The sequence below is a fragment of the Astatotilapia calliptera genome, chromosome 7, assembly GCF_900246225.1.
Source record: "Astatotilapia calliptera chromosome 7, fAstCal1.2, whole genome shotgun sequence".
Taxonomy (NCBI): domain Eukaryota; kingdom Metazoa; phylum Chordata; class Actinopteri; order Cichliformes; family Cichlidae; genus Astatotilapia; species Astatotilapia calliptera.
The window spans coordinates 1,868,697-2,126,595 of record NC_039308.1 but is presented as its reverse complement, the minus strand read 5'-3'; the positions used below and the strand labels follow the sequence as shown (position 1 = coordinate 2,126,595).

Genomic DNA, 257,899 nt, shown 5'->3' with positions numbered 1-257,899 from the left:
ACATGTGTGACTGCTGTGATTAAAGCATCTTTCTTTCAGCTTAACGAGTGAACCGTCAGCTCGTTCAAACACACGTTAAAGTGCGTTTGGCTCGACATCACCGAACAGAGGCAGCAATATAACACAGCTCACATTAACAGTGCAGTGAATCCTGCTTGTGCCGTGATGTTCAGGACTGCAAACCGAGCAGCATTCACTTCGTCACGTCGCTGGGACGTAATCAGCCTTAAAATGCGTCCTTGAAGGATGCAGCCCCTGAATTGGGATATAGCCAACATACATGCCGAGGGTGGGGAACTCCAGGCCTCGAGGGCCGGTGTCCTGCAGGTTTTAGATGTGTCCTTGATCCAACACAGCTGGTTTAAATGGCTAAATGGCCTCCTCAACATGCCTTGAAGTTCTCCAGAAGTCTGCTAATGAATTAGTCATTTGATTCAGCGACCCAGGGTGAGACCTAAAACCTGCAGGACACTTGAGCCCTGGCGGTCCCCACCCCTGCTATATGCCATCTTAAAATGTGTCACGCTACAAGGTGAGAGTCCCCTTTGTTGTGTCAGTTAGTGATGGAGATATATACAGGTATTTGCAGCAAACTATAATTGATTGTTCTTCTCTCCTAACTTCAGTGCAGCTTGTAGAATAAAAATATAAATGAAACTGTTAACATTAAAGCTAACAGCTGGCTGCTTTCACCTTTACTTTGTGCTACATTCCTGTTCATCAAAACATCATTGCAGACAAATAAGGTCTCCATGTACCTGACCTGAGTGCATCTCTTAGAAACAAAATATCACCTCTCATTCTATTGGCTGTACCTTCATGATGTAAACAATGACGTGCATGCAGCGCAGCTATCGCCTCCAACTGTGCAGCCTTACTGGGTTTGCTGTGAAATATTTAAAGAGATCAAATATTTTTCCTCTTAATGGAAAGCATCACAAAGTCAAGGAGTGTCTCGAAGGCTGAGACGAGCTGAGGCACGAGTGCAGGGATCATTAACCGACAGACCGAAGCAAAAGGAAGATTTTAGTGTCTGTTCAAAAAGGCAATTGAGAGCCCAAAAACAGGAACTGAGATCCAAGCGTGCACGACGCCTCCAACTGACATAATTGCTCGTTGTTACCTTCAGATTACCAACACACACCACAGGAACGTCTTTTCACTGAGGGCCACTTCGTGTGTGGATGAAACAAACAGACAGCAGGTCTGCTCAGATGTGATTGGCTGGAAAAAATGTCATTTATTATTGACGCTTGACTTATTTTCCTTATCACACCTGAGTCTGCTGTTGTAAACATGCAGAGATGTGAGGGGTATGTGACTGAATTAGCTTTTTAAAAGTGTTGGGTGAAACATCTGCAGGACCTGTTGTTCTGTCTTTACTCTTAGAGAAAGAGAGAAACTGGAGGGGCTGTTCCTGCTCTGCCCCTCACAGCACACTGGACTCTATGAACTAAAATTAGTTGAAACAATTGGTTAACATTTCTGTTTTTACGTTTGACTACGCACGTTTAGCTTCATTTCTGCAGTTCCACAATAGTATGTGTGTTTTATCCCTGGTATGAAAAATGTTCAGCTGCTGACGGGACAGAGTTCTTTGGAGTCGTGATGCAAAAACAACCTTTATCTTCACGGCGATGTCACACAGACACACTGAACACTGATTCTGAGGAATGCTTGACTTAACAAACACTGGTTGTTGCACAATCACAAAGCAGAACATGAACATATTTCAGTCTTCTTCTTCCTCCTGCTCCCTTCAGGGGGCGCCACAGCAGATCATCAGCCGCCATCTCCTCCTATCCCAGCATCCTCCTCTGTCACACCAACCCTCTGCATGTCCTCCGTCACTGCGTCCTTTGAGGTCTTCCTCTTTTCCTCCTGCCTGGCAGCTCCATCTTCATCACTCTGTCCAGTATATCCACTGTCCTTCATTCCCTGCTCGGTCATCTCTTTTCACTTCCTGTGTCATTGTCTTTTATTTTCTTATCTCTAGTCTATGTCAGAGCGCCTGTTTCCAGGCCCCGTCTGCGGTCTCCAGTTCCTTGTGCCTTTGGATTTTCTCCCTTTTGGACTTTTCACTTTTGCCCATTGGGACTTTGTTTTGTTTTCTCATTGTTTGTTAAATCTCACCTGTTTTCCACGTCTGCATTTTCACATCTCAAAGTGATATTTGAGTCAATTTCAGGGCCTGTAAAGAAGTTTAATCAGTAATTCAGCTTCTACCAGGTTCTGACTGTGAGCCGCAATTACACATACAGTCGGGGAAGATGGCCCCGCCCCTCCCTGAGCCTGGTTCTGCCGGAGGTTTCGTCCTACTAAAAGTGAGTTTTTCCTTCCCACTGTCACCAAAGTGCTTGCTCATAAGGGGTCACATGATTGTTGGATTTTTCTCTGTATGTATTATTGGAGGGTCTACCTTACAGTACAAAGCACCTTGAAACGGCTGTTGTTGTGATTTGGCTGTATGAGTCAAACTGAACTGAACAAACAGCATTAAAACATAAAACACAGATGATTAGAGCTCATAGCCAAAGCCAGTGCAAAGAGAGCCAGAACTCTGCAGGGCCAAAAAACCTGTAGTGATGTAGGTCAACGTTACCTGCTGCTCTGACAGTGGTATTTCCTCCTTTTGCTCGTGCTATCTGTAGATGCTGAACACCAGCTCACACCTCATCGGTCTTAACATAATAAACAGATTTAACACAGGTTGCTAGGCCTGTATGCTAACACAGTTATTTCAGATAAATCACCCTGAAAAGCCCCAGGAATCCTTCATCCAGTAAATCTGCCGCCTCTCTAACTTTGTCTTCCTCAATTTTTTGTTTTTTAGATGTGATTATCCTTGACGGTTGTCTCCTGGTGCACGTCTGCACTGCTTCCACTCTGCCTTCTATTTTCTCACTTTATGTTTTGATTTGATTCTTCTCTGAAAGTGCCATAGCACTTGGCTCTTCTTTTCTATGCTCAAGTGCTTTCATCTAACATTCACACTCAGATGGATGCATTGGAGCAACTTGGGTTGGCCAACCAACCTTCCAGTGTGAAGATGACCTGCTCTGCCTTCTGAGCTACAGCCTCCGCATCCTGCAGCACGTTACAGGAGTTGCAGGAATTTCATGCAAGAACTGGCCGTGTACTACACGTGACAACCCTTCTTCATGGTATTCTTCACTTTCAGGCTTTAGACTATGGTGGCATGTCAGAGCTGCCTGATCCCTCCAGAAGCTGAAGGAAGTATCATAAGAGGAGAGGAGATTAAAAAATGGACGGAGAGGAACCAAAGACAACAAATAAGGGAGGACTTCTTGACCACATGGCGTATGTCGAGGAACCAGCATCCTCCTCGTTGAACGCTGGTACAGGCAGGAATAAACATGCTGCTGTTGTTAGACGGCACCATAAATTCTACTAACAGAAAAGACTCTTATTCTGTTAATGCACAGCAGCAGCAGCCTGTTGATTCAAAGGTTTTATTTAGACATCGGCTGCGTTTTCACTCATTTTCAATCCGGTCCTTGTACCTGACCATTTTCACAGGAATGCTGTGTTCGTTAACCCAGTTAACACTGACCTGTGAATCATTCAAGCACAAGAAGGCTCCTAACTGAAGAGGTAAAGCTGTGTTGCATCCATAATAGACAACTTAACAAAGAAGCAATTTTCAGTGATTTCTCCGAACACTTTACCAGCAGAAAAAACATCATTTGTCCTCATTCTTATAGTTCAATCTAAAAAAATCTTAAAGATCTACATTTCTGCACATAGAGAGAAGGGTTTCACTTCCTAACTTTAAGTGGTATTACTGGACCATTGACATAAAGCTCATGAAAATGTGTTTACCAAACTATAAAAGTCATAAATGACTTCAAACATAGTTTATTTGAGCACTGAAGCATGATATAAGGCAATAAATGTGAAAATTCTTTTTGAAAAGATTTTCAAACTTGGTAAATGAAGTGCTGTCTTTCAAGGTCAAAATTAAAATGATGAGAGCAAAACGGTAGCCAAGAATTTAGTGCGAGTGCCCGCCTTTATTTACTCTACAGGAGTCTTTCAAACTTAGTGAAACGAGTGTGATGCGAGTCAGTGAGTCAGAGAAGCTCACGGCAGTGATAATGAGGCTGATTGTTGCGGCTATGCTGATCTTTTCTGCCAGTAATCGCTGCTGTTTTTGTTGGTGTTAGCTTCTGTTAGACGACATAAGGTAGTGGATACATTTGTGTACATGAGAACGTAATCAAGCTGAGCGTGAGAAAAGAGAGGCGGACTTTTAGGACACTTGCTGTTGTCAACTCCGGGGAATAAATGATGCATGTTTTCATGTGTTGAGCTCTGCCTTTAGTTCAGGAGATGAGACGACACGAGGAGCAAGAGGATGACATATTTTTAAGATGTTGGTGGCAGTGTCCCTTTCCTGTTTTCATTTCTTTGGGAAAAATGTTAAAAATGTCAAAAATCCCATTGATGCGAGATCGCATCACATTTCACTTCATTTGGAGTATTTTCAGACTGCTGATTTGGTAATACTGATATAAAGAAGAAACGTCTCCATGCTTTGGTGCCATGTTTTCCTGACTTTAGGACCTACCAAGACAGAAGCCAACTTTAAACTGTTTGGTTGAAGTGACTTCAAAAAAAGATACTGGTTTAATTCTTCTGAATTCTCTGCGTTATTATGAGCTTGTGGCTCTGATGCATATTTTTAATCTTAACTAAATTTGTTGTGAGTGAGTCAGCTGTGTATATTTTGCATCAGGGCAAAGAACAGAGCTAACTTCTGGTGATGAATGCTCCAAAGAGAGTGAGCTGACCCCCATAAATGATGCGCACCATAATATGAACCAAACACATGTAAACAGGCTCCCACTTTATTTAATCAACTGTCAGAACTGCAGTGCTGCTTACTAATGGTAAAGAAGCACCACACAGTTGAGTTTCACATTTATGGAGAGGTTTTATTGTCCTAACTTCCAACTGTAGGATCTGCTTTAAGCCGCAAACTCTCAATTCGTTGTTATGGAATTTGATACATTGTAGCTGTGTCATCAAACAGAGCTGCCCTTATTGGCAACATGTTGACGCTGGCTAAGGTGATCTTGATTTTGAGCAGTGCGTCTGGCTGTAGCTGGGCTGCTCTGAGCCAAGTATGACTCATCACTGTTCTCAGTGCGACATTACACCGTATCCCTCGTCTCCCTCGTCTCAGCCTCCATTATCTCAATGAACATTATACATTAATCTGACCCGCCCCTACTGTGCCAAACACTCTGCGACATTCAAACAGGAAGAACACAAAAGAACGTAAAAGTAAATCAAGCAAAGTCACGTTTAAAGTAGTGAATGATCATCATATCTTAAAGACCTCATGCTACATCACTTTAGTTATATAAAAGGATAAAAATAATGTTTCCTGGGATGCAATTGACAATCTTCTAACTGGGAAAACCCACTTTCTACTTTTAATAATTCAAACTTTCCTTTTTGATAAAGCTTAGAGTTCGGGCTGGATCAGGTGACCCTGAGCCCTCCGTTCTACAGGCTCGGGGACTTCCCATAGTGCAACTACTGCATATCATGAACCTTTGTCAGCTCTCTCCTTTGGTTGGTATTTCATCCATGATCTCTCTGCCCCTCTTTTCCCTGTTCATTTTCTTATCTGTTCCCATCGCCCCGCCTCCCCCCTCCTTAAACCTGGCTCTTCCTTCCCACTATCACCAAATGCTTGCTCTTCTGGAGCCACAACATGACTGGACTGGAAAATTAGAACACAGTTAATCTGTTGTGATGTAATGAGGAAACTGAGATACTGTGTTGGTTTCCATTCAATTTGATGAATGATCACTTAACATGCACGACACCAATTTTTGCTATTTTTAACCCAGCATAACAGAGCTTCAGAGGCACCGCGCGTCCTGGCAAGTGCCAATCATATTAACCAAGACTGCGTATCCAAACAACCACCAGAGTCAGCTGTTTTCTCATTTAACTTTTATTTGTGCAAAGCAGTAAATTTACAGCCAAAGTCATTTCTGTGTCGCTGCAGTTCACCTGAAACCTTTAAGTATGCTGTTATCTGTACGTAAGCATTCAGTATAGCTGCATAGATAGCAAAGGTTATCGCTACGAGCCACGTGACAGCGTAGGTGGGGCTGCTCTTCACACAAAACAACATCGTTGTATAAAAAAGGTGGATTGAATCAACACAAAGTACATTCACAGTAACAACAGTAATGTAAAAGGTTTTCATTAGTTATAGTTAAGTAATGTTTTCTATATAGTTTAGTGAACAGTGCCAAAAAGAAACAGAAACAGGAGTGAAGGTTTTTGTTCCCCTGCAAGGGTTTAATTACAGTTGGATTAGAAGAACCAATTAAAGACTCATTTTAGTTCCTTTGGTCCAAAATGTGCATAAAACCTAAAGTAACGAGTACAGAATGTTAAATACTTGTAAGTTGTGATGTTGGTTTTTTCAATATGGAATGTAAGAACACACAAAACATCACAATACTGAGAGACAGCATGTACAGCAATGAAAGGTCAGGGCAAATTTCAACAAATTAAAGACAACTTCAAGTAAAGACGGAGTACAAGAAATGATCGAGAAAACAGAAAAACAAGTACTGTAACGCTTTGAATTTGAATATTTATCGAGTATAATCCACTGCTCGCAGACCTTAAGTCTCATTGTATCAAAATTTCACTACACCTAAAAAAAAGAAAATATAGTAACTGTACAAAAGTACACCTGCATGTAAAATAAAGTCACAGTTCGTCACCTCCTAAAACTGTCCTCAAAAGTGCCACAGTAGACATTCAAACACCTCTGCATGCTTCTGCTGTCAAATGTTTAGTGTAGAGAAAAGTTCAGCTTCCCCATCAACAGGTTCCCTCCACTGGGAAACGCAGCATTCGCCAGGGTCCCATTTTCAGTTTGGCTGCTTCCACAGCGCCTTTGTGGTAGCTGTACGACTTTATTTGTAGCAGCACGATCACATTTTTCAAATCTGGGGTCAAAGTAGGATCTAACAGAAGAATCCTTGGGTCACATTTTGGACTGGCTTTTGGTAAACGCCCACATCCGAACAGAGATTTTACAATCATGGACAATCACACACTTACTGATGCTGCTTATAGTCTAGTTAACAAGGTCATAAAGGACAGCCATCGACCCCAACCACCAAGTCCCTTTCGACCAGTCTAGGGTTAGCTTTTGCTTTGGGCACAACTAATCCTCAGTGATGATCTGAAACCTCGCTTGTGTTTAACTTTAAACTGTTGTCCAAAGTGTTGGGATTCAGGGAAGCGAGAATAATCATTTTAACTGACATGCATTAAAAACTATTTCCATTTTTTTCCTATTGCTTTTCTCCAAAACAAGAGTGAGGATTCATACCGAGGGCTGGAGTCACCACCACCGCCAATGACACCTCCTTTACATTTTCAGAAACCAGATTTAGATCAGGTCTCATACATTTTAGGATTGAAAGCTATAAACCTGTTAGAAGGATTGTCTTTCTACAAAAAGGTCAAAGTCTACAGCGGGGTGGGCTTTGATTAAACCCAACGCTGACGCCTAAGCCTAGACGGGTGGCCAACGACCTGATGATGTTAAAAGGTTAATAAAGTCGATATACTAAGAGTTGGTAACGAGGTCGAAAACGATGTCAGCAGGAGTCCTTGTGTTACATTAATAGTGTATATTGATTTTTTTTAATGGAAAGCTTTGTTGTCATTGTCAGTCTAGCAGGCACTGCTATGCCCATGGTACCAATTACAGTATGAAGAGGTACAGAAATAACAGGAAGATCATTTTTCACAATGTCATTTAAAGGCATGAAAAATGATGCCCCACCACTGATTGGTATGCAATAGCAAAATACTGCAATGATGCAATTACAACTAATCAGGGTGAGGTAGAACTTGGCTGGTCTCAGGATGTCTGCATGATCTCTTTGTGCCACGTCTCTATATCAAACCTCTATATCACCACCTAAAAGTAGCACCTCAGAGGGAAGCTTGACATACACAGGACAGTGTTTGTCTGCTGCACTGCTGCATTTCTACCCTCACTCAAGCAGACAGTGGCCATAATGTGCGCTTGGACGTGACTCACATCAGTGACTCAGCTCTTGGAAACAGAGCGCTCTTGGTCTTAACTAAATGCCCCTTCAACAGCAGTCCAGTTACAAGAAGTAATTATGCAAAGTTTGACTTTGCAGCAACCGTCAGCATCATTACTCTGGATTACGGCTACAATGATGAGCCAGCATGGCAGCAGGCACTTGGGCCAAAACACCAGAGACGTCACCAACGAATCCATCACCACAATAAGGAGCCATTGTCGTGTGTTCAGTGTGAAGCTTTCTTCAATGCGGCAACAGCATCTGGTTCCCAACAGACGGTTTAGCAGCCAGGCTAAATCAGACAACACGACGTAACGTGTGCAGCTGTCACAGTGAGCCATAATAATAATGACAACATGAAACCACCACACCTTTGTCCCTTAAACAGTTACGTGAAATCACAGGACTATAAGTAAGTCAGCTACAATGTGTCCTGTTGTAAGGAAGATACCTGACGTTCGATAGCTTTCATGTCGACTCGTTGAGGCTACCCCAGAAAAATATTCACATGTTTAGACATTCAAAATAACCGTGTTTGCCCTGGCCTGAAGATAATGTCAAACACACAAAAAAGAAAATGAAACAAACACCAAGTGGGAAGAAAGTGGAACGTGTTAATCTATCAGCCCACCAGTAGCAGACAGAACCAGGCTACTGGGAGCTCTGGCAGAAAAGTTGAGGTTGTGATTCTTTCCCACACAGCAGACACATACTGTACATACACACTGATGCAATGCTAACACTTTTGAGCTAGCCACGCTTTCAGAACGTTCATGTTAGTGATATGGTTCAAACTGGGCCGAAACAACCTTCTGACCAGCGATGAAGGTTAGTGCGAGTCCATGTGTTTCCTCTGTTTTGTTTTGGGGGGTTTTGGCCTTCAGTTACGCCGTGTAAACTTTGAGCTGCAATGATTGTGGGGCATATTCGAAGCACCTACTAGCCACGTGATCAAGGTTTGGCTTTGGTCAACACAACACCAACAGTAGCCAGCAAATACCAGCAAGGCAGGGAGTGTAAGTAAAGCGTAGAAACTTTATCAGCCCGTGGGTCCTTGACGTTTTGGCTGAACGTGCTGTCAGAATACTGAATCGTCTCGCCTCCTTTACACAGCCCAGGTCTTCTTCTGCTGGAAGTAGGCGTCAAACCTGGCCTGTGCGTACTCCTGCAACACAGGTAAGCACAAATGAATATGTGGAAACAAGGGCTTGTTTTAAGTAAAAACAATAAATCCAAATGTAACCCTGTGTGCTCCGAGTTAAGTCACACTAATAGAACATCAGTTCTTTGCACAGTGAATTCTTCCTTCTTCTTGTTTTAGATGTTACATCAGTTTGCTTGAAATTCACATTCGTGACTTTGCACTAATATCTGAATTAAGTGTTGAAAATGTTATTTAAAAGTCACATTGATGAGCTTTAAGTCTGGATCGTTTTAACCAGTACAATCTGTGCACGCTTCGGATTTTCACCAAGCGCAGCTTCCTGTCAGCTGGTGTGACAGCGTCCCGCTGCATGGCAGCCCGATCTGACCCGAGGCTGTCAAAGAAGCTGAGCACAGCCAGGCAGAAGCTCAAACTCCAACCAGAGGTAACGGTAACTTCTGTCACTGTTCGTCCTGAACAAACATATAAATTCCATGATTCTCTCTTTTAATGACCACTGCGCATCTTTTGTGACAGCAGAGGAGACGACCAGGAATGCCCTGAATTACCTGTTTCGATGTATCTCAGTTTGGTTCAAATTAAATCCTCCTCTTCCCCACTTGACATTTTACCAAAGCTGAAGTTCAGATCTGTGCCCCGAACAACTTTGATATTGAGTAAAGTAAATAAGGACTCAAGGTAAGGAAGCAAAGACTCACCAGATATCCAAATTTGATGGTGGACAGCCGGGCCTGGATGATGGACCACAAGCCCCAAAAGAAGTGAGATGCCAGCGAGAACCTGCATCACAAAGACACAAAGTGTTTTCTACTTCCATTTAGCTTTTCACTGCAGCATCCTGCGACTTACTCTGCGTTAGGTAACGCATCTTTGTACCCTAAGCTCACCTGTTCACCTCCACGTACAGCTCTTCTTTCAGCTTCATTTGGTCCTCTGCGCTCAAGCCGTCGAACCCTCGATCGGACTCGCGCAGGTAGCTCTCAATGAAGTGGAGCTACGAGGAAACATTTCATGGCAGTCAGCAGTCCGTTAGAGAAATCGAATGAGCCCACTAACTATTTTACACACCTGCTGGGCCTTTGGAGGGTAGTTCTGAGCGCTGACTTTAAAGAAAGGAAACTCATCGCAGTTGTAGTCGTACATCCATTCACAGAAGTGGTTACCGATGTCGAATCCCCTGCAGGGTCAGAGAATGGCAAAGAAACAAGAGCACGTTTATGAGCCAGTGCTGTTCCTTGTTTTGGTTTAGTTATAATTAAAAAGATAAGATTCTCCCACAAGCAGTGACTGTAAAGTCGCAGTAATCCCGTGTGTGATTCAGTCTCATTCGTCCCTCAAGTATTCCCGAGTGCCGTTTCCCACACTGTTATCAGGAGCAGGACCTCCCCGTGCGGCGGGGGAGGCAGTGACCTGAGCTCGACCCTTTGCTGTCGCTTCCAGAGAGAAAAAGCAATAACCCACAGCATGTTTTGTTTTGTTGTGTTCTTCCTGTGCATGTGTTATAGCACACGTGCCTCACAGGGTCACGTGTTATATGTTATACATGGGAAGGACTTAAAGGGGCCAGGCTGAAGGGAGCTGGGAGGAGCAGGGAGTTCTGGGTAACATGCAGTGTTTCCCAGAAATGAGCGACGCATAAAGACAGAGAGGTGCAGAAACACAAGCACATCGTTGTATTCTCGTCTACTTCGGGTCATCGTCGCCTTTCTCTGGCCTTCATCCTGTGTGCCCTCAGCAGCCTGCCAAGTTCTGGTTACATAACAGCTGCAGTCAATATTTCAACAGATTAGGGTGGGCGTGAGTTAGGACGCTCGATATAACGATATATATCGGGTGACGATATAAAAACGTCTATTTGTTTCGTAGTGTGGCAAAATAAACTGTTTTGATGGTCGCTGTAGTGGCTGTATTCATTTATTAAAGTTCTCTCTTTCTCTTATATTTAATATGACCACACTACGGACGGACAAGCGCCGGTAAAACAATGGCGTGGCTCCGCCGTCCGCTTGTTTGTTTTGCATATTAACCTTTCACAATAAAGCTCAAGATCCTGTTGAGACTTTTCAAAATAAACTAAATCCCGTGAAACAGTATGCAGCGTTTACGGCTGAGAAGCAAAAAAGAGGCGTCAGGTGCTAAAAAATAAACCTTAGACGCAAACGTTAGAACGCTTTTCCCCGCAGCACGCCGTGTAATAAATACTCACAAAGAAAACGGCGGCTGTTACAACTTGTGTTTAAAAATGTATCGTTTCATGCGTCGGCTAAAAGTCTCGACTCCAGCTGGAAACACTTCAAACAAGTCGAGCTGCCCGAGATTCACAGAATTTACAGAAAATGTTACATTTTTGTGATTTATATCGTTACCGGGACGATAGATGTCTTATATCGGGATATGAGATTTTGGTCGTATCGCACAGCATGAGTGTAGGAATATCACTAAAACGCAGCCATAAGCCGACTGTGGCGGTTTTTCTTCTTGTTTACGCTCTGATTCTAGTATCTTTGTTTACCATTATAACCAGATTACAGGTTATAATCTGGTTAGAGCGCACTGAATGTGACACAGGTTGGTAGGAGATGAGTGACGGTGACGCAGCAGCTCAGCACTCGAGTCAGGCTGTGCTCGGCGCATCAGTTTCACCAAACCATTAAAAAACTGTAAACATGGAGGTGTTTTTATTTCTAATATTTTTATTTCATTTGAATTTGAATTTTTAATGATGCTGATCCAGTTTATCAATCTGCTTCTTGTTTCTAATGCTAACCTACAATAATAACAGTAATGACATTAATAAAGACAGCAATGACTGATGCAGAAACAGCTGGTGAGGGTTCCCAGGTCAGATGTTACTGCAGGTGTCCTGCTCGTGTACCTGTAGTTGTAGCTGCTGTATTCAAAGTCAATGAGCATCAGCTTCTGTTTGTCTGAGCTCTGGCGGCCTTTCAGCAGCAGGATGTTTCCTGAAAGGAGCAAACACACACAAGTTAGCACTGCTACAACAGAGGAAAAGAAATGGATGGTATGAAGGGCGACCTCGCGTCTTCAGGTTTTACCTTCCTGACAATCGTTGTGGCAGAAGACCACGGGAGAATGAGTGGACTCGAGCAGAGACCTGCACAAACACAAAGGCGGTCACTTCATTATAAAGTCATGGATGTTTAGAGACTCTCAGCTGTGCTTCCTTTGCCCTCTGCGCCTGTGTAGCCGAGATTTTCACGCATGTTTCCTGTGGTAAACCAGCAAGTCTTGCGTAACAGTCAGGAAACACGCATGTGTCATGTGTGCAGTGTTTTACAGCTGCATGTCTGCAGCAACATACCTGAGCATTTCCATCTCCTGTGGGAGGTTATAGCTGAGCAGGCGGTTGAAGCGACGCAGGTGCGCCTCTCTGGTGAAGCTCAGCCTCATCACTTGGCTCAGGTACCTGATCAAAGTGTTACATCCACACACATTAATGAAAAGAGGAAAAAGTCATAGTAGAGACGTTGGAAATGGAACACACTTGTGTTGAAGTTACATTTAGTCAATGATAGCTTAGTTTTAAAAATGATAAACAATAGTTTTTAAAAATAATGAAAACCTTTTCTCCAATTTTTAAGCTGGTCTAAAAATGTCTTTGTGTTTTTGCTATTTGCTCACGTTGGCTGCTATTTCAATTTGAGCAGACAAATATGTAGATGCATGTAAGGCCCACAGTTCAGTGAACTTCAAATATATTCTAACCACATCTGCTCTATGGGTGTAATTTTCTCTTTACAGGAAACCAAAAGAATGGCCAGATAATCTCATCACATCTGGCAGCTTCCATGTGTTTCCCAGGACAACAGTTCCCAGGTTTTCCCGTCAATCTTTTGTGGCGGGAAAATCAGTCAAAGAGCCGAACGGCAGGCGATCAGCCAGACATTTAGGCATGTATGAGGAATACTGATGGAAAAAGACAGCGGCCTTTATCAGCACACGCCAACAAACATTGTGCAATGTAAACCTCGTAAACACTTGACGCATGAGGTTGAAGGTATTTCAAGGGGAAGTGCACGGCGATAGGCGGACGGCCACCTGCAGAAGCCGATAAGTAATCAGTGCTGTGACACGCTATCTGGGAGAACTTGAACTGAGGAAACTTTTCATGTGCTCACTGCCTGACGCGGTGACGTACGGGCTCGGGTGACTCACTTGTCCATGGTTCCAAACAGCCACTTTGGTTGCTTGTTGAAGGGCATCCTCATCCCGTGAAACCTGGCCATCTTCTGCGCAACCTCGGCCGAGATGCTGGAGTCGCTCAGCTCACAGGTGTCCAGTTTACGGCTCTGTCAGCAGGACATCATAAAACTGCATGAAACCATGACTCTGGCTCTAACTGCATAAATCACAGGTTTGGTCAGGGTTTCTTTGACATCCAAACTAAAATCTTATCTTGCAGAGCCCCGGTGTGTGAGAGGCGTTGGGGGTTTTTCAGACATCTGAAAACAATCTGGTCTCTGCATCCAAACGTCAAACAATTTTTAAGGTCAAATTCTGTTCTGTAAGTAATTTAAGCCTCTAAATTCGTCACTGAGCAACTTTTTAAAAATATCCAGCTTTGTTGTCACACCTGATATTCCTGTTTGAAAAGTTTTGCGACTTATCACAAACTGCGTTGAGCAATTTTGAAAAGCCCCGGACCTCAAACTGTACACGAGCTGGAGGGTTGTGTTTCCACTTGTTTTTATCCTGACACACACACACAGTTGGGTATTCATATCATGTGTGGACATAATGCTTTTCCCAGCCTCTTACCCTAAATATAACCTAATTGTAATCCTGTAATCTAATCACGATTATTTTCACTGAAATTGAGATCTCGATTATTTGACGATATTTATTTAACCCTTTAAGACCTACTATAGAACCAAGTCCGCCAGAGCTTATATTATTTTTTTACATGTTGTAGTGCCATTTGTGGGAGCATTTCAAGTTGCTATACAACTGTTATAGCCCATATTTTAATAATATGTATGCATTAAGTCCATAGTAACTACATTAATTGCAAAAAAAGTGCAATAAACTACAAAAAAATTGAAAATCGTTTTTTGTATTTTTTACATATATTTCTACTTGGAGAAATTTAAGAGGTTTATCCCTCAAAGCTTTAAATACAAAAAAGTTGCAAAAAATAGTTTACAACAACAGGAAATTTATTTTGAGTGTCTTCATAGTTTTATTTTGGAGATACACCAATTTTTATATAGTGCAGGAAAAACGAAAAAACAATCCTATGATGCAAATTTGCAAAGAAAACAGCAGGTGCATCAAAATAAACTATTTCCAGCAGTGCAATTCGAGTTCTAAGCATCCCAGAAACGACACAGAAAAGTCAAACATGACCAGTATAGGTTTAAGGCCTACAAGTAAAAAACTACAATTTCCGCGAAAATGACATCACTTCCGGTTTCGGCCAGGAAATGGCGGACATGTGATAGTTCGTGCTGACGTCTGTTTCACTGTGGGAAGTGTTACGAACAGCTGATCGGATCGGCAAAGCGTGTTTCTGTTCCTGCAAGCCTTTTTATGCAATTTTTGCAAAGCTTTATGTGAAAGGAAACCGTGACCGAGGACAAGCTGATGGCATCAGATGTAAGTACAACTCCTCCGGTTTCATATGCAAAACAAATTATTGCGCTAGCTTACACGGTTCAGGTTCTACAGGGATTTAAAAATAGTTACACAAAACGGAGCATGCTGCTCTGACTGGCTTTAAAGGGTTAACAATGACTTTAAAAAAATAATATAAAATAGTGTGCAACACCACTGAAGTTTTTTTTTTTTAACTAAAACCACATTTTGTGTCTCAAAATGCCGTCAGACTTGTGGGGACTGGTCCCCACAGAGATTTGAATACAAACACACACACTCTAACATTTCTTTCCTCTCAGTCCTAATCTTGAAAAATAAAGTTGTGAGTATTGGCAGCAGTATTGGACTTCTTTGAGTGCTCCTAAACTGCTAAAAAAATCAAATAAACCACAAAGAGAAAATATTTTCTCTAAAACAGATTTTTGTAAATGAAACAAAACTTTGAAACCAGGTGAAATGTATTTGGAGTTTGTTCCCAACTTCATTAAACTAATCTTTATAAACTTTAGCAAAAATGAAAATAAAATGCACATTGTTTTGTAAAAAGACAGGATGTACGTCAAAATAAACTATTTCCAACAGGATACTGAGAACATCAGTACTTTGGGATAAAGTTCAACAGACAGCAGGAGTGCAGCTTTGAGAAGCCTTGGACAAAAACAAGGAAAGAAATACATTTCCAATTGTGTTTATTTATAAGTGACATCACTTCCTGCTGTTGCAGCTGGTGTCCATGAAAAGGTGATTTCGTGCTGACAACGTGATAATGCCTATTCATCCCGTAACAGCTGATCAGATCGATAAAGCACCTGCGTCTGGATCATAATGTTTGCTTCTAACTTGATTTCTGTAGAAGGAAACGTGATGCGTAAGTGCAGCTCCGCACGGGGACTTACGGGGATGTACTGCTCCAGGCGGCCCTGAGGGAAAATACCGTAGAGTTTGGGTCCGAGCTCTCGCTCAGCCAAGATGGCGAACATCACGCTCTCCAGCACCATGGCCTCGGCACCCTGAAGATACACAACAGCAACACCGTCAACGTTTCAGGCAACACGGTGTCAGAGTTCACAGCACCTCCACCGTTAGCTCCCATCACAGCCGCAGAATAGCAAATGAGACAAAGAGCTCTTTCTGGTCACGCAGGCTGAAAACGTTAAGATTAGAGTGGATGAATCCTCTCCTCAGCCACTTTCAGACACAGGCAGACTGCCTTTGAAAAGGAAAAGTCTTCTTTTCAGGGTTTCTGGTAGGCAGCCTGCCAAAACTGCTTTACATGAAAAGGTCTGACGTGTGAAAATGGCACAACTTCAGCAGAGTGAAGTGCACGTCTGAAAGGGGCTTAGGAGGCAATCAGGTGGTGGAGGACAAGGATGGATGATTCTGAATGAGGAGAAATGTTGTGGTTAGGGTTAGTAGGGTTTGCCTGTCAAAGCGGTGAGGAGAAACACAAGAGGTAGACGAAAATCTCCAGCAAGACTTGGCTTTGCAGTTGAAGCTGCTGGAGCAGAGGAGACAGACGGCCTTGTGTTTTCTCGTTTAATCTTAGAGACGCACAACGCTCCCACGGCAACACGTGCAGCCCGGAGACCAACGGGGGGGGGTCTCATGCCAGCACAGTCACGTGTCCTCAAAGACAAAACTGTGTGCCGACTCGATTCTGCTGGAAACCAGGCTTCTCACCAAATATGCACCAGGTTTGGAGTTAAGTCTACAGTCGGGTTTCTTACTTTTACTGGAGTTTAGTTTAGGGAAAGTCATGAACAGACCATCCATGCTATTAAATCCTGTCAGGAACCAAAGACCACAGCTATCATTGATTTGTGTTTACTTCTAAGATTAGGCTTAAAACTTTCCTTTTTTAGAAAGCATATGGTTACAGCTGCATAAGCACTCTATACATTGACTATTTCTTCTTCAGTCCCCTTTTTCATCCACCATGTGTTTATACACATCTCTGAATTTAATCATTACTTATTATCACTCTGTCTCTCCTCCACAGCGCGTCTTTGTCCCATCGTCCTCGCCTCACCCCCCAGCCGGTGGCCCCGCCCCTCCCTGACCTGGTTCTGTCGGAGGTTTTTTTGTTGTTATTTGGCACTATATGAATAAGACTGAACTGAATTTTCTTGTATTGCTATATCAGCTTCAAACTGTTTGAAAAGTCTGGAACATGCAGCGTTCATCAGCTCAGTGATTTCTGAAAAACTATTAACTTTTTCAATTTTCTTTAGTGTCTTAACTTTGAAAATGTAAAGTGTAAATTGCTAAAGTGCCCATTTGATTTGAATAACCTCCACGTTGTGCTGCAGTTCAAGCCTTGAAATAAAAATCAGTGATATATTGCCATCCTCATACTGTTGAGTGAATAACCTTGAGATAAACTGCAGCAGAGACAGAGGTTTGGATCCAAACGTGCGCCTGCTTCTTTGGATAACAGCCATGGGAATGTTTCATAATGAGTGCCCGACAGGAAGCCGACTCAAAGAAAACAATGCTGCCCACTCTGTGGCCTCCTAAACATTATGAATTATTATGAACCACGTCCGTCTCAAAGCAGAACAGGACTGATCTGCCAACAAGGAAGCACAACATTGGACTCCAGGTAAAATCTCTTTAGGGAATATGGGAATCTCTGCTGTGACAAAGCTGCATGCTGCCTACACATCCAGTAACCAGTCTCTGTTTACCACGTAACTTGGTAAAGCTATACACACGGATGAGATTCTCTCGGTTCTCATGTGTTACATGGACAAGGTGAGGATGAGAAGCATCATAGGAAGTAGATTATAGTAGCGCTATACGAATAAGTCTGATTTAAACTAAACTGAACTGAGTTTTTGGAAAATTTGACGTCAGCAGAAATTTAGCAGATGCACGTTTGGTAAAACGTCGCCTTGCTCTCGAGTTATCACGTTTACAGCTGCCTGGTGGGATGACGACAATATTCCATCTGCCTTTTACGGCAGCTATGTGGCTCTTTTCCTGTTTTCTATCATATCTGCTGAAGAAAAAAGCAGAACAAACAATGCAGCACTAACAAAACACCAGTGAATTGGGCCGTACTTCGAATCTCTCCCTGGTTAGGATTGTTGCCCGGCTGGTGTAAAATTTGAATGTTCTCTTTCGTCACACGGTTCAAAAACATACGTGGGCGTTGGCTTTTGGTAAGCTGGCAGAGCCTGTGGTTGTGCATGTGAGCGTCACTGGTTGTCAGTCAGGTGGAGCGTCCTCTGATCCTGTGATGGTGTCTCGAGGCACTCAAACTGGTTTGTGAACCATTTCCACATCAATGATTGTTCTCTGAGCACTTTGTTGCTAACATCCACAGTTACCACCAATAACAGTGGCAACCTATTTACAGTAACTGTCAGCACTGCATGAGTTCTGGGATTATTAGCAGCTTAATAGTTTATTGACCTGGTTAAGGGAACGTCTGAACTTCGCATAAATACATTTAAAGCAAACTGTTATTTCCTTTTTTCACGGTTATTTCAGTCGATTATTAATAGCATAGATATCCTTCTGCCTACATCCAGATACTTCTGTCTACGTACTGTTATGCAGTACGCTGTGTAATTATGTAGTGCATGAATTTTGACGGGGCTGTGGTTTTCTAAACTGCAAACAGCAAGCTGCTGATTTACTGCGGTTGATTGTTGTGCAAGACGCAGCATGTTCTGAATGTTTAAAACCACAACGTCACACAAACAGTAACACTCAGTGCTTCCTGCAGTGAAGACGACAGCATTGCACCAATAAGTGCGACCGTGCGTGATGCCAGTGCCTGAAAATATCTGCCGTTAGCTTGTTAGCTAGCGCTGGCAGTGCTGACTCCTCTCATCCCACCATTAAACCAAAATGTGAGGCGGTTTAGAGGATGCCTGACTTTTTGACCCGTATGGGTGCATCATACAGGTACCCGTGGTAACAAAAATAATCTTTCTGCCTGACACAGATTTAAAAAATTCACATTTTTACCCAAAATATCTGTTTTGGTCTTCTCCAAAATATAAGATAAGGACCGAGGTTACCGTTACCACCTGTGACAACTTAAGATCTCAGAGAAATACAGGAGGAAAGGGGCGGCACAAGCCTTCATCGCTAAAAATGGCCAACGCTTTTATATCAAGCTACATCTTGAAACCAGCACAGGGTTTGTAGCCTAACTGTGTCACTGTGTCGTCTTCACCTGGATGTAAACTGTCCGACATGAGAGCTGCAGCTCTGCTGTGACGACTGAAACATCCAAGGAATTAATCCGCATCATCCTTTCTAATCCAAATGGGATTTACGTTGAACACTGCATTGTTAGGCTAGGCGAGGTTATCTGAAGACACTCGCAGTCCAGCGTTAGCCTCACGGCGAGCTGAAGATTAGAGAAGTGGAGTCGAGGGGGAGGAGCTGCCATCTTTATGGAAAGATACTTGAGTGGAAACAATGGCTAACTTGCTGATGACCTAATCTCAGTCCCATGACAGAGAGTCATGATTCAGCTTTGTAAGGTGAAGGTCAAAGGGGGTCACATGATGCCGCGTGGGTACAGAACTTTCTGAGTCAGTGGGTTTAAGGCTCGGTACACTGCCTGCAGTGATACCCTGAACACATCTGTGCTGGTTATCTATCACTAAAATTAGTCTTTTTATGAGGCTTGCGTAACGCGCAAACTTCCTTCACTTGTGCATTTCAGCATTTTATCTTCCTGTCTGCACATTAAGAACATGCAGCCTGTCAGCACTCAGCTCGTAATTACCCTGAACATGCTTTTAGCAGGTTTACAACACACGTATTGTAAAATGTACAGCAGCAGGATGCAAATAAACAGATCCAACGAATCAGATCCGCTGTTGACTATAGAATGAGATGGAAATAGTGAAATAATACCAGTTTACCTCAGACGCACAGCTACTCACATGTAGTCCCAACTCTGCCAACAAGAGCTCAACTGACCCTGAAATATGGACGAAATCCTGAGCTTCACCTCCTCAACTGAACCATGAAACCCTCCCCGCTCATGCCTTCTCCTGAGAATTGGACCAACCCAGAATCTCCATGTCTTCCTTTTCTTGTGAGGAAACATCGGCACCCGCTCATCGTCGCTTCATGTCGACTTAATTTGTTTTAGGACAAGGTGTGCGTATGTGTTACATCACAGGTTGGCATCCAAAAAGTTTAGAGGACTGCGAGAGAAGGTAACACAAGAACTACATCCTTCAAAGCAGCACCTCTTTAAGCCATTGTGACCTTTGTGTGTGGGGCTGCAGTGATTGTAGGCAGTGTACTCCATAAACCCTCAGACTGTATGAACTATTACACATTACATTTATGATTCATTTGGGGTCAATAACGATAGCCTGCATCACTGCTGGCCAGCTGACGCCACATAAGCCAACAAAGACATTCAGAACAGTTTATTGTAACATTGTAACATCTAAAGACTTTTTTGAACGAACCTTTATCACCTTAACAAGTACGTCTGCAGTCGTAGATGTAACTCTAGCTACTTAAATACTGCATCATCTCCTTTTTGTGTTTTGCATGTTGTGACCACAGTGTTAAGGTGCAGTATCACCAACTATGAGGTTAGTGTCAATCAGACATTTTTCATATGTGTACCACTAACATGACATCAGTACTTTAGTTTTTTAATTTCTCGCTAAATTAAAATTGAAATAAAACTTTTTTGTTGTCTGTTTTGCTTTTTAACCTTTGACCTAGTTTTCTGTTTTCCTGTTTTGAAGATATACACGATCGACCTGGGCGGCTGTGGTGGCTGTGGTGGTAGAGCAGAAAGGCCAAAGTATCCTTAGGAAAGTTACTGAACTCTGATTTGCTTTAAATGCGTTCACCAAAGAGTGCACTTTGAGTTCTCGAGTTGAAAACTGCTGTAAACGAAACAGAACATTTACCTTTGCTGGAGAATAGTGGAACTAAATGACACTAAATGACCTTTGTGGTGCACAGAGGCAGCAAATTCAGCTGCAATGTCATAAAACAACAATTATTTTTAAAAATGCACAAATCATGTTAATTACATTTGTATCATTAATATGTCAGTTTAATGTGATATCAAAGAGTCAACAGAAGTACATTGCAAAACTCCAAACGGTGGTAACATTACACATTTAATAAAGGCGTGTTCACACCGACTGCAGAGAAAAAGTCCCTGCAAATATGCGACTGTGAAAGTCTTCTGGAAGCAAATACACATCCACGAGGGCTGTTTAAACTGCAGGTCATGCGGAAGAGCGTGTAAACACGGGGAATAATGTCACGTCTGCCACCGGGTAACCAGCGAGGGCGAGATTTATGCTGAAAGGGCCTAGTTTCAGAAACTGGAAGGTGTTACCGTTCAAATCAAGCCTCGAGATGCATTTTGACCAAATGAGTGAAAATGTGGACCTAACCTGTGAACCTCTGGTTGTCGGGGACGTTGAGGATGCTAAGACGTTAATGACCAGCTACAGTTTATATCTCCTGGGTGTCTGTGCTTTGATGTTAAAAGACAAAATCAGAAATTGAACGGAAGAAAAAAGTAACACTTTAGATTTTCAGTCATGCAGTGTCGGGTGAGCCAGGTATTAAATTAACTGGTATTCGGCCGTTCCTGTGAATTCCCCCAAAGCCCCGCCAACGCACGTGCTCAGAGAAACCTGGCGGATCCTCTTCAGGCTCAGCGTGAGTTAGAGAGGAATTTAGGGGAGGAGAACAAATCTTCTGAGAAACAGTGAGACGGGGGAGGGGGCATACACATGTGAGTCGAGTGTTGCTGTGGACGTACACTCTGAGTAGAGAAACTGTCGTCTGTTACTTACTTGGAAGTGATTTTCTTTGTTTGACTCTCGAGAATCCCCTTTATTACAGGACATCTATCAACAAGAGAAAAAGGGAAGAACTATCCATGAATACATGCCGCCAAGCCGCCCGTCAACATCAAAGCTGTGCCCGCGGTGCAGACAGTACAGTATGAGCTCAAACACACACCGAGTCTTTTGGATGCGACAGTGCAGAAGACTGTTCAGGCAGCGGCCCTCAGACTGAAGGCAGGAGCAGAGCAGAGGCAGATGGATATGAAACCTGCACTTTTACTGAGAGCTGCAGGTTTCTGCTCATCAGCATCACATAACTTTATTGCTCAGAAACAGTCTCCAGTGCAGTTACGCTCGGTTTAATCATTAGTAGCTGTGCACTCAGACAAAGGCATTCGTCCCCTAATCATATTAGCTTTTTGATTAGACATCATTAATTCCTCCTGCGGCACGGCGGAGACGACCGCAGTTACCTCGGTTAAAGGACTCTGTGATGCGGTGCTCTCGTACATCCCCGGCAATAAAAGCTAACTGCTTACGTGCTCATTAGCAAGTACACAGAGCAGAGTTAATACTTAATGCAGGTCTCCTGCTAATGCACTCTCAGCTGCAAATGCCAAATTTAGTGGCTGAATCTCAGTTGTGACTCTGTTGTGTTCTGATCGCCAGCAGGAGATTAGAATATGCTGTGCAAACATCTCGCTGGCCTTGAACTCTTACCGCTCGCTGTTTGCAAGCAAAACCACTCCGATGTGGCGAGCGCCAGCAGCTAAGCGCTATCGTAAGAGTGGATCTGCTGATGAGTCTGACATCATGAACTCTGGACTCAGCGGCCACGTCATGCAAAGAGATTATTTTTTCCAAAAGAAGCACCTGATGGGCAGCAGAAATCTGATCTATCTGATCTGAGCCATCATCAGGTCTGCCGTTTGTCCGCTAGCTTGAAACTGAAGCTGACTTCTTAATGATTAAGAATCACAAGACAGGGATTTAGAGCAGGAAAAGGACAGGCAGGAGGACTTTGTTCTCCTTCCTAGCGGCTGAGCTACATGAGTGTGTGTTACATCTTTGTATTAGGCTGAGACTTCATAGATCTCATACTGTACCGTGTTTTTGGGTGGGTTCACCTGGGAACAAGAGTGCCCAAGGCACGCTCCTTTGGGAAGCCTACGGCAAAGAACACATGCATGTACAGCCATGGGGGTACATCACCATGTACAACAATGGCTAACACGCACACAAACACACATACATGAAGGCATAACTGCATGCATACACTAATATAAGCATGTGACACACATTCACACATAACGGCACTTTCACTCGTCTATTTTGTTGTTTATCTCTAACACTTTTACATGTCTGCTCTTATTTGTGAGTGTGAGTAAAAAGCAGTAACTGCAGACTAAAAACTACCGAGGGGGAACTACTTCCTTACGTCCTCGTGGAGACTCTGGGTTACTTTTTGCACAGTAAAACACTGACATGTGATGTGGCTCCCACCTGCAGGATGGCCCCATAGAGGCGCAGCAGGACGTTCCTCGGCTCGTCCCCAACACAGTTCAGGCTGTCGGGGAGGCTGCACAGAAAGAGCTTGTTGCTCAGACCACCCCTGGAACACAGACAGACAGCGAATATGATATTGATATTTGCGTGTGTGTGATTAAATGATGGATTCACCAGTGTATAGAAGAAAAACCCCAAAACTAGCAGCTCTGTAGTGGTTTCACATGTGCCTAACAATAAAAAGATCCCAGGAGGACACACTGCTCTCTTTTCCACAGAAGTTTTCCTCTTGAATAAGGGAGTGGCTTAAAATAGCATTTAGGAGCCAATACTGTTATCGGTCTGATACTGATATCAGCACAGCGACTGTAAACGCAAGAAGAGAATTTAAAAAATGACAAGAAATAATGTCATCAGCTGTCATCCAAGTTCTTGTGTTAAACACAGATACAGCTACCAGCCATCATTTTAAGAGGTCATGACCTGAGGTTTCATTGTTCTGGCAGCACTACATCAATCAATCCTAATCTACACTCAAAGGTTCGTTTATTTAAAAAGTTTATCATTGAGGAAAATGTGCTTTGTGTAGGGTGAACGTTTACCAATCAAGTAAAGTGGACCAGATCCTATTAAATCTAACATTTTACACTTCATGTAACAAAACTACAGTTTTTCATGTAATTAAATTATTTAAAGTCAGCATTTCTGGAGTTTTTTTAGAGTGAGCACGATCTCTTTTAACACTGCTTCTCTAACCACGGTGCTCCACAAGGCTCAGTCCTGGGCCCATTAATGTTTCCTCTTTAATGTTTTCATTATATTTCTCATCACTGTTAAAAGTGCTTGCTTACAAAACTTCTACCAAAGAAAAGTGCTGCTTAAAAAAAGGCAGACTTTTTTAAGTTTAAACATTTGTACACTTTTAATTAAAAACTATCTGCAATAAAAATAATCACAACACTGATGCCAGAGAGGTTTAACAGTAATGACTGAAATGAGTTAAAGTCTTTGGGACAGTTTTTTTCTTTTCTGAGTGTAGACCAATTAGATTTTTTTTTCTTTTGAGTGGGAGGTAGGCTCCCACTTGCTATCAACTACATCAGCCGTCGGGCTAAGAATACAGACTGCACTATAGCAGCAGATTCTGACACAGGAACATGAAATGAGCTCTGCTGTTTCGACCACTCTGGGTCACATGGCTCTTGTGAGATGATCTCATCAGATGGTTTACAGAAAAACACATCGGATGGTGAAAATAAACAGAAATAACGGTTCCGATGATCATCCGCACCTGATGATGGTGATCTGGAACAGGTCCTCGGCCAGGCTCTTCCAGGCTCCGTGCAGGAACTCCCTGCACCACAGATAAGCCCTCCTCCGGGTGTCTGGGTCGGGCTGGTCGGAGCGGACCAGCTCGTCACAGTCCTCCTGGGTGTCTGGCTGGACCTGCAGGGCGTTCTCGGTCACCAGCAGGCCCAGCGACATGGAGGGGGAAGAAGAAACCCCGTTGATGAATTTGGTTTTCATTTTGTCGACAGTAAGACAGGAAGTAGGCGAACGCGGGCCCCCTCCGGTGCGTGTGTCGCAGAAGGATATATTTCAGTTGTTTCTCTCGGTGTGGAGCCCGCAGTGCGGCAGGTTTCTGCTCTTTAGCTCTTTTTTAACAATAATAATAACAGTGACGATGAAAATAATCGTACGAGCTTCGCAAATGATGGAGACAAGCTAGATGCGTCCGTCCGCGCGCAGGGAATGAATCGCACTGAGAGACGCGCGCGCAGCATCTCGGAGTGGCGTACAAGGAGGGGAGGGAGGGGTCACATGACACGCCCGCGACCCTTCTCGTCTCTGGTTGGATGGCTGTGACACAGCCCCGCAGGACCAAAACAAACCCTGACGGTGCGTGCAGGGAGTGTCGGACAGAGAGAGCAATCCTGAAGTCCGGGAAAACAAGACCCGCAGCCTCAAACATAAGGCCCGGGGGCCAGAAAGACGCCAAACTGGTGATAGGCTACCAGAACCTTTTTGGCAACTTTTTTTTTTTGCAGTTTTTTTGACATTTTGAACTTCTTGTTCTTTTACTAAGACATCTCAGGTTTTAAATGTGTGGTTAAACTTCGTTACACTGACACAAAAGGAGAGTTTCACTGGTGACAGTAAATGAAACTGAATTGGTCTGGCTGTAGTTGTGTTTGACATTCCTGTATTATACTGAAGTTTAAAGAGTACAGGCCCCCTGTGGAGCCTCTTTAGCTTGCTGTTTTCTAGAAGAAGGTACAAGAGCATAAAAAGGAGGACCAGCAGATTAAAAAAGCAGCTTCTCCCATGGGCCATCAGGCCCAGCATAAACTCTGCCGATCCCTGTGCAACATGTACTTTAGGTGGAAAGTGCAATAATTAAAATACCTCTCTTATATCCATATAATGTATTCCACTTCCACTGTAAAAGCTGCAATCATTAGAATTTTTAGCTGTTATTTATGACAGCATAAAACATATTTGTTATTACTCTTTTATTCTAATAGTATGACTTTTTTTAGTAGATGATGTGCCCTGTCTAGCTACCTAGGGGTAGCTACAGCTACCCCACAAAAAGATCCAAAAATAACCACAAAGAGGTTGGAAACTACCTCAAAGAGATAAATGGACTCAAACCAACCAGAAGATTCACAAAACACAAAGAACACACAAAGAAATGCAATTCCACTACAAAGACACACAAAATGACCTAAAGATGATCACAAACGTGAGTCACCACAAAGATACTCACAGTGGCCAGAAGGAGACAAAGACAGAGGTCAGAGTTATTACAGTTTATCATTTTAGAAATAATGGTTTCTCTTGGTTTTAATTGTTGATGTATTACTTAGCTGAAATGTTTGGGTTTTTTCACATTTGTCTTTAGTTTAGGTTTATTTAACTATAATAACCGTGGTCCAGGTAGGCCATCAGTGAATATTAGTGCTCGGCCTCAGGCTGACAGCCTCCTACACATCCCAGTAGCTATCCCATGTAAGTGTGCCATTACAGCTGCTTTAACCTGCCCACACTTGCTGTGCACCACTTTGCAATCCACACTCCCCTGACCCCAGCAACTCTGAGCACTGAGCACATGGATGCGTGAAACAACAGGCATTAAAACATACCTGAAACACTGTGAAGGATTAATAAAGCTGTTTGACTTGTATCACACAATTGTTGGGTTAACAAATTGATACCAAATTGCATATAAAGTCTTACAGTGCATTTCCACCCTCTTATAATATTTGAAAACCCCCTTGGCACCAGTTTGGATTTCCAACATTCTGAAGAGTCAGTGAACGCACCGTGAACATCTGCCACATTGTTTTGTTGCTCAGTCACGTAGCCAGAAAATCTCCTTTGGTCCTGGAAACCTGCCACAGTTTCTCCTCATGCATTTGGGCTGGAGTTGTGCTTGTTTTCAAGGCCTCTGCCCCACTTTTACACAAAGACGAGTTCATTATGAAGACAATATGAATGCACACAGGAACGCAAACATATACGCGCAAATGGCTTCCACAGCTAGCAGAACTATGGTGAAATATGATGCTTTAATCTTGCATGTCTAACGTTTGGGACATTAAATCGTAATCGTACTATTTTGGTACCACTGACTGAAAATCATTTTTGGGATACTCATGAAAATGTATTTTAAAATCTAGGGAGCATGGGGGGGGACTTCTTTAAGTTTCATCGGTTCTAGGTATTTAAACCCAGCTGGGTGTTGTCCCTGAAGAGGGTAGTTGATCATGTGCCACCTCACACAAGTCAAGTTGTGGAAAAACAAGTTGTGAAATCAGCAGAGGTTTCAGGTGAAACCATTGTTGTGAAGCTTTGCCTCACCCTGTCATTGGACCTATTGAGATAAACTGATGAGGGATGTAAGTGGAGGTTAGGGCTGAGCGATATGGCCTAAAATTCATATCGCGATATAATTTGAAGCGTGTGCGGTAACGGTATATACGCTACGTGATTGCTAGCGACACACTCCATCAGAGCCTTCAAAAGTTCAGTCAGAGCAACGGCCGATGAATCATCGTCACAAAATCCATAATATAAGTCCATCAGTGCCAAAAGGTGGAACCTTAGACACAAAAGCCAGCAGATGGGCTTTCTGCCATTTCTGACATGCACTGCACTTTCCTCCTGTTTTAAAGAATTACAAAGCCCTGGTGTGAAGGGGTTCAAGCAGATTTGCACAGCAGCTGTTTCTCCTCCACATTCTGGAAACAGAGAAGGTGGCAAAGACTTACACCCCACAACAGGAGATGGAAAATGCATCTTCAGACGAGACCAGAACAAAGGGAGCTGCTATGCTTATGTTTTTTGGTTTTGTGTGCTTTTCTCCTCACAGGAAAGGGACAGGTTTGACCCTCAAACCAATGTTTGCTCACTGTGAATCATTTACTGGTTTGGTACCTTTAAATTTCATTCATTACTTTCTACTCATTCACAGTAAAGTTTTGGTTGACACCTATCCCATTCTCTGAGTAAAAAGTACATAATAACTGTATCATGTGCCGGGCCTTGTGTACATTTGTACCGCGCGCTCTGATTGGTGCAATTCCTGGTGAGATTCTGAGATATCTTTGGCATATCTTGAAAAATCAGCGTTGCGATAGGTTGGTCAGTCCCAAATGTTTGCATCTGTAGCCTGGATAAAGTTCCTGTGAGGTGAACATGATGGACAAATATTTTCATTAGGTGTGTAGCTTAACTGTGTGAGTTCTTTGTGTGCAGCTTTTGTACAGTTGCTGATTCACTTACCTCGAATCATTCAAACGTTGAGTGCAATTAATTTGCCAAAATGACAAAACATACAACACTGTAACACAAAAACCCACAGACCTGATGTTGCAACAGGATAATAACATGTAGTGTAAATGTAGAAATTCTAACTTTATTTAACCAGGAAAAAAACTCTTTATCTGTTTTACAAGAATGTCCCTGGCCAAGAAGGACAGCTGTACATGAGAATGATTTGGGTTAATCCACTTTCAGTTCTTCACGTAGAGATTTATTACACGTCAGTCAGAGAGAGTGGCGAGAGGGTGGGAGGGAGTGTGCCCGTGGACTGCCTGTGAGAAAAGGTTGTTTTTAAAAATGTGTTTGTTTTCAGCCTCCCCAGCTGTTACAGGCCCTTATTGTTGTGCAGCTGGTAGCCTAAACCATAAAGCACCAGCTCAGGAGGCTTTCCATTTGAGACTGCTGGAAGTCTGTCAGCAGGTGTTGAGGGAGGTGAGGAGTCCAGGCGGGCCGAAAGCTCCGAGAGCTCCTCACCTCACTGTGTTTCAGAGACCTCGAGTTCCTGAAATCTGCAATCGCCTTGTGTTATGTAATGTTTTAGTGCATTGTACCATTCTGTTAGATAAGGCACCTCCTTTTTGATGGCAGGTAAAAAAAGAGCTTGGAATACCCCCCAAAAAATCACATGAAGACCCCTCCCCAGGCTTGAGCCCAGGATCATTGCATGTATTGTCGTTGCATAAACCTGTTTGATTTATGACCTCGAGAATGCTGCAGCAGGTATCACTTCAGATCGTTTCAAGATGAGCGTGGTGTTTAGTTGGTAATGTGTGGACTCATTTAAAGCAAAAGCAGAGCAGGAAACTGTTTTCTTTGTGAAAGTGGTCGCTGAGGAGTCCATGTGCGCTCAACGTGAGGTTCAGAGATTCAGCAATCCTAGTCATTATAATTTGAATGTGACTCATTGAGGGCTGAATAAAAACATTTTGTTCCCTGGCACATGTCTCTTCAGCTGAACAAGGAAATAATGACGACATTCAAGGATGTTCACAGAACGATTGAGAAGATGAAGGATAATGTCCAGCAGGCTCCCCTCGTCGTGAAAAGACTTGAAGCTCTGTGGAAACTGGTGTTTTTCCTCGACCAGAGGAAGGAAGTTCAGCTGTCTGATGTGAAAAAAGCTCTGGAGAATTTCCTAGAGACTTTGCAGAAAGCTGAAATACTGAACATCAAATTCACAGAGGCTCACAAGATGAATCAGATGTGGAAGAGTTTGAAAATCTGAACAAGAGCCTCACTGATGACTACATATCGCTGTCTGGGGCTCTACACATCGATCGGGAGATGAAGCTGGATAAACGAGAAAAAAATGTCCAAGCTGGAGGCAAAATTAGCAGAGCAGGAGGAGACACTGGAGGAGACACAGAAAGGAGTGGCATCAAATTCAGCCCAAGAAAATAACACGTTCTACTGTGTCCTGCAATGAAGATCAGACCACACATTATAGGAAACTTTGTTAAACCTCTGAAATCACAAAGTTTAAAATATTTGAGATTATTATAATTAACTAGCTCATGATGTGCTTCATTCTTCAACTTGATTTATATGTGATGTGTAAAAGTATAAAAGTCCTACGAATGTATTATTCTTGATCTTTGTGGTGTTTTCACTGTGAATTTTAATTCCAGAAAAGAAGAAGAAAACAGAAACGCAGGAAAGGTTTTTCATCCGGCTCAGTGTTTCTCTGCAACAGCTGAACACTCGATCCGACTAGTTTGGCGTTTCAGCTCACCGATGCGACAGAAACATTAGTGGGAGATATTTCTTGGCAACTTTTAAAAGATTTGTCCAACTTATTCCAACGTAAACCCTGTCCGTGAAGCCAGGGGACATTTCATGGGCTTATGCGATTGGACGAGAGGGTGTAGTGCTACGTTATTAGCCAATGACTTGTCACGGTCCGGGGCAGCGGCCGTGTGAAGAGTGGAAAGGAGGACTCAAATTCAGCACTTACTCAGATGTGAAGGCGATTTATTGACAATATCAAACATAAAGTGGAGATGGCAAAACAGAACTAAGGATGAACTAAACTGGGTGAAACTACACAAAGGAGTGGCAAACCTGAACATGAAGGGAGAACAGCAGGGAGAGCACGCAGGGGATTTCACAGAGTATGAACACAGACGACGCGACGAGGAGCAGAGGAAAACACACACTATAAGTACACAAAGAGACACTGGGAAATCACACACAGGTGGGAGACACAGCTGGACCTGATTAACCTGACGAGACAGGGGAACACTAACACCAGGGACCAACAGAGGGAGCACAAACCCAAAACCCAGTATCTAAAATCCCAAAACACAAACCATCCCAAAACAGCCCAAGAATAATAAAGAGAATAATAACAATAAAGAACATAAACACAAAGTCACTGAGTCATGGCCGCAGGACCATGACATGACTGTTGATCACCACGCTGCATCCTCAGACTGCACAGTTTGAAGCAGATCAGATGAACGATTGTTAAATTAGATGAAAACCACACAGACACACATAGGCTCCTTGATTTATTAGAGATTCATTTAGCACTAGGACAAGAGGACACAAATTACATAACAATGTGAAAGAGAATAAATATGTGTGCACTCATTTCAGCAAGGAATAATTTCATTGTTTCACAAAACTTTATTAAAATTGTTTGTTTTTGAATCCCTCTCAAATCTATTTAATCGTGAAAAAAAGTAGTATTTCTTTTACAAAAGAATTTCTCGAGAATGAAAGTTACCTTCACAGCTTCCCAGTCAAGAAGACCTTCCAGGAGGAATGAAGGCCCATGAGGATTAAATAGGGATTATTATTGATCACAAATCATGCAAAGCGACTGGCCAAACTAGTAGAGCCGAAAACCCATCGGTGAAACAGTTCTGACGACAGAAACAGGGCTGATGGTCCTAATGACGGGCATCGGGGGCATGTTATTGGAGACAAGAACGCGAACTGTTGTAGTTTTGCAGAAAGGCTGGGCCAGAACAGGCGTCGAAGCCCGCATGGGTGCCATGATGTAGGCGGCAGGCACGGGAGGAGAGGGGATAGGCGGTGCTGCTGGGGAAAACGTAGGACATGGGGGGTTAGGCAGCGGTGTGTAGGGGCGCCCTAAAACAGTTTCATACACCTTGTGCAGTATGTCGCTCTGCTCAACCTGCAGAGCTCCAGAAAGCATCTGGAAGTTCTCAGTGAGTCTTTGGTTCACCTCGCTGAACTTTGCTCCAATGCTGCCTGACATCATGAACTGCTTAAGCCGATTATTTTTTGAGAATTTTGACACCAGTTTCTCAGCATGTTTCAAGATGGTGTGGAGTTCCTTCAGCGCTTTCTCCACAGCGCCAGAGTTTCTGCCTGATCCCCTTTCTTTGACGGTTAAAACCAGTCCCTCCAAAGCTCTGACCCTGTCAGCAATCCGCCTGCAGCGTTCGTCATTGTCCTTCATATTGTCATACATCTCGATGATGGTTGGGCAGAGGCCGAAAAGTTCGGAGACCAGCTTATCCATGGTGAACTGTAAGGAAAGAAAGGTAACAGAACTGTAACGGTGCCATGGAGAAGTAAACTTAACTAGACTGAATTCAAATCAAAATCAAATCGAAATTTATTTATATAGCACATATTAAAACAACAGTGTTGACCATAGTGCTTCACAGTCAGTATAAGCATGAGACAATTAAAACAAACAATAAAACAGGACAACAAACAATAGGTAACAACACAACAAGCTAGACCAACTAGTTAGAATCAAAAGCCAAAGTAAAAAGATAAGTTTTAAGACGTGATTTAAAAGACTGGATCGACTCGGCAGTACGAACATGAACAGGGAGGTTATTCCAGAGTCTGGGTGCCACGGATGCAAAGGCCCGGTCACCTCTCGACTTCATTCGAGACCTAGGTTGTGCTAGGAGCCTGTGATTGGACGATCTGCTCTGTTGGGATTGTATGAGTGGAGTAGTTCAGATAGCTGGGCGCTAAATTATTCAGAATATTAAAAGTGAACAAAAGAATTTTAAAATCTTTGCGATATTTAACAGGGAGCCAATGTAATTTGGCTAACATTGGAGTTATGTGTTCATGAATTCTCGTACCTGTTAAAAGACGCGCAGCTGCATTTTGAATTAACTGAAGCCGGCAAAGAGAGGAGTGTTGGAGGCCCGAGTAGAGGGAGTTACAGTAGTCCGATCTGGATGTAATAAATGCGTGGACAAGCTTTTCAAGATCTTTTAAAGGAAGGAACGGCTTTGCTTTGGATATCTGACGCAACTGGTAAAAGCTGTTTTTTACCACAGTGGACACCTGTTTCTCAAGTTTAAAAGAGCCCTCCAGGAACACTCACAGGTTTCTTACAGTGGGCGAGAGATGGCTAGCGAGAGGGCCTAGGGCATCAGCTAACTGGTTTAGCGGAGTGTGACTACCAAAGACTATGATTTCGGTCTCGTTCAATGTAAGAAAATTATGTGATAACCAAATTTTAACTTCATGCAAGCAGTTGAACAGAGGTTGCAAAGAAGCAGTCACATCGGATTTCAAAGGTGAATAAATCTGGATATCATCAGCATAACAGTGAAAGGAGATGTTGTATTTTCTAAAAATTAATCCCAAGGGCAACATGTACAAAGAGAAGAGAGCAGGACCGAGCACGGACCCTTGAGGCACACCACAGTAAATAGGGGCAGAAGCCGAGGAGTGTTGCCCCATAGCAACAGAGAACGACCTCTCTGAGAGGTAGGATTTAAACCAAGATAAAACCTTTGAGACCAACAACATGTTCCACTCTTGATAGAAGAATGTTGTGGTTAACCAAAGCAGCAGTCAAGTCAAGTAAAACTAAGACCACAGAATATCCAGAGTCAGCAGTTAAAAGAAGATCATTAAAAACTCTAAGTAAGGCTGTCTCTGTGCTGTGGCGAGGTTTCAAACCAGACTGAAACTTGTCACTAAAACAACTTCAGGCCTAAAAAGGCCTGAAGTTGTTTTAGAACTACCTTTTCCAATATTTTGGAAATAAAAGGGAGTTTAGAGATCGGCCTGTAGTTAGTGAGAGCATTAGGGTCAAGATTTTTCTTTTTCATAATAGGTTGCACAACAGCATGCTTAGAGAGACGGTACACAACCTGATGACAATGATGCATTCAGCAGAGATAAGATACAAGGACCAATAACATGTAAAGCTTCCTTAAAGAAACAAGAAGGAAGAATATCATGCGGGGAACCAGAGATTTTGAGATGATCAATTATATCTTTTAAAACAGAATAAGACACTGGCTCAAACTGTTGGAAGACAGTCAAGCATTCAGAGGCTGGAACTGGGTCTAAAACTGATGATGGGTGAGATGGATGAGAAGCCCTTAAAGCTGAGATCTTTCCAGAAAAATACTTTAAGGATTTATCACAAAGAGCAGGGGAAGCGTCCCTGTAAGTGGTATCAGAATTAAACTGGGATGAACTTCATCTGGAAGCTCTGATGAGCTGAACCTGAAATCTCTCAAAAAGGAAGTTTCAGATTCGGCTCAGAGGTCTGAGTGTGAGAGCTTCCAAAGTAACTGGAAGGATACGTTAAACTGGTGGATTACACACAGATTTATGTTCTAAGAAAAGGCTGCAATCACAAAGTTGGAGACTCCGCCCATAGAAACAAAAAATCATTTACTGTGAATAGTTTGAAGTGATGACTGCATTTGAAGAATTTAAAAAACAACAATGAGACACAACTTCACAAGCAGAAAATATGAACACTTGCCACTGTACATATACACCTCATGTAGAAGAACATGTATACAGAATGTGTTGAAGTTGAGAAAGGTCTAACAAATACCTGCTTTCCTCTTCTAAGGTAGACAATCCAATACTACATACAGAGAAAAATCCAACAATCATGTGACCCCCTATGAGCAGCACTTTGGCGACAGTGGGAAGGAAAAACTCCCTTTTAACAGGAAGAAACCTCCAGCAGAACCAGGCTCAGGGAGGGGCGGGGCCATCTTCCCCGACTGTATGTGTAATTGCGGCTCACAGTCAGAACCTGGTAGAAGCTGAATTACTGATTAAACTTCTTTACAGGCCCTGAAATTGACTCAAATATCACTTTGAGATGTGAAAATGCAGACATGGAAAACAGGTGAGATTTAACAAACAATGAGAAAACAAAACAAAGTCCCAATGGGCAAAAGTGAAAAGTCCAAAAGGGAGAAAATCCAAAGGCACAAGGAACTGGAGACCGCAGACGGGGCCTGGAAACAGGCGCTCTGACATAGACTAGAGATAAGAAAATAAAAGACAATGACACAGGAAGTGAAAAGAGATGACCGAGCAGGGAATGAAGGACAGTGGATATACTGGACAGAGTGATGAAGATGGAGCTGCCAGGCAGGAGGAAAAGAGGAAGACCTCAAAGGACGCAGTGACGGAGGACATGCAGAGGGTTGGTGTGACAGAGGAGGATGCTGGGATAGGAGGAGATGGCGGCTGATGATCTGCTGTGGCGCCCCCTGAAGGGAGCAGGAGGAAGAAGAAGACTGAAATATGTTCATGTTCTGCTTTGTGATTGTGCAACAACCAGTGTTTGTTAAGTCAAGCATTCCTCAGAATCAGTGTTCAGTGTGTCTGTGTGACATCGCCGTGAAGATAAAGGTTGTTTTTGCATCACGACTCCAAAGAACTCTGTCCCGTCAGCAGCTGAACATTTTTCATACCAGGGATAAAACACACATACTATTGTGGAACTGCAGAAATGAAGCTAAACGTGCGTAGTCAAACGTAAAAACAGAAATGTTAACCAATTGTTTCAACTAATTTTAGTTCATAGACACAGCCTATGAACTGAATAGGCTGTGTGTAATAGGTTTGTAAGGCCATGTTACCCCTAAATTTCTATCTTGTTCAAAGAGAAGATATAAAACAAAGTTCTGAGCTAATCGACCTCAGTGTTCTCCTTTTTTAAAAATAAATAATAATAAATATATAATTTCCACATTTATAAGTAATGCAGTTTCTAACGAAGCATGAAGAGCATTTTGCATCTTTAGGGGTAAATGAAACTTTTCTGGAGCTTTAAATATACTTTCATACAAACGTGTAAAACTGGACCCAGTGGCAGCAGCTGATTCCACATTTAACTGCTGTATTAAAGAAACACTTAGCTTTTTATTTCTGCTGATTTAAAGCTCAGCTCATTTGAGCAATGGACAAGCTCACGTTAACAATCAAGGACGCGATCAGCTTTTCTAGTTCTTTCATGGACATTAAGAGAGAATTTGTTGTGAAAAAAGACACATTTTGTGAGCTATCCACTCGGTCTGTGCATTCGGGGGTGGGGTGGGGAATCTCTTGAATGTTCGGTTACTGCAGGTTAAGCAGGTTAACAGAGTGGCACTGATACGTGTCCACCTTCACATTCTTCACTGTGAGTTTGTTTTTACAAAAGAATGCATTTGAGGAAAGATCGTTATCTTTGGGCGTAGAAACTCCACCAGTTTCTCATAAATGAGAGCATGCTGCAAGTGTCCGTGTTGGGAAATGACAAAGAATTTCCACTGACAAGAAGGATTATTTTAAAGTGGCAACTGCATAATTATGCTGTTTGTCCTTTCAAGACTGACGCAGACATGACAGGGTCATTGTTTTCTTTGTTATTTAGGCAACAGCACGCTGGACAACGGGCGTAGTCTTACAACTTACCTGCACATAAAGCTCCGTCACTTTTATATTCGGCTCAAAGAAACTGCTTGTTGTGCCGTAGCTACACACTCCTTTGAGCTCAGTGACTCCCTGCAGCCTCCCTGCAACAAATCAAGAGAGAAGATCCATGCACAGGTTTCTCTTTGTCTCCGGCACCAACTTCCCTTTAAGTTTCATTCTGCGTTGGTCAGCTTTTTATTGCAAATGCAGCAGAGGTGCACTCTTCTGTGCACCGGACCACAGCTACAACCTGGCAGGTCAAAATGTATTAAAGTTAGTGAAGGGCAGGATTTAGCCTCTGGCTGCTGAATACAACACGTTTCAACTCTAAATTCCCATTTGAAGAAAACACTTTCAAAGCATAGTTAAAAATATTAAACTGCTGCTGGTTTTAACAAAGATGACTCCAGGGTAAAATCTCCCATCGTACAGGAGCAGAGGAGTAAAGAGTTTGGGTATTTACCAGTCAGTGGAGGTCACAAGTGTTGCTGCTCAGGTGTTGAGGAAAATGAATGTCAATTTCATTCTTGTGAGTTTTTTAGGTGATTTATCTGAAACATCTCTGTGCTGACGTACAGCAACAGACACAACGATCTGCGTTAGCCCCGTTTATTATCAGCAGAATACTTCAAAGTAAAGCACGGATACCTGGAATGCTTAAGTATTTTGTACTTAGTTACCACCCAGCTGTTCTTGGTTTTGTTCTGACATGAATTGAATCAGAGTGAGCCGATGTTCTGAGCACAGACGGTCCAATCCTGACCCAGGTGAGCCTCAGCCCAACAGTCCAAGCAGAGAGGCCTGTAACGCTTCAGGTGAGTCACAGCCAGCGAATCACAACTGCCTGCTGTCGGTTTGCTTCATCCACACAGGAAGTGGCCCTCTGTGAAAAGACGTTTCTGTGGTGTGTGTTGGTAATCGTAAATGTAAAAACAGAAATGTTAACCAATTGTTTTTGAACTAATTCTAGTTCATAGAGTCCAGTTTGATGTGAGCGGCAAATATTTGATCTCTTTAAATATTTCACAGCAAACCCAGTAAGGCTGCACAGTTGGAGGCGATACCTGCGCTGCATGCACGTCATTGTTTACATCATGAAGGTACCAGTGTTGGGACTAAGGCGTTATTAAGTAACGCGTTACAGTAACTACGTTATTATTGTGGTAAGTAGCACGGTAACTAGTTATTATGCCAAAACCAGGAACGCGTTACTCGTTACTGGGATTTAGATAGGCACGTTATTCGTTCGTGTGGTGGCATCGCGGAGCTTCCACAGATTCAATAACATTAGCAAGTGGTGGAGGCAGCAGGTGGAGGAGGGAAAGGGGAGACAGGAGGAGAGACCCGAGGCGGCCGCCGGTCCGAGTGTGTCAGGTGAACTGAACTTCAGGTAAGAAGTTATGACCTGCAGTCCATCTGGGTCAGATATGAACCAAGTTTAGGTGGAGTTTATTTTAGCTGTGCTGACTTTTTCGTACTGCGTGCTAGCTAGCATGACAGGGTTTCTATACAGCTGGGTGGTGCTATGTTACTGATGTTGAACCGTCCCGTAAAAAACAGAATCGTCTGGTATTCAGAGAAAATATTACGCGTTTCTTATTGAGGTGAAAAGGAACAGTTTGTCCCGTAATTCAGCTACAATGAAAAAGACAAAGCTGCAGTTATTCTGTGTCTTTGCTGCACAGCTGCCTCTTCTTCTTTCATTCTCCCCCCTCCCTCTCCTGTTTCTACTTCAATCATGAAACTGATCAATGATCAGCTGATCGGCTTTTCTCTGTTGTTTGTTTATCGCCCACTTTGTGCCAGAAAGAGGAAACCAGCGGATAAACAACAGCAGCACGTTCAAGCTTGATCAGCTGTTGTTAGAATTTATTTAATATTACTTTCTAGTATCAGCTGATGTTTGCTGGAGCCACAGCTGTAAAGCTGCTGGTCATGATGTGGGTTTGGTTATGTGGTGAGAGGGAAACATGAAGATGAAACCAGGAGATGTCCTTACTGAACCATCAGAGCTGAACAGGTGATGGAGAAACAGGTTTACCTTTTAGGTGACATGAATGAGTTGAAGTTATGAACTGTTTCTGAGAGACAAATAACACCAGGATCCTTTTCTAAGTAGCTGACAGCTGGTAACTGTGCAGGGGCGGGTCTAGCAAAGTGTTGCCAGGGGGCCATGTAGGGCATTAACAGGGAGAGGGGGGCACAAAGAAATACTTTTCTTTCTTATTCTCATTTAAAATGTCTCGCTTTTAAAAAATAATTATCTGAGTCTTACAACAAACGATTGATAGATTGATGCATATATACCATCAGAACAGTGTACATCACTGTCACAACAGGGTTTATTTTCATTCAAAGGCTTTATGATTTTTCCTATAATGGTGGGCCGGTCTCTAGTCAAATTCCCCGGGCCGATTTTTTGTCCCAGTCCAGCCCTGTAAGCAGCTCATCTGCAGTCTGGTGTTACCTACATCTTCCTATTCAGAAGGCAGAATTTCAGAGTTCTGAGTGCAATCGAAAGCACCACGACTGCAGTTTTTGTGTTGGATGTAAAAAGCAGGATAGGATAGAATCAGGCGTGGGATTTCTCTCGTGGAAATGTGCACATTATTTTTTTCCTTTCTATTGGTAGGTGGCACAGTGCACTGTGGCAAGTAAGCAAGCTAGAAGACTGACAGTCTGGCTGGGTATCCAGTTACGGAAGCAACACATTAACAAGAGAATTCTGAGTAAAACCAAAGTTACTTTCCCTAGTAACTAGTTACTCTGAAAGTAACGAGTAACTTGAAGTAACTGAGTTACTTTTGATAGAAGTAACTAGTAATGTAACTAAGTTACTAATTTAAAGTAACTTACCCAACACTGGAAGGTACAGCCAATAGAATGAGAGGTGATATTTTGTTTCTAAGAGATGCACTCAGGTCAGGTACATGGAGACCTTATTTGTCTGCAATGATGTTTTGATGAACAGGAATGTAGCACAAAGTAAAGGTGAAAGCAGCCAGCTGTTAGCTTTAATGTTAACAGTTTCATTTATATTTTTATTCTACAAGCTGCACTGAAGTTAGGAGAGAAGAACAATCAATTATAGTTTGCTGCAAATACCTGTATATGTCTCCATCACTAACTGACACAACAAAGGGGACTCTTACCTTGTAGCGTGAGTGTTGTTGGGAAGCACAGCAGTGACACCTTGTGGTGAATAAGTTAATCACCATCACATAGCTGGTTGCCCTCCATCTACAGCAGCACAGTAGCCAGTAGCTGGAGATTCTGAGGCTGACGGTGCACCGGAGCCCTAGCATCCATACGCTGTTCCAGGCAGTGAATGTTCTCATGTTACCTGATGAATCTGTCTGATTGGTTATTATGTGTTATTATTGTGTATCACGCGTGCATATAACAGGTATTACGGTAAATGATACCTGTTGTACCGTAAAGTAAAAGCTATGTTTTTAGGTGTGACGTTAACAATGACAAACATACATATATATACACATACATACACATATGTATATGTATACCATATATTAGAACATTAGACTGCTGATTTATTGTGAATGGATGATATTGTTTTATGATGCACTATACTGCTGAGTTAAGAAGAGAATATTGTGTGCAGAGAGTCAGGGCCTTGCTGTTCTGATAGCAGAGGAGACAGAGCACATTCCACAGGAGGTTCACCCCACCACCTTGTTGGGAGCAGGAAAAACAATGAGCCGAGGTCATAACTTGGGCGCCGTGTGAGAGAAAGAATGTGAATGTTTAGGCCTTTACGACTAGGTGTTGCCCATTAGAGGCTATAAGAGCTTGAGTAACCCTCCACCAGTTTGAGATTTGCTGTGTCACTCTGCATGCATGTCTCCCCATCCGGAGGGTTTGTGCTCTTAAAGTGTTGAATTGTATGGAATAAAGGATTGTTGATTGAGCATTTATACACCGAGTATTGTCCTTCCTTCAGCCCAAAGATCAAAAGAATACATGCACACACAGACATACATATATATATATGTATGTCTGTGTGTGCATGTATGTATGTATTGTTCAATTCTCCCAATTCTTTTATTTATATATATATATATATATATATATATATATATAAAACACCCAGCACGCCCCTGCGGGCGGTTTGTCCTTGAAGCTCGGGTCCTCTACCAGAGGCCTGGGAGCTTGAGGGTCCTTCGCAGTATCTTAGCTGTTCCCAGGACTGCGCTCTTCTGGACAGAGATCTCCGATGTTATTCCCGGGATCTGCTGGAGCCACTCGCCTAGCTTGGGAGTCACCGCACCTAGTGCTCCGATTACCACGGGGACCACCGTTACCTTCACCCTCCACATCCTCTCGAGCTCTTCTCTGAGCCCTTGGTATTTCTCCAGCTTCTCGTGTTCCTTCTTCCTGATATTGCTGTCATTCGGAACCGCTACATCGATCACTACGGCCGTCTGCTTCTGTTTGTCTACCACCACTATGTCCGGTTGGTTAGCCACCACCATTTTGTCCGTCTGTATCTGGAAGTCCCACAGGATCTTAGCTCGGTCATTCTCTACCACCCTTGGGGGCATCTCCCATTTTGACCTCGGGACTTCCAGGTTATACTCAGCACAGATGTTCCTGTACACTATGCCGGCCACTTGGTTATGGCGTTCCATGTATGCCTTGCCTGCTAGCATCTTGCACCCTGCTGTTATGTGCTGGATTGTCTCTGGGGCATCTTTACACAGCCTGCACCTGGGGTCTTGCCTGGTGTGATAGACCCCAGCCTCTATGGATCTTGTGCTCAGAGCTTGTTCTTGTGCTGCCATGATTAGTGCCTCTGTGCTGTCTTTCAGTCCAGCTTTGTCCAGCCACTGGTAGGATTTCTGGATATCAGCCACCTCCTCTATCTGCCGGTGGTACATACCGTGCAGGGGCCTGTCCTTCCATGATGGTTCCTCGTCTCCCTCCTCTTTCTTGGGTTTCTGCTGCCTGAGGTATTCACTGAGCACTCGGTCAGTTGGAGCCATCTTCCCAATGTATTCTTGGATGTTCGTTGTCTCATCCTGGACTGTGGTGCTGACACTCACCAGTCCCCGGCCCCCTTCCTTCCGCTTAGCGTACAGCCTCAGGGTGCTGGACTTGGGGTGAAACCCTCCATGCATGGTAAGGAGCTTTCTTGTCTTTATGTCAGTGGCTTCTATCTCCTCCTTTGGCCAGCCTATTACCCCAGCAGGGTACCTGATCACGGGCATATATATATATATATATATATATATATGTATGTGTGTGTGTGTGTGTGTGTGTGTGTGTGTGTATATATACAGGGAGTGCAGAATTATTAGGCAAGTTGTATTTTTGAGGAATAATGTTATTATTGAACAACAACCATGTTCTCAATGAACCCAAAAAACTCATTAATATCAAAGCTGAATGTTTTTGGAAGTAGTTTTTAGTTTGTTTTTAGTTTTAGCTATCTTAGGGGGATATCTGTGTGTGCAGGTGACTATTACTGTGCATAATTATTAGGCAACTTATCAAAAACAAATATATATATGTGTATATATATATATATATATATATATATATATATATAAACAAATATATACCCATTTCAATGATTTCTTTTTACCAGTGACACCAATATAACATCTCCACATTCACAAATAAACATTTCTGACATTCAAAAACAAAACAAATCAGCGACCAATATAGCCACCTTTCTTTGCAAGGACACTCAAAAGCCTGCCATCCATGGATTCTGTCAGTGTTTTGATCTGTTCACCATCAACATTGCGTGCAGCAGCAACCACAGCCTCCCAGACACTGTTCAGAGAGGTGTACTGTTTTCCCTCCTTTAAATCTCACATTTGATGATGGACCACAGGTTCTCAATGGGGTTCAGATCAGGTGAACAAGGAGGCCATGTCATTAGTTTGTCTTCTTTTATACCCTTTCTTGCCAGCCACGCTGTGGAGTACTTGGACGCGTGTGATGGAGCATTGTCCTGCATGACAATCATGTTTTTCTTGAAGGATGCAGACTTCTTCCTGTACCACTGCTTGAAGAAGGTGTCTTCCAGAAACTGGCAGTAGGACTGGGAGTTGAGCTTGACTCCATCCTCAACCCGAAAAGGCCCCACAAGCTCATCTTTGATGATACTCGGCCCTGAAAATCTTAGAAATATGGTATCTAACCAGATTCTTACTCTGGATGGCATTACCTTGGCCTCCAGTAACACTGTGAGGAACCTTGGAGTCATTTTTTTATTGGGCGACCGTGGCTCAGGGGGTTGGGAATCGCATCTGTAACCGGAAGGTCGCCGGTTCGATCCCTGGGCTCTCTGTCTTGGTCGTTGTGTCCCTGGGCAAGACACTTTACCCTACTTACCTACTGGTGTTGGCCAGAGGGGCCGATGGCGCGATATGGCAGCCTTGCTTCTGTCAGTCTGCCCCAGGGCAGCTGTGGCTACAACTGTAGCTTGCTTCCACCAGTGTATGAATGTGAGAGTGAATGAATAGTGGTATTGTAAAGCGCTTTGGGTGCCTTGAAAAGCGCTATATAAATCCAATCCATTATTTTTGACCAGGACATGTCCTTCAACGCACATATTAAACAAATATGTAAGACTGCTTTCTTCCATTTGTGCAACATCTCTAAAATTAGAAATATCCTGTCTCAGAGTGACGCTGAAAAACTAGTTCATGCATTTATTACTTCCAGGCTGGACTACTGTAATTCATTATTATCAGGAAGTCCAAAAAACTCGCTGAAAAGCCTTCAACTAATCCAAAATGCTGCAGCAAGAGTCCTGACAGGGACTAGAAAGAGAGAGCATATTTCTCCTGTTTTGGCTTCCCTTCATTGGCTTCCTGTTAAATCCAGAATTGAATTCAAAATCCTGCTCCTCACATACAAGGTCTTAAATAATCAGGCCCCATCTTATCTTAATGACCTTGTAGTACCATATCACCCTATTAGAGCGCTCCGCTCTCGCTCTGCAGGCCTACTTGTTGTTCCTAGAGTATTTAAAAGTAGAATGGGAGGCAGAGCCTTCAGTTTTCAGGCCCCTCTTCTGTGGAACCAGCTTCCAGTTTGGATTCAGGAGACAGACACTATCTCTACTTTCAAGATTAGGCTTCAAACTTTCCTTTTTGCTAAAGCATATAGTTAGGGCTGGACCAGGTGACCCTGAATCCTCCCTTAGTTATGCTGCAATAGACGTAGGCTGCCGGGGGATTCCCATGATGCATTGAGTTTTTCCTTTCCAGTCACCTTTCTCACTCACTATGTATTAACAGACCTCTCTGCATTGAATCATATCTGTTATTAATCTCTGTCTCTCTTCCACAGCATGTCTTTATCCTGTCTTCTTTCTCTCACCCCAACCGGTCGCAGCAGATGGCTCCGCCCCTCCCTGAGCCTGGTTCTGCAGGAGGTTTCTTCCTGTTAAAAGGGAGTTTTTCCTTCCCACTGTCGCCAAAGTGCTGCTCATAGGGGGTCATATGATTGTTGGGTTTTTCTCTGTATCTATGAAGCGCCTTGAGGCGACTTTTGTTGTGATTTGGCGCTATATAAATAAAATTGAATTGAATTGAATTGAATTGAATTGAATACCAGCCCAAACCAGTACTCCACCTCCACCTTGCTGGCGTCTGAGTGGGACTGGAGCTCTCTGCCCTTTACCAATCCAGCCACGGGCCCATCCATCTGGCCCATCAAGACTCACTCTCATTTCATCAGTCCATAAAACCTTAGAAAAACCAGTCTTGAGATATTTCTTGGCCCAGTCTTGACGTTTCAGCTTGTGTGTCTTGTTCAGTGGTGGTCGTCTTTCAGCCTTTCTTACCTTGGCCATGTCTCTGAGTATTGCACACCTTGTGCTTTTGGGCACTCCAGTGATGTTGCAGCTCTGAAATATGGCCAAACTGGTGGCAAGTGGCATCTTGGCAGCTGCACGCTTGACTTTTCTCAGTTCATGGGCAGTTATTTTGCGCCTTGGTTTTTCCACACGCTTCTTGCGACCCTGTTGACTATTTTGAATGAAACGCTTGATTGTTCGATGATCACGCTTCAGAAGCTTTGCAATTTTGAGACTGCTGCATCCCTCTGCAAGATATCTCACTATTTTTGACTTTTCTGAGCCTGTCAAGTCCTTCTTTTGACCCATTTTGCCAAAGGAAAGGACGTTGCCTAATAATTATGCACACCTGATATAGGGTGTTGATGTCATTAGACCACACCCCTTCTCATTACAGAGATGCACATCACCTAATATGCTTAATTGGTAGTAGGCTTTCGAGCCTATACAGCTTGGAGTAAGACAACATGCATGAAGAGGATGATGTGGGCAAAATACTCATTTGCCTAATAATTCTGCACTCCCTGTATATATATATATACATACACGTGTATATATATGTATATATGTATGTTAGCGTGGGCTGCAATGCGTTAGCACGGTTAGCTCATTAATGCGTTAGTGCCATGTAGCCCCACGCACGGGGCGATCCGCGATAACTCGCTAAGGCAGATTTGCCGTGTTAATGCGGTTATGGCGTTAGCATCATTTTAACGAGATTAACGCTGACAGCACAAGTTTTTACAAAAGTCTGCAAGGTCAGCAGACATGGGGACATTTGTGTGCGGACTGAATTATAGCACGTTCGCATGAAGACAGGAATTACATCAAGGGTTTCTACTTCTGCTCCACTAGAGTAGCTTTGCATGAATCACAGTTCAAATATATGTTTTAGCTCCTCCCCTTTTACAGCCAACCTACCTTTACATCAACTGTGTGCCTCAGATACCAGAGATTTCACCTGTGTGTGTGTGTGTGTGTGTGTGTGTGTGTGTGTGTGTGTGTGTGTGTGTGTGTGTGTGTGTGTGTGTGTAGATCAGCGTGCTCTGTCCAGAAGAGGCAGCAGCTCAGGAGCAGTCGGGACAGGTGACAGAGTGTCTGAAGATCAAACTGGAAGACTGTAAGATGGTAAATGAGCTCGCTGATGCCTTCACTGACCTCTCAGGGTGTAGTGAAACCCAGCTTTATAATTTAAAATGTTTTAGAGAACTACCTGAGGCTGCTCAGCTGGCATGTACAGTGGCTTGCAAAAGTATTTGGCCCCCTTGAACTTTCCCACATTTTGTCACATTACAGCCACAAACATGAATCAATGTTATTGGACTTCCAGGTGAAAGACCAACACAAAGTGGTGCACACGTGAGAAGTGGAACAAAAATCATACATGATTCCAAACATTTTTTACAAATAAATAACTGCAAAGTGGGGTGTGCGTAATTATTCAGCCCCTGAGTCGATACTTTGTAGAACCACCTTTTGCTGCAGTTACAGCTGCCAGTCTTTTAGGGTCTGTCTCTACCAGCTTTGCACATCTACAGACTGAAATCTTTGCCCATTCTTCTTTGTAAAACAGCTCCAGCTCAGTCAGATTAGATGGGCAGCGTTTGTGAACAGCAGTTTTCAGATCTTGCCACAGATTCTGGATTGGATTTAGATCTGGACTTTGACTGGGCCAGTCTAACACATGGATGTGTTTTGTTTTAAACCATCCCATTGTTTCCTGGCTTTATGTTCAGGGTCGTTGTCCTGCTGGAAGCTGAACCTCCGCCCCAGTCTCAAGTCTTTTGCAGACTCCAAGAAGTTTTCTTCCAAGACTGCCCTGTATTTGGCTCCATCCATCTTCCCATCAACTCTGACCAGCTTCCCTGTCCCTGCTGAAGAGAAGCCCCCCCAGAGCATGATGCTGCCACCACCATATCTGACAGTGGGGATGGTGTGTTCAGAGTGATGTGCAGTGTTAGTTTTCCACACACAGCGTTTTGCATTTTGGTCTCATCTGACCAGAGCAGCTTCTTCCACATGTTTGCTGTGTCCCCACATGGCTTGGGGCAAACTGCAAACGGGACTTCTTATGGTTTTCTGTTAACAATGGCTTTCTTCTTGCCACTCTTCCATAAAGGCCAACTTTGTGCAGTGCACGACTAATAGTTGTCCTATGGACAGATTCCCCCACCTGAGCTGTAGACCTCTGCAGCTCGTCCAGAGTCACCATGGGCCTCTTGGCTGCATTTCTGATCAGCGCTCTCCTTGTTCGGCCTGTGAGTTTAGGTGGACGGCCTTGTCTTGGTAGGTTTACAGTTGTGCCATACTCCTTCCATTTCTGAATGATGGCTTGAACAGTGCTCCGTGGGATGTTCAAGGCTTGGGAAATCTTTTTGTAGCCTAAGCCTGCTTTAAATTTCTCAATAATTTTATCCTTGACCTGTCTGGGGTGTTCTTTGGACTTCATGGTGTTGTTGCTCCCAATATTCTCCTCTGAGGCCATCACAGAGCAGTTGTGGAGCTGTTTTGCAAAGAAGAATGCGCAAGGATTTCAGTCTGTAGATGTGCAAAGCTGGTAGAGACATACTGTAAGTGTCACAGAAATGGCTTATGTATAAAGAAGTTTAATAGATGGTTCCAGCAGTTAAAATGTTCTTGATTGTACATTTCTGTGGTCAATATTGTAAAGGTGTGTTTATCTTGTATAGGAGACATGTTTATCTTGTCACAAAGAACAAGTTGTTACACCGCTATTATTGCGAGGTTTGGGCGTGATAATATAGGGTCGAGCCACGATCGCCCCATATATAAATATATATATAGTCGACCTTAATCTTGCAGAGAATCTGATGATTTTGTGGATAATTAAAGTCAGTCATATATCCACAAACACAAAAAGCTGAAAGTCAGTGATGCTGCTCGGTTTGCAGTCCTGAATATCACGGCACAAGCAGGATCCACTGCACTGTTAATGTGAGCTGTGTTATATTGCTGCCTCTGTTCGGTGGTGTCGAGCCAAACGGACTTTAACGTGTGTTTGAACGAGCTGACGGTTCACTCGTTAAGCTGAAAGAAAGATGCTTTAATCACAGCAGTCACACATGTGTCCACTGCACCATCTGGAACTCTTCTTGTTTACACTCGTAATAACACAAACACTAAATCCTGCTTCTCTGTGCTGTTGTGTAGCAGTGTGTACACCTGAGACTGTCACCTGTCTGTCTGTCCTGCACTCTCTCTCTGTTTCTTTCTCTCTGATTGTGGAATAAAAGTATGAACGTGTGTTTATAAGTTACACTTGTGTTTGAATCCTGCAGCTTATCACACATTTGATGTCCATGTGTGACGACTGCAAGTGTCCAGAGTGAGGACAGAATGAGGGACCCACTGCTGCACATCATCTGTGAGGCTTTGCAGCCCTGATGATCCACCAGGACAAACTCGGCAGTGTGTGAGGAAGAGGAGGAGGAAGAGCCAGCAGCAGCTGACAGATGGAGAGAATAGACAGACTGTTCCCTGTTTGTGAAGGACTGCTAGGAAAGTTTAACAGAACTGTCTGTGCTGAATCAGTCTTATTAGGTAATGTTCACATAATGTGATCATCCCAGTGTTTCCAGTGTGGGAGAAAGTACTCAGAGTACTCAGGGCCTTCAAGTTACACACCATGAAAGGCAGCAACAAGTTTAATGTTCAGAAACCTAAAGTCTGTATCAGCAGCAGAATGGAGCTAAAATAAATGTTGGTGTCAGTTCTATGAAGCTTTGAGGATTTTGGATCAGTAGCTGCTGTGTTTGTTGCATCATATTGCTGTAACTGTTTATATGCTTTATATATTCTGAGCTAAGTTGATCTATAGTGTTACATCATATTCTATAAGGATGTTATGTGTTTGTAGACTTTCTGCCCAGTTTGACCCATTTAGCAGACGTCAGCCTGTTTAAGGCTCTGATGTCTATTCTGTGTGACTTACAGCAGTTATGACATGGTCTGATTTTTCTCACCCAATAAAGGAATATTTCATATATCAGTCTACTCTTCATTCTATCAGACACAGTTATCACAGCTCGTACATTTGCTTTATACACATATGTAAGCATTGAGCCAAATGTAATAATGCCAACGTATTAAACGAACAATATTTGTCTCTTATATATAACACATCTGTATACACACTCACAGATACTCGTCTTTGAGTGAAGATTTAAGGTGATAGGACATATAAACAACTGTTCAAGCTCACTGCTGTAATATATCATAATAATCTGACTATAACTTTAATATTGGCCATATTATATTTACATTACCACAGTGAGATGACTTTAGTCTCATGACCAACATCAGCTAATTGTTATTTACTAGCTAATCTTAAATGACTGTTCAGCACAGGAATGAAGCCCAACAATCATGTTTTACGGTCCTTTGGTCTCAAATGAACAAAACATGTTCTCCTTCGTTTCTGTCACACAAAGCTGTATGACACGTTTCTCGCGGTTAGTATCATGGTTGCTAGGCAACCTGAGCAGCGCGACGAAGGCAAGACCGTCCTATTTCACAAGCCTCTCACTTCCGCACTTCTCATACTTATAGTACGCACCGTGCGTAGTGCGCGTAGTTCAAGCGTGCAGACCCTGAATTGGGACACGGCCTAGTGGTGCCGAGCTGGCGCACCGAGTAGTTCCTGTTACCTGCTGTGTGTCTGTTTTTACAGGTAAGCTGGGTTCCAAATAATACATATGTGATAGACAACAGCAGCAATCGAAAAGCTAGAGAGCCAGTTCACGAGTTTAAGGGTTGATAGCGACGAACCACCACCAGCTGTTGCTAAAAGCACCTTTGTTAGCTAGCAAAGTATTTACAAATAATTCTCCCGTTCATTGATCTGAGCATGCGCAGAATGATCCACAGCGCTCCTTTGATCTTCTCGAACGATCATCGTGACGTCACGGCGACATCACAATGATCCTTTGAGAAGATCAAAGGATCATTGTTTTGTCACAGCGACATCGCATTCTCTGCCACGCCCACCGAGTCTATAAATAGGAGCTCGTTCAACAGTTTACAGCAGAAAGAGACAGTTGTTTGAGACACAGCTACCCTTTGACACCCTTCAGCCTTAAACCTTTACAAAAATGTCACAGGCAAGAGCAGCTCCGTTAGACCAACTGAACCGTACGAGAGACGAACTCCGTCATCAAAACGCACAGCTCAGGAAAGAAAACGCACGACTCACCAAAGAACTCGCACGAGTCAATGAAATGTGCATAGACTTCAGTCACGATGTCACACGACACACTCAAGAAAACACACGACTCGGTCGAGAAAACACACAACTCGGTCAAGAAAACGCACAACTCGAGCTAGAAAACGCACAACTCAATCTAGAAAACGCACAACTCAGTGAAAACTACATAGAACTCAGTAAAGAACACATAGAACTCAGTAACAATGTCACACGACACATTCAAAAAAACACACGACTCTGTCGAGAAAACACACAACTCAGGCAAGAGATGGCAGAACTCAGACAAACTGTGGAAAATCTTCAGCGCCCAGCGGTACGGGAACAAGAGTGAGGTGTCCATACCACCTCAGGCGGAATTCGAGCATCTTTTGAACTCGAGCCACAGTCCACCGACCTGTCATAAATATGCTGTGCTCTCCTTTATGTTTTATTTAATTTTGCCCCTCACCCCCCAACCAGTCATGGCAGAAGACCGCCCCTCCCTGAGCCTGGTTCTGCCAGAGGTTTCTTCCTGTTAAAAGGGAGTTTTTCCTCTCCACCGTTGCCAGAGTGCTTGCTCATAGGGGATCATTTGATTGTTGGGGCTGAATTTTTGGATTTCATTTAATTGGCTTAAACTGAAAAATCTAAAAATTCATGTGAGGGCTTCACATAGTGGAGAGCACTACATTTGCTAACTGCTCTTTGTTTATTTGTAGATTTTGTAGTTCTTCCTACTACAAAAACTACAAATGAACAAAGAGCAGTTAGCAGCAAATGAAAATAAATAAAACACTTAAAAAAAATCTGCTACTGCTCTGTGTGTTTACTTCAGTGAACACTTGTATGTTTTTGTGTTAGAAGATTATAGATTGTCCAAAATGTCCTACAGCCTGCCAGAGTACGAAATGAGGATAAAACAGGAAGTTTGACAGCAGTGAGTTCCTGCAGCGACCTCTCGTTTCTCTCCTCAGTGCTGCATGTTCGTGAACGTGAGCCTGGACGCGAAGGACGCGGTGAAAACTCTGAGCGCTGCAGTTCGGCTCCACCATACGGCAGGTGTCGCTCAGCAAAGCGATGCAGAAAAACAACAGAAACACCAAATAGGACAGATGTTTCAGGCACGAGACGTCCCTGGGCTTTCTGAGGGGACAACAACAACAATAATAACAACAATGTGCAGTAAAACATACACTCATTCTTTTCATTTATTAAGTTCCTGTGTTGTGTTGTTTGTGTTGTGCGTAGTGCCGACGCGGGACAGTTTGCAATTGTGTAGTGCTGTTGTTCTAAGTGTGACTGTGCAATGACAATAAAGAGTCTCTCGTCTCATCTTGACGATGAGCTCGTCCACCACAGCACTGAATCCAGCTCAGTTACAAGTTACAAAAGAAAATCATTTTTACTCGAGTACTAAAATTCATATTCAAGAAAACGCATGTTTCAGCTTCATTGCACGAGGCAGAGCAATTACGTTTCAGCGGACATCATGGCGTCCGCGTGTCCAGCTGTGGAGAGGACTCTTCTTTTGCCTTTCTTATCTTTACTAAGTAGAGACGTACAGGAAATAGTTGAGAGGGAAAGGGCCGGACTCAAACCCGTGCCGCTGCGTTCCAGCCATGTGGCATGTGGTCACCATGAGCTGAGCTCAGCCGACGTCAGAGACGCCTTTGAGTCAAACGTATGACACGTGTCCGTCTGTGGTCCTAGCTGCTGCCTCCTCGCTCCTTCAGCAGCTACTTGAGGACACTGGACTGTTTCAGCGCTCTCAGGTTAGAGATGTCCTCCGCGATGACCGGGATCTCCTCGCCGCGATGCTCCTCGTCACCGTCGCCTTCCTCGCTGTCAGAGAGCGTGCACAGGAGAGCGTCGTTCTCGTACGTGGGGAAGTAATACCTGCGGAGCGAGACGACGTTTAGTGCTCAGGCTCAAATTAGTCCCAAAAAGGACGCCATTTTCCTCAGCTGATAAAAATACTCCAAATGAAGTGTAAACATCTGTGGCGTTGACCACGTTCATCAGCAGCTGTACGCCAGCTTTAAAGCCCGCGCTCTCATTGGTTAATTCTGCAGGCGCTTCGTTAAACCTACTGCGGCTGGTCCCAGGCGGACATCTCTGGCAGTTTCATCACGTGACCTTCAGCCGCGATGTGACGCAGGGCGTCCGCCCGGCAGTCGAACATCCGCGTGCAGCCGTAGCAGCGGCTCTGATGGATCTGCCGCCGGATGAAGTTCACCAGTTTGACCTGCTGGTAGAACTTGAGGTCTGAGGGAGGACAGAACATTAGAAACACTCAGAAGGAAGAAATAGAAGCAAACTGCGCTCGAATTACCACGGCGATTTCACCCACTGAGCTCGGTCTTAAGGAGGTGGAGGTCGAAGCCGTGAGCCTCCTGCAAACACAAAACAGAAAGATGTCAGGGTCACGCACGCGACGCCCGTTACAGACTTCATAAATGACAAAACCAGAAAGCAGAGAGAAACTTTTCTGCCTCTCAGGTAAACTCGTCACTCGTGAGCACAAACTTAGAGTCACGTTTGGGAAACTGGTTCTGACTTTAAACCAGAACGTTTAATCAACGACAAAATCGGACTGCAGTCGACGTCCAATCCTAGATTTATTTATTGTTCACGAGTGTTAAGTCTAATTGTTGAATGTTGTCATCGTGTTTCTTAAATTTGTACGGTCTGAGTTCAACCTATAGGATCAAGACGTTCCTTTGTCTCTGACCTCTCCAGCCACTCTGTGCTGGGGGAGCTTTTATTGCAGCTGCATCCTGACAGATCTGTTGTGAGCTTCCTGCTTTTATGACACACACACACACACACACACACACACACACAGAGCCTTGTCTTAGAACCATTGGGGGGTTTTACAGTGGGAGGTGCTTGTGTTGTATTGTGTATTGTAACTGCCATGTCAATAAATAGCTACGGGGGAAGCTGCTCTTTGAAGGACTTCGGGCCTGAGACAGGACAGGGGCGTGGGCTCCAAGAGCTGGTTCTTGACCAAAGACTTCCCTCGTTAGCGAGTGAAAAACCGGTTGAAGATGTTCTGTTATGTCTTGTTTCCTTCATGATGAATAAGTCTCTAAACTAGCGGGGCATGTGGAAACAGACCCAACAACGAGGAAACATTTTTATTTGCTCGTTAAAGTTTTGACAATCATGTATTTATTTGGAAACTTTTCAAAATAAAAGGCGCTTCATTTTAAAAGCTCTTCAGCTTCGGTCCGTCTGTGTGTGAGGGCACTTTCTGAGTAAAATCCATGTTTTGTGCGAACGATGGATTCATATGTTTGCAGAGACCTCAGGAAGCAGATCGTTTCCTGTTAGTGTGCACTGTCTCCGTTCTCCCAGAAGCCTTTGCAGAATCGTTTCAGGGATGAAAAGCAGAAAACGATATTTTCCTTCTCTGAAACTTCTACGTTCCCGTACCTTCATATGCGCGTAGATCTGCTCCAACGTCTCCGATTGGTGATCACAGAACAGACACACTGCAGAGACCGGATGAGCCTGCCAGTCCGACCAATCACTGCGGACGATACAGAGATGACACGAGCAGACATTTACACAGGATCAGAGGAGGACTAGGAAGTGGACTTGATTGAAACTTTTGCATCCAGGCTGACACAGTAAATAAGAATATTATCAGGAGGGACAATCCAAGGTTCAGTATCTGGGATCGAGCCGGGGATCAAACCTCCAACCTTTCGCTGCACCTCCTGATCCACAGCTACCCTGAGCTCACAGCACCTGGTTAGCGCTGGAGATCAAGCGTGCTCGGACTGGTGATGTCGTGTTGGTTTAAAATAAACGTTACACCCACTAACTGCACCATCTGGTGGTAAAAGCTGGTATTACATGCAAGTGCAGCCCGGCCCGGTTTTTGCCTTTAACACGACACAGAGCAGTGTGTATGACATGCATCAGGACACTTTAGTTAATGCCGTCCTCACAGAGCTACATGAGGATACTTACTCATCCTCATCATCCGCCAGCTCACGGTCATCTTCGCTTTGCACCTCCTCCCACGTTTTTCCCAGTTCCTGACAGGACAGGAGGGACGCTTTAAAATCGGAACAATACATTCAGGTCGTACGTTTGCTTCTACAGAACTGCTTCGTTTATCCTGACGTGGAAGCGTGTGGCGAGTGTGTCGCTGGGTTTTACCAGGTAGTTGATGACGTAGAAGCGGTCGTACTCGTGGTTTTTGGCGTTGATGCGGCGGTGAGCTTTTTTCCTCATGTGATCCTTCAGCGTGGTTTTATCTCGAAACGTTTTCTCGCAGTACAGACACTGCAGACTGAAGCGAGGGGAGCAAAATGAAAAGGCGCGCGAAACAAAACTTAACGCTGTGAATAAAAAGCAACGATTAGCGTACCTGTCCAGTTTGTCCTGCAGCGTGTCGAGGAACTCGCTGCAGTAGACGATGTTGTCCGGCAGTCCGATGCTGAAGGAATGCTCTCTGGCCATGTGGTTCAGCAGAGACGACCTGGAAACAGCACGTGGAGCCATTTTTAATAAACAAAAGAAAACATCAGCTGACATCATCACTGTTAGCACTGCGCTGCAGTCCTTTGGTCTTCGTCCAGAAGTTCCCATTTGGACAAGACTTCAAGATCCACGCAGCGTGCCATAGTGGCAGACAGAGGGAAGCAGCCTCTCTCGCCATGGGCCGCTGCATGTCCAAATGTGAGGAGACCCGGAGCGGACGCGGGTTATGTCTCTCGGCGTCCTCCCGCAAGGAGCTGGAGGTGGTGGCTGTGCAGAGGGAGGCCGAGCATCTGCGAACCAACACAGTGACTGAAAATGGATGGATGGAAGCTTAACTGGAGGTAAGACACAGATCCACACAAGAACTGTGGTAAACACCAGTGAGTCACACCTTCATGCCATTCATGAACCAGTGCACACCTGCACAGGTCTCAGACCTGACCCTTAGCAGGAGAGGAAGAAGGATGAGGAGCTGCACTGGTCTCAGATCAGCTTCTTGGTTCAGGCTCAGACATGTCACTGAATGATGTTTATGGAATTATGCGTAAAAAGCAGCTTTTTGGGGGTTGGATCATAAGAGATGACTACAGGAAGCAAAGAAGCTTTTAGTCACACGATTTCAGGAAGCTCTACCTTCTGTCTGCTTTCATCTAACACACATGAGGTTTCCAGGACTGATGGGAATCCCGCGGCGCTTTACCTGTTTCCCGTGAACTCTTCGCTGCAGAACATGCAGAGACGATGGAAGCTGCTGTCGTCTCGCTCCTTCTGCTGCTGCTCCAGGACCTCCTCCTGTGGGAGCACAGAAGAAGAGCTCAGAGGAATTCTTCAGAAAACTACCTCAGAGTGCTCAGATATTTAAAGTGCAGAGGTTACAACGACACAAAGCGTGTCAAATCACTCAAATCTGCAATTTTTCTGATTTTTCCTGATTTTCAGACTTTGCCTCAAAATAAAGTTTAAAAGAAACGAAACTTCCAGCAGCACAAGATTCACTCAGGATGCTCCGAGTGTCACGTCTCCTCACCAGTCGTTTCTGCTGCAGCTTCTCTCGGAGGACTCTGTCTTCTGGAAGGACGTCACACAGCAGGAAGTAGTCCTCCTGCTTCTCTGTCAGGTCAGCGAGGAAGAAGAGTTTTTAATGAGTCATTAATCAGAGCTGGAGGAAGTGTTCGTGGTTCACTTTGAAAGGTCAGGTCCTCTGTGGGTTTGAGTGAACTCACCGACTGGGCCCGTGGAGTTGGTTTTGATGACGCTGCAGAAATCTGTGAGCGGCTGCTCGAGGAATCTGCCCTTCCAGTACAGCAAGTACCTGATGGAGGAAACTCGTCAGTAAAAACCGACTCACAGCCAGGTTTACCGGCGCACAGAAACACTTCGTCACGGTTCATAAAAGCAGCACACTAACAGGCGTGGACATGCTGGACTTGTTGTATATATTTATACTTGTAAGGTAAGGGTTTCCCCCCATCACCCCAAATAATTACAGGAAGTCTTTGGTGAAATGATCGAGTTCCAAATGCTAAAAACATCCAAACGTGTTCCCGAGAGTTAAACGAGTGAGCCGGAGCATGTGTGGCTCGTACTTTGGGACGTCTGCGATGAGTTTGACGTCGGCGATGACAAGCTTGTGCTCCATCAGCAGGTGTCTGAGGAGGACGTCTTTCCGCGGCGGTGGGACGGACTCAGAGCAGAACAGGCAGACCAGCGGCTCGGAGCCGGGACATTGAACACCGGGAGGGCTGGAGGTGTCAGCCGGCTGATCGGGGAAACACAGCGGCTCCAGAATGCTGTCCTTACCTGAGAAAGCAGAAGAGAGACTACACCTTATATACCACACACACTCTACTCCAGACCAGGTGAGTCAAAACCAAGCGGAAGCGAGAATGTACAGCCTGGCATGAAGAAGCATTTCCCTCTGATCTACAAAAATCTGTCTGTATACAATTATTTTCATCACCCGTGGGGACAAAACTATGATCTAAAAGTAAAAAAATAAATAAATTAATGAATTAAATAACTCATTAATCGAACTCAGACTTTACACGCTGTTAAATCCTGAATAAACTTCACAGCTGTCAGACTCAGTACTGACTGAATATAGAGATTGCTGTATAATCACAGTTAGCAGCCCAGCTATTTCCTAGCCTGCTAGCTTAGCCGGGCGGGTTCCCGCCTGCTTTTCTGATTTTTTTTTAGCCTTTTTTCTGCTGATTGTGGATTCCCACAGACTCGGAGAGTCACCGACACCCAAACCTTTGCACGCAGACCACCAGATATCAGCATTAAAGCCGCGGACACGTTTAAAAGGTCACACTTACCGTCTTTACTCGGCTCGCTGGCGGCCATGTCTGGTGTCACGTGGTGCAAATAACACAAATCGAACCAATCGGAGGCCGTAAAATGCCAACGAAGCGCCTTCGCGGACCCCCGGTAAAACACGAATTAGAAAAGGTGCATTCAAGTGGTTCAAGGAAATATAAAAACTTAAGTTTCGATAGCTGAAGGTTAATTAATGTGAATGAAGTTGACTAACATGTAACGTTGGACGTTGTTGCATATATATAGCAAAGAATATAAATCACATGAACACTCAGATCCTCAAGATATACCTGAGCGTGTTCTCTGAACATGAAAGTTTAGTGTTCATAAATCCCCATTTATTAACATTACATTAGCATATGTGTCCTCCCCTCTATTACAAATTTTTAAATGAAACGTTATTTGTGAATGTGTACCATGTGTACAGGTGTAAGGCTCCCTAAAATAAAAGTCTGAAAATAACATTTGAGTTTCTGTACAGGGGGGCACAAGAAGGCTGGATATGGTGCAAATTCTTAAATAAATGACCCAAGTTTTATACGTGAAGTCAGTTTTAAGGTGGAGTGGCTGCTGATGACACACAGCTTGGATTCGGGAATTCACTGGAAGCACGTTGTGGTCAAAGACCACTGGGGGGCACAAACAGCTCAGTGTTCATCCTGCAGTCTGACTCACTCTGTTATTCTCAACAACAACAAAAAAACTATAGATAAAAGCAATGACAGCAATACTGCAGAAATAATAAACCTTTCTCCCTTTAAGCACAGAATGAAAATATGAAAACACACTGTCAGCTGTTTTTTTTTAAATATTGCAAATACATACATGATGTGATGTCATGCCATGGTGATAATCTCATATATGACACGTTATTATGACTCTGTAATCACCGAAAAGTGCTCACAGTCAGTCTTTGTGACTGCAGTTTGTTAGTCCAGCATAAAGAACAAAGTATTTCACAAACACTTTTAACCAGTATATAAAAAAATATTTTGAGTTTTAAAAGTTCATGTTCACTGGCGCACACACTACCAGACACTCCTTCTCCATGCTTCATGGTGGGAACCATGCATGTAGAGACCATCGTTCACCTTTGTGGAACCAAAGATCTCAAATTTGGACTCATCACACCAAAGCACAGATGGTCTAATGTCCATTCCCTGTGTTTCTTGGCCCAAACTAATCTCCTCTGCTTGCTATTTGACCATAAAGGCCTGATTCACACAGTCTCCTCTGAACAGCTGATGTAGAGTGTGTCTGTTACTGGAGCTCTATGTGGCATTTATCTGCGCTCTGATCTGAGTAGCTGTTAACTTGTGATTTCTGAGGCTGGTGGATGAATGTATCCTCAGCAGCAGAGGGGACTCTGGCTCTTGCTTTCCTGGGGCGGTCCTCGTGTGAGCCAGTTTCTTTGTAGCGCTTTATGGTTTTTGTGAAGTTTTTGCAATTTCCTGGATTGACTGACCTTCAGTTCTTAAAGAAATGACAGACTGTTGTTTCCTTCGCTGATTGGTTCTTGCCATAATATGAATTCTAACAGTTGTCAAATAGAGCTGTCAGCTGTGTACTAGGCCTGCACAATAAATAAAAAATTTATTGTCATCGCAATATCAGCCTGTGCGATGGGCCCATTGCAAAAGACGGCGCAAACCGCGATAATTGGGTACCTTAAAATGTTTACGCACGTGCTTTAAAGAATTTGCCAATCAAAGAAACCCCTTTACACATTTGACCAGTCGAACAGAGCCCTTCACGGCATTAACCAATCAAATGGATTAGAGGCCCGCCTCCTATGTAGGTGGGGAGCGAACAACGCTGCAGCGACGAGTCGGAGTTGTAATGGCTGAGAGCGAGACGCATGACGAGAACGCTACTGACTATGAACTCGTGGCTAAAAAATAGTACCTCGCTTATTTGGAGGTACTTTGGATTTGGTAAAGACGACGTTCTCCAAACACAGGTGCTCTGCAAAACTTGCCGGACACTCGTGGCAACCACCAGAGGAAACACGACTCCACCATCATCTTCAACACGACCACAGAGAACTGTTTGAAGAGTTCCAGAAAGACAGGGCTAGCTAATGTTGCTAATGTTAAGACAAAGAGCGCCGCAGTCCAACGGCCGTCTCTGCATCCGAGTTTTTCAAGTGGAACTCCTTATGAGAAAACGTGGAAGCGCTACAAAGAAATAACAGAGGCCATTACACATTTTTTGACAAAGACATGATGCCTATAAATACAGTTAGCAGGGAGGGCTTCACCAGTCTGATACATAAAGTGGACCGGAGATACCGCATTCCCTCAGGAAACTACCTTTCCCATGTCGCCATTCCACAAATGTACGAAACATGCCGCAAGACTAGGGTGGGTTTTAATAATCGATTCATCGATTAATATCGATTCTGGCTTGGATAACGTGATATCGATTCATTAAAATCCTGAATTGATTTTTTTAATATAAATGTATTTTGCCCGAAATTCCAGAATCTCAGGTGAAACTTCACAAAATTTTGACAACCACCAAACATTTAAAACAGTGAATGAGAGCAGGAACACAGATTCTGCACAGAGACGTAAACACAAAACGCCGACGGATCAGGATCAGTGAGATGTGACTTTCTCACCCGACGGCACGGACACGCTCGGGGCTGAAAGCCGACAGCTCGCTGATTCTGATGTTTCGGCGGGTCCGAGCTTTGTGTTCACGCCGTTTTTGCACAGATTCTAAAGCTGTTAGTTTGATCTCTCTCCAAACAATATTGACCGAACCAGCAGCAAAAGAAGATCCAAACTACGCTTCACATAAACATCGTCATGGGTTCACTCTGACTTTTGCTGTTTTGCTTCCACCAGGATAAAATCACACTTCATGCACAGCTCTCTCTCTCTCTCTGTACTTCAAGAACAGTTTCCCGTCTGTCCCCGAAATCTGTTTTCTGCATTATTAGCTTGGTTGTTACGCACAAGTCTACCGTTGTTTACAGCCTGTCGGCCGATGTTTTTTTTTACTTACTTCCAAAGAGAAAACCTAATTTCTGCCGTTCAATAGGCTTCTGAACAAATGTAAACTTTTTAAAATGATGCAAAACGCTGTCTCTAATAAAACCGCTGTAACTTCAGAGGCAATGTTCATAAGCTGGTTAATGGCTTTCTTTCGTTTTTGATGTACTGCAGAATATTTTTATAAAATCCAGGCCAGGAAAACCACCTTCATGTGTTTCTGTGTTTTATCTTCAGCTACTTTGACACAAAGGCCTCTGCTGTGACGCTCACACCTGTGATAAAGTCTTGCGTGTGTCAGCTTCCTTTTTATAGATACAAAAATATGTAAATGTACTGATCTGAATTATAATCTGACTGAGGCAAAATTTCCCAGATTTAAATCGAATCGAATCAAATTGAATCGAATCGTGTATCGAATCGATTCAGGACCTTGTGAATCGGATTCGAATCGATTCTAGAAATCATGGACGATACCCAGCCCTACACAAGACCGTCACATTTGAACTGAGCCAAGCTGAAAACTATGCTACAGACCTATGATCAAGTCGTACAACGGAGCCATATATGAGTTTCACAGTGCTCTTCCTCACCGAAGACTTTGAACTGAAAACACGGTGTCTAGAGACTGTGTGTTTTCCAAACTCTCACACTAGTGAAAATATAGCCCGTGTATTACGTGAGGTGCTGGCCAGCTGGGATCTTAAAGAAGACCCAAAAATTTTTATGGGGGCAATGTTTCAATGTTAAAGTGCACTTTGTTGTTGCACTGCTAATACAGCAGCTTTCTTTAAATAAAACTGTTGCAGTAAAACGGAAATTATGTATTCGGGGTTTTTTGTTTGTTTTGCTATTTATTTTATCGTAAGTCATATCGTTATTGCAATATTGATCGCAGTTATCGCACATCGCAGGGTTTCCTAATATCGTGCAGCCCTACTGCGTGCCAACCTGACTTCTAGTCCCAACCAGATTCAGAAGGCAAGAAATTCCAGGATTCCAGCTTTGGAGTTAACACACCTGTGAAGTGAAACCATGTCAGGTGACTACAGCATGAAGCTCGCTGAGAGAAGGCCGAGGGTTTAATTCCATGTGTTCATCCATAGTTTTGATGCCTCCAGTGAAAATCTGTAAATAGTCATTAAAATAAAGAAGAACCAAATATAAATATTATATATTTGTGATTGTTATTTACGTTTTTGCATATTTCAGTACTTATTTTTGAGAATTTCTTGTTCTATTAATTGTAGTTATTTGTAATGTTTTACTCGTTGTTTGGTAGCATGCTGCAATACTGAGACCTGAGAATGTCACGGTCTGTGTGGCAGACTGTGGGGGAGAAAGGACCTAAATGCTGGACTCTGTGCAGTAAACAGTGCGTTGATTTACAGTGAAGTAAATGTAACACACAACAAATCTCCAGTGCGCTCCCACGACTCCCGTGTCGCGCCTTCTCCCAAGTGTCTGTATTCTGCTCCCGAGTCTCCGCACTCTCCGTGCAAAAACAAAATCCTCTAGCAAACAGAGCCCCTAATCCCAACGGTTTCAAAGTCCGACCGCACGTCCAGCAGCGCTGTCAAAACAGTCCCCAAAAAACTGAAAAAATCAACCACAGTTCTGCCACAGTTTTGGCAGCTGGCCCGATGGACGGTGACGGCAGGAAAACAGCTCGAGCGGCCTGCCACAGGTCTGGCAGCTGTGGCATAGCAGTTCTGGTGGCCGGCCAGTGATCTGATGACAGCCTTGTAGTAGGTCCAGCCACGTAAGAGCTCCGATGGCCCATGGCGAAGCACTGCAGGTGGTTTGTGACACGCAGGCCGTGCTGGTGTGGCAGCTGCAGGCAGTGGAAATGATGGTGGTGTAGCAGCCACTGGGGGTAGATTGGACGGTGATGCAGCAGCAACAGGTAGGTAAAGTGATGGTGGCGTGGTTATGGCAGGCGGTTGAGCAGGTGAGGTCTCCAACATCATAGACACAGGAACAGCAGCACAATGCAGAAACAAACACATATCATATAACAAGAGTCATAAATGCTCATGGACCCTGGGTCGCTCAGACCCAGGTCCTGGACAGAGAATCTGTTTTTCATTCATATCATGTCAAATGGCTGAATGACAGTGAAGCTGGGTCTGAGCTCTCTTCTGCTTTAGTCATTTGTGGCACAAATTTAAAAAGTTTCTGGAAACATCCCTCAGAGGTTTTGGTCCATGTTGACATGACATCATCACACAGCTGCTCCAGATCCATGATGTGAATTTCCTGTTCAACCAAATTACATTCAACTCAGTTCACTTTTATTTATACAGCAAAAACAACAACAGTTGCCTCCAGGTACTTTATATTGTAGAGTAAGAACCTTATGATAATAAAGAGACAAAAGAGAAACTCCAACAATGACATGTGAGCAGCACTTTGGCGACAGTGGGAAGGAAAAACTCCCTTTTAACAGGAAGAAACCTCCAGCAGAACCAGGCTCAGGGAGGGGCGGGGCCATCTGCTGTGATTGGTTGGGGTGAGAGAAGGAAGACAGGATAAAGACATGCTGTGGAAGAGAGACAGAGGTTAATAACAGATATGATTCAATGCAGAGAGGTCTGTTAATACATAGTGAGTGAAGAAGAAACACCCAGAGCATCATGGGAATCCCCGGCAGCCTACATCTATTGCAACATAACTAAGGGAGGATTCAGGGTCACCTGGTCCAGCCCTAACTATATGCTTCAGCAAAAAGGAAAGTTTGAAGCCTAATCTTGAAAGTAGAGATAGTGTCTGTCTCCTGAATCCAAACTGGAAGCTGGTTCCACAGAAGAGGGGCCTGAAAACTGAAGGCTCTGCCTCCCATTCTACTTTTAAATACTCTAGGAACAACAAGTAGGCTCTAATAGGGTGATATGGTGCTGTGGGGTCATACATACTAAGTATGATTTAGTCTGATGCTTGCAGTGTTAGTGCAAACAAAATGGAAGGAAACAATAATCAAAGCAATCTGGATTCTTCCAGCAGTGTCACTAACACAGATGTAGTGATGGACAGGTGTGACACAGATGTTTCTGATGCCCCTCGTGGTTCTGTCAGGACATCATTAGAGTGACATGAAAACCTTCAGATGTTATGATGTTACTCTTTCAAACCCTTTCACCACCCTCTCTCTCCCTCTGGAGGTGGTGCTCTCTCGGCCTCCCTGCGGCTCCTCGTTCTGCTCGAGCAGGCCGCTCAGGTGCGCTCAGGTGCTGCATTATTCACACCGAGCCCGGGGGCTCTAATTAAACCCTGGAGAGAATTGGAATCGTATGCCCTTTTGTTTAAGTGCGCTTTTCACTTCTCTATGTGCACGGCGCTGTTGTACTACCGTGGCAGTATAATCATGGTCAAAACCGATGGGTTTGTCTTTGACGAGGATCTTCTTCTGCCATGCGTTTCTGAGGACGGTTTCCTTTGTTTTGAACGGAAGAAAACAGACGACAATGGAACGGAGAGCGGCATCAGCACCTGGCTTAGGACCGAGGGATCGGTGAGCCCGTTGTATTTGTGGGTCAGTGCCATCAGGTATTAGTCTCTCTCTTCTGATCACATTTTCAACAAAGCTCATTACCGAACTGCCCTCTTCTCCTTCTCCTTCTCGATCTAGACTCAAGGTCTTCTAGCCTTTCAGTTAGTTTCCTTTGCTCCATTAGCGATTGTCTCAGCGCGTCATAGGCCACCACTGACCAGCTTTCAAGCCCCGCCACTCGTGTTTCGGCTTCCTCGAGTTTCTCGCCGTGTTCTTGGAGCGCTAGCTTGTTAGCCGATAGCTGTTGGTTTGTGTCTTCTTTGAATTTCTTTAGGTCGTCTTTCAACTCACGCCTGAGGTCTTCTTTGAATGCGTCGAAGTCAGCTTTCATCTCCGTCCGGAGGTCAAAGATTTGTTGGCTGATATTTTTAATGCCCTCTTGCAAAGATTCGAGATTGGCCCCCTCGCCATTTTCTTCATCTGACACACAGACACAGTTACTCCTGAGCTCCTAATTGTCCCTCAAACCTGATTCAGGGATCCACTCCTCTACTTCACTGTCCTCACTTTCTGAGGACAGAAAGTGCACATTCCCTTGGTTTCCCTCCATAAAAGGTTTTTTACATCCATGTCCTGTAATTATGAGTAGATTGTAAAGTAATAAACATTGACTATGATCATATAAATGCACACAAACACATCTCTACACGCAAATGCAAATGCATTACTGTATATTGCCTGAAAAAAATTGGGCTAACTGCACAGTGTTGTCTTGAGGCAACAAATGAAAATTAACAGTTTTACTGTATAAATAAATTTTAGTGGCTACAGGAAGAGGGTGATAGACTGTCTGAAGCAGTTAGAACAAGACAAGGCTATTGACCGGACCTCATACCACAGGCTGTACCCAGGGGAATCTACACCAACCACTATGGTTTACCAAAAATACATAAACAGGGTGCACCTTTAAGACCAATTGTCTGCATGATCAACTCAGTCACCTATAACATCTCCAAGTTTCTGGCTTCAATCCTCAACCTGCTGGTGGGCAGCTCTGAACACCACACTCAGAACACCTGGAAGTCAAGGTCAAAACCTTTTTTTAATGTAAAAGTGTTTTCGGAAATATTATTTTGTTGTTGATGTTGTAAATGTGATTTGCACTTCCCAGCCACCGTAGGAATCATACTTGTTATTAATCTCTGTCTCTCTTCCACAGCATGTCTTTATCCTGTCTTCCTTCTCTCACCCCAACAGGTCGCAGCAGATGGCCCCGCCCCTCCCTGAGCCTGGTTCTGCTGGAGGTTTCTTCCTGTTAAAAGGGAGTTTTTCTTCCCACTGTCGCCAAAGTGCTTGCTCACAGGGTCATATGATTTTACCTTACAATATCCTGGGGGCGATCGTGGCTCAAGAGTTGGGAATTCGCCTTGTAACCGGTTTGAGCCCCGGCTCGGACAGTCTCGGTCGTTGTGTCCTTGGGACACTTCACCCACCGGGCCCTCTGCCTACCGCTGGCGCCAGTGTTCGGCAGCCTCGCCTCTATCAGTGCGCCCCAGGCTACAACGTAGCTGCCATCACCAGTGTGTGAATGGGTGGATGACTGGATGTGTAAAGTGCTTTGGGGTCCTTAGGGACTAGTAAAGTGCTATATAAATACAGGCCATTTACCATTTACAATATAAAGCACCTTGAGGTGACTGTTGTTGTGATTTGGTGCTATATAAATAAGATTAAATTGAATTGAATACAGATGCCTGCAAAATACTATCGTCCTCATTTTAGGTTTGACAGCATTTCTAGTAGATAATGGCTTGAGATTGAATTGAGGCTGTGGTTTGGGGAAGGCCTCAGAGGGGACTGGAGGCAGGTCCCAGGCTGTGCAGATACTAATGAGAAGTGAAAGGCTTGAAAAGGCGAGATGGGTGGGGCATGGAAACAATAATGAACAGGTTATAGTGCCTGTTATAGGTTATAGGGCAGGCGACATATATAGACATAGGAGAGGAAGTGACGTGTATGGAGGTGTGGTCCCACTCCTGAAATTCAGATCAATTATAACTGCAGTGTTCAGTCTGGGTCATTATTATGTATAAAGTCTGAAGTCACACATAAATGCTGGATCTGGTAACATTTTAACAGGAAACCACAATTCCAGGTTCTACCAGCACACTTTATCAACAAAGTGACATTAACCACTGATTTCTGGACTTTACAGTTTTTCAAACCTCAACCTTGAAATTTTGTTTTGTTAACATTTAAAGACTAACCACCCCTGCATTTTTAAAACATGCGGTCAGTTTTATTATACTTGGCTTCTAGTCTACTTCCTTAAGCAACATCTGCCTCTAGATGAACTTGTTCTGCTCCTCTGTCTTTCCCATCATATATTTTGTGTTCTGGTGGTGGATGTTCATGTGAAACATGGTTTAACATCTTTTATTTTACATTTTTAATAATAATGCCAGTGCATGTAAGCTAAAAGCTCAGGCTGCTCGAAACACTCAAATTTGCAGTTTATTTGGTCCTTGGAGTTTAATGTCATACAGAGCAGATGTGAACACAGAAGCCCCATAACCTACTGGCAATACAGTCTACTCATATTGTGTCACAAAGGCCCAGAGACCTGTAGGAAACCATTGAACCACCAATCATTCCCAACCCGTTGTAAGTGCTTGGTGATTAGCTGCTATTGCCCCGTCATGCTGGCCTAGAGACCGGTCCTTAACCCCTCGCCAACCGCCCATTGCTATGCCAACGTGTAGATTCTGCAAACAGCTGATGAATGGTTTCTGGAGAGTACTGGTAGCTATCAGTATAATATGTTTACATATTTTTAAAATCACCATCACATATATGTTATTGTTTTTATTTGTTATCAAACTGTATCAATGCAGTATGTTGTGAAAAAAAACGTGTTAAGATAACTGATCGAGTCTGTTTGGAAAAGCATCACAAAGTCTCAACATGATTATTTCTAATATTTATTCATTCAAAGAGAAAGAACCATCACTGCTTTTCAATTTGTTCGTGTCTGCCTTTCCTCCACAAAACATCCAGACATTTTTATTTTTAGTCTATCAGCATCGAGGCTTCTCGCCCTCTGTGCCGGTATTGTTGACAAAGAGGCTTTTGAGGAAGAGTAGCTGCAGGTACCCAGAGGTGACGATGAGGAGGCTGAGGGCCATCGACCACCAGGTGATGTACTTTGAGTTGGACTGCAGCAGGAAGTAGTCTACGCTCTTTCTCATCCGACTGAAGCCGTAGTGCCGGAACATGTGAAAGACGTAGGTCTCCACTTTGTGGGTCGTAGTCTGACACAGCAGAACAGACGCAGGTATAAAAATCTGTTTATTCACTTTTGATGTGTCAAACTCCAACAATCCCGCCTCTGCTACCAGTTACTGTTTTTAATTCATTTTGTGAAACACTTTGAACTTAAGTGTGAAGTTTAAATACATTTGACTTGTTTTGGCTCACCAACTGCTGTCAGTACTGCCACAGACACCACAACACTATAACAACTGTAACAGCAGGTAGCTATGTGTACCTCGATGACGCTCAGTGTGTTGTTCAGCTCTTTGCTGATCTCCTCCTTCTTCTTCTCCTCCTCCTCGCTCTTTGAGGGATCTTGGTAGGTGTCATAGTAAACACCAAAGCTGAGGGAAACCTGCATCGAGCCGAAACGGTTGTGGAAGTTGCTGAAGCACATCTGATAGAAACCTGGAAGTAGACAAGTCAAGATGTTTTTCTTTTTTTTTTCCATATAGCACAGTTAAAAGTAACACAGCAAACACAAAATGTTTTCCAGTTAAAGCAAACCTATTACGTATCGCAGAATCCTGTGAAAATTGAGTTTATCCTTAATGTTTCCATAGGAATTAAAATCAGTTGTATTTGATTGGTGTATCCAACGGCAGATGTGAGAACCTTTGCAAATGCAGACGTTTTTGCAGTTTGCTGGTCTGCAGCATTCAGTTGTGTGTTAACACAATGCTACAATCATCTCAGGAGTGGATGTTCCAGCAAATTCAACCTAAGACCATCCAAACGCTCAGAAAAACTGCAAAACCCCAAGAATTCTCATTCTCAGACTCTACAGGCCTCATGTTAAATGTTAAAGTTCATGAGAGTACAAATAGAAACAGACTGAACAAGTGTGACTTGTTTGGAAGGGTTACCAGGAGGAAGCCTCTTCTCTTTAACTGAACATTGCAGCAACGCTCAGGTTCCTTTGGACAGACAAAACCAAAGTGGACATGTTTGTCCATAAAGGAGAAAACGAAACACGTCAGACCAGCTGTCAGCACTGTGGTGGAGGGATGATGATCTGGGCTCCGTGCAGTGACTCAGTAAACCATGAACTCCTCTGTATACAAATGTATTCTAGAGTCAGATGTGAGGCCATCAGCCACAGGACGATGATACCAAGAAGAGTGCCAAACCTCCAAAAGAAAAAGAATCAAAGTGGTGCAATGCTCCAGCCAGTCCAGACCGCAGCCTGACGGAGAAGCTGTGGTGGGACCTTCAGAGAACGGTGCCGAAACCGACTGAAGAGTTGAGTCTCAATGATGAGACTAATAACATCTACAGAAGCGGTCCCCAACCCCCGGGCCTCGGACCGGTACCGGTCCGTGAGTCGTGTGGTACCGGGCCGCGAGAGTTGAGGCTCAGGTGTGAAATGTCTGGTTTTCAGGGTTTTTATCGGTTTTCAGTGTTATTTTGTTATCGTTTTTATCGTTTACTCGGTTTTCCTGGGTCTTTCCACGTGTGTTATGAATAAATTTTCTTTTTTTCGGTACCGGTACTAGTTTTATTTTGTTGTATTTATCCGCGACACCTTAAAGGCCGGTCCGTGAAAATATTGTCGGGCATAAACCGGTCCGTGGCGCAAAAAAGGTTGGGGACCGCTGATCTACAGGGTGCACGCACGAGGCATTGACGATGACGTGACAATGAGCAGTGACAAATAAATAATGACAGGATGAGAAACAGGTGAAAACATGGCTGGAAGAAACTAAAGAAACAGGAAGTACACTCCACATAACGAGCACAGGACAAAAGACTATCATAATAAAACAGGAAACAGACACAGGAAAACTAAACACTAACAAAATGTCCAAACTTAAAACACTGGCACCACCCAGGCACCATTACAGAAAAACATGATGAAAATTAGAAGATTTTATTGAACATTTCTGTAAAACTCCTGCAGGGTGAGATGCAGTGGGACGACCTGTATCATGAGAATAAAAGATGAAATCTCAATGGAAATCTCAAATGCTAATCTACCAGCTAACGCTAACAAGGTGTTTTTGTGTTTTAATAATTATTTGGCTGCTCACCTTTAAAACATGTATCTCTCTGACTTTACATCCTCTACGAGAGTTTGTGTTGTATCAACATTTAATGTTAAAGTGAATATCTAGACATAATTTCCTACAATCTGTTCATCGCATTCAGCTGAAGTGAAATAACAGCATGGAAGAGCTATCCATCAGACAGACAGCTACCTGATTCTGCAGCCTCAAAGTTGATCTGGCCCTTCGCATCATCAACAGTAGACAGCAACAGATCACTCGGAGTGTTGACGGTGACAGACAGGTGTCTGTCATGGCCAACTCCCATCACCCACTGGACCTACAAAACCAATACAGAGTTAAAAACCATACAGAGCGTCCACACACTGCAGGAACGAGCAGCAGCAGCTCTGTCAGTGTAAAATATCCTGTTTGATGTTACCACTGTGAGCTCTTTTCAACAGATGGTACCGATGCTGGTGTCCATGCTAATCTGACATTTGTGGGAAAACAGACTACATGTCAGGTGGCGTCACTTAGCTTGACACAGAGTTTTCTTCTTACCATGAAGTTCAAGTAAAATCTCTCTCCACGGTGAGCAAAGTGCCAGAAACACTCCAACCCAGCAGCAGGAAGCACTATAGCAAAGTCGTACTGGTCAGAACCCCAGAACAGCTCCTGGTCTGTGACGTCGGGGCGGGCGTTTGTCTGGGGAACCCCATGAGCTGAGCCCCAAAATAAAAAGCCCAGAAAGAAGCAGGGAATCCAGCACAGCATGTCTAAAACATGGAAGGGTGAGAGTAGAGTCTGTGCTGCAGTTAGATCAAAAATGATTAACCAGCCCTGAAATGTTTCCTCCTCTGCTGGGAAAACTGGACGGGCTGCACAGATGGAAGCACTGCTGATAGAGAGGAAAACCCTGCAGGAGGGAAACTCTCCAGGTGATCCAAACAAATGAACCTTGAAACTTCCACAGACAGATCCCGACATCCTGTGGAGGTTTGGACCACCGGTTCAGTAATATTTGACCATGTGGTGGATGTACATTTAGATTATTCTCATGGCCGTCATTTCAACATTTACATGAATCCATTGATCCACTGGTGAACAGGAAACAGCAGACATATGCCAACAGGAGAGTGGGTGTAGTGCTGAGAAGAAGGTCTGTTTGATGTTTTACATGATAAAACTTGTTTCCATTCTAGACAAAGATCATAAAGAGAATACAAACAGTATTGTTTAAATGATGGTTTCATTTATAAAGCGAAAAACTTTCCCCAAACCTGCCCTGTGTGCAAAAGTAACTGCCCCCTAAACCTGATCACTGGTTGTTCCACCCTCTGCAGCAGGAAGTGATCAGTGCTGAGCAGTTAAACATAATTAACTATCAATGAAATCATGTATGAATTATGATTCTGTGATTAACATACACTTCATATCACTTCTCATTTTCAAAATCATGTCGTTTAGCTTTGAAATGTCTGCATTTGTGAATAAAACATTCTCTTAGTAACAACATTTATTTAGATCCAACCATGCAAAATATGATTTTTGCCATTTTTCAAGTGGTCTTAAAGCTTTAATCAGGACTGTATCTGATATCACTTCAGTTTAATGTGAAAAAGCTGCATCAGTGTTTTGCTGGGATGCATCTGCTCCTCTGGCTTTCCTGTTAGCAGTGAGTGCATCGATGTCACAGAGGTTTTAGTGCAGCATAAACTCCAGCACATATTTTTGTCACTCTGGAGCACATTTCAGGAAAATAACAAGAAGTAAATGAAGGAAAGCGACAGAAGCCGACAGGATAAGACGAGCGTCATATCTGAGACAATAACCAGGGCCGGACCGTTTCTGACAGCTGCATCATTTTTATTGTGCAACAACACGGCAGCAGAGGACGGTTTGATTTGGTCTTGGGAATAAATCACTACTGGAAATCACAGGACTCAGATCAACACACGTCTGCTGTCCAGAACCAGGACGACGTGCTGAGATCACGGTGGGCGACAAATGTTCATCAGCAGAACGATGAGACAGAAACACAGAAGAGCCGTTTGGAAAGGCAGGAGGTACAGTGCTAACAGGCTGCAAGAAATATAAATACAGACTCACGTCTGTCTCTATCAGTACTTATCATGCAAAAGATACGACACACATGTGTGCAAAGAAGTGTCCAGGTTCATCCTGACCATCAACCTTTCTGACTGAAGGGCATTTCTGCCAGCAGAACTTCAGATATAAGCAGTGACGTGAGATATAAGACAATAACACTATCAGTCATGGTCTGGCAGTCCCAGAGCACAAAGCTCAGCAGGACATAAACAGCGTGGAGTCATCAACATCATCAACAGAAGGCAGAAGAGCTTTGAATGTCCTTCAAGAAGTCTGGAGAAGTGTTCCTGCAGGTCCTCACAGAGACGCCAGAGAGCTGCTCAGAGAGTTCAGAGAGAGCTGAAGGATGAAGGTCAGACCATAATATTCCTCCAAAAGTGCCTTCATGGACCTGCAGCCGAAAATAGAAACCGATGCAAAGTGTTTATGCAGGTGAGAGAAGTTCACCTGAGGGCTCTTATTCAGCGTGCATGCCGAGCGCTGAGAGACGGAGGTTGTGCTGCAGGCAGACGTTTGGACGGCGACTCAGACTTCTCTTCTAGATGTCGTCAAATATTTGTCTACGAGATGACGACGAGACAGGTACCGTCCTCCTGAGTGCACAAAAACACACAAGTGAACACAGCAGCACACAAATCCACACGTCTGTGGACACGTCAGTGCCTGCAGACACTTTAGAAACGGCTGTGCTTCACTCCAACACTGAGGAAATGAACAAACTGACAGTTAACAATATGGAAAAATAAAAGGATCTCGCTGCTGCTGAAAAGTGTGAAATAGCTAAATGCCTTGGACACGTAGTGAAAACCTGAGATATTTCATGAAAACTTAATCGTGATCACCGCAACGTTAGGAGATCTGTGGCTGAGTCAGAGCACACACGGGTTCGTGCAGATAAAGGCACAACGAGGAAGGTTTCTGCAGGACAAATACATCCCATTAAGAGAGCAGCTGCTAAAAGGCCATTACAAAGCAGCAAACACATATTTGAAGCTGCTGGTGCCTCTGGAACCCCACCAACATCAAGGTGTAGGACATTTTGGACAATCGACAATCTTCTAACACAAAAACATACAAGTGTTCACTGAAGTAAACACACAGAGCAGTAGCAGATTTTTTTAAGTGTTTTATTTATTTTCATTTGCTGCTAACTGCCTTGTTTTCATTTGTAGTTTTTGTAGTAGGAAGAACTACAAAATCTACAAATAAACAAAGAGCAGTTAGCAAATGTAGTGCTCTCCACTATGTGAAGCCCTCACATGAATTTTTAGATTTTTCAGTTTAAGCCAATTAAATGAAATCCAAAAATTCAGCCCCAACAATCAAATGATCCCCTATGAGCAAGCACTCTGGCAACGGTGGAGAGGAAAAACTCCCTTTTAACAGGAAGAAACCTCTGGCAGAACCAGGCTCAGGGAGGGGCGGTCTTCTGCCATGACTGGTTGGGGGGTGAGGGGCAAAATTAAATCAAGCATAAAGGAGAGCACAGCATATTTATGACAGGTCGGTGGACTGTGGCTCGAGTTCAAAAGATGCTCGAATCCCGCCTGAGGTGGTATGGACACCTCACTCTTGTTCCCGTACCGCTGGGCGCTGAAGATTTTCCACAATTTGTCTGAGTTCTGCCATCTCTTGCCTGAGTTGTGTGTTTTCTCGACAGAGTCGTGTGTTTTTTTGAATGTGTGGTGTGACATCGTGACTGAGTTCTGTGTGTTCTTGTCTGAGTTCTATGTAGTTTTCACTGAGTTGTGCTTTTTCTAGCTCGAGTTGTGCGTTTTCTTGAACGAGTTGTGCGTTTTCTTGAACGAGTTGTGTGTTTTCTCGACCGAGTCGTGTGTTTTCTTGAATGTGTCGTGTGACATCGTGACTGAAGTCTATGCACATTTCATTGACTCGTGCGAGTTCTTCGGTGAGTCGTGCGTGTTCTTCCCAGAGCTGTGCGTTTTGATGACGGAGTTCGTCTAACGGATCTGCTCTTGCCTGTGACATTTTTGTAAAGATTTAAGGCTCAAGGGTGTCAAAGGGTAGCTGTGTCTCAAACAACTGTCTCTTTCTGATGTAAACTGTTGAACGAGCTCCTATTTATAGACTCGGTGGGCGTGGCAGAGAATGCGATGTCGCTGTGACAAAACAATGATCCTTTGATCTTCTCAAAGGATCATTGTGATGTCGCCGTGACGTCACGATGATCGTTCGAGAAGATCAAAGGAGCGCTGTGGATCATTCTGCGCATGCTCAGATCAATGAACGGGAGAACTATTTGTAAATACTTTGCTAGCTAACAAAGGTGCTTTTAGCAACAGCTGGTGGTGGTTCGTCGCTATCAACCCTTAAACTCGTGAACTGGCTCTCTAGCTTTTCGATTGCTACTGTTGTCTATCACATATGTATTATTTGGAACCCAGCTTACCTGTAAAAACAGACACACAGCAGGTAACAGGAACTACTCGGTGCGCCAGCTCGGCACCACTAGGCTGTGTCCCAATTCAGGGTCTGCACGCTTGAAGTACGCGCACTACGCACGGTGCGTACTATAAGTATGAGAAGTGCGGAAGTGAGAGGCTTGTGAAATAGGACGGTCTTGCCTTCGTCGCGCTGTTCAGGTTGCCTAGCAACCATGATACTAACCGCGAGAAACGTGTCATACAGCTTTGTGTGACAGAAACGAAGGAGAACATGTTTTGTTCATTTGAGACCAAAGGACCGTAAAACATGATTGTTGGGCTTCATTCCTGTGCTGAACAGTCATTTAAGATTAGCTAGTAAATAACAATTAGCTGATGTTGGTCATGAGACTAAAGTCATCTCACTGTGGTAATGTAAATATAATATGGCCAATATTAAAGTTATAGTCAGATTATTATGATATATTACAGCAGTGAGCTTGAACAGTTGTTTATATGTCCTATCACCTTAAATCTTCACTCAAAGACGAGTATCTGTGAGTGTGTATACAGATGTGTTATATATAAGAGACAAATATTGTTCGTTTAATACGTTGGCATTATTACATTTGGCTCAATGCTTACATATGTGTATAAAGCAAATGTACGAGCTGTGATAACTGTGTCTGATAGAATGAAGAGTAGACTGATATATTAAATATTCCTTTATTGGGTGAGAAAATCAGACCATGTCATAACTGCTGTAAGTCACACCGAATAGACATCAGAGCCTTAAACAGGCTGACGTCTGCTAAATGGGTCAAACTGGGCAGAAAGTCTACAAACACATAACATCCTTATAGAATATGATGTAACACTATAGATCAACTTAGCTCAGAATATATAAAGCATATAAACAGTTACAGCAATATGATGCAACAAACACAGCAGCTACTGATCCAAAATACTCAAAGCTTCATAGAACTGAAACCAACATTTATTTTAGCTCCATTCTGCTGCTGATACAGACTTTAGGTTTCTGAACATTAAACTTGTTGCTGCCTTTCATAGTGTGTAGCTTGAAGGCCCTGAGTACTCTGAGTACTTTCTCCCACACTGGAAACACTGGGATGATCACATTATGTGAACATTACCTAATAAGACTGATTCAGCACAGACAGTTCTGTTAAACTTTCCTAGCAGTCCTTCACAAACAGGGAACAGTCTGTCTATTCTCTCCATCTGTCAGCTGCTGCTGGCTCTTCCTCCTCCTCTTCCTCACACACTGCCGAGTTTGTCCTGGTGGATCATCAGGGCTGCAAAGCCTCACAGATGATGTGCAGCAGTGGGTCCCTCAGTCTGTCCTCACTCTGGACACTTGCAGTCGTCACACATGGACATCAAATGTGTGATAAGCTGCAGGATTCAAACACAAGTGTAACTTATAAACACACGTTCATACTTTTATTCCACAATCAGAGAGAAAGAAACAGAGAGAGAGTGCAGGACAGACAGACAGGTGACAGTCTCAGGTGTACACACTGCTACACAACAGCACAGAGAAGCAGGATTTAGTGTTTGTGTTATTACGAGTGTAAACAAGAAGAGTTCCAGATGGTGCAGTGGACACATGTGTGACTGCTGTGATTAAAGCATCTTTCTTTCAGCTTAACGAGTGAACCGTCAGCTCGTTCAAACACACGTTAAAGTCCGTTTGGCTCGACACCACCGAACAGAGGCAGCAATATAACACAGCTCACATTAACAGTGCAGTGGATCCTGCTTGTGCCGTGATATTCAGGACTGCAAACCGAGCAGCATCACTGACTTTCAGCTTTTTGTGTTTGTGGATATATGACTGACTTTAATTATCCACAAAATCATCAGATTCTCTGCAAGATTAAGGTCGACTATATATATATTTATATATGGGGCGATCGTGGCTCGACCCTATATTATCACGCCCAAACCTCGCAATAATAGCGGTGTAACAACTTGTTCTTTGTGACAAGATAAACATGTCTCCTATACAAGATAAACACACCTTTACAATATTGACCACAGAAATGTACAATCAAGAACATTTTAACTGCTGGAACCATCTATTAAACTTCTTTATACATAAGCCATTTCTGTGACACTTACAGTATGTCTCTACCAGCTTTGCACATCTACAGACTGAAATCCTTGCGCATTCTTCTTTGCAAAACAGCTCCACAACTGCTCTGTGATGGCCTCAGAGGAGAATATTGGGAGCAACAACACCATGAAGTCCAAAGAACACCCCAGACAGGTCAAGGATAAAATTATTGAGAAATTTAAAGCAGGCTTAGGCTACAAAAAGATTTCCCAAGCCTTGAACATCCCACGGAGCACTGTTCAAGCCATCATTCAGAAATGGAAGGAGTATGGCACAACTGTAAACCTACCAAGACAAGGCCGTCCACCTAAACTCACAGGCCGAACAAGCAGAGCGCTGATCAGAAATGCAGCCAAGAGGCCCATGGTGACTCTGGACGAGCTGCAGAGGTCTACAGCTCAGGTGGGGGAATCTGTCCATAGGACAACTATTAGTCGTGCACTGCACAAAGTTGGCCTTTATGGAAGAGTGGCAAGAAGAAAGCCATTGTTAACAGAAAACCATAAGAAGTCCCGTTTGCAGTTTGCCCCAAGCCATGTGGGGACACAGCAAACATGTGGAAGAAGCTGCTCTGGTCAGATGAGACCAAAATGCAAAACGCTGTGTGTGGAAAACTAACACTGCACATCACTCTGAACACACCATCCCCACTGTCAGATATGGTGGTGGCAGCATCATGCTCTGGGGGGGCTTCTCTTCAGCAGGGACAGGGAAGCTGGTCAGAGTTGATGGGAAGATGGATGGAGCCAAATACAGAGCAAGCTTGTAAGAAAACCTCTTGGAGTCTGCAAAAGACTTGAGACTGGGGCGGAGGTTCAGCTTCCAGCAGGACAACGACCCTGAACATAAAGCCAGGAAACAATGGGATGGTTTAAAACAAAACACATCCATGTGTTAGACTGGCCCAGTCAAAGTCCAGATCTAAATCCAATCCAGAATCTGTGGCAAGATCTGAAAACTGCTGTTCACAAACGCTGCCCATCTAATCTGACTGAGCTGGAGCTGTTTTACAAAGAAGAATGGGCAAAGATTTCAGTCTGTAGATGTGCAAAGCTGGTAGAGACAGACCCTAAAAGACTGGCAGCTGTAACTGCAGCAAAAGCTGGTTCTACAAACTATCGACTCAGGGGCTGAATAATTACACACACCCCACTTTGCAGTTATTTATTTGTAAAAAATGTTTGGAATCATGTATGATTTTCGTTCCACTTCTCACGTGTGCACCACTTTGTGTTGGTCTTTCACCTGGAATTCCAATAACATTGATTCATGTTTGTGGCTGTAATGTGACAAAATGTGGGAAAGTTCAAGGGGGCCAAATACTTTTGCAAGCCACTGTACATGCCAGCTGAGCAGCCTCAGGTAGTTCTCTAAAACATTTTAAATTATAAAGCTGGGTTTCACTACACCCTGAGAGGTCAGTGAAGGCATCAGCGAGCTCATTTACCATCTTACAGTCTTCCAGTTTGATCTTCAGACACTCTGTCACCTGTCCCGACTGCTCCTGAGCTGCTGCCTCTTCTGGACAGAGCACGCTGATCTACACACACACACACACACACACACACACACACACACACACACACACACACACACACACACACAGGTGAAATCTCTGGTATCTGAGGCACACAGTTGATGTAAAGGTAGGTTGGCTGTAAAAGGGGAGGAGCTAAAACATATATTTGAACTGTGATTCATGCAAAGCTACTCTAGTGGAGCAGAAGTAGAAACCCTTGATGTAATTCCTGTCTTCATGCGAACGTGCTATAATTCAGTCCGCACACAAATGTCCCCATGTCTGCTGACCTTGCAGACTTTTGTAAAAACTTGTGCTGTCAGCGTTAATCCCGTTAAAATGATGCTAACGCCATAACCGCATTAACACGGCAAATCTGCCTTAGCGAGTTATCGCGGATCGCCCCGTGCGTGGGGCTACATGGCACTAACGCATTAATGAGCTAACCGTGCTAACGCATTGCAGCCCACGCTAACATACATATATATACGTGTATGTATATATATATACAGGGAGTGCAGAATTATTAGGCAAATGAGTATTTTGTCCACATCATCCTCTTCATGCATGTTGTCTTACTCCAAGCTGTATAGGCTCGAAAGCCTACTACCAATTAAGCATATTAGGTGATGTGCATCTCTGTAATGAGAAGGGGTGTGGTCTAATGACATCAACACCCTATATCAGGTGTGCATAATTATTAGGCAACTTCCTTTCCTTTGGCAAAATGGGTCGAAAGAAGGACTTGACAGGCTCAGAAAAGTCAAAAATAGTGAGATATCTTGCAGAGGGATGCAGCAGTCTAAAAATTGCAAAGCTTCTGAAGCGTGATCATCGAACAATCAAGCGTTTCATTCAAAATAGTCAACAGGGTCGCAAGAAGTGTGTGGAAAACCCAAGGCGCAAAATAACTGCCCATGAACTGAGAAAAGTCAAGCGTGCAGCTGCCAAGATGCCACTTGCCACCAGTTTGGCCATATTTCAGAGCTGCAACATCACTGGAGTGCCCAAAAGCACAAGGTGTGCAATACTCAGAGACATGGCCAAGGTAAGAAAGGCTGAAAGACGACCACCACTGAACAAGACACACAAGCTGAAACGTCAAGACTGGGCCAAGAAGTATCTCAAGACTGGTTTTTCTAAGGTTTTATGGACTGATGAAATGAGAGTGAGTCTTGATGGGCCAGATGGATGGGCCCGTGGCTGGATTGGTAAAGGGCAGAGAGCTCCAGTCCCACTCAGACGCCAGCAAGGTGGAGGTGGAGTACTGGTTTGGGCTGGTATTCAATTCAATTCAATTCAATTCAATTCAATTTTATTTATATAGCGCCAAATCACAACAAAAGTCGCCTCAAGGCGCTTCATAGTGTCATGATTCGAGTTTTGAGGAGAAGACAAACGACTGCATGGTCTCAGTAGATGTCAGAATAGTGATTTTTATTACACATATGTACATATGGGGAAGATGAGCATCACAAGCCTTTTAGAGCCGATCTCCCCCGAACAAGCATCTCACAAGGCTTTTATTACAATGATGACGTCAAGTCACATGATAAGTATCAGTCAGTTCTCAGAACTCAGGAAGTTCCCCTCACTCCACAAGTTCTCCTTATAAGGCCTCCAGATGTTTCCACTCAGCCCAGCACTCAGAGAAAACCAGTGTGTGTTGTGTGTATATCTATTCGTGTCTATTGTGAAAGTATATCTATCAGAAAACTGTCCTCAGACAACCCTCCTATTCTTACTAAGTGTGTGTGTACACATTCATGTGTTATATAAGAGCGTGCATGTACTTTAAAGGCCTGTGTACGTGCAGAACTACACGCAGGCGGGCCGGGCCCAACAGGACGGGTGGGTCTGAATGGTGTGACTGCACTAAAGTGCAACAACTTAAGTAGATAACAAGAATGATACAGAACCTCACTGAACAATCAGTGTGCATTAATATTTACTCAAAGTAACACAGATGTAATTAAAAGATTATTCTGTCAACCGATTTAACAATGGTAAATGATTAATCAATGATAACTAATTGTGAGAATACATAATAAAATATCTCCTGGTCACAATAGATACAGAGAAAAACCCAACAATCATATGACCCCCTATGAGCAAGCACTTTGGCGACAGTGGGAAGGAAAAACTCCCTTTTAACAGGAAGAAACCTCCTGCAGAACCAGGCTCAGGGAGGGGCGGGGCCATCTGCTGCGACCGGTTGGGGTGAGAGAAGGAAGACAGGATAAAGACATGCTGTGGAAGAGAGACAGAGATTAATAACAGATATGATTCAATGCAGAGAGGTCTGTTAACACATAGTGAGTGAGAAAGGTGACTGGAAAGGAAAAACTCAATGCATCATGGGAATCCCCGGCAGCCTACGTCTACTGCAGCATAACTAAGGGAGGATTCAGGGTCACCTGGTCCAGCCCTAACTATATGCTTTAGCAAAAAGGAAAGTTTGAAGCCTAATCTTGAAAGTAGAGATAGTGTCTGTCTCCTGAATCCAAACTGGAAGCTGGTTCCACAGAAGAGGGGCCTGAAAACTGAAGGCTCTGCCTCCCATTCTACTTTTAAATACTCTAGGAACAACAAGTAGGCCTGCAGAGCGAGAGCGAAGTGCTCTAATAGGGTGATATGGTACTACAAGGTCATTAAGATAAGATGGGGCCTGATTATTTAAGACCTTGTATGTGAGGAGCAGGATTTTGAATTCAATTCTGGATTTAACAGGAAGCCAATGAAGGGAAACCAAAACAGGAGAAATCTGCTCTCTCTTTCTAGTCCCTGTCAGGACTCTTGCTGCAGCATTTTGGATTAGCTGAAGGCTTTTCAGGGAGTTTTTAGGACATCCTGATAATAATGAATCACAGTCGTCCAGCCTGGAAGTAATAAATGCATGAACTAGTTTTTCAGCGTCACTCTGAGACAGGATATTTCTAACTTTAGAGATGTTGCACAAATGGAAGAAAGCAGTCTTACATATTTGTTTAATATGTGCGTTGAAGGACATGTCCTGGTAAAAAATAATGGATTGGATTTATATAGCGCTTTTCAAGGCACCCAAAGCGCTTTACAATACCACTATTCATTCACTCTCACATTCATACACTGGTGGAAGCAAGCTACAGTTGTAGCCACAGCTGCCCTGGGGCAGACTGACAGAAGCAAGGCTGCCATATCGTGCCATCGGCCCCTCTGGCCAACACCAGTAGGCAGTAGGGTAAAGTGTCTTGCCCAGGGACACAACGACCAAGACAGAGAGCCCAGGGATCGAACCGGCGACCTTCCGGTTACAGATGCGATTCCCAACCCCCTGAGCCACGGTCGCCCAATAAAAAAATGACTCCAAGGTTCCTCACAGTGTTACTGGAGGCCAAGGTAATGCCATCCAGGGTAAGAATCTGGTTAGATACCATATTTCTAAGATTTTCAGGGCCGAGTATCAGCAAAGATGAGCTTGTGGGGCCTTTTCGGGTTGAGGATGGAGTCAAGCTCAACTCCCAGTCCTACTGCCAGTTTCTGGAAGACACCTTCTTCAAGCAGTGGTACAGGAAGAAGTCTGCATCCTTCAAGAAAAACATGATTTTCATGCAGGACAATGCTCCATCACACGCGTCCAAGTACTCCACAGCGTGGCTGGCAAGAAAGAGTATAAAAGAAGAAAAACTAATGACATGGCCTCCTTGTTCACCTGATCTGAACCCCATTGAGAACCTGTGGTCCATCATCAAATGTGAGATTTACAAGGAGGGAAAACAGTACACCTCTCTGAACAGTGTCTGGGAGGCTGTGGTTGCTGCTGCACGCAATGTTGATGGTGAACAGATCAAAACACTGACAGAATCCATGGATGGCAGGCTTTTGAGTGTCCTTGCAAAGAAAGGTGGCTATATTGGTCGCTGATTTGTTTTTGTTTTGTTTTTGAATGTCAGAAATGTATATTTGTGAATGTGGAGATGTTATATTGGTTTCACTGGTAAAAAGAAATCATTGAAATGGGTATATATTTGTTTTTTGTTAAGTTGCCTAATAATTCTGCACAGTAATAGTCACCTGCACACACAGATATCCCCCTAAAATAGCTCAAACTACAAACAAACTAAAAACTACTTCCAAAAACATTCAGCTTTGATATTAATGAGTTTTTTGGGTTCATTGAGAACATGGTTGTTGTTCAATAATAAAATTATTCCTCAAAAATACAACTTGCCTAATAATTCTGCACTCCCTGTATATATACACACACACACACACACACACACACATATATATATATATATACACACACATATATATACACACACATATATATACACACATATATATATATATATATAATTGGGAGAATTGAACAATACATACATACATGCACACACAGACATACATATATATATATATGTATGTCTGTGTGTGCATGTATGTATGTATTGTTCAATTCTCCCAATTCTTTTGATCTTTGGGCTGAAGGAAGGACAATACTCGGTGTATAAATGCTCAATCAACAATCCTTTATTCCATACAATTCAACACTTTAAGAGCACAAACCCTCCGGATGGGGAGACATGCATGCAGAGTGACACAGCAAATCTCAAACTGGTGGAGGGTTACTCAAGCTCTTATAGCCTCTAATGGGCAACACCTAGTCGTAAAGGCCTAAACATTCACATTCTTTCTCTCACACGGCGCCCAAGTTATGACCTCGGCTCATTGTTTTTCCTGCTCCCAACAAGGTGGTGGGGTGAACCTCCTGTGGAATGTGCTCTGTCTCCTCTGCTATCAGAACAGCAAGGCCCTGACTCTCTGCACACAATATTCTCTTCTTAACTCAGCAGTATAGTGCATCATAAAACAATATCATCCATTCACAATAAATCAGCAGTCTAATGTTCTAATATATGGTATACATATACATATGTGTATGTATGTGTATATATATGTATGTTTGTCATTGTTAACGTCACACCTAAAAACATAGCTTTTACTTTACGGTACAACAGGTATCATTTACCGTAATACCTGTTATATGCACGCGTGATACACAATAATAACACATAATAACCAATCAGACAGATTCATCAGGTAACATGAGAACATTCACTGCCTGGAACAGCGTATGGATGCTAGGGCTCCGGTGCACCGTCAGCCTCAGAATCTCCAGCTACTGGCTGCTGTGCTGCTGTAGATGGAGGGCAACCAGCTATGTGATGGTGATTAACTTATTCACCACAAGGTGTCACTGCTGTGCTTCCCAACAACACTCACGCTACAAGGTAAGAGTCCCCTTTGTTGTGTCAGTTAGTGATGGAGACATATACAGGTATTTGCAGCAAACTATAATTGATTGTTCTTCTCTCCTAACTTCAGTGCAGCTTGTAGAATAAAAATATAAATGAAACTGTTAACATTAAAGCTAACAGCTGGCTGCTTTCACCTTTACTTTGTGCTACATTCCTGTTCATCAAAACATCATTGCAGACAAATAAGGTCTCCATGTACCTGACCTGAGTGCATCTCTTAGAAACAAAATATCACCTCTCATTCTATTGGCTGTACCTTCCAGTGTTGGGTAAGTTACTTTAAATTAGTAACTTAGTTACATTACTAGTTACTTCTATCAAAAGTAACTCAGTTACTTCAAGTTACTCGTTACTTTCAGAGTAACTAGTTACTAGGGAAAGTAACTTTGGTTTTACTCAGAATTCTCTTGTTAATGTGTTGCTTCCGTAACTGGATACCCAGCCAGACTGTCAGTCTTCTAGCTTGCTTACTTGCCACAGTGCACTGTGCCACCTACCAATAGAAAGGAAAAAAGTAATGTGCACATTTCCACGAGAGAAATCCCACGCCTGATTCTATCCTATCCTGCTTTTTACATCCAACACAAAAACTGCAGTCGTGGTGCTTTCGATTGTACTCAGAACTCGGAAATTCTGCCTTCTGAATAGGAAGATGTAGGTAACACCAGACTGCAGATGAGCTGCTTACAGGGCTGGACTGGGACAAAAAATCGGCCCGGGGAATTTGACTAGAGACCGGCCGCCATTATAGGAAAAATCATAAAGCCTTTGAATGAAAATAAACCCTGTTGTGACAGTGATGTTCACTGTTCTGATGGTATATATGCATCAATCTATCAATCGTTTGTTGTAAGATTCAGATAATTATTTTTTTAAAAGTGAGACATTTTAAATGATAATAAGAAAGAAAAGTATTTCTTTGTGCCCCCCTCTCCCTGTTAATGCCCTACATGGCCCCCTGGCAGCACTTTGCTAGACCCGCCCCTGCACAGTTACCAGCTGTCAGCTACTTAGAAAAGGATCCTGGTGTTATTTGTCTCTCAGAAACAGTTCATAACTTCAACTCATTCCTGTCACCTAAAAGGTAAACCTGTTTCTCCATCACCTGTTCAGCTCTGATGGTTCAGTAAGGACATCTCCTGGTTTCATCTTCATGTTTCCCTCTCACCACATAACCAAACCCACATCATGACCAGCAGCTTTACAGCTGTGGCTCCAGCAAACATCAGCTGATACTAGAAAGTAATATTAAATAAATTCTAACAACAGCTGATCAAGCTTGAACGTGCTGCTGTTGTTTATCCGCTGGTTTCCTCTTTCTGGCACAAAGTGGTCGATAAACAAACAACAGAGAAAAGCCGATCAGCTGATCATTGATCAGTTTCATGATTGAAGTAGAAACAGGATAGGGAGGGGGGAGAATGAAAGAAGAAGAGGCAGCTGTGCAGCAAAGACACAGAATAACTGCAGCTTTGTCTGTTTCATTGTAGCTGAATTACGGGACAAACTGTTCCTTTTCACCTCAATAAGAAACGCGTAATATTTTCTCTGAATACCAGACGATTCTGTTTTTTACGGGACGGTTCAACATCAGTAACATAGCACCACCCAGCTGTATAGAAACTCCGTCATGCTAGCTAGCACGCAGTACGAAAAAGTCAGCACAGCTAAAATAAACTCCACCTAAACTTGGTTCATATCTGACCCAGAGAGACTGCAGGTCATAACTTCTTACCTGAAGTTCAGTTCACACTCGGACCGGCGGCCGCCTCGGGTCTCTCCTCCTGTCTCCCCTTTCCCTCCTCCACCTGCTGCCTCCACCACTTGCTAATGTTATTGAATCTGTGGAAGCTCCGCGACAGCCACCACACGAACGAATAACGTGCCTATCTAAATCCCAGTAACGAGTAACGCGTTCCTGGTTTTGGCATAATAACTAGTTACCGTGCTACTTACCACAATAATAACGTAGTTACTGTAACGCGTTACTTAATAACGCGTTAGTCCCAACACTGGTACCTTCATGATGTAAACAATGACGTGCATGCAGCGCAGGTATCGCCTCCAACTGTGCAGCCTTACTGGGTTTGCTGTGAAATATTTAAAGAGATCAAATATTTGCCGCTCACATCAAACTGGACTCTATGAACTAGAATTAGTTCAAAAACAATTGGTTAACATTTCTGTTTTTACATTTACGATTACCAACACACACCACAGAAACGTCTTTTCACAGAGGGCCACTTCCTGTGTGGATGAAGCAAACCGACAGCAGGCAGTTGTGATTCGCTGGCTGTGACTCACCTGAAGCGTTACAGGCCTCTCTGCTTGGACTGTTGGGCTGAGGCTCACCTGGGTCAGGATTGGACCGTCTGTGCTCAGAACATCGGCTCACTCTGATTCAATTCATGTCAGAACAAAACCAAGAACAGCTGGGTGGTAACTAAGTACAAAATACTTAAGCATTCCAGGTATCCGTGCTTTACTTTGAAGTATTCTGCTGATAATAAACGGGGCTAACGCAGATCGTTGTGTCTGTTGCTGTACGTCAGCACAGAGATGTTTCAGATAAATCACCTAAAAAACTCACAAGAATGAAATTGACATTCATTTTCCTCAACACCTGAGCAGCAACACTTGTGACCTCCACTGACTGGTAAATACCCAAACTCTTTACTCCTCTGCTCCTGTACGATGGGAGATTTTACCCTGGAGTCATCTTTGTTAAAACCAGCAGCAGTTTAATATTTTTAACTATGCTTTGAAAGTGTTTTCTTCAAATGGGAATTTAGAGTTGAAACGTGTTGTATTCAGCAGCCAGAGGCTAAATCCTGCCCTTCACTAACTTTAATACATTTTGACCTGCCAGGTTGTAGCTGTGGTCCGGTGCACAGAAGAGTGCACCTCTGCTGCATTTGCAATAAAAAGCTGACCAACGCAGAATGAAACTTAAAGGGAAGTTGGTGCCGGAGACAAAGAGAAACCTGTGCATGGATCTTCTCTCTTGATTTGTTGCAGGGAGGCTGCAGGGAGTCACTGAGCTCAAAGGAGTGTGTAGCTACGGCACAACAAGCAGTTTCTTTGAGCCGAATATAAAAGTGACGGAGCTTTATGTGCAGGTAAGTTGTAAGACTACGCCCGTTGTCCAGCGTGCTGTTGCCTAAATAACAAAGAAAACAATGACCCTGTCATGTCTGCGTCAGTCTTGAAAGGACAAACAGCATAATTATGCAGTTGCCACTTTAAAATAATCCTTCTTGTCAGTGGAAATTCTTTGTCATTTCCCAACACGGACACTTGCAGCATGCTCTCATTTATGAGAAACTGGTGGAGTTTCTACGCCCAAAGATAACGATCTTTCCTCAAATGCATTCTTTTGTAAAAACAAACTCACAGTGAAGAATGTGAAGGTGGACACGTATCAGTGCCACTCTGTTAACCTGCTTAACCTGCAGTAACCGAACATTCAAGAGATTCCCCACCCCACCCCGAATGCACAGACCGAGTGGATAGCTCACAAAATGTGTCTTTTTTCACAACAAATTCTCTCTTAATGTCCATGAAAGAACTAGAAAAGCTGATCGCGTCCTTGATTGTTAACGTGAGCTTGTCCATTGCTCAAATGAGCTGAGCTTTAAATCAGCAGAAATAAAAAGCTAAGTGTTTCTTTAATACAGCAGTTAAATGTGGAATCAGCTGCTGCCACTGGGTCCAGTTTTACACGTTTGTATGAAAGTATATTTAAAGCTCCAGAAAAGTTTCATTTACCCCTAAAGATGCAAAATGCTCTTCATGCTTCGTTAGAAACTGCATTACTTATAAATGTGGAAATTATATATTTATTATTATTTATTTTTAAAAAAGGAGAACACTGAGGTCGATTAGCTCAGAACTTTGTTTTATATCTTCTCTTTGAACAAGATAGAAATTTAGGGGTAACATGGCCTTACAAACCTATTACACACAGCCTATTCAGTTCATAGGCTGTGTCTATGAACTAAAATTAGTTGAAACAATTGGTTAACATTTCTGTTTTTACGTTTGACTACGCACGTTTAGCTTCATTTCTGCAGTTCCACAATAGTATGTGTGTTTTATCCCTGGTATGAAAAATGTTCAGCTGCTGACGGGACAGAGTTCTTTGGAGTCGTGATGCAAAAACAACCTTTATCTTCACGGCGATGTCACACAGACACACTGAACACTGATTCTGAGGAATGCTTGACTTAACAAACACTGGTTGTTGCACAATCACAAAGCAGAACATGAACATATTTCAGTCTTCTTCTTCCTCCTGCTCCCTTCAGGGGGCGCCACAGCAGATCATCAGCCGCCATCTCCTCCTATCCCAGCATCCTCCTCTGTCACACCAACCCTCTGCATGTCCTCCGTCACTGCGTCCTTTGAGGTCTTCCTCTTTTCCTCCTGCCTGGCAGCTCCATCTTCATCACTCTGTCCAGTATATCCACTGTCCTTCATTCCCTGCTTGGTCATCTCTTTTCACTTCCTGTGTCATTGTCTTTTATTTTCTTATCTCTAGTCTATGTCAGAGCGCCTGTTTCCAGGCCCCGTCTGCGGTCTCCAGTTCCTTGTGCCTTTGGATTTTCTCCCTTTTGGACTTTTCACTTTTGCCCATTGGGACTTTGTTTTGTTTTCTCATTGTTTGTTAAATCTCACCTGTTTTCCATGTCTGCATTTTCACATCTCAAAGTGATATTTGAGTCAATTTCAGGGCCTGTAAAGAAGTTTAATCAGTAATTCAGCTTCTACCAGGTTCTGACTGTGAGCCTCAATTACACATACAGTCGGGGAAGATGGCCCCACCCCTCCCTGAGCCTGGTTCTGCTGGAGGTTTCTTCCTGTTAAAAGGGAGTTTTTCCTTCCCACTGTCGCCAAAGTGCTGCTCATAGGGGGTCACATGATTGTTGGATTTTTCTCTGTATGTAGTATTGGATTGTCTACCTTAGAAGAGGAAAGCAGGTATTTGTTAGACCTTTCTCAACTTCAACACATTCTGTATACATGTTCTTCTACATGAGGTGTATATGTACAGTGGCAAGTGTTCATATTTTCTGCTTGTGAAGTTGTGTCTCATTGTTGTTTTTTAAATTCTTCAAATGCAGTCATCACTTCAAACTATTCACAGTAAATGATTTTTTGTTTCTATGGGCGGAGTCTCCAACTTTGTGATTGCAGCCTTTTCTTAGAACATAAATCTGTGTGTAATCCACCAGTTTAATGTATCCTTCCAGTTACTTTGGAAGCTCTCACACTCAGACCTCTGAGCCGAATCTGAAACTTCCTTTTTGAGAGATTTCAGGTTCAGCTCATCAGAGCTTCCAGATGAAGTTCATCCCAGTTTAATTCTGATACCACTTACAGGGTCTTTGTGATAAATCCTTAAAGTATTTTTCTGGAAAGATCTCAGCTTTAAGGGCTTCTCATCCATCTCACCCATCATCAGCTTTAGACCCAGTTCCAGCTTCTGAATGCTTGACTGTCTTCCAACAGTTTGAGCCAGTGTCTTATTCTGCTTTAAAAGATATAATTGATCATCTCAAAATCTCTGGTTCCCCGCATGATATTCTTTCTTCTTGTTTCTTTAAGGAAGCTTTACATGTTATTGGTCCTTGTATCTTATCTCTGCTGAATGCATCATTGTCATCAGGTTGTGTACCGTCTCTCTAAGCATGCTGTTGTGCAACCTATTATGAAAAAGAAAAATCTTGACCCTAATGCTCTCACTAACTACAGGCCGATCTCTAAACTCCCTTTTATTTCCAAAATATTGTAAAAGGTAGTTCTAAAACAACTTCAGGCCTTTTTAGATGTAAATGGTATTAATGACAAGTTTCAGTCTGGTTTGAAACCTCGCCACAGCACAGAGACAGCCTTACTTAGAGTTTTTAATGATCTTCTTTTAACTGCTGACTCTGGATATTCTGTGGTTTTAGTTTTACTTGACTTGACTGCTGCTTTGGTTAACCACAACATTCTTCTATCAAGAGTGGAACATGTTGTTGGTCTCAAAGGTTTTATCTTGGTTTAAATCCTACCTCTCAGAGAGGTCGTTCTCTGTTGCTATGGGGCAACACTCCTCGGCTTCTGCCCCTATTTATTGTGGTGTGCCTCAAGGGTCCGTGCTCGGTCCTGCTCTCTTCTCTTTGTACATGTTGCCCTTGGGATAAATTTTTAGAAAATACAACATCTCCTTTCACTGTTATGCTGATGATATCCAGATTTATTCACCTTTGAAATCTGATGTGACTGCTTCTTTGCAACCTCTGTTCAACTGCTTGCATGAAGTTAAAATTTGGTTATCACATAATTTTCTTACATTGAACGAGACCGAAATCATAGTCTTTGGTAGTCACACTCCGCTAAACCAGTTAGCTGATGCCCTAGGCCCTCTCGCTAGCCATCTCTCGCCCACTGTAAGGAACCTCGGAGTGTTCCTGGAGGGCTCTTTTAAACTCGAGAAACAGGTCTCCACTGTGGTAAAAAACAGCTTTTACCAGTTGCGTCAGATATCCAAAGCAAAGCCATTCCTTCCTTTAAAAGATCTTGAAAAGCTTATCCACGCATTTATTACATCCAGATTGGACTACTGTAACTCCCTCTACTCGGGCCTCCAACACTCCTCTCTTTGCCGGCTCCAGTTAATTCAAAATGCAGCTGCGCGTCTTTTAACAGGTATGAGAATTCATGAACACATAACTCCAATGTTAGCCAAATTACATTGGCTCCCTGTTAAATATCGCAAAGATTTTAAAATTCTTTTGTTCACTTTTAATATTCTGAATAATTTAGCGCCCAGCTATCTGAACTACTCCACTCATACAATCCCAACAGAGCAGATCGTCCAATCACAGGCTCCTAGCACAACCTAGGTCTCGAATGAAGTCGAGAGGTGACCGGGCCTTTGCATCCGTGGCACCCAGACTCTGGAATAACCTCCCTGTTCATGTTCGTACTGCCGAGTCGATCCAGTCTTTTAAATCACGTCTTAAAACTTATCTTTTTACTTTGGCTTTTGATTCTAACTAGTTGGTCTAGCTTGTTGTGTTGTTACCTATTGTTTGTTGTCCTGTTTTATTGTTTGTTTTAATTGTCTCATGCTTATACTGACTGTGAAGCACTATGGTCAACACTGTTGTTTTAATATGTGCTATATAAATAAATTTCGATTTGATTTTGATTTGAATTCAGTCTAGTTAAGTTTACTTCTCCATGGCACCGTTACAGTTCTGTTACCTTTCTTTCCTTACAGTTCACCATGGATAAGCTGGTCTCCGAACTTTTCGGCCTCTGCCCAACCATCATCGAGATGTATGACAATATGAAGGACAATGACGAACGCTGCAGGCGGATTGCTGACAGGGTCAGAGCTTTGGAGGGACTGGTTTTAACCGTCAAAGAAAGGGGATCAGGCAGAAACTCTGGCGCTGTGGAGAAAGCGCTGAAGGAACTCCACACCATCTTGAAACATGCTGAGAAACTGGTGTCAAAATTCTCAAAAAATAATCGGCTTAAGCAGTTCATGATGTCAGGCAGCATTGGAGCAAAGTTCAGCGAGGTGAACCAAAGACTCACTGAGAACTTCCAGATGCTTTCTGGAGCTCTGCAGGTTGAGCAGAGCGACATACTGCACAAGGTGTATGAAACTGTTTTAGGGCGCCCCTACACACCGCTGCCTAACCCCCCATGTCCTACGTTTTCCCCAGCAGCACCGCCTATCCCCTCTCCTCCCGTGCCTGCCGCCTACATCATGGCACCCATGCGGGCTTCGACGCCTGTTCTGGCCCAGCCTTTCTGCAAAACTACAACAGTTCGCGTTCTTGTCTCCAATAACATGCCCCCGATGCCCGTCATTAGGACCATCAGCCCTGTTTCTGTCGTCAGAACTGTTTCACCGATGGGTTTTCGGCTCTACTAGTTTGGCCAGTCGCTTTGCATGATTTGTGATCAATAATAATCCCTATTTAATCCTCATGGGCCTTCATTCCTCCTGGAAGGTCTTCTTGACTGGGAAGCTGTGAAGGTAACTTTCATTCTCGAGAAATTCTTTTGTAAAAGAAATACTACTTTTTTTCACGATTAAATAGATTTGAGAGGGATTCAAAAACAAACAATTTTAATAAAGTTTTGTGAAACAATGAAATTATTCCTTGCTGAAATGAGTGCACACATATTTATTCTCTTTCACATTGTTATGTAATTTGTGTCCTCTTGTCCTAGTGCTAAATGAATCTCTAATAAATCAAGGAGCCTATGTGTGTCTGTGTGGTTTTCATCTAATTTAACAATCGTTCATCTGATCTGCTTCAAACTGTGCAGTCTGAGGATGCAGCGTGGTGATCAACAGTCATGTCATGGTCCTGCGGCCATGACTCAGTGACTTTGTGTTTATGTTCTTTATTGTTATTATTCTCTTTATTATTCTTGGGCTGTTTTGGGATGGTTTGTGTTTTGGGATTTTAGATACTGGGTTTTGGGTTTGTGCTCCCTCTGTTGGTCCCTGGTGTTAGTGTTCCCCTGTCTCGTCAGGTTAATCAGGTCCAGCTGTTTCCCCCACCTGTGTGTGATTTCCCAGTGTCTCTTTGTGTACTTATAGTGTGTGTTTTCCTCTGCTCCTCGTCGCGTCGTCTGTGTTCATACCCTGTGAAATCCCCTGCGTGCTCTCCCTGCTGTTCTCCCTTCATGTTCAGGTTTGCCACTCCTTTGTGTAGTTTCACCCAGTTTAGTTCATCCTTAGTTCTGTTTTGCCATCTCCACTTTATGTTTGATATTGTCAATAAATCGCCTTCACATCTGAGTAAGTGCTGCATTTGAGTCCTCCTTTCCACTCTTCACACGGCCGCTGCCCCGGACCGTGACAAGTCATTGGCTAATAACGTAGCACTACACCCTCTCGTCCAATCGCATAAGCCCATGAAATGTCCCCTGGCTTCACGGACAGGGTTTACGTTGGAATAAGTTGGACAAATCTTTTAAAAGTTGCCAAGAAATATCTCCCACTAATGTTTCTGTCGCATCGGTGAGCTGAAACGCCAAACTAGTCGGATCGAGTGTTCAGCTGTTGCAGAGAAACACTGAGCCGGATGAAAAACCTTTCCTGCGTTTCTGTTTTCTTCTTCTTTTCTGGAATTAAAATTCACAGTGAAAACACCACAAAGATCAAGAATAATACATTCGTAGGACTTTTATACTTTTACACATCACATATAAATCAAGTTGAAGAATGAAGCACATCATGAGCTAGTTAATTATAATAATCTCAAATATTTTAAACTTTGTGATTTCAGAGGTTTAACAAAGTTTCCTATAATGTGTGGTCTGATCTTCATTGCAGGACACAGTAGAACGTGTTATTTTCTTGGGCTGAATTTGATGCCACTCCTTTCTGTGTCTCCTCCAGTGTCTCCTCCTGCTCTGCTAATTTTGCCTCCAGCTTGGACATTTTTTTCTCGTTTATCCAGCTTCATCTCCCCGATCGATGTGTAGAGCCCCAGACAGCGATATGTAGTCATCAGTGAGGCTCTTGTTCAGATTTTCAAACTCTTCCACATCTGATTCATCTTGTGAGCCTCTGTGAATTTGATGTTCAGATGGCCCCGCCCCTCCCTGAGCCTGGTTCTGCTGGAGGTTTCTTCCTGTTAAAAGGGAGTTTTTCCTTCCCACTGTCGCCAAAGTGCTGCTCATAGGGGGTCACATGATTGTTGGATTTTTCTCTGTATGTAGTATTGGATTGTCTACCTTAGAAGAGGAAAGCAGGTATTTGTTAGACCTTTCTCAACTTCAACACATTCTGTATACATGTTCTTCTACATGAGGTGTATATGTACAGTGGCAAGTGTTCATATTTTCTGCTTGTGAAGTTGTGTCTCATTGTTGTTTTTTAAATTCTTCAAATGCAGTCATCACTTCAAACCTGTCAGAGGATGTACTTCCTGAGGCAGCTGAAGAAATTCAACCTGCCAACACGGACGATGATGCAGTTCTACACTGCAATCATCGAGTCCATCCTCACCTCCTCCATCACCGTGTGGTACGCTGGAGCCACTATCAGGGACAAACAGAGACTGCAGCGTGTTGTGCGCTCTGCTGAGAAGGTGATTGGCTGTCACTCTAAAAAGTAATTAATGGGATCTTTAGTCATTACTTACATATATATGTTGTTGTGAAATGAAAAATCAAGTTCATAAATACTGTTAGACTTCCTAATTAAAATTTTTATTTTATTGAGTTCGGGTGACACATAAATGATGCCTCTTTACTCAATATATAATCGTGATTTGTCTGAATTTAAAATCTTCTTTTAATCAAAAAACAATATAATTTTAAGTTCTGTCGATGTAAAATACAACTTGATGACGTGTAAACAGCTCACAGTTCCCTTCTTCTACACAAGCGGACATATTCAACAGCACATGTTCAAGGTTTATCAAGAGCTGTGTTCATCGCGAACGGTGAGTAATTTTATGCGAAATTACACATATCTGCAGTCGCTCTGGATTTTGTTAGTTTACTTTAAAACAACGACGTAACATACATAACATACATCTTAGCTTGCCCCCGCGTTTGTGTGAAAGGCTAGAAGACCTTCAGTCTAGATCGAGAAGGAGAAGGAGAAGAGGGCAGTTCGGTAATGAGCTTTGTTGAAAATGTGATCAGAAGAGAGAGGCTAATACCTGATGGCACTGACCCACAAATACAACGGGCTCACCGATCCCTCGGTCCTAAGCCAGGTGCTGATGCCGCTCTCCGTTCCATTGTCGTCTGTTTTCTTCCGTTCAAAACAAAGGAAACCGTCCTCAGAAACGCATGGCAGAAGAAGATCCTCGTCAAAGACAAACCCATCGATTTTGACCATGATTATACTGCCACGGTAGTACAACAGCGCCGTGCACATAGAGAAGTGAAAAGCGCACTTAAACAAAAGGGCATACGATTCCAATTCTCTCCAGGGTTTAATTAGAGCCCCCGGGCTCGGTGTGAATAATGCAGCACCTGAGCGCACCTGAGCGGCCTGCTCGAGCAGAACGAGGAGCCGCAGGGAGGCCGAGAGAGCACCACCTCCAGAGGGAGAGAGAGGGTGGTGAAAGGGTTTGAAAGAGTAACATCATAACATCTGAAGGTTTTCATGTCACTCTAATGATGTCCTGACAGAACCACGAGGGGCATCAGAAACATCTGTGTCACACCTGTCCATCACTACATCTGTGTTAGTGACACTGCTGGAAGAATCCAGATTGCTTTGATTATTGTTTCCTTCCATTTTGTTTGCACTAACACTGCAAGCATCAGACTAAATCATACTTAGTATGTATGACCCCACAGTACCATATCACCCTATTAGAGCACTTCGCTCTCGCTCTGCAGGCCTACTTGTTGTTCCTAGAGTATTTAACAGTAGAATGGGAGGCAGAACCTTCAGTTTTCAGGCCCCTCTTCTGTGGAACCAGCTTCCAGTTTGGATTCAGGAGACAGACGCTATCTCTAATTTCAAGATTAGGCTTCAAACTTTCCTTTTTGCTAAAGCATATAGTTAGGGCTGGACCAGGTGACCCTGAATCCTCCCTTAGTTATGCTGCAATAGACGTAGGCTGCCGGGGATTCCCATGATGCATTGAGTTTTTCTTCTTCACTCACTATGTATTAACAGACCTCTCTACACTGAATCATATCTGTTATTAACCTCTGTCTCTCTTCCACAGCATGTCTTTATCCTGTCTTCCTTCTCTCACCCCAACCAATCACAGCAGATGGCCCCGCCCCTCCCTGAGCCTGGTTCTGCTGGAGGTTTCTTCCTGTTAAAAGGGAGTTTTTCCTTCCCACTGTCGCCAAAGTGCTGCTCACATGTCATTGTTGGAGTTTCTCTTTTGTCTCTTTATTATCATAAGGTTCTTACTCTACAATATAAAGTACCCGGAGGCAACTGTTGTTGTTTTTTCTGTATAAATAAAAGTGAACTGAGTTGAATGTAATTTGGTTGAACAGGAAATTCACATCATGGATCTGGAGCAGCTGTGTGATGATGTCATGTCAACATGGACCAAAACCTCTGAGGGATGTTTCCAGAAACTTTTTAAATTTGTGCCACAAATGACTAAAGCAGAAGAGAGCTCAGACTCAGCTTCACTGTCATTCAGCCATTTGACATGATATGAATGAAAAACAGATTCTCTGTCCAGGACCTGGGTCTGAGCGACCCAGGGTCCATGAGCATTTATGACTCTTGTTATATGATATGTGTTTGTTTCTGCATTGTGCTGCTGTTCCTGTGTCTATGATGTTGGAGACCTCACCTGCTCAACCGCCTGCCATAACCACGCCACCATCACTTTACCTACCTGTTGCTGCTGCATCACCGTCCAATCTACCCCCAGTGGCTGCTACACCACCATCATTTCCACTGCCTGCAGCTGCCACACCAGCACGGCCTGCGTGTCACAAACCACCTGCAGTGCTTCGCCATGGGCCATCGGAGCTCTTACGTGGCTGGACCTACTACAAGGCTGTCATCAGATCACTGGCCGGCCACCAGAACTGCTATGCCACAGCTGCCAGACCTGTGGCAGGCCGCTCGAGCTGTTTTCCTGCCGTCACCGTCCATCGGGCCAGCTGCCAAAACTGTGGCAGAACTGTGGTTGATTTTTTCAGTTTTTTGGGGACTGTTTTGACAGCGCTGCTGGACGTGCGGTCGGACTTTGAAACCGTTGGGATTAGGGGCTCTGTTTGCTAGAGGATTTTGTTTTTGCACGGAGAGTGCGGAGACTCGGGAGCAGAGTACAGACACTTGGGAGAAGGCGCGACACGGGAGTCGTGGGAGCGCACTGGAGATTTGTTGTGTGTTACATTTACTTCACTGTAAATCAACGCACTGTTTACTGCACAGAGTCCAGCATTTAGGTCCTTTCTCCCCCACAGTCTGCCACACAGACCGTGACATTCTCAGGTCTCAGTATTGCAGCATGCTACCAAACAACGAGTAAAACATTACAAATAACTACAATTAATAGAACAAGAAATTCTCAAAAATAAGTACTGAAATATGCAAAAACATAAATAACAATCACAAATATATAATATTTAAATTTGGTTCTTCTTTATTTTAATGACTATTTACAGATTTTCACTGGAGGCATCAAAACTATGGATGAACACATGGAATTAAACCCTCGGCCTTCTCTCAGCGAGCTTCATGCTGTAGTCACCTGACATGGTTTCACTTCACAGGTGTGTTAACTCCAAAGCTGGAATCCTGGAATTTCTTGCCTTCTGAATCTGGTTGGGACTAGAAGTCAGGGTGGCACGCAGTAGTGCTGCACGATATTAGGAAACCCTGCGATGTGCGATAACTGCGATCAATATTGCGATAACGATATGACTTACGATAAAATAAATAGCAAAACAAACAAAAAACCCCGACCACATAATTTACGTTTTACTGCAACAGTTTTATTTAAAGAAAGCTGCCGTATTAGCAGTGCAACAACAAAGTGCACTTTAACATTGAAACATTGCCCCCATAAAAATTTTTGGGTCTTCTTTAAGATCCCAGCTGGCCAGCACCTCACGTAATACACGGGCTATATTTTCACTAGTGTGAGAGTTTGGAAAACACACAGTCTCTAGACACCGTGTTTTCAGTTCAAAGTCTTCGGTGAGGAAGAGCACTGTGAAACTCATATATGGCTCCGTTGTACGACTTGATCATAGGTCTGTAGCATAGTTTTCAGCTTGGCTCAGTTCAAATGTGACGGTCTTGTGTAGGGCTGGGTATCGTCCATGATTTCTAGAATGGATTCGAATCCGATTCACAAGGTCCTGAATCGATTCGATACACGATTCGATTCAATTTGATTCGATTCGATTTAAATCTGGGAAATTTTGCCTCAGTCAGATTATAATTCAGATCAGCACATTTACATATTTTTGTATCTATAAAAAGGAAGCTGACACACGCAAGACTTTATCACAGGTGTGAGCGTCACAGCAGAGGCCTTTGTGTCAAAGTAGCTGAAGATAAAACACAGAAACACATGAAGGTGGTTTTCCTGGCCTGGATTTTATAAAAATATTCTGCAGTACATCAAAAACGAAAGAAAACCATTAACCAGCTTATGAACATTGTCTCTGAAGTTACAGCGGTTTTATTAGAGACAGCGTTTTGCATAATTGTAAAAAGTTTACATTTGTTCAGAAGCCTGTTGAACGGCAGAAATTAGGTTTTCTCTTTGGAAGTAAGTAAAAAAAAACATCGGCCGACAGGCTGTAAACAACAGTAGACTTGTGCGTAACAACCAAGCAAATAATGCAGAAAACAGATTTCGGGGACAGACGGGAAACTGTTCTTGAAGTACAGAGAGAGAGAGAGAGCTGTGCATGAAGTGTGATTTTATCCTGGTGGAAGCAAAACAGCAACAGTCAGAGTGAATCCATGACGATGTTTATGTGAAGCGTTTGGATCTTCTTTTGCTGCTGGTTCGGTCAATATTGTTTGGAGAGAGATCAAACTAACAGCTTTAGAATCTGTGCAAAAACGGCGTGAACACAAAGCGCGGACCCGCCGAAACATCAGAATCAGCGAGCTGTCGGCTTTCAGCCCCGAGCGTGTCCGTGCCGTCGGGTGAGAAAGTCACATCTCACTGATCCTGATCCGTCGGCGCTTTGTGTTTACGTCTCTGTGCAGAATCTGTGTTCCTGCTCTCATTCACTGTTTTAAATGTTTGGTGGTTGTCAAAATTTTGTGAAGTTTCACCTGAGATTCTGGAATTTCAGGCAAAATACATTTATATTAAAAAAATCAATTCAGGATTTTAATGAATCGATATCACGTTATCCAAGCCAGAATCGATATTAATCGATGAATCGATTATTAAAACCCACCCTAGTCTTGCGGCATGTTTCGTACATTTGTGGAATGGCGACATGGGAAAAGTAGTTTCCTGAGGGGATGCGGTATCTCCGGTCCACTTTATGTATCAGACTGGTGAAGCCCTCCCTGCTAACTGTATTTATAGGCATCATGTCTTTGTCAAAAAATGTGTAATGGCCTCTGTTATTTCTTTGTAGCGCTTCCACGTTTTCTCATAAGGAGTTCCACTTTAAAAACTCGGATACAGAGACGGCCGTTGGACTGCGGGGCTCTTTGTCTTAACATTAGCAACATTAGCTAGCCCTGTCTTTCTGGAACTCTTCAAACAGTTCTCTGTGGTCGTGTTGAAGATGATGGTGGAGTCGTGTTTCCTCTGGTGGTTGCCACGAGTGTTCGGCAAGTTTTGCAGAGCACCTGTGTTTGGAGAACGTCGTCTTTACCAAATCCAAAGTACCTCCAAATAAGCGAGGTACTATTTTTTAGCCACGAGTTCATAGTCAGTAGCGTTCTCGTCATGCGTCTCGCTCTCAGCCATTACAACTCCGACTCGTCGCTGCAGCGTTGTTCGCTCCCCACCTACATAGGAGGCGGGCCTCTAATCCATTTGATTGGTTAATGCCGTGAAGGGCTCTGTTCGACTGGTCAAATGTGTAAAGGGGTTTCTTTGATTGGCAAATTCTTTAAAGCATGTGCGTAAACATTTTAAGGTACCCAATTATCGCAGTTTGCGCCGTCTTTTGCAATGGGCCCATCGCACAGGCTGATATTGCGATGACAATAAATTTTTTATTTATTGTGCAGGCCTAGTACACAGCTGACAGCTCTATTTGACAACTGTTAGAATTCATATTATGGCAAGAACCAATCAGCGAAGGAAACAACAGTCTGTCATTTCTTTAAGAACTGAAGGTCAGTCAATCCAGGAAATTGCAAAAACTTCACAAAAACCATAAAGCGCTACAAAGAAACTGGCTCACACGAGGACCGCCCCAGGAAAGCAAGAGCCAGAGTCCCCTCTGCTGCTGAGGATACATTCATCCACCAGCCTCAGAAATCACAAGTTAACAGCTACTCAGATCAGAGCGCAGATAAATGCCACATAGAGCTCCAGTAACAGACACACTCTACATCAGCTGTTCAGAGGAGACTGTGTGAATCAGGCCTTTATGGTCAAATAGCAAGCAGAGGAGATTAGTTTGGGCCAAGAAACACAGGGAATGGACATTAGACCATCTGTGCTTTGGTGTGATGAGTCCAAATCTGAGATCTTTGGTTCCACAAAGGTGAACGATGGTCTCTACATGCATGGTTCCCACCATGAAGCATGGAGAAGGAGTGTCTGGTAGTGTGTGCGCCAGTGAACATGAACTTTTAAAACTCAAAATATTTTTTTATATACTGGTTAAAAGTGTTTGTGAAATACTTTGTTCTTTATGCTGGACTAACAAACTGCAGTCACAAAGACTGACTGTGAGCACTTTTCGGTGATTACAGAGTCATAATAACGTGTCATATATGAGATTATCACCATGGCATGACATCACATCATGTATGTATTTGCAATATTTAAAAAAAACAGCTGACAGTGTGTTTTCATATTTTCATTCTGTGCTTAAAGGGAGAAAGGTTTATTATTTCTGCAGTATTGCTGTCATTGCTTTTATCTATAGTTTTTTTGTTGTTGTTGAGAATAACAGAGTGAGTCAGACTGCAGGATGAACACTGAGCTGTTTGTGCCCCCCAGTGGTCTTTGACCACAACGTGCTTCCAGTGAATTCCCGAATCCAAGCTGTGTGTCATCAGCAGCCACTCCACCTTAAAACTGACTTCACGTATAAAACTTGGGTCATTTATTTAAGAATTTGCACCATATCCAGCCTTCTTGTGCCCCCCTGTACAGAAACTCAAATGTTATTTTCAGACTTTTATTTTAGGGAGCCTTACACCTGTACACATGGTACACATTCACAAATAACGTTTCATTTAAAAATTTGTAATAGAGGGGAGGACACATATGCTAATGTAATGTTAATAAATGGGGATTTATGAACACTAAACTTTCATGTTCAGAGAACACGCTCAGCTATATCTTGAGGATCTGAGTGTTCATGTGATTTATATTCTTTGCTATATATATGCAACAACGTCCAACGTTACATGTTAGTCAACTTCATTCACATTAATTAACCTTCAGCTATCGAAACTTGAGTTTTTATATTTCCTTGAACCACTTGAATGCACCTTTTCTAATTCGTGTTTTACCGGGGGTCCGCGAAGGCGCTTCGTTGGCATTTTACGGCCTCCGATTGGTACGATTTGTGTTATTTGCACCACGTGACACCAGACATGGCCGCCAGCGAGCCGAGTAAAGACGGTAAGTGTGACCTTTTAAACGTGTCCGCGGCTTTAATGCTGATATCTGGTGGTCTGCGTGCAAAGGTTTGGGTGTCGGTGACTCTCCGAGTCTGTGGGAATCCACAATCAGCAGAAAAAAGGCTAAAAAAAATCAGAAAAGCAGGCGGGAACCCGCCCGGCTAAGCTAGCAGGCTAGGAAATAGCTGGGCTGCTAACTGTGATTATACAGCAATCTGTATATTCAGTCAGTACTGAGTCTGACAGCTGTGAAGTTTATTCAGGATTTAACAGCGTGTAAAGTCTGAGTTCGATTAATGAGTTATTTAATTCATTAATTTATTTATTTTTTTACTTTTAGATCATAGTTTTGTCCCCACGGGTGATGAAAATAATTGTATACAGACAGATTTTTGTAGATCAGAGGGAAATGCTTCTTCATGCCAGGCTGTACATTCTCGCTTCCGCTTGGTTTTGACTCACCTGGTCTGGAGTAGAGTGTGTGTGGTATATAAGGTGTAGTCTCTCTTCTGCTTTCTCAGGTAAGGACAGCATTCTGGAGCCGCTGTGTTTCCCCGATCAGCCGGCTGACATCTCCAGCTCTCCCGGTGTTCAATGTCCCGGCTCCGAGCCGCTGGTCTGCCTGTTCTGCTCTGAGTCCGTCCCACCGCCGCGGAAAGACGTCCTCCTCAGACACCTGCTGATGGAGCACAAGCTTGTCATCGCCGACGTCAAACTCATCGCAGACGTCCCAAAGTACGAGCCACACATGCTCCGGCTCACTCGTTTAACTCTCGGGAACACGTTTGGATGTTTTTAGCATTTGGAACTCGATCATTTCACCAAAGACTTCCTGTAATTATTTGGGGTGATGGGGGGAAACCCTTACCTTACAAGTATAAATATATACAACAAGTCCAGCATGTCCACGCCTGCTAGTGTGCTGCTTTTATGAACCGTGACGAAGTGTTTCTGTGCGCCGGTAAACCTGGCTGTGAGTCGGTTTTTACTGACGAGTTTCCTCCATCAGGTACTTGCTGTACTGGAAGGGCAGATTCCTCGAGCAGCCGCTCACAGATTTCTGCAGCGTCATCAAAACCAACTCCACGGGCCCAGTCGGTGAGTTCACTCAAACAGGTAACGCGCCGCAGGATTCCCATCAGTCCTGGAAACCTCACGTGTGTTAGATGAAAGCAGACAGAAGGTAGAGCTTCCTGAAATCATGTGACTAAAAGCTTCTTTGCTTCCTGTAGTCATCCTCTTATGATCCAACCCCCAAAAAGCTGCTTTTTACGCATAATTCCATAAACATCATTCAGTGACATGTCTGAGCCTGAACCAAGATACTGAACCTTGGATTGTCCGTCCTGATAATATTCTTATTTACTGTGTCAGCCTGGATGCAAAAGTTTCAATCAAGTCCACTTCCTAGTCCTCCTCTGATCCTGTGTGAATGCTTTCAGTCTTCAGCTCGTTTCATCTCTGTATCGTCCGCAGTGATTGGTCGGACTGGCAGGCTCATCCGGTCTCTGCAGTGTGTCTGTTCTGTGATCACCAATCGGAGACGTTGGAGCAGATCTACGCGCATATGAAGGTACGGGAACGTAGAAGTTTCAGAGAAGGAAAATATCGTTTTCTGCTTTTCATCCCTGAAACGATTCTGCAAAGGCTTCTGGGAGAACGGAGACAGTGCACACTAACAGGAAACGATCTGCTTCCTGAGGTCTCTGCAAACATATGAATCCATCGTTCGCACAAAACATGGATTTTACTCAGAAAGTGCCCTCACACACAGACGGACCGAAGCTGAAGAGCTTTTAAAATGAAGCGCCTTTTATTTTGAAAAGTTTCCAAATAAATACATGATTGTCAAAACTTTAACGAGCAAATAAAAATGTTTCCTCGTTGTTGGGTCTGTTTCCACAGGCCCCGCTAGTTTAGAGACTTATTCATCATGAAGGAAACAAGACATAACAGAACATCTTCAACCGGTTTTTCACTCGCTAACGAGGGAAGTCTTTGGTCAAGAACCAGCTCTTGGAGCCCACGCCCCTGTCCTGTCTCAGGCCCGAAGTCCTTCAAAGAGCAGCTTCCCCCGTAGCTATTTATTGACATGGCAGTTACAATACACAATACAACACAAGCTCCCCCAGCACAGAGTGGCTGGAGAGGTCAGAGACAAAGGAACGTCTTGATCCTATAGGTTGAACTCAGACCGTACAAATTTAAGAAACACGATGACAACATTCAACAATTAGACTTAACACTCGTGAACAATAAATAAATCTAGGATTGGACGTCGACTGCAGTCCGATTTTGTCGTTGATTAAACGTTCTGGTTTAAAGTCAGAACCAGTTTCCCAAACGTGACTCTAAGTTTGTGCTCACGAGTGACGAGTTTACCTGAGAGGCAGAAAAGTTTCTCTCTGCTTTCTGGTTTTGTTATTTATGAAGTCTGTAACGGGCGTCGCGTGCGTGACCCTGACATCTTTCTGTTTTGTGTTTGCAGGAGGCTCACGGCTTCGACCTCCACCTCCTTAAGACCGAGCTCAGTGAGTGAAATCGCCGTGGTAATTCGAGCGCAGTTTGCTTCTATTTCTTCCTTCTGAGTGTTTCTAATGTTCTGTCCTCCCTCAGACCTCAAGTTCTACCAGCAGGTCAAACTGGTGAACTTCATCCGGCGGCAGATCCATCAGAGCCGCTGCTACGGCTGCACGCGGATGTTCGACTGCCGGGCGGACGCCCTGCGTCACATCGCGGCTGAAGGTCACGTGATGAAACTGCCAGAGATGTCCGCCTGGGACCAGCCGCAGTAGGTTTAAGGAAGCGCCTGCAGAATTAACCAATGAGAGCGCGGGCTTTAAAGCTGGCGTACAGCTGCTGATGAACGTGGTCAACGCCACAGATGTTTACACTTCATTTGGAGTATTTTTATCAGCTGATGAAAATGGCGTCCTTTTTGGGACTAATTTGAGCCTGAGCACTAAACGTCGTCTCGCTCCGCAGGTATTACTTCCCCACGTACGAGAACGACGCTCTCCTGTGCACGCTCTCTGACAGCGAGGAAGGCGACGGTGACGAGGAGCATCGCGGCGAGGAGATCCCGGTCATCGCGGAGGACATCTCTAACCTGAGAGCGCTGAAACAGTCCAGTGTCCTCAAGCAGCTGCTGAAGGAGCGAGGAGGCAGCAGCTAGGACCACAGACGGACACGTGTCATACGTTTGACTCAAAGGCGTCTCTGACGTCGGCTGAGCTCAGCTCATGGTGACCACATGCCACATGGCTGGAACGCAGCGGCACGGGTTTGAGTCCGGCCCTTTCCCTCTCAACTATTTCCTGTACGTCTCTACTTAGTAAAGATAAGAAAGGCAAAAGAAGAGTCCTCTCCACAGCTGGACACGCGGACGCCATGATGTCCGCTGAAACGTAATTGCTCTGCCTCGTGCAATGAAGCTGAAACATGCGTTTTCTTGAATATGAATTTTAGTACTCGAGTAAAAATGATTTTCTTTTGTAACTTGTAACTGAGCTGGATTCAGTGCTGTGGTGGACGAGCTCATCGTCAAGATGAGACGAGAGACTCTTTATTGTCATTGCACAGTCACACTTAGAACAACAGCACTACACAATTGCAAACTGTCCCGCGTCGGCACTACGCACAACACAAACAACACAACACAGGAACTTAATAAATGAAAAGAATGAGTGTATGTTTTACTGCACATTGTTGTTATTATTGTTGTTGTTGTCCCCTCAGAAAGCCCAGGGACGTCTCGTGCCTGAAACATCTGTCCTATTTGGTGTTTCTGTTGTTTTTCTGCATCGCTTTGCTGAGCGACACCTGCCGTATGGTGGAGCCGAACTGCAGCGCTCAGAGTTTTCACCGCGTCCTTCGCGTCCAGGCTCACGTTCACGAACATGCAGCACTGAGGAGAGAAACGAGAGGTCGCTGCAGGAACTCACTGCTGTCAAACTTCCTGTTTTATCCTCATTTCGTACTCTGGCAGGCTGTAGGACATTTTGGACAATCTATAATCTTCTAACACAAAAACATACAAGTGTTCACTGAAGTAAACACACAGAGCAGTAGCAGATTTTTTTTAAGTGTTTTATTTATTTTCATTTGCTGCTAACTGCCTTGTTTTCATTTGTAGTTTTTGTAGTAGGAAGAACTACAAAATCTACAAATAAACAAAGAGCAGTTAGCAAATGTAGTGCTCTCCACTATGTGAAGCCCTCACATGAATTTTTAGATTTTTCAGTTCAAGCCAATTAAATGAAATCCAAAAATTCAGCCCCAACAATCAAATGATCCCCTATGAGCAAGCACTCTGGCAACGGTGGAGAGGAAAAACTCCCTTTTAACAGGAAGAAACCTCTGGCAGAACCAGGCTCAGGGAGGGGCGGTCTTCTGCCATGGCTGGTTGGGGGGTGAGGGGCAAAATTAAATCAAACATAAAGGAGAGCATAGCGTATTTATGACAGGTCGGTGGACTGTGGCTGGAGTTCAAAAGATGGTATTGACACTTGATTCGAAGCAATGAGAACTCAGCAAAAACGACTATTAAGGATCGACCCAGATGGACGCCGGCCTCGAGGCAGACCCCACAGAGCGGGACATTCGCTTCAGCTGAAAATCTTAGAGGCGACCCAGGAAGCTGCAGGAAACGCAATGACACATCCGGCAACAGTTAAACCTACTTTAAGTAGGTTTACACCACACGAACCAGGCGATTCTCTTTCTGTTGTCTCTTGTTCCCGTACCGCTGGGCGCTGAAGATTTTCCACAGTTTGTCTGAGTTCTGCCATCTCTTGCCTCTGTTGTGTGTATTCTTGACTGAGTTCTATGTAGTTTTGACTGAGTTGTGCGTTTTCTAGCTTGAGTTGTGCGTTTTCTTGATCAAGTTGTGTGACATTGTGACTGAATTCTGTGCACATTTCAGTCACTCGTTCGAGTTCTTCGGTGAGTCGTGTGTTTTGTTCAATGAGTCGTGCGTTTTGATGCCGGAGGTGCTCTCTCATACGCTCCAGTATGTTTGACCGATCTCCCTGTGACATTTTTGTAAAGGTTTAAAGCTCAAAAGTGTCCAAAAGTTAAATCTCTGAATGATTTAAATGCAAAGGGTAGCTGTGTCTCAAACAACTGTCTCTTTCTGCTGTAAACTGTTGAACGAGCTCCTATTTATAGACTCGGTGGGCGTGGCAGAGAATGTGACGTCGCTGTGACATAACAATGATCCTTTGATCTTCTCAAAGGATCATTGTGACGTCGCCGTGACGTCACGATGATCGTTCAAGAAGATCAAAGGAGCGCTGTGGGTCATTCTGCGCATGCTCAGATCAATGAACGGGAGAACTATTTGTAAATACTTTGCTAGCTAACAAAGGTGCTTTTAGCAACAGCTGGTGGTGGTTCGTCGCTATCAACCCTTAAACTCGTGAACTGGCTCTCTAGCTTTTCGATTGCTACTGTTGTCTATCACATATGTATTATTTGGAACCCAGCTTACCTGTAAAAACAGACACACAGCAGGTAACAGGAACTACTCGGTGCGCCAGCTCGGCACCACTAGGCTGTGTCCCAATTCAGGGTCTGCACGCTTGAAGTACGCGCACTACGCACGGTGCGTACTATAAGTATGAGAAGTGCGGAAGTGAGAGGCTTGTGAAATAGGACGGTCTTGCCTTCGTCGCGCTGTTCAGGTTGCCTAGCAACCATGATACTAACCGCGAGAAACGTGTCATACAGCTTTGTGTGACAGAAACGAAGGAGAACATGTTTTGTTCATTTGAGACCAAAGGACCGTAAAACATGATTGTTGGGCTTCATTCCTGTGCTGAACAGTCATTTAAGATTAGCTAGTAAATAACAATTAGCTGATGTTGGTCATGAGACTAAAGTCATCTCACTGTGGTAATGTAAATATAATATGGCCAATATTAAAGTTATAGTCAGATTATTATGATATATTACAGCAGTGAGCTTGAACAGTTGTTTATATGTCCTATCACCTTAAATCTTCACTCAAAGACGAGTATCTGTGACAGTGTGTATACAGATGTGTTATATATAAGAGACAAATATTGTTCGTTTAATACGTTGGCATTATTACATTTGGCTCAATGCTTACATATGTGTATAAAGCAAATGTACGAGCTGTGATAACTGTGTCTGATAGAATGAAGAGTAGACTGATATATGAAATATTCCTTTATTGGGTGAGAAAATCAGACCATGTCATAACTGCTGTAAGTCACACAGAATAGACATCAGAGCCTTAAACAGGCTGACGTCTGCTAAATGGGTCAAACTGGGCAGAAAGTCTACAAACACATAACATCCTTATAGAATATGATGTAACACTATAGATCAAACGATTGCTGATGTTGTCAGGGCCAAGATGATGAAAAGCTGTGGGAATTCTCTGAGGAGGTAGTAGGGACACAGGGAAACAGCCCTCACGGTGATTGTAGGGCACCAGCTGCCGCCATGTTGCTTCCCAGTGCATTCACGGTCTCTGTCGATGAAGGCGTGGTGAAAAGTGTGTAGCGTGCTGTTGTCGTCGCTGTTGTTTAACCACGATTCCATAAAAGCCAGAAAGTTCTGTACTCACGGAAGTGGTTGATGCAGGCTTGCAGCTTGTCACATTAGCAAGAATAATGGACGGGAGCGCTCGTTGTTTGTGTGTCTCTCTCCCCTCCTGGTCAGGGCCATGCAGAGATGTTTAAAGGGGCGGGTGCTCAAGTTAAAAAGGGGCACATTGAACCAGGCTGAATAACAACAACACACATTCATCAAGTATCTAATATGGGATTGCATCATACTATATCACTGTTGTGAGGTGGCAATAAGGCAAAGCAAACATAGCCTATGTTTTACCTGATGGGGTAAAATGTTGCTGTTGAGGGGTTTCTGCTGCTCCCACTGCTGATAGTGCAGGAGGGCAGGGCTGCGTATCCACACTTAACAACTCTTGCACTTAATCTATAATAAAATGATGACAGAAAATATAATGAAATATATTTGAAATAAAAATTTAATACAATTGGTTTCTTAATGTATGTTCTTTAAAATACAGTGTGTGTTTATTAAATATCATAATTATAACTAGAAAAATTTGCATTTCCTGCAAAAATGCTGTGTGGATGCTTTAAAGCTGAAGCTGTCTGCTGAAAACAGCTGAAGAAGCTGAAGTCATTATTTGAAAAGTAGTTGAACTTTTAATAATTTTACAGAAGCATAACAACTTAGAAAAAAGGTAATAACTTAGCAGAAACTCTCTTCTCACTGCTGAGGTCTGGGAAGCGCTTCCGCTCCCTTAAGGCCAAAACAGAGAGAATGAGGAGGAGCTTCTTCCCCCAGGCTATTCGGACCCTGAACCAGGTGTAGGACCGGACTCTCCCACACATCACATCACCACATGCACCACCACACATTTCCTATAATTTATAATCCTTATAATCTCTTTCTGCTATTTGCACATTTTTTTACTGTAAATTTCTAAGTTAATTTGTAAATTTTGTAGTAACCTGTAAATTGTAAATACTGTAAAACGTTTTTGTGTTATTTAATGGTCGGGCATTGTACAGCTACAAGCATTTCACCCCCATGTCATACTGTGTTGTGTGTGTGTGTGACAAATAAAATTTGAATTTGAAACATAACAACATAGCAGAAGTATTGTAATTCAGCAGAAATGTTCATATTTAGCACAAACATGAAAACTTGGAAGAAATGGTGTAACAGTAGAACAGTAGTATAATTTAGAAATAAAAACTCTTAGTAGAACTTAGTAGAAATGTAATATAGTAGCAGAAATACTATGATTTAGCAGAAAAGTAATAACTTAAGCAGACATTTTAGAAAAGCAAAATGGCCAGCAGAAAAAAGTTTTCTCAAAACTACTAGTTTTTCAACTGTGAACAATTGGCAGAAACATTAGAAAAGCCAGAAGGAAAAGCCAGCAAATACACAAGGGTAAGGCAAAACTGACATGCCTAACAATGTTTACAAATATGGAAACACACTCAGTAACTCAGTGACACATAAGACATGTCCAGAAAACAACGTGTACAAACATGGATGCAAACAAACAATATAATAATAGCTTCATAATGATTACAGGACATCAGACTATTTGTTCTTATAGCTTAATGATGCAGAATTATCACATAGAAATAAAAAACCTGAAGTTGTGCACTATTTGAACACGTTGCCTGCAGCACTGAAGGACTCTGCGACAGACGTGTGTCTCACCCTGGCAGCACCTGTCCTCTCCTCCGCTTCAGTTCGCCTCAACATAAGCTCGTCATATTCTGTGATATGATTTACTCTGAGGTGTTTGACGAGGGTAGTGATGTTGCCACAGCACCTCACTGTCTTGCCACATGTAAACATGCAAATCGCGTCTTGGCTGTTTGTGGAGGTAAAATGCATCCTCACATGACTCCGTTTAGGCTCAGCCATCCCATATGGAAAAGATATTTATAAATCTTATAAAGTTTGTATCGGTCTACATACAAGAGTGAAAACAGATATAAGATCCCTTGAAAAATTATATAAATGAAACTTGTATGTTTTGGATACTTACTAAAACAATATATGAAAGTAATAAGAAAGTGGCCACTTTGATGAGTAAATCATATAAGTTTTTACTATTTCTTTTCCATATGGGATTGTTGTGAGCGCACACACCAGGGGCAGTGTTGCCTACTTATTTAGTGAGTTTTCAGAGCCCTTTAGTGACTTTTTTTCTAAAAAGCAACTAGCGACAAATCTGGTGACTTTTTCTGGTGTTATTGGAGACTTATTTATGACAACGTTTTGATGTGAAAGGGCGTATCGCTCTTCTCACCAAGCAGCAGTGCTGCCGTGGGCACCTCGCCCACACCAAAGCGCTCACTGCTATCAGGACAGGAAATGTTCCCACTAGTGATGTGTCGGTTGTGAACGAAATGGCTCTTGACGTGAACGACGCGAGCCGTGGGTTTTTTTTTCTTTCTCTCACCCTCTCTCTCGCACTTTTTTTCCGCTTCACTCCGCACGCGAGTCTTGTGCTTAACGGTGTGTTCACACCGAACACGATGGACGCGAGCGTCAGGTTTACATGTAAAGTCAATGGAAAAGCGCGATGACACACGATTGCGGTCCCGCAAAAATTCGGAAGCAGAAGCGTCGCGAAAACGCCTGAAATGCGCGTCAGTGTAGCGCGTGTGGCGTGTTTGACTTGCGAAAAAAGCCAGGCGCGTGAGTTTTTGTGTTGCATTTTGTGCATATGCGCATTTCGTGTCTACCGCTCAGTTGAAAGAACTGAACTCCAGCGTCAAATCGCGCCGCGACAACCAATCAGGAGCCTGGTGACGTGGCTCTGACCTTGGTCAAAGGGGCAGATCCAGCCAAAGCCCTCCATTCTTCATTCAGTATGGAGGAAAAGCTAATCAGTGCTGTGGCTAATCACCCCGAGCTGTATGATGCTAGCTGCTACTGCTACCGAGACAGGAATAAAAAGGACCTAGCTTGGAGACACATAAGTGAGGAGATCGGACAACCTGGTAAGTTCATAAATTCTTCTTTTTAATTTTCAGACTGACCCGATGAAGCCGCGCAAAAGCTAGCAAGCCCACCTACTGTCCCGCTATTTTCCCACTGATGTACAAATACCTTTCCGCTAACAAGATAATGCGTTTATTCAGAGGACATCTGCAGGAGAAAGTGGAAGAGCCTCAGGGACACCTATAATAAGGAGAAGAGGACAGAGAAGGAGAAGAGGAGTGGGTCTGCAGCAGGATCGGAGAGGAGATGGAAGTTCTTCGCGGTCATGGGGTTTCTGGACTCCTTCCTCACCCCGCGGGAGACTAGCGGAAATATGGTGCAGACCGTGGAGAACTTCTCCCCCGAGGACCAGGGACAGCCCGAAGAGGCAGCAGGGGAGTGTCAGTCAGAAGGTATGTTTACAATGAATTAATGTAGGCAGTTAATTTATGCGTGTTGTCATACAGGAATATATTTTGTTTATTAATAAACAGTATACAGTAGCCCCGCTGTTCATCCGTCACCGCTTCGCCTTTTCGCTGATTTTTTTTATTGCACCGTACAGCTTTCAACAATGCGCATTGCATTCTGCAGCCCAAATGACAAATCTCCTCCGTGTCGTGTCTCCTGCGCTTGTCAAACTTATCATGTTTGGTTTTGATAACCATCACGTCCAATAGAAAAAACAGCACAAAAACACCCATAACTATGACCCTCATTCGGAAATAGACACCTGCACCGGGAGCGAAAAAGGCGCACGAAAGTGGCGCCGCAGACGGAGAAAAAGCGCGGCATAATACTTTTACGTTTTAAAATCGACAAAGGTTTGCACTTTGAGAATCAACTTGTAAGAACTGTGACTACTGTTCATGTGCTGCAATAAATGGGAGACCACTGTATATAATAATAAGTATATAATAATATAATATTCTCAATGACTATTGTCTTCAACCTGTTAACATTTAATATTGTCTTGATAGAGTCAAGTAATCATGCAGAGTCCTCCCCTGTTGCTTCTCCTGGCTCCCCAGTCCCTGGTCCCTCCACTCCTGCTGCTGCACCCGCAGGTATGAACATCAAGCACTGACAGCTTTTTACTTGCTTGGATTTCCTTGTGATCACCTTTACTAAATATCTACAACCAATCTGTTTATATCCTGGTTTTTTTCAATTTTGAAAATGAAAATCTAGTAGCAGCCTCCTTCTCATTTCTTTGTGTTGTTTTGTGCTGTGTTTTACAGGCCCACAGAGGAGGACAGCTCGAAGGCGGGCGAGAGACGGGTCCCAGGACGGTCCATCGGCGGTGGAGCTGGCCATCCTGAGTCCCTAAAGAGGCCACGCCCGTCTCCAACAGAGCATTTTCTCCTCAGCCTTGTTCCTGCTCTGGAGAGCATGCCGCCTCAGACACGAGAATTCGTGAAATTTCAAATTTATAAATTAGCTTTTGAAAACAGCATAGGTGTGTTAAATTTGGAAACATTGGACCCTAATGATCAGTAGTTTTCTGATGAGGCAGCAGCTCTCCAGGGCAGAAACAATGTTCTCATTTTTCTCCTCCTTCTCCCTGAGGCTCTTCCACTCCAAGCTGGGTCCTTTTTATTCCTGTCTCTCTGTAAATAGTTAAATTTCATATATTTATGTTGAATGTTTTTGTTACTGAATTTATATATTTTTTCAAATAAACATTTATAATGACAAATGTCTCAGTTCTACTACACAGCAAATATTGGCACCTGACTTGACACAAGTAGAATTTATTTCATATTATACTAATGACAAAACATACTAATACAGTGTGATGCAAAAGTTTGGGCAACCTTGTGAAAAGTCATTATTTTCCTGTACAAATCGTTGGTTGTCACAATAAAAATTGTCAGTTAAATACATCATATAGGAGACACACACAGTGATATTTGAGAAGTGAAATGAAGTTCACTGGATTTACAGAAAGTGTGCAATAATTGTTTAAACTAAATAAAGCAGGTGCATAAATTGGCAACACAAAAAAAGAGACATGAAATAAATATTTAGTGTATATCAATGCGTGTGTCTCCTATATGATATATGCAAGTGACATTTTTTTACTGTAACAGCGATTCATAAAGGAAAATAATGACTATTAATAAGGTTGCCCAAACTTTTGCACCACACTGTATATAGGAACATAGTGAAGACAAGTTACTTACTCACAAAGAGCACGCGTATTTTTAGTGGTCCAGAGCTGCAGGAGAAACACAAGAGAGACACAGACTGATGCGACACAACCAGTAAGTAGGTGTACAGCGTACACTGTAGTGTGTAGCACACAGGAGTATCAGCTTATTACGTACACGTTGGTAAGCTGTCTTGTTGCAACTGACGAACTGAAACAAACGAGCGTGCTGTGTGTGCAACAGCGCGACACACATTACCTGTCCTTTTATTAACTGCACAGGTAGTGCTGGTCACAGCTGCTGGCTACCTGTGTAAGGCTGTCATGGGTCTGTAGCTCTGTCACCGTTTTAGGGAACATGTTTAGTTTTAAAGTAAGTTTCCGGGCTTTTCCTGCCTTTCTGGAGGGATTATATTTCACTAAAAAACGATCTAATATGCATGTCCACATAATAATTATTATAATTATAATATATTAAAAAAACACACGCTGTATTTTAAAGAACATGCATTAAGAAGCAGATTATATTAGATTTATATTTTAAATAAGACAAAATTGGGATTTTACAGCAGTAAAATGATTGTATCTCTACAGTTTAAACATGTAATAAGCTTTGCCCTGCACAGAGTGGATAGTGAAACAAATGGAATCATCATAAATACCATCCATCCATCCTTTCGCTTCCGCTTATCCTTTTCAGGGTCGCGGGGGGCGCTGGAGCCTATCCCAGCTGTCATAGGGCGAGAGGCGGGGTACACCCTGGACAGGTCGCCAGTCTGTCGCAGGGCCGACACACAGGGACAAACAACCATTTGCACTCACATTCACACCTAGTGACAATTTGGATTATCCAATTAACCTATCCCCTCAAGCTGCATGTCTTTGGACGGTGGGAGGAAGCCGGAGTACCTGGAGAGAACCCACGCAAACACGGGGAGAACATGCAAACTCCACACAGAAAGACCCCGGCCTGATGTTGGAATTGAACTCAGGACCTTCTTGCTGTGCGGCAACAGTGCTAACCACCGTGCCACCGTGCTGCCCTCATCATAAATACATTATTTCATATTTATTACTTCCCCCTCCTCATTGCTTTATTATTGTAGCTCTAGTAATAAATAATAATGTAAGGATTCTGGATCAGCACCATGATGCCCATAGTATATACAGTATTCTGAAGAAGGTCTAAAATGTCACTGTGTGTGCATGTGTGTGTTTTATTTAGATGGACTTTTAAAAAAAATATTACTCATGATATAACATTGTCCAGACATGCCTGGTAAGGACATGAGGAGGAAACAGTAGGAGCTGTGTGAGGCTACTAAAGGCAGGGCTATAACATTTTTCTGTCATCATTTTATTATAGATTAAGTGCTGGAGTTGTTAGGTGTGGATAATTAGATTATAGTTTATTGCAATAGCAAGTTGTGCCTTGTTCTCAGATAGACAGCAAGTGGAGAGTGATATATGAAATGATGGGATGGAAGGAAGAAGAGAAGCAAAGAGTGATTCACAGGCAGAGCCTAAATTATTTCTCACAGTTTTTTGTTGCCTTATGGTTCCAAGCGCTGTCACCAATCTTTGCATTTTGTTATTATCTCATGACACAGCTACCATCTCTCCTATGGACTTTTTAATGTTTACAGTCTCAGATCAACACAGCCCTGCCCTCCAGCACTATCCACAGCACCCTCAACAGCAACATTGTACCCATCAGGTAAAGCATCGGCTACGTTTGCTTTGCCTTGTTGCCCATATTAGATTCTTGATGAATGTGTGTTGTTGTTATTCAGCCTGGTTCAATGTGCCCCTTTTTAACTTTGAGCACCTGCCCCTTTAAACCTCTCTGCATAGCCCTGGTTAAATGTCACCGTTATTATTAGCCGGCCCGGAAACAGCGTATTTTATTTATTGTATCTCAAATTATAGCGTCATAATGATTACAGGACATCAGATTACTTGTTCTTATCACTTAATAATGCAGAGCTCATCATATAGAAATAAAAAAACTGAAGTTGTGCGCTATTTGAACACCTTGCCTGCCTGCAGCACTAAAGGACTCCATGAGAGACGTCTGTCTCGCCCTAGCAGCACCTGTCCTGTCCTCCTCTTCAGTTCGTCTCAACATACACTCGTCATATTCTGTGATATGATTTACTCTGAGGTGTTTGACAAGGTTAGTGATGTTGCCACAACCATACATGCCAACCCTCTCGATTTTTCCGGGAGAATCCCGGAGCCACCATTCTCCCGAATTTCCACCTGGACAACAAAATTGAAAAACCATATCGCAGAATTCATAGCGCCGCCGAGCCAATTCCAGTTTCCAACAATGGCGGCAGCTCCTTAGTTTTAATATTACTCTTATTTCTCTTTCTGGGTCGCAAAAAGAAAAAAACAACTTTTGACATATTGTCAGGTGAGAATGTAGCTGTGTAAACTTCAAATATCTGAGCCGACACATCGTCTTCAAACCCCCGCGGTCTTTCACTACTCGGGTTAAACATGATATATAAGTCACTTTGATAACTTAAAAATGTTATTGTTTGGCTTTTTCAGTGTTTTATTTGTTCGTGAGTAAATCTGTTTGGCTGAGATTAAAGTTATTAGATTAGATTAAATTAAACTTTATTAATCCCTCGGGTGGGTTCCTCCGGGGTTTTCACACAGCTGAATAAACATCAAACAGAAAACTAATTAAAGAAAGTGTGAGATGGTCGAGAGTTTACGTCAGCGCCCGGTTATATTTTAGATAGCAAGGAGCAGACGGCTGAGTTTCACTCCACCGAGGGAACTCGTGACGTACTACCTGGCTTTCTTTAGACCGCGAAGGCCGGGTCCTCAGGTGGAAGCAGCCTCTGAATTTGGACTCCCCCGCTGTTTCGGTGATGGTGACATTTAACGTATTTTATCCGATAAATAAACACTGTAAAATGTGCCCTTTTGATTGTCTCCCTAATTCTGAGGTTTCAAGGTTGGGAAAGTATAGCCACAACACCTCACTCGTGGAGCACTTTTTTGCCACATGTATCCAAACCACGTCTCAGCTGTTTGTGGAGGTAAAATACGTCCGCACAATTAGGCTCAGCCATTGTTGTGAGTGCGCGCGCCAAGGGGCTGCGAGACATTTATACAGCCGTATTTCGCACATGACTATGAAAGGCGGAAGAGCAAGTAGATCCTTTGAATGTAGACAATCCGAATGTTATAGTTTCTTTCCACTACGTTGCTGTTAATGATAAACTACAAATTAACCCTAAATTACTAAAAAATATCGATATATTTCAGGATCAATCCGCACATCACTAATACTAATCATCCACAACTATTTTCAGTTGCAGATGATAAAGGATTCAGAAAGTTTATTCATGCGGGCCCATATGACAGAGAAGGTGAATGTTCTTTTTGTTTTCATATTTTAATTTATATTTAATTATATTGTGTTGTTTCACTTTAAATTTGTAAAAGGAAAAAGCTGAAAATTTAAATAGTTAAAAGTTGAAATGTTGGTTTTTGTATTATATGATTTATTTATTACATTTTATGTGGAGTGAATAAATAAAAGTATATTTACGGTGGCCCCTAGAGACAAAGCATGTACAAACTCCAAAAAACGGAAAAACTCGAAAAAACGGAAAAACTCCATAGCACGTACAAACTCCAAAACACAGGAAAAACTCAGAAGCACGTAAAAACTAAAAACACGTACAAAAGACAACAGAAGTGCTCCAGGATGCTCGTGCGCAGTGTTGAACTTTTGTTACCTAGAGGCTACACAAGCCAGGAAGTACCAACGACCAGATTTGGTGTGTGGTAGTAACAGGTAAATGAACATTTGTTTTAAATTATCTGAATGAGTGCTTGTGTATAAATACACAAACAATACACATATGCTTTCAATTGTGTAATTTAACTGATCTAGGTAGCTCTGTTTTGGAAGTTCAGTTAACGCTAAAAATGTGTTTTGGAGTTTGTACGTGTTTTGTCTCTAGGGGCCACCACATATATTTATATATAAACATATATAAATAAAACCACTTTTTTGTTTACCATTAGTAACTCCTTTTGTGCATAATTTTATATTATTGTTAATAATAAATTATTTAAAGCAACAAAACAACCTGAAGAGCCGGTTGGGAGCCAAAAGAGCCGGCTCTTTTTAGTGAGCCGAGCCGAAAAAGCCGGTTCTCTAAAAAGAGCCGGAAATCCCATCACTATTTCCCACCTGTGCGTCCAAACTGCAAATGAACCGCGCATGAGCGAAGCCGCTGCTCCCACACTGACTGTAACACAGTCAATTCTTCCTTTACTCTTATGTTGTTTTGTGGATCACAAGGTTTAAAAACACACACACACACAAAGTAACTCCACCAGAGTGCCTATTTCGGGTCACTTTTGCCGGTCCAACACAGATGAAGGAGTAGGGATGGAATTGTGACATAAAAAAAAACCCAAATAAAAACCAATAATCACTAAAAAAAAATTTAATTTGTAGTTCTAAGTCACTTCTAAATGCATTTAGGGCATTTTTTACTCACTTTATGTCTCTTCTTTTTTTTTCTCACCTACAACGTGGAAAAATTAGGCGATGGTGTCTTTTAGCAACTTCTAGAGACTTTTAGGAAAGCCAATAGCGATTTTCCTAACCGAGGAGTTGGCAACACTGGCCAGGGGCTGCAACACTAGGTCCCCTAACTTTCAGAAGCTGTTGAAAGGATAAAGTTGTGGTATATCAGTGGTTAGAAATACCATTACTACTTTAGGATTAGTGTAACACAAAGTCAGGGCTGACCTGGGACCATGTCTGTGAGTCACAGTGCGCAGCATGTGCTGCTAATGCTAACTGCTAACTAAAAGCCAAAAATCCAGAATTTGTTACGCTGGCTGCTGGGCTCAGTGGGTTTTTGCAGCAGCTCTACCTGTACTAGATGCACCTGCTCCTTGTCGTTTCTATCTCTGACTTCATGTCCTCTACAAGAGTTTTTTTTAATTTTTTATCTTCAAATGTTCAATAAAAACATGTATCACTAATTCATAACGAAGAAAGCTTTGTAACTATCCCCACTGGTGAAGACTGTGTCATTTCCACAATACTGCCCTCACAAACGATTGGCTCCTGGGAAGTCGTGCAGGCCCTGAGATGTCGATTTGAATGTGCCAGTCCTCATAGAGTAGGAAAGAAGTAACTTAGCAGGAATATTGGAAAATCAATATTCCCAGCTGGAAAAGCTAACCAAAGGTAAAATTCACTCAAAATTACTTGTTGCGCTACTAAGGCAAAGTGGCACAAACTTTAGAAAAACAAGAAAGAACACCCGGCAGAAACACAAAATTATAAACACACACACACAAAGAGGTGCTTCTGTAAAGTTATTAGAAGTTCAAAAACTTTTTCAAATACTGACTTCAGCTTCTTCAGCTATTTTCAGCTTTATGTTTTCAGCTGTATCTATGGCAGTCAAACAGCCTGGATTTGCTCAATTTGAATCCACCAATCAGAGCTGCTGCTTCTGTCTGCTTCATCAGGCTGTGTAGTTGTTCCTGTCAATGCAGCTGCATCCCTTGCTCAGTCAGAGCTCACACAGAAAGAGACACAGGCTGTCTGCAAAGTCATGACATGGAGCGTTAACATAAAATGTTAGGAAAAATTTTGTGACTTAAGACAAACGTAATAACTTAGCAGAAATACTATTATTTGGCAGAAATACTATGATTTGGTTGAAATACTATGATTTAGCAGAAATACGGTATTTAGCACAAATCCTTTAAAGTAGCAGAAATACTATGATTTAGCAGAAACACTATAATTAAGCAGAAATACTATATTTAGCACAAATCCTACAAAGTAACAGAAATAGTATAATTTAGCAGAAATACGGTATTTAGCACAAAAATTAAAAAATAGCAGAAATTCTATGATTTAGCAGAAATGCTATATTTAGCAAAAATCCTATAAAGTAGCTGAAATGCTATGATTTGGCAGAAACTATAATTACGCAGAAGTAGTATGATTTAGCAGAAATACGGTATTAAGCACAAAAATATAAAAGTAGCAGAAATGCTATGATTTGGTCGAAATACTTTAATTTAGTAGAAATACTATATTTAGCACAAATCCTATAAAGTAACAGAAATAGTATAATTTAACAGAAACACTATAATTAAGCAGAAATAGTATGATTTAGCAGAAATAGGGTATTTAGCACAAAAATTTTAAAGTAGCAGAAATTCCATGATTTAGCAGAAATACTGTATTAAGTAGAAATACTATATTTAGCACAAATCCTATAAAGTGTAACAGAAATAGAATAATTTAATAAAAACACTATAATTAAGCAGAAATAGTATGTTTCAGCAGAAATACGGTATTTAGCACAAAAATTTTAAAGTAGCAGAAATGCTATGATTTAGCAGGAATACTATGATTTTGTAGAAATACTTTAATTTAGCAGAAATACTATATTTAGCACAAATCCTATTAAGGAAACAGAATAAGAATAATTTAACAAAAACACTATAATTAAGCAGAAATAGTATGTTTCAGCAGAAATACGGTATTTAGCACAAAAATTTTAAAGTAGCAGAAATGCTATGATTTAGCAGGAATACTATTATTCAGCAGAAATACAGTATTTTACACAGGCATTAAAAAGTAGCAGAAATACTATGATTTGGTAGAAATACTTTAATTTAGTAGAAATCCTATATTTAGCACAAATCCTATAAAGTAACAGAAATAGAATAATTTAACAAAAACAACTATAATTAAGCAGAAATAGTATGTTTTAGCAGAAATAGGGTACTTAGCACAAAAATTTAAAAGTAGCAAAAATACTATGATTTTGTAGAAATACTGTATTCATCACAAATCCTATAAAGTAACAGAAATAGAATAATTTAACAAAAAGACTATAATTAAGCAGAAATAGTATGATTTAGCAGAAATACGGTATTTAGCACAGACCGTGGGGATGAAGGGGAATGAGGACCCAGGTGCGGAGCTTTGTGTGCAAACAGTGCGTTTATTTACAGTGACGAAACTGATACACAACAATACATTCCCGTGTGTTCCCAACTCGTTAGCAACCTCAATTACACTGGTAAGCTCACACTCACAAACAGACCAGCTCGAGAACTGACAGGAAGTCCCACACAATGATCCTGCGTTGGTGGGAGCTCAATCGGATTCTTAAATAGCTCCCCGACGAGCCTGATCAGCAGCAGGTGTGTGTGTGGGGCTTCAGGCGTGGCCAATCCTCTAGTGGGACCACACCCATCAGGCCTGCAGGTGCTTGACATCCACACACATATACGCACACATACAGACACCTTGTCTACACACACAATAAGTGGAACACCAAACAGAAGCATAGAATAACAAATACATAACACAATATAGTTCATAACTGCTCGGGGACCCTGGGTCACTCCAACTCAGGACCCTGACAGACTGGTGTGTTTTCTTGACCGAGTTGTGTGTTAAATTCAACGAGGTCTGCGGTTTGTCTAATAACACCACGTAGAACTTCAAATGTCGTACGCTGCAGTGGGTCTGACTGATCTCTGCTTCCAGATGGATTATTCAATGTTCCCTGTGACATTTCTTTAAATAGTCAAGTTTGATCGTCTTCTCGGCGCTCCGCCAGGGGCCGATCCGAGGACCTCACACCATCCAATCGGTAGTAGCGACGGGCGGTGTGTACAAAGGGCAGGGACTTAATCAACGCGAGCTTATGACCCGCGCTTACTGGGAATTCCTCGTTCATGGGAAATAATTGCAATCCCCAATCCCTATCACGAGTGGGGTTCAACGGGTTACCCACGCCTCTCGGCGAAGGGTAGACACACGCTGATCCACTCAGTGTGGCGCGCGTGCAGCCCCGGACATCTAAGGGCATCACAGACCTGTTATTGCTCAATCTCGTGTGGCTGAACGCCACTTGTCCCTCTAAGAAGTTGGACTCGGACCGCACGGGGTCGAGTAACTAGTTAGCATGTCGGAGTCTCGTTCGTTATCGGAATTAACCAGACAAATCGCTCCACCAACTAAGAACGGGCATGCACCACCACCCACAGAATCGAGAAAGAGCTATCAATCTGTCAATCCTTTCCGTGTCCGGGCCGGGTGAGGTTTCCCGTGTTGAGTCAAATTAAGCCGCAGGTTCCACTCCTGGTGGTGCCCTTCCGTCAATTCCTTTAAAGGTTTAAAGCTCGAACAAATGTCAAAAAAGTTAAATACGTTCTCTGAAGTATTTAAATGCAAAAGTTAGCTTTGTCCAAACTGTTAAAGGAGCTCCTCTATTTAACCCTAACCCTTGGTGGGTGTGGCAGAGAATGGGATGTCGACCGTGACGTCACGATGATCCTTTGAGAAGATAAAATGAGCGCTGTGGATCATTCTGCGCATGCTCAGATCAATGAACAGGAGTTGTGCGTTTTCTCGACTGAGTCGTGTGTTTTCTAGACTGCGTTGTGTGACATTGTGACTGAATTCTATGCACATTTCACTGAGTCGTGCGTTTCCTTCCCTGAGTTGTGCGTTTTCATGCCTGAGTTCATCTCTCGTACGCTGCAGTGGGTCTGACTGATCTCCACTTCCCTGTGACATTTCTTTAAAGGTTTAAAGCTCAAAAGTGTCAAAAAGTTAAATCTCTGAATGATTTAAATGCAAAGGGTAGCTTTGTCTAAAACAACTGGCTCTTTCTGATGTAAACTGTTAAACAAGATCCTCTATTTAAGGTCTTGGTGGGTGTGGCAGAGAACGTGATGTCGACCGTGACGTCACGATGATCGTTTGAGAAGATCAAAGGAGTGCTGTGGATCATTCTGCGCATGCTCAGATCAATGAACAGGAGAATTATATGTAAATACTTTGCTATCTAACAAAGGTGCTTTTAGCAACAGCTGGTGGTGGTTCATCGTTATCAACCCTTAAACTCGTGAACTGGCTCTGTAGCTTTTCGATTGCTTCTGTTGTCTATCACATATGTATTATTTGGAACCGAGCTTACCTGTAAAAACAGACAAACAAGTAACAGGAACTACTCGGTGCACCAGCTCGGCACCACTCTTCTGCTAGCGAGGTGTCGGCTACTGATGCGTAAGACACGGGGCCCTCTGCTGGCGGAACTTATATTACAGACATTAACAGACAGCAACCTGCGGCTCTTTAGTCCTTATAGTGCGGCTCCGCGTGTTTTGGGAAAATAAATTAGGAGTATTTAGCTATAGTGTATTTTATTTATGTTAGTTCTTTTTTAACTTGTAGCTCTAAATTGGAAGATTATTTTGATATTGAAATATAAAAATAAAATTATATTCTATTATTTTTTTAATCGCTCAAAATAAGCGTCACACTGGCGGAAGCCGGTATACCCGCCGAAACGCCGTGCATTTATCAAGACTTTCAACCCCAGGTAGGCTAATGTGGATCTTCGGATCCACATGTCAGCTAATCAGCTACTATGATTTAGCAGAAATATTATTTGGTAGAAATTACCATAATTACATAAAAACAGTAAAAGATATGAAAAAGCTGAATCATACATGAATAGCCCAATAATTTGAGAACATTTTAAAGTTTGAATGGAGTTTTTACGTGAAAGTATGAGGAATAGTTAAGTTTCAAAAACCAGCAAGTTTTGGCAGAACTTTTAAAAATTTCCCATTCATTTAAATGGGACAAAATTGCATAAAAAGCTTAATATTTTAAGAAATATAATAGTCATAACTACCAGAAGTCATAGCACCCATCTCCAGAAATAGCGGAATATTGTGAAATTTGAATGGTGAAAATCGCACAAAAATTTTAGTAGTTCAAGTCCAAAAAGCGTACGGAAGCAACTTGAATAATACAAATAAAGTAGAAAGAGAAACAGGAACTCAATAGTGCCTACAGCATCCACACTATAATCCATAATTATGTGGATATGCATATCCAACAGACACAGATCAGATAGGATAAGATGAGCATCATATCTGAGACAATAACTAGGGCTGACACCTCCATCATTTTTATTGTGCAACAACACGGCAGCAGAGGACGATTTGATTTTGTCTTGGGAATAAATCACGACTGGAAATCACAGGACTCAGATCAACACACGAACTGATCTGTGCCACAGCAAATCTCATGCAGTGCTAATTTAAAAACTCTGACATATTTGGACAATCTATAATCTACCACAAAAACATACAATTGTTCATTGAAGTAAACACACAGAGCAGTAGTGGATTTTCTTTTTTCTTTTTTTTTTGATTTGCTGCTAACTGCTAGGTTTTTATTTGTAGTTTTTGTAGTAGGAAGCACTACAAAAACTACAAATACAAAAAAGTGCAGTTAACAAATGTAGTGCTCTCCACTATGTAAAACCCTCACCTGAATTTTTAGGTCTTTCAGTTCAAGCCAATTAAATGAATTCCAAAAATTTAACCCCAACAGTCAAATGATCCCCTATGAGCAGGAAAAACTCCCTTTTCCTTCAACGCCAGGATGAAGGTGGACTGTGGCCCGAAAACATTTCTGTTTTTAAAGGGTAACTGGCCCACATCTACAATTACCACAATCGTTGATGAGTGATCCCCGCTCTGTGGGATCATTTACTTCATCCGAAAAGCTTTGAGATGGCCCAGCAAGCTGCAGGAACAACAATGGCCGCTGTGGCAAGATCCGAACCTACTTTAAGTAGGCGCCGATTATTTTCCACAGTTTTCATGAGTTCTGCGTTGTCTTTCCTGCTATTTTCGAGCTCTTCCCTGAGATCTGCAGTTATTCTACGGTTGTGCTCAAATTTAAGTCCTACGTCTTTGTGAAGCTGAGACTGTCACGGCTGCCGAGGCGAGCCGTGTGGTGTTGGAGGAAAGGAGGACCCAAAATGCAGCAGCTCTGGTGCAGGTGAAAAGGTGGATACAAACAGAAACGGCGAGGGTGAGCATGAACTAAGAAAACCTAAACTGGAAAAAACTAACCAGAAACCAAGATGCAGGGCGGTACGAGGACATAAGCCGGGAGACCAAGGGGAACAACACAGACAAACCAGCACTTAACAGAGGCAGACACGAGGTTTAAATACACAGAAAGGATAACGAGGGAATGAGACACAAAAGGAGGGCACAGCTGGGAGTAATCTGACCTGACGAGACAGGGGAAAAGTAAACTGAACATACTGAGATCAGACACGGATCTTCAAAGTAAAACAGGAAGCACATACATGTAATGACATAACCCACAACCTTAACACAGACTGGGGGACACAGAACATAGGAACATGAACCATGAAACAGAAGAGTACAAACACCCCAGGTAACCAAAACCACAGAAGATTCACCTGAAGATTTCTTTAAAAATGCTTTTGTGTGTATGAAAATGTTGTGTTGGTGCCTAATCACAGTCTTCTTTGCCCTATTGTTATTATATTGTATTATATTACAGAACCATGTAAAGGATCATTGACTCAATCCGTACCGTATTTCATGCTTATTGCCATTTTGAGGCTGTGACTGACACAGATCACATGTAGACCTGCATAAACTGTGGATTTCACCCCCCTGTGGTAGTCATGGACTTACACAGAAAAGGGGTGTTCAGCTTGGTAGGTAAGTGTTATGCACATTTGTGTTTATAGTTCATGGAGTATGTTACGTGCATGTTCCTAATGAGTCCATTTATTATAGTGAGTGACCTCAAAGCCCCCCCCCCCCCCCCCCTGAAGACTTTGATGCTGAGCATGACAGTGAAGGTTTGTGGAACTCTGTTCACCTGGAAATGATAAGCCGTGGGGTTTTTCCAAGTGAGTGATTGCAAAAACTTATTTACAGTTATTCAGTGTTTTAAAGTAATTTAGACTGTAAGTCAAAGCATACCGTTTTCTGTAGGTAGTGTGAAGAATCCATTTTCAGTTCTTAGCAGCTTAGCAGTGTCACAGAAGACCGTCTGTTTGACGAACTCACCAAGCTAAAGGTAACATTGCTTTGTAGTTTCCAGAATACGTGACATAAAGCTCTGGGGTCGTTCCATGTACAGTTTGCCCTAATTACTTCAGCTTGGAGTGATGAGAAACCTGTGCAAAGCCTGCAACATTTCCAGCGGCGTGTAAGTCTTAGTTTTTTGACACATACAAACTGTTAGAAATTTGCTGTGTCTGAGATGTAGTCAAACTTTTGTGACACGTGTTCAAAAGTCTGTTTATGATCACTCGCAATGACAAAGTTTGAAGTCATGAGTAACTGTCTTTTAGGTACTGAAGCCACGTAAAAGAGAAATCCTCTTTCTTGACCCAATAAACACAAAGGCATGAGTGGCCATGAGGTCACATGTTTATAAGCACTTTTGGTTTGTTCCAGTTTTCAGGAACCTGTTCAGCGTTCCAGGTTAAGTGCATCATGTTCTGTTGATCTCGAGTGTTCACACATAGAGTGCATTCACATGCTTATAAACTATATCAGCCTGATGCATCACCATTTGATTCTTTGTCTCATCTTCACACTCTGATCAAGTCAGTGATGCTGTCTTTAGCTGTTTCAGACATAAGTAGGCTCTTCACAATGTTCTAGTTTAACATAAAACACTAACATTAAATGTTAGTTTATAAATTATGCCAACCTGAAAATAAAGCTGAAACTGCTGTGTGTAACACACTGACCAACTGTGAGCACGTGACTGTACTTTTTCATTTTGCGTCGAGGTCGTGTCCTCAGGCTTAAAGTTGGTGCTATTAGCAATTAACATTTGACCCCCGTCATGATGCTGTTAACTTCTCTCCTGGGCAGTGGTCAGTGAAAATAGCTTTGACTTGCAGGTAGTTTGAGTGTATGGTGACATTAATTATGCCAGTCTTTTTTGAAGGGATTTTATTAATGAGTCTTTATTTTCAATGTAATACAGGATTTTCCAGACCAAGACTTTGGAACTGACTGTGGGAGCTTCATGCTAATTGTTATTTTTCTCTTCTGTTTCTTGAGATTCATACAAACTTAATTTAAGCTTCAAAACAATGAAATTTGTGTTTTTTGTGGGGGTTCAGCTGGTCGCTGATCAGCTGTCTCCCCCTCTCTCTCTCTCTCTCTCTCTCACCAGGGCTGAACTCATTATGGGTTCACGCCCTCGGAGGAAGAAACACCTGTGCCTCATCAGTGTGGTATTTAAGACGGGAAGCAACGGCTGTTCTTCGCTGGATCGTTGTGAGAATTGCGTCAGTGAAAGTCGAGCACCCCAGCAAGTATTTTCCCATGCAGTGTGTGTTCAGCATTTAACAAGCGTCTCTTTGTGTACAGATTCCCTGGACTGTTTTCCTGGTGTGCGAGTGGATTCGTGTCTGGATTGTGTGGAGAGAGACGAGCGTGTTCCCCTGGATCTTCCCCGGAGCCCTGCCCCCCTCACCTTTTGTACATAGCACTGCCCCGTATCTGTCTTTATACACTCATTGGACATTGTTCTGTAATAAATTCTCTTGTGTACATCATCCCCGGAGTCCTGCGCATGAGTCCACCTTGTACGTCGTGACAGTGGCACTGGATGCACCATTTGATTATACCGTAGTAAGTATTCTGTTTCATTTTAGAGCAATGGAGTCTTGAATCTTTTGAAAGTTGTTAAATATGTTTCATATTGAATTTATATTTTGACTTGACTGCACTATGTTGTGTCAAGGTTTAGACACATTAACAATATCAACATTTTCTGTTAAGCTTCTTGCACAGAGAGGAAGCACAACATGTGCCCATTTTCAGACTAATAAAAGCACAAGTTCCAGGAAGTCAGTCAGGCCAGTGTTCACTTTAAACACTAGTGTAATTACATGGTTAGTGAGACTTGACTCACTGTTAAAATAACTGTCCTGCATCAGAGAATAGCTAAGTTTATATCCCCGTTTGCCCGACACAGGAGCCAGCAGTTGTTGAAGATCTGCCTCCTGCTGTGCAGCAGGTTGTTCAAAATAAGGCACTTTTCTGTGGACACGTAACAATGCCAAAATATCTGTCCTTAAATAAAGAGGACCAGCAGAGGGTTAAGAGACATGTCGGAGGAAGGAGACACTGGAACAAGGGACTTCTTCCTCTTTGTTTTTCAGTTTGCAGAGGACATGGAGCTCTTTTTAAAAGCATGTGCTGACTACGGGTCAATGCGATGTTTGACATGTAACGGACAGATGAAGGCACTGGCTGTTTGGTTTCTTTATGTCTTGTTATTTTTTTTTCAGTGTACAAAATCCAATTAAAATTATTTCAAAATGTTGTTCACTTGTTTCCATGTCCATACTTCAAAATAAAAAGCTTGTTGCTATTAACAGTAATGTATTACTGTCGTGGTCCTGAGTCTGAGGACTCGGTGTTGTGTGTTTCTTTATATTCTTGTTTATTCTGCCTTGTCTTTTGTTTAGGTTTGCTATGTGTTAGTGTGTTTGTTTCATGCCTGCCTGTGTTCCCTCTGTCTGTCCATTGTGTCTGCTCGTGAGTCTGCCTGCCAAGTTCAGTGTCCTGTCTGGTTCTCTGTGTCTGTTAGTTTCCTGTTTTATTCTGAAAGTTCATGTCTCATGTCAATGTGTTCAGTTTTACCTTTCTCCTGTCTCGTTAGCCTATTTTCTCCCAGCTGTGTCTCCCTCCTGTTGCCCATTTCCTAATTACTCCCCTGTGTATGTAAGCCCTGTGTTTTCCTGTGCTCCCTGTTGCGTCGTACCCTCAGATCCTGCCTGTGTGTTCCAGTTAGTGGTTTCATGTTTGGTTCCTGTTTTATTGGTGCCAGCAATAAAGCTGTGGTTTTGAGTTTCAAGTTAGTATTTGAGTTCTGCACTTGGATCCACATTCTCCACCTGCCCGCACACAGAGCCCTGACAATTACCTTGTAATCAATAATATTTTTATACATTTTACACATTAACCCTCTGGGCTCTATGCTGGCCATTTGTAGCCACCTCACTTTTCTATTTTTGACCATTTTTGCTGTGTTAATGCAAATGGAATTAAACTTCCCAACGGTCTAGATTTTGTTTTTAGCGTTTATAGTGTTCAACTTCAGCTTCTTAAATACATAAAAAATATATACACTAAGCATCATATTATCTATCATGGCAACTTTTGGCCAATTGACCCATTATAACAATTTTAAATTCCCTGTTATTGACACTTTAGGTAAAATTACTTTCATTGTAAACTCAGCACATGAAAATTGTAGGTTTTTTTGTTGTTGTTGTTGTTGTTGTTTTAAACCAAATTACAAGAAGAATCAAAGCTGCAACACAAACAGCAACAAACACTGTTCGTAAATGTGTCCTGGAGTTCATGCAGGTGCAGAAAGGGCCGCTGCTGTAAGTAAGCCTAACAGCTTCCAGATCACTTATTTTCTGGCAAGAAGGCAAGAAGGGCATCACTGCTCTTTTCTACAATCTCCTGGATGATGTGGAAAACAATGCCTTTGTCCCATAAAACCACTTCACAGTAGTAGGAGTCCTCTAAAACCTACAACTGAAGAGTGATCCTCAAAGAAATGGGGCGCACACTGGTGACCTTAACAATTAACAGCCTTGTCCCCGATGCTGAGATGAAAAGAAGTTAGTTTCATCAATGATATGGTGAAAGAATTTGAACTTTATTACCTTTTTTATCTGAAAAGTTACTGGTAATATATAATCTAACAGGCATTTAAAGGGTAAAAAATGGATTTGGATAAAGTTTTGATGGCAAGGACTGGTGCTAATGTAAAGAGTCAACTCGGTCAAAGTAGAAAAATGTTTTAATAAATATTAATCTTGTAGCATTTTGTGAACGTAAACAAAAGGTGGCCATTTGTGGTCATGAACAAGCTGAGAGGGAGTTTTGTCTTTTTTGCTCTCATAATAATCAATGTTGATGGTAATCAATTACATGTCCCAGACTCTACTATTAATAACACAAGTAACACTGCTAATATATGAAATGGTGAGTTTTGAGGTTTTCTTCCAACAAGCATATTGTACCAAAAAAATGTTGTTTTAAGGGTTAAAAATGTAAAACGTAATGACTATTTTATATTTGTGAAAAAAGAACTTTATGCAGAAAAAGTATCAAAAAACCCATAAAACTAATAAAAAATAGACCTAATCTGACACTTTTGTCCACGAACAAGCTGAAGGGATTTTTGAACAAACCCAGAGGGTCAACAAACATTTAATTGGAACCATGTTTATTTCTCAGCAGCATCAATAGTAACAAAAACACAATTTAGATTTTGCTGGCAAAGTCGATTGTTCTTATTTATTTTAAGTACATCCTATAAACCTTTTATTCCAAAATATTGCGATACAGGATACAATTTTTTTAAAACAAGAACTTTGTTAAACAAACAATGAGTTTACAACACACACACAGATGAAGTATACAAGAGAATAGAACATGAATACAAATAACCAGGGGTAAAAAAAAACGATTCACAAAAACTTCACATATATGTTGTGTTTTGAGAGACTTTTTGCTGGTGGAGTCTGATATTGATTTTATGTACAATTCAACATCCTTAAAATAACATTGGAGGCGGGGTGAGTGAGGGGCGGGGATTTGGCCTGGACGCTCTGTTTAGAGCAGAGATGGGCAACGCGTTACTGTAATCTGATTACTTTTTTCAAGTAACGAGTAAAGTAAGGGATTACTATTACAAAATCGGTAATTACATTACCGTTACTTTTCCGTAGGAACGCTGCGTTACTAAAACCGTCGTTTTTTTGCGAGAATGTCTCATGACAGTGACGTAAGCGAGTGCGACGTTCGTGACAACAGCTGTGTGCAGATCAACAATGGATCATACGTCGAGTGCGGCAGAGAGTATGAGCGTGCAGAGAATGTTGCATATAATTAAATTTTTGCTTGATGCATAAAGTTAAAAGATTAAAACTAATAAAACAAGTTTTAAAAAGAGACTTTTCCATTTGATTACATTTTGTATGATGGATTATGCAGAAAAAGTAGAATTGGGCTGAAAGATCTATCACTTCATTACCTATTCAGGTTGTAAATCGTGTTTTTAAAAAGTAACTAAGTAATTAATTACTTTTGAAAATAAGTAATCAGTAAAGTAATGGGATTACTTTTTTGAGGAAGTAATCAGTAATTGGTTACTGATTACTTTTTTCAAGTAACTTGACCAACACTGGTTTAGAGCTAATAAAACATTGGGGACATGAAGGCTTCTTGCCTTCATTTGTGGAATGAAGGCAAGAGTGCTTTCTGGCACTCCAGATAAAGAACAGAATATGTAGAAAATACAATAATGAGAAAAACTAAAATATTAACGTCAACGCCCACGGATCCTGACAGTTATCTTCCTGTTTTATTCCGAGTTGTGTTTCCTCTTCAGGATGATTTTAATCAGTCTTGTTGTTCCTCCAGTTGTGGCACCACACTGCGCAGTTTATCCAGCAGCACTGCACAGGAGAAAATATCAAGACTGTAATAATGAACAGAAACAGTAAACACATGTACTCAGTCACAGAGTAACTGAACTCACCTCCAGCTGATGGCCTCTGGAAGCGGTCGTAGGCCCGGCACTCGTTGATCAGCTGTCCCAGTTCTGCAGGACAGTCATCAGGAAGCGGCTCTTGATACTTCTCTTCATACACCTTCTGATAAATTTTTTCATCTGAAAAACCTACGAGACATTTGAAGACACGTCAGGAGGAGAAGTCGATGGAGAGGACTCCAAATCTTAGTTTAAATCTGCAGTGAGTGTAGTTTAGACACAAACCTTCAAAAGGATTCTTACAGGTTACAATTTCCCACAGGATGATTCCAAAACTGAAACAAGTTCAAAAGGAAATTTGATCATTTGACAAACCACAGCAGGTCTGAAATCAGTAAAGTGTTCTGAGGTCAGCCAGGAGCTGTTTTCACACAAACCCCCAACCAGAGGAGTCTCGCTCCGATGGCACATGTAAGTCACTTCTACATCAGCTTCACTTTCAGACCCACAAGCTAAGTCCATCTTTTAGAAAGTTTATGAATGAGGGCCTTTGAGCACACCTCTGTGGACCCACAGCCGTGGGGTCTCACCTGTACATCTCCCACTCTTTGCAGTAGCTGAAGCTGGCGTCGTGGAACTTCTCGGGACAGTGGTAGCACAGCGACCTCACGGCTCTGTCCTCCGTCTGCCTTTTCAGAGACGTCTCTGTTTTCGACAGCCTGAAACCTCCCAGCTGGAAACGACAACCAAACCGTCACATGAAGCAAATATGTTCAGCTGCAAGGAATCCCAGCATGCATTGCCTTCAGTACCTTGACGGTGTAGTCTTTAGTCACCAGGAACTTGCTGCTGTTGATGGACCCGTGAACCCTCCATTTTTCCTCTGTGTTGTGCAGTCTAAGATACGACAGGTAAAGTCATCATCACCAACATGACTCTATGAACGACACGGTCACTGTGAAGCTGCCCAACTCTAAAGAAGATGCAATGATTTGCAGACCTCAAACTTCACTCACAGAACTCAGAAAACATATCGAAGGTTTCAGCTGAGAAACTTTACAATGCAAAGAAAAAGTATTGGCTCCTTTTGAACTTGAGGGCAGGAACATATCTCCTAAAAGTCGGGCCGTGTTTCCCGCTGTGTAGAGTTCCTCTTCTTTTAACAACAGCCTGTAACTTTGTGTGAACTGAGGCTGCCGTACTTCTGGGAGAGGAACACTCCCGGGTCTCCTTCGTTCTGTTTGGTTTCACGATGCTCCAGATGTTCTCAGCTGGTAGGCCGCGTCGCCACCTGCACTCTTCTACTGAGAAGCCGTGCTGTTGGAACGGATGCGGTCTGTGGTTCAGCATCATCCTGCAGAAACATAAAGGCCTTCCCTGGACGGAGCATATGTTGCTCTAAAGCCTGTATATACCTTTCAGCATTGATGGAGCCTCTCCAGATGTGCCAGCTGCCAGTTTCGTTGATACGATCCCCAACCCATCAGAGACTTTGAACGAAGCACTGATAACGAGCGGGATGGTCCCTCGCCTCTTCATTAACCCGATTAGGTGCAAAATGTTCCTCCATCTTTTCCTCGTAGCACCACTTACTGTTCCAGCCTCCAACTTTTTCTGTGTGCTGTTGTAGATAAAATAACTCTGACCCTGATGAGATCTGCAGATCGTTGCCTTCTGTCTTCATTTACATTTTACACAGGGTCCCAACTTGTTTGGAGTTTAGGTTAGAATCTGTAATAAAGCAGACACACTGACCGATAGAGTCCTCGTGCTGCATCCAAACACATGTGAGCTTTCCTGATCCAGGTCAGAGTGAGGTCAGAGTCCAGAACCTGGCGAAGACTTCCTTTCTCACAGTACTCCATGATGATGAAGAACTGAGGCTTGGGTCCTACAGGCAGGCACAAGGACAAGTTATTACAGGTTTGTCACTGAGTGTATTTATCTGTGATGTCTTCACGTATTTATATGTGGGGATAGCGTGTAACAGACACTCTGGTCCACCGTGAGGATCCCCCCCCCCCCCCCCCCCCGACGTGGACACGCAGACCTCTGTGTTCACACGCTCACCGTTCTCATCCTGGATGCAGATTCCAAACATTCGCAGGATGTTGAGCGAGTCAAACTGCTTCATGGTGTCGACTTCCTTGTTGAAAATAGACTTCACGTCTCTGGATGTGGAGAAAATGTTTGATGGCAGTGAATACAGCAGGACACAGAGAGCACTGGGAGCCCGAGCTGGAACAGCATATAAGTGAATGTGTGTGTTATTTTCTAATGGGAAGGACTATTTTCCTGTGTTTCTTCCCAGTATGGGGCTGAACTGTGGCACTGACCGTGCACTGGTGTTCATGGGGTCGAGGTATCTCTTGATGGCCACTGGGAATCCCTGATATTCTCCTTTGTAGAGCTCGCAGCTCGCTGTTGTCTTGAAGGGCTTTTTGGGATGTTGATACTTCAGTTCATCTGGTTTAATCTGTCGCACAGCCACGCTGCTGAAACTGGGCTTATTCACTGTGAACAAAAAAGATAAAGACTCCAATGATAAATCCCACTTTCTCAACATAAGATGTGTGTTTTGTCAGTAAGTCACCATTCACAGACTTGTTTATGACACAACTCTGCGCAGGGCCGCTCAGCGATGTCGTACTCACACATCTGCACCACTTTGTCCAGCTGTCTCAGTATGGTGTTGGTTTTCTCCTGCTGCTCTTTCATGTAGTCCATCAGCACTGAAGAACAGAGAGAAACACAAACTCTGAGTCTGGTCCAAACGCTCTAACAGGATTTATTCTAAGTGTGGAAACACTGAGAGGAACAGAATCCGCTTTGGTGAACCAGGATCAAAACACTAAAGAGCTCTGCTTGAACGTCTCTAAAGACAAATTCAGTTTCTCCTCACATTTGGTCATCTCCGTGTCGTCCTCCTTCCCGTCCATTTCGTCTTCTGTCTCTCTCTGTCTAAACACCTCGTACAGCATCTTGCTCTGTTCTGATTGCAGAGCTAGACACAGGGCCTGGTAAGCATCGTTGAGCCGCTCGCTCACCGTATCAAACTCTTCTCCGTGGCTGCCCGATTTCAGGATGCGCTCCACCAAGTTGGCTGCCGTGTATTTTTCAATTAGCCTCTGTGTTGACTCCAGAGTTAGGATCAGCTCCTCGACGGCTTTCTTTACCTCTGGAGAGAACTCTGTGATGGACTTCATCACATCCTCGAGGGCTTTGACTCGGACCGAAATCCGCTGGCAGCGCTTTTTGTTGGCCTTCACCTTTTTAGCCAGCTTGTAGATGTTTGTGGCAGCAGAAAAGAAGGGCTTTACTGTTTCCATGATGAGCTGAAGAGACAGAGAGGACAGTTTATAACAGGAAAAATGCAACAAATCAAAGCACATCCATCAATGCTTCAATGCTCAGGAGGCGTCCTACTGAACTCAACTGGCTTCTGTTAATGTGAAAGAGTCGTGTCTCTGCTCTGAGCTGCTCAGAGCTCCTCACCCACTTAGTCCTGCAGACCCCTCACCAACCCATCTGTCTCCAGCTCCACTCTCTCCTCACTTGTGAAAAGGAAAGATACTTTTGAGTCAAACTCGTAGCTGAAAGCCTGGGACCAAAGCCAGCAACTATGACAATATTACATGGTGTGTAACCAAGTAGGTTTTTAGTCCTTCCTCTCACGTCTCAGTAAGTCTTAGTTTGTTGCTCCTTCATCTTTGGCATCACGCCTTCATGTCTTTGCAGCTACCTCTCAAAGACAAATCAAGACCTTGGATTACTCTCCAGTGTTGATCCACACACAAAGACCACACAGATTTGGCTTTTGTGGACTCGCTACATCATGAATTTATCTGTTTGGCTCGTTTGGCTCTCAGCGAAGGCGGTCGCACTTTTTCTCCTCTCCTCCTTCCCCTTATCTTCCCTGCTTAGCCTCTTGTGTCCTTGTCTTGTCTCGTGTGCATTAGTTTCCCTGGAACAGTCTCTCACTGTCGTTCTCTAAAACCTAAAAGAATTATGGATTTGATCAACTGTTCTCTGAATGCTATTGACACCCTTTTCTCAACGAGAAGTCTGGGCTCGGGAGAGCCTGAGTGCCCTGGAGGGACTTTCCCTGCCGGATACACGATGGATGGGTGGCAGACCTGGAGGATCTATCGGAGAAATAAGAGAGCGGAACCGGCTGTTCAAACCCCCCCAAGGCTGCCCGCTGGGATTGAAGCGATGGGACGAGGCGCGACCTCTCACAACGAACCCAGCATGGGTAACACCTTGGAGACGCTTACAGCTGCCGTTAAGACTCAAAATAACACCATTGAGCGTTTGATGGGATACATCAAAGAGAGGCCTGCTCAAAATGAGACCCTTGAGCGAAAGTTGGATCACATCGCAGAACGGCTCACTGCAGTTGTGAGGTCTCAGAATCACAAGAATGACAACACCACGGAACAGAAGTTTGATACCATCATGGGGAGGCTCACAGCTCTACAACGGGAGATTGAGAGACCAGTGTCAGAGTGTTAAAGAGTAGCTTGAAATTCTGAGCTGCTCACATAAAAGAAAAATCAACAACATCAACATGCGGACACCACGGCGCCAGCTGCTCAGGCCCAAGGCTGGAGCCGAACAACAACTCCCTGATAACGTCTGTGTGATGACTATTCTTCCCATCCCATGCAAGGCCACCTGGGTTGGCTAGCAGACTGTTTAATTAGCCTGATAGGGCGAAGGACACTGTCTCAGCTGAACTATGGACACGCACACATACACTTACACTGATAAGCACTCACACATCCCCCCTCCCCTTCCAATGCCTTCGATGCTTGTTGCCTCCTGGGAACACGAGGCGGGTCTGAGCCCGCGCTGGAGAGTTGGCGCAGTGGCAGGATGGCTGCTGTGTTGCCTGGGTGAACTCCTTACCCCCTACCCAACCCTGTTGCTGGTCACGTGCTCCATAATGTTGTACTGTGGACATTTATGTGCTTTTCTGTGCAGAGGAGTTATTTTGTTTCCTGTTCTCATGCTGTCCTCCTATAGCCCAGCATGAGCAGAGGTCTCTTTTTTTCCTCTTGTACTTTCCCATTGTAGCGCAGCTGGACTGGCCATCGGGTATGCCCGAGGTTTCTGGCATCAGCCCGGTGGGCCGCTGGCGATTTTTTGTTTTTATGGGCCGATCGATTTTTTTTTGGAAGGGTATAAATAATGAAAGGTGTTGGATTGGCCAATTGGTCATGATCGACTCTGGGCTGGACCAATTACAGCCGAGGAGGTTGGATGCACCCTCCCCCTTGTTTAGCAATCTTATAGACGAACTAAAGAAAATGGAGAACAAAAAAAGGAAAGGAGGTGCAGAAAAAATTAGGGCCAAAAAGAAACAAGCCCTTCAGGCAGACGCTGCCAAATGTGTAAAAATAACTGAATTGTTTGGCGGTAGCTATGGCATAGCTTCCACAGATTTAGCAACATCAGCAAGTGGTGGAGGCCAGCAGGTGGATAAGGGAAAGGGGAGGCAAGAGGAGGAGAGACCGAGGCGGCCGCCGGTCATAGTGGCAGAGGAACTGAACTTCAGGTAAGAAGTTATGACCTGGGCCCTGTTTCAGGAAGCCGGTTTAGTGCAAACTCTGAGTAAGTATACCCTGAGTTAACGGAAACTCTGGGTTTTCGGTTTCACAAAGCGAGTTTAGATTAATTCTGAGTGAGTTACTATGACGACACACTCCATGAAGTAAACCTGCCCCCTAGCAGGTTTACTTCAACTAACCCTGACTGTCTCCGCCTCTTTGTCAGAAACCTGACAGTAGGAAGTGTCAGACATGGCGTGCCCCTTCCTTGAAGAGCCAGTAGATGTTGAAGCCCAAATTCTCCGCAGAGCTCTCCGCCGGGAGAGAGTGATTAGAGCGCGTTCGGACATTTTATCATTTCCTGATGATTTCCTGTGTGAACGTTACCGTTTCTCAGCACAATCTATAATTTATTTGAAGAACATCCTCAGGCCTAATATTGCTCATGTGACACATCGCGGACATGCTCTCAGTTCATTACATATTATTTGTATTGCACTTCGGTTTTTTGCAAACGGGAGCTTTCTGTATAATATTGGTGACGCTGAGCACGTTTCCAAGGCTACCGTCTGTCGGGCAGTCAGGAATGTTACAGTTGCACTGAAACGTCTCCTGTACTCGTCTGTGGTGTTCCCCGGTCATAGACCCACAAGATTTATCAAAGAGGGATGCCACAAAATTGCAGGTATCAGGATGAACGAAACTTAATTCATGATGTGGTGATACCTGGACTACTACTTAAATTTTACATTTATTTTCAGGGTTCCCAGGCGTGATTGGCTGTATAGATGGCACTCACATTCCAATCATTGCTCCTTCAGTAAATGAAGGAGACTATGTGAACAGGAAGTCTTTCCACAGCATTAATGTACAGGTACATAGTTCCCTGTAGCATTTCAAACTAACAAATTATTTCATTATAGTAATGGATGCTAATTTGTGTTCTCTGCACTGTGAAGATCATATGTGATGCTGCCAACATTATCACAAATGTGGAAGCCAACTGCTCAGCCTCTGTGAGTGGTGGTGGTGGAGGACCCCCACCTGTTTTTCGGGCCTCCGCTTTTTTTCTGTTGGCTATAACGGGTCACATTTGAGCATACAGAGTAAGCAAATATGTACTTGTAATGTGCTCAGATAATTTCAATAAGTGCTTACAGAGGGGAAATTAATGTAGCCTCTAACTGCAATTGATTTACATGGGACAAACAGACCAAGCACTATGGCTCATAATACAATTACACCTTACCTGTTTGGACTATATTTTTATATTTCATTTTTACTTGCTGCCAGGAACGTTTGGGGCCTGTTGGGTTGCACCTGCGCTCACATCACAAAATAAAATGTATGAAATAAAAAATAAAATAAAATAAAATAACGTGTTAAATGGGTGGAAATCCCTAGATCAATGTTTAAATTAACACTCACGCATTGACTCTGTCGGCTATGTTTTGCCATGCATGCTCCCTTTCTTTTGCAGCTGAGGCTGTGTTACTTTTTTTCTGCAAAATTTGCATGTTATCGGCATATGCTGCCATCAGAATTTCGGCCTCAAGCGCTGTAAGATACATTGACCGCGCCTTCTTTCCCTCCGTCTCCATGGTGACTCGCTTAATCTGTGCTCCACTAATCAGGGCTTTATGTATCCTCGTGCGCGCGCTTAATTTGGGGTTAAAGCAACTCCGCGTTGATTGAACTAATTGTTATCAGCCTTTCTGAAACCGAATATTCCGAGTTGGACAGTTCGGGGTTACTCAACCCTGCGTATCGTTTTTCACTCTGAGTTTTCTAAACCGGCTTCCTGAAATAGGGCCCTGCTGTCTATCTGTGTCAGATATAAACCAAGTTTAGTTGTAGTTTGTTTTCGTTGTGCTGACTTTTTACAGTCGCTTAGAATAACTGGTACTGCTACTAGCTAGCATGACGGAGTTTATATACTGCTGGGCGGGTGCTATGAAGTTACTGATAGTAAATTTTATTTTATGCTTAAGGTTAGTTTCTCAAACTCTTCAAAATCTTAACAAATTGTGCCAATCCTTACATGTTGCACCAGGCTGATTTATCAAAAGTGGAGAAGTCTATGGAGAGATGACTTTATGTCATCCATGAGGGATGCATTTGACATATGTTTCACATATTATAGCCCAACAAGTTACTCATAGCAATTTAAATACGAGCAATCACTATTGCAGTTAATAATACAACAGCTTCTTGCCATTTTTTGTGTTTCTTTTTATCGCTGTGTAACTGAGTTCAATTGAAAGCCTGCGTGTGCTAGTACCTCTTGCCACAAGTTCCCAGAATCCTTTGCGGTTTTACCCCTGAATGACGTCACATTTTTGGTGGGCCGGTCTCTAGTCAAAATGCCCGGGCTGATTTTTTGTCCCTGCATTGTAGTGTACATTTCAGTGGTTTTCTGTAATGCAACCATTCTCTGACTTGTATCCCCATGTGATGTCTGTGTTGTGTGTGTAAGGTCGGGGGGGCGGGTTCATTCCACTGAAGGGCAACCTGCCACTGCATGTGGTGAATAAACTTTGAACTTGAACTTGTAAATTTATAGGCTGCAGCAGAAATGTCCTTATATCCCAGGTTTCTGTGGCCCGGAGGCCTGGGTACTTTTACCTTTTTAAAATGTAATTATTTTTGTGATAAAATAAGCATTTTATAGTCTAAAAAACTAATAACAGGGACATATTAGGGTTTTTAAGAGTGTGGAGAGGGTTTTTATGGCTTACAAATAATAAAATTAACATATGGTTTCTACTTGATGGATTTTCACCTGTCGCGGGGTCCCAGAGGTTTTATCTGTAATGTGTTTACTTGGTAAGTAGAGTTTAGTGAACAGGATTTACAAAGGGGTTATAAAGAAATGACCTTAGTTTTTTTACAATGACTGTGTTATTTCACCTACATTATAACCCCCCTGGTTCTTTTTGGCGGATTAAAATATCTTTACAGAACTGTTGTTAGACTTGCTGCAGTTTCTGCAGCCCTCTTGGCCACGTCTCTCTTAAGAAAGACATTTTAATGTCAGTGAGACTTTACAGACTTTAACTGGATAAATAAACACATTTAAAAGTGACTTTGCCAAACACTGATTGCAGCGTCTGCTCACAGGAATAATGTTTGGAGCTCAGATGAACTGATATCATTCATGAGGGAAACATTCAGAGCTCAACTGGTAATGTGGCATACCGGGCACCTAACAGCATCCCGTTGGTTCATTTTCATTACTGACACTGGATTGTCCTATGAAATCTCTTTTATGTGACAGACCCCGCCCCTAACTTCGCTGTGCACTCACTCGCAAAAGAAGTGGCGAAAAGATGGAGCTGATAATCTGAGAGAAAACAATAGAAACTAAAAATAGATGCTGAGAATGTGTGGAATGAATGACAGGTTAGCGGCCGTTAGCTGCTGCACCGCGATCAGCAGGAAAAGAAACAACCAGTAACAGCTGGCAACAACCAGTAACCGGGCCTCCCAGTCACAGCAGGCTGTAGCTGCTCCAGCTGTGGAGAAGTGAGGAAGAGGCGAGGGAGGTGAAAGTAACGTGGTGAGCAAACAGAATGAAGTGTGTAAAACACAGTCAGGAGTCGAACCCTAAACTTTCAGCTCCACAGGCGAGCAGCGTTAAGACGTCAGCATCCAGCTGCTGGTTTATTACGTCACCCTGTGCCACGTGGAGCAAAAACACCAGCGCGGATTTTTTTGTCCCAGTTCAGCTCGGAATACATCGCATATTAAAGGCCAACAAGCCACTTTCTGCGGTTTAAATACGGACAAACGCTTTTTCACCAAACACGAGCTTTCTGGCTTCGTGCTTTCCTCTGTTTCACTGAGAGAGGCTGAAACAAACAAACAGCAAAACGCCATAATCCGGGGAGTACTGTCCAAAAACAGACCAGCTGTGAGCAAAGAGCAGAAAAATGCAGAAAAACCGTTTACCTCTGAGATAAAGTTGCTCTTCTTCACAGGAGTTTGCTGTCAGAGCACCACAAGAAAACGAAAGTAGCTCCTGCTTCCTGTTTATGTCTCCCAGCTAAGCGACCTTTGTTAACACGCCTGCATGAGTCACTATGTCCCAGAAGCAGCACACTGCACAGCCACACCCGAGCCCGGCACTTAAACGTCTTCATGAAAAGACACCAGAGGGATTTCTGTTGTTACTATTAAACAAAATGACCTCAACAGACAAAAAGCTTTTTATTTCATGCAAACCTCGCCTGCCTCCAGGAGTCACTTGAGTTAAGTAGAGGATACTCAGGGCAGCCTGCTGGCTTTCCTGAGCCTGCCAGGACAAACCTGAAAGGTTGAATAATATAACACAATAACAGTCGCATCAAGGTGCTTCGTACTGTAAGGTCGACTCTACAATAATACATACACAGAAAGTAGCTCACAAGCCTCCATTGCACTGGAGATTTGCATACTTTGATGAGCATACTTTTTTTTACCATGTTGTGCAAAGCAATGACCAGTAGGACAAAGCACATATTGTCCTCTAGTATAATGAGGAGGGAGAATCAATGTTCAGGAAGATCCAGGGTTAGAAGATATAGAAAATATTGTCAATATTTAGAGCACATGCTACCCTTTCTCTGAAAAAGCACATCAGCCACCTGCAGAAGTGGAAGAAGGCTATGAAGTGAAGAAAAGTGATGAAGAATCTGAACTATGTTCAAGTAGGTTCTCAGACATCCAGGACATGGTAGTCTGAGGAGCTTGGAGAGAAAGTGATAAGATAAGATAAGATAAGATAAGATAAGATAAGATAACCTTTATTAGTCCCACACGTGGGAAATTTGTTTTGTCACAGCAGGAAGTGGACAGTGCAAAAGTTATGACGCAAAAATTAGAATACAATAAGAATAAATACAGTACACAACTGTACAGAATAGAATAAAATAAAATACTATATACAGTAGAATAAAATAAAATAAATATACAATAAGATAAAAATAGAATACAAATACAAATACTATATACAACTGAGTAAAAATACAACGATGACAGAAAGGATTATTGCACTTAGTATTATTGCATATGTATGGATGTGTGTGCTTGATCAGTTAAAGTCTTTATTATGGAGTCTGACAGCAGTGGGGAGGAAAGACCTGCGAAATCTCTCCGTCCCACACCGTGGGTGCCGCAGTCTCCCACTGAAGGAGCTGCTCAGTGCTGTCACAGTCTGCTGCATGGGGTGGGAGACGTTGTCCAACAGGGATGACAGCTTAGCCGCCGTTCTCCTGTCACTCACCACCTCCACTGGGTCCAGAGGGCATCCTAGAACAGAGCTGGCCCTTCGGATCACCCTGTTCAGTCTCTTCCTGTCCCCAGCAGAGATGCTGCCGCCCCAGCAGACCACACCATAAAAGATAGCAGAAGCCACCACAGAGTCATAGAAGGTCTTCAGGAGTGGGCCCTCCACTCCAAACGACCTGAGTCTCCGCAGCAGGTACAGCCTGCTCTGCCCTTTCCTGTAGAGGGCGTCTGAGTTATGAGTCCAGTCCAGTCTATTGTTCAGATGAACACCAAGGTACCTGTAGCTGTCCACAGCCTCAATGTCCATACCCTGGATGTTCAGTGGTTGCAGTGGAGAATGCTTGTGCCTGCGGAAGTCTACCACCAGTTCCTTGGTTTTACTGTCGTTGATCTGGAGGTAGTTCTGCTGGCACCAGTCCACAAAGTCTTGGGTCAGACCTCTGTACTCCTTGTCGTCCCCATCAGTGATGAGGCCGACTATTGCAGAGTCATCAGAGAACTTCTGCAGGAAGCACTGGGTGGAATTGTGGGAGAAGTCTGCAGTGTAGATGGTGAAGAGGAACGGAGCCAGAACCGTTCCCTGTGGGGCCCCCGTACTGCAGACGACCCTGTCCGACACACAGCCCTGAGTCCTCACATACTGTGGTCGGTCGGTGAGGTAGTCCAGGATCCAGGTAGTGAGGTGATGGTCCACTCCAGAGTTCACCAGCTTGTCCTTTAGAACCGAGGGAAGAATGGTGTTGAAGGCACTGGAGAAATCAAAGAACATGATTGGGCTTCTTGAAGTTTCTTGAATTTTCAGAATGTGAAACTGAAATAGAAGATGTGTCAGAGGACTACACATCATCCATTTCAATTATGATGAAGACAAAGAATCAAGCAAGAAAGAGGAGTCAGCTGAGACAGAGGAATATTTGCAGTAATGTGAGGAAAACTGTCATGGTCCCCGGCCAGCCCAGTGTGGCCACAAGTGTTTGTTGTTTTTCTCTCGCTCTCTCTCTCCTACCTGTCTGCCTGGGCGGAGCTCTGATTGGGCTCCTGCCCTTGGCCCACGCACCTGCAGCTGATCTCGAGCGAATTGCAGTTCTCTGGCTCTTAAGGCTGGGGCTCTGAGCTGTTCGTCGCTGGAATATTGAGTAACTCTCGTTTACCTGGATCAGCCCTTTTGTGACTCCTGGACCCCGTGAGTAGGAGAGTGAGCTGAGCTGCTTGTGTGGAGACTGTTTGGACGAGGAGCAGAGCGAGTGCGAAGAAGTGTGTCTCCCCAGCCTATTGATCCCCGGGACCCTGGTGTTTCCCCCCTCCCTTCACGTGTATATAGCGCACCAGTGTGATTAATAAAGTGTCGTTGAACTGTGCTACCTCAGTCTGCGCCTGAGTCCGTTCCACCCCCGTGACAGAATATTCCAGCCACCATGGACTCAGCAGATTCAGCTTCCTCCCCGTCTCCCTCCACCCCGGTCACACTGGAAGCGATCTTACAACGCCACGAGCGAATGCTTGTTCACCTCAGCGAGAATGTCGCTGCCTTAACGCTAGCAGCTGCTCAGCGCACTCCATTGCCGGAACCCTCGCCTACCAGCGAACCCACCCAGGCGTCATCAAGCTCCGCAGTACGTACTGCCTCACTGGTTCCGGTCCCGGCTGTGTGTGAGTTTTATCTCCCCACACCTGAGCTGTTTTCAGGGGATGTAGGGAAGTGTGCGGGTTTTCTTATGCAGTGCTCTCTCCAGTTTCGCCAGCGGCCTCATGCCTTCTCTAATGACGGGAGTAAGATCTCATATTTTGTTCAGTTGCTACGAGATCGTGCGCTGACCTGGGCACAAGCCGTGCTGAGCGCTAGTCCCGAAATCACTTATGATGATTTTTTGTCTCTGTTCCGGAGTGTTTTTGATAAAGGCTCCACTGCTGCGGCGGCTGGGCTCCGCCTCATGAATCTGAAGCAAGGTAAGCGGAGCATGGCAGATTTTTCAGTTGACTTTTGGACACTAGCGACGCAAGCGGGGTGGGGGCAGGAAGCATTAAAGACGGCACTGCTAAATAATGTGAGCGAGGAGATTAAAGATGAACTGATGGTGCGTGAGTTACCCTCCTCTTTAGGTGCGATCATGTCCCTATGCATCCGAATAGACGATCGCCTGCGTGCACGGCGAAGCACGCAACGTCGCTTCGCTCAGCCTCGGCAACCGAGGGATGCCTCACCGGGGCCTGGAGCGGCACGCGAGCACTGCGAGGTTGAGGAGGAGGAGCAGCCCATGCAACTTGGACGTTCGCAGCTCTCGCCCGCAGAACGTCAACGGCGTATGGCCGCCGGTGAGTGTCTATATTGCGGCCGTCAGGGCCATTTTGCCTCTTCATGCCGCGCACGGGCAAAAGGGCGCGCTCGCCAGTAGTTGAGAGAATACTGGTGGGCGATATAACGACTAAAAGTTCTCTCCCCCAGCTTATGTTACCTGCAAAACTCACCATTAAGAATGTTACCCACTCTCTTCAAGCTCTAGTGGATTCAGGTGCTGAGCAGAGTTTCATTGACGCACCTCTGGCGAAAAAGCTAAACATCACACTACACGCCCTACCCGATTCACTTGCTGTCACAGCCCTGTCTGGGCAACGCTTGTCGGACATAACCCAAATCACAGAACCCCTGTCTCTTACTCTCTCGGGTAACCACTCAGAGCGCATCGAGCTTTTCGTGTTTCAAGCACCGCGCACCCCCCTTGTATTGGGTTATCCATGGCTGCTCCAGCACAATCCGCACATTGATTGGAAGAAAGAGAGAGTAACTGGGTGGAGCATTGACTGCTACATGAACTGTCTCCAAGCTGCACCTGCTCCAACCACATCTCCAGGGTCTGACCAGCCGGTCGAGCCCCCGGATTTGACCTCGGTCCCGCGTGTTTATCATGATTTGGCTGAAGTGTTTAGTAAAGATGGGGCGCGTTCACTTCCCCCTCATAGACCGTATGACTGTGCGATTGATCTCCTGCCTGGGGCTCCGCTTCCATCTGGTCGTTTGTACAGCATTTCTCAGCCAGAGAGGGAGTCTATGGAGAATTACATTGCAGACTCTCTCGCTGCGGGCATCATTCGGCCGTCGTCCTCCCCAGTGGGAGCGGGGTTTTTCTTTGTTGCTAAGAAAGACAAGACCCTTCGCCCCTGTATCGACTATCGCGGGCTTAACAAGATCACCGTTCGTAACAAGTATCCTCTGCCCCTTCTTTCTTCTGCTTTTGAGTTACTTCAGGGTGCCACGATCTTCAGTAAGTTGGACTTGCGCAACGCCTACCATCTGGTGAGAATCCGTGAAGGGGATGAGTGGAAAACGGCCTTCAATACTCACCTAGGCCATTTCGAGTACCTTGTGATGCCGTTCGGCCTGACCAACGCCCCGGCCGTGTTCCAGGCTCTTGTTAATGATGTTCTCAGAGACTTTATTAACCGATGTGCTTTTGTCTACTTAGATGACATTCTCATCTTCTCCAAGTCTAAAGCGGAACATGAGGTCCATGTGAGGCAGATCCTGCAGCGCCTGCTGGAGAATAGGCTCTTTGTTAAAGGAGAGAAATGTGACTTCCACATGGATTCAGTGGCATTTCTGGGCTACATCATCACCAAAGGGGATTTGAAACCTGACCCGGCAAAAGTTCAGGCAGTGTTGGACTGGCCCAAACCACCCGATCGCCGGCAGCTTCAGCGCTTTCTGGGGTTTGCTAACTTCTACAGACGTTTCATCAGGGATTTCAGTAAAGTTGCTCTGCCTCTCTCTAGGTTAACATCACCCAAGGTGCCATTCCACTGGGACCGGCTGGCTCAGGAAGCCTTCTCTCACCTCAAGGAACGGTTCGCCACCGCCCCGATCCTTCGCCAGCCGGACCTCTCCCTGCAGTTCGTTGTGGAGGTGGATGCATCGGAGTCTGGAGTAGGGGCCGTGCTCTCCCAACAATTCGAGGGTAAGCTCCACCCCTGTGCCTTTTTCTCTCGTCGTCTTTCCCCAGCCGAGAGGAATTATGACATCGGAGACCGCGAACTTCTGGCCGTAAAGCTGGCTCTGGAGCAGTGGAGGCACTGGCTGGAGAGAGCTGCACAGCCGTTCATTGTATGGACCGATCATAAAAACCTCGAATACATCCGCTCGGCGAAACGGCTCAACTCACGGCAGGCCAGGTGGGCTTTGTTTTTCACCCGGTTTAATTTCACCATCACTTACAGGCCAGGCTCCCGTAACGTTAAACCAGACGCTCTTTCCCGGCAATACGCCCCAGTCGGAGAGCAGTCCGACCCTGGATCTGTTCTGCCTACTTCCTGTGTTATTGGAGCAGTTACATGGGAGATCGAAGAGCTCATCCGGGAGGCACAAGAAACCGACCCTGATCCTGGCACGGGCCCCCATGATCGACTCTTTGTTCCGGCGGCTGTCCGGTCCCGGGTGCTCCAGTGGGCTCACACGGCCCGTTTTTCCTGCCATCCAGGAGTTAACCGCACCACTGCATTCCTGCGCAGGTATTTCTGATGGCCCGCCCTCATTAAAGACTCACGGGAGTACGTCACCGCCTGCACCACTTGTGCTCAAAATAAGCACTCCAATCAACATCCGTCTGGACGTCTGCAGCCACTCTCCACACCCAGCCGACCCTGGTCCCACATCTCTCTGGATTTCGTCACTGGTCTGCCGCCATCTGCAGGTAACACTACAATATTGACCATCGTTGACCGTTTCTCCAAAGCTGCCCATTTCATTGCGCTTCCTAAGCTCCCCACAGCCTTGGAGACTGCCCGACTCCTCACCACGCACGTTTTTCGGCTCCATGGCATCCCTGAGGACGTTGTCTCGGACCGGGGCCCTCAGTTCACGTCGCGGGTGTGGAGGGAGTTCTGCTCTGCCATAGGAGCCAAGGTGAGCCTCTCCTCTGGCTTCCACCCGCAAAGCAACGGCCAAACAGAGCGCATCAACCAAGAGTTGGAGGCCGCCCTCCGCTGTGTCGCCTCTCATAACCAGGCCATCTGGAGCGAACACCTGCCGTGGATAGAGTATGCTCACAACAGTCACACATCCTCTGCTACCGGCGTCTCTGGGATACCAACCACCTCTGTTTCCCATGGTTGAAGGTGAGCATACTGTTCCGTCTGTCCAACATCACCTCCGCAGGTGTCGCAGGGCCTGGCGGGCCACTCGGGCGGCTTTACTCCGGACGAAGGAACGGAATAAGGCACTCGCGGATCGCCACCGGACGGCCGCCCCTGTGTATGTGGTGGGGCAGAAGGTATGGCTCTCTACTCGCTTCGTGCCCTTACGTGCCAAATCTAAGAAACTCACCCCCAACTTCATCGGCCCGTTTGAAATCAGTGCTGTGATCAACCCTGCTTCCGTCCGCTTGGCTCTGCCACGCAATATGCGTATTCATGATGTATTCCATGTCTCTCAGGTCAAGCCAGTGGTCTCCAGCCCGGTATGCCCTCGTTCCAGGCCCCCGCCGCCCCCCCGGCTCGTGGATGGCCAGCTGGTTTACACCGTCTCGTGCATCATGGACTCCCGGCGCCGGGGTCGGGGATTTCAGTACCTGGTTGACTGGGAGGGCTACGGGCTAGAGGAACGTTCCTGGGTGCCCCGGTCGGCTATCGTGGATAGGGGTCTGCTCCGCGACTTCCACCGCCTGCACCCGGGTAAGCCTGGTGGGTCGCCGGGAGGCTCCCGTTGAGGGGGGGGGTACTGTCATGGTCCCTGTGCCTCCCCGGCCAGCCCAGTGTGGCCACAAGTGTTTGTTGTTTTTCTCTCGCTCTCTCTCTCCTACCTGTCTGCCTGGGCGGAGCTCTGATTGGGCTCCTGCCCTTGGCCCACGCACCTGCAGCTGATCTCGAGCGAATTGCAGTTCTCTGGCTCTTAAGGCTGGGGCTCTGAGCTATTCGTCGCTGGAATATTGAGTAACTCTTGTTTACCTGGATCAGCCCTTTTGTGACTCCTGGACCCCGTGAGTAGGAGAGTGAGCTGAGCTGCTTGTGTGGAGACTGTTTGGACGAGGAGCAGAGCGAGTGCGAAGAAGTGTGTCTCCCCAGCCTATTGATCCCCGGGACCCTCGTGTTTCCCCCCTCCCTTCACGTGTATATAGCGCACCAGTGTGATTAATAAAGTGTCGTTGAACTGTGCTACCTCAGTCTGCGCCTGAGTCCGTTCCACCCCCGTGACAGAAACACTGATCTGGTCTTCTAACCTTCCCAGGTCCCATACTCCTTCAGTGGCTTTTCTACTCGAGTACTGAAAGCATTATACACAGTGTATTCTGCTTGTATTCTGCTTTTTAACGTTCACATGCCAATGGATGCATCAGAGACCAAGTTGGGGTTCAGTAACTTGCCCAAGGACACCTTGGTAAGAACTCCAGACTAGAGCACACAGAGATTGAACCAACAACCATCCAATTAGCAGATGACCTGCTCTACAGCCAACTCAATGATGAACAAGGAGGGACAACAAGAGAGGAAGAAAAATGGACCGAATGCAGCTGTAGGCATATGTGGGTGTGTTGATTCTTACTGCCGTGCATCCAGTAGAGTCGCTACGGCCAGTTTATGACATCCTGAGTCTGGTAGAGAAGTTTTCATGCTGACACAAGATTAATCATAGAAGCACAAAAAGGACATAATTTCTTGATAAAGACACAATAGATGATCGTCGTTCATGACACAAACGTGCTCCCATTTGAGGTGTATGATGTGTGTTGGTGTTGACTTGACTTGAAACACAAGTGGGTGTTCCTCCTGCTGTGATGTAAGATCCTGGTACTGATGTGACTGTATGAGCACCAAGTCCCCTTCAGAGGACTCTGTCCCCTCCAACAGAACATCCAAGTAAACCAGGGAACTTTGAGACAAAAACATGGGCAGCATGTGATGCAGGTCCAGCTGTACATGGAACATGCTCGTGTGCGATGGCAAACCGTCTGTCCTGCAGTCAGGACACGAGTTGTCCCTAACATTGCAGGTTTCCAAAAGAAAACAATCACCTGTAACAGCTTGTTTACTGTATATGCCCCTTGGCCTGCAACTGCAGAAAGAATGCTGTCCATGATGGGACCAGTGCAGAGGAATAAACCTGAGCTTCCTCCTGCACTTGGGTCAAATATGGACACGCCTTTGTCCTCATGAAAGTTTGCCTTCACTCAGACTCATGCCCTCCTACCATGCCAAAATATAGAAAACTGTCAGGCAATGAGTTGGAATAAAGTTGAATAAAACCTTGAAACACAGAGATGGATGATATTTTATACTTGTTGCTTTATAAACAGTCAAAGCAAACGGGGTCATTTTTGAGCCCTGAGGACCACAGGTGTGATTATGTGCTGCCAGTAAAAAACTTGAAGTAGTTTAAAAACAGCTTTCTAAATTAACTTTGACATAAAGCCGTCTGTGACCATCTGTTAAAGCAGCCAACTCTGGTTGTGAAACGATCCTCATGATAACTGATGATTTCATTTATTGTTTACCCGAAAACAAAGAAAAAATTCATTTTTATGAGGTTTTTATCAGATTTAAATTTGAAATGGAATAAAAAAAATGTTTAAAAATGTTTGAATTAAGTTTTAATTAAAAGTGGGGGGAAATCCACTTCATATTAATTAAGTATCAATCAAACCAGATGGGGACATTTTTGTCCCCTGAGGACCACAGGTGTATGGAAATCAGGAGGACATTTTGAGGGTTAAGGCCTTTCTGCATCTGCCTCACTTCTTTTATATACAGTCTATACTTGCAGTGGAGTTTTTTTAGAAGTAAAATACTGTTTCCTTGCAAAATACTACACATAGATACTCTACACGTGTATGTATGAATGCACGTGGAAGTGTAGAGCACCCCTGCATCGTTGCAGATTCAGATTTGGTTCAGAAATGTTTCAGTGAGAGTGAATCTACTCGTTCACACTGACAGATGGGGAAGAAGCTTTTGTCTGGTTTCTGTTTTGGCAGAGCTGTTTGGATTCAGCCACACTGAAGGTCTGATAAACGAGTCAAAAATGTCCCTCCTGTGTCATGCACACACTTCCATGATGGAAAACTGAGGAAGTGTGTGTGCAGCTATGCACAGTTTCTGCTTCCTGGATAAAACTGACTGTTGGGGGCGTGGCCTTTAACTGACAGACAGGAACAGAAAGCAAAGAGGCAGAGCAGCAGGCTGAAGAGTCTGCTCCAACAGCAGACTGCCGTGTGAAGAAGAGCAGACTTTACCTGACAGGTAAACCGTCTTTCTCCTGCTTCTCCTCTTTGCTCACAGCTGGTCTTTTTCATTTGATGACTCAGTTAAGACACTCGTTTGAAAATTCACCTAAAAAGTTTCCTGATTTCCTGAGCTTGGTGATTTTTTTGTGTGTGGATCACCTGTGGAGGTTTTCTGAGGTTTTGTGTTTGAGAGGTAGCTGCAGAGGATACACCCATGAGTGGTTATGATGCTGAGACTTTAATTTCAGACTTTTCCTTTGAGAGGAAAGGTGTCAGGTTAGATGGTGGATGAGGACCCCAAATGCAGACTGATGGGCGAGCAGGCTTCAACTGAAAATGGCTTTTTATTCTAGGCGAGGTAATCACTGAAGCTGAGGCAGACACATAACAAAGGCTGGGATAACGCTGGTAACAGGGTAGCTACAGAGAAACGTGCTATTAACACAAACAAGCAAACTAGGGAGAAAGGGAACATCAGGGAACAAGACCGGGGAAAGTAAAACTGAACACTTACCAAAATAAAACCGATGGAGCGTTGTCAGTGCGCGGGGAGGCCGGGCAAACATAAAGAAAGAACCGATAAACAGAGCATGGAGGTATAAACTACTGCTTTCTACATCATGTGAACCTTGTCATGGTCCCTGGTTTTGAGCTACTTGGACTTTGATTAGAAAAATCATTTCTCGGTGGGTCTTTTTGAGGCTGATGTCCTCCTCCCTTTGTGTTTCCTTGTATTGTGCGTGTTGGTAATTGTGTTTCATTCACATCCTGTTTCGTAGTTTAGCTTGCAGACTGTCTTCCTGTTGAGAAACTCTGGCTCTGAAGCTGAAGCTGTGTCGCAGGGAATGAGAAGAGAGCCACGAGTGTTCATCAAGAGTTAAAACTAAATGTGGAGAATCACCAGTTAAACACTGACTGATTAAAAGCTGTTAGTGCTGAACAAAAAAAGGTTTAAAAAGGTTTTTATTTTCTATGCATACACAGAGTTAAACAGAAGACAGATTTTTCATCTTTAGTCTCAATGATGAGGGGTTTTCTTACATCTGCACAGCTGTTTGACCATTTAGCAACAGCAGGAAGGAAAAACTCTCTTTTAACAGGAAGAAACCTCCAGCAGAACCAGGCTGAGGGAGGGGCGGGGCCATCTGCTGCGACCGGTTGGGGGAGAAACAGGACAAAAAAACTCTCTTTCCTTGATGAACATTACCCTGAATTCTGCCGTTGCTTTTTACAATTTAACTTCACCAAACATTCAAGCGATCACTTCCTAGGTGAGGGAGCGATGTGTTGCATTTCCTGTTATAAACTGTCCTCTCTGTCTCTTCAGCTCATCATGGACACTTTAGAGCCCATCTGGTCCACCTTCTCAGGGATTTACACCCTGGCTGAAAACGTGAAGGCCAACAAAAAGCGCTGCCAGCGGATTTCGGTCCGAGTCAAAGCCCTCGAGGATGTGATGAAGTCCATCACAGAGTTCTCTCCAGAGGTAAAGAAAGCCGTCGAGGAGCTGATCCTAACTCTGGAGTCAACACAGAGGCTAATTGAAAAATACACGGCAGCCAACTTGGTGGAGCGCATCCTGAAATCGGGCAGCCACGGAGAAGAGTTTGATACGGTGAGCGAGCGGCTCAACGATGCTTACCAGGCCCTGTGTCTAGCTCTGCAATCAGAACAGAGCAAGATGCTGTACGAGGTGTTTAGACAGAGAGAGACAGAAGACGAAATGGACGGGAAGGAGGACGACACGGAGATGACCAAATGTGAGGAGAAACTGAATTTGTCTTTAGAGACGTTCAAGCAGAGCTCTTTAGTGTTTTGATCCTGGTTCACCAAAGCGGATTCTGTTCCTCTCAGTGTTTCCACACTTAGAATAAATCCTGTTAGAGCGTTTGGACCAGACTCAGAGTTTGTGTTTCTCTCTGTTCTTCAGTGCTGATGGACTACATGAAAGAGCAGCAGGAGAAAACCAACACCATACTGAGACAGCTGGACAAAGTGGTGCAGATGTGTGAGTACGACATCGCTGAGCGGCCCTGCGCAGAGCTGTGTCATAAACAAGTCTGTGAATGGTGACTTACTGACAAAACACACATCTTATGTTGAGAAAGTGGGATTTATCATTGGAGTCTTTATCTTTTTTGTTCACAGTGAATAAGCCCAGTTTCAGCAGCGTGGCTGTGCGACAGATTAAACCAGATGAACTGAAGTATCAACATCCCAAAAAGCCCTTCAAGACAACAGCGAGCTGCGAGCTCTACAAAGGAGAATATCAGGGATTCCCAGTGGCCATCAAGAGATACCTCGACCCCATGAACACCAGTGCACGGTCAGTGCCACAGTTCAGCCCCATACTGGGAAGAAACACAGGAAAATAGTCCTTCCCATTAGAAAATAACACACACATTCACTTATATGCTGTTCCAGCTCGGGCTCCCAGTGCTCTCTGTGTCCTGCTGCATTCACTGCCATCAAACATTTTCTCCACATCCAGAGACGTGAAGTCTATTTTCAACAAGGAAGTCGACACCATGAAGCAGTTTGAGTCGCCCAACATCCTGCGAATGTTTGGAATCTGCATCCAGGATGAGAACGGTGAGCGCGTGAACACAGAGGTGCATATTTTTTGGAACGAGCACTTGTATTTGAGCCAAACCTGAAAAATTAACTGCAGTGCATGAAAACGAGAGCGTCAGCCAAGACTTTACACGTAGATAAGGAGGGTTCAAAAAAAGAAAGAAGGACAGATGAAAACAGAAATCCACAGCAGGAGCTAACCCTAAAGTGAAAACAGGAACGGACAGACAATACTAACACATTTCATCAGCTTAGTCGTACCTGGCACAGAAGGAACGGACTTCATAGCTTGCTTGGTCACCAGTGATTTCTTGGCTTGAACCACAGGGTGGGCCATTTATATGGATACACGGTAATAACATGGGAATGGTTGGTGATATTAAAGTCCTGTTTGTGGCACATTAGTATATGTGAGGGGGCAAACTCCTCAAGATGGGTGGTGACCATGGTGGCCATTTAGAAGTCGGCCATCTTGGATACAACTTTTGTTTTTTCAATAGGAAGAGGGCCATGTGACACCCATCCATCCATCCATCTTCATCCGCTTTATCCGAGGCCGGGTCGCGGGGGCAGCAGCCTAAGCAAAGAGGCCCAGACCTCCCTCTCCCCAGCCACCTCCTCCATCTTATCCGGGGGAACACCAAGGCGTTCCCAGGCCAGCCGAGAGATATAATCTCTCCAGCGTGTCCTGGGTCTGCCCCGGGGCCTCCTCCCGGTGGGACATGCCTGGAACACCTCACCCAGGAGGCGCCCAGGGGGCATCCTTGTCAGATGCCCGAACCACCTCAGCTGGCTCCTTTCGATGTGGAGCAGCAGCTGCTCTACTCTGAGCCCCTCCCGGATGGCCGAACTTCTCACCCTATCTCTAAGGGAGAGGCCAGCCACCCTTCGGAGGAAGCTCATTTCTGCCGCTTGTATCCGCGATCTCGTTCTTTCGGTCACTACCCACAGCTCGTGGCCATAGGTGAGGGTAGGGACGTAGATCGACCGGTAAATTGAGAGCTTCGCTTTTACACTCAGCTCCCTCTTCACCACGACGGACCGGTGCAGCGTCTGCATCACTGCACCAATCCGTCTGTCGATCTCCGGCTCCCTTCTCCCATCACTCGCGAACAAGACCCCGAGATACTCGAACTCCTCCACTTGGGGCAGGAACTCATCCCCGACCCGGAGTGGGCACTCCACCCTTTTCCGGCTGAGAACCATGGCCTCAGATTTGGAGGTGCTGATCCTCATTCCCGCTGCTTCACACTCGGCTTCGAACCGTTCCAGTGCGAGCTGGAGGCCTTCACCCGATGAAGCCAACAGAACCACATCACCTGCAAAAATCAGAGATGAGATTCTGAGGCCACCAAAGCGAAAGCCCTCCGCCACTTGGCTGCGCCAAGCTCTTGCAAAGGTTGTATAGGGAACGAATGGCCCGTAGCAATGGGCCAGACACCCCATACTCCCGCAACACCTCCCACAGGACACCCCGAGGGACACGGTTGAATGCCTTCTCCAAATCCATAAAACACATGTAGACTGGTTGGGCAAACTCCCATGCACCCTCAAGTATCCTTGAGAGGATAAAGAGCTGGTCCAGTGTTCCGCGACCAGGACGAAAATCGCATTGTTCCTCCTGTATCCGAGGTTCGACTAACGGACAAACTCTCCTTTCCAGCACCCTGGCATAGACTTTCCCAGGGAGGCTGAGGAGTGTGATCCCCCTGTAGCCATGTGACACATCCAACTTATTGGAAACCTCAAGGCCACTGGATATTTGAAATTGCTACATGATGATGTGTTTCCCTCTTCATGCACTGAAGCTGGCACGTTCCCTGAGTTCTTCCAGCAAGATGGTGCACCACCACATTATGGGTGCCAGGTCCGAGCATTCCTAGATGAACAGTTTCCTGGAAAGTGGATTGGTCGTCGTGGGCCAGTTGAATGGCCCCCAAGGTCTCCCGATCTCACCCCCTTAGACTTTTATCTTTAGGGTCATCTGAAGGCAATTGTCTATGGTGTGAAGATACGAGATGTGCAGCACCTGAAACTACAGATACTGGATGCCTGTGCTGGCATTTCTCCTGCGGTGTTGCTATCAGTATCAACTGAAGCATGCGTGTCCACGTCAGGGGGGGATCCTCACGGTGGACCAGAGTGTCTGTTACACGCTATCCCCACATATAAATACGTGAAAACATCACAGATAAATACACTCAGTGACAAACCTGTAATAACTTGTCCTTGTGTCTACTTATAGGACCCAAGCCTCAGTTCTTCATCATCATGGAGTACTGTGAGAAAGGAAGTCTTCGCCAGGTTCTGGACTCTGACCTCACTCTGACCTGGATCAGGAAAGCTCACATGTGTTTGGATGCAGTACGAGGACTCTATCGGTCAGTGTGTCTGCTTTATTACAGATTCTAACCTAAACTCCAAACAAGTTGGGACCCTGTGTAAAATGTAAATGAAGACAGAAGGCAACGATCTGCAGATCTCATCAGGGTCAGAGTTATTTTATCTACAACAGCACACAGAAAAAGTTGGAGGCTGGAACAGTAAGCGGTGCTACGAGGAAAAGATGGAGGAACATTTTGCACCTAATCGGGTTAATGAAGAGGCGAGGGACCATCCCGCTCGTTATCAGTGCTTCGTTCAAAGTCTCTGATGGGTTGGGGATCGTATCAACGAAACTGGCAGCTGGCACATCTGGAGAGGCTCCATCAATGCTGAAAGGTATATACAGGCTTTAGAGCAACATATGCTCCGTCCAGGGAAGGCCTTTATGTTTCTGCAGGATGATGCTGAACCACAGACTGCATCCGTTCCAACAGCACGGCTTCTCAGTAGAAGAGTGCAGGTGGCGACGCGGCCTACCAGCTGAGAACATCTGGAGCATCGTGAAACCAAACAGAACGAAGGAGACCCGGGAGTGTTCCTCTCCCAGAAGTACGGCAGCCTCAGTTCACACAAAGTTACAGGCTGTTGTTAAAAGAAGAGGAACTCTACACAGCGGGAAACACGGCCCGACTTTTAGGAGATATGTTCCTGCCCTCAAGTTCAAAAGGAGCCAATACTTTTTCTTTGCATTGTAAAGTTTCTCAGCTGAAACCTTCGATATGTTTTCTGAGTTCTGTGAGTAAAGTTTGAGGTCTGCAAATCATTGCATCTTCTTTAGAGTTGGGCAGCTTCACAGTGACCGTGTCGTTCATAGAGTCATGTTGGTGATGATGACTTTACCTGTCGTATCTTAGACTGCACAACACAGAGGAAAAATGGAGGGTTCACGGGTCCATCAACAGCAGCAAGTTCCTGGTGACTAAAGACTACACCGTCAAGGTACTGAAGGCAATGCATGCTGGGATTCCTTGCAGCTGAACATATTTGCTTCATGTGACGGTTTGGTTGTCGTTTCCAGCTGGGAGGTTTCAGGCTGTCGAAAACAGAGACGTCTCTGAAAAGGCAGACGGAGGACAGAGCCGTGAGGTCGCTGTGCTACCACTGTCCCGAGAAGTTCCACGACGCCAGCTTCAGCTACTGCAAAGAGTGGGAGATGTACAGGTGAGACCCCACGGCTGTGGGTCCACAGAGGTGTGCTCAAAGGCCCTCATTCATAAACTTTCTAAAAGATGGACTTAGCTTGTGGGTCTGAAAGTGAAGCTGATGTAGAAGTGACTTACATGTGCCATCGGAGCGAGACTCCTCTGGTTGGGGGTTTGTGTGAAAACAGCTCCTGGCTGACCTCAGAACACTTTACTGATTTCAGACCTGCTGTGGTTTGTCAAATGATCAAATTTCCTTTTGAACTTGTTTCAGTTTTGGAATCATCCTGTGGGAAATTGTAACCTGTAAGAATCCTTTTGAAGGTTTGTATCTAAACTACACTCACTGCAGATTTAAACTAAGATTTGGAGTCCTCTCCATCGACTTCTCCTCCTGACGTGTCTTCAAATGTCTCGTAGGTTTTTCAGATGAAAAAATTTATCAGAAGGTGTATGAAGAGAAGTATCAAGAGCCGCTTCCTGATGACTGTCCTGCAGAACTGGGACAGCTGATCAACGAGTGCCGGGCCTACGACTGCTTCCAGAGGCCATCAGCTGGAGGTGAGTTCAGTTACTCTGTGACTGAGTACATGTGATTACTGTTTCTGTTCATTATTACAGTCTTGATATTTTCTCCTGTGCAGTGCTGCTGGATAAACTGCGCAGTGTGGTGACACAACTGGAGGAACAACAAGACTGATTAGAATCATCCTGAAGAGGAAACACAACGTGTTGATTTTAACTTTTGTTAAACAAACATTAATCAATACCAAATTCAGGGAGTTGAATGAAAGAGTGCTGCCTCGAAGGCTCATCCTTCGCTCTGTGCTGTGTGTGATCAACCCAAACAGCTGGAAGATTTAGCTTTGTTTGTTCTGCACGTCTCTGAATTTCAACTGTTTCAAAGATAAATGAGTGGAAGTCTGGACGCTTTGCAGTCTTGGAAACATTTTGTTCTTTGTGTTAAAACACTCAAACCACCTTTTTCTGGCAGAACCTCACAAACACCTCAAAGATCCTTCAAACATCTGCGTCACAGCGTATGAAACAAGTCGCTCCAACCTCCTGTGGCGGTGTCAAGTCAGACTTAAACGTCGCCAGCTCTTCTCACGGCTGTCCTGAACACTGCAGCTCAGATTTCACGTGAAACCAAAGAACGACCTCCCCGCTCAAAGCCGTTCCCTTCATCGCTGTAACGACACCTGTTGAAACAACTTGCAGGAAAATGATTTGGTGCAAAGTGCCAAAAGCTGAACTTGGTTCCATTTGCTAAATGAAAAACACTGGTGCAGCTGCCACCTTTCATTTAAAACATCTCTGCTTTTTAAAATTCATCAACCAAACAATTCCTCAGTCTCACATTAATCATCTCCAACTCTTTTTCTGCAGATTAAATCGATTCTGCTCATTTCCACCTTAAACATTTGAGGCCAACCATCCAAACCTGCTCGAGCAGCTCTGAATGATTCAAAATAATTACACTGGACCCCGGGGCTGGCCCTCAGACCAGGAAGTCCCGTCTGGTTTGATTATCGGCTAATTTTAATGAGAACATGACAGAAAAGCAGCAGAGACCGGCTTCAACGACACTGAGAAACAAAAACAACACCAAATGTCATTTGTCTGAATCGCAGGTTTATTCTTGTTTATTTGGGTTTAAATTAAATAAGGCACATTCACATCATCATTAAGACTCGGCTTTGACATCCGCTCAGACGAAGTTCAAACATAAAGGTGGTTCCTGTGTGAGGGAGACAGGAAATAGTGACACTGATGGGAGACACGTTTGCAGCACTCTGCTCGTAACCATCAAATCGACTCTCGAGTAAAACCGTCAAAACCACAAATATGAAACATTAAACAGCAGGACAGTCGGCTGTGATGGAATACCACAGTTTGTCTTTTTCCTCTGAAGACGCACTCATTTCATCAGGTAGCTACAACCGTTTCATGAAGCACAGAGACCGAAACTTAGAAATTAACCTGACAGAGGGACAAAAATCAGACTGATTTGTTGCAGTTTTCAGTCATTCATCAGGCTGAACAGTCTGAGTCGGGTTTTTGGGGTTTGGACTCACAGTTTGTGTTCGATGATGTCATGATTTCATGAGGCATCAAGAGGAAGCTCAGACAGTTTGATTCGGTTCTCGACGTCCTTACTGAAGGTTAATAAACCACCTGAGCTGATGGAGCTCTGACTTCGGACCAAAGACCGTTTAGAAACGCTCGCACTCCACGTTTGTGGCCGCTGTCACGTTTTCTTTGTGCACGGATTTGGTCGAGAGGCTGAAATGCTAAATTATCACCACGGACATCATAGCATAAAAAACATGGCCGTAGGAAAGTCAACGCTGAAGCGCGTTAAGGTGCATTCGTTCTAACGACCAGCAGGGGGCGACGCAAAAAGACTTCCTGTACAGGAAACCGTGAGTCAGTAACACTTCCTGATGAGTTTATGGCCTCAGCCATGAGGTTCAAGTGTTACATGAGAGTTTGTGAGGAGCACAAACAGTCCACAGGTCCAGTTCAGTGACTGTGACTGAAGCCCATCCTTCTCTGCAAAAGAAGCCACGCCCATCGGTTAAGCGTTACAGTATTCAGATGGACGTCATACGAATTCACTCCATACAGTTTTTCTATCAAACTATAAACGTGGCTCACTCTCCACTCGAGGGGTCAGCGGTGTTAATGTTGGTGCTCAAAAATCATCAGCGCCGGTAAAAAGACGGAAATCCTTCAAACAGCTTGATTTGGAAAATAGCCGGCGGTGGTGTTGGATTAAAATCTGCTGGATAAAAGCTCGCAGCGAGGTTCAGCAGCGGACAGGGAGACACACGGAGCTCCACCCTCCTAAATAAAATAAGATCATCCTGATTAAACCAAAGTAAAAAAGTCAGCGGCACAGAGCAGCAGCACAAACTACAGCGAGGACGTTCAAACAGCAAGAAATGAAATCAGCTTGCATCCCTTTTTCTCCGTGAAGGCTGGAAGTGGAAAGCGCTTTAAACTCAGCTGAGACGTTCGTGTTGAAGCTCAATGTAAAGAGTTCCCCGTGCGAGGATGGTTTGGATCTCGCTCGCCTCCGTACAAAAGCGCCGAGCAGTTTTCAAACATCTGAAAAACAAAGTTCGGAAACCTGTCAGTGGAAAAAATGCAGCTTCTAGTTTATGTTAACGAGTGAGAAGGGAGCGCGAGCGGCGCCGAGCCTGTGCGGGTTAAACCTGATCCAGGTGTCTGAGTCAGGGCCGTCTCTGACGTCCCCACTGACGCAAAACATGGATGGTGCCCGACACCCTTTCAGTTTGCCTGAGGAGGCGGAAACCTCCGAGCGGGACAAATACAACCCGACGCGCTGCAGTGAGAGGACGTTTGGTTCGTGAGGATCCGGAGTCTCGTGTGCTTTTCTTTCGGCGGTCTTCTTGCTACTCGTGCCGTCTGCGCTTCGCGCTCCCTGCATCACTGTGCGCTGGGTTCTGGCTGCTGATTGGCGTTGCTCTCTTCGACTCTTTCGCTCTGGGTCGGGGAGGGCAGGTTAAGGGGATAAGGGGTGGAGTCTTCATCCCTGTGCTCTGACGGTAAGCCTTCAGCTTCCTCGCCAGGCCGAGGGCGGCCGTCAGAAGAGTCTGCGTGTAAATCTCGGTCGGTCTGGCTTTCGGGGTCAGACTGAGCAGACAGGATGTTTGCGAGCGGGACGTCGGCCGAGCTGTCGACCTGCGATGATGTAGTTGACGGTGTGGACGGCGAGGTCTCGCTGCCCGTGCTGCAGCTGGAGGCGTCGGTGGAGAGCGATTCGGCGCCGTCGGGTAGTTCAGGAGCGCACGCGACGTCTGTTGGGTCAGCCACGGTCAGCGCGTGCGTTCGCTCCGGCGTGTGCACTCCGGTGTCGAGGGTGTGAGAGCGAGCCAGGCGCCGCTCTTTGAGGCTTCCTGTGGGGCTGCTGACCGCCACCGTCTCTCCTCGCCTCAGCCTCCACCTGTCCGGATTCACCTGCAACGAAACGGCAGCAGAACTAAAGTCAGTCCTGCTCCAGACCGGAAACACCGATAAATACCAAAATACATAAGAGAACAAGACGCGTGTACCTGGCTGAGGTTTGGAGAACACCTGGGTGGAGAACCTGAAGAACCCTTCCTCATCTGCTGCATCCTGAAGGTGCAGGTGGGAAAAAGGAAAGAAAAATGGGGCTGAGGGTCGATGGTGGAAGGTTAAAGTCATACATTCATGAGAAATAAACTCTGATATTCTCTCAGACTAAAAGCTGCAAATGTCTGTGAAATACACTCAGAAATAAAGCGGAATAAATCACATTTAGGAGGAATCAACTTTCTCTTAATCTAATCCTGCAGCTGCTTCCTCTAGGGGGCGCCACAGCGCATCATCTGCCTCCATCTCACCCTGTCATCCAGCCCTCTACATCCATGAACCTCCTCTGAGCTCCATCTCCACCCTCCCTCCTCTGCACACGCTCAAACCATCTCAGCCTCTCCGACTCTGATCCATCCTCCTCCCTCCCAACGAAGACCTGAGCATCTTCAGCTCAGCCTCCTCAGTTTGTTCTTCTGTTCTAATCTCAGAATATTCCTGAGAAATAAGACTGAATATCCTCTGAGAATATTCACGAGGAAAAAACAAACACTCGAATACTTTCTAAGAATTTTGCATCACGAATATGAAAAGATTCAGAAATGTTACTGCGATTGCGCAGAGCAGTCACTGCACGTGTGGTTTGCTTTCCCTTGATGAGTGGGATGGTTTCTTGTGACTGGTGTGGATTCGTGGCTTGTTTGCGGCCTACCTGCTGATGGACTGAGCCAGCTTCTGCTTCCTGCTGTTGGAGTTATCCTGCAGCCTCAGACGCTGCACGAAGGAATGAGCTGAAAGAGCAAAAGCACAGAAACGATCCTGATTACACGGCTGTGGATCACAGTCCCCATTCTAATGAATGAAATTTAAGTAAAGCCTGCTTTGTAGGATTTATTGCTGGTGTTAGTTACCCAGAGCTCCTTTGGGGACGGAGAGGAGTTTGATCGGTTCATCATCAGGGGAGAGTCCAGATGCTTTCTGCAGAGCTCGCAGGATTTCAGTGTTCTGCACGAGATAACAGGAATATAAGTCTTCAGACCTGCACGACGGTGCAGCGATGAAGAGCTAACAGCTCCAGGAGAACCCCCCAGGAACGACTCCAAAGTAAAAGAAGACGAAGTTCATACTTCTCATATTCAGCAGATCATGGTCCCATTCTTAATAAATACAATTGTGCACCGGCCACTGCAAGGTCAGCGAGCCGTTTAAGCTCTCTGTGTTGGCGCTGAGCTCCAGTTACACACATTTGGATTATTTTGAGCTGTGAATCATACAAAGCTACCCTAGCACAGTCCAAAGACATACATTTGGAGTTGAGCGGGTTTACTTTCATGCTTTCTATGAACTCTGAAGCTTTTTGGGAGCTACAGCTAGCTGAACATACTGGAAGGTGCTGTGCAGTTTCATGCTCATCACATTTTATGATTTTAAAATCATGTATCAGACATCAGCATCGGCTTCAAATTCATTCTGCTGGACTACAAAGGCGGGACCTGCAAAGAGCCCTGATGTCAGCACCGTGGAGTCGGCCTGGTCACTGAGACGGAGCGACGCCATGACGCTGACATCAGGACCCTGTGGGTCCTCAGATTCAGCGTGAGGCACTCCACGACCTTTCCGCCCAGCTCGTAGGCGCAGTCCAGCGGCGTCCTCTGCCTCTTGTTCCTGATGCCAGGAGAGGTTCCGCCCCTCAGCAACAGCTCCACCAGCGCCAGATGCCCGCCCCGCACTGCCTCATGGAGCGCCGTGTTCCCCTGAAGGTTCGCCACGTTCACCAACGCATTACTCTGTGAACACACACACTTTCAGAGTTAATGTGTGTGTGTGCGCGCGCGCGTGCGTGCGTGTGCGTGTGTTCACCTGTAACAGGATGGTGGCTGTGTCCAGATTTCCACGCAGGCAGGCGTGGATCAGCGGCGTGTTGCCATAGTGATCCTTTTTATTCAGCTTGGCGTTGCACTCCAGCAGAAACCTCACCACCTAAACATCACCATGACACTCAGAATGACATCATCCTTCACAACGATGACAATAAAATCACTTTTTGCCAACAGACACACACACACACCACTGTAGTGGTCACCAGCAATTAGCCGGGTCCCAGTCAGAGTCACAGACAGACTGTGTTTCCACCGCTCAGCTCTACACGGGCGTCTAAGAAAGTACAACCCCTGCAGAAACAGGCTGCAAGGTGAAATTAGAGAAAGTGACCGTGCAGAATAAACAGCTCACATTTCCCCTCAGTGAGGAGAAAACCTCTGAGCGGCACCTGAAACTGACGCTTGGGGTTGGACTCCTCTTTCTGAGCGAGCGGACTCGTGCAACAAATGAACTTTAAGTCAGCTTTGTGCTCTGCAGTCCGGCTTTCTGATTGTTCACGTTTGAGTCCGTCTTTGTGCCCATTGCATAACTTCTATTTCCTCTGGGTGATATCCAGAACATCCAACAATGAGGATGCTGTGAACTAAAGCTCTGCTGGTGGACACGTGTCCTGCAGTTTACTGAATCTGAGGCAACATCTGCCAACTGTTGGTGTCCTGAAGTCTCTGACGTCACTGCCTCAGAGATGATGTTGCCTGTCTTCCTTTAATATTGGCTATAAAATAGTTACAGGATGGGCACCAGTTTGTTTCTGGAAAACAGTGAAGATCTGCAGCCAAGAAGAATCTAGTGAGATTATTTTGATAATACTTGTGCACATCAGGCTAATCTAAGCATGTTTTTACCAAACAGCAGCGTAACCTGGAAATCTGCTGCTGTAGAGCCTGACTTTCTGCTCCTTATGTGACGTGTTCATCAAAATTTGAGTAACTCTTTTAAACCTAACTAACATCAGCCAAAACTTCCGACACGTCTTCCTGACAATGTGGCCAAGTTTTCCATGTTTACATCCTGTGCACGGAAAGCTCACACATTCACTTCTCCCTTATCGCTTACCGGGATGTGGCTGTTCTGGCAAGCCAGGTGAAGTGGCGTGGCGCTCTGGTTGGTGCGGGCGTTCACGTTGGCCCCGTGGCGGATCAGCAGGGTGGCCAGCGGCAAGTGTCCGTGGAGGGCGGCGACGTGGAGAGGCGTGAAACCGTCGACGTTGCAGCTGTTTACGCCGAGAGTTCCCGCCTGCTGCACCGATAGCTGCGGGAAGATCAGAGAGTTTAATGGAAATGGCGTCGCATCCACGCTGCTGCACGGGCCGCCGGCGTACCTTCTGAGTGGGGGCGCAGTTTGGGCACTGACACAGAGGGTGGCAAAGCGGAGCCTCCGACCGTACTTCTCCCTGATCCTCCTCTTCCTCATCCATCCACTCCAACAGGTAACGCACCTGAGAAACAGGATGAGCAGACGTCGTCACGTTTCCCATCGAGGGAACGCGACCCTGAGCGTTCAGCACAAATGCAGAAGACTCACCATCTCCACGTCAGCGTCTGCCACGGCTCGCAGCAGCTTCTCCACCTGTCAGTCAAACACAGAGGCGTCAGACACCAACGTTTTCTTCTTCTTTGGTACTCGGAGCTGCACAGACCTCCATGAACGCTTTCTCAGAAATAACGTTTGACCGATTGATTATTGGTGCTAGCAATGTTGTTGTGTTTCCTGGTCAGCGCTCACCTCTCTGTGCCGGACCCGTTCTCCCTCTGGTTTGACCTCCGAGCCCAGGGAGGAGGTGCTGGAGACGGAGGAGCGGCGGCTGCTGCAGTCTGAGGCCAGAGGCGAGCGGCTGGGAGACTGAGAGACAGAAAAGAGATGCTGAAAACACAACCAGCCTCCAAATACTCCCAATGCTAACATAGTTTAGCTTTAGTGTGTGAATGCAGGTCAAATGTGACCACCAGGGTGAACGTTTCAAACATACGTGGTGAAACCAGAGAGGACGCAGAGTCAACTGCGAACATTCGCTCACCAGTTGAAAAGTAGTTCCAGGTTTCACTGGAACTACTTTTCACTGAGTGCCCCTGTTAAACATGCAGCCGCTCTGTCTCGTGAGGAAACCTTTTTGTATTCAATTACACTTTTGTCACATGGATTTTGACAATATTCACTGTGATGTTGGAGATCTGTCCGATGCAAGCGTGAGTGCAGATGAGACTCACGTCGACGCCGCTGCCGCAGCGCTTCCGGCTGTTCTGAGTGGACTGCAGCTGCATGAGGATCTGCAGGAAGACATGAACAACACATTCATTTTACAGTATGTGCGCCATGAAACCAATATGTTTCTTTTTCAGGGAGCACCTGAAGCATCTGTTTACATCATTTGAAAAACCTTTATCGTGCAAGAAAGGCTGAGTGAACATGACTCAGAGACTCTGCAGGGCTAAAGTCCAGAGCCTGGGGCCTGATGCAGACCTGTGTCTGCATCAGGCCCCAGGCTCTGGTACTGCCTGGAGCAGAGATGAAACAAACATCTGATTTTAAAGTGTATCTGAAGCTGGTTTAGTGGACAGACTGGAGAAAGGGGATCAGTCGACCTGCCGTCAGCAGCTGATCAGATTAGCTGCTATCCTCATTATGCTACCACAGCTGTGGGGTGAGGGACTCAAACCAGCACCCACACAGTGGAAGCGTCCTCTGCATGTTCTGGCACAATCGAGTGTCGCTGACCTTGGAGTTCAGGGCGCACTGCAGCGGCGACTCCTTGTTCTTGTTGAGGATGTGGGTGCTCGCTCCGTTCTCCAGGAGCACCTGGATGATGCCCTCGTAGCCCCAGCGCGACGCCATGTGCAGCGCCGTGTCGCCTTTGTCGTTCACCAGGTCCAGACGGCACGTTTGGACATCGTAGTACACCAAGGCCTTCACACACTGACACACAGCATTTATTATTTATGAACATGCTGAGTTATTTACTGGAACAGACTAACCCGGTGGGTTCAAACCAACTGGAGCATTTAAAGGATGAAATGTGAGGACATAACAGAGAGAGCGGCGACGTACGTCCTCGTGTCCGTACATGCAGGCGAGGTGCAGCGGCGTGTTGCCGTTGTTGTCCTGAGCCTCCGTGTTGGCCTTGTAGTGCAGCAGCAGCAGCTGGACAACAGAAACAAAGGAAGGACATCGTTTGTTGTAATGTTCTCCTCCTCTGGAGCGTTCATTCGTCTTTATTTAACGACAAGTTTGTTTGGCTGAGGTCAGACAGCTGCGGCTGATCCAGAACACACATTTCAGTCCTCACTTTGGAAACTGGTTTAATGACTTTGTTTGCTTATAACTCATCTGTTTGGATTATGTTAAAGCTTAAAGATAGAGGTGATGTTTGAACCTGCCAGTTAAAAATAACCAGACTTTGACTGACAGGTGGGTGGAGACACAGGCGGCTGTAGCTGCAGCTTCACCTCAGCTACCTGGAGTCTCTGAGCTGGACCTCTGCACCGTGTTTGTGCTGCTGGAGCCTTATGGAGCATTTTAATGACATTTTTTTCTGATCAATAATATGGCTGCTGTGAGGTCACTGCACTAACAGACCGTCTAAGTTCAGTTTTTTTAATTTAAATCCCAGGATTTTAGTTTTCTGCGCGTGCTCACCGTTACTCCCTGGTATCCACGCTGACACGCCAGGTGCAGCGGTGTGAGGGCGTGGTAGTCTGTGGCGTTCACCTGAGCTCCTTTATGCACCAGTATGTCGATCAGCTGGGACTGACCTGCCACACACACACACACACACACACACACACACACACACACACACACACACACACACACAGGTTAGTTAATACTTTTTATATATAAATTGTGCCTCGCAGTATTAAACAAACTCATGTTGTGTCACTGCGCGTTAGCAGCCACTCACCGCAGTGAGCAGCGACATGCAGAGGAGTGTAACCCCGGTCATCTCTGGAGAACGGCGTGACGATGGACGGGTCGTTGAGCCGCCTGAAACACGGCGCCAACACTCAGAGTCAGTCTACGGTCAATAATGGCTGAACGCGTCAAACAAGGAGCTTATTGGTCAAAGGTTAGAGGGAGCTTTCAGGAAGTAACCAGTGAGGCTCAATCAGACTCTGCGGTCTGATTCTTACTTCAGAGCTTCAGCTGCGACAGGTGGGCGTGGCCGACAGGTGGCGCTTTCTGCTAGGCCTCACTTTAGCTAACAGGACTGCACAGCGTTTGTGGTGCAGCTACATTTTTGAGTATTTTCGTTTTTAATGGGCCATTGCATAACGGTCTGAAATACACACACACACACTAAAAGTGTGTGTGTGTGTGTGTGTGTGTGTGTGTGTGTGTGTGTGTGTGTGTGTCTGGGGGTTTCAGTGGGAAGTGAAAATACAAATGGTTTTTATTCCTGATTCGAAGCTCTGATGCACAAAAATAATGGAGAAAAGGGGAAGTGATGATCAGTTGAACAATGAAAATACAAGTCGAAGGCATCACATCAGCTTTTCTCTGCATATGTGCAAAGGCAAAGTCAGCCTTAGAGTGAATTTCCAGCTTCACAGTCAATAATCAGTGTGTCATAAACTCCAGGCAGGTCATATCAAATCTGTACCGTGGAGCCTTTACTCTTCTTTATTCTTCGTTATTTTCATGTGAATGCTTTGACGTACTCTCTGTACCTCTGCGTGTTTGTCTGTGTGAGTTTGGACACTGACCCGGACAGCTGGAGGTCACAGAGGTCACAGGAGCAGAGAGGATGACACATCTTCACATCTTCATCGGCCTCTCCATCACTCAGCAGGCGTTCAACCTCCTCTTCATTTCCATTTGCTATGTGCTACAAAACACACAGGAGCAAACTTAGCATTAGCAAAATCTCGCCACTAGATGTCAGAAGACTGTAGATTGCCGTCAAATGAGTGTTCTTCGGTATAGTGGAGGGTATAGGATAAACATGTTAGCCAAGAGAGATCAAAAACATTAAATTCAGACTTTCAGAGTGCACCCCATAATAGCCGTAGCCAGCGAGCGTGTTGCTATCACTGTTTGGGGAGCGGATCCATCCAGATGCAACCCAGGGGTTTTCCACATCTGTCTGCTGTTTACCTCAGCTGTCAATGCTGGGTGAGAAGTATCCACCTTTATTTACTCTGGAGGAGTCAGGAGTCACTTTTGACTGCTGACAGTGTTACTGAGGTAAACCTTTCTGTTGGTAAGCTGCTGTTAGCCTCTGTTAGCTGCTGTGTTTTTGCTGCTGTTAGCCCCTGTTAGCTGCTGTGTTTTTGCTGCTGTTAGCTATTGTGTCTTTGCTGCTGTTAGCCTCTGTTAGCTGCTGTGTTTTTGCTGCTGTTAGCTATTGTGTCTTTGCTGCTGTTAGCCTCTGTTAGCTGCTGTGTTTTTGCTGCTGTTAGCTATTGTGTCTTTGCTGCTGTTAGCCTCTGTTAGCTGCTGTGTTTTTGCTGCTGTTAGCCTCTGTTAGCTGCTGTGTTTTTGCTGCTGTTAGCTATTGTGTTTTTGCTGCTGTTAGCCCCTGTTAGCTGCTGTGTTTTTGCTGCTGTTAGCTATTGTGTCTTTGCTGCTGTTAGCCTCTGTTAGCTGCTGTGTTTTTGCTGCTGTTAGCTATTGTGTCTTTGCTGCTGTTAGCCTCTGTTAGCTGCTGTGTTTTTGCTGCTGTTAGCTATTGTGTTTTTGCTGCTGTTAGCCTCCGTTAGCTGCTACGTTTTTCTGCTGTTAGCCTCCGTTAGCGGCTGTTAGCCTGTTTTTTTGCTGCTGTTAGCTATTGTGTTTTTGCTGCTGTTAGCTATTGTGTTTTTGCTGCTGTCAGCAAAAGTTTCTATAAAGTGGATATAACTGACACTTAGTGAATAAACTTTCATATCATGTGAGAATGTAATCATACTGTTTATCTGAGGGAAAGTGGGTTTTTCTTAGGACCCTCAAGCTAACAATCTGATACGTTAGCTTGTATTCAGGTGTTAGAAGGGGGAGGGGTGTCCTTCCTGGCCACTGTACTCAAATATGGTGAGGGGATATGACGGCTTCCACAAACCCACTCCTATGTATTTTTAACAGATTAATTATAAGTTTATCTGAATGTATCAGCTTCTTGGAAGACGTAATTACTCTGATCTATGTACAATATAAAAATAACCCCCAAAAATAGTTACTACACATTTAAATCACTTTCATGGCCTGGAAAACACCAGGAAACATAATGAACATAAACAGAAGAAATGCCAACAGAGGGAACAGAGCTGAAGATTTTAAGTGCTAAATAACAGTTTTTATTTCACTCTCTTAAATTCCTTCTCCTTCAAACTGAATTGGACCTCGAAGGATCTGTAAAAACATTCACAGCATCAGGAGAAGCTTTTACATCCCACTGTACAAAAAAAACAAATACACATCATGTAGGAGCAGTTTTAGACATCATGCTGATCTTTTATGGGACATCCGCTAACGTCTCGGGCTGCAGCTCACCTCAAACAGACAATTAATGGGCGTGGCTACACCCTGAGTCAGCAGACTCATCCTCTCCTTGAACAGCGCCTTGTCGCTGAGCTCACCAGAGCCCTGAGGAAGGAGGCAAAAACAGGAGAAAACACATGGATGATCTCCAGCACAGTGAAGCAGCTGCTGAGATACGACAGCAGTGTGTTTGTGTCTCACAGAGTTCTGCAGCTTCCCCAGGTTGATGTACTCCACCGCCGCCTCGAAGGTGCTCAGACAGTAGCTGAGCTCATCTTTACTCGAGTGGCTGAAGCAGAAGTTCCTGATGTAGCTCAGGTTGGCCATCCTGAAGATAAGACAAATTAGATCACCCAGCTACATCTTATTAACCCAAATGATGTTTCATATATAGATCATCCTCAGCAGCCTCCAGTTAGGCTGCCTTTCACTGGAAGATTAATTGTGCTTATTTATAGAGGAAAAATCACGCGCTGTGGACAGTTTACTGTCAACAAACATTATGAATTCAATAAAGTAATCAAATATTGCAATAAAAAATGATGCATTTGATCATAAAACATTAACATTGATTGTTAAAGTCACTATTGGAGGCCACCGGTCCGTGTCCTCAGCTGCACAGTGCAGTAAACGCAAAAACTTCACCTCCTGCCTCATAGGGGGCGCTGCAGAGTTCAGACTGAGCAGGTTCTGCTGCAGAACAAACACAGGAACCGCTCGAGATGTTTTTAATATTAAAATGTCTCCAGGTTGTGAAGTTTGTGGCACATTAGAAAATATGAATTCCAATTATAGCAACTTTCTGTACCGTGGCATCGTGGACACGCCCGTTATCGAAAGCTCAAAAGGATCTGATTTAACCTCCAAGAGGAAAGTGTGACCCACAAAACCTAAAAATATAAATGAAACGGACACAGACGCTGCCAAAATGAGATGTTAAGTTTAAAAAACTTAATTTTTGGTCCGATTGTTCCAAATTTCACAAATGTGGGTGAAGCCAGTGTTATAGTTTATCCACGCCCACATGCGAGACCTGCAGAATCGAGCAGGGCTGCGATACCATCCCTTTGACCCAAAACTGTAAAACTGTGAGTCGTCTTTTTGTTTTCACTGCCTCATTTTTTCCTCATTTCTCTGCATTTTATTCACGACAGAAGGTCAAAGGTCGCAGCCAGTTCCCCTGTCGCTCACCAGTTGGGGATTTCCGTCTTCACCAACAGATAGAGGACGACAGACAGCAGGTCGTCGGCGCTCACGGCTTCTATGCTCACTGTGGAGGGAGACACACAGTCAGTGAGTGGAAACTGAAGAGTCATTCTTCCCATTCATCTCTCCCTCAGCTCAGCACTAATGAGTAAACTGGCTTCTCGTCAGCTCGGCGCTGCAGGCTGACAGCGGGGTTGTTGCCGTGATCCAATAAGCTTGGATTACCAAAGCAAACTGCACAAATGGAAGCTCACAGAGTCGGTACTGTCCTTTTCTTTAGGGAAACACAAGAGTCGCACAGCCGCTCTCTGATGAGTCCCGCATTTCCCTGCATTACACGTTTAATAAGGTGGTTTCTCTTATGTCACCGCGAGAAAATAAAGGAATGGTCTCATTTGTCAGACTCCTGGATCTAATGTGATTTTCTCAGAGTGATCCAATTGAAAACTATTAGATATTTATAGGTTTTTTTTGTCCTGTTTGGGACTTTTTCTACAAACGTGTCCAAATGACATAAACTGAAGTTTAATTTGACGTTAAATTCGATTAGATCTGCACCGCATTTAAATCAGCTGGCTAACACTGGGTCGCCCCTGGTGTCACCGAAACAGGCCTCCCAAGCTCTCAGACTTTGTGTTTTTGCAGCACAGCCCAAGGATGGAAACTACGACATGATCGCAAATATTACGTTAATATTATCAATAATATGGATTAATGGCAACACGGTGGTTAGCACTGTTGCCGCACAGCAAGAAGGTCCTGAGTTCAATTCCACCATCAGGCCGGGGTCTTTCTGTGTGGAGTTTGCATGTTCTCCCCGTGTTTGCGTGGGTTCCCTCCGGGTACTCCGGCTTCCTCCCACCGTCCAAAGACATGCAGCTTGAGGGGATAGGTTAATTGGATAATCCAAATTGTCACTAGGTGTGAATGTGAGTGTGAATGGTTGTCTGTCCCTGTGTGTTGGCCCTGCGACAGACTGGCGACCTGTCCAGGGTGTACCCCGCCTCTCACCCTATGACAGCTGGGATAGGCTCCAGCGCTGCGACCCTGAAAAGGATAAGTGGAAGCGAATGAATAAATGGATGGATTAATGCCAATGGACTTGCAACCTCTGTGTCTGTGACAAATTACTTTCTACTGCAAGCCTCATCCACACCTGTGCACGACCCAACATCCATGAATCCACCTGAGGAAACTCGGGGTTCAGCGTCTTGCTCGAGGGTGCTTTGGCATGCAGTATGTGGTGCACCACAGACCAGCTGCAGACTGACTAGAACTGGTTCCAATGTGTTGCAAATCTGAGGCTGCAAGGGACCCGCTCACGGCGAGCTGTGACATACTTCCATTAAAGCGAGCGCTGAAGCTCCACACACACATTTAAACTGCTTCTCCTACAAAGGAGGTCGATGAGCTCACACACTCGTTTTAGCTCCGCACACACAAACCAACAGAGTAAGTACCGGTGCGTCTCGGGGTCTGGGTGGCGGTCAGCGCGACTCTACGCAGGCAGAGCAGTTTGAGGAGGGGGGACGTCTGCTGGTTGAGCTGGCTCAGCTCTCTTTTAGCCCGAGACAAGTTTATGCTGCAGAGACAGAAGAACGGGGGACAGACGATGGGTCAGAGACATCGAACGGACACATTCACAAAGCTTCAGTGGCTCGGGCTAAAGGAAGGAGGCACACAGCTAAACAACAGATTCAATTTACAAAACAGAGACAGAACCAATCACACGGTGCAATGAAACATGACGCAAGTCTTCATGATCGCTCTATTTCACCAGTAACCCTTGGATGGTCTCCACTGTTGGGACCCTGAGCTGTCCCTCGGGTCAGACTGACCAGGACGTATTTAAAAACAAGTCTGAAATAAAATTTGACTTCATAAACCATGAACACGTATCGTGTTTGTCTATGCGAGCTGCTGGAACGCTGCCACGATCAGGTCACCTTAACTGGGTCCGTGTAAACGTTGAAGGCATTTTGCACATTTAAACATCGTCTGTAACGTGTTCAGAACAGCAAGCGCTGGTTAAACCTGTCAGCAGAACCAGATTTGACGCTGCAGAGGTCTGGGTCTCAAAGTCTGCTCCGGAACTGACCTGAACTCGGGTTTGACTCCCAGCTCTTTCTGCTGCAGCTCCTGCAGACTCCTGGTGGTTTTGTTGAAGGCAGCGTCCTGTCGACCGGCAGCACAAGAGACGGGAGAGGAACTTTTGAAACTGTCAAAGCCTCTTTTTGGGGTCATCACAGAAATAAAGAGCAAGAAGGAGAAATATTAAGGCTTCCATCACTGAAACAACGATCCCTCTGCAAAGACAAGTGATCCCTGCAAGCTGCGTGTTTGACGTTATATCTGCAGCAGCGCGCAGCAAAAACACCACAGGGATGTGTGTGTATGCAGGAGGCACGTGAGCAGATCACTCAGGATCTGGTGGTGGAAGAAAGCGGACGAACAGACGGTTTATTCGCTCCCTCGTTACGTCTAATGAGGAAATCTGAGCTCAGACCTACCTGGCTGGCCTCAAGCGTTCCCACAAAGTTAAAGATTAATTCATGGATACCATGATGAACGTACATCTGGGAAAAGAAGAGGAAAACCAATATTTTAATACGTGTCAGGAACAGCTCATCAAAGTTTCTCACCTCGCACCAAAATAGCTGCATGTTTGGATTATTAAGCTGCTTCTGTCACATGTAGCTTTGCCCACATTGAGCTCCGTCTTATTTTTTGTAAATATCTTATTGAGTTATTCGGCTTATTAATCGATTCCTTTACAGTTTCACTGGCATGAAGCAGGAAGTTACGTGTGACAGCTGTGGGAGCTTCTGCATGTGTTTGATGAAATCTGACTTTCTTGCAAACTTAAACTTGCGTCTACGTGTCAACCTTTCTCCTTCACTGAACCCAGAGACGTTACCTCCACAGCCTGTTTGAGGAGCGTCATCTGAAGCTCCTGCTTTGCCAGAAGTTTCTGCAGAAAACACAAAGCATGCAGGGGAAGAGGAAGGCGTTAGAGGATGTGATCAGGCCCAAAACTGCTGAGTCGCAGACGCCGCGGCCACATATCATCGAATCATCCAGTCCAGAGGAACTCGCAGCATCCTGCGTGTGTGCGTCGGGTCAGAGGTCACGCTGATTAAAGGAAGCTGATTTGAAGCATTAGTTACGGCGGTCACATGACACTGTTTGGGGTTCGATCCTTTCCGAACCGGAGGAAACGATTCCTCCCCACATGACAGCAGCAAAACGCTCACGTGTGCAAAGCCAACAGATGAACGTAACGTGGCCGCATTAACACAACATTTTACAACGAGGTTGATCTAACGAAGCATTAACGACCAACGATGATGTTTCACCAGAATGCTTCCTCTGGTTTATGTGCTGTTTCGTTTCATTTCCCACAAAGAGGGAAGCGACTGCACCGAGGTCACAGATGCCTGAATCAACGAAAGCAGGACTTTTCTGAACTACAGCTGCCGACTCAGTACAGCCCCCGCTTACATGCAACGCTCACATGAGCTTCTTCTGCAGTAAAAAGCATGTTGGACTGTCATGATTGTTCACAGCACACTGCTGAGCATCTGTGTTTCCTGCCTTAACACAGGACGTTGTGAGGGAATCACCAAGTTTGCACACAGCAGAAACAATGAGTGACAGAAATCTGCATTTTCTCCCAATTTTTATGTTATTTTAGAGATTTGAATAAGAATCCTTTTAATACAGGTGATTTTGCTAAAACCTCTGTAGTTGGTGCCACAGATTCAACATCCTGACCGACTGGACTGCTCGTCCTTTGTATGGTGCAAATCTCTTATCCAGCTCAGGCTCACAGCGGACTGGATCGCTGTTAAACTAAAACAGCAGCCTCTCAGTGAGTAATCAGCACTTTCCATCAGCTGCTCTTCCCTCCGGCAGAATCGGCTCTCAAACACAAGCTCACAGTTTTATTAAAAAGAAACGAAGCGGAGACACGGAGAGCTTTAACAGTCACATGCTCAAAAAGCACGGCCGTGTTACTCGACCACGTTTCTCACGCCTTTGATGTCATCGTGCAGCCGAGGGACAAACGAAACAAAGTCAGATAATCACACGAATAACCGTGAACGCACCGAGCCACCATGCAAACCAGAGAAGCACGCGAATAATAAAGACATAGAAGAGTGAATATTGGCCCCAGGTGAAGAAGCCAGAAATAAATATTCTCCAAATCAAGGAGAGAAAGGCAGATTTTCATTCAGCCAGTTTTAACGTGACAAATAAAGATTGTTTCTACTCACCAGGTGAGAGTCTCTCAGCAGACACTGAAGACACTTAGTGTAAAGACCGTTCACCGAGTCCTGACAGGAAACAGAACAGCTGTTAGCTCAGCAGGAAAGAAAAAAGTCGAACGCAAAAATCCCCTAAAGACTCGAAAACATTCAAACACATTAACGCTAAAAAGATGCACGCTCTCCTGGAGGTGTTGTTTGCATTGTTGTCATGTATTAAATCAAAGTGAAGCTAGCTGGAGGAGCCTTAAACCTGCACTCTTTTTGATGGCCACTGGGGGGCGATAGCTGCAGCTGTACAATGACAAGTTCTGTAGACATGTGACATCAACTTGTCTGCCAATAACAGGCCTCGAGACGAGTCTGCAACCATCTGCAACCACAGGGAGGATTTCCAACCAGCTGTGAGTGACGCTGGAGACCGATGGTAGCTGCTGGGAAACCATCGCTCAAATCAGTCGGTGGCCCTGGTAACCACCAGACACTGACACGGATTACCCAACCAGCTGGAAAAACCTTGTGATTGCATCAGTATTTCTGCCTTATCTGAGTCATGGGAGCGCAAACCTATCTGTGGTAAAAGAATGACGAAACCTGTGAGGCGTGCTATTTTAGGTCAGACACGCGCAGAGCTCCGTTTCCTTCAGACCCCCGTTTGTCACTCTAGTCCGTTTATCACCAGGGTTGTGTTTTGTGTCTGTCATCCCTACTATGTGGTGCCGGAGTCCCTTCCTCTCCTGCTCCCTGAAGGCCTGACAGAAGCTCTGGATGTGCTTGTCCATCTTCTGGGCGTGGCGGCCCAGGAACTCCCTGACGTCCTCCAGGCTCCTCAGGCTGTAAGAAGACGGCGTGCTGACCTCGGACAGGCTCGGGTCCACCTCCATGGGCCTGGAGACGCACAGGATGCTGTAGCTTTGCTCCCGGTCGTTGTAGAAGGTCTCCTCGAACAGGATGGGGATCGACACTAGAGCCGGGAACCCGGATCCCAGCAGGACCTGCCTGTCCTGGATCCGGACCTCCTGTAACACACACAGAGGTAAAAAGCTGTTAAACAGCCTCTTTTTGTATTTTTAGGACTGTAAAAGTAGGACAGCGGTGCGTTTAAACTCAGCCTCTGGCAACAACGAGCAGCACAGACTGGCTTGTGTTGAAGACAGACCTTCCCGTCCGCAGTCTTATAACCGTCCTCCACGGGCTGCAGCACATAGCTGTCGAAGTGAGAGTCCGAGTAGCTGCTGAGGGTCAAACTTCCACAGCACGGCACCAGAACCTGCAGGTTCAAGGCGACACGCAGGGTATTCCATTTATTAAGCACTCAGCACAGATTTAGAGTGACCTTTCCACACCAACGACAATCAGATAAGGTCTGATCTGTGTTAGGAAGCAGAAAATAGGATCAAATGGTACAAAGAGTGGAATCTTCACTGTATTAACTGCGGTTAGATGATGAACAGCACTGAGATGGCTCCTGGCCTCTAACTCACTCACGCTTTTAAAGTAGTAGATGTTTATCGTGAAGTATACGGCACTTCGGTGTGTGGTGGGAGTATTAAAATACAGAGCCGAGGCTCCACAGTGTTTCTCTGCACATTCGAGTATCCGATGGTCTGAAAATAGCGCAGAAACACTGACATTAAACAGGCGTCATTTGTTTTTAAGATGTTCACATGAAGTCAATAAATGCACATGACCTGATCGGCAGCATTTGATTAAGGATCTGAAGACGCAGTCACGAGCCAGAGCAGCTGCTGAAGCCCTGACGTATGCACAGCATGTGCACGCTGTGCCATGTAGAACTGATTTTTCCGCCTCTGCTGCGAACCGCAGCTTTAATGCACTTACACGCATTTTTTTTCCCCGCTGATGTTTTGACGGCGTGCAGATGACCCGACTGGCCGGCGTTCAGACATCTGATTCTCATCTGCTGCTCCAGGCGTCCGATCGTCATCTTTAACAAGCTCAAACGAGGTTTAGAGCGCCGCTTTGCAGCTTGTCAGCTCATCTGATATCTCTGCGCTTCACTGACAGCCAAATGAAATGTATCAACCCCGCTTTAACAGTCCGACCGAAACAATGCTCCTCTAACTCACTGAGAGTGAAGGGATGGCAGCAGAGCGCGTTGAAACCACCAGAAACCCCATGCTGACCCACCGTGAGGCAGGAAGTGGTGTAAAGGTGTCGCTGTGTTTGAAACCCCGGCTGAGCGCGCTTCTTTTACCTCAAACATTGTAACAGAGATAACGTCCCCGACTCTGATCTTTAACCTGCTTTAAGGGGCTGGTGTGATTCTCAGCTGTTTGTAGGCGCAGCCTTCAACCACTGAGGAGGAAGCGAGAAGCTGTTCTGTGATAGAAACTGGCAGAGCTCTGCAGCCGGCTCACACCTGGACTTATTCAGGTTCTGCTGCAGTTATTTTGAGCTCTGTGCCGTTTCCTCATTTTCACCTCCCCCCTGTTGTTTATTAGTGCAAACCTTCCTGAGCAGAGACAGACGCTCAGACCCCCAGCCACCTGCAGACGAAGCAACACGAGGGTCTCCAGCTGCACACTGATGTGTTCCTAACACAGACGAGGATCTGCCTCGCGGTCTCATGCCTGACATCACTTCCTCCGTGAGGCAGCCGGGTCAGATGGACCTGAGCTCCTCACCCTGTCACCGAAGCTCAATTCTTCTGCTTGTTCATTCACAATTCCTACTATCAGGGCTGTGCGATATGACCACAATCTCATATCCCGATATAAGACATCTGTCGTCCCGGTAACGATATAAATCAAAAATGTAACATTTTCTGTAAAGTCTGTGAATCTCGGGCAGCTCGACCTGCGTGAAGTGTTTCCAGCTGGGCGTCGTGTAGCTGGAGTCGAGTTTTAACCGATGCATGAAACGATACATTTTTAGACATAAGTTGTAACGGCGCCGTTTCTTTGTGAGTATTTATTACACGGCGTGCTGCGGGGAGAAGCCTGCTCTAACGTCTGAGTCTAAGCTTTATTTTTTAGCACCTGGCGTCTTTTTTACTTCTCATCTGTAAACACTCTGCTCTTTCACGTGATTCAGTTTATTTTGAAAAGTCTCAACAGGATCCTGAGGTTTATTGTGAAAGGTTTATGTGGAACATAAACAAGCGGACACGCGATGGCGTTACCGTCGTTGTTGCTAACAACAACGCATAAAAACAGGCGCTTGTCCGTCCGTAGTGTGGTTTTATTAAATATAAGAGAAAGAGAGAACTTTAAGAAATGAATACAGCCGCTGCAGTGATCAAAGCATGAACAAATATTGCTGTAACAGTTTATTTTGCGACACCACGAAACAAACGACAGACGTTTTTATATCGTCATCCGATATATATCGTTATATCGAACAGCCCTACCTACTGTTACATTTAATCACATCTGCTCAGTCTGAAGCATTTTCCACCCATTTTTAAAAAACATTGATCATCTAAGTGAATATAGACGCCGCAGACTCACAGCTATGTGACACCCAGACAGAGCGCTCTCTGATTAATCGCCGTCTGATATCGTGATCCGGTAGCTGATCCTCACATACATGCAGGTGGGCTTGTCTGGTGACATAAATGAGATGACGGGTCAAACTCACGATGCCGTGGAGCTCTGCCACTTGGCTGCAAAGGTCGGGTCTCTGCTTCTCCAAGGCCAGGTAGAAAGGATTCTTCAGGATGTTCTCATCATATACAGCCATAAGGAGCTGGAGGTCTGGATCCTGCAGACGGGACAGGAGGATGATGGGAGGAAAGACCTTAATTATCAACCAAGTACGTGTCAAGGACTTTTATAAGTATGTGACCAGTTAAACCCTTCGTGGGGAGAGGACTGTGGGGTGCAGCCCTGTCAGGACTCATCTTCTGGGGATTATAAATAATTGCAGAGAATAAATCTTCCACATCAGCCTCACTGAGAGCAGCTGCTGGTTTCCTGTCGATAGCATGTGGCAATACTGCTCATTGATGTTTGAGAAAAGCCAAGCAACAACAACAACAACGACAAAAGATCTCATGATTCCTTAATGCCTCCAAATTTGAATCTTAGGACAAGACCTGAAAACAAGCTCATTTATGGTCTTTGAGGCCACTGGACAAGAAGTCCCTTTCAATCTCGTTTCCAGCCTAATGTGGGTGGGGGTGGGGCTTATGTTCCCATCTCGTTCTGTCAATCTGCAGTGTTCAGGCCCCCCAGAAGTCGCTCACGGTCACGTATGAAGCTGTGCTGCCTGGATCTGAAGAAACCAGGGCTGCTTCTCTCTCAGCTGATCCAATTCTTATTGAACTGGTTTATTTCCGTACGATTGATCTAATAATCCTCCATCCAGACAAAGCTTCACCGGCTCCAACCTGGCCAGGCTGGATGCGAGGCCTCGGAAAAATCTCCCCGAGTCTGTAGTTACTAATGCTGCAAATAAGAGCGTTAATGTCTAATTACAATTCACCGAGCCTAAAGAGGTGAGCAGTTAGGTGGTTTGAACTTTTGACTCCATCTACCTGCAGCTGTAAACCGCGAGTCCTCTGAAGGTGTTACAGGACTGTAGATGCCTTCAACAGAAGACACATCGTTTTGAACCTGGGTGTGACAGCGCTTTTCTTTTGAAAAAACCCATGCTATCAAAGCTAACTTCTTTTAAGCTTCTGTAAAGCTGGAGCGGTCTTCCAGCTTCAAAGAGTTTAAAAGTTATCTGCTTCTGACCCAGTCTCTGAGGCCTCTTCCTTAGAGACTGGGCGAGAAGTTCAGTTATCCAGGAGGAGCTCGGAGCAGAGCCACTACTCCTCCACCTTGAAAGGAGTCCGCTGAGCTGGTTTGGGGACCTGGCTAGGATGAATCCCTCCCGAGTGAAGTATTTCAGGCATGTCCTACTGGGAGGAGGCCGCGGGGTAAACCCAGGACTCACTGGAGAGATAATGTCTCTTGGCTCTCCCGGGAACGCCTGACTACATTCACCCATTCACACACACAAGCCCTAGATGAGCGTGGAGGAGGTGGCTGGGGGGGCTGATCTTCTCTGCTCGGGCTGCTGCCCTGCAATAAGAGGCTCTAATTTCTGATCTTTAACCCTGCACACTTCCACTGATCACCAAACTGTTTTCAAAATTGTACTAAATGCAGAAGTATTGCATATCAGCATCACTCACACCGATGACCAAAAGACTGGTGTCAACTAAAATTGTTCCCATTCTTCAAAAGAACCAGTCAGAGGTGTACACTGGTCAAGCTTGTCTGATTAGAACTGCTGTTACAGCATCTGGATTTACTGAAAGAAGTGGAACATTTTCTAAACCTTTCAAAGGTAAAACACTGAATGCACCAACTGTAACAGAGCCGATTATTTTTTCGTTGTTTCGACTGATTGAAACGTAATCAGCAGCTAGTTCAATAAACAGGCATTTTAGTCCAGTTCTGAAGTAAAAGCCGTTCCCTGTTTGTAGCGTCTGCAGTGTGAGGATCTGAATGATGTGTTTGGGACTAAACTGATTATCTCAGTTCATGCATTCAATAATAAACAACTTTCCCCCACACATCAGTGAGCTGCAACCGGAGTTTTGTGGAAACAATGCACAAAAAAGCAGGTCATCTCCTTGCCTGCATTTAGCTGGTATATCATTGTCGTTGTGTTGATAAGGAAAGTAAAAACCACCACGCTCCATTTTCTGTCTCACATTTCTGCAAGTGAAAAGTTAAAAATTCCCACAGGTTATAAAAGTGTGATTTCCTTCACTGAGGCGGCAGATGTGTAATCAGCCAGATGTGTTCGGCCTGAGGCGAAGCTCTTACACCTCACCCAGAGAACACAGATCACCAGAGAAAAGCAAAAGGGTCTCAGACTCATGCACAGCTCTCTGAGCTCTGCAGCAGCTCCGTTCTTCTCTTCTTCGGTCGTTCTGTTGCAGACCTGCCGCTGTGCTGGGATCTTTGTCCTGTTGATGACCCGGTTTGGTCCGAGCTTCAGCTGTGGGACACACGGCCTCACACTGACTCTACAGAGGAGCTCATGGTCCACTCAGATCATCGTCCCTCCTCCACCGTGCTGACGGCTGTATGAGGTGTTTGTTTCCTCCAGACGTGCTGCTGTGCGTGATGGACGAACATCTCCACTGTGGTCTTGTCTGTTCCAGGAGTGTGGAGCTACGCTGTGCTGCTGTTTGTATTTTAGAGAGAAGAGGCTTCCTCCTGCAGACCTTCCAAACAGCCATACTTGCTCACTCTGTTTGTATTTGCACTGCCGTAAACTTTAACATTAAAAATGATAACGATACAGTCAGAGATGAAGTCTTAAGACGTAACCGAGTCTTTAGCAGTGATTGTAAAGAAGACACACATTTCCTCAGGCAGGTTGTTCCACAATCCAGAAGCCCTAACAGCTCGAACCCTTCTCGCTAACATCAGAAGTCGCACACCAGTTGGAACAAGAACAGCAGGTCGAGTACCTTTACAGGGGCCGTGCAGGGCTTCAAAATATAACAATAAGACTGTAAAAATCAATCCAAACAGCAGAACCGTTAGAAGGGCTGTAATGTGCTCACTTTTCTTGGTTCTTTTAAGAAGTTTGGCTGCTGAGTCCGAGGGTTTTTCTATTAAAACACCATTTACCTTTTAAAAAGTCAGCACAGCTAATAAAACAAAGGCGTGGGATCCACGTAATCTGTTCTTCTTCCCATTTCTAGCCTGAACATCAAAAGGAGAAACAATGCCAACAAAGAAAACTCAATGAAAACAGAAAGTGGTCTGAGAGGTCTGATAAAAACATGACTGAAATGATACTCTGCAGCACATCCATGAGATTACAAACGTTACTGTACGAGCGCCAAATTTAATTTAAAAACACTTCATTCATCTGCGCGCCAAAACCACAACAAACCAGATCAATTCTACAGAAAACACGATCAGTTCTGCCCATTAAAGAGTCAGATTTTTATTTAATGACAGAAAAATAAGTTTTTAAACATTTTCTGATCTCTTAAAAATCTCTAAACTGACCGCTCACACCTTGCAGGTGATCCACTCACCTCAGAGGTCAGCTTCATCCTCCCTGAGCTCCCACACACGCACTGGAAACCAGTTCAGCACAACACACACAGTAAATCCCCACCCGAGCAGCTCCATGCTGGGAAAAAAACATCACGTGACCCTCGTGACCTCCCAGGCTGGAAGCAAAACAGCAGACAGAGGAATGTCCATCCACTCGGGCTTGAGCCACATTCACAGCTGATGTCTTAGCCTCAGGTTGAAGGGAACAACAGCATCACCAACAAAACACCGAGATCACCGTCCAAACTCAGGATAATAAACCCCAGTCACACCAAAGTCCTGTGATCTGAAGACACAATGACTCACAGACTCACTTTCCTGAGTGGATGCTTAGTTGTTTCGTCTAAGATGAGCGGTATTAGCTCCGCCCCCTCTAAGTCAACCACCTTCTGGTTGGCTGCCCCTCACAAGCTGTAGGATGTTTATGCACACACTGGTCTTAGTAAAACTTTGGTCATGTTTAGTATGAATATTCACCACTAGAATAGGAGACATGAAGGAATATAAGGAAAAGTAGGATCATTTCAACACAAAACAAGGAGACAAATCGGGAGTGTTTTATCTTTTTAACTGATTCGCATCACTAAGGACTTGGATTTTATATTCCAGGTTTCTCCGAAATGCAGCTTTAAACTGGCACACTTGCACTTCACACTTAGCAGAGGTGGCCTGAGGGTTTTCTTCCACTCTTTTAAGTCTTATTATCTCATATGTTCACTCATACTCTCTCTTTCTATTATGATTTTTTTTACTGTGTTATATTGGGTTATCAACTCATCTGTTTCGAGTAAACACCTAGATGTTCTTCTTCGATTTGCTATTATATTTAAACAAATACAATTTAATGTGTATTTTCCTGTTTTGTGGTATAGATATCCATAAAACAAGAAGGTAACTTAAAATGAAACTAAAGTCGTAACTCTTAAATTTGACATTTTGTGAATGGAGTCTGGCGTGGCGCTGGAAGCAGCTAATAAACTGTGTCACGGTACCGTTCACATGACAGGTGCAAGGAGGAGTTTTATGCTGCTCGCTGATAAATTAATATTTGAAGTTATCCATAGTTATCTAACAATTGTTTGTTCGGTTTTGTGCGTCTGTCAGTAAACGGGGACTTTAAGTTTTTAAATTAGCCTCCTAGCTAAAACCAAAAATACAGCCTGTAGCATTAGCGTTTCTGGGGATTTACTGTTGCCTTAGCGTAGTGACACGTTAGCGTTTCCAAACACGGAATTGAGCCAACAGATGTGATGATTTGGAAGAAGACTGATTTTACCTGCTATTAACGAGTCCCTTCGGTCATCCAGGGTTTAGCATGTCAAAGCCAAACAGCCTCAGCAGCAGCAGCCTGCCAGGAGCCCTACGAGCTTATCAACCTTGCGAGACGAATTGCGATAAATAAGCTGCTAAAACGAGCCGATTCGCCGATTATAGCGTCCTGAGTCTGATTCTGTCCAAGTAAAACTTTTACAGAAGAAGAAACGCGTTCATGTACACGAACGTTTCATTTATGGGATCTGATGTGGACAAATTAAAGGGGAGAAGCGCACCGGGTCACACCGACCCCTACAGGCCAGCGCGGTGTACTGCACCTCCATCTTCTGTAGCTCTCCGTCACCACCATTACACCCACACTTCCAGGTCTCTGATAGGATCGGAGCTCAAGACCACACATTTCATCAAGCATTATTTTTTATGTCACTACTTTATTTTATCCATTTTGTGCTTGTTCTCAATTTTATTTACTTCCCCAGCGCTGTCTCCATATTTAATTATTTCCGTAATTTCCATGCACTAACCTGCATGTAAGATGCTATACCAAGTTTGCAGGATGTATATACATTTTAAATAGCAGTGACAGAAGCAGTTTATGTGAACAAATCATTTTTTTAACTCAAAATGATGAGAATCAAATCTTTACACAACATTTAAAGAAACAGTGAGCCGAGTTACAGCTTCAAACTTTACAAAATGAATTTTATTTATGCGTGCACGGGAGTCACTGGGAACAAACGCCAGCCTGAGACTTTGCTGTTTTTAGTGCAGGTGGAGGTACAGGAGACTGAAGAACAAGTTTCACGCAGCACTTTGTAAAACCAAGAGAGAGAACTGGAAACAAATGACCTGCTGCAAACACCTTTCACCAGCAGGAGGCAGATTTACCCAGGAAGTTTAATGTAGTAGCTGAAACTTGAAATGAGAACAGTTTGAGAGCAAGTTCAGCATCATCATCCATTCATTGACTCTCTTATTGGACAAAGGATGATGATGATGAAGCTGCCAGGCAGCAGGAAAAGAGGAAGACCTCAGAGAAGATTCATGGATGTAGTGAAGGAGGACATGCAGAGGGCGACGCTGGGATAGGAGGAGATGGAGGCCGATGAGTTGCTGTGGTGGGCAAAAGAAGGTGGTGGCGATTCATTCCTCTGCATTTTCTCTTCCCCCTCGTCTATTTTGATCATTTCATTCTGGGAATTGGTGCCGAGTGAGAGGAGTTGCTTTCCAGGTGCTTCAGCTACTGTTTGGTGCCTCATACACGAGAACACCCATCCTTCCTAAACCTCTCCTCCTAGTTTCCTCTCATGTCACCTCAGTTCAGTCTCACGTGTTTTTATTCGCTGAAAGTAAAAAAAGCTGAGTGCAGATCTTCTGGGTGTACAAATGTCTTAGTTTGAAACTTTCCAAAATTAACAAAGCTATTCTTAAGTGCTGGAATTTACAGTAAATACTGAGTACTTTTACAGGAAACAGAAAAAAATTAACTGACGGCCACTTTGCAACCCGCCTCCGTCCCAGCTCCTCCTTTTCAGTGTGACTCAAGTATTGCATTAACTGATTAGGAATTACAGCCATTTACACACACAGTCAACCACCATGAGACAGCTCCTTCCATGACAACATGAGCAGATGAAATACACAGAACTATTCCATCAAGGAAGCGAGCGAGGCTAAAAGAAAGAAAGAAAAAGAAACCTTTAGGACTGGCCAAATAAACAATCTGGATCTTTCTTTAAAAAGAAGGAAAGCGCCGAGCACGTCAGCAGCACCAAAGTGTCTGCGAGACAAATACAGTGGATGATCACAGAGGTATTTCCATGCTTCACGAGATCTAACAAACCGAGAACACGACGAGGAGGCAGAGGTATAACTGTGAAGGTCAACAATCACGCCACGCCTTCACAAATGGAAATGCAAACAGTTTACAGATGAATCATCATCATCATCATCATCATCTACAGAGTGGGCCACTGTGGGGAAAATGGGTGTAATTCATAAACAGTAACACAGAACTGGTGTGAAAACCTGAATTAAAGCTCTAAGTTGGCCCTTCAGTCACATCCAGTGTTTGATTCAAATCGACTGCGATGGCAAAAGTTAAACAGTTTCATCTTCCAGCTGCTCGTCTGTGTTCTTCTCCTCAAAGAGAGAGTTTTAAGGAGAAGAACAAGCCCAGGCTGAACACTATGAAGCCAACCTGCACTAAATAACAGCAGTAAAGACTCCCTTTAACACGACAAATGAGAACAAGAATCTCACGACCTGAATCTGAAATGGAACAAGCATGGGGCACGAATCTCAGCCGGCACCGTCAGCTCACACTGAATATTTTTAATCATCTGTAAAATTAAGCTTAAAAAGGAACATTTTCATTTCAAACTTAAAACAACTCCCTCTCAAATCTCTAAATCTTAGACTAGTTTAAATTCTCACCGTCAGTTTATACATGTACACTTCTTATTGTAAACTTTATATTTAAGACTTTGCTGTTGTTGCTGCTGCACAATAAAAAGCTCCTATGGAGGCGAAGCGACCAATTACAGACGAGAATTTGAAATAAAGAAAAATCTAAATGCAGTTTTGGCTCAAGTCATTACATTTACCTGACAATATTCCCTGTGACCCCCACACACACACACACACACACACACACACACACACACACACACACACACACACACACACACACACGTGGGAACACTACGACTGTTTCAGAACAACAGGGGGAAAAAATCAAAGTGAAAACAGAATCTGAATTTTTTTTCCTGTCACTGACATGACGGCGAGAAACGCTGCAGCTGGACTCTCGTGGAAGTAAATCTGGAACCCCTACTCTGTGCTGAAGTTAATTTGCTCCCATTGAAAAGGCAGAAGCCTCAAACATTACTGAGGTCAAAGGTCACAGAACAGAAACCACGACCCCGAGGATGACGATGGTTGGAGGATGTTATATAAAGTCGTCGCTCTCACTGCTGCTCTCCGAGTTCCTGTACCAGTCATCTTCACCCGTGTTCTCCACAAACCACTGACCTGACAACCAAAAAATAAAACAGGGTAAAAACATTAAATCCTGTTTCTTTTTTTTTTCTTTTTCTAAATGACATCAGAAACAGCAGTATGCGACATTACGTGATGGCAGAGCTTCAGTTCATCCTTTGTCATTTTTTTTTTTTTTTTTTTAATAAATAGGACAGGGGGAATGAATGAGAGAGAGAGGGGGAGAGAAAGAAAGAAAACCAAAGGGGAGAAGAGACGGTGAGAAGGGGGGGGAAGAGAGAGAAAAAAAAAAAAAACTCCTGGGTCACCTGTATGGAGAAAAAAAAACAAACAAACAAAAAAAACAAACAGAGGAGACAGCAAACAACAAAGAGCAACATAATAATAGAGAAAACAAAGCACCATCACAATAAACTAGCTAGCAGTAGATATCAGTATTTACTAAGTAATAAACGATATTGTGCAGCACGCAAGATAGACAGCGCACAGTGTGCTTTGAGGCAGCAGCCAAGAAAGCTTTAGTCCGCGTCTGTGAATACCCATGTGTGCATACCTGTGTGGATCAGCATGCTTGCATTCCAAAGGTTTCTCCATGTAATGATCTGCTAGGGAGTGTGGGGGGGCCACAGCCCCGTCCTCCAGGGTGTGAAGCGGGTATGGAGGAGATCAAAACTCCAGACATCCAGAGGCCCCCAGAACACAAGAGACCAAGGAAGACCAACAGAGGGGCAGCCGCGCCACTGTCCCAGAAAGAGCTGAGGAGAGTCCCAGATGAGGGCTCACTCAGCAGCCGCGGAGCAGAAGTCAGGGGGAGTTGCAGTGACGCGCCCGTGAGCTCCGCCGGCCCCCAGCTGCGCCTGAGTGACCGAGCCCTAGGCCGAGAGGCCGGGGGCACCCCACCTCCAAAGGGGCCCGAGCGAGCCCCAGGCCCCGACAAGCGGCCGCCAAGGAGTGAGCCGGTGTGTACCCGGACGCCCACCCCCAGACACAAAGAACCACCAACACACCGACACCTGAGGGAGTCCGCCACCGGCAGGGGAAGTGGTGGTGGGTGGAGATAGGCCTCCAAACCTTGGAGGGCCTGAGATGTCCCCAGAGAGGTGGCGCCTGACACCCAACCTGACATATAGACACAGACATACAGGCACACACAGATACAAACATCCATTCCCACCCTCATGCTCTCATGTGCACTCACTCCACACTCAACCAACGTGGAGACAGACATAAAGAGACGCTGTACACACGATCACACTCCCCAAGCGTACTCTACAAACCGGGTCTAGGTACCCTTGCCCCTGGAGGGGGGAACTGCACCCAGACCCAGGTGGTGTTACCCTTTTCCCTGCGGTGGGGAGAGGCAGACCACCCCGACTCCGCAGCAGCAGGGAGGCCCCACACCCCAGACCGCAGTCGGACGGCCAACTCCTCCTACTAGCCCTCCCGCTCCAGCAGGCCGCAGAGAATGGGGGTGGGAGAAGACTCCAAACCTCCCTCCACCCGCTCATTGTAGTGTTGATGCATGTGTGTTCTAAGGTGCAATTAAAACCCAGGAGGGCATGGAGCGCATAGTCCCTCCTGCTAGCCCTCAATGACTAAGTGTATTTAACATTGAGAGGTGGGCAACGACGTCAGGGGTGAGGTGTACACCCTGATGGTGATTTGGACTCCGTGATTGTGCCCACCCCCAAGATCCTATATGTATGTGTAATGAGAGTGTGAATAATGTGAATGTCTAAGTTGTGGGATAAAATTGAGGCAGAGGCAGCCAGAAGGGGACGGGGGGGGGGGGGGGGGTAGCCTCCTCTGCACCCTGGTGACATACCCCCACTCCAAGGCCCTGCATGTGTGGGTGGTTGTGGTGGAGCGGGAAGAGGGAGGCAGCTGGAGATGGGGAGGGAAGGAAGGGAGGGGCAGGTAACCCCTCCCTGGGGTTACCTGCATTGTTAAACAAAAAGAACAAGGAGAGGGGGTTTATCTTCACATACAGCGCAGGAATATATTAATCAGTATTGTAGTTGTGTCAAAATCTACATAGATGCATCAAAGAATACAGCCAACCAAAGCGGGATAGCATTTATTGTTCCTGAATTTAATATCAAAGTAGGGAAAAGGATCAGTGACGATTTATCAGTGTGCACAGGAGAAATGGTTTCATTATTGTTAGCAGTCCAGTGGACTGAAGAAACAAAACCACTAAGTTCTGTGATATGTTCAGACTCGAGCTCATCACCGGCCGGTCTGCAAGACAGTCACTCAGAATGCAGACTGACATTCTGATAGAGATCCAGCAAACATTACTCAGAATAATTATGATGGGGCTTGTGGTCACATTCTTATGGTTACCAGCACATCATGAAGTTAAAGGAAATGAAACGGCAAATAGGACAGCAAAAGAAGCAACAAGGAGACCGATGGTAGGTGTGGATATTAGTGTTAGTGGGACGGAGATCAAGAGTAGAATGGGATACAAAATGAAGGAAAGGTGGCAAAAGCAAGCGGAGGAAGAGAGGAAAGGGCGATGGTTTTACAAAGTCCAATTTTTTGTCATTTCGGTCCACACTCCACACCAGCTGGTGGCGGTAGTGCACCATTTTGCTGTTTGCCAACTGCCAATAAACCCTATAAAGAAGAAGAAGGAGGACGCGAGTTAACTTATGGAGGCAAAAGCGAACCCTGGTAGCTAACGTCCTACAGTCACCCAAGGCAACTTTAACCCGCTGTGGCGCTCAGCTGCATGGAGAACAAAGCGCCTGAGCTGCTTAACGCGGTTCCTCCTTACGGACACATGATCTGCAGCGACAAATGGAGAAATTCGTCCTTCATTCAGGGTTTGAAAGGTAAATAAGCACCACGAACCCGGAGTAATAAATATTCACCAAAAATCAGACGAGAACCCGCCTTTAACGTTTTATTATAAAAGTACTGACTTTTAATACTTTTAAGGTTGTGTTTATGGGGGGAGTTCTGCATGAAACGCAAAACGCGTGTAGATGTGAAGCCTTATTTTATAGTTCCTGAATTATTTATACTGTGTTAAGTATAGTTTATTTTCAATAGAACATGTTTTTTGATGCCAGAGTTTAATGTTAATGTTCAAATATGATGATAATAATATTTTCAAACAAATTCATGCTCTCAGAATTTATTATTAAACTTCAGCTACACTTTTTAAATGATATATTCATAAAACTCATAGTATCAGATATTTGGCCTAAAATTGAATGACATAGCTTACGTAGCTCTGTAAATATAGCTATTTGATTTCATCACAAAAATCTGTATTTTATGAGCAATAACAGCAGAGGGCTGCAACTTGGCAGTTTTTCTCTTATTAAGATGTGAATCAGTGAGGTGGTCAGACTGGAAGCATTTGGTGAGTTGACATAAAGTACGGTGCTTTAAAAGCGTTGTGTCGATGTGCAGAACCCAGCAGCATGAACAGCTCGATTTCCCTGTGTTTAAACTGTCCAACAACACTCCTGAGGTTCAGTACGGTGAAATACCTCAGTCACTTTATTACTGATCAAATGAATGATGACGACACATACAGACAGCGGTGTGAGTTCTGTGTGCAGACAGCTTCTCTTCAGTTTCAGTTAAAGCGGCTTTAATTGCACACCGTTATATACTGCCCCCTTGTGGTCGTCTGACGCGCAACGTAGAATGCAGAAGCCGCTTGTTGCATGTAATGATGCAGTGAGGGGGCAGTGTCAGTCAGATGTTTGTAGCTGTGGGTGTTTGGACTTTTAAAGCACTTTTAAGAAATGTAATGTTTGCTTTTAGAGAAGGACTGGATGGCTCTAGTAACAGTATGCTTTTAGCACCCACAGATCCACACACAGTGAGTGCTTCCCGCTCTGGCTAAAGTGTTTGTGTATTTAGTGCAATGAATTTGCATCTGCTGCAGGTGGAGGTGTGAAAATCATCTTTGAGACGGAGCTCGGAGTGGCAGATTTCCTCCTGCCCAACAAAAGCAGTGTCCTCTACGTCTCTGAGTGTGACATCATCGCAGGAAGCAGCTACAAGAGGAAGGTGGTTCGCTACAGGAACGTAAGTTTGATGTGGAACCTGGAAGCTTCTCGATGATGTTCAGGTTGATATTGGAGGCGCTCCTCGTGTTTGTTTTCAGGCTGGGAGCAGCTTCCAGGAGCTGGTGTTGGTGGAGAAGACCAGACTCAGCGAGCAGTACTTCCCCGCTGTGCAGAAGTTTGTGGTGTTTGACCTCGGCCTGTCTCTGCTGCCCATCAGCGGGCAGGCCGACGCCTCACAGCTCATCGCTCAGATGGTAAGATTTCCAGAATGTGTTGATTTTTAGTCCTTAACTCTGGGTTACGGTACATAAAATCATTTTGCGTTGTTTTTCTCTATGATGTCACATTTTGTAAGTGTGTCATAAAAATATTAAACCCTGCGTAACAAAAAGGATTCAAACCAATCAGAACAAAAGACCAATCAAAGCTGGCCTTCTTGTTGAATTTGAGGCTTGTTCTTGTTGTCTCCAGGTTCACGGGGAGGGTCGGGAGAACCCCTTCAGGAGGAAGAGCTCGTCCCGCCTGCTGGACCCTCTGGTCCTGGCTCTGGTCCAGCAGATCCCCGGGGTGGGCAAGGTCAAAGCTCTGGTGCTGTTGCGGCACTTCTCCAGCATCCAGCAGCTCTGCAACGCCTCCCCCGGCGAGCTGGAGCCCATCGTGGGCCAGGCTGGCGCTCAGCAGATCCATAGCTTCTTCCACAAACACACTGCCGGGACCTGAACAGCTCAGTTCAGATTACAGTGGCCAAAATCCAGCCTTGAGACTGAAGTTCCTGCAGCATCGATTCACACTGAGAGACAACAGTCCTGGTTCCCAGAGCTGAGATGTCTGCACGAGGAGGCTGAAGAAAATGTTTTTACTCTGGCTTGCAGTTGCTGGTTAGGTTGAAGCAATAAAACCTGCACGGTTAAAATGAGGTAAAGGTTGGCGTTTGGGGGAGAATAACCCCGTCGCAGCAGGAATCCTGATCCATCTCACTAATAGGAAAAAAACCGTAGTTTAAATTGACGAGTAAATCAGGATTATTTGACACCCCAGGAATGAGAACAGTCACTGGACGATCAGGGCCATCGCTCCTGATCAGAGCCGGGTGACCATGACCTGCACAGCAAACGGCACTTTTCACAGTGGTGCCTCAGGTCAGGCACGCTCCTCATCTTCATCGACATTCACGGTGTTTGCATCCTGAGATGTGTGAGAGCGAAGGCTTCCTGCAAACTGCCTGACGTGTGTCGCTCTAAACCAGGCGCCAGGCTGATGCAAGAATTACTCGCACATTTGTGTCTCTGAGACGACGGTTTGCAGCGCAGCCTTCAGCGTGAGCAGGAAGCGTTGGAGGCAGCGTTAACCTAACATGTTGCCCAGTGTGTTCCCAACTGTCACTGGCCACAGAGCTGAGCCTGAGCTAATTCCACGACTCGGTTCATGTGCCGATTTTTACTCTGCATTATTTATTTTGACCTGAATGATGGTTCAGTTTTAAAGGACGGACTCGGACATCAGTTTGCCTCCTGAGCAGAGAAAAGTTTCCAGATTTTGAATGCATGCAAAACTGTTTTCTACGACTGTGAAATAAAAATAAAAACAAAGTTTCGCATTTTTTCTTTTTATTGCTTTAAAAATACCTGAAAGTATTATTCTGATGAAATGAGCTGCAGGTTATTCCTGTGTGACCGACTCATTTCAGTCGGAGGATACTAACACATGCACAGACTGCATATGTTGGGGTGTGTGTTACACTTTGAAATTTGGCACACTCGACTACATTAATATCTGTAACTTTATATTACCTCATCTTTCTTCTATATATTTTCAAATGAGCTAATGACAATACTTTTGAAAATATGAAATGTCTTTAAATCCTTACAGAATTGGGGAGTTTCTTTCCGTCACTTAGACTAAAAGCAGACTCTGGTCCTTAAACGTCTTGCACTAATCCCTTTCGGCAGGACCGGGAGAAGGTGAGAGTGCTCGGGCCGTTTTCCTCTCGGTGTCCTTGAACGCCTCTTGGTGAGTCCTGGGTATTTAACATTCTACCCTGGACAGCGGCAGGTTGTTGCGCAAGCGCAGCCCATTCAGTCTGCATGAATGCGGAGTGAGGAGAGGACAGGAGCACTGGGAGTACTGGGACTGGGAGGATCGGACCGGACCCGGGTAGGCGGACATGGATGGACAGAACAGCGGCAGCATCTGCTCCCGGCCGCACGGCACCGGGACGCACGGCAGGAAGGAGGAGAAGAAGATCCCCGACAGAGTGACTCTGAAGAAGGAGATCGGGCTGCTGAGCGCCTGCACCATCATCATAGGTGAGGCTGAAAAACAAGGAGATTCCTTCTTCTTTTGATTTAGTGCAGCAGAACTTTACATGAAACTCGTTCTTTATCAGAGCTGTGCTGAAACGGACCAGCTCCTCTGTGGCTGATTATAAGCTGAAAGCTGCACAGGAAACTCACAGCTTGTGGGGGTAGAAAAATGAGGGAGTCCATATTTGTTGTGGGTTCACATCAAATTGAGTTGTAGTGCTTACGTGGCTGAAATACATGAAGTCCAGGAGCAGGCTGTGGTGAAGCAGAAGATCATTGTCTGCTGGAGCAGAAGGAGAAGCTGGGAGCTTTAAAGAGGAGCATCATCCAGGGTGGATGGAGGGGGGAGGCCTGCAGGAGCTCAAGTCTGACTTAAAACTACTGTCAGCTTCAAACAGGCTCTTGTTGTTCCTCCGTTTGATGCTGGGCATGTTTGCAGTGAGCCAATCAGCACCCAAACTGCTTGTGGTGCACAAAAAAGAGTTTATCTAAGCTAAATGAGTACTTTTTAAAAAATATATAAACTGTGTTTTTCTGCTTGGCACACAGACACAAGGAGGAACTTTTATATTGTACTGAGCCTCATACATGGCTGTAGGTTTCCTTCAGCACTGGCGGACAGAATCCTTCAGGGACTGAGCCTGGTGCTGAAGTGCCAAAAAGTGCAGTTCCTCTAATGTCCACTTGAGGCAGATACTCTCATGTTAAACTGTCCAGCTTTACACGCAGAGAAATAAACTTGTTTACAGCCTGAAGTTTCTGTACAAAGGTTTTATCCACAGAATGTTGGACACAGCCAAGAAGTGGATGCTGCGCACTATGGTGGCCTCAAGATCATTGACGGTGTGCTGTGATGATGAGAGCGTAGTCTGAAAGCAAAGCTGTCGATCTGCATTCTTACCTACGTCTACACTCACAAACTCTGAGTGGGGACTGTGAGAATGACATCACAGATACGAGCAATGGAAATGAGCCTCCTCTCCAGGGTTTCTGGGCTCTCCTTTAGGGACGAAGAGCGAGGAACTGCCCACGCTGAAAGAAACCAGTTGTGGTGGTTCCAGGGGCGTAATTTCCAGGGGGTTAGGAGGGTTATGGCCCCCTCAATAATCAGACCTGGAGGCCTCCTGGTGAGGTGCTTCTGAAACGAGTTCCAGAGCAGACCCAGGCCTCTCTGGAGAGTCTCTTGGCTGCAAACATGTTTATTTCTGCACTGTAAAAAAAAAAAAAAGTAATATAAAAGTATTTTACAGTGTGCTTTTAATGATATTTTAGAATATCATTAAATCTACATAAATAAATTGTGATTTTACATGTCAAATGTAAAACAACATAAAATCACTGTAAATGTGAAGTTTTTACATGAGAGTCTGTGGGGACGGACTCACTGCTGGAGCCAGGTTCAAGAGGACCGCCGTGGTGGCTTTAGATAGCACAGAGGAGCAAAACAGTGAAGTGGATCAATGCAGGGAGGAGGCTGTGGTTGGTGTATATGTCGGCAGAACTTTGGACTTTAACACAGGATTTTGTTGTTTTTTTCCGTTTTCAAACCAACAGACTGATTTTGTTTTTGTGCATAAACCCAACCATACATACCTGTGCCATATTTTACACTCCCATTAACGTCATTTAGGATGTATGGGGATAAATGACCTTTCTCTTGTGAGGGACAGAAAGTAGGCCCACGGCTTAGCAGCATGGAGTAGCAGGTTTTCCCTAGTAGGTAACGAGGGGCCAGAGCATTAACGGATTTGCTAGTGGAGCTTTGTAGGTGGGGATGATATGTTCCCAGAGGTCAGCGTGAGTTAGAAGTTCTGGACATACTGGAGCTGGAAATCACTAACAGAACTTCATTGTAATAATCGAGGTGGAGACAGAGGCACGGAGGAGAGTCTGCTACAGAATCAATGAGTAATGGCCAAAATCGAAAGGTGTAAAAAAGCTGCTGTGGTGACAGATATGATGAGCGTAGCGTCCAGAACAACACCCAGATTGCAAACCTCGGGGTTCATGTCAATGAGAAGATTTTTAGTCTGCTGGAGTCGGACTCTGGGGCTCACAACCAAGAGCTGTGTTTTATTTCTGTTGAGTTTGAGTAGGTTAGATGACATCCGTGTTTTGATTTCATGCAGACAGTTGCAAGTGATTGTGGGAGGAGCTGAGTGGAGGGTTAGGTACTGAGATAAAGAGGTGTATCATCAGCATAGGAATGTAAGCACAAACTATGGTGGCAGATGATCTGACCAAGGAAGAAAGACAAGAATCAGATCTGGAGTCATTCACAGCCCTGAAAGTCTCCTTTTCTATTTGCTGTCTTACCAGAGTTACTCTAAGTTATCACGATGGGTTATTTTAACCTTGTGGTCTACTAGCAGGCACAAAATGCCTTCTAACAGTATAGCTTAAATAAAATAAAATAGCTCAACAAGGTAAAAACTCCACAAAAGAAGGAGCAGAATTTAATAGAAATGAAATAAATCTTTAACAACTCACCAAGAAAAAACTGTAACAAGGATCTTTATGATGCAGGGAAAGATTTTCCTCATCTGTCCTTGTGGCAGCAGAAACAGATGTTAGAGGAAGTATTCAGATGTATGTCTAGCTGTTCACCACAGTCGTGTGGATGGTCTCTGCATCAGCTGATGGAGGAATCTAAGCAGTGATGGGGGGGAAATTCCCTCATCAAACAATATGGATGCATTAGCTGGAGGTTTAACATCCGAGCAGCAGTAACGTTTTATTTTATATTTTTATATACAACGCCAAATCACAACAACAGTCTCCTCAATGTTCCTTCATGGTCACGTGTCCGGGTTCATGCTGTTATTCCAGTTCCTCAGCTCCTTCTTACCGCTTGGATTAACGTCCCTGTCCACCCAAAACCTCCAAAGGCCTGGTACCCACACTGTGTCTGTGAGGTGTGAGTGCAGCCATGTCTCCATCAAACACATCAAACTACACTCATGATGAGTCTCTCAGTTCACCGAGCTCATCCATGTTATTATCCAAGAAGCTCACATGGTTTCACCTCAGGGTAAAAACACAATGAGTAACTAAAATGTGTTTTATAGGCTTAAACAAGCTGCTGTGATAGGCCGACACTCTGCACACAACGAAACATTTCTGTGGTTTAAAGCAGCTGTCTTTCATTTCTTTTTCACCACAAGTGATCAGTTCAGTTTTCCGGTGTGTAATGAGGATTCCAGCTGTTACGGCCGACCTACAGTGGTTTTATTATCGAGTAAATGGAGTGCTCCAAGGCATTGAACCCAGGCTGCTAACCTGCTGCCTCCGTGGGTGTTGGTGCAGGTCTTGGCTAACTGGACCTCATCCACACTTGGCTTTATGTTTTTTCCCTCCAGAACAAGAGGAAGGTTTTGTGTGCAGAATGCTGAAACACCTTTCCATTCACAGAGAGACGGAGGGAACAAACTGGCTGCTCTGCACGCTGCAGGAAGCTCTGCATCTGAAGTCATGTTTCTGTAGATTAAAACAAACTCAAATCTTTTTTCTTGACCTTTTAATCCCTTCAACGCTGACATGTTTCAGAGAGGAAGCTGCAGGAATGAGCTGCTGCAGAAGGTGAGTCGGTCACTTCCCACCTCTGCAGACTGGAGTGGATAATTTATGTCTGGTTATGTAATGGCTGTGTGTGCCACTTGGCTGCCTTCTGCCACGCTACTGGTAGTGCTGTAGACTGAATGTGTCGGATCTACTGGTACTCCACGCTGCATACTGAGGCTCTGGGCAGGAGGAATTGTTCCCATCCTGAGTTATGGCCTTTATGTCCTTCTCTAACTCACTCTGTTATGGAGCTCTTTGTGTCTTTATGTCCTCTATATAAACTCAGAGGGGACCAGTTTGGACTTTGGAGCAGTAGAAATGTTCAGGATGTTCTCTGACAAAGAAGTCACATGTGAGAAGCACGTGCAAGAAGGATGGTGCTATGTGACCAATAAGAGAACAATCAGGACCTGTGGGGTCTCTACCTCCAGCTTCATTCTTTGCATTGTTTTCTGGGTCTCATTTACTCTTTTTTAGTATTTGGCAGATTTCTGGACTGACAGCAAGCAAAAGCCAAATTCTCCTGAATGTATCTCATAAAGCTTGAAGCTCTTCATCCTTCCTTAGAGCTGATGCTTTGGGCGTCCCCTGCAAAATCAATTCTGACTTCTACCTGACTTGCAGACAGGCACACTAACCCCTGATCCTCATGTTTGTGTCACCAGAATACATGAATACAAATGAATGTACAATGTGTCCCCGGCCCAAAACAACAACAACAACAACAAAAATAAAGATGAAGAGAGAGGAGTTGAGGCGTTTGACAATATGAGACATTATCCATCCATCCATCTTCTGGTTATCAAATTCAGGTGTCCCAGGGCAAGGTGGGAGGGCTCACACACCGGACAGGTCACCCATCTATCACAGGCCTAACAAAACCAGGAAAAAACTAACAAAGTAAACCAGGAAGTAACCAGGAGACTAACATGAAACATGACATGACAAGAAAAAAGGCATGAGAAGTAAGAAAACACAAGGAATGATTAAAAACTAATGGCAACCATAACAGCTCACCAACAAAGCACCCCAAAGTGACACATACCTCATGTGACCTGGGTTATTCAACATACAAGATATTAAAGATCTCGACTCCTGTTAAATGTGTCTGATAGGGAACATCATCGGCTCCGGGATCTTCATCTCTCCTAAGGGTGTCCTGGAGCACTCGGGCTCGGTGGGAGTGGCTTTAGTGGTCTGGGTGCTGGGAGGCTGCATCGCTGCGTTGGGCTCCCTCTGCTATGCTGAACTGGGCGTCACCATTCCCAAATCTGGAGGCGACTACTCCTACGTCACAGAGATATTTGGAGGTCTGACGGGGTGAGTGACCCTTTGTGTGTCCAGTACTCTTCACTGAATTAGGATTAGGATGATGGAAATCTAAATGTCAGGGGCCTGAGACTAACCTGAGACTGCTATAAGTGCTTTTAAGTTCAAATGTGGAAATAACATAAAAGAGAAAAGGAGCAAACTCTTTGCCACAGTACTGTACAATAAAGAAATATGACTTTTTATCAGGGTTAATGCCAGTAAATAACTTTCTTGACCAATGTAGGTCAGTCTACATGGACAGGTAAAGGGTGTTGTTCATGTAAATTTTTCTAGTTACGACACTTCGTTGGAAGGACGCAGACTCATTAACTCGAATGTGTGTAGCAGAAGCGTCTCGTTGTGGTGGATGAAGGTGATGCCATCAGGACGCTGCTGCTGCTGCTCGCTTCACACCTCAAATCAAACTGGAGGATGGCCTAAAGTGGGTCATGATACAGAAAGAGATTTCGCTGCAATAGAAACCCGTTACAGTCCTTCTGTCAAAGACATGACGAACAAAAGGAAACAGTTTGGGCCACAGAGCCCGGTTATTCTGGACTGTCTTACGAGTGCCATGAAGACTCCAGAAGTCTAGAGGTTCTTTAGCTGCACTCACACTGGACGTGGTCTTTTTTATATTCACCAGTGAAATCCACGGCGAGGGCTTTGCCTCGTGTTTTGCTGTCCTGCTGAGTTATGGAGAGTTTCTGAATCTGTGTTTGTCACTGAAGCTCCTTCTCTCTTCCAGATTCCTCCTGTTGTGGAGCGCCGTCCTCATCATGTATCCGACCACGCTGGCCGTCATCGCGCTTACCTTCTCCAGCTACATACTGCAGCCGGTCTTCCCAAACTGCGTTCCACCGTACATGGCGACACGGATGCTGTCTGCCACCTGTCTCCGTGAGTGATAACTTTATCAAACACACTTTGATCAGTGTGAGGCCAGTTCATCAAGTCAGAAGAATTGCTTCATTGTTTTGTCTTCTGTGGAAAACCTATAAGGTCGATCCTTCAGGCCCACAGGAGATGCAGTACGAATCGGGATGTATATAACAGGCAACACCTCGGACGCTGTAGTGATGAAACACATTTCCAACCAAATTCGTTGTCCCAGAAACTTTTTCTAAAAGGTGCCTTTAGACTGTTTGATTCAAATGGCAGATTTTTGTGGCGTATCAGAATATACATTCACCTGCATTAATATTTGTTGTACCTCAACCAAGATCCTTTTGGTACCCATCAACAGGCTTCTGGTATAATTCTTCTTGGAAAAGTCAGTAGAGTTCATGTATATTGTTTGGTTTCCTGTCACAGACTCAACTGTTAAGCTTATATCACAAATTTTCAGCAGCGTTGAGGTCGAGGCTTTGGGAGGCCCATTCCATAAGCTTAATGCTAACTTGGTTTATCCAAATGCAGTGTTTGGGATCATTGTCCTGTTGGAACCCAAGACTGTGTCCAAGTTTCACCCGTCTAGCTGTTGGTTGGAGAAGTTGAAGATTGTGGAGGTAGTCCTCCTTCTTTATTCCATCCACTTTGTCTAATGTACCAGAACCACTGGCAGTGAAACAGCCCAGAGCGTGATGCTGCCACCGCCATGCGTCACAGCTGCAGTGTTCTCAGGGTTGAAAGCCTCACCTTTGCTCCTCCAATCAGCTCCATCTTTGTCTCGTCTGACCATCAAACTTTTCTCCAGACGCCGTTTGGCTCGTCCACGTGGGCAGATTTCAGTTGAGCTCGTTGATTTTGGAGCAGGAGCTTCTTTCTTGGTCCATGGAGATGTGAGACTGGCTTCACTGTGGAAGGGACACTGGTGTTCCAGCAGATTCTAGTCCAATGGCAGGCTATGTTCCTGAACATAACATAATAATGGCCCGGGTAGTTCCTGAACATCCTAACAGTTTCCTGTCATCTGAGGGGGACAGTCTGGGTGTCTCCCAGACCTCAGTGGGGACAGATCTGAGTAACTTGTACTTGTGTGATCTTGGATCCTTGCTCAGAAACGGCTCAGAGAGACTTTCCCAACTTGTGTAAATCTGCAGTTCTGCTTTTCAGATCTTCACTGAGATGGCTGGACTTTCCCATTGTTCCCAGTATTGGTCAATCCAGTGAATGCTGTCAAACAAATCCTTTTTATGCTGCAGAGAGAATCTGTCAGTCGTAATTAACCATGATCCCTAATGAGAAGCTAACAGGCCTCGGCCAAGTTTAAAGACATTGTAGAACCTCCAACATCATTTATCACAAGCTTTCAGCATGTGCACGTAAACATCAAAATCAATTCAGACTTGAGCACCCAGATCCTGTTTTTAAGTTTTTTAAAACTGTCCATGCTGGAAGAAGAACCGTTCAAAGAAATCATTAAAAGCCCAAAATGACTGTGAGGTTCAAGCCTGTGACGAGTGGATGGAAACCTCTGACCTCAGCTGTGTCCCATGATACTGCTGCTCAGCATTCATCTTTAGAAACAGTTGTGCTGATCAGAAACATACTGGTTGCTCTTTTTAACAGAGCTTGAATGTGTTTCCAGATTTGGGGGATTTTGTCTGGAGTGGCCAACGGGAAGAATGAATAAGGCAGAAATTCTGTGTAAAAAAAAGCCTTTAATAAAAAAAATCACATGTTCGGTGTGATGCAGCGTGGAGAATTACGTCATGGAGCTGCAGATTGCGGCTTGCGAGTCTGCCGTGCTGCTCGTTGTGTGCTCATCTTCCCTCTGTGCTCCAGAGAGCAGTGATGCAGCATTACTTGAATGTCGGAGGAGAGTAAAGTGTGTTAAAATGCTTCTAATAAAAAATGCATTGGAATCCTGGAGGAGGAAGAAGAGCAGGACCAGGAGATGAGATGAGCTAAAATCATTTAAACCCTCCGAATCAAAGATTTTCCATGTTTTGTCTGTCAGTGTGTCCATTATTCAGCATCATGTGTGTGGCAGTTTACAGTTTCTATAGAGCGGTTTGGTGCTCAGGGTGTGAATGAACTGAAGAAGCAGCAGCAGAGGGATGTTTGTTTCACATTCTGCTTGAAAGCAAACAGTTTGCACAAAGCTGAGTGTTTATAGCTGCTCTGAAAGGCTACACTCCAAAGCAGAGTCAAAAGTCTGCCTTCATAGAGAGCGACAAAGTGCAGTGAATGGTAGAAATGAGCATAATGGCACACACTTTTGAACAAACCCTCGTCGAAGGCTTTCATGCTGTTAAACTCAGTTGTTCACACATGAAGTGAGCTCTGTGTAAAGAACGAGAAGAAAGACGGCGAGAAAAGTGACCCGGCTGCTTTCTCTGCTCTTCGGCTCTGCAGATTTTCTGCCCTCTCACGGCTGTCCAGCATTTCTGTTACACAGTTCAAATCATGGCAGTTTCATGTATTTATAAACTCTGTATAAAAGTGCATTAAAGTCACACGTGATTGGTTTTGGGAGGTCCAGTCATGAAACCTCAGTGCTGAAATTTTGGTCACCGTGTGTGTTTTATGGAGGTAGAAGTGACAACAGCACAGACGCTCCAGTTAGCTGAGCGAAGTCTGTCTATAGAGAGCAAAACTGTGTTTGTATCAGCTGCAAACATTTGTTTTTCTGCTGTAGTTTGAACTTTGGACATCAGAGGAAGTGCAGCTCTTTTAACACTTGCCAGTTTTTATATACATTTGTACTCCAGCACATAACAACAGGAATCTAATAGATGGCTGTAAACTGTCAGTACAGGGTCATTTCCATGTTACCTGGACCTTTGCAAAGACTGTCTGAATGTCTCAAACAGTTACTGCTTGTCAGCACTGAATTAAGCTGTTAGACACATTAACATGGAGGACATAAGCTAACTCTTTGGTCCCATTCCTTTCACTGTGAAGTTGTCCGTGAGGGGACTGTCTCCTCCTGGGTTTGGACTGATGGCCTTGGCTTGTTAGGTAAATGTGTAAGCTACTACACTATGGAGTGACTGGAAAGGCTGGCTATAAAAACTCTGCAAGTTCACTAATCCAGTGGGGTAAAATAAAAACTCTTAGATCTGAGAAAAAATCTTAAAAGCAGGGTGTGACTCGAAAAATTCAGCTGTTTTTATCAAGAATTGATTCAAAGACAGCGAGTGTCATTAGACGTTTAAGGACAGTCAGTGAGGACAGCCCGAGCAGAGGTCACGACCCCTCGGGCTGCCTAATTGGTTGATGTCTTGTAACTGGCTGCAAATGCCTGATCAATGAGTAAATAATGTCTGAGCTGGAATCTGAAGAGAGACAGCTGGACTCCTGACGCCCTCCTTCACACTCGTTCTTGGAACGGGATCCTGAAACGTGAGCTCGATCCGGCCTCCTCGGAGGGTGGCCGAGGGGCACCCAGACGGTTTTGTTCGCCCTTCGCAACGGAAGTGGTTTGTTTTGTGTGGCTGACAGCCTGCCTTTGTGCCGGAGAGCGAGGCCACCATGAGAGCGAGCAGGGGAAAGCCGCTGACAGTGATAGACGAGGTGAAACAATCACGCCCTCTCTCACTCGGCCTTTTCCCACATTCCTGCCTCCCAGGGTAACCGGCTGCTGCCGCCCACTGCCGGTGAGAGTACCCGCACTGGGACCGCCTGATGGAGACCAGATACTGCTGCTGATCTTATTAAAGGAGCACTCCACCGGCTTTACGTGTTGATCTCAGTCCAGACCAGCAACCTTTGGTCAGTCTCCAGTGATGTCCAGCTCAGTCCCAGTCAGACGGGGACTGGTGATCCAAACCTGTGTTGTCCTCTTACCCAGACAGGTCTTACTCCAGGAGGCCTTTCCTCCTTGCCTTGAGGAAAGGCCATCGCTAGCAGCTTAGAGGTTCCACTCCAGATGTTTCTGTCTGGATTGACTTCCATAGCCTTTTCCTTGACTCTCAAAGAAATCAGAGTTGTCCTTCCCCCCAATCAGGGCTGTCAAACATAAGCCCCGAGGGCCCACCATAGGGCTTTGGGAAATGTGAAGGAGGGCTTAAATTTTAAACTTTTTTCCATCATTATTTTTTAACTCTCAGCCCAGATGTGGCTCCACAGAGCGGTGACCTCCAGCATGCAGCTGTGAACAGGAGCACCTGAGCCCAGAAGGATTGAGCTTAGAGACACGTTACTGCTTATTGGTGGTTCATTTAAAAGTTTCATTAATGTGTGGAGGTTATTTAGCTGTGCAGAAAGAAAATAACAAATCCTAAGCATTCATTTCCTGAGGAGAGCTTTCTGCAGTAATAAACCCCCCTCAGAATCAGCTGATAGTTTTTGATCTTTAATGGAGTCGTGCCAAGTTTGACCTTTAAACTGTAGAGATGTTCTGAGCACTCTCTGTCCTCCCGAGTGTGTCGTTAACGAGGTTCTGTGCTCGCCTCAGTGCTGCTGACCTGGGTGAACTGCTCCAGCGTCCGCATGGCCACCAGGATCCAGGACGTCTTCACGGTGGGGAAGCTGATGGCGTTGGGCCTCATCATTGTAGTTGGTCTGGTCCAGATCTTCAATGGTAAATCTGCCAGCCCTCAACAGATCTGACGCTTTTCCACTTCCTGAGGTAAAGCTAAAAGCTCTGATGTCTCATGTAACCACCAGGAAACTACGAGGCGCTGACGCCTCAGGTGGCCTTCTCTCTGGAGAGGACGCCGTCGGTTGGGCAGATCGCGCTCGCCTTCCTGCAGGCGTCCTTCGCCTTCAGCGGCTGGAACTTCCTCAACTACGTGACAGAGGAGGTGGTCGAACCCAGACGGTGAATATTCACACTTCTCATCACCGTGGTTTTGCTTTCACAAATTATTGGGAACGTTCTGAAGATATGTAAGTGCCCAAACACGAGAACTTCATCCAAATGAAACTTTAAAGGAAACGTCAGACATCAAGGAAAATCAAGGAGACTGGAAAGTGAGAAACTAGCCTGCTTACAGTAACCAGATCACCACCAACTCATCAAAAGGTCCTACTTAGCAAATGAGATTGTTAATGTGCTGCAATTTTTTTTTGTTCTGCAGATTAATCGACAACTGCTGAGACCAAAATATAATCTGAAAACTAATCTTGCACTTTTGTAATCCTCTGTCAATCAAACCAAATGATGTCTAACACTTCCTTTAATGTTTGTTTTTGGCTGCTACAACTTTCTTTTTTCAGCAGAGTGATGCTCCATGATCCTCGTTATTTCTCCGTTTTTATTCACCACGACCGTGTTAAATAAGACGTGGTAACACTTTATAAAAACCGGCTGTGAGGCTTACAGGTTCACGCTTTTCTTTATTTCTTTATTTATTGCTTTCTGTTTGCTAAGACACACAAGAACAACAGAAAAATGACATCTAGTAGGAAAGAATGAGGCTTAAGGTCATTGCTGATGATGACTGAGACCTGACAGGGTTAATAAATGGAAAATTTCTAGTTAATTAACTTTTATGTTCAGTAATAGGTAAATGGATCGGAAACCATACAGCTGGTGTACATTGATGAGTCAGAGGGACTTCTGTTTCCTTTTGTCTGCCCCTCGGCTCTTCACTGTTGGAGTTACTTAAAAAAGTCATGTATTACACACAGGACCGATGCTGAAGGCCTGTGAGGCCGCAGCAGTTTTCATGTAAAATAATTATTTAACTATTTATTATTTTATGATTTTTCCACTGCTTGGAACAGTACTACAGTTTAGTTAACTGTCAGGTTGCCATTTATCACTGATGGTTATTATGACGTGTTACCAAATATGTGAGTAAAATATAAATATATGCAACTTCCTTTAAAGTGGATCCTTTCTGCTCATTTCCATGTTTTCATTCTTGGACTCTGCTAGAGGAGCTTTGCATGAGTCACAGTTCAAAATAATCCTCCTCTGTCTCATACTGGGCTGTGTTGCAGACCCTCAGCTCATCCTCTGTCTGAAACGAGATGTTTAGCTCCTCCCCTTTTAAATCAACTTTCTTCTGATCGGTTGATGGAAAATTGGAAGAGAAGTGGGTGGGGCTCTTTTTGCCTGAGATGATCAAATTAGGGACATGCCCTGTCCGTGACATCATACAGAGCTAGGAGTAAAAAAAAACCTGTGAAGCCTGAGATTCTGTCTCACAGGGACTTCCTGTGCAGACATTGATCTAAAACTTTAATTTCATGCTCTACAGTAAAAGTTTCACAGGTTAGAGTTAAAATATATTAGTGCTTTTTCTTAAATCTGTAAACTTTGTAAAGTATTGTATTATTTAATTAGTTAAGTCTGTTACTGTTAATGTCTTGGAGCAACCACATAATTTCCTTGGGGATAATTAAAGTATTCCGAACATGCACCACAGGGACGTGCCATATATGACGGGAAATAAGCCGAATATTTCCACTTTGAAAGGAGTCTGCTGTCTGGTGGTCAGCTCACTCGTTTCAGTGAGCTGACCACCAGACCTTCCTGCTTGAAAAGCTCATCCCTCAACTTCACATGTGGTTGTAAATGTTTTGGTTTGGACTGTGTCGTTTGTGCATGGTGCGTGGCCTCGGTCAGGAATCTACCTCGTGCCATCTACATCTCCATCCCATTGGTGACCTTTGTGTACACGCTCACCAACATCGCCTACTTCTCCTCCATGTCGCCTGAGGAGCTGCTGTCATCCAATGCTGTGGCTGTAGTGAGTAACATGGAAATCATGGTCTCGATGTCCAACTCTGCTGAAAATGACGTGTTCATGCAACCAAACTGCTTTTTAAATTGTGTTTCGAGGGGAAAGGTAGAAAGGGAGCAGTCATGTGTAACACAAAGACAGACAAAGCCTGCATTTGGAGACATAGCCTGATGAACCAGGTAAAGTTAACCACTATTAAAGGGGTAGGCCCTCCCACAGCTAAATTTACACATTTTTCCTCTGACATGTTGTGCTGGTTATGCAGCTGAGTTATATCCCCCAGTGTTGGAGAGAGCACCACATACTAAATACCCTATAAAATACATTAACATTTAGGATTGACAAAGTAGTCAAATATGCACACACAGACTGAAAACCCTCCCACAACACATTGTAAAACCTTTACACGTATACATGCAATCAGTAACCAATCAGTGTTAAGCTTTGGTTATGGAGAGGACTCAAAGTCAAGAAAATAAAACTCAACAAAAAGTGTCTTCATATCCCAACGTTCTGATGAAAAAGAAAGTTTGGTTGATTCTGACTAAATCAGACTCATGGGTACCTGTCCCGTTGTTCCAGTGTGCTTAAAAGTGAGGCAATCTATTTCAGCTTAGCTCAGCCAATCAGAGTCTGCGGGAACAGATTAAAAGAACACCGCTGTGGTCTGAGCGTGTTGGTCAATCTTTCTGTTGTTCTGCTCTCCAGACGTTTGGTGAGAAGCTGCTGGGAATGTTCTCCGTCATCATGCCGATCTCTGTGGCTCTGTCTACCTTTGGAGGAATCAACGGCTACCTGTTCACGTCTTCCAGGTGAGCCGGACTTCCTGTTTTTCTGTGGTTTTGAATAATGAAGCAGCTGCTAAGTTCGGGCTGGTTTTCCTATCAACAGGTTGTGCTTCTCGGGAGCTAGAGAAGGTCACCTCCCCAGCCTGCTGGCCATGATCCACTATAAGAAATGTACGCCCATCCCCGCCCTGCTCGTCTGCGTATGTACACATTGATATTACAGAAGTCTCAGTTTCAGTGCTTTCTACACATAAACAGTATTTTAATTGTTTTTAACTGCACAGTGCTGTTTTTAAGTATTTTTATAAAATTTCTCCCTAACTCTGTGAGCTTTAAGTCCCATTACCTCTAACCCTGAACCCAGCGCTATCAGCGTATCAGATTTGTAGCTTTTAAAAAATCAAACAAAGTCAAAAAGTGTTTGCATATTTAAAAAAATAATTATTTTCTTTTCCTCCAGAACCTACAGCTACGGTTAAATAGATTTTCACAAACAGATGTGTCAGTCTGCAGGAGAGTGACCAATTTGGGACCAAAGGTTTTTAAAACCTTTTTTTTTTAATTTAAACAAACTGCTTGTGTGGACTCCCTTCTTTAACCAGTTTGGGGGTTTGTCCGGGACAAAAGGAGCTGAATTGGGGAGGCACAGTGTTGTGATAAAACTTGGCAACTTGGCATGGTTTCTAAAACAAGTGTCCATAGATGGCAAGAGAACCTGTTACAATAGCTAAACAAAGGTAAACAAAAAGAAAACGATCAAATTTTTCTTATTATTTTTCTGATTTTTTGTTTTTCTTATAACTCTCAGAATAAAGCCACATCCTGGTTTAAGCGGACATACAGCAAATATAGACTTAAAATGTTAAAGTTGGTCACCAGATTGACTTTGCTGGGTGTTACCAAAGTGGCCCGTCCAACCAAAGTCTGCATGTGGGAAAAACTTTCAAAAACTCTTCTTCAGTCATGTTCACGCAGTCACGTCTAACCTTGTGTTACAGTGCACAGCCACCATCATCATACTCTGCATTGGAGAGACACACAATCTGATCAACTACGTCTCCTTCATCAACTACCTGTCATACGGTGTTACCATCGCAGGCCTGCTGTACTACCGCTGGAAGAAACCCAACTTGTACCGACCCATCAAGGTGAACCCAGCAGGCTTCTACCATCTGTTACCTGTTAACTGTTCATATCTGCAACTCGTCAGGTTTCACTGACTTCCCATCATGTACTTGCTGTCTTCTACAGGTGAACCTGCTGGTTCCTGTGTGCTACTTGATGTTCTGGGCAGTGCTGCTGGGATTCAGTCTTTACTCTGAGCCAGTGGTTTGCGGTGTTGGACTAGTCATCATGCTTACGGGTGTACCTGTCTACTTCCTGGGTGTGCATTGGAAAGAGAAACCAAAGTGTATCTATAACTTCATTGGTGAGTTTCTAAAGAAATTACTTTGTAGGGTTTAATTTGACTTGTTTTAATACAACTTGTGATTTTATCTTTCTGCAGAGAGGGCGACACATGTGGGCCAGAGGTTGTGTTTTGTGGTCTTTCCTCAGCTCGACCCCATCGAGCTCGCCAGTCCTCCAGAGTGGACTGACCGCTCATCAGGCAGGGGAAGCGTGTCTGTCAATTCTTAAAACTCTTATCTGGAAACAAAAAGATCTTCTGGTTTTGTTTTTTTTATCCTGTTTTTACTGATCATCAAACAAGTCCAGACCCTGTTCCAGTCATGGGAGCTCTGTCTGATTTTTGAACCTTTGAGACTCTGATTTTTGTTTTTCTAAAGTTGAGTGGAATGCCCGCTGTTCTGTGTGGGCTGCGTACAGTTTTTTCTCTCCATCTACTTTTATACTAAGTCTTCAAGTACACCATCCTAATGCCAACAGTTTCACGCCGTGGACGGACTTTTTATTTCCACTTTGGAACCATCTGTTCCTCCTTTGGTAACACGACAGAACAGTGTCTCTCTCTGAATGTTGCTGGTATTTTATTGTGCCTTCAGGTCTTTTCACACCAAGTTTTTCCTACAGTTGGAAAACTGCAAAAAAAACTTGCACATTGTTTGTTAAAGTCACTAAAAACAGCCAACTCCTTTCTCATTTTCAGATCCATCCATGCCACCAGTGTGTCATGGGGCTCTTTTAAGATGCACCAATAAAGAAGTGATACTGGAACAGCAGGCTAGATGCTTTAGATTTGGCTAGATTTAGAACCTAGGCTGAAGTCAAAGATAGCTGTTGTGATAAATTTTGTTTTTTTTGTCTGTCTTCTTGGATATTTGCCCCATTCGTTTTCATTTGCCTGAGCAAAATTTTTCTTCAGACCAATCTACTATCTGCTGATTAGTTCCCATGCATTAAAAATGAAGATTTTACATGTTTAAATGGGGAAAATGATCCACATTTGGAGGCAGGAGGCGTTGGCATTAATCATTTCGCTGCTCACAGTTTGAGTCCTGGGAGAGATTTTTTTTTCCTTGCTGCTCTAGTAAAGTGGACTGATTCTGCTTTTCCTTATTTGTAGTCATACATCTGCTGTGCTGGAAGTTCATATGAAATATGGGAAATTTGGGAATGGCACACACATGGCTCTGTATGATGTCAGCAAGCACAGATATTCCTAATGTGGCCTGATTAGACCTAAACTTCACCCACTTTCTGTTCAAACCTTCTATTTGGGGCAGCCAATCAGAAAAAAGTTACTGTCTTGTTTCAGACAGTGAACGAAATGTGGGGCTTCACCAAGGCCGAGCATAAAATAAAGGATTATTTTCCTCTAGAAGAGTCCTTGAATGTAAATATGGAGCTGCAACATTAATAATAACACCTTGTCGTTGTCCCAAGGAGTCACCACAGCAGATGGAGCTGCATATTTCCATTTGGTGAAACTGCAGCCCCCCCCCCATTTAATCCAGGTTTGGGATTGGTATAATCTTAACCCTGTAGGTTTGTAGCTCCTCCTCCTGGTCTTGAACCAGGGAGCTTGTGTGTGTAAGACAAACGTTAAACCACCACATCAGCCCCCAAACTGTTACGTGTTAATCAGAATGAGTTACAGATTTTACTTTTTAAATAAATAGAAAAGTAACGTTAGGAAAGGATGACATTACAGACTGTGTGCAAGACGTCAGAGCAGGTGTTTGGTGAAAATTTCCGACTTGGTGTGAAAAGCTCTTTATTTGGTGAAATGTGTATAAAATGTGGTGTATTAACTGATTCACTGTTAGAGATTTTAATATATTTGTGAGTGCCTTTTTGCTTTGTTTGTTGCATAGATTGTCTGAGAATTACTTTGGTGTCCTGTTGACTGTTTCTGTGTCACTATAAAAAGAAACCTGCTGTAAATAAACCAGACGGAGCACAAAGCACTGGCACATCCAAAAGACCGAGGGCAAACTCAAGCTTAAAAAATGTTGCTAACAAACTAGTTGTGCTCACGTTACCTGCTGCTCTCATGGATGGATCACATGATGCTGTGACCGTGAGTGCATTCAGACATAGGATTTGTGTAATCCACAGCAGTCTAACACGCTGTGGCACTTTATGTTGTGCATGTAAAGTGTTGCTAATGCAGGATGTTACTGAGACAGAATTGGCCCTTCTTGCAGTCACATCTGCTGGTCAGGTTGGAGCTGTACTGTTAGCAAAGCTTCTCACCTTTGCTAACAGTACAAAACCATCTTTCTTCAATTTCCTGCTCTGTGCAGTTTCTGATTATGCAACGTGTTATTCTGAGAAACTGTGAACAAGACCCTCTTTCAGTTCTAAGGTTTTCTGGATTAGGACATAAAAAATCATCTGGTCTTTAGCAGGTTCTAAACATATTACACTGTGTCAGCAGCACGAGGCAGCATGCAGAAACGGGCCTCATGCATTCAGCAGCTTCGAGAAGCTCCTTTAGCAGTAATAAGTTGCAGTGATGATTTCCTGTGTGACTTATCAGTCTCTCACATCACTGTGGAGGAGTTTTGGTTTCTTTGCCTCATTGAGGTCTGCAGCATTAAGCTCTTTGAGGACTGGACTTTGAAACGTTGCAGCAGCTCGATGCTTTTCTTCTTCAGCCGTTCTGCTGCTGTGCTTGGATCATCGTCCTGCTGAAGACCCAGTTTGGTCCAAGCTTCAGCTGTGGGACACCCGGCCTCACACTGACTCTAGAATACTTTGGTATACAGAGAAGTTTGTGGTCTAATCAGATCATCATCCCTCCACCACCATGCTGACAGCTGCTATGGGGTGTTCAGTTTTGTAAATTATGGAGAGATATCTCCACCTGTCCAAAGGACATTGCCTTGAGGTTTGTTCGATTTCAGCTTCATAAACCTGAGCCATGCTGTGATGCTGTCCCTGACTCTACTGAAGCCTGTAGAGTCAGAGATGGAGATCTTGATGGGGGGGTTTTCACCTCCAAACCAGCAAACTGCCACAACTTCAGCTTTTATAGAGCTGCTTACACCGGCTGAGGATCATCTACTCAGGTGCATCTGATTAACTCACCTTTTAATTCCTATGGAAGCAGTGAGGATGGACTTTTTCACACACTGCTTCTGTGTTTTGGCCTCATTTGTTCAGTAAATACTGACACAGTGTGATGTGTAATACTGTTCATCTGAAGCTGACCTAATTTTAAAACCTTCTAAGGACCAGCTGAGTTTTTATGATGTCTACCCTAAAATTAAAAGAGAGTGTACTTTCTTTTTATGACTGTGTGTTTTTCTGTGTTTGCTCTCAAGCAGCTGTGCTGTTGGACAATAACAGTACGAGGAAGCCTTAACATTTCTATGTGCGCCCTTTTATTCATGTGTTTTTTGTTACACCATATAGTATAATCCACTACACTGTGCACTTAATGAGTCATAGTTATCCCAAATGATTTTTAATCCCTCAGGTTATGGCAATTTGCAGTGTAAAGCAGCAGGGATGAGAATTCACACGTCCAAGTCAGAGGCCATGGTTGTTATCCAGACGCAGGGCTGGGCTCTGTGCTGATGAGAAGCTGCAGTATCTTGTGTGCTGTTCTTGAGTAAGAGGAGAGCAAGAGACTGACGCAGCCTCTGCAGTGATGCAGACGCCGTATCGCTCCGTTATGATGAAGAGCCACAACAGATCAATGCAAGTCACAGAGGGACTAGAAATTACAAAATTAATATCATTTTTTATTGAATGAGACTTGAAACTAATGATTAAATCAGGAAGTCATCAGGAGCATGTTTGTTGCAGTCACAGAGAGAGGATGCTGAGGGCGGTTTTACCATAGACCCAACTTCAGATTGGCTATATAATAATAATAATAATAATAATACATTTTATTTAAAAATAGCGCCTTTCAGAGCACCCAAGGACACTGTACAATAAATACACAATAATAAGAGTAACAGATAAAAGTTAAAAGCATGCAGAGGTTTAAACATAAGCTATTTTAAACAGGTGAGTTTTGAGGGTGGACTTAAAAAGAGGGAATGAAGTATATCAGTAGAGGGGCCTAATTCTGTTCAGACAACAATAAAAAAAAATCTAAAATCCAGCTGTATTCACTTTGCAAATTATAGCTGGTGTCTCCACTCGTATTGATACACACATTTTCATGTTGTAAATTTCTTGTAAAGCATTCGGTGTTTACAGTGGGATCATCACACTGGATGTTAACTTGGATGTGTGTTACTGCACTTTGAGAAAATAACTATAAATAAATGCAGAATGAGGCAGACCTGCACTGGTGGTGTCTGTCTCTCTGAGCTGTGCCGGCTGTGGATGCGTCACAGCTGCTGGGGGTGGAGCCAAGAAATTATGCGGCAGGTGATTAAAAGCGATTCTGGGTGGGGGAAAAAATCTGATTTTATAAGATTAAAACGCAAGAGAAAATTCCTGAATAGAGAGCAGAGAGGCAAATCAACAACAGCAACAAAAAAAAGTTAAATATATTGATTAAATTTGTAATTTTTGTAATATTATATATTTCTGTTTCCTTAACCTCTGAGGTTTTTTGTTTTTGCTGAATTTTATTTTTATTATTATTTTTATTTAAAATGAAAACTATAAATATAGATTCTGCTCTACTGAAGGTGTCGCGAAGATGAACGACGTGATGACGTAGATACCTAAACAGGAAGTTTAAACTGCAGCACGCTTTATTCTTCCCCACATGAGCACGAGAGCCGCTGTCGTCAGCACCTGAGAACAAATGCCGGTAAAGATTTGATTTAAACGTAGAGATAAAAACCTCTGCATGATCGCAGCTGTCGCTTCCGTACTAACGCCTGTTTTCAGCTCGTGACGGAAACACAGTTAAGCAATTAGCTAGAATGCTAACGTAGCTTGGCTAGCCGCTCTGCCAAACTCTGTGCACAAGAATTGCAGTTAAAACGTTTATCGCTTGTTCGCTGTCGGAAAGCTACCAGAGAGCATGAAACTAACTTTTCTACAATAAGCATCTCAATAAGGTTAATTCGGCGCAGATAGTTAGCAGATAATTGAAAATATTCAAGTGAAATTCTAACTTTAGGTCTGATAATCTGACCAGGTTGTCGACCTGTAGGAGAAGCTAATTGATCCAAAGCAACACTAAAAGGTAGGAATGTTGTTATTTGTATTGATTTATTTCAGTGGTGTCAATTAATGCATTAAACATACTTCTTTCAGTTATATCCAGTTGTGTTAGAACCGAAACCGCCTTAAATCAGCTGATTTTTTTGTAAGGGAGTTTTGTGTTGTTGTGAAAATGCGGCTAAACATGCCAGCACCTCTGGATAGTTGAAGCCCAGCTGTTTAAGAGGAGGGTCTCTGACCGTTGGGTCCTGTGTGGTCTTGGCAGGACGACTGAGCCGCCACGATGGCAGCAGGCCGGCTGAGCTTCAATAACATCACCGCCCTGGCTCCCATGGTGCGAGTGGGGACTCTGCCCATGAGGCTGCTCGCTCTGGACTACGGGGCTGATGTGGTTTACTGTGAGGTGAGGACAGAGGCTGTATCCTTGGTGACCATATTTGGATTATCCCCTCTCTGTGACATCATACAGAGCAAAGAGTGGTGAAAAAATAAAAAAAATTATATTTATACAGCATCTTTCTAGACAGTCACAAAGTGCTGCACATAAGATGACAAATAGTAAAATGGTAAAACAGACAATATAAAACAGGCAGAAATTTAACCAAAAACTGTTTTAAAAAGAGTTTTGAGTTGTTTTTTTAAAAACAGCTACTGAGTCCACAGTTCTTAATGTCTGAGGGAGAGAGTTCCACAGTCTCGGGGCCACAGTGGCAAAAGCTCCGTCAACCTTAGGCTACGTTCACACTGCAGGTCTTGATGCTCAATTCCGATTTTTTGATCAGATCCGAGCAGACAAAAAAATCGGATTTTATTTCTAATAAAATGCGACAGCAAACGCGCTCTAGTGTGAACGCTCAAAGCGGCCGCATGCGCAAAAGAAGACGTCACACACAACGCGCTCTGTTCAGACCCAGAGCAAACAGCATTTTTGACTGATGGCCCTTAATATGAAGACTTCGGACTTTACGTTTCCCAATTTTTGCTTTAAGTTATTTTGTTATTTACATAATAATGTAAATAACCTAATAATGATCCTTATTGCTGTTTGAGAGGAGCGCTGCTTCAAAGGATAGCTGCAGATTTCTGTCAGAATCTGCAGATTATACAGAACAAATAAAATGTTCACGTTTCTCCAACGTTGTCTTCTCAACAGTTTCACTGACATCAGGATGGCCAGGAAGCGTTCACCATGTCTTCTCCGGCGCTGATAATCGGCGTCTGTCTTGTGTCGGTGACGTAAAAGACGGATTTAATGCGAAGTGACCGTAAACCAGCAGTCGCTTTCTAAAACATCAGATATGTATCGGATTCAGCACCACATACGAAAGTGACCCAGATCGGATTTGAAAATATCGGATTTGCGCCGTGCACACTGTCACACCATGATGGGATAGATGGTTGCAGAGGGTCAAAAAAATCGGATTCGATGTGCTTTCGCCTGCAGTGTGAATGCAGCCTTAGTTCTCATCTTAGCTTGTTTTATAGCAAGTAAGCCCTGATCAGATGACCTCAGGGACCTGCTGGGGACATCGGGCTGTGGCAGATCAGAGATGTAGGCTGGTGCCAGTCCAGGCAAGGCTCTAAATGTCAAGACCAGGGTCTTAAAATGAACTCTAAGTTCAACAGGAAGCCAGTGTAGCTGAAATAGCAACGGTGTCACATGTGAATACTTTGTTAAAAGCCTGGCTGCAGCATTTTGCACAGCCTGCAGACGATCCAGGGAACCTTTGCTTAGACACATAAACAAAGAGTTACAATAGTCCAAGCGTGAGGAAATAAATGCACGTATAGCAATCTCCAGTTCAGAGTGAGATAAAATAGGGCTTAACTTAGCCACATTTCTTAAATGACAAACTGCTAAGATGGAGTGTTTACAGCAACCTGACGGAACTTGGGTCAAGAAGAGGGAAATGTTTGATAAGAAATGTTTGATAAGAAATAAGTAAAATCCGAATAGTTCCCCCTTGACCCTTTGGTGTCTGTTGCAGGAGCTGATTGACATCAAAATGGCCCAGTGTCAGAGAGTGGTAAACGGTAAGAATCTGTGCCCTTCGCTGCCCTTCATACCGGCTGTTCATTCAGACCTTTCTCATAACTGTGTGTGCATCAGACGTGCTGGAGACGGTGGATTTCGTGGCTCCGGATGACCGAGTGATGTTCAGGACCTGTGAGAGGGAGAAGGGCAACGTCGTCTTCCAGATGGTGAGACTGGAAGCTTATGAGCGAGCAGAATGGCATCGACGTGGAGAAACAAAATTACTTTATTGGCTTTGTGCTTATTGTTTGCTATGGAAACGATAAGTCTGATTGGTCCTCTGCAGAGACGGGTCACAGGGTCAATCTCACATACTGTTTGACCCAAACAGTATTGAAGGATTAATCTTCCATTTATTATGTCAGACGTCTGTAGTTCAAAATTCAGGATTGGCACTTATTGTTGGGGAGGTTCAACGTGCTGTGAAGACATGAAATATGAACAGTGTGTAAGGGGACACCTCGAACAGTCTTCCTTTTGTCTTTCAGGGAACCGCTGACCCGGACAGAGCGTTGGCTGTGGCCCGACTTGTGTGAGTTCAAAGTTGACTCTTTGTGTTGCGAGTGAAGTGCTCGTGCCGTCAAGCTCTGCACCGCCTTCCTCGTCACAGTAACTTTAAACTTTGTGATAACAAGCTGCTTCCTCACAGGGAGAAGGATGTGGCTGCTGTCGACGTGAACATGGGCTGTCCAAAGGAGTATTCCACCAAGGTGAGTCCAGTCGCCCCCCACTGACGCTGTGACCCTCTGTCCCTGTGGCTGACCTCTGACCTCTGCTGTCCTGCAGGGCGGGATGGGAGCTGCTCTCCTGTCGGATCCTGATAAGATCGAAGCGGTGAGCTGTGAGCTAAGAGATCACGTCAGGATAAAAGGAATGTTTTTAACTCTGACTTTGGTCTTCACCTCAGATCCTGAGGACGCTCGTGACAGGAGTTTCCATCCCGGTGACGTGTAAAATCCGAATCCTGCCCTCAGTAAGACGTGAACGTTTCACTTCCTCACCTTCACTCTGTTATCTTATTCATAGCTGTATGTTTCAGTGTTAATGTGAGCTCACCCCTGTGCACTGTGGAGGGGGTTCCCTTTACCTCGTATTTTAAGGTCTTGTGAGACCCCATCCTTAAAAAATGAAATGTCATGTGCCTTGCACCCTCTGCATGCACACAGCCCCACCTCTGCCCTGTTTGTTGCAGCATGCGGTAATATGCAGCAGCAAATCTGCAAGTGCGTGTTTTACTTGCTGCCTTGCACCGTGCAGTCAAAGTGCTCGCTCAGAGACGCCCAGCTTTCTGTTTCGCCTCAGCTCTGTGTGTTTGGACGTCTGATCGTGGTTGGCTGCACGCTACGCGCAGTTTTTAAATGATGGTTTCATTCATTAAGAGAACAAAGTTATCCAAACCTAACTGCCCGTGTGCAAAAGTAACTGCCCCCTAAACCTGATAACTGTTCCAGCCTCGACACTGAGAAGTCAGGTGTTTGTGGTCCCTTCAGTGGGCCACGTGTGCAGAAGAATACATGGGGGGGGGGGGGGAAATACTTACTGCAGATGTTTAATCTTCGCTGTTCTTTGGTTCCAGCTGGAGGAAACAGTCAGTCTGGTCCGAAGGATCGAGAGGACGGGCGTCGCTGCGGTCGCCGTTCACGGCAGGTAAACTGCGTCAGGAGTGTGAAAACTTCAGTTACAGAGAAGCAGAGTACAGTTTCATGCAGTCATTCAACTCGGATACATAATTAATTATAATGAGGCCAGTTCATCCTCTGATTGTCTTTGCTTTGCATCTAAAATATGAGAAAGTTAGAAAAACATCTCATAATATTTTTAAAAATAACTTTTACTGCACAAAACCAAACAATCTGTTTACGGTGCCAAACAGAAGGAGCCAATAAGGAGCCTGGAAAAGTCTCGAACTGCTTCCTGTTGGATTTCTTTTGGCTGTTGCTGACGGACGTCTGTCTCGTTGTTGTTCAGGTTTAAGGACGAGCGTCCCAGACATCCTGTCCACTGTGATTACATTCAGGCCGTCGCTCAGGCCGTCTCCATCCCCGTCATCGCAAAGTGAGTAACAGTCAGCTCCCGCTCATGTGTTTGAACGCCATTCTCGGCTTGAGATCGAGAGTTTGGCCCTGTTAGGGGAGAGCGGCAGCTCCTCTGAGGACAGAGCCGTGTGGTTTCTGTCCTCAGTAAATAGAATCTTAAGTACCAGCGTTCCTAAACGCAACACTAAGACCTGGAGTCATTAAACCGTCCGCTGTCCTGTGTCTCCTTCAGCGGAGGCTCTCTGGATCACGTGAAGACCAACGCCGACATAGAGGAGTTCAGAAAGGCGACGGGCGCCTCGTCGGTGATGCTGGCCCGCGCCGCCATGTGGAACGCGTCACTGTTCCGCAGCCAGGGAGCGCTTCCTTTGGAGAAGGTCATGGAGGACTACCTCAAATATGTGAGTTTGAAGTGCAGCTCGTGAAGACGCAGAATAAAATTCAATCTTTGGGGAAGCTTTGAGCATGTTTGGCGTTTTGTTGATTACCACAGATGTTGTTTGATGCTTCACAGGCGATTCAATACGACAACAATGCCTTCAACACAAAGTACTGTCTGTGTCAGATGCTCAGAGACAAGGTGGAGTCTCCTCTGGGGAAGCAGGTGCAGGCGGCGCAGACCAACGCTGAGATCAGGTGCAGCACTGTTTGTTTGTTTGCAGCAGTGTCAGATGTGTATGTACGTAGGGTGGGTGTGGTGTGATGTGGTGCTGACGTGTTGCAGCGAGGCGTACGGGCTGCAGGAGTTTTACCGGCAGACTCGGGAACAGCTGCAGGCTCGGAGGGACGCCCTGCAGAGCGGCAGCCAGCCGGAGCGACCCGTCACGGACGGAGACGTCACCACCATGGCCGTCAAGTTCGAACGGTGAGTGAAAAACACGTTTTCAGCTCCTCGTTTGCAGCTGGAGATGATTCTCATGGTTGACGCAGCGGCTCGTCGAGCCTGCCGTGAAAGGCCAGTGCACCACGCTTTTAGAGGCGTTGTGGTTTTCCAGAGACCTCAGCACAATATTTATGTAGTGTTATTTGATGAATTCATGCCACGACTCTTAACTGGAAATGAGCTTGTGGCTGATTTTTCCACCGTTGATAAACACGGTCTGGGGGTTCTTCTAACTTCTGTTCCCCAGTTTAACCTTAAGGAACCAGACCGCTTTATTTTTATCTAAAAATCAGGATTTGGCCGTCAGCCTGAGGACCAGCGGGCGGTGTGGACACGCAGCTTGTTCACGTCCACCTGCTGGTTATGTTTGGGCACCGAGAACTACTCAGTAGGTTCAGGGAACGTGTCAGTGTTACATGCACCAAACGCCGCCTCGAGAGAAAACGAGCAGCTGTATGACAGCGGGCTGGACACCGCTGCCCGTCTGCCTGCGTGGACTAAAGTGAAACTTGGTGGATTTGATGTGTTTGCAGGAGAGAGTATCCTCCTCAAATCACTCCGAAGATGTTCCTGCTCGAGTGGAGCCGTAAGGAGAAAGTGGAGCAGCCGCAGTACGAGACGGTGAGCAAACGCAAAGCTTCACGTCCACAGAAATGTTCGCCTTCGTTCCTGAATGTGACGGCGTGAATGATTTGTGCGGTTCTAAGAGGTGTGTGTGTTTCAGGTGCAGCGCGCTCAGGACCGAGCCTTTCAGTCCACAGTGACCGTCGCGCAGAAGAAGTACAGATCTTCACTGTGGTGAGTACAAACTTCAGTGCTTCTGCTCTGTAGCTGTGTTCAGTCACAGCGAGCCGCTAATGTGCTAAAACACCAGCGAGGCTCATCTCTTTCCCTCCACACAACCGGCAAAGTTTCTTGTTGGGTTCTTCTGAGCAGCTCTGAAAGTCTCCTGGGTTCACCGGTTGTTGAGCGGTGGTTCAGGCTTCTGTTTTTGGACGGGTGGACTGTGCCGAGCTTTGGCTCAATCCTGGAGAACTCAGCTGTTGTCCTGCTTCATGTCCAGCTGACAAATCTCAAATCTGATTTTTAGCCTGCATGCAAGCCGTTTTGCAACCCGCCTCCACCTTTTTCATTGATGCTCTTTTCTGTTGCTACATGCACTGAATTGCTGCCGTGTGATTGGCTGTTTGGATAGTTGCGTCATTTAGCAGCTGAACAGCCAACAGGGAATCTATACTCCTGAAGTAAGTTGTGAAGAGTCAGGAACGCTGAGGCGGAGCTGAAAGATGACAGGAATGGCGTCTCTGAGCCCTCTTTAAGCACCTCAGTGACAAAATCAAGTCAACTTTATTTGTCAATTCTGCCACATGTACAGGACATACAGAGAATAGAAATTTCGTTACTCTCAAACCCTAGGTGAAATAGCAAATGAACATTTAAATATAAATGTCAGCTTGTGGAATAAACTGCACGGCTCTGATCCTCTGAGCGCTCCCGCCTCCTCACAAATATCTGTGCTCGCTCATTTCCTACGGTTATTGTGACGTCTCGTGTGGTTGAGCGCCCCTCCTACTGTTCTGACCACATTAGCTTCTCACAACAGGCACGACTGAAAGTGTGAAAATAGAAAGTTTCATACAGATTATCAAAAGTAGACTCGGTGTTGTCCCCGTCTGACACCAAGTGACTCATTTCAGCTCCAGATTTCATTTTGAAATGACACAAAGTAACTGAAGAGAATTAGAATATGTTTATTTAAAGACATCGTGAGGATGTTTTTCCAGCTCAGAGTGCGGAAACCCTCCAAGAAATGAGCCGCAATTGAAAATTTGATCGCAGTCGTGATTTCTTGAGTCTGCTGCGCTTTGGGCTAAAACTATCTCGCCGTCTTTCAGGGAAAAGTCAAAGAAGTTTGCAGAGCAAGCGGCCGCCATCGTCTGCCTGCGAGTTCTGGGAGTACCAGAGGGACGGATCGGCGAGGAAGACTCCGGCCTGGTCTGCAAAAGGAAGAGGGAGGGGAAGGTGAACGGCGCCGCAGAGGAAGAGAGGAGTAGGAAACGGCACGTAAACGACGTCCTGCAACAAACCTCAGAGGTTGCTGTGGTAACGAACAGTGACAGTCACCAAGAGGCTCCGCCTCCAAGCCAGCGGGAGAGCCTGTGAGGAGTTTAACAGCTGGCAGTGACCTGCATGATCAGACATTTAACCCAGAAATGAACTCTGAGTTTGTGCTCAGTTTTATTTTTTTATTATTCATCACTTCATCTGATTTAAACTCAAAGTAAATATTTTTTAAACCCAGCACGGCTGACATACGTCTCACAGCTCAGGTCTGATCGTTTAGTCCCGTTAACCACGCCGCTCATCCGCCTCTGTCCTGTGGATGTCTGCACGTGTGCGGGGAGCCACGCCTCCTAATGCACGCGGTTAAAACCCATCAGAACTCGCTGGGTTTTATATGAAACGTCTCGCGCGTGGCGTAGCCATCACACGTGTCCGACCTGCAGAACAGACGCTATCCAGTGTGAGAGCCTCAGGTGTTTGATAAGAGAAGATTAAATTAAACACAGACCTCCTCCAGCTCTCTTCTGGGGTGGTGGGGAGGGCAAGATCTCTCCAGGAAGGGTCTCCTCCTGGGTCCAGAACACCTCACCTGCCAGGAGGAGCGCCACTCTGTCTCTGAGGGAGAGCCCCGCCCCCTTCAGAAGAAGCTCATTTCTCCCGTTAGTAACCCCGATCTCTCCCGGCCACAGGTGAGGGTAACAACAACAATCAGCAGCTTCACCGTTACAGTTTCATCGCTGCAGCTGCTCGTCTCCAGCCCGGGTCCTTAGAATTTACAGACAAACGGCTGTTGGATAAAGGAAAGCTGGCACAAACATCGAGCTCCTACATGTGAGGCTTTAATGAAAAACCTCACCAGAGGTGCCACACGAACATTTTACACATGCGTCCTGCAGCAGGTGAGCGACGGTTTCAGGGCTCGCCTAAAATCTGAGTCAGATCCTGGAATAAATGCAATCCTGTGGCTGCTCGTTAGTGATTCCTGTCAGCCTGGTATGAGCTGAGTGGACGACGCTGCGCAGCTGGAGCATCAGAGCGTCTGCCTGTAGATGTCTCTGTGCTGGACAGGTGAAAGAAGAGGGCGGTGCTCAACTTTTCAGTTCAAAGTTGAATCTGTAGAGCGTTGCAGAAAGCCGTTTTAACACCCGGTGCCTTACTCTGTCTTTTGTTCATGATTTGTGGAAGAGCCTCAAACGCACCGTGTGCTGATGGAGAAGACGTCTGTGATTTGTGCGGCTTCTCGCCGCTCAGTAAACACTGACTGTCACACTTTGTGAACTTGTTTTGATCTCATGATCTTCTTTGTTTTAAGGTATAAAATCTGCCAAATGATGTCATGTTTTATGTTCATGCCAAAGGAACAACCTGTGCTTTTCTTTGTCTGCAAGTTGAATTAAAGCATGTGCAGCCTGGTGGATCTGTCCTCACAGAGCTCAGCTGTTCATAATGACATTTTGGACACTTTTCATTAACACTGGCTCAGGCTATGTTTGCCTCCATTAAAGAGGTCGTCTCTGTTAACCAAATGTGCATGTGGCTCATTTCCCCCTCAGTAATATCTGAATTTAATTGGATTTTAAACCCAGAACTTTAATCGCTTGTTTTGTTGCAGCAGGATTTCTGCTCGTGTTCAGAACTTTCTGCACAGTCAGATGAAAGAAAAATAATTATCAAACTAGCTAAACCCAAAAACATGACTGACTGTTTTTACAATTATTGAATCCAGCGATGAGGCACAGAAAGCTGCAGTTCCTCTAACATCCACTAGAGGCTCCCGCAGTCAGTCCATCCCATAGACTCCCATGTTAAAACTTTGCTGGAGATATGAACACGTTTACAGCCTGATACACAAACTTCGGTCTCTACAGATGTGATCTCTATATAACACCTGTGCAGGTGGGGAGTCACTGTGTAAAGTGCATTAAGGCTGAAAGTTCGAACTATTTGGGGCGTGGCCTCTCTGGCCTGATAGGCGGATGGTGACACAGGCAGCTGTAGCTGCTAGCTGTCTGTTAGGCTTCACCTCTGGTAACTGGAGTCCCTGAACTGGACCTCTGGACCGTGTGATGTTTGGAGCATTTTTTTTTTTTGTTTGTTTTTTTGTCATGAGTGAAATTCTATTTCCGCACTAATTTGCAGGCGCTCTCATACTGTTTATGAATGCAGCTCGTTCTCATTAGCTGATAAATGAATAGTCCACACTGTTGTCTAAACATGGTCACTTCTGGGTCCCACTAACCAGCATGGTGGCAGCCAAAAATGTTAAAACGGAGGCTTTAATATTCACTCATGAACCAACATGTGAGCTGTGTCCATCTTTCACATACAGTCTATGCCTCTCCTCTTCTCACTGTTCTGATCTTTAGCAAACATGAGCATGACATTAAAAAAGAAAGATTCTGTGGTTTTATTAACTCGTATTTGATCAACTTTCGGTTCAGGACGTGCTCAGAAAATCTCAGGAGAATGCGATCAATAATTATTAAAAAATATTTCTCAATTTTCTGTTATTTGTGTCGACCTTCATCCACAGATCAGCACATCTCTGGTGTCGCTGTATGATGTAGAGGCCCGGGCATAACAATGCTCGGCAGTCCCTCATAAAGAGGGTCACCTGGTCACCCAACCCACACCTGAACCTGAGGTCCGGTTCATGAACCGGCAGGTGCGAGTTTTCCTTCGAAATTCATGCAGTTTTAAAACCTTTAGCTTCCTGTGTGACATGTTTCAAGTAGCCTGGGCCTGTACTTGCTTCACCTGAACTCACCTGACCTCAGGTGAGTTCAGGTGAGGTCAGAGCTTCTGCACGCAGAACACGAGCGTCACTACACAGGTGTGCCGCATGGTGTTAAAATAAAACCGCCCCTTGTGTTTAACGAGTCCCGTGAAGTCCTGAGCTGAACCTGTGAGGTGAAGACATCCTGCTGCTGCTGACGTCAAATTAGGGCGGTCTGATGGTGCCTTCAGGGGCGCTGCGAAATACGGTTTCCAGGCGCATGCTGATCTCTGGGAGGGGACTCAAAGAAGGTGCAATGTGAAGCTGTGTGTCTGAAAAAATGGTCATAATTAAGGAGAGGAACACCCTGTGGAGGCTTTCTAAAAGCACATGTCAGCTTTCTGTCAGCTGCTCAGTGGAAAACAAGATGAAGTTGGGTGAGGCCACACAGGAAACTAACGTCTCACAGCTGAAAAAGGAAGTGCAAGGTTAGCAGCAGTGTGCATGGAGAGATACTACAGTGCTGCACTTTAAATATGAACACAGGAACTGCTACAGATCAGCAGTTTCTGACTACAAAAGCGGGGGGAGCATATTTAAGTTATATTTCTGTTCATGAATCAATTATCGGATTATATAAAAAGAGGCAGTAATAATAAATGCTCTGCTTACAAAAACAGATGTATTCTTACAGCAGCTGGAGACAAATGAACCATGTCTTAAAGATCTTATTTTGAAATTATAGCTCAGACATGATGAAACACATTAGCTGTTTTTAAAAGGAATTCGAGGGTTCTGAATATCTGACTGGTGTAATCTTTATTTTTATGAATTGAAAACCTGTTATGACACTAGTCATCATCTTCTATTGGCTGCTCTCTTCAGGGGTTGTCGCAGTCGACCATCTGCCTCCATCTTCTCCTATCCCAGCATGCTCTTCTGTCACTCCATCCCTCTGCATGTTGTCCTGCACTACATCATCGAACCTCTGAGGTCTTCCTTCTTTTCCTTCCTCCTTCGTTACTTTGGATGCTTGACCCCATCCAAATGGGAATCCCCTCCCATCACACACAGCACCACTTCATATGCTTCTCTGCTACTCCTGACTTCCTCATGCAGTAAAAAAAAAATAGATAAATAAAAATATATTCTTTTAAATTGTTAAATAAATGGTAAAGTTTTTTGTTTTCAGGGTTAACTTCCTGTTTGATACTTGCCACACCCATTTATGACATGCCACACCAAGATATCACAGCTAAGGTTTATTTAGAAAAAATAAACAAACATAAAAAGTAAACAACGTTTAGATCGAACTCTTTATTTCCACTTTTGGCAGTATATAAACCCTGCCCATTTTCACTTTTGGCTGAATGGGACCGTTTTCAAAAAGCTCCGGTCACGCGTAAACACGATGTATTGGGGTTTCCGAGGCGGCCATGAAGGCAGCAAACGGATCAAGCTGGAGGAGCGTAAAAAGTGAACGCGAGCAGGAGCCGCGAGGACAACAAGTTAGCGCGGATAATGGGACCATTGTGCTCCAGCAAGGCAGACCGCAGGCGTGTTTACTGAGCCGTCACATGCCGCCGGCCAACTTTTAGCTCGGATTCAGTCGTCGTTTCGTTCGGCGGGTCAGTTAAAAACAGAGTTCTGCTTTCAGTCGGATGTCAGTGAGTGAGACAGGTCACTTTTAAAGACAGGCAGGCAGACAGGTCGGCTGCACGGCTTCCGCTGGGGGACATTTTCGGCTCTGTTCACTTCAATGTCCACAGTAAACTGCGCGGAGGAGCTGGACTTCAGACTCATCTTTGAGGACGACGGCAGGCAAACGGCAGGTACGTGTCATTTTCTCGACGTTAGTTAGCAATTTGTCGGCGGCGTCAAGCTAGAGCTAAAGGGGGCGCCACCGGAGGTGACCGGCTTTGGCCTTCAAAATAAAACACGGCACGAAACTGGACAGACTTTTGAAGCTGCCGCAAAACTTGTGTCAGATGTTCATTTTTATTTTGTGGTGACTATTTCTAGATTTTTTTCCCGCTGGGTTCCCCATAAGGTTTAAATCAGTATAATCAAGCCATTACATTACATATTTTAATAAATGTTCCACCAGTAGCAAGTAGACATTGGACTATCTGAGATGTTCTTTTACATTTCCTTAAAATGTTAGCCAAATATATACAGTTCCTTCTCCTATAAAGTACTCTACTCATTTGAAATAGTCTCAAAACATATTCATTGTTTAAAATGTTAAAATGCTAAAATAGAAATATGAGCATGACTGGCACAGTTTTATCTCCATGAACTGTATTTTATGGTGTAATAATAAACAGCTTTGTAATAATCTACTAAATTTACTGTGTAAACTGTAGCCGTTTGTCTAAATGACAGATTTAATGACCTGTAGCTGTTTGTCTAATGACAAGGATTACAGTTCCCGTATTTCAAGCAGCTACGACAGTGATTAATGATTATTTTAGTCGGTAATCAGTTTATAATCCGAAAACAGTCCAGAAACACGTCACCATAGTCGAATACTTTGCGCGAATTTACTTTGAAAATCCCGACCGGATGTTGTGATTTTGTGTTTTGGTCGACGTGACACATCAGCTGTCTGCTGATAAATGTGGATCAGGAGGTGAATAGAGGGCCAAACCAGCTTCTTCACTTCCTGCCTGACTTATTGATAGACTTACCGATTAATCAGCAGATCAATGATGTCTGAACTGAAAACCATTAACAGATATTTTAACATTTACGTCATCTGACCTTTACTGCAAAAGCTCTTAATGTTGGCTTTTTTTTAACATCTTATCTTCATTTTATTTTTCAATAAATCAATTTATGGAAAATAAGATTCAGAAAATAGGAGAAAAAAATCACAGAAACTTCACTTTACCCCAGACTTCAGCGTAAAAGTCAGAAATATCAACTTTGTTCAAACTTGATTTGAAAAAAAAAAAAAAAAGGTAATCAGTTGACTCATCAAATAGCCAATGGGCAAACATTTATAACACATCGAAGTAAGAGGAAGTTGCAGTTTTGAATTAATGTCCACGAATAGCAACGTATGTGGCGTGTTTGTGGCTTTAAGTCTTGTGTGTGTAACCCGAAATCTATCGGGTGGTTTCCTGCTCGTTAAAAATTTACTCCCCACCAATCATGTTGGAAGGAAAATCACCAGATCGTCATTTTAAAAACCAAAATACAAAGGGAGGGTTTAATTCACTCATGCATAAAATACATTTGTTTATCAAACGGTCAGAAATAACAGGAAGATGCTTTTCACTATGATAACAAAGACGTCGCCCAAAAACTCTGATTTAAATGGAAAAACCCCCTGACTAAGAAGTCTTTTTGCAACGTTCCGGAAATTGAGAATTAGTCGTATTTTTAGTTTCTCGTGGCTGATATACTCATAACAGCATGCTGTTTAAATGCTTGGTTACTGAGGGGCAACCAATCAGAAAGGGGACTGGAATACACTTCTGTATGGCATCTGTCATAGAAATAGATGATGCCAGATATTGCAGCGCCTTTAGGCGACTGCTGTTGTGATTTGGCGCTGTATAAATAAAATTGAATTTAATTGGATAAAATGTGAAAGAATACAACAGACGGAGCGTAGACTCTAGCTGTCTAATATGTCTAACACTTGAAGAAAGTACGCTTTGTTTGGTTTTCTCCAACTTCATTTATTAAGAGTCTGTAGCTATAGCTCCACAAACGCATTGCCTGTGACAGCCCTGATATAAAATAAAAAATTATAACCGACTTCCTTTCATAGAATAACATAAAAAGATTGTATTGAAGTTCTACTGATGCACAGCTGCTGTAGTAGAGTCCAGGAATAAAAGCATGAAGCTGGAACGAAGCAGAAGAGGTCACTTTAAATTGTCATATTTTTCAAACATTTATGCATTTGATGCACCATAGACGAGATATTTTCAGGCCTCATACTCATACCTGTGCAGAAAAGCCTGCGTGACGTGCTGTCGGTACTTCTGAGTTTTATCATCAGCTAAAAGCACCTAACTGGCATGTTTCTGCATTGCAACAAGCTCCAAACCTGCCTTTGTCTCCTTGTCAGTTTCACACTGTCAGCAGGTCAAGTTAGGAGTGATGTTTGTTTTCAGAGGGCTGGGTCTTCAGCTGGCTCAGCTTCTGCCTTCATGCTATAACTTTGATTATCTGCTTGCTGATGTGCTGACGCCGTTTCCTGATCTGAGTGTTTTCTGTGTTTGATGTTTAACCTGCTGGAGGTCCCACCCTCTCGCTTTTCTTTATCAATAGTTCAAGCTTTCTGAAGGTCTAAATTGGCTCTTCAGACACTTTACTAGGAGCCTGTTTCAAAAATACCTGTGTCTTTAGTTAAATCTATGAAAAGTGTCAAAAGAAGAATCCATTCTTAATTAAGGGAAGCAGGAGGAAAGGCTGAGGTATGAAACGTATACAAGAATTGGACTGAAATGGGTCTGATGGAGCGATGGATCCAGATCCAGTATAGATGGAGGAGGTCAGGAGAGAGGTCCAACAGTGAGGCTCCAGCCTGTGAGACACGGTGGAGGCTCGGTCATGGTTTCAGCCAGTGCTGTCGGAGATCTTTGTTAAAACTGATGAAAGTCAGATTTGATCCACTGTACAGTAACATCTGTAACATCTGCGTCTCATTTGGATGTTAGGTTTGTTCTTAGTTGACATCACCTGTGCTAAATCCAAAGTGTTTCCACATAATGGCCGATTCTGCTTTTAGAAACAAGCTGCTTTCCTTCTGCTGTGCCAGACGTTTGCTCTTTGTTTGTGTGTCTGTCGTTCAATGTAGTGTCGTTTCTGTTGGCGGAGTGTTTTCCGTATCATAACTGAAGTTAATGATAATATATTAATTAGGGCTGCCACAAACGATTGTTTTGATAGTCGACTAGTCACCGATTATTTTTGCGATTAGTCGACTAGTCAGATCATCATCCATTGGACGTACAGCGTACAGCTTATTGCACCAGCAGCATCTGCTCTTATATAACTATCATTAGCTTACAGCTTTAAGTGTTTCAGGTGCTAACTAAAAATAAAGACAAGATGATAGTTTATTAAATTTTAATGAAATTTGCAGATTGTTTCGGTGAAGTTTAATAAACTCCTTGCTATCTAAAATATAACAGGACACTGGAGTAAATTCTCCAGCATCTCACACTTCTGATAATCAGCTGTCTGCTTGACTTTATTCAGCTGTGTAAAAACTATAACTTTAATCTCAGACAAACCGATTTACTCAGGAACAAATAAAATACTGAAAAAAGCCAAACAATTACATTTTAAGTTATCTAAGTGACTCATATATCATGTTTAACCTGAGTAGTGAAAGACGGCGGTGGGTTTGAAGCCGGGAGTCCGGTGTTCTCACGGCTCTAGTGAGCCTAGCTCCCGGCTAGCTATCGAGCTAGTGGGTAACAGACGTCTCCGAAAACGTCGGAGCGCTTTTGAAAATATGCGGTGTCTTGATAAACTGAGCAGATATTTGAGGTTTACACAGCTACATTCAAGCCTGAAAATATGTTAAACGTTTATTTTGTGACTCAGAAAGAATAATAAGAGTAACATTAAAACTAACTAGCTGCCACCATTGTTGGAAACTGAGCTGGGCTGCGCTATGAATTCTGGGACACAGCTTCTTCTTCGGGGTTTAACGGTAGCTGACATCCTTGTACATGCAGTGCTGCCATCTTCTGTTTCAGTCCGTTATTACACTCTTAAATCCTGCTACTTATTCCTGCGGCTTTTGTGATCTTACAAAGCTTCAAACGACACGTCGACTATTAAATCAGTCGTCGACGATTCTGATAGTCGACGTAATCGTGACTAGTCGACTAATCGTGGCAGCCCTAATATTAATAACATATTATTGATTAACCTCGTCTTGTGGACGGAGGTTCTCAGATGTTTGGTCTGTTTTTGGCGTCTTCTTCCTGCTGTTCGATGGCGTTTGCGGTGGACCCTCAGCAGGAGCTTTGGGAGAACACGGGGATCGTTTTTAGCTGAAAGAATTTGGACCATTTTTCACTCTGTGGTTTCTCAGAGTTTGTTTGAAGGAGTATTTTGAGCCAGTAATGACTAATGAAGACAAAGCTGTGGTTTGCTCCTGACAAATTTTGTCCTACTATTATATGTAATAACACTTTATTATTTCCCACCAGTCGGTTCTTACTTTGACAGTTTTATATCAGACTGCTGACACAGTAAACTAAAGTAAATCCTTGGACTTGGTGGAATAATCAGTTGTGATTTTGAGCAGATGTGATGTTATTGGCAGCTCATAGGTCATGAAATTAAAGTCTTGTTTGTAGATGGACAGAAAAACAGCGAGCAGCTATTTTTATACTCTTTCATTGGTTCTTTAGTCAAACAGACACTGAAGGAATCGTCTGCACCTCTGAAAAGTTTTCACTGGTTTCTCTTTAATTCTTGACGCTTCTTTCAGCTGTTCTGAATGTCCTGCAGGCTGACTTTGAAAGACTGGCAGATAAGCAGCTTCAGCAGCTCTGATGGATGAATGGATGCATAGACTGTGAGGTGATTAGATGTGCAGATAGATTACGGACAGGTCAGCAGATGGCTACTGCAGATGTGTTCGTTGTCTGCATGCGCTTCAGGCAGCGTGCTGCCGTGCATCACTGCTGGCAGGTTTTACTTCCTGGTTTGCTTGTTTTTTTTGTTTTTTTTTGTTTGTTTTAACCGCTCTGTGACACCCAGCTGCTGGCGGGTATCACCTCCTCCCCCTCTGTCTGCACTCAAACGGGGTAACTGTTGCATCAGATCTCATTTATTTCTACTCAGCGAGTGGAGCTACTGAAGCAGATCACAGTTGGAGCTTTTATGCCTTTTTTGCATACACACTGCAAGGTGTGTGTGTGTGTGTGGGGTGGGTGGGTGAAGGGGGGTATTAATAGTAGTGTTGTAGTATGGCGTGTGTGCAGCTGTGTGAATGCATTTACTCAACTGTTGGAGATAATCTGTCACCATAATTACCTCGGTGCAAGTAGAGTCGGACCGAGACAGCGTTACTGAAAATAGCTGAATAATGCATCACGAATACGCGTCGTCACAGACACTATACAGCAAATGGTAAACAATCAGCAGGCAGACAGGAAGTGGTTCTCCTCTGGAGGTTGTTTGGCTGGTTTGGGATTTCATAAAACTTTTTTAAACCACATTCAGTATCAGTTCCCTTATCGGATCTCATTTTTGGGCATCTAAAAAAGTATAAATAACCACAAATCAGAGCATCAGTGTGTCAGGACCTCTGTGGTCACACAAGATGCTCATTTCCATCTCTCACAGACCTTTGTGGTTTATTGCCAACTTTAATTTGATCAAAAAAATGAAAATATCCCGGATTATACTACAGGGTGGGCCATTTATATGGATACAGCGTAATAACATGGGAATGGTTGGTGATATTAAAGTCCTGTTTGTGGCACATTAGTATAAGTGAGGGGGCAAACTCCTCAAGGTGGGTGGTGACCATGGTGGGTAGAGATGGGCCGATCCGATATTACGTATCGGTATCGGTCCGATACTGACCTAAATTACTGGATCGGAGAGAAATAAAAAATGTAATCCGATCCATTAAATAGCAAAAAAGCACCTCACAAAACTTGCGACACGGCGTAACTCGGCTCATTACCGTAGCACGTCGGAGCAGTGTGCTCACGTGATAGAGCGGCTGTGTGTATTTGTAGCCTCGCTACCAATCCAACATTTCATCTCCGAGGAAGTTTTCCCAGAGAGAAGTAAAGCAAGTGTGTAAGTTCATCTCTGAATGTTTGTAAAGCTTAACAACAGATATATGGAGCGACTGCCTCTTCTTGCTGCTACTTCAATCATGAAACTGATCAATGATCAGCTGATCGGCTTTTCTCTCTTCTTTGTTTTTGGCCCACTTTGCACCAGAAAGAGGAAACCAGCGGCTGAACAGCAGCAGCACGTTTAAGCTTGATCAGCTGTTGTTAGAATTTATTTAATATTACTTTCTACTCCAGGATCTTTTTCTACGTAGCTGACGGCTGTAACTGTGCAGGGCCGGATCTAGCAAAGTTTAGCCAGGGGGGCCGATAGGGCATGAACAGGGAAAAGGGGGCACAAAGACATACTTTTCTTTCTTATTGTCATTTAAACTGTCGAGCTTTTAATAAATAATTATCTGAATCTTACACCCAAAGTTTTAATCTGATGTAAAATGTATAGAAGTCAATTACTGTATATAGTAACTGTTAAGTCTAATATACCCTAGTAAACTATAGTACTTTTTCCTTTGGGAACCATCTGTGCAGTCTGCAGTTCTGTTGAAGAAAGATGTTGAATCTATTTAATTATTCTTGAAAAATAATTGATTTCTGTGCATTAAATTAAAGTTGATTACATCGATTAAGCATCATGAGGTGGGGGGTGGTTCCCTATTATTATTATTTATTTATTTTTGCTGGGAGTTGGAACCCTATTAGTTAGGTTGCTTAATATTTACGCTAAGTACTCTTTAAAATACCAGAATAGGGAGGATGGAGCAGGTTTAAGTTTATTAGATTGATCAGTTTTGCTGAACTATGAAATATTTTGTTGTATTTTTTACATACAGGTATAACAGAATAGCTTTAGTGTTGTTGTTTATTTAAACTTGAGTATGAACTTATACCAAATGCAGCAAGATATTAAAAAAACACTATATCAGATTCATATCTGTATCGGCCGATATACCAATTTATGATATCGGTATCGGACATAAAAAAGTGGTATCGCGCCATCTCTAATGGTGGCCATTTAGAAGTCGGCCATCTTGGATACAACTTTTGTTTTTCAATAGGAAGAGGGCCATGTGACACATCAAACTTATTGGTAATGTCACAAGAAAAACAATGGTGTGCTTGGTTTCAACGTAACTTTATTCTTTCTTTATTTACAAGTTTCTGACCACTTATAAAATGTGTTCAATGTGCTGCCCATTGTGTTGGATTGTCAATGCAACCCTCTTCTCCCACTCTTCACACACTGATAGCAACACCGCAGGAGAAATGCCAGCACAGGCATCCAGTATCCGTAGTTTCAGGTGCTGCACATCTCGTATCTTCACATCATAGACAATTGCCTTCAGATGACCCCAAAGATAAAAGTCTAAGGGGGTGAGATCGGGAGACCTTGGGGGCCATTCAACTGGCCCACGACGACCAATCCACTTTCCAGGAAACTGATCATCTAGGAATGCTCGGACCTGCACCCATAATGTGGTGGTGCACCATCTTGCTGGAAAAACTCAGGGAACGTGCCAGCTTCAGTGCATAAAGAGGGAAACACATCATCATGTAGCAATTTCAAATATCCAGCAGCCTTGAGGTTTCCATTGATGAAGAATGGACCCACTATCGTTGTGCCCCATATACCTCACCAAACCATCACTTTTGTTGTTCCAACAGTCTTGGAGGGATCCATCCAATGTGGGTTAGTGTCAGACCAATAGCGGTGGTTTTGTTTGTTAACGTCACCATTCACATAAAAGTTTGCCTCATCACTTAAATGATTTGCAAAGAGCAGTGGTTCCCAAACTGTCAGGGAACTGCAGCGGGGCTAAAAGTACTACATTAAAAAGAAAAACTTGAAAATTTCTGCTTTGAATTAAATATAAAATTGCTGTTAAATGATTGCATTAAAAAAAGTAGCAGAACCAATGAAACAAATCAACGAGAGTTTTAAAAAATGACGTTATTCATCACTTTTGTACCTTTTTTTTAACCTGAAATCATGACGCATCTCATCGTTGGTGAGAGAACTGAAATGAAGTCGAAGCTTCAATCAAGCAAATGAACAGAAGATCAAAATGAATCGACAGAGGAGGAGGAAATGCGTCACGGCGGGCTGATGTGGTGATCACAGTTGTGATAATTGGGCTGAAGCAATGTTTTATCACATTCTGTTTTGTTGTAGTGATCTTTACACACGTTGGTTTCTTTTTGCCTTTTTTGGAGGTTTTTATGTCGAATGATGTAATGACAGGAAGTCAGCCTGCATCAAACATGTAAAATACTCAAAGATGTTGAAATTGTGAAACTGTGCAAGAGCAAAATTGAAGCTTAATCATGTTGCTGTTACATCTGTAGCCAAATGACATGACAGTCATTTTTACATTAAATGATAACATATCGACGAGTGTTTTTCAGCCTCAAAGCAGCACTCCGGGGATGTGACTGCACACATAATATCTAAACTCTGAGTAATCTATACGTGCCAAACACTCATTTCCCAGTACGGCCCTCAGAGAAGATATCTAAGTCTTTGCTCTATGAAGGTCACATTCTTGGGATGTGAGGATGGTCTTGTTTTTGAAATCCTGTTAAACTCTGCAGGAAACCCTGTGGACTTCATTTCCTCACCGCTTTCCTGCAGGTTCTCTCCCAGCGACTGATGAATATTACCTGTCAGGTGCAGTCGTCTGCTGCAGGACAGCTACACCATAAAAAGAAAACCACACATTTGCAATGCAAATGATCTCCTGCCTGATTTACATGTTGTTTTCTTTACTCCGCTTCGCAGGTCCAGATCTCGATGTGAGGACGTTTCCCTCCTCCGCGCAGGCTCTGGTCGAGCAGCCCTTCATCCAGGAGCTGCAGAGTTCCCCCTCATGTTTCACCTCAGACCCACATGTTGGATACCAACTTCAGGGGCCCCAGTACGGTGCCCAGGTGAACCCCAGAGCCTTTGACTGCCCCAGCATTCAGATTACCTCCATAGCACCAAACAACCATTTGGAGCCCGACAGTAGCCAGGATGTTTTGGCAGTGGGCGGGGCAGAGGGGGGTTACAGCGATGCATCCTGGTCCAGAGACCAGCTGTACCTCTCTCTGGAGCCCCGCTACCGGGATCCGGCTCTGTGCCCGAGCCCGTGCAGCAGCCTCTCCTCCAGGAGCTGGATCTCCGACCTCTCCTCTTGTGAGTCTTTCTCGCATACCTACGATGATGTGGAGGGGGAGCTACCTGATGCCGCCCGCCTCGCTATGGGTTCCCCCCTCGGCTCGCCTTTTGGTTCTCCGGGCTGTGGGGGCGGAGCCTTTGGGGTAGAGTTGTGGCAGCAGAAGTACCAGCATCCTTTGGCCTTCAACCCGGCGCTCTCGCCCCATCAGTCACCTCGCCAGTCGCCCCGCCAGTCACCGTGCCACTCTCCTCGCACCAGCGTGACAGACGAGAGTTGGCTCAACCGCCGGCCCACTTCCAGGTAGATATCGCCATGGAGACCAGATGTCTTAATTTGGTTCATTTCAACCATTTCAAGATAAAATCACAACAGGACCCTTAAGTAATCGATACTTTAAAATTAAAAAAATAAACATATTATTATATATTAATAAATAATGAACTCCTAATAATTAACTGAATAGTCAGAGTTGTGATTAAAGGTGTGAATTTTGGGAAGCGCTTGTTTAGCGAGTCAGGGGACGGCTCCGGAGCCGCATGCGGCTCTTTAGTCCTTATAGTGCGGCTCCGCCTGGTTTGGGAAAATAATTTAAAGTATTTAGCTGAAGTGTATTATATTTAAATTAGTTCTTTTTTAACTTGTAGTTCTACATTGGAAGATTATTGTGATATTGACATATAAATATAAAATTATATTTTATTATTTTTTCATCGCTCAAAATAAGCGTCACACTTGTGGAAGCCGGTGTAGCCGCCGAAACGCCTGCATTTATCGAGACTTTCAGCCCCAGGTAGGCCAATTATGGATCTTTGGATCCACATTTTGTCAGCAGCTCCACCGTGAACTGTGTTAAAGACAAACACGCTCACGCCTCACAGACGACAGCTTACAGTCCTGTAAAGATGAAAGTGACTTCGTACAGCCCCGATCTGCAGACGCTGTGCGCAGAGGTTCAGGAGCAGAAGTTCCGTTGTAAACATATCACGGCAGACCCCACGATGTTTGCATGAACACGCTTTTCACACACAGTTGCTGACGATGTTAAGGCGGCGAGGCGTGATTGCGGGTGCTGCTCAGGTGCGTCCTCCTCCCCTGCAGCGGCGCTGCAGACCACGCCCCGCCACACAAATTAACCAGGTAAAATACATATTTAGAATTTTGTAAATATTTATTTTTCATTTCTTTAGCAGCAAAGTGCTTTTTTTTTTTTTTTTTTAAGTTATTTTTAAAAGTCAGGTCAAGGCTCCAAAAGCCCAAAGGCGATACAACAGTTTTCGTTTCTGGATCATTTTAGTTCAGCTTTGCTTTTGTTATATTTCTTTAAGAGTTCAAAATGTGTTAATTACATAAATAAAATGTAATTTTCTCTGTAGCACTTCATGGATTTCATAAGCAGCACACCTTAGTTGTTCACACAAAGGTAAAAAACAATATATACAGTGTTATCTTCATTTTAGATGTCAACAAGTATTTGCGGCTCTGTTTTCTTTTGCGTGGAAACCGGCTCCAAATGTCTGTTTGGGTCTTAAAGGTTGTGACCCCTGGCCTAAACACATTCAGATGTGCATGTCTGAGTCGTTGATCCCGCTCTGCTTTCTCAGGCCGTCATCCAGGCCAACCTCCCCCTGTGGTAAGAGACGCCACTCCAGCGCCGACCCTCATGCCCGCTCTCCGTCCCCTCACCACTCACCCAGCCCCACACCAGGCGCCTCCCCACGGGGCAGCGTGACAGATGAAACCTGGGTGGGAAGCCCTGCCGGCGCCCTCGGACCCCTCCTCATGTGCGGATTCCCTGAGCTGGACGTTCCCTCCAAGACTAGGAGGACGTCGGGGAGTCAGTTGGTCCTCCTGGCAGGTCAAGTAGACTCCAGTCTGGAGTCCTTCCAGGATCCTCCCGCAGAAGAGGGGCGGGAACAAGAGGGCCTGGCCGAGCTCTTCCTTCAGGTGCCCTCCCACTTTACCTGGAACAAACCCAAACCCGGAAACGCCCCTCTGTTCAGGTGGGCCTTACAGCATTCAGCAAATAGATTTGGGTGTAGTTCGGTTACTAGCTGATGATCACATCTGTTTTCTCTGCCTTCAGGACCTCATCGCCCCCTCCTTTGGACTGGCCTCTGCCCAGCCAGTATGACCAGTGCGAGCTGAAGGTGGAGGTCCAGCCCAAGTCCTACCACAGGGCGCATTACGAGACGGAGGGCAGCCGCGGATCCATCAAGGCAGCTGCTGGACATCCTATCGTTAAGGTGCGTCCTCACTATCACTTTCATATTAACCTTTTTTGTCACCGAGTTTGTTTAATCTAAGCTTGTTCTCGATTTACTTTAAGGTGAGTTACCTTGGCACTGACTTAATATGTGAGATTCAAGGGTATTATAGAAATAAACTGAAATGATATTGGAGTCTTTAAACTAATAAACAATAGAATAAGGACGCTCGGGGCACTGGTGCAAAAGTTTACTGAGGCAAACTACAGTGAGAACAGCCACTAAGGCTATTACCAGCTGAAATGAAAGTAAGAGCTTTCAGTGTTGGTGTGATAGAAGAGGGTGCATGTGATGGGTCAACATTAAAATAAAAACTGGATGCACTTTCACTGTTCTCACCACAGCCATGTTGTTAGTCAGACAATGCCATTAAAATGCTCCAAAAGGCTTCAACAGCACAAACATATCCCGCCTAACAGACAGCTAGCAGCTACAGCGGTCTGGGGTCGTTTTCTCTCTGTTTTGACCTCCCGTCCACACTGAGACGCCGTTTTCAGTCAAGGAAAACGCAGCGTTTTGAAAACGCTCTCCAAAGCGGATACATTTGAATTCAGTTTTTGCGTCGCAGTGTGGACAGCGAACCCAGAGCCTTTTTGAAAACGATGACACATTGTAGTCATGTGATGCAGTCATGTGACCAATTAAACTAAGATAGCGGGGGTATTATACAGCAGTTGTTTTGTTTGACAGCCCTGTTAAGGATTAATATCAGGCTGTACATGCTTCAGAGAGCTTTTCTTCAAATTCTTTATTTCTCACTCACTTTTACAACTTTGTACTGTTGTGTTACTCGCAGCAACAACTCCACCTCATTGTGAGTCCATTTAAAAAACTCTGTGCTTTTCCTCGACATTTTGCCGCGACGTTTCAAAGAGCCGGAAATTAAATAAGCTGCAGACTGAAATGAGGCAGGCCAAATCTTCTTGCGTTTTGCGCTTGCACAGTACTGAAACGTAAGCGTTTTCGGCCGTTTCAATGTGGACGCACAACTCTGGGAAAACGACGGAAAACGCTTGTGTGGACGCGGAGCGTTTTCAGACGAAAACGCAGTTTTCAAATCTATCCGGGCCAGTGTGGACGTTGCCTGTGTCACCATCCACCTGTCAGAGGCCACGCCCCTAATAATGCAAATTTTAAGGCTTCACACAGTTTAAACAGGTGAGTCGTTATGAAGGGTGAAATTATCTTTAAAGACCAAAACACCTTTTCCCCCTGTTTCATGCTATAAACGTGTTTAATACTGCTGTAACAATTTAACATGGGAGTCTATGGGGACGTCTGAGGCCTCTAGTGGCCATTAGAGGAACTGCAGCTTTGACTTCGTTTTTTGTTTAGGCTGTGGTAAGTTTAGGTTTCTGAAAATGAAATCAGTTCAGGTAGATGAAAACAAGCTTCTGTGCCTGCTCGTTCAGTTTTTGGTACTCTTCAAACAGTTAAGTGTGAGTCTGTGGCATAAATAATAATTTTAATAAAAAGCTGAAAGCACCGAGCCTGTGGTGACCCACGGGAGATGGAATCACAGGTCGACTGAGGTTGCGTGCTTTGCCGATGTGTCGAGTGAGCGGCCCCGCGGAGCCTGTGGATCAGACAACAGAGGCGGCCTGAGACAAGTAAAGCCTCCATCAAGGCCTCGCATGTAACGGACACCAGCAGGGCTATTCTGGGTGGCACATTCTCAGGCCGCCGCCAAGGCTAGAAAAGCTTCCTGCTGCAAGACGTGCTAAAACTCGCAGCGTTTACTGTCGAGAAAAGGGACAACAGGTCACACAGGAAGCAGATAATCACACTCAGGGCTGCTGTTTAATTTGTGAAATCTACAAAGGACGACAGAGCTAGGGCTGTTCTTCAAATTCTCTTTGTCTATTTTTCCTCTCATCTTTCTTTAGAGGAATGAGGGTAGAAACTGAATGGTACAGTGACCCCTATCTTTATGATAAAGCAAATACTTAACAAGACAATATTAAAAGTTAAAAGTCTTTATAAAAGGATAAGGCAGCTCACTATGCAGATGATTTCTTAACTGCAGGTCTGTAAATGTCACGATCAGTCGGGCCGTTTTCATTTTTTCATTTCCTCGTCCTCCAAGAGATCCCAGCATTTCCCAGGATCCCTTTCCCGGTTTTTAAACCTGTTCCAGTTTAAATGCTGAATCATATGCAATCAATCATCATCAGAACTTTTCATGGCGAGACCTTTTATTGGGAAAGGATCTGCATTTCGACCTGTAATTACAGTAGGTCTAATAAACGAGTCGTATTCTCAGTTACATGTTAGAGTCAAAACAAGAGAAAGGACCGCACTACTGTGGGCTACACCCAGGTGCCCCACCACATCCACCTGTTTTTGTTTCATTTATTTATGTTTAACTGTCAAGACAGTTGTTTTTATTTACAAGTTTATTTGAAGCAGTCGCTAATTTGGTGACTTTTGTTATAAGTCTGTAGCGCTCGTCCTGTTAAAACAGTTTCTAGTGTTTGCTTTCATTTATGGTTATGACACAGGCTTTTTGTTTGGACTTTTTATATAACAATTGGAGGTATAAATGTAAGCCAGGCTCGCCTGTCCAAAGGTCAAAAACACACATAACACCTCAATCAATCAATCAATCAAGCAAGGCTTTATTCGCCTCGTGCAGGTTGCCCTGCAGTGCCCTCTAATACTCGCTAAGAAGGAAATTTGCAAGAGATTAAAATAGTAACTGTTAGATTTCTCTTTCAGTTCTCCTTCTTTTCCTTCTGCTAATGTGACCACAGTCGTTTTCTCTCCGTCTCAAACATGCTTCATGTGTTCACTCCAGCTTTATTTGTGGCCGGGAGCTTTTCAGTTCAGATATCACTTTTGCTTTGCGATAACCTTTTTAATATCAACACCCTTCCTGAGGACGTGTGACACCAATGATCAAGGCCACTTACAGCTGAACATGCACATAATGCTGCCTCCTCCGTGTTCGGAGGATATTGTCATCAGGCCTCTCCTCCTCTGTAAGTTATTCCTGGTTTCATCTGTCCAGATGTTTTTGTGTTGTTGTTTTTCTACCTTTCAAGACAAATATCACAAATTGCTTTGCAACAAAATGCTAAAAAACAAATGCTTTGTCTCCTTTAGCTCTCAGCCTTGACGCACAGGCCCTGATCACATGACCTTAGGTCACGATGTAAATGGCCTGTATTTATATAGCGCTTTACTCGTCCCTAAGGACCCCAAAGTGCTTTACATATCCAGTCACACACACATGCACACACTGGTGATGGCAGCTACATTGTAGCCACAGCCACCCTGGGGCGCACTGACAGAGGCGAGGCTGCCGGACACTGGCGCCACCGGGCCCTCTGACCACCACCAGTAGGCAACGGGTGAAGCGTCTTGCCCAAGGACACAACGACCGAGACTGTCCAAGCCGGGGCTCGAACCGGCAACCTTCCAATTACAAGGCGAACTCCCAACTCTTGAGCCACGGTCGCCCCAGTACGTTGGTAGTTAACTACTCTCTGATGTAGAACAAATCAATCAAATCTTCCAGAAAATGTGGCAAGAGGACCAAGAGTTCCCATTACCCTTGGACACAAACAGACTTCTTTGTTTTTTCAATCGAGAAAACTCTCAGCGATCTAAGTTTTAGTAGAATCTAAGCAAGATCTGTAACATCCTGGGGCTTTACAGGATGTCATCAGCATAGAAGTGACGAGAACCTCGAGAGGAGAACCTCTCCAAAGCAGAGCCTGATACACCCACCCAGTATCTCCACCTGTCGAGCATAATGTGATGGTCACCAGTGTCACAGGTAGAGCTCAGGTCCAACATTAGCAGGAGTAACTGGAAGCTCTCGAAACTTTACAAAACCAGAAAGAGGTTTTTGAACAAAGATGCAGGCAGATGTTTCCAGTTCAGTAAAGAAATGGATACAAATCTTTCCAAAATAACAGCCGAGCTGGAGAAAGAACAGCTGGCAGGCAGGAAGATGCTGAAGGAGAAAAAACATTTCTCCCATTACAGGAAATTTCCAAATAATGTCCTGGGATTAGTTCCTCTCTGAAACCAGTTAACCAGCCTAGTGATGGCCTCCCTCACTTCATCTCTTTGGACCTCATGCTGAGAGTGAACGGCTAACACATGGAATCACCTCCAAGTCTTTTATCTGCTTAAGTTCTCCTGGATATTATTTGGATAATATTTAGGAAGTAGGCTTCACCAGACCATGAAACTTACTTCTGAGCCTCTGAAAATGGGCCTCTGTATAAAAGCGACGGTACTTCCTAAACAGCTGATGCAGGACTTTTGTTTGGTGGTAAAAATGCATCATTGTCCAAAAACCATCAAACCATTTCTTTAAATAAAGGTCTGACCACTTGCGTCTATCCCTCAGGTGGCCTTCATGCTAAACTACACATCTGTGTTTTTCCCCATGGAAAAATTCCCTGCACTGATCCAGCCAGCACGAAATGAATCATTGTAAAACTGTACTGTGAGATATCACATGTCGGCTTCACATCCAACAGTTTAAAGTAATTTGGAGTCCAGAGCGTGACGTTTCAGGTTGCAGTGGTGTCAAGGTGTTCGTCAGGATGAGCAGCTGCTTATCAGCTCGTCTTTCTTCCTTTCCTGTAGTTGCACGGATGCAGCGAGCAGCGGGTCGGTCTGGTGCTGTTCATCGGCACCGCGGACGACCGATACATTCGTCCTCACCCCTTCTACCAGGTCCACCGAGTGACGGGGAAGACAGTCACCACCATGTGTCAGGAGAAAATTATGGATTCCATCAAAGTGCTGGAGATCCCTCTGCTTCCAGAGAACGACATGTCTGCCAGGTAACGATCACGAACCCTATAAGCCATGCACCGTCACTCAGGTGCTCCTCATATTGTTTCAGCACAGAGAAGAGCTTCGAATGTCCTTCAAGGAGCCTGAAGAAAGACGATCAAATCAAATATTGACTTTTAAACTTGCTGCTTCTCCATGTATATTTCTGATTTTTTCCTAACAACGTGTAAAGAACGGGCGGGTGTTGTTACGTTCCCCTGAGGGGTCTAGGCGGTTAGGGGGAAGTAACAAAAAGTGTCCGGGTCAGAAAAAGGAGTCAAGGAGGCAAAAGGGTTAAATTAAAGAGTTTTATTAAAGTAGCTCAGCTAAAAGAGACGGATAAGCCGCTATCACCATTTAAGGAAACAAACTTTCCACCTACCAGACACCATAGCAACGGTTAGGCATCGCCTGTGGAAGCTGCCAACCCCATCTCAATGGGGTTTTTTTGAGCCTCACATGTGGAGCAGGCAGTCAGAAGACCTTACTGGAACAGTTTTCAGGTGTTTCTTCAGGACAGGGGTACAGGCAAGTTTGTTAGCAAGGGGTGCAGGTCTGAGTGGTGGTTCTACACACGATCTGTCCCCCTGCAAGTCATTTTGAGGACCCGAGAAATGGTCAACCAGCGGCAGCTTAGGGTTAGTTGACCTCTTACACTGACTACATGACACTACTAAGCAATTATGGTGTCTCAATACTTTTGCACAGCATATCAAACCATTTACATACAGCTGCTAATTATACTTAATGCTCAGCTACCCACACCCTGAGTCTTTATCACGTTCCCAATGATATCGATCTTCACACCAGCCTCGCTGCCAGAAAACCTTTCATGTTACTGTTTTTTCTTCATCTGAGCAACAAAACACGGTAACAATTTCCCCAAAAATGATCGAAATGATCCCAAAACTGGAGAGAGCAATTTTACTTTGAACACAAAGACGGAAACACTCAGGACGTTTGTTCTGAAGGTGTTTCGTGACTGAGGCATCTACGAGGTTTCGAGCCCTCCTTTTAGAGGAGGGGAAATTACAAAGATCAGCTGTTTGTGACAGGAAATAACATCGATAAGAACTCAGCATGGTTTTAAAAACATACAAATACACGGCCGCTGTCTCTTTAGGCTTAACGAAGGTCAGGAAGCCAGATTAGAAAGCGCAGCAAAAAATAAAGAGCTGTGGTACAGAGTCTAGACACTGTAGAGGAGGCAGGAAGCATGTAAATAATGTCACCGTAATCTCAAACATTTAAAGAAGGAAGCATGTACATAAGTCGATAACGTTAGTCTGCTGCTTGTTTGCAGGCAGCGTGAGTGAGCTTTAAGTGGTCATGGCCACAGGATGGCTTTGCTGTGAGCTCAATTATTCAGTAACTAGTAGTAGTACTAGCCATATATGGTGGTGTTGGGTTAGAGCTGTGAATAAGGACCTTGTGTTCACAAAACGGTTTGTACAGATCCTTGAGGCCTTTTGTTCTCGCGTCAGCAACTTTCAGCCACACTGTGGTTTTCAGGCACGTCAGGCTCATTTAACAAAACTCTAATAAGCGGAGGTGTTTGTAGTCAGATGGGTCGCTCCTCTGTGGATCTTGTTTCACCAGTTTCTCGCTCCCACACTTCAGCTTCATACCTTGCACAGTCTTCTCTGCAGCTGGCAGGAATGTGGACCTGAACCACAGTGCACACTGCGCGAGCTCTGGTCCACGTGTGGACAGGTAGTTAGCAGTTGAGACGATGCGTTCTGATAAACGGTGCCTTTTTTCTCGTAGCATCGACTGCGCCGGCATCCTGAAGCTGCGTAACGCTGACATCGAGCTGAAGAAAGGAGAGACGGACATCGGGCGGAAGAACACGAGGGTGCGGGTGGTGTTCAGGGTCGCCATCCCTCAGCCGGACGGCCAGATTCTGTGGCTGCAGACGGCGTCGATTCCCGTGGAGTGCTGTGAGTCTCGTAAACAGGAAGCTTGTGTTCCTTTAAAGCACGATCGTAGAAGAAGACGCAGAGGCAAAAATATACTGCATGTTTGTTAATGCTCGAGTTACCTTCTCCGTTCTGTTTCCTCTGCAGCACAGAGATCTGTAATAAAGTCCTAAAATAAACCTGTTGCTTTTCAGCCCAGCGCTCAGGTCAGGAGCTCCCTCAGGTGGACAGCTTCAGTCCAGCCAGCGGCTCCGTGGAGGGAGGACAGGAGCTGCTCATCAGCGGACCCAACATTTCCGCTCAGTCCAGGGTTGTTTTCATGGAGAGAGGGCCCGGTAAGATCGCCTTATTAATTTACTGCAACTTTAATAAGGTTACATAAACTTCTGTGAGCCTGATGATTTGTCTGAAGGTCTAACTCGTGTGTTTTGTCCCCTCAGATGGAAGATCGCTGTGGGAAACCGATGCCAGAGTCGTGCCTGAAAAATGCAGCGGAGTAAGTACGAGGAGTGATGGTGATGCAGCACACAGACGGAGAAAGAGTGAACGATTTAAGAATCCAAAACTTTTTGTTCTCCCTCGAGAATGAGCTCCAACTCGAGCAGCTGTTGCAGTAAATCACTGCAAACGCTCATTGAGGCAGCGTCGGCATCTTTGAGACACGGGAAAACCAAAAAGTTTACATTTATTTCTTTTTTTCCTCAAACAGAAACTGAACTCTTCATGTTTCAGTTCAGTTACCATCCTGACTTCCAGCGATGATAAAAAACAAAGTGACTGGGTTCTCACAACAAAGTTCTTGTTCTGACTTGTGCTGTAAATCAAGCGCACCCTCCGATATACAGCTGTACGCTTTGACCCCGCTCTGAAGGCTCAAGTTCACTCTGAGTTTGTTCAGCTGGATCTGAGATCGGGACGGATGAGCAACGTTTCGACAGGAAGGATCAGTAATGTTTGCAGATGTCTGAGCGTCTCTCGCTCAGTCAGCTTTAGGCAGAGCTCAGCTCAAATGTTTGTTGGCTCCAATCAATCAGTCCAATTTTATTTGTCAAAAGTCCTTGACATAGAGCAGGAGGTATTTACTAATTGGGAAGTTGGTGGTTTGATCCCGTCTGCACGGTGAGATGCTAACCCCAAGTTGCTCTCCGATGCGTCCACTGGAGTGACTGTTAGAAGCACAGAAGAACATGAGTGTATGAGTCAGTGAACGATATGGGCTCAAATTGTGGTCATAAATATTTTGTACTTGTAAATCAGGATTTGTAAGTGTAAAAAGAATTTGTGTGTGTGTGAAACAGATTTGTGTGTGGACTCAGCCAAAAAATACGTGAGAAACTCTGCACTCAAGTTTCAAGTTACAAGTACGAATTTTGACCCCATTTTTCTTCCTTTCATCTGATTGGCCAATGTCATGTCAATCACAAATTTAACTATCCAATCAGAGAACAGATGGGTTTGGCTATTGGAGGGGTGCTTTATGGAGCTTCAGGTCTTTGAAGGGAATAAATGGCCTTTTACATGCCAGTGCCAGTGTTGTGGAAATGACAGTCTTCTCCAGTGGGGATACTTACAAAGCTTTCTTCGTTATGAATTAGCATACATGTTTTTATTGAACATTTGAAGAACTAGCAAAAAAAAACAAAAACTCTTCAAAAAAAACAGGTAGAGCTGCTGCAAAAACCCACAGAGCTCAGCAGCCAGCAACAAATTCTGGATCCTTGGCTTTTAGTTAGCAGTTAGCATTAGCAGCACATCCTGCGTCTGATGTGAAAGGACTTTTATGCTGCGCACTGTGACTCACAGCCATGGTCCCGGGTCAGCCCTGACTTTGTGTTAAACTAATCCTAAAGTAATAATGGTATTTCTAACCACTGATATAGCACAACTTTATCCTTTCAACAGCTTCTGAACGTTAGGGGACCTAGCTGCTATCGGATATTTATACAGTTTGAAGCTGGAGGATCTCTATATAAATATCCGAAGAAGAAGAACCAAGAACACGACTGTAACGCGCTACGCTGCAACGGACCGAGATCTTCAAGAACACATGTTCAGGCGTGTTTCAAGTTTCCAGTGAACGTGTGAATGAGTCAGAGGCGGCTCTTTGGCATCAACTCGACGGACGTGTGTGAACACGCATCGTTAATTAACCATTAGCCAGAACAATCAAGATGGGTCTTCCAGCATGGCGGTGACCCAAAACTAAGGCAACAGAGAGCAGCTGAAGACGGGTCCTGGAGTGGCCTGGCCAGCCTCCAGACCTCCACAGAAAATCTGTGGAGGGAGGTGAAGTGGCAGCCAAGAGAGCTTCAGAGTTTCTGTAAAGAGCAGCAGACCAACATCTGAGACGAGTACAAACCTGGTGACCAACTACAAGAAACATCTGTTTGTGGCACTAATGACTGAATTAGATTTGACCTCTGCTGCTTAATAAGGACAAAAGTCTTTCTAAGTTAAATATGTGATAAATGGTGTTGCAAGCATAATTAAAATCAGTGAAAGCAGTCAGGCGTCTGCAACCTCCCGAGGTTTTACAGCGAGGTGTGTCACTGTGGAGATGCCGTCTTTCTTCTACACTCAGACTGATGCTTACTGAAAACAGCTCGACCTCAGGATGAAGAAACTTTTGCCCGGAGTACTTTTGCTTCATAGCAGTACGGTACTGCGATCTTAGTTTTATTGCAGGATCCTGCTCAGTTGTGTTGGTGCGTTGATCTTCGTCAGTGCATGCAGCGACGTGCTTTTGTTGCTTCTCGGTGTCCGAGTGTGATTTCAGCTGTAATGTTTCTTTGTTTGCCTCCTGATGTCCGGCTGCACAGTGAGCGGAGGGAAAATATTTGGGTCTAATATTTGTAGTCTCCCCTCGGGCCCTGAAGTGTCGAGCTCACAGAATTTTGCTCAGGTTTTTTTTCTGAGCATTTGAACGTCTCTTAAGATGGGGACCAAGATTCCCTTTATAGGAAGTGGAAAGAGGAAGTTACAAGCTGAAACCTCCAGCGTTACCACGATAAATTTCAGACATTCATATAAATACTGTTTCCCCTTTTTCGTAGTGCCATGAAGCCTTCTTGCCGAAGCTCCTCCTCCTTCCTTTTAAGTGCGTTTTGCTGACGCGCTCAGAGCCTCCGTGTGGCTGCAGATCAGAGTGCAGCGCATGTGTTAAACCACATCATTTAGGTCCAAACGCCCAAAATACAAAATGCATTAGTATGTAAAGCAGAAAAGCAACAAATGCTCATGTTTTATAAACGTGTGTGTGTGTTCCAGTCCAGCATCGTGGTGGAGGTTCCTGTGTACAATAAGAAGGCGACGTCGCCGGTCCAGGTCCAGTTCTACGTCACTAACGGGAAGAGAAGGAAAAGTGTGACGCAGAGCTTCACCTACCTGCCTGGAATCAGACACCACGGTCCTCCCGCTGTCGCCACAGTCAAGCAGGAACGCTGGGAGCCAGATCGCATCTCCCAGAATCCACCTGGCTTCAGCTTGACGGCCTCGCGCAACGGCACGCTCAGTCCTGACGTGGCGTACTATGGTTCCTGTGACCTCCTGGTGCAGTGTGGTCCCCAAAGCAACCCCCATCTCCACCATCCTCACTCCTCTGCTCCTCTTCAGACCCCTTTAATGTATCCTCAGACGTCCTCGGTCCCGCTCCAAGTCTCCTTGCCTTCGCAGACCACCTTGATTCCCCTTCAGACCTCCGTCATGGCTCCTCAGATCACCACGATTCCTCCTCCAGCCTCTTCTGTCCCACTTCAGACCTTCTCCGTCCCTCCACACTCCTCCCCTGGTGGATCTCAGAGGGACCTGTCTCTGAGTCCCAGGAGTACCTTTGTGACACCCGCCAACCCCCAGAAGGACTCTGTGCTGGCCGGGCCGGGGGAGGCGCTCATCATCAAGCAGGAGCCGGAGGAGCAGCCGCCTCTGGGATCTTTAGGCCTCCAGGAGATCACGCTGGATGATGGTAGGAAGCTGGATGTTGACCCAGATTTACTCTTGATAAAAACAAAAAAGCTTCTTCCTGTTTTTTTCACAATAATATACATTTATATTTATCAACATAATATACAGATGTGAGGTCAAAGTAATTTTAATCATTTTAAATTATGGAAGTGACAGCTGTGCGATAGGACCAAAATCTCATATCCCGATATAAGACATTTATCGTCCTGACAACGATATAAATCACAAAAAGGTAACATTGTATGTAAATTCTGTGAATCTTGGGCAGCTCGACTTGCGTGAAGTGTTTCCAGCTGCGCGTCCTTTACCTGGAGTCCAGTGTTTTAACCGATGCATGAAACGATACCTCCAAAGGTTGATTCTGTTCATCTGGACGCAGCGTTTTGTGGGAGAAATGTTTCGTCATCATCAGGTGACGTCTTCAGTCTCAGCTGACTGCAGGTTTCAATCTTATAACCAGTACGTTTGCATAATGACTGAAACCAGCCCACTGAAGGAACAATGGGCTGGGAGGTCAGGTCCTTCATCTTAATTATGCAAATTCTCATGAACATTGATCAACAACCACTGATGTCCATGAGTCCCATTCACAGAGAGGTGGGCAATGGCTGCAATCACAGCATTGTAAGATGGTGACAGATGTACCCTTAGGCCCCTCCTCGATTCAGAGACGGTCTTTCCCTTTTCACGTAAATGGCCTCCTTGACTCCGCCCTCAAACCAGCGTTCCTCCCTGTCCAGGATGTTACATCCTCATCATTGAAAGAGTGTCCACTGGCCTGTAGGTGTGAATAGACTGCAGAGTCCAGGCCTGACGAGTTATTCGTGACACAGTCATCTCAGGCACAGAAGCTCCACCTACTTGCTATTTTTTAAGGGGCAGCCAATTTGCTTAAAGGAGGAGGAGCTAAAACTGCTTGTTTCTGATTGAACTGAGGGGCTGCACAAAGACTCATTATGAGATAAAGAAGGACTATTGTGAACTCTGAATGATGCAAAGCTGCCGTGGTGGAGTCAAAGTATCAAAGCATGAGCAGCGTTCGTCTTTTTACCTCGTAAACCTGCTTGTTTCAGTCTGTTCTTCTCATGTCAGTGACACCATGTGTGCACTCTGTCGCTCTGTGATGTTGGCTGTGTGCGTGCGTATTGCGTTTGATCTGGGTTAATAATAGCTGTATTTGCTGCTCTGAATGGTGCAGGTGGAGGTTAAATTTGTTGGCACAGGCAGCAGCTGTCCTCGGGTCGTCTGATCTTCACGCTGTCTTCCTCCATAGCCTTTCAGCTCGAATTTAAAACCCCGAAAATCAGAACCCCCCCCCCCAGAGGAACGGCAGCCTGCTCACAAACTGAAGCACCTACAGGAGCTTCTCTGGCATCCCATTCTCTTTGTGGAGGGCACCACAGGGAGTTTGTGGCTTTTGAATTATGTGACTCCTGAGAGATTGATCTGGTTTGGAGATGTGATTTATTTCAGATATTTAAATCAGTCTGTCAGTGCAGAGAGTAGAAGTGCGACATAATAAAGTTTAATGTTCAGGATGTTCAAAAACATTGTTATGCTCACCGCATCAGCACACCGGTAAGAAAACTATGACTGGTTATACAATATCTGTGTGCGTGCGGTGGCTGATAGAAGTGTATTTACACGATTCTGAAACACATTAAAAATGAAAATCTGGATAATGAATGTTCTCCGTGCCTGCATGATGGACACTTTTGGTACTTTTTTATACTAAATTAGAATTTAACACCTGACCTGACCTTTCATTAAAAGATTGATAAAGTGATGTTGCCATGGACACAGCCTGGGAACCTGCTTTTACTGTCTGCATTCATGCTGGAAATCCAGCTTAAGGTTTCTGTCGTCCTTGAGGTCCTAGCAGCAGGAGCGGCACAATGGTGCAGTGGTTAGCACCATCACAGGAGGTTCAAAGGTTAGAACCTGCCTTTGTGTGGAGCGAGCGTTTCCCCGTGGCTATATCGGCTTCCTCTGTTTTGGTTAATCGGTGACTCTAAAGTGTGTGTGTGTGTGTGTGTGTGTGTGTGTGTGTGCGCGCGCGCCTCAGGTTTCACTGCAGAGCTATGAATAGACCGAGCTGTTTGCTGCTCTGCAGATGAACTCAGTTTATCTTTTGCTGCTCATAACGAGCGCACTGCAGTGTGACCGCCACACCTGCTCAGCACATTTCAGTCCTGCTGCTTCATGATGTGGGAACAGTTTAGTATTTAATGGACGGGTTAGAAAAGCAGAGCAGAGGAGTTAAAGAAAGCCAGTTTGTTTAATTTGTTGCTGTTGGAGTGAATCAGGGAGCTGAATGTGATGGATTCGTTTAAAGCACTTTGTCCTGCTGTGCCCCCGTGTGGCCGTGCTCGGTACTGTAACAGAGTCCTTAAGCAGGTTCCTAACTGGGAAGGTGAAGTGTTAGAGTCTGCAGCCACAATCAGAACTAAACCTAAGGAAAGGTGCTTAAGTGCTTCCTTTATTAACTCCTTCTTAGCGCTCATGGAGACTGGAGCATCCTTCATGAAAGGAAAGCACCATCGGTGCAGGTCATGCTTGAAGCACTGATTGTGACTGCAGAGCCTTCAAATCAAACTGACCTCTGTCCAGTAAACTGTGTCATGCTATTTTAATTTTACCCTCAAAGAGCCCAAAAATCAAAATATGGCTGGTGAATTTCAGCTTCTCTGCCAACACAGCAGCAGAGAAGCTGAAATTCCATCCATCCATTCGCTTCCGCTTATCCTTTTCAGGGTCGCGGGGGCGCTGGAGCCTATCCCAGCTGTCATAGGGCAAGAGGCGGGGTACACTTTGAGGGTAGCTTTGCATGAGTCACACCTCAGAGTAATCCCTCCTTCTTATGCTGAGCCCCACTGCAACCCCTGAGGTTAAGCATCGTTCAAAACTAGCCATCCTAGCTCCTCCCCCTTCCAAGAAAGTTTCCCTCTGATTGGCTGGGGCTGCCCCTCCCAAACAGCACGACCACGCTGCAGTCTCACTCCTTCAAAGACAGGGATCGGGTTCAGTTTGCAGTTGAATGGGATCGAGTTGGCGATTACATGCAGTCTGATAACAAAGCAGTTAACTGCTTAATCTGCAAAAGGTCTGCAGAGTCCAGCCTCAGGTCTGAATCCAACTCGTCTGCAAATGGTGACGCAGTTGCTGCATGAGACCAACAAACCGACACAGGTGCTCAGCAACGTTTGTTTTATTGGAATAAACAGACCACAACGTTTCTGTTTTGTTTGCAGTGAACGAGATCATCGACAGGGACATCGGTGGCCTGGTTGGCGGCGACCAACCCGACCGGTACGACTGGGAGCCAAAATCCGGCGCCGGCACCTTACCGTTCTGCGGAGGCCCTCAGTAGCACCAGCGCTCTCAGGAACGTCGTTTTTCTTCTGCTGTTTGCACAAAGTGCTCCAAACTGATCTTCAAGTGCCTGAAAACGTCAGATGACCGTTTCCTCGTCTGTCTCAGGAATTTTAGAGAGAAACCGACTCGTACCTCACAGACAAACCAAAGATTTAACTTTTCATGAGCGAATTGGAGGAAGATTAAAGGGCTGAAATTTAACTTTGTTATAATAATTCTAACAATCGGTAACGTCAGACGTAAAATAAGAAAATTCTGTTATTTATTGGCCAGTAAATTACAAATAATCTATTTTTGATACTCTGGATCTGATCCTCAAACCTGAAATCCTTCAGCTGATTTACATTTTTATAGCTTTGTTTTACACTCGTTTACATTTCCTTCGCCCGGTTTAACGTTGACGCTTCTCGACCGAACTGTTGTGGTGTGACACGGCGTTTTAGAAACATGTTTAAGGTTGAAGTAAAAAGAAAAACAAACTTGTTGTGTGTCCGAGTCTTTTCTTTCAGAGGATTTCAGAGCCCGACGACCAACACGTGCGCTGAAACAGCAACGTTTCATTACAGGGAGGTCAGAGGTCACGGTTGGTAATATTCCTCTCTACAGGAACAACCAGAAGCTGCTTGGAGTTAAAGCATGACTCGCGCATGACGACAGCTGCTGCTGTGTTTGCAGCAGTAAAAGATTTTAGAAAAGAAAAGATGACGAACAAACGAGCTGCAGCAGAGACTTTTAATCTTTTCTAACACTCGTGTTGATGTCGTCTTTGGAGCTCCTGTGTTCAGCACCATGAAGTCTGAAGGACCAATAAGAGCAGCTATGGTTCAGTGTCCCGCCCTCGTGTGGCCGTAAGCAGCTGTAACGCTCTGCCCAGGCCCGATGACTAAGGCACATCTATATTTTCACATTTTAAGGCAAAACCTTTAAAGCCTTGAAGTAACAAAAGCTGCTGCTTGGTCCTTTTTTAACACGAGCTCGCCTCAGATTTTTGATCTTCTGACATCATGACGGGGTATAAATAAACCGCGATCCCACCATGATGGCGACGGCGAGCTTCAGGTTAGTCCGTCACACAAAGAGCTGCTGGTCTGGGTCGGTTTGAACGAAGCAGAATTCCTCCACGGCCGAGTCCGACCTGGATGTCCAGCAGCTGTCGGCGCAGGTGTAGACTAGCACCGTCCCAAATTCCAGCTCCACCCCTGCACCGCCGCGCTCCCCGTGCAGCAGGCTTACCAGCGCGGGCATCAGCTGCAGCTCGAATGTCCGGGATCCTCCGCAGGAGCGACACGCTGGCACCAGCTGCGCCACGTTGGACGGCGGCTCAGAGATGAAGAGCGGCTTCCCGCCGCGGCAGTAGCGCAGGATCTGCTGCGGACACACAGAGATCGTCTTCATGAACCTGGAGAAGACGGCGTCTCCGTGTCGGGCTCCGGTCTTCTCATACTTCTCGTCCCCGCCTCCTCCGCTTCCCTCTAACTCCCCCACTGCCACGCCCTCCCGCCTCTCGTACTCCCTCAGCAGCTCCTGAGCGTGCTCCAGGTCGCCGTCCTCCCCGCAAACATCAGTCTCCTCCACCACGCTGATGAAGAATGGACAGAAGGCGGTCACGTCCTCCTGCGAGTCCCCCAGACTGAGGTCACAAAGACGGCTGCTGACGTCCGTCTCACCACCTGTCAGGGGAAAAAAAAAAAAAGAACCATAAGATGACCTCACCTGCCTGTCAAAAGGTAGTTCGCACTACAGCGCTCCCTGCTCTCAGTCTGACTCTAACAGGAGCTTCACTTTATCATTTATTAGAACCAGAGATGAGCTGAGCAATAGGCTCACTGTCTCAGACTTCCATACACTTTATTTTGGATTATTACAACCATAACGGAGAGGCCTGGGGAAAAGGAAAAAAAATAAAGGTGAAGATGGTTAACAGGAAGAGAGGGGGAGGGGAAAATAGAGGAGAAGAGGGATGGAGAGAGACGCCTGCGAGGAAGGAAAATAATAAAAACAGAAACCACAGCAAACGCTAACATGACAGCAAATAATAAATGTAACTGAGCAGCACACAGAACTAACAATACAAGAGATTTTTAATTCAGTTGCATTTATACAGCACCCAATTCAATTTTATTTCTATAGCGCCAAATCACAACAAAAGTCACCTCAAGGCGCTTCATAGATACAGAGAAAAACCCAACAATCATATGACCCCCTATGAGCAGCACTTTGGCGACAGTGGGAAGGAAAAACTCCCTTTTAACAGGAAGAAACCTCCGGCAGAACCAGGCTCAGGGAGGGGCGGGGCCATCTGCTGTGATTGGTTGGGATGAGAGAAGGAAGACAGGATAAAAGACAGCAGCCGACCAAGATAGTGTGTACACCAGAGTGTGTACACCAGAGTGTGTACACCAGAGTGTGTACACCAGAGTGTGTACACCAGAGTGTGTACACCAGAGTGTGTACACCAGAGTGTGTACACCAGAGTGTGTTAAGGTGGTCCAAGCTGACTGATAGATCTGCCTCCCATTTCATAATAGGAAGAGATATAGATTCACCTGTTTTGGAGAGCGTCTTGTATATTTTGGACAGGAATTTGGAGGTTTTGAGATTAAGGAATTGTACCACACTCGATGGTGTTTGTAATTTGACTTTATTAGGCTTAAATTTCCTTTTATTATAGACTTAACTTGTTGATATTCTGTAAATCTATTCTTGTTAATCTCATATAGTAAAACTAGTCTGTCAAATGGGATAAAGTCTGTTCCTTCTAATATATGTTCCAAGTATTTAATGCCTTTACTACTCCAATCTGGAGTAGTAAAGAATCTCTATTTTATTGCGTAGTGGCTGTTCTGCGTCTGGGCAGGGCTCCTCTAAGAAGCATGTTTGAACCACCCTGAGATGAACTGTTGGCTAAGAAGTAGTGCTGAAAGACGACCTCTATCCTTGGTCCTTTGTAGTGTAACGAGAAAAGATCTTCAAATTTACAAGAACCTCAAAGGCACGAGGAGAAAAACTTTAAATTAATGAAAAAAATGGCTATGAATTTATAATCTATATATAAAATATGGCATCCTTTAGAATAAAACTTTCTTTGATAAAAATGCAACTCTGTCCAGCCCTACCTGCTGCCTCTGCAGCTCCTGTCTCCTCCTTCACAGCTGTGTTCTGCTTCGCACCTCCTCCCCATCCATCATTATCTTCCTCTCCCCCCATCCCCCAGTCGTCAGCGGTGTCACACCAGTCAGTGACCCGCATAGGAGCCTCCTGAGCCGGTGCAGGCGGCCCGGGTGTCCGCACCTCTGCCTCCAGGCACTGTGAGCGGAGCACCGCCCAGCACTCTGACCGACCGCTGCACTCAGCTCCCGGGCACGCGAAGACGTGGAGGTTCCTGTGGTGCGGAGACGTGTCCACGGGGCAGTACACCTGCACCACGTGGACTAGCGGGACTCTGCAGCGGCCGCATCGCGGTGACCGGGCAGCGATGCCCGCCGGCCAGTCCGGCCGACCCCCTACTTTGTTGGTCAGATAGGAGCACCGGTGCTTCTTGGAGTCGATCTCTCCGTCACACAGCCCGAGCAGAGACACCTCCTGAGCGCGTGAGGCCATCTTTTAAAAAAAAAAAAAAAACGCCGACCGGAAGTGAAGTTCAGCGTGGGAGGTCCCTCACCAAAATACCACCGACTGGAGTCAAATGAAAATATAGACACGGGAAGTGTGTCACTGAACTATAAATCACACGATACACGAAATTACACGATAAAACGAAACCATTGTTTTATCAATATTCTAAATATTTTATATTTATTATAATATATAACTATTTATATACGCCGTTAGTTTACATTTTCACAGCTTTTAAAGATTTTAACTTTTAAAATTACTGTAGAAAACAGTCATCGGTCCAAATATAAGCGCTTGTGTTTCATGAGGGGCCAAATTCAAGACTTTGAAAATAAGAGTGAAAACAGCGAAGAGATGAAAAATTGAAGTCTCCGTATGTTGTATGCTCATTGTGTGTTCAATAAAGTTATTTTAAAATAAATAAACAAATAGAAGTCTCGACTTCCGACGCCGTGACAAGCAATTTCCGGGTGTAGCACTTTCAACTTAAAAGCAGCTTCCAAAGTGAAAGCTAAAAAGAAAAAAACAACTTGAATTTATCACATTTATTTACAGTTTTACAGATTTTTTTTTAACCAATAAATACATTTCATCAGTTTTTAAACTGCTGTGTGTATTCAAACAAATGTTCAGCACTAGTTGCTCTCTTTCTTTCCACTCTTTGTAAGAATTTAGGAGAATATGAAAATGTTACGAGGAAAAATTGGCAAATTTACGAGAAAATGTAAAATATTGTGTGGAGAAACTTGCAAACCAAGAAATAAAACAGAAAAAAAATGAAAACTAAAATTAGAGGATGAAAAGGAAATTGATATGAAACCTTTCTAACATAAAAGCCAGCAAATTTATCAGGAGAATGTTTAAATGTATGAGAGATAGTAAAATTATGAGATTTGTTCAAATAAATTACACATTTATGAGGAAAATGGTCAGTTTACAAGAAAACCGACAATAATTTTATTAGAAGGAAAACAAAATCTGCAAATTTATGAGAATGAACTCAGAAATTCAAGAACAAAACAAACATTAGACACATTAAATAATTGGTTTTAAGAATATTTTTCATCTCTCTATTCTTCGCTCTTCCTCACCTGATTATTGTTCTCAATTATTAGTGAGTTATTTATTAATTTATCTATCTTTTCTGCTGCTGTTTGATGGTCTGCGCCCTGTCCTGTAAGAATAAACTCACTTCACTGCACCATTATCGGAGCTTCTGTGTTTTTTTAGATCAGATGATAAAACAGCTGCAGTGGCTTTGAAACCCTGCACAAATCCTTCAGGGATTAAATGAATGATTTGACAGAAGCTGGTAATAACAGGATTTTAATATCTACGTACAGCCAGAGCCTTTAAAAATGATCTCTGGGAGCGAGCCGAGTGTTCTGGTTTCAGTCTGAAGAACATGTCCCTGAATGATTTAAACAAAGTTAGAACAGACCGATTTCTCACTATAAAGCAGTAAAGAGCTGGCTGGCTGCATAATTTACGGCCTAATGTAATTACACGTAATCCCTCCTCGTGTATACATTTTTCTCTACATTGACCGTTTCCCCCTCAGGGCTGCTGCGGGAGCTGTGAAATGATTTCCCGTGGTGTGTAACCGCCTCTGTCCTCTCCTTTCTCTGCTAATTAGCTCCAGTGTGAGGAGCCTCTGAGTGGAGCCTCCGTTAGTGAAACCACAGCAGAGGTTTCTGTGAATCAACACGTTTTAGCCCATTTACTGCAAAGCAGCCGCACTTTGAATCTCTGCTGAGTTTTTAATCATAGCAGCGGCTTTCAGATTCATCTCGGTGCTCCCCAGCAGGTGCTGGTTTCACTCCACATCATTACGCTCTGAGAGTAAACTGAGAGGCTCGACACTGCAGATAGATAATTCATCCCGTTTGATGGAAGATTTCACTTTAGCTTTATATCTCCTGGCTACGTGTGCGCTTTTAAATCTCTCCTCAAAATCCATTTTATAGATCGGCTCTGCTGCAAAGTTAGTTCACGTTTTATTTCCTCATTTTATTTTATTCATCCCGTTATCTCGCTTTCACGCTGACTTTTTCCAGAGGAGCACATAAACACTTGTGTTATATATTTGAACGCAAAGAGTACACAAGGCATTCAGCTGCTGTGTCCTTATTCAGTTTAAAGCAATTCAAAGGCTCAAGAGCAAAACAGTTTGTTGTTCCAGTTGCCGAAAAATCAGCTTTGTCTTTCTAAGACTTGAGGTCACGGTAAAGGGATTCTAAGTGGTGGATGATCTGAGTGGACCACGAGCTCCTCTGTAGAGTCAGTGTGTCCCACAGCTGAAGCTCGGACCACACCGAGTCATCAACAGGACAAAGATCCCAGCACAGCAGCAGGTCTGCAACAGAACGACTGAAGAAGAAAAGAACGGAGCTGCTGCAGAGCTCAGAGAGCTGTGCATGAGCGGATGCAGCAAACCTCAACGAGCTGAAGCAACCAAAACTCCTCCACAGTGATGAGACAGACTAATAAAGTCACACGTGAACCATCGCTGCAGGTTATTGGTGCTGAAGGAGGTTCTACAAGCTGCAGAATAAAGTGGAACTCGTGCAGAATGAACTTGGTCCCAGTGAGTCTCCTGTTAGCAGCAGATTTAATTAACAGCGATGGCTCTGGATCTCATCAGAGCTGCTGAGGTCTGACACTCTCCTCCTCTGCTGGACCAGAAGATGCCGGCTCGACGCCAAAGCGAGCGCTCCGGGTGACCCGCTCCATCAGTTTATGACACAAGAATGTATATCAGCTAGAAACAGAGAGAGGAGGTGCACCTGCAAAATACTGAGACTTACTGAGGAGGAGGACAAAATATTAGAAGCTGGCAAAAAGTTGTTGATTTGATGTACTTTAAATTAAATTAGTAGATTACTCTGATGGACCTGTGGGTTACAGAACCCGAATCAAAGCCTAAGACATCGATATTTAATCTCCAGCCCGATGAAATCAGCTCGAGGCTGAAAAACATGAACGGTTTTCATTTTGACGACCAAGTGTGGAAAATACAAGAATATTTTTATGATAGTAACAGAACAAAGCACAAGGCAAAGAGGCAGTGGTGACCAGTGGGCTTAAGTTGCAGGTGGTTATGTCAAAGGTCACTCTGATCCCTCTGGCAGGCCGACTGCAGATAACCTTTTGACCTTCACTGAAAGGAGGAGGCGGCGGCGATGTGCTTCACCTTTCCTTTCTTAAAAACTTTTAATAATCTAAGTGGGTGGAAATGAGGGACCCCTCTCCCCGGTGGGGTGTAGCCTCTCGTCTCTGTCGCCTTCATATCTCCTTAGTTTCCTTATTTCGTCACATGCATCATCTTCTGTCCCCTGTGGTGGAGGCAGAATGAAGACGACAGCGTGCACAGATGCTGAGTTTAAAACAAACTATGTTTTACACCGTGAGAAGACCACGCCCCCCACGCTGAATAAAACCTCACACCAACCTTTAAGTCACCAAACTTTAAGCTGCCTTTTGCTTTTAATTAATCATACAGTGATGTGAACCCTGCTGCTTAAGATGCTCAAAGAGGATTCACTGACCAGCGGGGAGGATGGAGGACCAGGTGAAGGTGGAGGATCATAAACTCCTGGATCTGCATTGCTCACAGCAAATGAACGGCTCCACAAAGCTCTCAGCTTTCACACAGACTCAGCCAGGAGCCTTTAAGAAAGTTGGCCAGTAAAACAATGAAAATGTAATATGTTCAAGCTGTCAGACGAAGGTTGCAGTTCCTCTAATTGACATAATTTGTCAACACACAGTTGGTGTGGAGTGTCCACAATTCTATTCTATTCTATTCTATTCTATTCTATTCTATTCTATTCTATAGTCTGGTTCCTAGTGTGGATCAGCCCCCACAGACTCCCATGTTAAACTTTAGAGCATAAAAAACACATTTATAACCTGATAAAAAGAAGAAAGTCGGGCCTCCTGACTGGCGGGTGGATGGTGCCACATGTGCCACGTTTGGCATCCCTGAACCGGATCTATGGTCCAAGTTTCTGCGGTTAATGTAATTATGGGAGCAATAACGTCGGTGCTGTGCGGTTAATTGTACCAACAAAGAAGTTTGTGTCACACTGTTCTCAAATAAACCCTTTAAAAACTCCCCTACGAGCTCACAGGTATTACAGATAAAATCCATCAAAGCCGTTTGATTTGTGTTTTCATCTTCAGCTGCTGCATCTTCTAAATACATTGATGCAGGTTTGAGGCGAATGACTTCATTTCAAAGTGAGTGTAACCATCCAAACCTGCTAAATGATGAATGAGTGGACAAAAGAAAAGAAATGTGCTAACTTATCGGCTCTTTTCTCCCACTGCTGCTGGGTATTTAAAGATACATGCACCCAGTCGACATGCATGAATATGTCTGTCCCTGCAGGATTTAAAAACTGGAGGCTCTGCCTCTTATTTACTGTCTGTACGTCCCCACCTGCACGGTTACAGTTTGTCTGCTTCCTGACCTTCTAATTAAGGATTTACTATCAACTATTAATCCACAAATTCAGCTTCATACGCACCGACACAACACATCTCTACTGTACACATTCCATAAGGCAGCGTGATTAAAAGAGCACGAAAGCATCTCTGCAGTCCACCGAGACAAGGATTTAGAAAGAACTGATGATGATGATGAAAGCGATGATCAGCTCTTTTAAGGTCAACACACAGATCAAAATATTTTAGATGTTCAAAAAAGAGAAGAAGAAGCAGGAGAGAGCGATGAGAGCAAAGAAGCACACGTCTTACAAAAGAGGTAAAAAAAAGCCGCAGCATGTCGTTCAGACACATGTGATTATAAACGAGAGCTGCCGGCAGGACTGTCCACCAAACGTGAGCAGAAACAAAGAAAAGCTGTTATGAGCCACTTTTGCCAGAAGGTGGAGCCAGACCTTCATCAGTCTGGAAGCATGAGCCCATATAATGAGCGTGACATTTATACTTGCACTTCTTTGTTTTTATTTACATGATTTATCTGTTAATGTATAGTTAGTTACAGCTACTGTAAAATAAAATGAAGTGTGCAGACTGAACTTTTGCATCGCCCGTCGGAGGAGTCCTCTGCTGCAAACAGGGTCGGAGAGAGTCGTTATCTATTTAACTGCAGCAGGTAGGAAAGGTTTCTGTCCTCGTTACTGCAGAGTTGAAGGAACCTGCTGCAGTAGATCATGCAGTGGGTGTGAGGTGGTGTCCGGTATGTTCAGCAGTTTGTGGAGCTTCCTTTACTCAGTAACAACCTGCAGGAGCTCCAGAGTCTGAGCCTACCTTTCTCATCAGCTTGTTCTCCCTCTTGGTGTCGCTGGCTCTGATGCGTCTACTCCAACAGATGGCTGCAATAAATAAATAAAAAAAACTGCATTAGCAATAAATAATAAAAGGGGGTTAAAAAAAAAGATGTCAGAAGCAACAGTCATGTGACAGCTTTGGTTACGTTCCTCCCTCAGGCTTACTTTGTGCTACAGAGCGTGGTTAAGTAACTGTGCATGTATATAAAAGATGGATTTCAACACGTAGCATCATTGGCCCTAATTTTGAAGCCCAGTTATTGCATTAACGTATTTGCATTACGTCACGCTGAGGTCCCATGTTTCTGAAAGAGATCAAAATGTTCAGATAAGGGATTTTTTTGTTTACCTTTGCCAGACGGACTTCCTTCCTCTTTCATCCCCTTTTCTCCGATCACTGGGGACGCAGCAGCCGTGAACACATTTATCTGAGCGTCCCATCATCCCATTCATGTATTCAGGGAAACACGGAGGCCTGCCGAGGCTTTCTCACTGTTAGGGGACGAGTGGGATGAAGCCTCTCAGAGCAGCACCCGCTTCTCTTCATACGTCCTTTCACTTCCACTTTAACCACATGAAGTTTAAAACAACGTTTCTGCAACAGCAGCTCACAGCTGTTAGAGTTCACCACGTGATGTTTTCCTGCTTTCTTCTGTGTCTTTGAGTCTCTTTGTCTCCTTCATGGAGGCTGATGGCGTCGGACAGTTTGGATGTGGAACATGAAAGTCGGATTTTCACTGGTCGATTCCTGTAAGCTGCAGACTCACAGATCAGGGTCGGTGTGCGATGAAGCTGCTGTTTGCCAACCTTTGCATCCCAAAGCAAAGCAGCGACTTCACTTTATTCTTTCTGCTTGTGTGGCCAGAAGGAGCCCTGACGGTGGGAGCGCCTCGCTTTTCTTCCATGTTGGAGGAAAGTCCTTCAAGTCCAAAACCAGCCGATCAGTGCGAAGCACAAACGCCTGAACAGGTCGTGAACCAAACCTGCAACCTCCAATTTCCTCGTGCAGAGTTTCCCAACAGTTTCATGAAGCACGCAGGTGAAATCTGTGAGCCTTTACATCCCTGCACCAAAGGACACCTGGTGTGATCTGGAAGGACCGCAGCCTTTGACACCCTGTGAAAGAGAAAAAGCTGCTTTTCTTTTCCAAGCTACAGGACGAAGAACACACCGTGTGTTTACCGTAGCTTTATTTTAACCGTAGCTACATTTACTTATGTGGTACTAGTTTACATCCATCCATCGTCTCCTGATTCTGTGGGTCTGGGTTGCAGGTGTTAAGGCTGGTCGGTATGTTTGGAGAGCGGGAGAGAGGAAACAAAGTATAACAAAAAGCGAGACTTTTATTAGGCTGAATGCATGAACACAAGGCAAGGTGAACTGGGGCAGAACTAAACTAAAACTAAACTGGGAACAGCTAAGAAATCCATGAGGACATGAATTTGAGCAGGCGCATGTAAAAACCAAGACCTGGCATGACATGAAGTGATGCAAACAGACACTGAACAGAGCGAGACAGAGGACTAAGGTAATGAGGAAAGGAAACACCTGGGGAAACGCAGCTGACACAAATAAACACGATGCCACACTAAAACACTCCCATACCAGCTGAGATATAATGTGTCTTAAGTTCATTCTAGTCAGATCAGCGGGCTCCTCTGAGCTAGAAGAGTAGCTCCTCACTTTTATGGCCCCTCCATGAATCATGGCCCCGTGGTCCTCAGACCCACCCTAGAGCTGGGTGTGGTGGACGAGCTCAGCCCAGTCACATGGGCTCACACTGGAGGCTGTAGGAGTCCAATCCCCAGCTGGCTAAACCTTTTAATGAGCCGTTAATTTAATCAGTTCACATCAAGGTTCTTTATGTTGCAAAGCCCCTACAGTGCCTAAAAACCCAGGCATTTACAAAACAGCTGATGAACCTTCAACAACACTAAATGCACGTGCAGATCACAGCAGGAAAAGCACTTCAGCGCAGCTTTTCAGAGAAACTTGAGACTTCTCTGTCACTCTCAGTCCTTCCAAAGAGTTCCTGACAAACCCTGATCTGCACTTTGTGAGAAATAAAGCTGAGCTGACAGGTCTCAGTGGGGTCTGCTCATTACTGACGTGCAGTGTGCATCGGGCTTACTGGCGCAACGAGCCTCTGTTTGTGAAAAACTGTCTTCATTTCCACCTGCCGCTCGTCTCTACGTGCAGCAGACGCCCTGAGGGAACCACGATCACGACATGCAGCACTCTGGGTGATTATCCCGGGTAACCGTCCTCAGACTGCCTGTCGTTGCCATGGCGCTGTTGCCCAGGTCAGCGCGGCATCGCCTCAGCAGGAGAGGAATCGTTTTGGGGGGTGGGGGCGGTGGTGGTGTGAGATGGTGCGGTTGTATTACAGAGTGTCTGAATGCTGAGCCGCTTATCAGCTCGACCACACCATCACTCTCTCAGCGGGACTTTGAGCTGCTAAATGGAGTTTTTTAATTGGTTCTGCTGCGTGGCGGGAGTCTCTGCAGGAGCAGCCATGTTGGCTTCGGTTTGAGAATCAGCCTGCTGTGGACTTGGCGTGCTGATCCTGGTCACACCCAGTGGAGGGTTCACGCTGTCGATAGCGTCCATTTAGCTGCCACGGGTTTGTTTGGGGGGCAGTGCGATAACGGAGAGGGCGGTCGTGGAGCCGCAGGCGGCTGGGATTTAATTAGAACTGAATTAGCAGTAATATTTCAGATTTTCTCATATTTGATTTTATTACACTGCTTAGAGAAAATGACTCACAGTTCATCATCCTCTGAACACCTAAACTGGAACTTGATAAAGCTCCTGGAGCCTCTGGATGGGAGGAATGACACCAAGGAGGAAGTGCCAAAAACCCGCAGTTCCTCTGGTGTCCACTTGAGGCTCCAGCAGCGAGTCGGTCCCGTAGATCATAGGTGTCAAACTCTGGCCCGTGGGCCAAATTTGGCCCGCAGCTTAATTACATTTGGCCCGCGAAGCCATACCAAATTACTATCAGAGCTGGCCTACTGGTATTATACAGCTAATATATATATTGTTTAGTATTAAGCTTTGCTTGTTCCATATTCAGTTTTTCAGCAAAACGTGTTTGAGTCCATAAGAAAAGATTCATTCTTAAATCTGGAGGAAGTATGTTTTTCAATAAATATTAACGTTAGCCCACAACTTTGTTCCTGTTTTGAATTTTGGCCCACTGTGTATTTGAGTTTGACACCCCTGCCGTAAATGTTAAAATGTTCATGTTTACAGCAGCAATAAACACATGTACTGCTATAAAACACAAATAGAAGTTTAAAATTTGCTTCACCAGGGGCGTGGCCTCTTTGACTGACAGGTGGATGGTGACACAGGCGGTGGCTTCACCTCAGGTAACAGGTGTCCCAGTAGTGCAGCGGTCTCCAACCTTTTTTGCACCATGGACCGGTTTATGCCCGACAATATTTTCACGGACCGGCCTTTAAGGTGTCGCGGATAAATACAACAAAATAAAACTAGTACCGGTACCGAAAAAAAGAAGATTTATTCATAACACACGTGGAAAGACCCAGGAAAACCAAGTTAACGATAAAAATGATGACAAAATAACGCTGAAAACGATAAAAACCCTGAAAACCAGACATTTCACACCTGAGCCTCAACTCTCGCGGCCCGGTACCAAACGACTCACGGACCGGTACCGGTCCGAGGCCCGGGGGTTGGGGACCGCTGGAGTAGGGGACCTGCAGACCCTTAGACTGTATATAAAAGATGGACTCTGCAGTGTGAAGCATCATTTGGATTCTGGCTGCTCCGTCTCAGTTTTCTGGAACCAGGATTTGAAGGACAACGTGCTGCAGTGACTTGGTGGATACGCGGTAATTAACAGCCTCCCACCTGTCAGTCATAGAGACCACGCCCCCAACAGGTGACCTATAAAAAATACTTTTTGTGTTGTTGTTTTTCATATACTGAACTATCATTGTTGCCCTTCAGCGTGACGTGATGTCCTACATCAGCGGTCCCCACCCCCGGGCCACAGTCGTTTGGTGCCGGGCTGTGAGAGTTGAGGCTTTTCAGGAGTTTTTATCATTTTTAATCCTTTTTATCGTTAACTCGGTTTCCCTGGGTCTTTCCCCGAGTGTTATGAATAAATCTCTTTCTTTGGTCCTGGTTTTGTTGTATTTATCTGCGACACCTTAAAGGGGACCGCTGTCCTACGTGACATGGATAAAATGACCAAAAACATGTTTAAATGTCTTTAAAGGACAGCTGAGTCTCCAGGGGACATGCAGTTTACACTCTTCTTAAATTTGTATCATTTCAGTTTTGTGAGCCTGAAGTTTGGCTCACATTCACAGAAACAGGAAGTTCAACCATCTCATCTAAGAATACTCTTCAT

At 44.4% G+C, this 257,899-nt stretch overlaps 15 protein-coding genes and 1 long non-coding RNA gene across 22 annotated transcripts; 8 read left to right on the top strand and 8 right to left on the bottom strand.

Annotated features, from left to right (window-relative positions):
* Nucleotides 1-5,974: 5,974 nt before the first annotated feature.
* Nucleotides 5,975-25,007, bottom strand: chka (choline kinase alpha). Of its 2 annotated transcripts, XM_026172443.1 has the most exons (12): nucleotides 24,511-25,007; nucleotides 23,217-23,325; nucleotides 21,720-21,773; nucleotides 15,804-15,917; nucleotides 13,468-13,601; nucleotides 12,614-12,718; nucleotides 12,348-12,406; nucleotides 12,167-12,254; nucleotides 10,360-10,468; nucleotides 10,179-10,285; nucleotides 9,990-10,071; nucleotides 5,975-9,291 (listed from the first exon to the last, which is right to left on the bottom strand). In XM_026172443.1, exons 1-12 carry the CDS (start codon nucleotides 24,744-24,746, stop codon nucleotides 9,232-9,234), a joined length of 1,257 nt encoding a protein of 418 aa, XP_026028228.1. In that variant the 5' UTR covers nucleotides 24,747-25,007; the 3' UTR covers nucleotides 5,975-9,231. The 2 variants fall into 2 exon arrangements, with proteins under 2 accessions (XP_026028228.1, XP_026028229.1); XM_026172444.1 differs by lacking the exon at nucleotides 21,720-21,773.
* A 5,738-nt stretch (nucleotides 25,008-30,745) lies between these two features.
* LOC113027210 (mixed lineage kinase domain-like protein) lies at nucleotides 30,746-36,042 on the bottom strand. Its single transcript, XM_026176832.1, has 2 exons — nucleotides 35,712-36,042; nucleotides 30,746-31,545 (listed from the first exon to the last, which is right to left on the bottom strand). Exon 2 carries the CDS (start codon nucleotides 31,537-31,539, stop codon nucleotides 30,880-30,882), a length of 660 nt encoding a protein of 219 aa, XP_026032617.1. The 5' UTR covers nucleotides 31,540-31,545; nucleotides 35,712-36,042; the 3' UTR covers nucleotides 30,746-30,879.
* Nucleotides 36,043-50,124: 14,082 nt separating this feature from the next.
* Nucleotides 50,125-55,697, bottom strand: LOC113025060 (zinc finger protein 277-like). Its single transcript, XM_026172442.1, has 12 exons — nucleotides 55,567-55,697; nucleotides 54,832-55,045; nucleotides 54,469-54,557; nucleotides 54,273-54,355; nucleotides 53,946-54,037; nucleotides 53,133-53,243; nucleotides 52,922-53,054; nucleotides 52,730-52,797; nucleotides 52,187-52,283; nucleotides 51,099-51,141; nucleotides 50,839-51,013; nucleotides 50,125-50,644 (listed from the first exon to the last, which is right to left on the bottom strand). Exons 1-12 carry the CDS (start codon nucleotides 55,592-55,594, stop codon nucleotides 50,485-50,487), a joined length of 1,293 nt encoding a protein of 430 aa, XP_026028227.1. The 5' UTR covers nucleotides 55,595-55,697; the 3' UTR covers nucleotides 50,125-50,484.
* An 8,859-nt stretch (nucleotides 55,698-64,556) lies between these two features.
* tmed6 (transmembrane p24 trafficking protein 6) lies at nucleotides 64,557-71,987 on the bottom strand. Its single transcript, XM_026172441.1, has 5 exons — nucleotides 71,876-71,987; nucleotides 67,918-70,058; nucleotides 67,567-67,693; nucleotides 65,604-65,776; nucleotides 64,557-65,367 (listed from the first exon to the last, which is right to left on the bottom strand). Exons 2-5 carry the CDS (start codon nucleotides 68,341-68,343, stop codon nucleotides 65,134-65,136), a joined length of 960 nt encoding a protein of 319 aa, XP_026028226.1. The 5' UTR covers nucleotides 68,344-70,058; nucleotides 71,876-71,987; the 3' UTR covers nucleotides 64,557-65,133.
* A 10,839-nt stretch (nucleotides 71,988-82,826) lies between these two features.
* LOC113027209 (mixed lineage kinase domain-like protein) lies at nucleotides 82,827-88,875 on the top strand. The gene is made up of 3 exons (XM_026176831.1): nucleotides 82,827-83,461; nucleotides 83,675-83,924; nucleotides 88,076-88,875. Exon 3 carries the CDS (start codon nucleotides 88,082-88,084, stop codon nucleotides 88,739-88,741), a length of 660 nt encoding a protein of 219 aa, XP_026032616.1. The 5' UTR covers nucleotides 82,827-83,461; nucleotides 83,675-83,924; nucleotides 88,076-88,081; the 3' UTR covers nucleotides 88,742-88,875.
* A 9,108-nt stretch (nucleotides 88,876-97,983) lies between these two features.
* LOC113027205 (zinc finger protein 277-like) lies at nucleotides 97,984-101,762 on the top strand. Its single transcript, XM_026176827.1, has 7 exons — nucleotides 97,984-98,060; nucleotides 98,581-98,794; nucleotides 99,069-99,157; nucleotides 99,502-99,632; nucleotides 100,548-100,590; nucleotides 100,676-100,850; nucleotides 101,045-101,762. Exons 1-7 carry the CDS (start codon nucleotides 98,033-98,035, stop codon nucleotides 101,232-101,234), a joined length of 870 nt encoding a protein of 289 aa, XP_026032612.1. The 5' UTR covers nucleotides 97,984-98,032; the 3' UTR covers nucleotides 101,235-101,762.
* Nucleotides 101,763-121,694: 19,932 nt separating this feature from the next.
* LOC113027357 (uncharacterized) lies at nucleotides 121,695-123,917 on the top strand. Its single transcript, XM_026176975.1, has 4 exons — nucleotides 121,695-121,815; nucleotides 122,800-122,914; nucleotides 122,997-123,260; nucleotides 123,607-123,917. Exons 1-4 carry the CDS (start codon nucleotides 121,775-121,777, stop codon nucleotides 123,832-123,834), a joined length of 648 nt encoding a protein of 215 aa, XP_026032760.1. The 5' UTR covers nucleotides 121,695-121,774; the 3' UTR covers nucleotides 123,835-123,917.
* Nucleotides 123,918-126,823: 2,906 nt separating this feature from the next.
* LOC113025058 (mixed lineage kinase domain-like protein) lies at nucleotides 126,824-136,809 on the bottom strand. Its single transcript, XM_026172439.1, has 11 exons — nucleotides 136,653-136,809; nucleotides 130,052-130,484; nucleotides 129,804-129,881; nucleotides 129,486-129,663; nucleotides 129,220-129,320; nucleotides 128,905-129,040; nucleotides 127,962-128,046; nucleotides 127,740-127,882; nucleotides 127,435-127,484; nucleotides 127,198-127,338; nucleotides 126,824-127,114 (listed from the first exon to the last, which is right to left on the bottom strand). Exons 2-11 carry the CDS (start codon nucleotides 130,476-130,478, stop codon nucleotides 127,059-127,061), a joined length of 1,395 nt encoding a protein of 464 aa, XP_026028224.1. The 5' UTR covers nucleotides 130,479-130,484; nucleotides 136,653-136,809; the 3' UTR covers nucleotides 126,824-127,058.
* Nucleotides 136,810-146,132: 9,323 nt separating this feature from the next.
* On the top strand, nucleotides 146,133-153,224 carry LOC113025057 (mixed lineage kinase domain-like protein). 2 transcript variants are annotated; one of them, XM_026172438.1, is made up of 11 exons: nucleotides 146,133-146,192; nucleotides 147,504-147,936; nucleotides 148,107-148,184; nucleotides 148,325-148,502; nucleotides 148,668-148,768; nucleotides 150,996-151,131; nucleotides 151,990-152,074; nucleotides 152,154-152,296; nucleotides 152,552-152,601; nucleotides 152,698-152,838; nucleotides 152,922-153,224. In XM_026172438.1, the coding sequence occupies exons 2-11, from the start codon at nucleotides 147,510-147,512 to the stop codon at nucleotides 152,975-152,977; spliced, it is 1,395 nt and encodes a 464-aa protein (XP_026028223.1). In that variant the 5' UTR covers nucleotides 146,133-146,192; nucleotides 147,504-147,509; the 3' UTR covers nucleotides 152,978-153,224. The 2 variants fall into 2 exon arrangements, with proteins under 2 accessions (XP_026028223.1, XP_026028222.1); XM_026172437.1 differs by lacking the exon at nucleotides 146,133-146,192 and having other exon boundaries at nucleotides 147,377-147,936.
* A 666-nt stretch (nucleotides 153,225-153,890) lies between these two features.
* ankrd27 (ankyrin repeat domain 27 (VPS9 domain)) lies at nucleotides 153,891-178,780 on the bottom strand. Of its 2 annotated transcripts, none has more exons than XM_026172435.1 (28): nucleotides 178,485-178,780; nucleotides 173,772-173,894; nucleotides 171,328-171,438; nucleotides 170,879-171,187; nucleotides 170,178-170,237; nucleotides 168,818-168,871; nucleotides 168,411-168,476; nucleotides 167,999-168,075; nucleotides 167,361-167,482; nucleotides 165,886-165,964; nucleotides 164,896-165,022; nucleotides 164,707-164,799; nucleotides 162,942-163,063; nucleotides 162,140-162,222; nucleotides 161,875-161,990; nucleotides 161,287-161,379; nucleotides 160,957-161,154; nucleotides 160,398-160,508; nucleotides 159,967-160,083; nucleotides 159,766-159,810; nucleotides 159,563-159,679; nucleotides 159,298-159,492; nucleotides 158,221-158,340; nucleotides 157,974-158,147; nucleotides 157,272-157,365; nucleotides 157,073-157,151; nucleotides 156,360-156,423; nucleotides 153,891-156,264 (listed from the first exon to the last, which is right to left on the bottom strand). In XM_026172435.1, the coding sequence occupies exons 2-28, from the start codon at nucleotides 173,871-173,873 to the stop codon at nucleotides 155,734-155,736; spliced, it is 3,459 nt and encodes a 1,152-aa protein (XP_026028220.1). In that variant the 5' UTR covers nucleotides 173,874-173,894; nucleotides 178,485-178,780; the 3' UTR covers nucleotides 153,891-155,733. The 2 variants fall into 2 exon arrangements, with proteins under 2 accessions (XP_026028220.1, XP_026028221.1); XM_026172436.1 differs by having other exon boundaries at nucleotides 160,449-160,508; nucleotides 178,485-178,779.
* Nucleotides 178,781-183,459: 4,679 nt separating this feature from the next.
* Nucleotides 183,460-187,106, top strand: faap24 (FA core complex associated protein 24). The gene is made up of 4 exons (XM_026172434.1): nucleotides 183,460-184,323; nucleotides 185,394-185,536; nucleotides 185,616-185,771; nucleotides 185,989-187,106. Exons 1-4 carry the CDS (start codon nucleotides 184,221-184,223, stop codon nucleotides 186,235-186,237), a joined length of 651 nt encoding a protein of 216 aa, XP_026028219.1. The 5' UTR covers nucleotides 183,460-184,220; the 3' UTR covers nucleotides 186,238-187,106.
* Nucleotides 187,107-187,188: 82 nt separating this feature from the next.
* Nucleotides 187,189-206,386, top strand: slc7a10b (solute carrier family 7 member 10b). The gene is given in 12 exon segments (XM_026172427.1): nucleotides 187,189-187,679; nucleotides 187,681-187,823; nucleotides 192,497-192,701; nucleotides 193,441-193,592; nucleotides 198,037-198,162; nucleotides 198,249-198,402; nucleotides 200,158-200,281; nucleotides 200,984-201,087; nucleotides 201,167-201,263; nucleotides 202,062-202,211; nucleotides 202,315-202,492; nucleotides 202,571-206,386. Coding segments are annotated over 12 exon segments (1,638 nt in total). The 5' UTR covers nucleotides 187,189-187,605; the 3' UTR covers nucleotides 202,702-206,386.
* Nucleotides 206,387-206,887: 501 nt separating this feature from the next.
* Nucleotides 206,888-216,145, top strand: dus2 (dihydrouridine synthase 2). 4 transcript variants are annotated; one of them, XM_026172428.1, is made up of 18 exons: nucleotides 206,888-206,971; nucleotides 207,123-207,247; nucleotides 207,581-207,628; nucleotides 207,872-208,009; nucleotides 209,595-209,640; nucleotides 209,717-209,808; nucleotides 210,130-210,173; nucleotides 210,291-210,351; nucleotides 210,428-210,475; nucleotides 210,549-210,614; nucleotides 211,218-211,288; nucleotides 211,610-211,696; nucleotides 211,910-212,078; nucleotides 212,192-212,313; nucleotides 212,402-212,542; nucleotides 213,094-213,181; nucleotides 213,285-213,358; nucleotides 214,456-216,145. In XM_026172428.1, exons 4-18 carry the CDS (start codon nucleotides 207,890-207,892, stop codon nucleotides 214,721-214,723), a joined length of 1,497 nt encoding a protein of 498 aa, XP_026028213.1. In that variant the 5' UTR covers nucleotides 206,888-206,971; nucleotides 207,123-207,247; nucleotides 207,581-207,628; nucleotides 207,872-207,889; the 3' UTR covers nucleotides 214,724-216,145. The 4 variants fall into 4 exon arrangements, with proteins under 4 accessions (XP_026028213.1, XP_026028215.1, XP_026028214.1 ...); XM_026172429.1 differs by having other exon boundaries at nucleotides 206,907-206,971; nucleotides 207,106-207,247; XM_026172430.1 differs by lacking the exon at nucleotides 207,581-207,628.
* Nucleotides 216,146-218,527: 2,382 nt separating this feature from the next.
* On the top strand, nucleotides 218,528-245,085 carry LOC113025051 (nuclear factor of activated T-cells, cytoplasmic 3-like). Its single transcript, XM_026172426.1, has 10 exons — nucleotides 218,528-219,172; nucleotides 227,910-228,588; nucleotides 229,890-230,288; nucleotides 230,372-230,531; nucleotides 235,158-235,357; nucleotides 237,117-237,289; nucleotides 237,463-237,603; nucleotides 237,709-237,764; nucleotides 240,536-241,229; nucleotides 244,480-245,085. The coding sequence occupies exons 1-10, from the start codon at nucleotides 219,100-219,102 to the stop codon at nucleotides 244,596-244,598; spliced, it is 2,694 nt and encodes an 897-aa protein (XP_026028211.1). The 5' UTR covers nucleotides 218,528-219,099; the 3' UTR covers nucleotides 244,599-245,085.
* A 236-nt stretch (nucleotides 245,086-245,321) lies between these two features.
* Nucleotides 245,322-248,315, bottom strand: pdcd2l (programmed cell death 2-like). The gene is made up of 2 exons (XM_026172433.1): nucleotides 247,720-248,315; nucleotides 245,322-246,273 (listed from the first exon to the last, which is right to left on the bottom strand). The coding sequence occupies exons 1-2, from the start codon at nucleotides 248,201-248,203 to the stop codon at nucleotides 245,672-245,674; spliced, it is 1,086 nt and encodes a 361-aa protein (XP_026028218.1). The 5' UTR covers nucleotides 248,204-248,315; the 3' UTR covers nucleotides 245,322-245,671.
* A 4,940-nt stretch (nucleotides 248,316-253,255) lies between these two features.
* Nucleotides 253,256-256,311, bottom strand: LOC113027208 (uncharacterized). The gene is made up of 3 exons (XR_003273000.1): nucleotides 255,647-256,311; nucleotides 253,865-254,631; nucleotides 253,256-253,560 (listed from the first exon to the last, which is right to left on the bottom strand). It is a non-coding gene; the product is annotated as an uncharacterized LOC113027208 (long non-coding RNA).
* Between the last annotated feature and the right edge of the window lie 1,588 nt (nucleotides 256,312-257,899).

Coding starts and splice junctions, on each gene's coding strand:
- LOC113025058 (XM_026172439.1), bottom strand. CDS start 130,478: ATGGAAACAGTAAAGCCCTTCTTTTCTGCTGCCACAAACATCTACAAG. Junction 129,664..129,803: donor GGACAAAGTGGTGCAGATGT/GTGAGTACGACA, acceptor TTTTGTTCACAG/TGAATAAGCCCAGTTTCAGC. Junction 127,485..127,739: donor AAAGAGTGGGAGATGTACAG/GTGAGACCCCAC, acceptor AACTTGTTTCAG/TTTTGGAATCATCCTGTGGG.
- tmed6 (XM_026172441.1), bottom strand. CDS start 68,343: ATGTCGGGATCTGTCTGTGGAAGTTTCAAGGTTCATTTGTTTGGATCA. Junction 67,694..67,917: donor GATTTTACTTGAACTTCATG/GTAAGAAGAAAA, acceptor TTGGTTTTGTAG/GTCCAGTGGGTGATGGGAGT. Junction 65,777..67,566: donor CTTTGAGGCTGCAGAATCAG/GTAGCTGTCTGT, acceptor GTCTACTTCCAG/GTTTCTATCAGATGTGCTTC.
- LOC113027210 (XM_026176832.1), bottom strand. CDS start 31,539: ATGGATAAGCTGGTCTCCGAACTTTTCGGCCTCTGCCCAACCATCATC.
- dus2 (XM_026172430.1), top strand. CDS start 207,890: ATGGCAGCAGGCCGGCTGAGCTTCAATAACATCACCGCCCTGGCTCCC. Junction 210,352..210,427: donor CAAAGGAGTATTCCACCAAG/GTGAGTCCAGTC, acceptor GCTGTCCTGCAG/GGCGGGATGGGAGCTGCTCT. Junction 212,543..213,093: donor ATGGCCGTCAAGTTCGAACG/GTGAGTGAAAAA, acceptor ATGTGTTTGCAG/GAGAGAGTATCCTCCTCAAA.
- faap24 (XM_026172434.1), top strand. CDS start 184,221: ATGGAGAACAAAGCGCCTGAGCTGCTTAACGCGGTTCCTCCTTACGGA. Junction 184,324..185,393: donor CTTCATTCAGGGTTTGAAAG/GTAAATAAGCAC, acceptor CATCTGCTGCAG/GTGGAGGTGTGAAAATCATC. Junction 185,772..185,988: donor CACAGCTCATCGCTCAGATG/GTAAGATTTCCA, acceptor TGTTGTCTCCAG/GTTCACGGGGAGGGTCGGGA.
- LOC113027205 (XM_026176827.1), top strand. CDS start 98,033: ATGGCCGCCAGCGAGCCGAGTAAAGACG. Junction 98,795..99,068: donor CTCATCGCAGACGTCCCAAA/GTACGAGCCACA, acceptor TTCCTCCATCAG/GTACTTGCTGTACTGGAAGG. Junction 100,591..100,675: donor CCTCCTTAAGACCGAGCTCA/GTGAGTGAAATC, acceptor GTCCTCCCTCAG/ACCTCAAGTTCTACCAGCAG.
- LOC113027357 (XM_026176975.1), top strand. CDS start 121,775: ATGAGAAACCTGTGCAAAGCCTGCAACATTTCCAGCGGCGT. Junction 121,816..122,799: donor TGCAACATTTCCAGCGGCGT/GTAAGTCTTAGT, acceptor CTCTCTCACCAG/GGCTGAACTCATTATGGGTT. Junction 123,261..123,606: donor CACCATTTGATTATACCGTA/GTAAGTATTCTG, acceptor TGCCCGACACAG/GAGCCAGCAGTTGTTGAAGA.
- LOC113025060 (XM_026172442.1), bottom strand. CDS start 55,594: ATGGCCGCCAGCGAGCCGAGTAAAGACG. Junction 52,798..52,921: donor TCTACGTCATCAACTACCTG/GTAAAACCCAGC, acceptor CTGTCCTGTCAG/GAACTGGGAAAAACGTGGGA. Junction 52,284..52,729: donor CTGGCGGATGATGAGGATGA/GTAAGTATCCTC, acceptor TATCGTCCGCAG/TGATTGGTCGGACTGGCAGG.
- LOC113025051 (XM_026172426.1), top strand. CDS start 219,100: ATGTCCACAGTAAACTGCGCGGAGGAGCTGGACTTCAGACTCATCTTT. Junction 230,289..230,371: donor GGAAACGCCCCTCTGTTCAG/GTGGGCCTTACA, acceptor CTCTGCCTTCAG/GACCTCATCGCCCCCTCCTT. Junction 241,230..244,479: donor GGAGATCACGCTGGATGATG/GTAGGAAGCTGG, acceptor TTTTGTTTGCAG/TGAACGAGATCATCGACAGG.
- chka (XM_026172443.1), bottom strand. CDS start 24,746: ATGAAAACCAAATTCATCAACGGGGTTTCTTCTTCCCCCTCCATGTCG. Junction 23,326..24,510: donor TTCCAGATCACCATCATCAG/GTGCGGATGATC, acceptor TCTGTGTTCCAG/GGGTGGTCTGAGCAACAAGC. Junction 12,255..12,347: donor CCACAACGATTGTCAGGAAG/GTAAAACCTGAA, acceptor TGCTCCTTTCAG/GAAACATCCTGCTGCTGAAA.
- LOC113027209 (XM_026176831.1), top strand. CDS start 88,082: ATGGATAAGCTGGTCTCCGAACTTTTCGGCCTCTGCCCAACCATCATC.
- LOC113025057 (XM_026172437.1), top strand. CDS start 147,459: ATGTGTTGCATTTCCTGTTATAAACTGTCCTCTCTGTCTCTTCAGCTC. Junction 148,185..148,324: donor GGACAAAGTGGTGCAGATGT/GTGAGTACGACA, acceptor TTTTGTTCACAG/TGAATAAGCCCAGTTTCAGC. Junction 151,132..151,989: donor GCAGTACGAGGACTCTATCG/GTCAGTGTGTCT, acceptor GTCGTATCTTAG/ACTGCACAACACAGAGGAAA.
- pdcd2l (XM_026172433.1), bottom strand. CDS start 248,203: ATGGCCTCACGCGCTCAGGAGGTGTCTCTGCTCGGGCTGTGTGACGGA. Junction 246,274..247,719: donor AGGAGCTGCAGAGGCAGCAG/GTAGGGCTGGAC, acceptor TTCCCCTGACAG/GTGGTGAGACGGACGTCAGC.
- ankrd27 (XM_026172435.1), bottom strand. CDS start 173,873: ATGGCTGTATATGATGAGAACATCCTGAAGAATCCTTTCTACCTGGCC. Junction 160,509..160,956: donor AGTGCGCCCTGAACTCCAAG/GTCAGCGACACT, acceptor GTCTTCCTGCAG/ATCCTCATGCAGCTGCAGTC. Junction 159,680..159,765: donor CAGACGCTGACGTGGAGATG/GTGAGTCTTCTG, acceptor CCTGTTTCTCAG/GTGCGTTACCTGTTGGAGTG.